This window comes from Monodon monoceros, unplaced genomic scaffold, assembly GCF_005190385.1.
Source record: "Monodon monoceros isolate NGI ecotype Baffin Bay Population unplaced genomic scaffold, NGI_Narwhal_1 Super_Scaffold_1, whole genome shotgun sequence".
NCBI lineage: Eukaryota > Metazoa > Chordata > Mammalia > Artiodactyla > Monodontidae > Monodon > Monodon monoceros.
The window spans coordinates 59,455,240-59,699,032 of record NW_021703765.1 but is presented as its reverse complement, the minus strand read 5'-3'; the positions used below and the strand labels follow the sequence as shown (position 1 = coordinate 59,699,032).

At 42.6% G+C, this 243,793-nt stretch overlaps 3 protein-coding genes and 1 pseudogene across 9 annotated transcripts; 1 reads left to right on the top strand and 3 right to left on the bottom strand.

The window, feature by feature from the left end:
• Positions 1-3,211: 3,211 nt before the first annotated feature.
• CEP192 (centrosomal protein 192) lies at positions 3,212-96,344 on the bottom strand. Of its 3 annotated transcripts, none has more exons than XM_029224395.1 (44): positions 96,276-96,344; positions 95,836-96,004; positions 89,951-90,121; positions 89,141-89,266; positions 81,024-81,199; positions 78,427-78,476; positions 76,207-76,327; positions 74,568-74,716; positions 70,369-70,729; positions 69,791-69,934; positions 63,972-64,036; positions 63,196-63,405; positions 60,883-61,009; positions 60,155-60,273; positions 55,639-56,467; positions 55,423-55,549; positions 49,430-49,601; positions 47,519-48,395; positions 46,416-46,564; positions 45,055-45,285; positions 43,571-43,696; positions 43,237-43,380; positions 43,071-43,134; positions 42,510-42,649; positions 42,318-42,410; positions 41,647-41,765; positions 40,567-40,743; positions 39,162-39,252; positions 38,793-38,969; positions 35,467-35,727; positions 35,094-35,209; positions 33,474-33,583; positions 30,656-30,806; positions 26,372-26,547; positions 25,635-25,758; positions 24,095-24,200; positions 23,454-23,661; positions 21,069-21,148; positions 19,874-19,969; positions 12,849-12,968; positions 12,348-12,469; positions 10,777-10,906; positions 10,288-10,346; positions 3,212-3,659 (listed from the first exon to the last, which is right to left on the bottom strand). In XM_029224395.1, exons 3-44 carry the CDS (start codon positions 90,115-90,117, stop codon positions 3,521-3,523), a joined length of 7,329 nt encoding a protein of 2,442 aa, XP_029080228.1. In that variant the 5' UTR covers positions 90,118-90,121; positions 95,836-96,004; positions 96,276-96,344; the 3' UTR covers positions 3,212-3,520. The 3 variants fall into 3 exon arrangements, with proteins under 3 accessions (XP_029080228.1, XP_029080247.1, XP_029080238.1); XM_029224414.1 differs by having other exon boundaries at positions 10,777-10,903; XM_029224405.1 differs by lacking the exon at positions 96,276-96,344 and having other exon boundaries at positions 95,836-96,019.
• A 3,362-nt stretch (positions 96,345-99,706) lies between these two features.
• On the bottom strand, positions 99,707-122,039 carry SEH1L (SEH1 like nucleoporin). 2 transcript variants are annotated; one of them, XM_029224421.1, is made up of 9 exons: positions 121,828-122,039; positions 119,246-119,296; positions 116,002-116,148; positions 112,954-113,165; positions 107,304-107,402; positions 105,659-105,799; positions 104,621-104,778; positions 103,250-103,400; positions 99,707-101,991 (listed from the first exon to the last, which is right to left on the bottom strand). In XM_029224421.1, exons 1-9 carry the CDS (start codon positions 121,936-121,938, stop codon positions 101,979-101,981), a joined length of 1,083 nt encoding a protein of 360 aa, XP_029080254.1. In that variant the 5' UTR covers positions 121,939-122,039; the 3' UTR covers positions 99,707-101,978. The 2 variants fall into 2 exon arrangements, with proteins under 2 accessions (XP_029080254.1, XP_029080263.1); XM_029224430.1 differs by having other exon boundaries at positions 99,707-100,390.
• Positions 122,040-161,623: 39,584 nt separating this feature from the next.
• Positions 161,624-239,460, top strand: PTPN2 (protein tyrosine phosphatase non-receptor type 2). 4 transcript variants are annotated; one of them, XM_029221743.1, is made up of 11 exons: positions 161,624-161,875; positions 188,240-188,330; positions 203,899-203,999; positions 210,542-210,640; positions 215,317-215,454; positions 222,398-222,607; positions 223,793-223,945; positions 228,926-229,107; positions 232,525-232,626; positions 233,422-233,506; positions 236,657-239,458. In XM_029221743.1, exons 1-11 carry the CDS (start codon positions 161,714-161,716, stop codon positions 236,756-236,758), a joined length of 1,425 nt encoding a protein of 474 aa, XP_029077576.1. In that variant the 5' UTR covers positions 161,624-161,713; the 3' UTR covers positions 236,759-239,458. The 4 variants fall into 4 exon arrangements, with proteins under 4 accessions (XP_029077576.1, XP_029077562.1, XP_029077570.1 ...); XM_029221729.1 differs by lacking the exon at positions 233,422-233,506 and having other exon boundaries at positions 239,093-239,460; XM_029221737.1 differs by lacking the exon at positions 233,422-233,506.
• On the bottom strand, positions 231,173-231,954 carry LOC114894744 (annotated as a pseudogene).
• Positions 239,461-243,793: the final 4,333 nt, after the last annotated feature.

Genomic DNA, 243,793 nt, shown 5'->3' with positions numbered 1-243,793 from the left:
TCCCGCCTCAGGGCAGGGTTGTGAGGACAGAGCCCAGGGGGCCCGGGCGTCACCCTCTGCCTGCCACTCCCAGAGCCATCTGCCGTCCACATTTGGTGTCCACAGGAAGGTGGGTCCCCTCCACAGGGGTCTCCTCAGGGCTCAGCTGCAGGGGACCCCAAGAAAGCGGCCTTGAGTAGGTCCACCCTCTTTGCTGGAGGCTCCCAAAAGAAGCAGAGAAAGGGTGGCTCCTGGCAGCCACCCGTTGCACCTGCCTAGGTGGGCTCTGCCCACAGAGTCAGAGCCAGCGCACATCAGACCAGACGCAATTACTCACTTACTAGAGTAGGAAAAGTTAGTTTGCTAACGTTGTTTTGGCAAGGATGTAGAAAAACAGGTAGGAGACAAGTCAGCAATGTCCACTCAAATCATACTGCCCCTGCCCTGCCTTCCACCCGCTGTGCATGCTGCAGTGCTTTACCCGACAGGTATCCTTGGAAATACATGAAGTGACAGCTGCAGATGGAGAGTCTGTGTCACTGTTTGCAGCAGAAAGACTGAAATGGCCAATGTGTCCATTAAGACTCCCAGTTTGTCATTTATCTTTTGATTTTGGTTATGCTTTTTCCACCCAGAAAATTTTAATTTGTAAGTCGTTGAGTTGATCTCTTTCTTATGTGACTGTCAGTTTTTATTCCAAAATTAGAAATTAATAACTGATATTGTTTTCCATATTTTCTCCTGGGACTTTTATACTTTCATTGTTAACCTATGATTCACCCGGAAGCTAATCTGGGATAACCCATCTTTTCCCCACTGAGGTGCCACTTTTACCGTGCACTGAATTTCTGTTATGTATTTGGGGCTTTCGGATCCATCCTGCACATGCTAGTCTCACCCGGCTACTTGCAGTCCTGTCGTTAGTAAGATCTCAAGGGGTATTCATGCTACAGAGGAGCACCCGGCAGCAATGTGGACACGTTACCCCCTGCCCAAACCTGCTGTAATCTCCAGTGAGATTTTAAAGTTTCCTTCACGTAAATTTTACATTTCTTTATACGTTTATTCATAGGGGTTTTATTTTTTCCATTACTATTTTCTTATATAGAAAAACTGTTGATTTTTGTGTGTCAGTTACGTAATCCAGTCACATTACCGAATTCTTTTTATGGTCTTTAAAGGAAACCCTCTTGGAATCCCAGGTCGACAATTACATCACTGTCCTGTGCGTTTAACCTCCTCCCTGTCTACCTCACTGGCCGCTGGGCAGCCCCCAGGGCCATGCCTCATACAGCAGTGGGCTGAGCAGTCCCAGCCTGCTCCTGACCAGCCCTTCCAGTGTTTCTCCATTCGCACAACCTGCTTTTGACTTGAGATATAAAAACATTATTGTGTGAAGCAACCTGTCATCCATTTGTAAGATAGTATATTATCCATATGCTCTTGATATTTCCAAGGAAATACTTAGACACAGAAGCTCAGTGGATGCATCCACTTGTTCAAAGCATGAACCCTCTCCCTCACACCCCCATACTTTACCCACTGAGGCTTCAGAGGTGAACCGCCTTCGGCATAGGTGCCCATCAGTCGGCTGGGCACCTTCCCCGAGCACCTGGAAGGCAGGTAGGGAAGGTGCCCCATGGAGGGGCAGTGCTGGGAGGTGCCCCTCCCCCTACCAAGAAGGACAGGCCTGTGGAAGCACAAGGGAGGGAGGACCAGGCCAAGGAGGAGGATCCGAGCTGGCCCGGCTCTGGTGGCACACGGGCCTCCCCTGAGTTTAGGAAGATGGCTCCAGAGAAGCTGACGCAGAGTCGCCCTTGTGCCCGAAAGCACAAGGGCAATGGTGGCAGCTGTGGGTGGCGCCCTGGCATCTGGCGTGGCGGGGTCTGCGTTGCGCCTGCTGGCCTCACAGCTCTCAGGGAGCAAGTCTCACATGCAGCCAAGTCCACAAGGTGGCATTTCCTCAGGCCGACCCCACAGAACAGCCATTTTGTGGGTCATCCCAAACGCAGGGAGGACCTCCTCAAGCGAGCAGCGTGGGGCTTCCCACCGACCTGAGGGCAGGTCAGCACAACAGTGGCCCTGGGCCTGGGTCAGCCTTGCTCATGGAGCAAACACACAATCACCTCCACATGCGTCCGTGCATCTTCTGGGGTCAGCACCGGGCGCAGGAGAAGTAATGGTTATAACACCCCTGGGAGGATTGCGTTTCCAGCCACACTCTCACCACCGGCCTCTCCTCACCTCGTGTCACAGCCCATGCTGCTCCGAGGTCGTGCCTGCCCCTGCGGGGTGTCCCCGCCGCACCCCTCCTGTCTGCACGAGCGTCGACGGGCGTCGGAGACGGGAACACAGCCCAGTGCTCAGTGGGCTCAGGGCGCAGTTAAAGACTTACAGGATCCCCTGTCCCAGATCTTTCCCTGGGCATGAAATGAAAAATCTAAAGAGGAAACAAAACAGGGAAGTGTCCACTTTAGGAGTGTGGACACTGAAGAGAGCTGACACTGAAGGAGAGCAGTTTTAATCACAGAGGGATCAACAGTTGTGGGACTGCCTCTACCCTTCACCTGTGATTACTGACCCATTTGGCAGACGTGTAAGACTGTCTTAAATCTGTGCTCAGGAAGGAGAGTGTTTCTCTGTCGCGGTTGTAAATGCCGGGGGTTAGAGCCCTCCTGGCAGCTCTGCACACCCTCTGAGGTCCTTCTGCTCCATTGATAATACCCGGCTGCGACCCCCACGCTGCTGCACAGCCACTCACCAGCAATGGCCACAGAGCAATTAATACTCACGTCTCTCCTGGTAGAACCAGGGAACGTCACAGCAGGAGAGCACTCTGTCCCCTCGGGCGGCTCACTGCCCTCACTCCCTGTGCCCCAGGTCCCTCTGGTACCTGATGGCAGTGCCCTTCTACACCGGATTCTGGAGTTGTCCCATCCAGCTTTAATTTCAATAAACGCTCTCTTAAAATATACCATCAACCTCTCCAATGTGTCTGCACAGAACGTGGAGCCTGCCCCACTCCAGAGAAAGACAATTTCTTTGAAAGGAAGCTTTCCTTTCTACTCTGGGCAATTAGCTAAAAGACAAAGGAACCGAGAAGGAATTTCTTAAGGGAAACAGAACTGTACTGGAGGAGAAAAATCACAGAACAGACCAAGGCGCTTGGAAATAATTAGCAGAATAAAGTGATATTCTAATGTCTACATGACAGCATATAAAAAAAAACAAATTCAATGGAAATTAAGTTTATTTCTGGATATACCAACTAAAATATACGCCATATTTATTCAGAATATCATAATCAATGCAAAAATAGAACTCTCTTCTCCCCTGTAAAAGTTAAATACGATACTGTAGGATAGTTACATGATTATTTTAGTCAGGTCTTCAGTATTAGCTTCTCAAAAGAACAAATCTATAGTTAGAGACATCCAATTTATCATACAAAATATATACAAAGGCGTAACTGTAGTATAGAAAAAAATGAAGTTACCAAAATATAACTTATGTCATTTACTTTACACAAAATGGATTCTAGTTAACTTTTCCCAAGAGCTTCACCAATGAGTCGAACGGCGACACTCTTGCCTTCGTCAGTTTGAACAACGAGCAAAGCTTCAAACTTGCCCACGGACATGGGCTTGAACTGCACAGGCATGTTGATGTAGTGCTGGGCTCTGCAGAGAGAAAGGGGTGTCAACACCAAGGCCACGGCACACGGAGCCCCTCCAGCCTCACGATGCCTGGCAGAGAGCAAACACGGTCAAGGACGCAGGAGCCAAGAGGCCCAGGGCCTGGTGCTGCATCTGTAGAAGCAGGAGGCCACCGGCCCCAGAAAGGTCGGGGAGCACGTGCCACCAACCGCCCCCGGGGCAGCGGGACCAACATTTACAGGGCTGGTGGGTTTTGCTCCAAATTTCATATGAAACCTTCCAAAAGTCTTCTTGAAAATTTATTTTCAGATTCTATTGAGGCAGGTAATGAATGCCCTGTGCTTAAAAGTAGTACATGGGGGGGGGGGTGTTTTTGCTCATAAAATGAGGTCCCAAAAGCTTCAAAAATACACCTTTATTCCCAGGGAATGAGACAAAGGCACTTTCCCACACCTGTGTGATGTCACCAACTTTCTGTCTTAATCATTTTTGAGTGAAACTTTACAGCTTTCAGACTCTCCTCAGAGGGCAGGGGCCCCGCCCTTGATCTCAACCACACGTGTTCAGGATCAGCCACTGGATCTGACCTGTGCTTTTGTTTCCAGCATGTTTCCTGATGAACCCAGCACAGTGGGCTAGAAATTCAGAAAACAGTCTAAGTATTTCAAAGCCCTTTTCCTGCATGTAACTGATAACGCAGAATATACATATTTAAAGTCTGGGTCATTTTCCTCCAATGCATTTACCTCATTTCCCCACATCAAAGTTAAGGTGCCTTTAAAAAAACTGGTACCTTTCGACGGCACTGACAAAGGACAATTTTCTCTTTCATGTTAGCATCTCAATCCTCAGAATGACGTAGTACAATCTGCCAACCTAAGAGGCTTTTTAACTTATGAATTACTAAAAGCATTAAAATACCCCAAGTAAATCTCTAGAGGATCCCATTATTAACATGGAATAAAGAAACCCATATTTAACTGAGGAAGGGTTTTGAAAAACATATTATGACAAACATGTATCCCCTGCTTTAGATTTACAGACACTGAATAAATGGGGGGTGCAACTTAAAAAGAACCACGGATTCACACAACTCCAGCACCAGCAGTGCGGCGAAGCAGTGACTGTGCTGTTACCAAGAGGGCTTTACACTCTCTCCACACACATACACACTCACATACACACACACGCACACTCCCACCCCCCACAGCACACACTCACACCCCACACACATGCACACTCACACACACATATACACACGCACACTCACATACACACGCCACACACACTGATATACACACACCACACACATATAAACACACCGCACACACACACACACACACACACACGGGAACACGTAATAGGAAAGCACATAGACACAACACAGAGATCTAGTTCAAAACCTCCTACCATCCAATGACGAATTTTGCAGCAGAGGCTCCAGAGCAAGCAGCAGGAGGTATAGAGGCAGGGCCGGCGGGGTGCCCAGAACCCCCTCACCCCTCATGCCCGTGAACCTACAAATTACAGCAACCGTAATTTTTCTTTTTCTTTAACTTAAAACGAGCACTTTGCTGCTCCCTGGCTTCCCTCTGAAGGACACAGCAGGGCCTGGCCGCTCAGCCGCATGGGCTGGCTCACCAGGACCTGCATGCGCTGCTGTGAGCCCAGCAGACGGGGCCTTAGCTGCAATGTCCCAGCAGAGATTAGATGTGAACAAAGTTAACAGAGGATGCTTTCGGGGGTAAGTGGAAACACAACAAATTCTTCTTAAAAAGACATGAGAAAGAGATGATCACCTAGAGCCCAAGACAGAACCTTTACCAAAAAACTGCTCATTAATGCTCCTTTTCCATTAGCTCCTTCACAATCTACCACTTTCCGTGGATGACATAAACCTGCCCAACACACGCCCTCCCCCAGCACCTCCGCCTAAGGCAAAACCCCCAGGACGTGCGGGGCTCCCGCCTACTGATCTGCAGTCAGCTGACAGTCCCCACCGCACGAGGACAGCCCGGGAGAGGGGCCTCCTGGGAGGGCGGACCCGTGGTGACGGAAGCCGCGCTACTACTTGGGGAGTGGGGTTCACGGGTCCCAGGGCAAGCGGCCCCTGAGGAAGAGAACGTGACCACAGGGGACAGGGAGGGGCTCCCCAGGAGCCTCGGCACAGACTGTCTACCCGCCACAGACTGTCTACCCGCCGAGGCCAGCGCCGCCATACCAGCCCCCTACAGCTCATGAGCCCGTCCAGGGTCCAACAGTCTCGTTCTCGGGACAGGTACAAAGCCCTCCGCGCCTGCACTGACAGCAGCCCCTGCCTCAGTTTGCAGAAGAATTCTCAGGTGAGCTCCACTTTAGGAGAGTGGACACTGAAGAGAGCTGACAAACCGCTACTTCTCCGAAATAGAAAGAAGTCATTCTTACATATGAAAAAACCAGCTTTCCCACCCTCCTTTACGTAAGACTTAAGACTTAAGCCTACGGACATGTCATGAGAGAAGACTTTTCTACGACTTAGAGTTTACTTCACCTTGTTGAACAGATCAAAGTTACTGCTTTGCATGCATGGTTTTCTCATTCATATTTCATCAAGTTTATACTGAGTTGCTAATTATTAAAGTTGATGCTGGAATCTGTAACATATATATTTATCCTAAGTTCCATAATGAAATGCATCAGAATAACTTTACCTTATTTAAATTTCTTTTCAAAGTATAAAAAGTTAAAAACATTTTAAAATAATAACATGTTTGAAGAGTATAAGCAAACAAAATGTATCTTGTGATGCTATTTTAAATGCTAGCTTATGTAAACTGCCCGAATTTTGCTTAATTACAAAATAGTTTCTCATGTTTCTAAGTTCTCTTAGATGTTGTGACATGACCTAGGCTGCAGAGAAAAGCAGTGAGTGTCTAATTCAGGACAGCTTAAAATGTTCTAGCACTGGAATGGCAAGTCACCAAGTTCAACTCTATAAAAATGTCTACTTTTAGATTACTAGAATGAACACATTTTATATTTTAAAATTGGTTTTTAGACAAGTTGAAACTAAGCAAAACGCCATCTCATTTATAAAGGTTCCTTGTTAGGAATGCTTTAAGCATCACACCTGTCATGTCAACAGCACTGCAGGGAGCTGTGCGTGAGGAGGAGGAGGAAGTGCTGCTGGGACACGAGATGGGCACCCAGGCACACGAGGAAGAAGGACACTACCCGCTGGTCACAGGGGTAGGAGGAGGAAACTGAAGGTGGCAATTATGAAAATACTCTTGACATGTTAACTGCCAAAATTACATTTCAATTTAGGTCGTGTGGTCTCCTGTGAAGGTCTAAAAGCTCACTGGCGACCACAAACTGCCTGTGGGCCTCACTCAGCTGGCTGGTCCCTACAGCCCTGCTAGGCCAGAGGCTGCCGCATGTAATGCTATTGGGATCGAACACAAACAGGTTCTTTTTCTACAAAGGATCAAGAAGGAGCTGATTTACAAATTTCAGCTAAAATATAATTCAATTTTTAAAAATCTGTGAAAGCAAATTAAGCAAAGAACATAACATCAGAAGAGAATTTGAAACTACAGTGTATTTAATGATGAAAGCTGGAAAAGGAATGTTTATCTCCAGGTAAGTTGACTGCATCATCCTTCAGCCATAAAATGGGCAAGTGGCATAAAGCCAAGTAATTTAACAAGTTATTGTAAGTAATGAGTCCTTACCAAAACTGTAGATGAGCTGAATGCAAACAGTGTTTTTTAAAAAGCTGTTAGGCTCTTCAAGGGAATTTTTTTTAAATCTGAAGGTTTCTTGAACTTTTTTAAAAAGATTTTTTTAAAGATAAAAGCTCCTTGAAACAAAAATCTGAAGCCCCTCCAGTAAGCTGTGACAGGTATACACTGGTTTACACATAAGTATTCCACCCCCTCTGCTTCACGTTTAAAGACACATACCTGCAAAACACTGACCAAGCTCAGGGATGTGAACCAGACACAGAGTAAACGGGAAGCAGAGTTAATAAGACCATTATGATAAAGTTCAAATTCAGATAATAACGGTGTTCAGGACAGATCACTTACTCAGTATCAATTTGTACTCTGTTACTAAAAAGTGTCACAATTGGGAATTTAAACAACCTATTTTTAAATAGGTGAATTGTTTCTGCAGCTCTGCCTCAGTTCAGCAGAGCCAACCTACTCTACTGACTGTGGAATGTCACCAGTCTCAGGCCGTCATGGGAGGGACCCACAGACAAGAGCTCAGGGCAGAAAAGCGTGAAAGCTCAGACTTAGGAGTGCTGTGAACCCAGGCCCCTCTCATCCATGTTCTCACTGAAGGGACTGGCTGGGAAAGCACCGACAGAAACCGTGATGCTCTATCGACATTGTGGGTCCTGCTGGGGCTCCCCAGGACCACCTCTCACATACTCCTGTAACGAGTCCAGGCTGCCAGTGGCTTTTCATCTCCATTTCACAAATTAGGAAACTGAGGCTCAGAGAAGTTAAGTCCATGGTAGCTTTCTAGGTATATTCATTGCTGACTCTGCACAACTCGTGCCTTTAGGTTGGGCTCCTGAGAGGCAGGTTTCATAGCACATGGGATGGGGGAGGGGGGACGAGAAGGGGAAGAAAGGATGAGAGGTGGAGAGAACGGTCCCCACGACTCATCTTCCAGTATCTGGAGGTAAGTGTAAGCTTCTGAGTCAGTGCTGCTGGTCTAGTAACTCAGAGACAGCCCTTGAACGCCTGCAAGTGGGCCAAGTTTTCACAAAATATAACATGTTTCTGGGACAGCCTCTTGATACTAAAATGAAAGATCTTATAATAACTAAATTGTTTAATTAAAGATTCAAAGATGAAGATAAAATTATTTTTCAGTATTAAGTGCAACAGAACTCTACTGTTAAAATTCTAAATAACAGTGACAACCCAGTTTGAGATTTCAGCCTTTATGTACATCATATGGAAAAAGAAAATTAGCAAGACCCTAAAACAATTAACAAAATGGCAGTAAGTACATACCTATCAATAATTACTTTACATGTAAATGGATTCAATGCTCCAGTCAAAAGAGCAGCTGAATGGATACAAAAACAAGGCCCGTATATATGCTGCTACAAAAGTCACTTAAGATCTAAAGACACTCATAGACTGACAGAGAGAGGATGGAAAAAGGTATTATATGGAAGCAACCCAAGTGCCCATCAACAGATGAACGGATAAAGATGCGGTGTAGATACACAGTGGAATACTACTCAGCCATAAAGAAGAGTGAAATCTTGCCATTTGCAATAACATGAATGGACCTGGAGGATATTATGCTAAGTGAAATAAGTCAGAGAGAGACAAATACTGTATGATTTCACTTCCATGTGGAATCTAAAAAACAAATGAACAAACATAACAAAACAGAAATAGAGTCATAGCTACAAAGACAAAACAGGTGGTTGCCAGAGGGGATGGGGGTAGGAGGAAGAAAGAAATAGGTGAGGGAGATTAAGAGATACAAACGTCCACAGTTCCAAAATAAATGAATCACAGGTATAAAATGTACAGCGTGGGGAATATAGTCAATAACTATGTAATATCTTTGTGTGGTGATGTATCATCCTAGATTTAGTGTGGTGATCAGTTTCAAATGTACAGAAATAAAAACATATAGAAATACAGGAATTAACAGTGTTGTAGGTCAATTATACTTCAAAAACAAATGCATAGAAAAGATCAGATTTGTGGTTACCAGAGGCAGGGGGTTGGGGGAGGGAGAACTGGATGAGACAGTCAAAAAGTACAAACTTCCAGTTGTAAGGTTAAGTACGTACCAGGGATGTGATGTACAACACGATAAATATACTGAACATGTTGTACATTATATATGAAAGTTGTTAAGAGAATAAATCCTAACAGTTCACATCGCAGGAAAAAAAATTTTTTTCTATGTCTTTAATTTTGTATCTATATGAGATGATGGTGTTCACAAAACTTATTGTGATAATCATTTCATCATGTATGTAAGTCAAATCATTATGCTGTACACCTCAAACTTACACAGTGCTGTATGTCAATTATGTCAATAAAACTGAAAGAATATATATACATACATACACCTTAAAAATAAATTAAAAACAAACACATTTTTAAAAAAAGAAAATAAGCAGGGATGACAAGAAAATGTAGCCCTGATTTAAGAACAATACAGGGTTATTTGAAGAATGACAACTGGAAAATAGGATAATAAAATTTTCCCAATTAATCTGGGAAGGTTTTTGTCCTAATTAGTTAAAATTTAAATCCCTGATTCTCAGTGTAGTGAAAATAACATGTGACGCAGAAATCACTCTAAAGTTAATCACAAGATAATTAAGGTTCTATGTAAGTATATGGCTGTCAAAATACTGGGAAACAGGAGTCACGCACTAAGTCCAAACACTGCGCAAGTTTGAGTTGCTACTCACCACACGAACCCACAGGTCATGGAATGTTTCCCTAGCAGGTTCCTTGTCTCCTTCACCACGTGCTTGGTGCTCTGTGGTGTTGGTGAGGAGGATGAGGGGTTGCAACAGAGAGAGACCTCACAATCCTAACCCCCAAGAGCAATCTCAGGCTCCTGAACACAAAGACCTGCACTCGGATGAGAACATTTTGATTTATGATAAACTCACCTCAAAGAATATTTTGAATGTTTGACGTAGAAAGGCTCTCTGGGACTTAAAAACTTGAGCTGGAATTTAATATGAAACATTTTATGAAGTTATACAAGTTAGATATTTGTGCATACTTAAATCAACATACCGTATAGCCACAAAATGAGGTAAAACGATAAATGCTCATGAAAACACTTAGGGGAAGTTTAATGAGTTTATTCTAGTTCTAACTGGAGTAAATGTTGTCCAGAAATATGTTGGTGTGATAGTACAGAAGAAAACAAGAGGAAAAATTAAAAAATGAAAATATGAAAATACTAAATAATTTTCAATTTTCAGGTAAAGGATCATGAACTTCCCTTGAGTTTCTTTTCAAATAACGGTATTAAGGCATTTTAAAACTTAACTATTATAACTTAAAACAAGCTTCTAATTATCAGGAAAATGTTTATCAAATAGTAGAATACACTTACTTTTCCAAAACCCACAGCTAGATTTCCAACTTACCAAGTGTGTAATAAAAGAATTATTTCGCAAATTGACTTTCAACGTCCTTGACTCCCCAACTCTCGTTGGCAGAAACCGATACACATCTTCTGGGGCATAAACTCCTCGGTGGGTGAGGTCAAGCTGCCTGCTATGGAGATAGGTCTGAAGGTTAACTATTTAAAATCCATAGTAACTTAAACTATTTGTATATATTACATTATGAAGTGTGGCTTTGTTTTCTCCCGCAACTCAGTTAAAGTAGCTCTGTAAAGGCGACCGACTAATGTGTGTTAAGACAAACTGCTTGCGGCAGGAAGTGTCCAGGGGTGTGGGGAAGCAGCTGAGACAGCAGTAGCGCTTCCACCTCCCTGAGAGGAACTTAACATATTTTCCTTACAAGCACCTTCCTCCACAACTAAGTTAGACCTAAATGTTAGTTAACTAAAGATTATAAGAAACATTTTCATGTAAGTCAGAAAGAAAAAGACAAATACCATATGATATCACTTATATGTGGAATCTAAAATACGACACACATGATCATATCTAAGAAACAGAAACAGACTCATGGACATAGAGAACAGACTGGAGGTTGCCAAGAGGGAGGGGGGTGGGGGAGGATGGAGTGGGAGGTTGGGGTTAGCAGATGTAAGCTTTTATAGAGAGAATGGATAAACAACAAGGTCCTACTGTATAGCACAGGGAACTATATTCAATATCCTGTAATAAACCATAATGGAGAAGAATATTAAAAAAAGAATGTATATATATGTATAACTGAAATTGCTTTGCTGTGCAGCAGGAATTAATACAACACTGTAAATCAACTATACTTCAATTTAAAAAAAGTTAAAAAAAAAAACACATCCCTGAAAAAAAAATTTTTTTTTCATTAGGTAAAACATTTACATACTATCATTAAAGCTTTGTAAGCTGCTGGTATAACATACATTTTTCGAAGTTTTTAAGAATCTACTTTCATACACTGTGTTTTGGAATGTAAACTGGAACAGCTACTTTGGGAACATTCTTTGGCAGTTTAAGGTTAAATAAATTTCTACCGTATGACCCAGCAATTCTACTCTTAGATATTTTTACCCAAAAGAAGTGAAAAAATATGTCCACAGAAATACACATATAATAATATTCACTGCACCTTCATTCACAAGGGCTCCAAGTCAGAAGCCACCAAATGTTAAAAGGAAAATGAAACAATCGTGATGTGCTCTTATGATGGGGCACGAGAACTCAACAACAAAAGGAACAAACCATAGGTACACTCACCAACACGGATGATCCCAAAATCACTACGTTAAGTGAAAGCCAGACACAACTTGAGTGCACATGTGCATGAAATTCCACAAAACTATGGCAACACACAGGAACAGAACAAATCCTGGGTGAGGGTGGGGGTGGCTGCAGAGAGGCATGCATGTGAGGACGCTCCAGGAGAGAGAAACGGTCTCTACCTGGCTGCAGTGGGGGTGACGTACATCAATCACAGGTAAGCCACTGGGCATTTTACCGAATGTAATTATATCTCAATAAAGCCCTGGGAAAAATTCATGAGAATGACAGAAACAACATACCCAGGTATGAGAGCAGACGCCTCTGATACAGGTTGTCTTCGGGGCTTAAGTAAATTATCTATTTTAATGAGGCTATTTGTGGAAATGCGTGAATTTTCAAGCTCACGTTGTGCTTTGACACTCTGTATAAAAAAATCACAGGGTGGAGGAGGAGAGATAAACATGTGGACACTTACCTATTTGAATTCTACTACTTCCTTCCTAATTTTTAAAAAGGAGATTTAAGATTTCTAAATTCCTTTAATCACAAAATGCTTTATCTTGTACTGTTTCTTTCTCTCTCTTTCTCTCACACACACACAATCTTACCTAATTAAGGCAAACAAATTTCATAGAGCCAATCAATAAAGACACGTAAGAAAACTAAGATGATAAGAATCTATAACAGAATTAATGGGATAACAATAATATCAAAAACAACAGGCCAGTTTTTCATGCCAGTTTCCCTTGGTGTCTTTAAAACACACCCAATAATTTACTTAAATTCAGTGTAACACTCACGTGTCCAGAGAGCTGGAATCTCAAGGTGTGCTTCAGGTGAGGCTCTTTAAGAGGGTGACACTCAACATCCCAAAACTGGGCATAGTCCCCTCTATCTCTGGGCAAAAACGTGATGGAGACCTACAAACAACACATCCAGGAGAGAAATTCAGACACGGAACCTTACACACATGCAGTTAGATTACCAATTCAAAGTGTGGTATGAAAAAATTGAAGGGAAAAATGTCTTTGCTTTGGCTAATTCTGCCACTAATCAGATCCAAGTATACTTTTCTTTAAGGCTTTAAGTAACATATTCCTCAAAATGTAAATTTTTTAATTAAAAAAAAGTTATTAATTACTGTAGCTCTGTAGTACAGTCTAAAGTCAGGAAGCCTGACTGCTCCAGCTCCATCTTTCTTTCTCAAGACTGCTTTGGCTATCTGGGGTCTTTTGTGTTTCCAATCAAATTTAAAAATTTTTTGTAGTAGTTCTGTGAAAAATGCCATTGTTATTTTGATAGGGATTGCACTGAATCTACAGATTGCCTTGGGTAGTATGGTCATTTTAATAATATTAATTCTTCCAATCCAAGAACACAGTACATCTGTTGTGTCATCTTTAATTTCTTTCATCAGTGTCTTACAGTTTTCTGAGTACAGGTCTTTTGCCTCCTTAGGTAGGTTTATTCCTAAGTATTTTATTCTTCTTGATGTGATGGTAAATGGGATTGTTTCCTTTTCCCTTTCTGATAGTTTGTTGTTACTGTACAGAAATGCAACAGATTTCTGTACGTTAATTTTGTATCCTGCAACTTTAGCAAATTCATTAATAAGTTCTAGTTTTCTGGTATAGAAAATCTTCAGGATTTTCTAAGCATAGTATCATATCATATGGAAACAGTGAGTTTTACTTCTTTTCCAATTTGGATCCATTTTATCTCTCTTTCTTCTCTGATTACCGTGGCTAGGACTTCCAAAACTATGTTGAATAATAGTAGCGAGAGTGGACATCCTTGTCTTGTTTCTGACCTAAGAGGGAATGCTTTCAACTTTTCACCGTTGAGTATGATGTTACCTGTAGGTTTGTCATATACGGCATTTATAATGTTGAGGTATGTTCCCACTTTCTGAAGAGTATTAAATCATAAACGGATGTTGAATTTTATCAAAAGCTTTTTCTACATCTATTGAGATGATCATATATATTTTTTGTTTTTAATTAATTGATTGATTGATCAATTATTTTGGCTGCTTTGGGTCTTCGTTGCTGTGCGCAGGCTTTCTCTAGTTGCGGCGAGCAGGGGCTACTCTTTGTTGTGGTGCACGGGCTTCTCATTGCGGTTGCTTCTCTTGTTGCGGAGCACAGGCTCTAGGCACGTGGGCTTCAGTAGTTGTGGCGCACAGGCTTAGTTAGTTGCTCCACGGCATGTGGGATCTTCCCAGACCCGGGATCAAACCCGTGTCCCCTGCAATGGCAGGCGGATTCTTAACCACTGCGCCGCCAGGGAAGTCCCTGATCATATGGTTTTTATTCTTCAATTTGTTGAGGTGGTGTATCATCACACTGACTGATTTGCAGATATTGAAAAATCCTTGCATCCCTGGGATAAATCCCACTTGATCATGGTGTATGATCCTTTTAATGTATTGTTGGATTCAGTTTGCTAGTACTTTTTTGAGGATTTTTGCATCCATGTTCACCAATGATATTAGTCTGTAATTTTCTTCTTTGTGTGATATCTTTGCCTGGTTTTGATAACAGGGTGATGATGGCCTCATAGAATGAATTACAAAGTGTTCTTTCCTCTGCAATTTTTTGGAATAGTTTGAGAAGGAGAGGTGTTAACTCTTCTCTAAATGTTTGGTAGAATTCACTATACCACAAAGCTACAGTAATCAAAAACAGCATGATACTGGCTCCAAAACAGACACATAGATCTATGGAACAGGACAAAAAGCTCAGAAATAAAACCACCCATCTATGGTCAATTATCTACAACAAAGGAGGTAAGAGTATAAAATGGAGAAAGGACAGTCTCCTCAGTAAGTGGTTCTGGGAAAACTGGACAGCTACATGTAAGAGAATGAAATTGGAACACTCTTTAACACCATATACAAAAATAAACTCAAATAAACTCTGGATTAAAGACCAGAAACCATAAAACTGCTACAGGAAAACAAAGGCAGAACACTCTTTGACATTAATCATAGCAGTACTTTTTTTGGATCTGTCTCCTAAGGTAAAGGAAATAAAAGCGAAAATAAACAAATAGGACCTAATTAAACTTAAAAGCTTTTGCACAGCAAAGGAAACCATCAACAAAATGAAAAGACAACCTACTAAAGGGAGAAAATATTTGCAAATGATATGATCAGTAAGGAGTTAATATCCAACATATATAAAAACCTCACACAACTCAACATCAAAAAAATCAACCAACTGATTAAAAAATAGGCAGAAGAACTGAATAGATATTTATTCAAAGAGGAAATGCAGATGGCCAACAGGCACATGAAAAGATGCTCAACATCACTAACCACCAGGGAAATGCAAATCAAAACCACAATGAGATATCACCTCACACCTGTTAGAATGGCTATCATCAAAAAAAGAACACAAATAACAAATATTGGCGAGAATGTAGAGAAAAGGAAACCCTAGTACACTGTTGGTGGAAATGTAAACTGGTGCAGCCACTATGGAGAAAAGTATGGAGGTTTCTCAAAAAACTAAAAATAGAACTGCCATATGACGCAGTGATTCCACTCCTGAGTATTTACCCAAAAAATTAAAAACTAAAAACACTAATTTGAAAAGATACATGCACCCCAATGTTCACAGAAGCACTACTTACAATTGCCAAGACATGGAAGGAACCTAAGTGTCCATCAATAGACGAACGGATAGAGAAGATGTAGTAATATATATGTGCGTGTGTGTGTGTGTGTGTGTGTGTGTGTATATATATATGTATATATATACACACACATACATATACACACAATGGAATATTACTCGTCCATGAAAAAGAATAAAATCATGCCATTTGCAGCAACATGGATTTGGAAAGCATTGTACTAAGTGAAAAAAGTCAGAGAAAGAAAGACAAATACTGTATGATATCATTTATATATGGAATCTAAAAAATGCAACAAATAAAAAATAAGCAGACTCACAGATGTAGGCAACAAACTAGTGGTTACCAGTGGGGAAAAGGAAGCGGGGAGGGGCAACATAGGGGTAGTGGATTAAGAGGTACTAACTCTTTAGGTATAAATAAGCTACAAGGATATATTGTACAACATGGGGAATATAGCCAATATTGCACAATAACAAATGGAGTATAACCTTTAAAAATTGTGAATCATTATATTGTACACCTGTAACATATGCTATTGTACAATATTTCAAAAAATAGAAATAAAATGTTAAAATAATGCAAACTCTTAAAAAAAAAAGTTATTAAAAAATTCTAGAGTACAAGACCTAAATGAGGAAGGTCTGACACCCCCCAAAATACAATGCAGACTTCCATGGAAATGCTTATGGGACCCACTGCTGGCCAAGTGGTGAAGGACTAAGGCCTCACACCTCACTGACTGCAGGGGACGAGAGGGTCCACAGGAAGGAAGGGGTGGGTGTGGGAGCAGAGGCAGAGGAGCCAGGATGCTGTGCCCACCAGAGCAGCTCTTACCCTAACTCACTTCAGAACGTCACCCCGACCACACAGCTCCAAGTCAAATACACGAAATCTTTGTGTGCAGCATGTCAAAGGTCAACAGGAAGTTGAAGTATTTTAAAACAGTATTTTATAAATTTTACCAGCGTTAAGAGCTTTTTAATTAAATGTTTAGTGTTAAAAATACTGATTCCTAGTTAGGGTAACAATAAATCAGTATCTTTGAGTCTGGACTTAACATTAAAATGCTTCATTGACCTAATTTCTGTGGACACGGAATCTAAGAAACAACTGGGCCTGCAGGCTGGGAGCACAGAGGCAGGAGCTACTGGGGTGGGGGACATGGATGACAGGGCAATGGGAGGATTCAGAAAGGATGGATACAACCATGCCCTGAATGGTGCAAGCACACAACCATCTGGAGCCACTGGAACCACAGCACCACACTGCCTACAAACCCCACTTACACTTCCTGTGACACCAATGAATAAAAAACAGAGGAGGGAAAGCCCACTACTACTGCATGTTCTACATCAAGCCCTAACATGCCTTAGGCTCATTTAGTCTCATCTCACACTGACCAACGTTTCACACAATTATGGTGTCTCAGTCATAACGAACTAATTGTTTTTTCCTTCTGGATCAGTACTCTATACAACCACAGTTGTGCTCTTTGGTAATACTTCCCTAAAGGGTCCCAGAGTGATGTGCTGTGCACATAAATTAAGTATCCAGACCTAGAGCGCATTTGAGAGATGTGATCTGACAATGTGGTGAGCAGCGACTTCAGTCCAGGATACACAGTGACACACAAAACAAAAGCCAGAGACGTCATAGAGGTTACATTTCCATGTCAACTATTATAAGAGGAGAAATTCCTGGGAGACAATCTAGTCCTCATTTTTCTTTTTTTTTTACAGCTTTATTCACATACCACATAATTCACCCATTTTAGGTGTAGTCAGTGGTTTTTAGTGTATCTCCAGAACTGTGCAACCATGCCCACAATCTAATTTAAAATACTCACAACAATCCCAAAAGAAATCCCATGCCATGAGCAGTTGCCCACCATTCTCCACCCTCACTCCCAGCCCCAGCAACCACTAATCTACTTTCTGCCTCTACAGATTTACCATTTTAGATATTTCCCATAAATTGAACCTTACAATATCTGGCCTTTTGTGGTTTCACTTGGCATGTTCATTCACGTGATAGCATGTTATTAGTACTTCATTCCTTTTATTGCCAAATAAAATTTCATTGTATGGACACACCACATTTTGCTTATCAGTCGATAGACACTTGGGTTATTTCCACCTTTTTGAGCTATTGTAAACAAGGCTGCTATGAACATTTGTGTACAAGTTTGAACACTGGTTTTGAATTTTTTTGAGTATTTATCCAGAAGTGTGATTGTTGGACCATATGGTAACTCTACCTTTAACTTACTGAGGAACTGTCAAACTGGTTTCACTGTGGCTGCACCCTTTTCCATTCCCACCAGCAGTGTATGAGGGTTCCAATTTCCCCACATCCTTGTCAACACTTGTTATTACTATTATTATTATTTTAAAATCACAGTCATCCTAGTGAGTATGAAGTGATCTCACTGTGGTTTTGATTTGCATTTCCCCAATGACTAGTGATTCTAAGCATCTTTTCATGTCTTTACTGGCCACTGGTATATCTTCTTTGGAAAAATGTCTATTCAGAGTTTCTGCCCATTTTTTAAACTGGGTATTTGTCTTTATATTATTGAGTTGTAAGAGTTCTTGATGCACTCTGGATACAAGTACTTTGTCAAATACATGATTTGTAAATGTTTTCTCCCATACTCTGGGTTTTCTTTTCACACTCTTAATCATGTCCTTTGATGCACAAAGTTTCACACTTTGATAATTCATCTATTTTTCCTTTTGTTACTTGAGCTTTATTGGTGTTACATCTAACAAACCGATGCTTAACCCAAAGTCGTGAAGATCAACAGTTACCTTCTAGCAGTTTTACAGCTTTAGCTCTTACACGTAGGTCTATGGTCCACTTCAAGTTAATTTTTATATATAGTGTGAGATAAGGGTTGAATTTAATTATTTTGCACATGGATATCCAGCTGTCCCTGCACCACTGTTGAAAAACATTCTTTCCCTGTTGAATTGTCCCTTATTGAAAAATCAACTGAACATAAATATGAGGATTTATTTTGGGACTTTCACATCTACATCACATATTTTATAGGTCTATCTTTATGTCAATACCACACTGTTTTGATTACTGTAGCTTTGTAGGTTTTGAAAATGGAAAGTGTGAAACCTCCAACTTTATCCTTTTCCAAGATTGTTTTGGTTATTCTGGGTCCCTTGCACACTCACATGAATTTTAGGACCAGCCTGTCAATCTCTTAAAAACAAGCTGGGATTTTCATTGGGACCTGTAGATGAGTTTAGGGAGCACTGCTGTTTTAATACCATCAGGTCTTCGGATCCACGCACAGCTCACGACTTTCCTGCTGGGGCTTCTCTGTACCTTCCTTTCAGATGCAGAACTTCTGCTGAGCAACGTGCGCTCCCTGCTCAGCTGCTTGTGGTCTGGGAAGTGAAATAAACTACGCTGGTAGAACTCTGTGTCTTTACAAGAAAGTCAGAAACCCTCTAGAAGCCTGTTACACAGACCCAGTGAAGCACACAGAGTTTGTGACTCTGTCATTGCTCAAAGATTCTCTCATGGTCAGTTGCGAGCTCACAACTATGTTCTAATAAACCTTATTACAAGTTTGAATCTCTGAGGAACTGGACCCATATCAAGTAAATGCTATAGTTTAAATGAGTTTTGGCTATTAGAATGAAAAAGGAAAAGTGTATTACTGAGGCCACGTGAACAACTAGCATCCCTGCGAGATACATGAAGGGGCCAGGTCAGGGCTACAAACAAACCAGAACTTACCAGGGCAGTGGTACTAAAGGGACCTGTCACACTTGCCCCTGAAGACACACTGTTGACCCCACATGAACACTGAGTGGTCTGCAACACTGGTAGAGTTTTCTGACTACAGCTGGTGAACAAAACCACTGTCTAGATCAGCGCTACCAGAAGCGTGTTCTAAGCACTGGCAACCTGAGGCCACTTGAAGTGCTTACACCAGAATGTAAACCAACCGCACCACCAAGCACGGTGTTTTGTTTCACACAAGATGTCCTGCTGAAGAAGCAGAGCGCTGACCTGTGCTGCAGCTGCTCCTGCAGCAGCCTGGCTGTGAGCAGCACTGGTCCAGGTGGAGTGAACTCTTCTGGGTGGAAACAACGAGGCACTCCTGGCCAGCCAACACTATGTTCTTACCAGACGGCTGTGAAAAGGTGTCAGAACTCACCTTCTGGACTCCATGGCTTTCCAGTACACCAGAAATAGGAGAACATCTGAACGCTGCATAGGTAGCTCTAAAAACATCTCCACTTTCGTCAACTCCCTACAAAGACACCATTTAAACAATCAAATAAAAAAACAAAAAAGTAAGCGGATCTATTCCAGTGACACCATTGCCTTCACGGTCATTGAGGTCAAACCAGCCTGTTTCATGGTGGGCCAGGAGCACCGTGGGCTAGGCTCACACCAGGCCTCACCTGACGCAGACCCTCATCCCACCCCTGGCGGCAGTGCTCTGTAGGAGAGGAGGCTGCTCCCGCATCGGAGGACTGCCATTTCCTCAAAGACCCTGAAGACCCTGCTGAGCATGTGTTTCAACACTCCATACGATACCTGTGCTTCATTTTTTGTCAGTGGGCCCAGCACTATCTTTTTTTTTTTTTTTTTTTTCGGTACGTGGGCCTCTCACTGTTGTGGCCTCTCCCGTTGCGGAGCACAGGCTCCGGATGCGCAGGCCCAGCGGCCATGGCTCACGGGTCCAGCCGCTCCGCAGCATGTGGGATCCTCCCAGACCGGGGTACGAACCCACGTCCCCTGCATCGGCAGGCAGACTCTCAACCACTGCACCACCAGGGAAGCCCCCAGCACTATCTTTTACACACGTCTTGTTAACATTATGGCTCATAACCATGATGGTCAAACCAAGAAAAGGGGAGAGAGGCCACATCACACGTGACCACACACTTGGCTCGGGTGGTGCCCAGTGGCGGACACCACTTGCAGGGCACACAGGCTAAGACTCACTGGCAAGGACGGTTCAATCCCGTCTCTGCACTCGCCCCCACTAGGTGAAAACACACAGCAGCACTTGGAACTCAGGACAGAAAAGCACACACACAATGCCCTGGTATAAAACTTTTATATATTTTTCAAAATAGTTATTTCAGATAAAAAGCAGGGTTGCAGGAGAGAGCATGAAACAGAGCAAGCACGTATTTTCACATACATTCTCTAACTTGACTCTCAAAACCACCTTGTGAACACGACTGGGCAGGTTAGCCCCACTTACAAAGATAATTAAGTAAATGAAGCAGAGGAACAAAAAACCAGTAATCTCAACATATGCTCGTAATTCAGATTTTGAAACATCCTGCATAAAGTTAAACATTAAAATGAGTATATCTGAGGCAATTATTACTGACCTTGACGTAAGGTGGGGCTAAGGATGACAGGTGCCACCTCACTTCTGTGTCACCGTGATTCTCAAGTTCCAGGTAACTTCCTAAAAGGAACACATTTAACAACTCAAACTCTTTGAGGGGTAAATAAACAAGCAGATTCGTGGGATAATTTGTGGAAAATACTGTGTTGACCTCATCACAGGGAAAAAATACACTTAGATCCCTTGGAGTCCAACAGGAATAACATTATTTTCTAACGAAGTCCTGTCAGACAGATGCCTTATCTTGTATTTAACGGAAGTGCAATGCAAAAAGCTACTGAAGAACTACAGCAGGGTCTTCACCATGCATGAACCCCCGGTGCTGCGCAGGTTAAGAGGCTGCACGGGGTCAGAGTGCGGGCAGAGCCTGGCCCATGTCACTGCGGCCATCGGCCGAGATGCCGCACAGGGTGACCTGCATGCATCAGGCCTGGTGGTGGCCAAGGGAGGAAAGTCAGCGGGCAGATGTGGGGTTTATTCTGAAGACAGACTGCAAAGGACGTGCTGATGGACGGGACAGGTGAACAGAAGGGAAGAGACATCAACTGTAGGGATTTGGCTCAACCAAGTGCACAAGCAGTGGTGCCACTGCTGACATGGGAAAGGCTGGAGAAGCAGGTTTTCATGGATGTGTGGGGTGCACACATCTGGGGCTCAGGGCGAGCAGAGAGAAGGAACGGGATGCAGGCGTTAGGAGCCGGAAGAGGAGGAGGGAGCAGCACAGGCTCAGGAGGGGCCCTGAGGCAAGGTGAGCCCCGAGAGCTGCTCCAAGGGGGAAGGAGTGGCTGCCAGTGCTAAGGTCAAACTGACACAGACACACAAAAGATGCCCTGGATTTGGCAAAATCAAGCTTTCTAGTGACCTTGATGGGAGCAAGTTCAGGGCCTGGTTGGTGGCAGCAGCTAAGCTGCTGAGGAAGCGAGGGTGGGAGCACAACCCTGGCAGGAAGGGGCCAGGGAGGAGGGCAGCCGCAGCAAGGCGAGGGGCCGAGGGCACCCTGTCCATGAGTGACGGCAGGCATGCTGTGTCCTGACGGAGACGCTTTGGCAAAGAGGAAGAAATGCTGACAAGGGGGTAGGAGGGCCCGAGGAAGCCCTGCCTGAGACGGCAGGAGCAGGTGGGCCCAGGTTCCCAGCGCAAGAGTCACCTGGGATGATCTCTAGATTTTCAACCATGTGTGAGGCAAAGGCAAAAGCCGGAAAGAGCAGGAGCAGGGAGGAGGGGGCAGCGGGGGCTGCGAGAGATAAGCCTCAGCTGCTGGGGGCGGGGGCAAGCGGGGAGGAGGGCTGCAAGGGCCGCTGGGGAAGCCTGTGCTCAGGGCGTCTAGGGGCCCAAGTTGCGCAGCACTCAGGGGCAGAGACAGGGCCGGGGAGACAGTCAGGTTTAACCGGGGCTGGGATTCTGCCAGACGGGAATGCAGAGGGCGAGGGGCACAAGGCAGTCACGAGTGTTTGTGAGGGGTTACAGGGACAGAGCACAGAAGTCGAGGAGGGATAGGGGAGAAGTGCATTGTGGGTGGGGCGATGGGCAGGGGAAAGGCCTGGAGGTCTGAATGTGGTCAGGCAACTGCTGACCCCTGGAGTAAGTGAGCTGGGAAGAGCCAGAGGGGGTGATGGGCAGAAGTGACAGGCTTGAAACTGAGTAAAAACACGGTACAGATCCTGGTGCCGACGAGATCCAGGAGGGACCCTGAGGGCAGGAGACTGAGCTGCAGTGGAAGACAGACCGCGAGAGTTGAGGAGCTGGGGGGCCAGGCAACAGGTGGCCCCAGACCCTATCTAAGTTGTCCATGTGCAATCCTAGACCCGGAGGCCGCGGGGAGAGCGCCCACAGGGCAGAAAGCACTACTCCGGCCCAAGGAAGCTCAGAGGTGCTTCACACACCGCGTCACCATCCCCAGGCCCTGGGTGGTGGGTGTTAATCACAGCTGGGGAGGCTGGGCAAGTTTGGAGCCTGTAGTCGCAGAGTAACTGACAGAGCCAGGCTCCACCCACCTTCCTCTCCTCTTCAGCCACTAACTTAGTACCAACTCTGGTCAAAGACCTAGTGAGAGTCGGGGAGGGATGGTTCTGATAAGAAAATCTAAGCCTCCTGGCACAGAGAGTTATTAAAGGCCTAAATTCAACATGGTACAATTTTTAAGCATCTGCAAATCCAGCTCATAACTGAAACGATTTCCAGTGACTACTTGATTTTCTCTTGAAGTAGCGGGAAATCTGCACCTATCACAAACTACAGTCAACTAAGAGCGTTAGATCCAACGTATTAGCAGAAGTCTGAATTACGTAACCACTACAGTTAACTAAGAGCGTTAGATCCAACGTACTAGCAGAAGTCTGAATTACGTAACCTTGTGATACAATACCTGAAGTCTCGCCAGGTTCTGTTGTAGGAAAAGTAACAGTCTTATTTCTTATCTCAACTCTTGTGGAAGGTGGTTTAGTCACTGGTTTTACCAGATGATTAACTGAAGGCTCTGTTTCTGGGGAAAGGATTCTAAATGGGCTGGAGGTCAAACAAGTGAAAAGTTCTTCTTGGGTCAAGTCTTCTCGAATTTGAACCTTCACAATTTTCTGAAATGAGCCAAACAAAGGGATAAGATGCAAGTGAAGCTGTTGTTTTTTTAAAAAAAAATTCCTATTTTTAAATTATGGTAGAGAAAAGTAATGCCAAACAAATGAAACACTGGTGAATTTAAAGTCCATTCAGATCCCAAAGTAGCTCTTCGACTTTATCCTTTCTCCCAACTCCCCTCTTTTTTCCAAAGCAACATCTTCAAGTTAATGATGGCTTCCAGGACCCACTCTCCACTGCTGCCCACCCAGGACACTTGTTCAGCTCACTAGTGGAAAAACTCTGCACTGAATACTCTATTTAATTAAGTCTATTTGGGCTGAAAGGACACCTCAATTCAATTTCTGAAATGTAAGCGCTATCAGTGAGGATTACAAAACTTAAACTGCAAAAAAAGAGAAATGTTGATCAAAAAAAAGTTTAAAAAATTACCTTCTGTCCATTGTCACAGTGTATATAGATCAAGCCACTCCATGGGAACACTGAATGTTTTGTGGATAAGGAGGAATTAGGACTCACAAGAATTTGTAGGTTGCTCCTTAAAAGAAGAATTGAACACTGAGAACCAAGAATACCCTGTACTGGAACAGCAGTAACCACAAGAGTTACAAACACTGTCCTGTCAGTCACCAACTATTTCCTCACTGCTCAGAAAGAGCAGAGAACAGAGGTAAGCTACCAGGCGCATCTGATTTGGCCTCAACCCCAACCCAGTGGCTGACAAAAAGCTGAGTGGTGTGAACCCAAGAACCTAAGGGCAAAGCTCATGTGAAAATGGACCACATCACTGAAATGCCATCTAAACAGCAATTCAAATTAAACATTTCTGGAGCAAAAGACCAGTAACACAAAGGCTCTGAGCCGCCAATGAAAAAGAACGAGCCGTCATGGTCACACAGTGTAACTGGAAGGGAAGAGAGGGTGGGAAAGGGGGTCGGTCAGGTTTTCTGTGCTAACTGTTCTCTTCAAGAGCTATGGGATGTCAAAGACTTAAATGTGGACGATGTAACTGGATTTGTGACTTAAGAGAAACCGCCAGTTATAAAGAGAGGCCAGTACCCACGTCCAAAATGGCCAAGATGACCTCCCACTGCTAAAAGCTCAACATGCAGGGTGATGGACAAGTCTCTGTGAATAACCTGTACAGTCATCTCCCAGCTTTTCACCCATTAACAGACAAACATTTAATTGACTGCTTTGGTCCTAGGAACCTTTCTCTGGAGTGTCCCCAACCATACCTTAACCCGGTCTTGGTCAAATAAACTCTCCTGAAATGCATACGCCATCATTTTGCAAAAGCAAATAAACTTCATGTTGCTCTTGTGCAAAGTTGCTATTCCCAAATGTGAAGCAACTTTCAGATGTGCGTATTCTGTGCCAACCCAGACACAGTCCCTGAGAAGCTGCAGAGCTGAGGCTATATCCCAATAATTAAGCTGCACAGAGAGGGCAGTTGCTCATCACCATCTGGCCCCCAAAGACTTCTTTTTACCTTAAAATGTCCTTTGTAGAAAACGGCAAACTAGATTATGGCTCAGACATATCAGAAGCCAGGAATCTGTGTCTGTAAAATGTCCTTAGAGAAAACCAGCAGAATAAGCTGCTAGACCCAAGGTGACAAAGGCAAGACCACCGGGGCTTTGGAGACCACTACCCTCATCACGTGCACAGCCGCATCCCTGTGCTGTAATTCTGTAGGCAGAGCTACATCAGCAACTCTCCCCCGCCTCACACGTCTCTCCACCCTGTTAGGCTGATACCATAACTGGCTGTGGACATGGTCTCCACCCGCTAAGAAGCATGAGTCTTGAACTCACTGTGGTCCCACAGAACCATGCATGGTGCTCTTTACAGAGTCAGCACACTGCAAAATTCTACTGAATAAATTAAAATGGCCTATTATTTGATCCTTAAAAAGTCACCATGCTAAAGCATCTAAATAACACCCAGGGGAAAGGGAGGTCATACTTACTCTGGTGCGATAAACCCATGTTGTGGTGTCACTGTAAGACAGTGTGCTGGCCAGTACAGCTCAAATTTCAGTAACCTAACAGAACTGTTTAAAATCTGGAAACGTCCAGTTTTTGCCATATCACCTATGACAGCAGATAAATAAAATGTTACTTACATTTAACATTTGTGAAAAAGACAAAGGGTAATAAATAGTAAAAATAAATCCTAAATAAAAACACTACCATACTAACTCATTTTGTTTTCCCAACTGCCCAATTACAGAAATTTCAAATTCCTGGTAAAGCAAGACCTTCATTTACTCTTGGAAACTACAAAGACACTGAATAAAGTTTAGTAGTGAACAAAGAAGAAAAAGGAAATCTGGTAATTGTTACTCCCTGTCTTGGGCACAGACATAGGTACTAGATTTGTTCCTACTCTGGACCAAGGGTATCAACGTTAAGGGTAAAAGAGGCCAAGTGCCAACTGCATTCTCAGTGGGGGATGGGGGCGTGGGGGGCAGGAATCAAGACCCCCGGATGGGCAGCTCTGCCACACGGGAGCTTGGCCTGGGGTCCGAGTCCTCGTGTCAGGATGACACTCTGGCTGGGTCTGTAGCAGGCAGGGGAGGCCTGGGCAAGCCACCAGCCACATCTGCATGGAGCCCAGGTCTGTCCTACGAGAGCCCTGAGGACAGAGCAAGTACAGCCCGGGCCCCAGAGGGACTTTCTGTCCTGTCGTTGGGGGCATACTCACAAGAAGGGGCGACTAAAATCAAGTGTTCAGGCTGGACAGTCCACACTTCTTCCGAGGCCGATTTATCTTGAGGTGGGCGAACAGCTTGTGAAAGAAGTGGAGACCCCTGAGGACCTTTCACTGGTAAAACATCCAAAGAAATGTTACCACCATGTGTCCCACAACTGCCAGATTCACTAGAGAGAGAGAGAGAAAAGAAATTTAAAATGATAAAGCAGACTGTGTCACATTTTTATATTAATTATTCATAAATCTGAAAACATAAAAATAAAAGTGCATTATATATTTTTCAGTGAATAAGAATCCTTCACATTGGGGTTTTCTTAAAGAAGTGTATAAAAAGTAAAGTACAGTATAGGTTATATGTTACTAATCTTTAATTAGAATCTGCAATGATTTGTTTCCTGCCTTGACTTCTGCATGCCATCTGAGGTCTCTTAAAAGATTTACTAGAGGGACTTTCCTGGTGGTCCAGTGGCTAAGACTCCATGCTCCCAGTGCAGGGGGCCCGGGTTCGATCCCTGGTCAGGGAACTAGATCCCTCATGCCACAACTAAAGATCCTGTGTGCCGTAACTAAGACGCAGCACAGCCAAATAAATAAATGTTTTTTAAAAAAGATTTACTAGAAAACTACCCAGGGCTTCCCTGGTGGCACAGTCGTTAAGGATCCACTTGCTAATGCAGGGGACACAGGTTCGAGTCCTGGTCTGGGAAGATCCCACATGCCTCGGAGCAACTAAGCCCATGCGCCACAAGTAGTGAGCCTGGGCTTTAGAGCCCGTGAGCCACAACTACTGAGCCCACGTGCCACAACTACTGAAGCCCACGCACCTAGAGCCTGTGCTCTGCAACAAGAGAAGCCACTGCAAATGAGAAGCCCGCGCACCGCAACAAAGAGTAGCCCCTGCTCGCCGCAACTAGAGAAAAGCCCGCGCGCAGCAACGAAGACCCAACACAGCCAAAAAATAAATAAAAAGAATTTCCTTCCTTAAAAAAAAACAAAAATAACCTACCCAATATTAAGAATTTAAGAAAAACAACAAAACTCTTCAAGTATCTATAACTGAATAATGATAACTGGCTTTACAACGCTAACACCAAAAAACTTTAAAACAAAATCTTCTTGGCAAAAAACTACAGTTAAGAAATGCTAATAAAGTTTAGGAAGTTTTTTTACTAAGTGTTGAAATTGGGTTTTCTAATAAGCCTTAGATTACTAAAAAATTGTAATTCAACTAAATTTCGTAATCACGTGAACACATGACAACTGAAGTTCACTGGTGCGGTGACCAAGTTCACCTACCACACAGCAGGGCTACACCTGGACTCCAGTCAACACTTGGCGGACAGAGAGAAATCCCTCTCTTCACCCCTAATTCACTGCCCTCTGACCACCGCCCCCCTTTCCAATCAGACCTATACCGCCCCAGAGAAACAAAGGGGGCACCAGCCAAACATCAGAAAACAATTTAAAAAACAAAGTTGATTACTGTTTGTTTAGCTTCCTAAGAACAAGTTCCTCACAACTGAAGTAACTGTCAAGGTAATTTTTTTTTTTTTTTTTTTTTGCGGTATGCGGGCCTCTCACTGTTGTGGCCTCTCCCGTTGCAGAGCACAGGCTCCGGATGCGCAGGCTCAGCGGCCATGGCTCACGGGCCCAGCCGCTCCGCGGCATGTGGGATCCTCCCGGACCGGGGCACGAACCTGTGTCCCCTGCATCGACAGGAGGACTCTCAACCACTGCGCCACCAGGGAAGCCCTCAAGGTAATTTTTAATACATGTTAATACTATCTTTGACTATCTTAGAAAAAAAATTAACACGAACAGCATAAGGATTAAAGAAACCAAGTTGGCGTGAGTCAGAGGCACTAGGGTGATGGGGATGGGGGGAGTCAGCCCTCAACTGGTGCCACTAAGGCTTGCTGGTGTGAGTTGGCAACACTGGGCCCAGGGAGACAGACCATGTGAAGACAAGATTGGCTGAAAACAGGGGGACTGAGTAAAACGTGAACATATTGAAAATAATGGGGCCAGGCTTCTCAGTACTGGAGAAAAAGGTACAATTATGGGAAGGAGGAAAGGAATCCATGTGTTATGTTAGATTAGAATTGGAGGTATCAGTGTAAACTCAAGATTTTAACACATTTATAAACAGAAGTAGATATGAATTGCACGTGGATTTGTATATAAACTCATATATTTCCTAGCTCTGTCCACTGAGCGGGCCTAGAAGCAAGGACACCTCAATAGCAATGAGCACGCTGCTGCCCGTGTCCTCGTTTCCAGGCTGGACAGGCAAGTGAAGGACGAGCCTCGACCATCCTGCTGTACCTGTGAATAAGGAGGTACCCAGAGGTGTTGTGGGCACAGGCAAAAGCAGGTCAGGGGGCTAAATAATGACAACAAGGATTAATCTTGAATCCACGAGTCGGTCCTAATATATGTGAATAAGAAGAAAAAGGAAATTCCTTCCTCAAAGTAGAAAGATAACTAATAAATGCAGAAAGATGGGATCAGAAAATCACCATTTAGTAACCAAGACAGACATAATATGATTCAGGAAGCAATCCTCACTGGGTGCTCAAAGTCTCACAAGAAACAAGATCATTCATTGTCTCCAAGTTGTGTATTATAATATCCCTTCAAGATATTTATTAACTTTACAGTAGAGAAACCTGGCAAACACCACTTAAACAAAGTGATAAAAATACTGCTAGTAACAGGACAAATCAGCACTGTTCACCACCGAGGAAGCTTCACTGAGAAACCAACAGCATCATTCTGCATGTCCTGAAGCTGTGAACTGAAATCAAGAATATTTTACAAAGTAACTGGCCTGTCTTGTATAAAAACATCAAGGTACCTGGTAAGAAAGAGTTAGCAGCTGGCCTGCAGCCTACTTTTCCCTTTTTACCAGAAACGACCAGAGAAAAAAAAGAAAGATGGCTTGGTTAAATCACCTTGTAATCTTGCAAATGCCGGATACCACAGCAAATGCACTGGGGTCCTTAAAACAGGCAGCACCTGGTCTGTCTCACACTGCTTGTGGTAAAGAAATCTGAAACTTACGAATTTATGTGGCACAGCTGTTTGAAAAGCATCACGTAAGTTACATAGTTATCAAAGCATAAAATACCTTTCATGATCAAAATAGTCTCTTGTGTGACACAACACACCCACAACTTATGGACCTTGTGTTAAATCTAAGCCAGAGGGGAGTGCTGATGTTACTAAGTAGATCTAGAAAGTACCATGGGCAACCCCAGGTTTCTCTGTGTTTCACCCCAAATTAGTACTGAAGCTTCATTCTGGAAAATACCTTTGATTCTGTGGATCGTACTTGATAAGCAAACCCTGTGTGTTTTCTCTGTTGTGAAAGACTGAGGAACTCTCTTTATTGAAAGAGAGTAAATGGACAAGCCAACCAAACGCACGTGTGATCTCAGATTAGATTCTGGACCAAAGAGGAAGTGGAAAGAGGCAGTTTCTTGTTTGCTGTTTGCCTTAACTACACAGGACACCACTGGGAGACTCCGTGGACCAGATGGTGGTCCTGTATCGCCGCATCAGTGTCCTAACCTTGACGGGCTTGCCATGCCTATGAGGGGGAGCATCTACAGCCAATTCAGGGCTACTGGTCATCATGTCTGCAAGTCACTCCTAAATGGTTCAGAAAAACCTGTATATGAAAGACCATAAGGTAGGTGTGGTAAAACGTTATCAACTGCGAAATCTCGGTGCAGATAGCGTATGGGAGTTCTCTATAAAAGTAACTTAATTAATTTGTTTCTGGCTGCGTCGGGTCTTCATTGCTGCACATGGGCTTTTCTCTAGTTGCAGCGAGTGGGGGCTACTCTTCATTGCCGTGCACGGGCTTCTCATTGCAGTGGCTTCTCTTGCTGTGGAGCATGGGCTCTAGGCACGCAAGCTTCAGCAGTTGTGGCACATGGGCTCAGTAGTTGTGGCACGCAGGCTCTAGAGTGCAGGCTCAGTAGTTGTGGCACAGGCTTAGTTGTTCTGCAACACGTGGGAACTTCCCAGACCAGGGATCGAACCCTTGTCCCCTGCATTGGCAGGCGGATTCTTAACCACTGCGCCACCAGGGAAGTCCCTCTGTATTGTTTTTAAACTTTTCTGTGAATTTGGAATACTTTCAACTTAAAAATAAAGATGAAATAAACAGTTTGAGACAAAAACCCAACAAAGTACAAGGTAAAAGATCAGTTCCACTGTGAATCAAATAATCTTCAACTCAGATGAAAGATGTTTTGTTAGTTTTACCTTTTAGATTCCAAGCTAGGTCTGGAAGAAGGTGGAAGAAACTCTCTGCTAGAAACAGAATCTCTAAATTCTCCAATTACTGAAAGTATAATTTTACGCATGTTTCCATAAAAGAGCTGGACGTCATTGGGCCGCTGGGGAAGGTCACATACTGAAATAGAAAATAATGTTTGAAATACATGAATCTTCACGTAATCACACCATCAAGTAACAGAGGCACTCATATATTTACATATTTTCTTGTAGCTTCTTAGTTGGGGGTAGGTGACATTTGGATTTTTAACACTACGGATTAGCATCAATGACTGGCAGCTCAGGCTCTGGCCCTGGATTTGGATTACAGCCACGCCAACGCTCAGCCTGGGACCTCTGGCAGCTTCCTTCACCAGTCCGAGCCTCAGTCTCCTCACGGGAAGTACGAGTAACAACCTCTCTCAGGGCTGTGGGCACTGTTCTGACCCCCAGCATAAACCAACCTGGTCAGTTTCCACAGCTCTCTGAGGTATCATCACCTCCACCCCAAATGAGGGGCCAAAACACAGAGGCTGAGAGCACACACTTCATAAGCGGCAGTCTCATAAAAACTTAAGTAAATCCAGAAACAGGCAGTATTAGTATAACTACATGTATTTAGATTGATCAGACAGTGCTCGAGGTTTATCCAAAGATAAACCTACCTGAATTTATATATACAAGAAATTTTAGAGAACATGCTTGTATTCTACATATAAATTAGATATTAAGAATTAAGTATTTTTAAGATGGAAACTCAGAAAGAACACAGGAAGTGTAAATTAAAATTTATATTAAATACATCTGACTATAAAAGTTTAATTGTGAAATTATTTGCCACAGTAATTACACATTTTACAAAAGTAAGATCGCTATGAATGCTTAATAGTAATACGCTCAAATGTTTTTCAAAATAATCATGTAAAAAGTTCAACCGCAACATTCTTATAGGGATCCATTACACCAACCAGCACAAGACCAAGTGGGGCTGCTTCCTCCCCTCACCTGGACAGCATGCACACCACCTCCAGGAACCCAATACTCCCTGATGTGCAACCTGGCCCCAAGGACCCACCTGAAGCCCCCACTCAACCCCATCACAGGGGGGTCTCAGCAGGTCACCTGTCAGGTTTGTCAACACAACCCTTAACACACCCACTTCCTGAATGTTTGCACATGCAGCTCCCTCTGCCTGAATACCCTCCCCCACCCTGGTCCACACCTTCTCCTCCTTGTCAACCCCCTCCCCGCTTTCTCAGCAGAGTGCCACTTCTCCGCGGCCCCCAGGTCCCTAAGGACAGTTCTGTCACAGCACTTTCATGCTATACTTCGATCACCTGTCTCCCCCTTGGCCTGTGAGCCCCTAGAGGCAAGGGCGGCACCTTCTTCCCCTGTGACTCGTGCCCTGCACTCCCCACCAAGTCCACTCAGCCATAGAGTCGTGAAGCTGCAAGGGCTGCACACTCACGCTGCCTAGTTCTCATTAGACTTCACTGCTGCTGCTACGTGTCTGGGTCCATCTCCACGGCACAGTTCAGGTTAACTCTTTCACGTGGATCCTTCCTCTGAGGAAGGGATATGGAAGGTGAAGCTTGGAGGAGCTGAGGTAGCAGAGATGGGCTATGAACTGAGGTTCAGCTCCAAATCCAACGTTCTTTCCAACCATTTCAAATCTTTTCATTATCTTTAACTAACCCACCCTTGAAGCAGATGATCTAGACTCCCAATTTGCTGAAAAGATCATAAACTATTCTATATCACCTCTACATAGGCATAAATATCCTTTTCCTTTATCATTTCCCACTTCAGAAGGAGTGTGTAGTTCATCATTAAAAAACTAGAAAATAAAAATGGGGGGAAAAGACACTACCACCTGAAATCCTACCACCAGAATATAACCACTGTTAATATTTTGGTGTGTATACTCCTGCAATTTTACCTAGGTAACTATAAATAAGACATTAAATTATTTTTACCAAATGAGCTGGTGGGGAGTGCAGGGCATGAGTCACAGGGGTAGAAGGTGCAGCACTTGCCTCTAGGGGCTCACAGACCAAGGGGGAGACAGGTGATCTTATATGCAAAATTTTAAAATAATTCTTTTCTTAATAAATTGAGGAGCTTTCCATGTCACTTAATATAGAATCATATTGTCTGAATGCCTTCAAGATATTCTATTGCATAATTAAACGATCCCCTACTCTTGGGCGTTTAGGTTACTTCTAATTTCTTCCTATTATAAACAATACTGTGGTGAAAATCTGTACACATACTTTTACACAATTTGCATGTTTCCATTCTTATATTTTGTATGAGTCATAGATACCATTAAATACCTGAATTGCTCAGCTCAGCTCAAATAGGGCTAAACATCTAGATTAGAGTCACACTACCACTATCACATCCTCCATAAATTGCACAGCAGTCACAAGAGCAGAGAAATCTCAAAATGAGTGTAAGTTTGCAATCATGAAGTCTTAAACAGTAATAACTTGAGTTTAATCATAACCGTTCTCCTCCTCTATTCACAAGTCCACCCAAAGACTAGGTGCAATAACATATTAATAACATCTAACATTTACAAGGCAAAGCCCTCTCATCTGATCTTCACAAGAACTCTGTGTAGAGAACAGAGACATTATTCCTCTCATTTTACAGCTAAGGAAACTGAATTTCAGTGATGTAATCTGTCCAAAGTCATACAGTAAAGCTGTGACTCAAATTCAGCCTGATACCACATCTAAGCTAACACTCTTCCTCCTCACACACTGGACCCAGAAGATTTAAAATACGTTGAAATTCCTACCTTCAGTTACGAGCAGCTCGTCCTGAAATGCTTCCGCGAAGTCGATGTTCTGCAGCATGCTCTGGGTGGGAAGGACCTGCTTCCTCACCCCTGGTGTGTGCAGCATGGCTCTGCCAGTAGAGATTTTATTCAGAAGTCGTTTATACATACGAAATAACCTTAATTAGATTTTATTCATGCATCTGGAAAATCCCACTAACATCATGATATATTACTTCATAGATATTATGTCCTAAATCCCAATATAATTGAAAAAAAAAAAACCCTTGTTTTGGAAATTCCCTTAAAAGTTATACATGGTAGTACAATCATCAGTTTCAGTTAAACACATCAAATCAACCACTTCCTAACAAAAGAGTAGAGAAAAGATAAAATTAGATTCTTTTCGGGTCATACATTTTCATTATTTGTGAAAATTTGGTCAGTTAGAAATTTGTCTCAGAAAAAATATGCCAAGAAAATGATACAAATAAAACATCAGAAGGGAATATTTAAATTACCATGTAATTCTGTTACTTTGACCTCTTCTAGAGAATTTTGAGGTGAGAGAACTAAAAAGTAAATTTCTCTAGAAAACACAGATGTTCACAAACGAAAGAAATCTCATTACTATAAATTAATGGCAAAGAGGAGTTATAAAGGAGTACGCTGATTTCTATATCCCAGTAGAGAGAAAGGAAAAAAACCAAAAAACTTGTGATCTAATTTCTCTAAATGCCAGTTTCTATTTCTAAAATACTCAACTGAGAGAAAAAACCGCATTCAAAGTTGAGCTCTTCACTTCAGGTCTGTGCTATCATCATGTAGCAACTCATCACTAAACTCTTCTTAAACATTCTAACAGTCTTTCACAGATTAAAAATAAAACAGTTTCCTGAACTGTGTATCAGAATAAAACACAGCAGAGCACAAAGGACTGGAAGAAGGAAAGACTGGCCCACGCACACGCCCGCCCTCCCGGGAGGCAATGACTTCCTGAGAACAATGAACTGGCAGGAGCTTCACTTACCTCATACTCAGCTTTAGGCTAGGAAACAAGATTTTGTGACACAAGAACTCTGAATTCAACACACAGAATGTCTAAATCACACCTAGACCTAAATATAAAGTTGACAACATTCCAGCATATTAAACTACATTTAGATCAGATGTACCAAATTTTTTACAAGTACAAGCTTAAGTAGCTAGAGTTAGACACCCTACACATGTCTAAAATAAGGCTTGATCCTCTGAAATGATTCTCAACACTCCCAGAAATGTTCCAAGTCAGGTGCGTTTACACAATATACTCTTTCAGTAGTTCTTAAATCTTTTCTGAAACTGATCTGCTATCATTACAAAGACCGTCCTACGATGAAGTCCAAGGTCCTGTCTGAGCAAAGGAGCAGAGGCCCCTATGTACGTCCAGAAAAGGATACTGCAAGGAAACCTGCAGACGAGTTTCCTACAGGTATTTCTCCTACAGGTAGCTTATCGGTCACACAAATTTTACCAAGATTTTTCATCTGCCAGTTCACTAAAAGTAGTGAAACATCTATAAATTCCAAATCCCAAACCACTGTCACAGCCTCTTTATTTCCACTGAATGGTCCCCACCATCATGTAAGGTAAGTGACCCACCTTCGGTACTGCTGCCTTGAAATTTCATCTCCACCAAAAAAGTATATAGTTGACAGTTCTGTGGTGTTTTTACAATTGTTTTCTCTGTCTGATGGATTATATATTATAGTAACATCCTGATGCCAAGAAAAAAATCAGGAGTGAATATTAAATATTTCTGAGTAAGTCATTTCACTCTGAATAAACTGTCACAGGAGCACAAACAGTCACTATAGACAAAGATGCACATGAAGAGTATTTCCAAGATCAGATAAGTCCTTCCACTCCTAAGTTCCTTTCAAATATGATTTTAGCTCTCCACCATAAAATACATAATTATTACTTTAACCTAAAAATAAGCTCATATTTTTAGTGCAGAGACTTTCATACTTACTTCTTGTGTTCTTTCCTTGAGCACAAATTTGTCTGGAAAAATCCTTAATACTCGAGGATTCAGCAAAACTTTTTTCTGAGAATCCTTAAAACCTACAGCTTTAACAAAAGCTGCTCGAGAGCCAGTGTTACGAACAGAAAAAACAATTCTACTTTCTTTGCCAGGCACTAAGTCATTCACTGTTACCATGTAACTGTCAGATAACTTTTTAACATCTTCCAAAATCAGGTTACTTGTGCCTCCATATCCAGACAAAGGTATCTAAAAATACAGAACACATACATCCAAAATTATTTTTATGTAAGCAGAAAATAGAAGATTAAATTACGGTCAGAGAAGACAATAAAAACAGATTTACTACAATTAAAATTATTAAGCTTTGTGTACTTTGGCTAGTAGCTTCCCCACAGTCAATCTCTAGCCTTATAGTAAGGACTATGTTTTAAGGGAAAAACAAATCAATGAGCTACAAAATTATTTACCTTCCAATATGCCAAGCTTAGATGATAAAAGAACAATAAAAAGATTAATATTGATATGTTTGCTTAAGCAGTGTTCAGCATGAAAGACACTGGTATTTATAATTTACTCTGAAATGCATAAAATAAGATAAATTGATAGATGGTTAAATATGTGATAAAAGAAATATAGCACAATGTTAACTGTAGAATCTAAGTGGTAGGGCATGCAAGTGTTCACCATGTAATTCTTTCAAATACCCAATAATTGTGAATTTTCAATATGAAAAGTTTTGGGGGCAGAAAAATCTATGAGCATATAATCCTGTTAACTTCCGGTCTAGCAGAGTCAGAGGACTGTGCCAAAGGGACCAAAGAGAAGCCCAGAACTCAAACAAGCCTCAGAGCACAGCCAACCCGGTAGCGAGGGGCAGAGTGGAGGCTCCAGTGCTGACCAGGACCACCCTTGAGCTACAAGGCTCCCAGGGGGCTCAGCACTACCAGGAAACAAGGATTCACAGAACAAACTCTATGAATAGGAATGTAAGAAATAGGTACCCTGCTAGGAAACAAACGTTTCATACCCTTTGACATGCATTCCCTAAAAATGAGCTTTCATTCCTAATTATTGAAATAAGTTCCAAAGAATCCTTTGCAAACTTAAAAACATCAGTAGCTTATTTCAAGTTGTTATGTACTAAGTAACATTTTGAAAAATTAAATTCAGGCTGATCAAAAATCAGTATTGCTTGCCCCTTAGTACAAATTAACAGCATTTTTAAAGGGCTTCAGATGTGAAGCTCCTGCAAATCCCACCTCATTCAGGGTGAGCTCTGCTAGTTCCCAAGAGCCAAAAGTGTTTCTAATTTTTCCTTTCCCACAGAGATTTGCAAGTAAATCTTAGGCAAGAAAATAGAAAGTAACAGGGAAAGCCAGCTTTTGAAAACACTCAAAATCAGTATTCTTCCTATATTTTCAAAGTCTAAGGAGAGGGCTTCCCTGTTGGCGCAGTTGTTAAGAATCTGCCTGCCAATGCAGGGGACATGGGTTTGATCCCTGGGCCGGGAAGATCCCACATGCCGCGAAGCAACTAAGCCCGTGCGCCACAAGTACCGAGCCTGTGCTAAAGAGCCCGCAAGCCACAACTACTGAGCCCATGTGCCACAACTACCGAAACCTGTGCACCTAGAGCCTGTGCTCCACAACAAGAGCAGCCCCCCCTGGCCACAACTAGAGAAAGCCCCACACACAGCAACGACAACCCAACACAGCCAAAAATAAAAACAAACAAATAAATAAAAAAAAAAGTCTAAGGGAGTCACAAATAATTACTGACTAAAAGGTTAAGAAAAAGAATGATTAGGGCTTCCCTGGTGGCGCAGTGGTTGAGAGTCCGCCTGCCAATGCAGGGGACAAGGGTTCGTGCCCCGGTCCGGGAAGATCCCACATGCCGCGGAGCGGCTGGGCCCGTGAGCCATGGCCGCTGAGCCTGCGCGTCTGGAGCCTGTGCTCCGCAATGGGAGAGGCCGCAGCAGTGAGAGGCCCGTGTGCCGCAAAAAAAAAAAAAAAAAGAATGATTAAATAAAATGAAATTTGACTAATGCCCACTGACCCGAAGTTTCAACCAGAGAAACTGCTGCTCTAGAGCAGGCTTCTCAGGGACTTCCCTGGTGGTCCAGCGGTTAGGACTCTGCACTTACACTGCCGGGGGCCCGGGTTCAATCCCTGGTCTGGGAACTAAGATCCCACAAGCCTCGTAACATAACATAAATAAAATAAAATAATAAAAATAAATAAAATAAAATAAAATCCATCTAGAGCAGGGTTCTCAGCCTCGGCACAATGGCCCTTGGGCTGCGCCATTTGACATGGGGAGCCCTGTGCACTGTGGGTGTCTGGCCGCACCCCTGGCCTCTACTCACCAGGTGCCACTTGTACCTTTTCCCACTTCCAGTGTGACAACCACAAATGTCTCCAGAAATTACCAAGTATCCCCTGGATGGTGAAACAGTCTCTGGTTGAGAACCACTGCTCTGCAGGCCTCATTCTGAAAATGGCCATTTATACCTTTTAACACCTCTCCCCACCAAAGCTCATGGGGCCATGTGAAGAGCTCCACAGAGAGTGTGTCCAGCTCCAGCATCAAATAAAGGTAAATTTGCCATAAATATCCATCCTTTTTTAAAAAACTTCTAGGTGTTGTTAATCTTGTAATTTATAACACATCCACTCTAACACTAGGAAACGACCAACATCGTAGTCCCAGTCCCACTGCCAACTAATTGCTTGGATTTTAGCTACTTTCAGGGAGCTCAGGCTTCATCCGATTACCCTGTCCTTCTTTCCTCTCCTCCAGGACTCATCATTTTTCTCTCTTAGTACCCTGAATCTAGCTAAAGAAATGACTTGAAATCTTTTGAAATTATGCTGGGAAGAAACAAAATAGAAAAGCTCTTGTCTTTGTATCCCTGGTGTACGGAACAGAGTCTAACAAATGATGTCAATAGATACTTTGCTGAACTGAAAGAATAAAATTTACTTGGAAAGTCAACATCTTAAACATTTCCATCTGGATTTACCAAAAAATGGATTTCTGAAAAGTTGAGTACATTTCAAAAGTTTCAAACCGAAATGAAACTTACAAGCATTAGACAAGCCATTACTTACAGGAATACTCTGGTGGCTGCTTTTAAAATAGGGTAATCCTACAAGGTATATAATTACTCCTTAACTTGTTTGTAAATCTAGGTAATCACATATTTTGACTTATAAAAAGCAGAGTATATGTAATTTACCAATATTTAACCAATAGTTACAACATGTCATAAACTCCATGGGAGGGAAAAAAAAGCTATAAAATTATCTTACCGTGAACTTAAAGCCTGGCTGTGATCGAATTCCAAGTTGTTTAATTTCTAGTTTGGCCAACATACAAGATAATCGAGTAGGTGCAAACAACACAGAGATGTAAATGTCTTCTTTTGGACGAATCCTGATCTCACAGTTACTAGTCAATCGCTCTTCTGAACCAAAAGTGTGCTGAAACTACAATTAAAAAAAAAATCTCTGCATAAAACAGAGCAGCAGCACAAATAAAACATACAATTAACATGAACTCCTCGAAGATTAAGAACACAAGATGGCCTACGTTAAGTGTCATGTATCTAGATGTTAAGTGTTAAGTGTCCTGGATCTAGACAGAACGTGAAACAGAACAGAGCCATGCACTCCACAAACCTGAAAGCAGTCCTGGTCTTGTCCTCTAATGAGCAGTCGTAAATGTTGGGCTGAAGATGTGGAATTATTTCTTAAAGCTAGTTTCTGAAGCCTAGAAACAATGACACAACTTAAATGTGGTTTTCCCCCATGGATATTGCTACAATCATAAAAACAAAGCCAATTAAAACTGACTGCAGTGTTTGGAGATGGACTGACTGCACAGGCCTCTTGAGCAGCCTGGAAGTGCCTCCACAGTCCCAGAACTCTACATTTGTGAGAACGTATGCTCAAGACTCACCTTATCAGAGAAGATTTTGGGTTTAGTCTCTCTCCTGTTATAGCTCCTTAGCTGCCCTTATTATTCATTCTCTATGTATAGGAATTATCTGTCTTATAAAATAGTAATCAATGAAAATTCAGATTACCAAATTCATTAAGTCATTAAAGTCAATACCATCCTCAGCTCCTAAACCTATCTTTCGTGGAAACAAGGGTCCTAAGCACATCGCTCAGATTTTTTACTTTAAGAGACTCATTTGCACAAAGTAGTCTTTTAAACAGCATACTGAACTAACCTTACTTTAAAAAAACTTACAGTGCAAGTAGAATGGATGTATGAATAGCAACTGGCTCACAGGATGAAAATCCTTCAGTCTTTGAAAATATATGAATCCTCTCTTCATTAGAGAATACAGAATACATGAATAAATCTCCATTTTACTCAAATTTTGAAGACTGGCAGTTAAATTATTTAAGCTGTGGTCTATGCCTTGTGCACCTTGTGCTAAAAGGGAAAGGTTGCTGAGTTTAACCTCAGAATAAAATCAAAGACCTTTGGTTATCAGCACACCTGAGAAAAACCTTCCATAAGTACAATGGTTGGGAAAGACGTTCTGAAAAATATTTTTTTCATAAAAACAAAGCCAATTAAAACCAAGTACAATGTTTAGAGATGGACTGACTGCATGGGCATAGGAGCTACTGAGGAGGGCACAGTTCCTCAAACTCACGGCCATGCAGGACATTTCAGGAGCCTAGCTGAGAGGGGTCTTCACTGAGAGCTGCGTAAAGAACACGTGTCCCTTCATCAACTAGACTCTAACTCCTTAAATAGATGCAACGTCTCTGATGATTTCTTCTTCCCACCAGTCCCCAGGGCTTTCCAGAGAAGGAACGAAGACACACTTAATTGCCTAAGTTTGGTCATCAGCACAGAATTCACCAAAGAGCTTAAGAAAACTGAAACCTAATTTTTTTGGCTTGTATTTTAAAAATAGGTTAAAATTTTACTAAAAAATTTGTATTCATGATAGGATGAATAATGAATATGATAGTTTTATTTCAATTCTAAAAACATTAACATGGTCATCATCAACACAGGGAAGACTAGCATTATGTGATAACAGCTACAGTGTATACTCACTGTGTCCTGCCCAGGGGGACACCTCCCCACGCCAGAAACTGCTTGTTGGATAAAATCGAAGGAATATCTGAGCAGCAAGATGCAGGCGTCAGAAGCTTGTTTCCTGAAGAAACTACTTCACCTTTTAACATCACTTCATACTGAGGGCCAAACGACTGCACAAATATTTTCAAGATCCTAACAAAGAAAACCATCTAAGTTCAATATTCAGAATTCAATTCTTTCGACTACTATTGTCCTATGCGCTTCCTTCGTCCAAGAGACTGAGCTGGTCGGTGCTGAGGCTACACTGCATTCTCACCCTCACAGCTTACATTCCAGAGGAGAAAACAGACAGAGAAGGAGACGGGTACATGCCACAGGCCCATGCCACGAGCACAGCGGGAGAGAAGTGCATGGGTCACGGGAGACAGGGAGGGATCTGGGAAGGGATGAGGAAAGCCTCCTGGGTGGGGGTGCTACCCCGGTGGGCAGGTGCGGACAAGTCCTCCCGGCACAAGTGTTCACGTCCAAGCAGCCAGCACCTCTGCACCCAGGGACAAGCAGGTGGAGGACAGTGAGGGACTCGGGGGCTCAGGAACCAGGCAGGGGGCTCGGCAATCAGGCAGGGGATGGGCCACGTGCGTCTGAGGACAGCAGGCTAAGCTACATTTTATCAAGCAAGTTCAAAAGCTGGTGACAAGGGTGCTCCAACCACTGTAAAGGGATATTCACTTATGATTTGGGTGCCAAAAAGTCACTGGCCTGGAAAAGATACAACTGTCAGTTGTATCTTTAACAACTGGCAAGGTCAACTGATGATTTCCTTGGTGAGAGAGAAGAAGTTAGTGAGAAACATCAAGATTGACGTGTTATTATTTACTTTTGTCAGAATATACTTGAAAATAGTGATTTCTTACTTTCTAGTCAGCTAGCTGGTTTAAAAGGAGATTTTCAGTAAGCAGAAAGATCTGAGGCTAAAGGAAAGAGGTAAAGCGGTGCTGTATAGGCGAGGTGAAGCGTGTACTCTGTCCCTCAGGCTGTGGACTGGAGCACACCTAAATAAGCACAAATTCGCCGTGATCAACAGTCCTACGTTACCTTTCCTCACAGGCTTTGGAATCCTTTGGAGAAAATGAAACTATAACTTCGTGCTCTTCTCCAGGTTTAAGGAATAGTTTCTCTGGATCCACTGAAAAGTGACTTCCTTGATCTGGGATCTAAGTATTTACATAATTATAAGTCAACGCTGACCTGCAGACATGGCTTTCACACACTCACGTGCCTTGTCTCTCTCACTGACCACAACTGGGTATTCTACTCCCTCCCTGCCCAGCAATGCCCCACCATCTTACTTTCTTGGAAAGGATACATCTTTCTTCTCTTCCATAACAAACTATCCCCTGCCCCATCCCTAATTCCTGGCCACCAACACCCCCTCACTCAGCCACACAACTCAGAAATGATGTCTACACATGTGGCTCCCTCTCCTCCACCCAGCCACAGGATGACTCGGTCTTCAGGAACTAATCTAGAGCTTGGTTCTTGTACCTATTACATTAGACATCCCAGCTGAACTTCCTAACCATCTGTTTTATGCTCGTGTAACACCAGCTCTGAAAGCCCGGGCTCAGATTCTTCTGTCTGACCACCCCTGCCAATGCCCCCAGCCCTTGAACAAGGTCAACAGCAGAGCAACCTTCAGAACCCAAGGAGACACTCACAGTCTCAGCCCGAGGAAATAAGTTACAGCCTCAGACACAAATTCTTACCTTGATGTCCAAGTGGACATCAATATTCCCAGCATTTTTCAAAGGTAAGTACTGCCTTGTTGAGGAAGCCACACTGGTAAACAAGTGCATAGTCTAGAGGATGAGGTAAAACAGGCATGTTTTAAAAATGTCACACTTGGAATGAAATCAACCTGAACATAAAGTAACAGCAAAGTGAGGAGTTTAGGGTACCTGTAGGTCTTTCGGAGCATGTATCCTGGCTATTCCTGTTCTTGCTCGAAGATTGATACTTTTAATGACTGGTGTAGGGTTTGGACTATCAACTTCTATATCAACTCTTGCCAAGAATTCTTCTGCTGAGTCTAGAATCTCTGTAAAAGGTCATTCTTTTAGTTCAGACACCAGAGTTATTTAATTCTAAATGCCACAAATGGCCCAACACTATGCCATCAAGGGGCACAAAAAAATCTTAAAATGACTGTTTAAAGAACTCAGAGAGGAACAGAAATGAGTGGAGGAGAAAAAGGAAGAAAACATCTAATTGGTAGAGGAGATAACATCAATTAACAGAAAAGACCCCAAAATGTTTTCAGTGGTACTTGCTTGGATTATCCATAATTGGATGGGTTTGACCCAAAATAGCATGCTCTCTGCCCAGCTTTAAAACAACATAAAATATCTGACAAATTACAATAAATATTTGACAATTTACTGACAGGAGAAATAAGCCTCAACTTTGTAGTTTATTTAGCTACGGAGTAAAGAAAATCCCATAAAACGTAAACATGATACCTGAAGAAGTCATCTGTTTCTTTGGACTATGGAAAAGAACCCAAATTATCAGAAATTCTGGATCCTGTAAAATAAAAAAAATTTTTCATACACAGTGAAAGAAAAGTAGTTTGGAAACTTAACTTCCTCCTTAATTCTAAATCAGTCCTTCAATCCCCCAGCTCACCTGTCCGTCATCGCTGGCAGGCATCATATGGTTGATCACCGAGGGGGCGGCCAGCCGAGCAATCGCATGGGGATAAGGAACAGCTTTCAGAGCTGTGTGGATGGGTTCCTTGGAAAAGGTGAAGCAGCGCCAGGCTATGGCGTTCTGTCAGAAACAGGAGAAGCCGCTTCAGTAGAGCCAATGGTGTCACGTTGGTGTGATGCTAAATTTGTTCAAAGATCCTTAACAAAAATATCTACTTTCCTAAGAGAAGTTAACCAAGGATGCTACTAGCTGCATCTACAACTCTAAGTCAGTGTGCTCTGTAAAGGTTTCCTCCGAGCACAGTACTTACAGCATTAATAATGAGTCTAATTGGGATGTTGGCGTGCGTCTTGTTTACCAGCTTTAAAGGCAGAGCTTTCCAGCTTCCATAAGTCAAGTCACCAAAATCAAGAACACCTTTCTTTTCTGTTTCTACCTAAATTATGGGAAAAAAGGGATTTATAAAAACAATATATTAATAAATATCACAGCTTATGTTCACATCACTGCCCTTTCCAGCCTCAAATAGTCAACATTAAAGGTAAACTTACCTAAGACTCCTGGGGCTATTTTACAATTCCTATTTTCTACACAAGTAAATTATTTTTCTGAGGTAGTCCACGTACCCAAATACACTACAGAACAAAGCAACAGCTTAGCTGCGTTACTGTGAGAAGACAAACTGACAACTTTACAAAACACACAGCCTCCCTTCCACTAGCTCTACTGTTATACTACCGACTTCTCAATTCCCTCCAAAACATATGTGGGCATTTTTGGATTTAGTCCATACTCTGACAACACTGAAAATGTTTACAATAATATCTAGGGACTTCGCTGGTGGCGCAGCGGTTAAGAATCCGCCTGCCAATGCAGGGGACACGGGTTCGAGTCCTGGTCTGGGAAGATCCCACATGCCTCGGAGCAACTAAGCCCATGTGCCACAACTACTGAGCCTGTGCTCTAGAGCCCGAGAGCCACAACTACTGAGCCTGTTGTGCCACAACTTCTGAATCCTGCATGCCTAGAGCCCGTGCTCCGCAACAAGAGAACCCATCACAATGAGAAGCCCACACACCACAACGAAGAGTAGCCCCCGCTCACCGCAACTAGAGAAAGCCTGCGCATAGCAACAAAGACCCAATGCAGCCAAAAAATAAATTAATTAAATTTTTTTAAAAAAACAAACCCCAGTTATTCCGATGTGCAGCCAGGGCTGACAGCCAGTGTCCTAAAGAGGCCTGCAATCCCACAAGCATTTTGTTGCCCCAACCTGGCTAGACCCAATTTCTTTCACTTCCAGAAAATGAGCAACTGTACAAGAGGAAATTTTTCAGTGAGCAGTCTTCACGTACAGAAAAGAGGATAATCTGAATGTGGTGTTTTCCTCCACGCACATCAAACTATACGACGGAAACCAGCTGGAAAATAGGGTTTAACGTTATATTTTGCTTACAAACATCTTAGCGAGCATATCTGTGCTTCTATAAAACAAAAGAAATAATCTTAATTTTTTTGGCCTCGCTGTGCGGCTTGCCGGATCTTAGTTCCCTGACCAGGGACTGAACCCGCACCCTCAGCAGTGTAAGCGCAGAGTCCTAACCACTGGACCGCCAGGGAATTCCAGAAATAATTTTAAATTTTGGAATAAGAAAATATTGAGAGTAATGTTTAGCTCAATTATAACTTTTGGCACATTCATCCACAAATTCATTTTACCCTAATTTTACTTCTAAGGTTGAACAGCCTCATTAAAACGCCAGGTATGACAAAGACCTGCTTACAAACAATCACCTCGATCACGGGGGTCTCGGCAATGGCGGTGAGGACAACCCTGCTTGCCAGTGCTTCTGCCTGTGCCACTGTCTCTGCATCAGCTGAAAACGGCCAAGAAGCAATGCTGAATATACATCGGAAAATCCCAGGATCAGACGGTATGAAGAGCACTTTTATCTCTTCTGTGGCATGAGGTCTTATGATGACTTTATTCTTGAAAACTAAACAAGGATAAGCTGAAAGATCCACCTTAAAAGAAGAGCCACATGGTCCGTTAAGAAATAACTTCACAATGAAAATCAGGAAGAAGAACCAACTAGTTTAAGATCCCTTTTCATAGTCACTCAAACTACCAAATCTAGATATGTTAGCTCTTGAAAAATACCCAGGCCTCATAACTCATTACCTGGAAAATACAGTTAGTCAAAATTATAAGGGCTTTTTTTTGGCCATGCCACACAGCTTGCGGGATCTTTGTTCCCAACCAGGGACTGAACCTGGACCACGGCAGTGAAAGTACCAAGTCCTAACCACTGGACCACGAGGGAACTCCCATAAGGACTTTTGAAGATATGTTATTTTTACCTTCACTTTTTTTGAAAAGGGTGCTGAAAATGGCAGCACCTCCAGCCTTGGACATCACCCTGGGACCTGTCTCCCACCCTGGGCATCACCTGGGACCTGGTCTCTGCAGCTGTGTAACGTAGGGGGTTAGACTGATCTCCAAGGTTCACTGTCAGGCCTGTTTGTCTGCAAGAAGCTGCTGACCTTGTTTCCCACTCTCCCTACTCACCGAGGCCCATAGGGTCTAGAGTCTAGAACCTCAGCAGCTGTAACTGATCATGCGAGAGACCCCTGCTCTAATGTTAAAACTGTGTTTCCAGGTATTTCAAAAGATCATGTAAGAACATGATCAGATAAATTAACTTACTAAATGAAGGCACAGGTTGCAAGAGTAACTTGTTTCTTTTTTTTTTTTCCTTTGGAATAAACGACAATAACTTATACTCAATCACATTTAACAAAAACAACAAATAGAGACCAGAAACTTGGAGCTCCAGTCAGTGGTTTAAGCCGACAGCACAAAAAGCACATTTACATGATTTTTTAAACAAGTAACAATGAAACATAATGGTTAATAAATAAATAGTAACACCTGATGAAATCTGAGAAACACATTCAGATTTCACTTTCACTGGAAGTACTGCAACAAAAGGGGAACCAAGAAAAAGGTACGATTCCAACGATTCTGTGCAAAGTATATGGTGGTGGACATGCTCCCTGGTATAAAAGGAAGTACTAATACTAGGCAAAGGAGAGCTCCAGCATTAATTGTACTGCAATCGCTAAGTCAGAGGAGAAAGACACAGAAAGCTCACCTTTTCACCGTTGACACTAACACTGAGGACCCCGATGCTGACCTGCAGCCAGCAGTCGGCGGGATTCAGGACACTAAGGTAGGTTTGTGACGCGATGCCAATACAGCAAGCATGAGGAAACTTCAATTCCTCAGGCACTCTTACTTTCCCTGGGTAGAGTTAAAGCAGAGTCAAAATGCATACCCAACACCCCATCAAAAACACAACTGGTTAAATGGAAATTTTTACAGAAGACTACCTGTTGACACCGAGAGCTATGGTTTTATAAAGTGCCCCAGATCTAAATAGGAGTCCCCAACACTGCATATGGCTCAGCAGAGACTGGTCACTAATTTTCTCCTGAGGCAACCAGACCATGAGGAAAAACAATCAAAATTGATCAAACTAAAAAATTTACAGCTAATCAACTCTTAGATGTTATTGCTATCAGTAATCTCTTCCCTTTTTCTCCTATAAATATAAGCCACTGCCTAATCTAATGAGAAATGATGGAGGCTCTAACTGATTTTTAACATGATGACCAAGCTTTTCACCATTCTTATGGGGTCACTGTGGAATTTCCTTCAGAAGAAAAAGAAGGCAAAACTGATCGTGCTGCAGTGGCCATGAGCACCGTGTCAGGAAAGCACAGCACCAAGCTCTGCTCCCAAGAGTGACCATCAGCACGAGCACAGGCAGCTCAGCCACTACGGGCGGGAGCGGAAGGGTGCTGCCTCTCACTCCCACACGAGTCACCCCTGAAGACTTAAAAACTGGCAGGAGACTCCCTCCTTCAGGGGGGTGATTCTATACTAGACGTTTCCTAGTTGAACCAACAACAGAATTCCAAGTTTGGAGCACGAGAGAGAAACAGAAAGACAAAGGCAGTGGGAGTTTTACCTGCGTTAAGTTTTTAAGTTTTTCTAAGGCCACTCAGGGACCCTTGCACAGAAATACGTTATGGTCTGTGTTCCAAATTCAGGATAAAGAGAAAAGTTTACAAGAAATTCAGGCTAATCAGTATCTCCTTGAAACAAACTAGTTTTATGGTCCCAATTGAGAAAATTCAGTTTTTAAATAGCAGCAACCAACAACAAGCAGTAGCAGAGAAAAAAGCATCTTACCAAATCCTGACATCACTCCTGAATCCCACGGATCAATTCCACAGTTTGGACCAAGAGACTGCACAGTAAAAGGTTTGGCTGTACTTAGAAGACGCTGATTGAAGGCGTTAGAATACGGGTTACAAAGGGAAGAGGCAGCCAACAACTCCGAGCTGATGTTCTGTCCAAGACAAAAGCCCATGGCCACAGAGTTCTGGACGTGCTCTCCTGTGACGACAGCAGGATGACAGTTTCCCGGGAGCCCACAGGCTGTGGTGCCGCCGGCCTGGCACCGAGGCAGTGCTCCCGAGCTCAGCTGGGCACAGGGAGCCATGGGGAGGGGACGGCGTGCGGAGAGCGTGGGGCCCAAGGTGGGCACGTGCTGCCTTGAGGGAGCAGGGCCGCAGCCCTCGGTGCTGGGGAAGGAGGTCTGGGGAGGGCCCTGGCCAACGAACGCACTGTCAGCAGCAGACGTGTCTATAGGAGTCACACGTCCACTGTCGGGCACAGGCCCCTGGCGGGACATGGGGAGGCGCAGCGTGGCTGGCAGGGCCCACTGGCCGAGGCCCAACTCCCTTGGCAGAGCCAGGCTGACCTGGTCCAGTTCACTGGGATTTGAGGTCACACCTGCCACAGTGGTTTCTGACAGATCTTCACTTTTGGAGGAAAGCTCTCTTTTCGATCTAAAGTTCGGTTTTACATCTTCAAGTTCGCTACTCAGAGAAGCAGTTTCAGTTTCTTTTTCTGTGTCCAAGTTCTTCTGGATAATATATGGTAACGCTCCTTTTCCTCTACTTTGAAATGGACTTTTTTCTCTCAACTTATCCAGAGCCTGCTCCTGAGATGGAACTGGACTGGCCTGAATAATTGTGGTGCTCAACGTACTGGTGACATCACTCTGTGTGACCAAAAATGTTTAGAAATTATCCACAGATAAAGTGAGTATTACAAATGCAAACCATGCTGATATACTCTCAAAGAATAGAGATCTACATGATGTTACCTCTCTGAAAAAAGGATGGCTTATACAAAGTACTTCAGTGGCTGTGAAATGCAGGATTAAAAGTTAGAAAATCTGCATTCATTGTTCTTCCTAATTTACAGGACAAGAAACAAGTGGTTTTGTTTAGTAACTTAGTGGATAGGTTTAGGCACAGCTTAGCGGAGGAGGCCTGCACTGCACACCGCAAGTCATACGCAGCTCATTACAAACTGAACACTGTCACGTTCACAAAACACACCTAGGTAGTAAAATTCTAGCTTCTCCCACACAAATCTCTCAGACCTCTCTGCTTCCCTCCCACCCCCATGGCCATGACCCTGGCCTGAGCCTGTGCTGCCCCTCGCCTGACAACTCCAGCCGCCTGGTGTCAAATCCTCCTGGTTCTAACCTCACCCCTCAGTGCCTCCTCCACTGCAAGGAGCTTTCAAAACAACACAGAGCAGGTCTGTGTCCTACTTAAGAGCCTTCAAACTCCCAAATGTTACATCCACGATGTCGTGGTCTGGCCTCCCCTCCTCTTCTCCATGTACACGATTCACCGAAGCCATTCCAAACTTCTTGGGGGCTCTCAAATGCAGCGTGTTTTGCAATTCCCTGCCTCCCCCATGCCTGATTCCAGACAGTCCTCCCACCAAGCTTCACTGGACTCGCCACCTGGTCAGATTATCAGTCGCCTCCTGAATCTATCACAGTGCATTTCTCTACACGGCATGTCTTGCACGGCCTCCACCAGACTGAGAGCTTTTTGATGGCAGATGCTAAAATATTTGTACTTGTAGTGCCTACCCAGCACGAGCAAAACACACATACACACTTATTTTAAAGTTAAAAGAGCAACAGAAATTAGGCCTGAACTCGAGTCTGAGTCCTACATCAGTAAGACTTCAGCTCCAGAAGCCCGAGTAAAGAAATAACAAAAGTGCTCCCACCTGGTGGTCCTTAAGGCCACGATCTGAGGCCGTGGCGGGACAGGTGCTCTCTCGTTCAGACATGTAAGTCAGCCTGCTGATGCTGGCCTGTGGACACGTCAGCTGGGATGACTCCCTCTCACAGGGGTGCTTTTGCAGGTGAGCTGCTGAACTGAAAGACTCCAGGGCACACCTGGAAGAGAGAACACCTGTGCATGGACTTGTTCATCCCTTCACTTAACATCGTCTACACTGGCAGAAAGCCCTTCCTGCTTGCCTACAACCCTGTCAACCTGCACTACCGTCTGTCCCAGCTGCCATATACAACTCAACCCTAGACTCAATTCTTTTCACCCTTAATTATCTAAAACTGTAAATCATAGTCCTACTGAATGAAGTATCTGGTAAGCTACTGAAAAAGAAAAATGTTGTGGCAGTTTCATTAATAAATTTCATATACAGTCACATAACAATGTTAGCTGTTCATTCAACAAAAGTTTACTGAATACCTGATATAGAGCAAGGAGCAGAGCACTCGCCAATTCCTGCCCTCAAAGAGCAAAGATGGGGCTTCCCTGGTGGCGCAGTGGCTGAGAGTCCGCCTGCCGATGCAGGGGACACGGGTTCGTGCCCCGGTCCGGGAAGATCCCACATGCCACGGAGCGGCTAGGCCCATGAGCCATGGCCGCTGAGCCTGTGCATCTGGAGCCTGTGCTCCGCAACAGGAGAGGCCACAACAGTGAGAGGCCCACGTACCACAAAAATAAATAAAGATCTTTGATACAGATTGTTAAAAAAAAAAAAAAGAGCAAAGATGGAAACAATCAAAGAGATGGGAAGAGCCACACCACGGGCAGGAATAGGAGCAGTGCAACTCTCGGCTGAGCTATCAAGCATGCATAGCAAAAGCCCCTTGACGCAGGTGTTATACATCTAGAGATTAATCCTAAGAAAAAAATTAGTGCTAATTATAAAGATTCGCTAAAAGGAAACATCATATATCCCTATCAATAAAACGTAGGCAATCTTAAACGTCATGTAGGAGAAAGGAGGCTATTGAAATTATGGCACAGACACACAATAAAACACTATGCAGCTGTTTTAAATCATGCTGTTGACTACTAACCATTGACTCAGAAAGATGTTCAGAATATATTAAGTAAAAAAAAAGTTATAAAGCAATAAATAATAAGCTCCTGCATCTATTTAATACATGTGCCATATTCTGTCAGTTAGTCCCCAGCACAGGGCCAGGCCAGCCCAACAGAGGAGAGGGCCAAGCTGCCCCTCAAGGCAGAGTGCAAAATCACACTGTGTGGGAAACACCGTCACAGCCGCCTCTGGAAACAGCTGCCGCACCCCCTGAATACTCTGCCATTTAGTTTCAAGTCAGCCCTTAATCTGACTGAATTTTACCCATCATTTTTGTGCACAAAGTTCAGAATACTCAGGTGGCCAACGGACACAGAGAGAAAATCCTATTTTGAATTCTGGATTTTTAAAAGGACCAAATCAAGATAGCCCTGACACAATACTAGTTAGTGAATCTCTAACCAATGGAGACAAAATATTAACCAAATTGCTTCAGGCCCTCTTTAGTCACTGAATAACATGCACCTGCGTGGGTTCTGTATGCACATGCGCACACACACATGCACACACATACTCACACAGACACCATGGGGCAGCAGGAAAAGAGTTCTGGGTACTGGGGTACGTGCTGAGTCTAGCTCCTTTGGTCGAAATGAACAAATGCATTTAGGTTGTATTACTTCAAGCAATGAGAAGTGAACTGTAAGAACACACAAACAAAAGAAGAGAAATTTCAGTCCGGATGTCAGACTCCAAAGGAAGCCAAAAACTGCCAAGGTGCCAGCCACACAGAACCTCAAGGCAATTCTGGAATTAGAAGCTCTAAATCAGCACTACGGACCTGCTGGAAGCTGGCTGGATGCTGGAAGACCAGCCAGCAGGAAAACTGGTGAGCAGCAAACTCAGTAGATAAAGGGCTCTTACCAGAAAGATGTGGCCACTCAACAGATCAACATTCTGACCAACATTTCACTGTGAATATAAAGAAACTTAATGAGTATGGGACTTCCCTGGTGGCACAGTCGTTAAGACTCCACACTCCCAATGCAGGGGGCCCAGGTTCGATCCCTGGTCAGGGAACTACATCCCACATGCTGCAACTAAGAGCTCACATGTCACAACTAAGGAGCCCACCTGCCGCAACTAAGACCCGGCAGAATCAAATAAATATTTTAAAAAATTAAATAAAAAACTTAATGAACTGGAAAAACCTGAAAAAAAAAAAAACCATGAAACTCATTTTACCATAATACAAAAGTACAAGAAGAATTTCAATAAAAAGAAATGAATACAAAATGAATGTCCACACTGGAAGCCATGAAAGCATAGCTGATGCTACAGAAAATCAGTGACATCAAGGTTAAACACTTGAACAGCTCGGCTACCCCGCAACACAGGGAGAACACATAAAGAAACGAAGATGAGGGACTTCCCTGGTGGTCCAGTGGTAAAGAATCCGCCTTCCAATGCAGGGGATGTGGGTTCGATCCCTGGTCGGGGAACCAAGATTTCACATGCCTCAGGGCAACTAAGCCTGTGCGCCACAACTATTGAGCCTGTGTGCCTCAACCAGACAGCCCATGTGCCTCAAACTACAGAGCCCATGCGAGCCCGCGCGAGACAACTAGAGTGAGAAAACCTGCCCACCACAACTAGAGAGAAGCCCGTACACCGCAACAAAGAGCCTGCACGGTACAACAGAAGATCCTGCGTGCCGCAACGAAGACCCAACTCAGCCAGAAAATAAAATAATAAAAAAATTTAAACAAACAGACAAAAAAAAAAAAAGCACAAAGATGAGGAAAAAGAAAACAGGCATGGATGCCCAGAGAGGCAGTACCAGCTGCTGGGTGCAGGAGGAGGAGGGAGTCACAGGCAACAGGAAACAAAGTCTCCTCAGTGGAAGAGAGAACTGTGCACAGGAAAATCAGCCACAAGACACCAGCATGTTCATTTAAGCTGATGAGAAAAAAAGGAGATGAGCAGGAAGATAAAATGGAGCTGGATGCTTGGCCTCGGCAGGAACGCCTATCGTGCAGCAGGAGAAGGGACAGGAGAACGAACCTCAGAATCTGCTGGTGTCCAGCTTCTTTCCCCCTAAGGCTGCAGTCTGGCTGTGGCTGAGAGGTGGGGGTGTGGGTGCAGGTGGCTGACCCATAGGGAGAAGGAAGCCCACCAACAGTCACTTTAGAAAGGTCAACGTGACACTCTCATTCAAAATATCTGACCAAGTTCATGAGAAAGTTCAGTATCCCCCTAAGATATGTTTCTTACACTTAATGAATAAGTGTATTTTCTTAGGGGCAAAAGAAAAAACAGGTGGGTCCAAAACTGAGACCATCCAGCCCAGCATTCTGTCTCTGATCATGCAGTAAAGGGCAGGTGAAGGAAAAAAAATCGTAACAATATGTCTTTATAGAGCACTTACAGTTGTTATTAAATGCCTTCATAAACAATTTTTTAAAATGTCAAGATCATAGAAAACAAGATGAAACTGGAAAGTACACGGGGGTTAAGAAACAAAAAAGAAAATACTACAAGGAATCTAGAAATCAGAAATGTGAAATGCAAATGAAATGAAAAAGTAAGAAAGAGGCAGGTCACTGTGGTGATGGCAAAGTCTCTGATTGTGGAGGTGATTATACACATTCACACCTGTGATAAAATGACACAATTCTACCCACTTGCCCTGCCCAGGACAAGTGATTGCACAAGTGGTGATTCTGTGCAGCATCTGGGGGAGCTGGGGAGGGACATGGGGTCTCTCTATACTATCTTTGCAACTTCCCGTGGATCTACAATTATTCTAAAATAAGTTCTTAAAGAAAGGATTACAAACAAAATAAATGCAGATCCCACATATGCAAGACTAGAGTTCCTGGGGTCAGGACCAATATCTTAATAAGTAATTAAAAAAAAAAACCTTTCCTAAATAGAAGAATGCTTGACTCCACATACTGAAAGGGTGCTGTGTGACAGGGCAAGGTGGCCATGAGGTCAACATAGAGACATAGCCTAACAAGGTTACTAGACTTGAAAGATCTTATTAGACTTGAAAGCATCTTTGGCATAAAGCTTACAAAAAGATCAAGTCAATTCTGAGGCAAAAACTGTTGCCATACAGAAAGTTTATTTTATTAAATCTATGGATTTTTTCTTTTATGGCTTAATAAAAGATCTTTTATATGTTCCTCTATGGAAAGATTTTAATAAGCAGAAAATTTTACCTAAGCAGTGAAATTATCATAAATGTTCAATATTTTGAAACAAATTGAAATTATATTTGATATCCAAGTTACCTATTATGTGTTTCCCAAGCTGCTCCTGGATTTTGCATATTCATCAGAAATGGTGTGGGTAAGCTAGAGCTAAGTATCCGGGAGCGCAAAAAATACAAGAAAGGAAAAAACCTTCTAAAGACTAGGAACTGTATAACTCATGTCACAAACAAAGGGCTACCCACTCTCCCTAATACGTCAAGGGCTCTGAGAAATGGAGACAAAAAAGACTAACAGTCCATGAGAAAAATGGGCAACAAACATGAATAGATATATGATACAAAAGGAAATATAAAGGAAAGATGCTCATCATCACTCATGATTTAAAGTTATACTGAAATAGTTTTTTTTCACCTATCAGACTGTCAACAAAAAGTTTGATAAACATTCTGTTGGTGAGGTTGTGGGAAACAAGCTCTTTCCTAAACTGTTGGTGGAAAATTAAACTAACACAACCTCTACAGAGGGGTTGTACTAATTTAAATAGGAACGTGAATGTATATACTCTTCGACCCAACAATCTCATTTCCAAGAATTTATCCTGTAATACATCTGCATGCGTGCAAAATAATACAGATAAGGCTGGGATAAGTAACCTTGTGTAGCAAAACATAACAAGTGTGTAAAGGACCCTCTATCGACTATAAAGAGGGATGAAAATAAGAATATACACTCATATCTGTGTATGTACACAAACAAAGACCAGAAGGAAACCTAAGAAACCAGCAACAGCAGCTCCTGGTGAGAGGACTGGAGAACGAGGCAGACAATGAGCTTAATGGAGGGAAACACACACACGTGCACATTTATACACAAATACACAGACACATCTGATGAAGCATTACATTCACACTGTTCAAAGTTCTATGGACACACACACATACCTGTATATGTGTAAACTTTTGAACAATGTTGACTTAAGGCATTTTTGAAAAATTAAAAAGGTCTTATAACTTGAAGCTTAAGTTACCCTACAGGTTGTGCTAAAACATGTAACATATTAGGATTCTTATCCTAACCTTTGAAAAAGCACTTATCAATCTCATTAGTATTAAGAACACAAATAATACTGTAAGATAAAAAAAATCCAAAATTAAAAGTTATTTAAAACGCTGATAAGAAAACAGTAGAATGCACACCTTCAACAAACACAGATGGTAAGAGTGCAAGTCTTTAAGACTCTTTTAGAAAATAGTTTGCTAATCCAGAGAGCCTGAAAATATTCTTATCCCTGACTTGGTAATTTCACTTCTGAGGAAATCAGTTAAAACACAGGAAAAATTTTATAAACAAAGTTGTTCATCTCAGTATCATTAAAATGGCAAACAAACAAACAAAAAAGGTAAAATATAGTATCACCAGTATCGACCAGAAGCACCAAATAAACTGTGACAGATTCATTATGCAGTCTATAACATTAATTTTCTTTTAAATGTAGGAATTATTTTAATAAGTGAAAAAAGCAGGGTATGAAACTTTGCAAAGAAAAATATCTTGAAAGAAGTTCACAAAATATTTATAACGGTTACTTCTGAGAGATGAAGCTATAGATGACTAATTTTCTTTACACTTTGTTCCAATTTTCCTACACTGAGCATGTATTTTATTACTTAAAAAAAAAAAAAAAAAAGGTTAAGCACCTACCCTGATAAACTATTTCCAGAAATCTCACTAGGAGAAGAATGACTCAGTGGAGAAGTGGAAGGTCGGAAGCTATCCTGGTCATCCTCCGAGCCATGTCCACCACACTCAGGAGAGGGATTTTTCAAATCTACCAGAAAGGTGTATTTTCCAATGAGAACAGAAAAAAAAAACACTCTGTGTAATTTTTTGAATGTGACCAATTACTTTGACACTTACCGACACTTTTAGGTGAGATTATGGAATGGTTTTCAAAAGTCACATGCTTTTCACTGTTACTTGTCTCACTAACATACTCATTTTGCCTCTGATATTTTCTACTATTCTGTGTGTCTTCATGCTCTTCTGACAGCCAGAGGGATGCTACCCTGGGGTTCCTGACTAATGAGCTATCAAGGGCTGGAATGGATACGGAGGCAGCTTTTTCACCATCACCAGAATCTGGTGATTTATGGTCAATGGAATGTGTCTTCACATCAACCCCTGCACCCTCTCTCTCTCCCATATTTGTAAGAACTGAATTTGAAGAGTTTATCGTTCTCAGTGATGCCTGGTCCACGCTCTCTCCACTTTCACCATAAAAACCAGCTGCTGTGTCTTCTTCTGGCTCCCTTACATTTATGCTAGTAGCACCCAGGTCCACTGCATGGATGTCATGTGTAGTCCGTTCTTTGGACAAAGATAAATCCCAAGCATCAGACACACCAGCTCTTGAAAAGTTGTCCATTCCACTTTCATATCTACTAATTTCTGTTTTTTTAAGGTATTTCTCCATATCAAATGCGTTGGATCCATTACTTTTTTCCAGCTCATTAGGTAAGAAATGAGACACAGCCGAACAGTGCTTTTGTTTACCATCGTCCTGAGAAGTCTTCTCTCGGGTTTTATTTGAAAGTGCCTTGATCATGGCGGCGAGCTGGGAGGGGTCAGCGTTCACTGATGCATCTGCGATGGCAGAAGCAATGGTGCTTATCCTCAGCACAGAATCACCACCGCTAGGCAGTTCGCCTGTGCGTCTCTGGGGTTTGCTGTTGATGAGGAAAGTGTCCTAGAAATGAGAAAGTTCACATCAGTTCCATGGACAAGCACATATTAGTTTAAGCTTTATTTGTAAGTGCTACATAAGATCTGACAGCAGCAAGAAATTAATGGTATACCAGTTAAACCTCCTAATGAAAAAAGACAGCTGCTATCAACTTGGTTTGTAGAGTACTCGGTCACTTACAAAGTTGGTTCATCAGTTGTTCAAAAAAAACCCTTCAGGAGTTAAAGAAATGCTAAAACTGAATCAGAAAATAATTTAAAACCAAAAAATTGAAATACTGAAATTGAGAAGCCATTGAGCCACAGTGACTGCAATTATGATTCTTGGTAATTTCATTCAATTGTTAGATTTATAAGCAAGACATAAATAGAAACCAGGGGTAAAATAATGAAATGGAACCAACAGCAAAGCAATATTAAAAAAATGCAAATTAAGACTTCTGCCTCTAGTAATAGCAGACTAAGTGATGCAAACCAACTCTTGCTGACAGCAATTAGACAGCATATCCGAAAACATCTCTTAGAAGGCGCTGGAGAGCCAAAAAAGGAATAAAAAACTATGGGGCCAAAATCCAAGAGAAGAGAGCATCCCATAGAGGTGAGCCCAGTCCCAGGGATGCTCCGCCCCAGGGTAGCTGCTTTAGGAAGAGGCTACTGCTAAGACATCAGGAAGCTTAAGAAGCTAAGAAAATCTTTTTTGAAATTATAATTTTTAAAAAAGAAGCTAAGAAAAGCTGCTCTATGGGAGTAAGGGTACAAAAATCAGGTTCAGAGTTTGCCAGTGATGAGGGGAAGGCGGTGACCATGGTAAACATCCATGCTTTAGGACAAGACCACAGAGGGCTACTCCCTAGGAGTAAAGGTGGCCCTCTGGAGGACTGGAGGACAAGCTCCAATCAGCTCAATCCCAATAACTGAATTAAAGCAACCTGAGACTGCTACTGTTCCTCGCTCAGAAGCAGCCAAAAATCCTGTCTGGAAGATCTCCCATGGCCTCAAATATTTCAGCAACTTTTCCTGTAAAAGTCCACTCCTCTATCAATGAATGACACACAATGTTCCAAGGTAATGTGGCCCACATCACAGAAAAACACAACTGTGGGGCTTGCAGACAATGGATTATCAGAGTCTAAAACACATCTAAATCTAAAATCTAACACATACTTAAGGAATTAAAAACAACATTAAGAACTCAACAGAAGACTAGAAATTATCAAGAAAGAACTAAATGTAAATTCTATAATTAAAAAATACAATGAAAAATTAAGAATCCAATGGACAGGGGGTTCCCTGGTGGCGCAGTGGTTAAGAATCCATCTGCCAATGCAGGGGACACGGGTTAGAGCCCTGGTCTGGGAAGATCCCACATGCTGCGGAGCAACTAAGCCCATGCGCCATAAGTACTGAGCCTGCACTCTAGAGCCCACGCTCTAGAGCCCCCGAGCCACAACTACTGCGCCCACGTGTCACAACTACTGAAGCCCGCGTGCTTAGAGCCCATGCTCTGCAACAAGAGAAGCCACCACAAGGAGAAGCCCGCACACCACAACAAAGATTAGTCCCTGCTCAACGCAACCAGAGAAAGCCAGCGTGCAGCAACGAAGAACCAACACAGCCAAAAATAATTAATTAATTAAACAAAAATTAGTATGTCTTACAAAAACCTTCCAGAAAATAAGAAAAATGAGACCAGCAAAACCTTGGTACCAAACCCAAACAAGGACATGGTAAGAAAGAGCATCAACCCACTTGTGAACACATATGCAAAATTCTAAATAAATTATTATCAAACCGAATCCAACCATCTATAAAAATGATAATGCATCATGACCCAAGTGGAGAAGAGCAGCTTTAATATTCAAAACCATGTCATGTAACTCACCACATCACCAAAAGAAAAGAAAACTCATGTTCACCTAGACAGATGCAAAACAGCACTGGACAAAATTCAACCTCCTTACCAATTAAAATAAAACTAGCAAACAAATATTAGAAGGGAATTTTAAAAACCTGATGATAAATAAAAATCTAGAGCATCCATCAAATTTAAAGACAAAATACTATTGAAAAGTTTTCCCTCTGAGTCAGGGAAACCCAACATCACCACTTCTATTCACTGTTCTAAGATGCAGTCAAGTAAGGCCAGACAAAGAAATGAAGGTATAAAAATTAGAAAGAAACGAAACTGTTGGTATTCTCAGATAATGTAAGTGCATATACAGAAAAATCCAAAGAATCCATAAATAAAAATGAATTTAGCACGCTTGCTGGATATAAGGTAAGTATATTAAAAAACATGTATTTGTTTAGCCACAACAAAGGGAAAATTAAGTTCAGAAAGATAATATTAAAATACCACTTCAAACAATTCAGAAAGAAATCTAACAAATGATGTGTTAAAATCTCTGCACAAAAAAGCCCCATAAAATACTGAGAGGAGGGCTTCCCTGGTGGCGCAGTGGCTGAGAGTCCGCCTGCCGATGCAGGGGACATGGGTTCGTGCCCCGGTCCGGGAAGATCTCACATGCCGTGGAGCAGCTAGGCCAGTGAGCCATGGCTGCTGAGCCTGCGTGTCCGGAGCCTGTGCTCCGCAACAGTTTCACCGTTCTACAGATTAACACAATCCCAACTTAAAGCTCAGCAGGGTTGCTAGTTGGTTGTGAAAGGTGACAATCTGACTTCAAAATATATATGGGAATGTAAAGAACAAGAACAGCCAAGATACTTTTAAAGAAAAATAAGAGGGGAAAACTTATTCTGCTAGATATCAAGACCTACTATAAAACTACACTATTTTAACAGTGTCATACTGACATAAGACAGATCCCAAATATCCATCAACAGTAGGGTGAATATATCAATGACAGAATATTCGTAATAGAATACAATACAGCAATGAAAATTAACTATTATACTTATCACAGTTGCATCTTGCAAACCTAAGTGGAAAAAAACGAAGAAAAATATATGCTACTGGGACTTCCTTAGTGGCACAGTGATTAAGAATCTGCCTGCCAATGCAGGGGACACAGGCTCGATCCCTGGTCTGGGAAGATCCCACATGCCACGGAGCAACTAAGCCTGTGCGCCACAACTACTGAGCCTGTGCTCTAGAGCCCACGAGCCACAACTACTGAAGCCCATGTGCCTAGAACCTGTGCTCCACAACAAGAGAAGCCACCACAATGCAATGAGGAGCCCACGCACTGCAACAAAGAGTAGCCCCCGCTCGCTGCAACTACAGAAAAGCCCGCACGCAGCAACAAAGACCCAACGCAGCCAAAAATAAACAAATAAATAAATTTATATTAAAAAATATATATATATATGCTACTACATGATTTCTTGTATATAAAGTTCACAAACGGGTGAAACTGATACAGTGTCATAGGTCAGACAGAAGGAAGTAGTGTTCAGGAGGAACAAAAAAATGGCTCCTGAGCTGTGGGCAACGCTCTCTTTCCTGACCTGGGGTGTACATGGGTGCATAAGCTGTGATAACTCACTGACTGTAAGTTTGTTTTATAAACTCTTCATACATTTATTGTACACTGATAATATTTAAAGGATACTTGTAATAAAATTGAGTAAGAAAAATGTTATGCATTTTTTACATGTGACTTTATCTTGATCTTGTATGAGAATTATGACAGCGAGGTTTTAGCTTTCCTTCATGAAAGGCTTAAAATACCTCTGTTTTCCCTTTATTGGCAGTTAATGTCACATCATTTTCATCCACTTGTGAAATACTCTCCAGTTCTTCAGCCTGAAGTGTAACTGATCCTTCACTTAGCTGTGCCTTTAAATCTCCTGTAGAAAATATGTAATATTCAACTTACATCTATACACTATCTCACAGAAACAATCCGTGGGATAAGGACCACTAAATATCCCAACCCCCCCACCCCCCACTGGAATATAGGCTCTTTAAGGACTAAAGCACATTTTATACAATTTCATGATACAATGCACGAGGCATTATACGAGCAAAAAGTAGCTGCTTGATAATTGTTATGTTAACCAAGAAAGTCTGATTTTAAATATTCATCACAGATATTTATCATATTTATACTATCACAGTCCAAATCTGAAAACTTTTCTTTAAAAGTCCACCTAAATAATAAATATAATAGCTAAAATTCATTAACTCAGCAGTTTAATAGGCCAAAGTTAACCCAACCACTTGAACAGATTATATTTCATTTACTTTTGTTTTTACAAAAGGATTTTAGGTGAATTTTGGCTGACTTGTTTCTACTTTAGATTGAAAAGGCAATGTGAAGTTATATAAAAATCAAATCTGTAACTAAATACTCAAAAAATTCAAAGTGGTATATACATTACTTTCTTCCACATAAATAACATGATCACACAACCACTAACTTACAGGTTAAAAAAAAACTTCATTTAATCCATTACCTGAAAATAGACCATGGTTAAGGTGAGCCATTTCTTTCTCCAAATTACTTCTTGATACATCTGATTTTCTTATTAGAGCAATAGGTTCTCTCTTCTCTGGTGATCTAATAAAATAACCAAATGATGGCTACAAAATAAACATGCCAATTATTTCCTTAGTTTTCAACTGCTTTGAGAAATTCTAGACTATTTTATCCTAATAGTGGTAACCTAGCTAAAATTGATTTCAACGAAATGATTCTGATTTTTCCATTTAAACGTAAGTTGGGACTTCTCTGGTGGTCCAGTGGTTAAGAATCCACCTTCCAATGCAGGGGACACGGGTTCGATCCCTGGTCAGGGAACTAAGATCTCACATGCCACGGGGCAACTAAGACCCCCGCACCACAACTACTGAGCCCACATGCCGCAACTAGAGAGAAGCCCGCGCGCTGCAATCAAGACCCGACGCAGCCAAAAACAAACAAACAAAAAAACCCAAAATAACATAAATTACTAGAAATGAACTTTACAAGTCCAGACAGGACCTTTTATTTCCTTACTGCTAGCTATCTTTAATCATCAGAATGAATATTGTCAAATAATTTGCCCTTACTAAGAAATCCAAATTAAAACAACCCAGAAATGATACTTTGTTCCTCCAGTAATTGTTACTGAGCACCTGCTATGTGTCAGGCACTGGTAATAATCATCAGTGACATGTCAGTGAGAAAAAAAATGTAAAACTTCCTGCCTTCCTGGAACTTACAAGGGTATTTTATTTTACACAATAAATATGTCCTTGAAAATCTGTATTAAGATGAGATACATTCCTACTGCCCTAGATGAGCGTTCAGAAGGTCACATTCATGGACCTTGCTCAAGGGCAGGGAATTCCCACCTGCCTTCCTTCCAGAGCTCTCACGATAGACCTGAAAAGCAAATTCACTAATGCACTCAATTTTTGATCAATCTTCACTCGAGGATTTCCTCCCTTGATCCAGCAACTTGAACCAAGTAACATTTCATAACTAATACAAAATGACAGATCCATCTTTCCACTGTGTGGTGTTTTGTCCAGCTATTCAGAAAGGAATTCAGTTATGCTTCAACTTCTCTTATAATGTCAAAACCAATCCATCCAGGCGGAAAAATCTGCCTAAGTATTTACTCTCATTCTTTAATTCACTGCATAGACAGGACCCACAGTTCAGTTTCAAATTTTCCTGTAAGTCAACTTCTAACACCCTAGCTGTTTAAAATTATACTCTTAGTGAAATCCTACTTTAATACACACTCCCTCCGACAGCACTAGGTCCCTCCATGAAATTCACCAACAGGTCCTTCGACTCTACCTCCAGAGGAAATCCTGAACCCTAGAACTTTTCTGTTTCCGTACTGCCATCCTAGGCCTCGGCCTTCATGGCATCTCCTCCACGTGCTAAGCCTCTGCCTGTTTCTCCTCCTCTGAGGCTCAGAAACCTCCTCCGCCCGGCTCCTGTCACACCTGGAGATGGGCCGGGCACCCTGCCTCCAAGCACATGTCCCCAGTTCCCTTGAGATGAACCCGAGCCCTGCAAGGGCCCCTCATGACCTGGCCCTTGTCTACTTCTGCCATCAGACCACCGACCCAAAGCCCACTCACACGAGCTGTGGGCCTACTCTCTGCTTCTCCGATATGCCCTCCAGCTCCCACCTCCAAGACTTTTCTGGGAACACGCTGCCTCCTCCCCACCATTCGGGCACCACCCCAGTGCCCCTCCTCAGACACCACTCTGACCCTCACAGGCGACACAGCTTCTCCTCACTCCTTCATACAATCTACCACTATCACTTGCATTTAAAACTTTTTACATGTACATTTTAAAAAACCAAAACACTCCTATATTTCAAAACATGTTTTTAGACCAGAGGTTTAAAAAATGAATCTTTGAATTCTTCCCACAACCAATGATATAACATCAGCAACCAATGAAACAGCAACTAACAGGGATGGAGTACTTAATGCACTTGAGGCCGTGCTAAACGCTGTACGCGCACTATCACAGTATCCCCCCCAAAACTCTATAAGACAGTATTCCATTCTAGAAATTGGAAAATCAAGGCACAGAGGAGTTAAATACATTGTTCCATGCCACAGAACTAGTTAAAAGACAGAGCTAGGACTGCAGTCAGGGTACAGCCACTAAAAAACTGAAGCTCTTTACCAATATTCCACCATGGAGTCCCTATCTTGTCTCTGCTTTAAAGATACTCTGATCTAGCTACACCATGATAACCTTCAAAACATAAGGGCAAGTGAATTTAACCACTTCTAGAACACATGGTACTTACTCTTTTCACATTGTAACCACCACCAAGGCAACCGAGAGCTTCAGACCTTTGAGCAAAGAACTCTCCTAAAGACAGACGTAAATAAGTGGCATCGTCTTTGTCCAAATCTGATGTGCTAAGTGATCTCCTCAACAGACCATAATTGACTGAAGTTACCCACGATGTATCCCCTAGGGCAACTGAAATGTTCTGGGCATCTATATTTTCTTCCTAGGAAGAAAGTCATCATTTCATTTCATTTCTCCAGCAAGCCTTCTGTTCTTCTAATATATAAAAATAAAAATTTCACTAAGGAAATTTAAATATTTAAAATTTTTAAAAATGTGTACAAATTCAAGCTTAAGCAGCTAATAAAGGTAATAAAGTCCAGAAAAAGAGAAATTTTTTAATACCTGAGTTATGATATGCATTGTTTTAACATATTGCTTAAGTCAAAGACTGACTGTCATTAATACAAATCTTTAGAAAGGAGTACATCTTCAAATAAAAACGAATAGCACTAAATTCCCTCATTTTAAAACATGGTAAAAAACTATATCTTTGAAGCCTATTAAGGCAATTTTAAGTGAACTAATAAGCACTATTTCAGTATGCCAGCTTTTTCTCAATTAATAATTTAGAGTCTGAAGGAAAAGGCAGAAATTGTCTAAACATGAGAAAAATCAAGATATAATTCTATACTCACTATATATCTTTTCAGAAAGAAATGAACATTTTGCCTACATTTAAATATAAGAAAAACTCTAAACTTTGGTTAATGTCAATAAAATACAAACCTGCATAAACTGATGCTCTTTATTAAATTCTTCTTCATCTTGTGCAATCAAATCCAATGCATCAGCTTAAAAAAAGAATAAGTTTTATAATTATATTGCACTGATGCCTAATTAAATACTAGCATATAAATATAACATAGCTAGTTAGGAAAATGAAATATTAAAGAAATAAAACTGAAAGAAGTATGTGAAAGCTTCCATCACAGAACTGATGCATCTGTATTAAGCACAATAAGAGCATGTGGTTCTGAAACTTTTGGTAATAAACACCCTACTGTGATTGATTTCATCAGGTACTAACTTGTTCTAACTTACTAATGGGGCTTTATAATGTAAGCTTTTTATAAAAGATTAACTTCAGCCTTGCAGTTTGGCACACATGAGTTAAGGTACCTGCCCATGAATACCCATGGAATTTCATCTGGAACATCAGATGGACAAGCCACTCTGTAAATTTGTCATGAAGATGTCTGCTGGGATGCCAACTACCTGTTTGTCCCAACACCCAGGACTGTCCTAGTTTTTGTTTTTGTTTTTTGCGGTATGCGGGCCTCTCACTGTTGTGGCCTCTCCCATTGCGGAGCACAGGCTCCAGACGCGCAGGCTCAGCGGCCATGGCTCACGGGCCCAGCCGCTCCGTGGCATGTGGGATCTTCCCGGACCGGGGCACGAACCCGTGTCCCCTGCATCGGCAGGCGGACTCTCAACCACTGTGCCACCAGGGAAGCCCCTGTCCTAGTTTTTGAAAGGAAAAATCCCACATCCCAGCAAACCCCACAGCCTAGGCAAACAGGAACAAGTGTTCATCCAGTGTCCGCCCTCAAAGTTCCGAATGAGCAACTCAGTTCACCTTAGGGAAACCAATGGGCACGCAGCCCTCCATCTCTAGGCCAAGGCCACAAGGCTGGGGTAAGTGAGCAGGGGGCCAGGTGTAACACAATGGGGAGAGAGGACAGAGGCAGGCTGAACAGCAAATATCCTGCTCAAGGCATTAGAATTTAAAAGGATTTTAAACATGTTGGCTGAATCAGAAAAGTCTGCAGGTTAGACTCTGGACTTCCCATCTGCTGCCCATTCTGCCTCTGCCTGGTGCTTCCAGACAGTGGCTGGAAGGGGAGGAGTGAACAGCAACCCAGAACGGACAGTCCACTCGTGGCCCAAACAAGAGAGATGTCCCTACTCTCATCAGTCCATCAGGGGCTAACCCAATCCAAACTACCCTTCTGGAAGCCCTGAGGGCCCAACACTAACACCTTGAGAGACAAAATGAGAACAGACACAGGAGGCTGTTTCCAGCAGGGACAGGAGAGCACCCACCAGAAGTAGCTCAGGATTCTGACTTGTCAGGGCAGTGCTGGTTCCTTACTTTGCGATCCCACCACCTCCCACATAAACACGTTCTGAGCCTACAAGTCTATGAACGAGCATCGGGAGAGCCAGGAAGCTCCAGAAGTCACATGCAGAACAGTTATCTTCCACAGGAAATATTTTTCTGTGAAGATTCTCTGTGGGGTCCATGACTCAAAGTGTTAAAAACCACTGCTCTAAAGTGTGAAAAGTATCAACCAACCAAATCTAAAAGCCAGGAGAGGGTAAATAGGAAATCAGATCGTAAGAAGGTAACCCAGAAAAACTTAATTTACTTCAATGAGTTAAAATATTGTATTTTTAAAATCATTAAGTAAACAGCTCCAAATGCTATTTTATTATACTCCTGAGTACTTTTTCTCTGGACTTTAAGACTCTTCAATTAAAGAAAAGTCTACAGTGACATTGTTACCACGTATGCTCATCAGAAATCACTCACAGATTATGAAAAAGCAAAACTTCATTTCTTACAAGAATCTGCAACCACATTCCTCTCCAGTGCCACCTGAACGCTTTTGTTGTTAAATTCTGAAGCAGCAATACCGTTCTCCATCCCCTGCCCGATGTTTAAATCCTAGGCCACAAGCAGAAGCGGCAGCTCACATGGCTGAGCTGTCAGAGAGGTGGAGGCAGAAATGGGGAAGTGGGAATGGGGAAGTTTTAAGTTTTCATTTAAAACTACTTTGAGGACTTCCCTGGAGGTCCAGTGGTTAGGACTCCGTGCTTCCACCACAGGGGGCATGGGTTCGATCCCTGGTCAGGGAACTAAGAACCCACAAGCTGCACGGCACAGCCAAAAAAAATTAAAATTATTCATTTATAAATAAATAAAACTGCCTTGTTATTATAAAATTATGCCCTTGGTCCAAGCTTCCTCTTCTGAGTATCTCCTCTTACATTTTCAACATTTCTTTTCCCTTCGTATAAAGTCTCCCATTCCATTCACGCTCCCCCAGCCCAATTCCCCTTGACTACTTCATCCTTTCTTTCCTCCCATCAAACTTTTCCATAGTTTTCAATAATCATTTTCTCCATTTCCTCACCACCAGTGCTACATCCTTTCCTACTCAGCTTCTCTTCATTCCCTAACCACACAGATGGTTTCATGAAATTCCTCCACTATCTATTTTATCATATTTCTCCTTTAATAGTAACATGCCCACATAGTTCTAAATGCAGATGGTATAGGTACATTCTGCTTCAATAAAGAGTTCTTGGGGCTTCCCTGGTGGCAAAGCGGTTGAGAGTCTGCCTACCGATGCAGGGGACGCGGGTTTGTGCCCCGGTCCGGGAAGATCCCACATGCCACGGAGTGGCTGGGCCTGTGAGCCATGGCCGCTGAGCCTGCGCATCCAGAGCCTCTGCTCCGCAACGGGAGAGGCCACAACAGTGAGAGGCCCGCGTAGCGCAAAAAAAAAAGAGTTATTAGAAATTAACCAAAAGACGTAACGGAATACAATACTGCAAGTCTCCCTCATCACTGGCCCCACTTCCCACACCTCCGGAAGCAACCAACATATGTAGCACCCCATGAAACCCTTAACTAGTTGAGAACCTACTGACCTTTGAGTTCTACAAGTAGCTAGAGAGCCCTTTTTTTTTAATCTTTCCACTGTATGTATTTAAAAATATGTATGCCTTTCCTTCTTCCATCTCTTTATGCAAATATTGGAATAAGATTTTAAATAATTTATTTTGGTGATCTTTCCCTTACCAGTACCTAAAGAGCTCTGTTTCCTTTTATTACGGCCACAGGGTATCCCCTCGTATGGACGTACCTTATCTAATCAGTCCCTGTTTTGTACATCCACGTTGCTTCCAACCTTCTGTGATGATGAACAATGTGCACACACATCCTATACATCTGTGCAGGTGTAGCTGAAGAATAGTTCCCAGGGGAACTGACTTTTAATTTCCTTTTCTATAAGCTGTTTACATCCTTTGCCCAGTTCTACACTGAGTATTGGTCTTTTTCTTATTGTTTATTAGCACAATTTACATATTTGGGAAATGGGCCCTCACTCTGTAATATGAATTGCAAATTCTTTTCTCAGCTTCATCACTAACTTTTAAAAACTTTTTACCAAAGTATAATATACATTAAAAAGTGTATGTAAGTGTGCAACTCAATGAATTCTCACAATCTGAACACATCTGTGTCGCCAGATCAACACCCCGGATCAAGAAAGAAAACATGCCAGCACCCAAAAGGCCCCCTGAGCTTGCCTCCTGTCACGGCATGCCAACCCGAGGGTAGCCACTATCCTTGCTTCTTACTCCACAGAGCTGGCTACATACACGGCATGTATTGCTAGTCAGCCTTATCTCATTCAACATGTTTGTGAAATTCATCACGCTGCCGCAAGTAGCTACACATCCTTCATTCCCATTGCTACACAGCATTCCAAAGTAGGTATAAACACAATCCATTCCAAGGTCAATGGGAATTTGGGAGTTTCTAGTTTGGGACTAATACACATAGTGCTACTACAAACATTTTAGTGTATGTCTTTTGGTGAATACATACACCCTGAACACTGGGTATATACTTGGGTGTAGAATTATTGGGTCATAAACTATGAAGTTCGTAAAGTTCACCTTCATAAGATACTGCCAAACAAGTTCCAAATGGTTTTATCAATTCACACTCTCACCAGCAACACATGAAAATTCCACAACTGATGACTTTTCAAGTGACAGGGTCCCTAACCAGTGTCCAGCCTGTGCCTACTGTCCTTTGTAAATCAAGATATCACTGACAACTATAACTTAACCTCCAATTTCTGACTCATATTTCCAACTACTGAATATCCCCACCTCAAACCACAATCATCCAAAATTCTACCATGTCTTCTGATTTTTCCCATCTCAGTTAATGGTACTGCCATTTTCTCAAAATAACTTAAGACCCCAAACCCCCATCTTTACTTACCTCTCTACTATCCGCTGAAATCCAGTCACCAAATCCTAGCGATTTTACCTCCACGTCCCTCATGAGCTATTTTCTTCTCATTCTCACTGTGACACCTCGATTTCTACAACACCCTAAGGAACCTACCATTTAACTGACCATCGAGGCCAGAGGGAGACTCACAAAGCAAGCTGGACAAGTATCTTCAGAGGCTCCCAAGTGCCCACCAGGCACGGCTCAGCACGGAGTCCAGCCCCACCCGATCCCTGGCCCAGTCTTACCACTCTGGCTTCATCTCACCATGTCGCGTTACTCTCCCCTTCCCATGTCTTGCCGTAAATGCCAGCCACGCTGGGTTATTTACCATTCTCAAGACACGCCCATGCTTCCTCATCTCATCCTCTTTCTTTGGGTTTTCTATCCACTTGGGACTTCACATGCCCAAAATATTTACCTGTTGAAACTCTACCTCAAAAGCCACTTCATATATAAAATCCTCTGCTACCCACTCATGCAAAAGTTATTCCTCCCCTCAACTCCAAACGATGCTGTTGTTCTGTATTCTCATCTTATCCCTCTTAGCTGATGGACAGTTTCCTAAGGGCTGGAAACATGCCTTATCGACTGATCTCTGTACTTCCACATCAATGGACATTAGGAACAGCTTAGTACAAGCAGCTGTTAGAGTAATTTCTTCCTCTGGCACCTTCTGAGCCTATTAAAAATACGACTGAGGGGGGCTTCCCTGGTGGTGCAGTGGTTGAGAGTCCGCCTGCCGATGCAAGGGACACGGGTTCGTGCTCCGGTCCGGGAAGATCCCACATGCCATGGAGCGGCTGGGCCCGTGAGCCACAGCCGCTGAGCCTGCGCGTCCGGAGCCTGTGCTCCGCAACGGGAGAGGCCACAACAGTGAGGCCCACGTACCGCAAAAAAAAAAAAAAAAAAAAGTACGACTGGGCTTGACAGGCTCCTCGTTGTCTTTCCTCATTCCAGGTTTAGAGGCGCTCAGGCCCTAGAGGCCTCAGTGGCACAGCAAATGTCCACAGGCCAAGGCTCACAATGCTGTGCCTTCTGCAGCGTTTTCCTTTCACGGTCAGAGATTCTGCTAATTAACAAATCTAACTGAGGTTCCTAATGCTCTCATCCTCTGAGATTTCATTTATCTTTCTCGACACTTTTCTCCCATTTTTTCATTACTGAGCTTTTACTCTAAAATGGATTGGCTTTTGTAACTGCTCATTTATCAGAATAGTTCTTTTGTTCAAGACAATTTATAAAGTGAGAAAGTAAAGCCTAAGGTGCTACTAACTGCAACACACATGCTCTAAAGTGACTCACTGTCCTTACTTAGGGAAAGGCTCGGCTCAGTCCACAGTGATTAGCAATGACTGACTCAAGCCTCTGTTCCTAGAGAAACAAGGGAAGTGCTAAGTACATATCAAGAAGGGATTTGATGTGGCCGGCCAAGATGTACATGGTAATCTCAGAACACCGTCAGAAAATGAAAATGGTTCAGAGCAGAGGCTATCAATACACTTACAGCCAGATCTGAAGTCTTCATTCATCTCATCACATAGCGACACATTTACATCTTGTTCTTTATCAAAAGCTGTGTAATAGGCAAGATCAGTGACCCATCTGCCCTCCTCATTCTGATAGACCACACTCTGTGATAGATCTGTTTCTAGAAAATAAAATTCCAGAGACATCCAATGACACATGCAACAAATAAAATGATACAATATTCTTAAATAATTTTATTTAGTTGACTTATCTTAGTTATCAACAGTACTGAAATCTGCCCAAAACTAGTTAAAGGAAAATCCATTTCCCCAAAAGAAAAATATCTCTCTGATGGTGAAAAATCCAGCCTTAATCACAGCAAAAGTCCATCATGGAGGAGAGGGAGGAAGGAAAAGATGACTAATAGTTAGAAAGGCACATTTCCACCAGATCTGTGAATAAAGACACCATTTTTTAATCCACAGAACACTTAAATATTTTAATATGAAAGATTAGGGAAGTTTCACTTGGAAATATATCCTATTCAAAATGTGTATAAGCATTTTTACATATTTCTTACTTTTATTTTGGGAAAAAAAAAAAAGGCCCACTTACGGTCCTTGCTCTTTCCAACGGATTCATAACATTCACACGTTTGCCTTTCACTAGTGGGTGACCACAGAGCACCAGCGGAATTAAATGCATTGTCACTAACAGACTTCAAAGATGCTACATCCACATTTTTTTGAATGGACACTTGAGGCATCTCAGTGTCTAAAAATCTATCCACAGGCAAAACTGTTTCTGAGTCTGACGCCAAATGCTTATTTTGATGAGGAGATCCTGCATCCAGCTTTAAAGGGTCTATCAAGCCAAAATCACCTTTACTGGCATTTGTGTCGTGAAAGTAAACAGGGTTAAGTTTCGCATTAGCAGCCCTGAGAGTCTTTGCCAGAACTTCTTCTCTTCCGCTTTCCTTTAAAAATTAAATAACAGACCAGAAATAAGTTTTGTTTTTCATAACTCCTTCCAAAACCACCAAAAAAGTTATACAGTTGACATAATATATTTATTCTAGAAAGGAACAGACTACACAATATTCTTCCAGACTATATGTGGACCAATCGTAAGGAACTTACCAAAACCAAAATTCAAAATGTGGTCATGGCAAACACACACCAACAGATTCAGATACCAAAAGTGGGGCCAATATGCTCACTACGGCACAGGATGTTAGAAATGTCAGTTTAACTTTTGTAATTATCACTGAAAGTCTCTAAAAGGATGGGAAGCCCATCAGTGTGACCGGACTCATAAAATTAATATTATTAACAGGCTCTGAAAACACAAATATTAATAACTTTAAGTTATTTTTATTTTATTTATTCATTCATTCATTTTTGGCTGCGCAGGCTCTTCGTTGTGGCGCATAGGTTTCTCTAGTTGCAGCACGCGGGCTTAGCTGTGGTATGTGGGATCTTAGTTCCCTGACCGGGGATCGCACCCGGGCCCCCTGCATTGGGACCATGAAGTCGTAACCACTGGACCACCAGGTAAGTCCCTTAATTAACTTTTAATAGGAGTAAAACAGCAACTACTACAAACGACCCTGAGGAGTTCAAGAAAAACTGCCTCAAACATGGCAGATTAAGCCAGTGCCTCAAAACCACGCTCTCCAACATACCTTCCCAAAGGGCACTGCTCACTCTTTCCTAAAATAACAACTGCTGAAAGGGACTTGCATGCCCACAACCCTCTTCTCAGACACTCAGCCACCACTATCTCAAGTGCCAGTGAAGCCTTAAAACAGCAGTCTTTTCTGCTATAAGATGTACAACAACAAAAACAGCCTCATAGGCAAGGTTTTTCAAAGTTAGGATACTAAAAGGAGCTAGTTCTATATAAAAGACAAGACACAGACTTTGAAATAAGATCATACATTTAAATTCCAGTGCCACCATTTATTAACCGGGTGATTCTGCAACAACGTTATACAAAAAAATAAACAATCTCTACCTTATCTCAAAATAAACTCCAGATGACTTAAAGATTTACATGTAAAAGTACTAGGAGGAAATACAGATGGATAGTTTTATATTCTTCAGTGAATAATATCTTCGTAGTATTAAACTTCTGTGGGTTAAATTGAATCTCCCAAAAAAGATGTGTCCAAGTCTTACCCCCAGGTGATACCTGCAAATTGTGACCTTATTCAGAAACAGGGTCTTTGCAGATGCAATTAAGTTAAAGATCTTGAGATCATCTTGGATTTGGGGCAGGCCTTAAACCCCATGAGGAAGACCTCAGAGGGACACAGAGAGAGAGGGACAGGCCACATGAAAATGGAGGCAGATACTGGAGTGACACTGCCCTGAACTAAGGAACACCAGAGCCCCAGAGGCTGCAAGAGGCAGGAAGGAGCCTCTGGTGGGAGCTTAGCCCTTTCAACACCTTGTTTTCAGACTCTGGCCTCAAGAACTGTGAGAAAATAAATTTCTGTTGTTTTAAGCTAGCAAAATTCTGGTAATTTGTTCTGGCAGGCCTAGGAAACTAACAAAAACACTAAAGCCTGAAATACATGAGGACCAGGAAAGGGAGACCCTGTGAGGACGCAGGGAGAAGCTGCCGTCTCCAGGCCAAGGAGAGAAGCCTCAGGAGGAACCAGCCCTGCCCACACCTAGATCCGGACTCCCAGCCTCCAGAACTGTGAGGAGATATATGTCTCCTGTCCGAGCCAAAAAACAAAATAAAAAAATGAAGTGCATAAAGAGCAAAATATCTCCTTAACACAGAAAGCTTATAAAAACAAGAGTTAAAATATGAATATCTCAATAGAAAATACGACAAAGGAGACAAAGAACTGACATTTAAATTAGACAACTATTTTCACATAGGATACTAACAAAGACCAAAAAGAACCAGAACATAGGAAACCAGCTCTCTCCTCTGCAAAGCGCCTGAAAACACTGAATAAAGAATGCAGTCAGACAATCCATGTGCTCTGCAGGCCAATAGGGCGAAGCTACCACCTGTGGGACTGTGACTGACCATGGCCATGCGACAACCCTCCCAGGTGGAGGCAGAGGAAACCTGAAGTGCAGCCACTGGCTGGTGACCAATTCCAGGTAAGGGTTTCCTACGGAGCAGAGCAGCTCCCTCGCTGCTACTGAAAGTCACAAGGGTTTGTCCAAAACAAAGCGGAGGGGGGTGAGTCGGGGGAATACAGCTGCTCTGATAGTTTTGAAACCTCAACACAAAATAGGTCTCTGTTGGGACTTCCCTGGTGGTCCAGTGGCTAGAACTCCGTGCTCCCGATGCAGGGGGCCCAGGTTCGATCCCTGGTCAGAGAACTACATTCCACATGCTGCAACTAAGAGTTCGCATGCTGCAACTAAAGATCCCAAGTGCCACAACTAGAGATCCCACATGCTGCAAGGAAGATCCCGCACGCAGCAACAACAAAGACCCGGCACACCCAAATAAATAAATTAAATAAAAATAGGTCTCTGTCTACACTTGGACAGTGTAACTCAGCAAAACTTGAGAGTTAGGAAATGTGAGGAGAAGGGGAAAAATAAAAGCAATCCAAAGGTCTCTTGGGGTTTCAGGAGGCAATGAAAGTACCTGAAATCCCACAGACTACTTCCTGATAACAAAGGGGGTCAAGGAGGCATCTGGCCAACACCATATTCATCAAGATGGTCAAACAGCATCACCAACAGGAGACAAGTGGGCTGACAGGCCTCCCAATGGGACACAGAGTATACAACAATGCTTATGTTTAGAGTCAATCTGTTCAAGGGGAAAATGTTCAATCTAATCAGGAGGAGGAAAGCAGTCAGCTATATCTACCATATGGGTCATTTTACAAAACAACAGGCCTAGATTTTACAAAAAGTTTAATGACATGAAAGAACTCCAAGTCATGGCAACCAAATACAAGTGTAATCCCTGATTAAAGCCTGGATCAAAAACAACAAAAGTAAAGGACATTTGGAGACAAGTGGATAAATTTGAATATGAATTGTATATTAATTTAAGTCACAATATCAAAGTTAGATAAGAGAATTGTGATTATGTAGGAAAAAGTCCTTATTCACAGGAGGTAAATGCTAATGTATTAGGGTGAAATGTCATAATATCTGCAACTTACTTTTTTTAAAAAATAAATTTATTTTATTTATTTAGTTTTGGCTGTGTTGGGTCCTTGTTGCTGTGCGTGGGCTTTCCCCAGCCGTGGCAAGCGGGGGCCACTTCCCGCCGCGGCGCACAGGCTTCTCACCGCGGTGCCCTCTCCCGTTGTGGAGCACGCGCTCCAGGCGCGCGGGCTTCAGCCATTGTGGCACACAGGCTCTAGGGCGCAGGCTCAGCAGCTGTGGCACACGGGCCCAGTTGCTCCGCGGCATGAGGGATCTTCCTGGACCAGGGCTCGAACCCATGTCCCCTGCATTGGCAGGAGGACTCCCAACCACTGTGCCACTAGGGAAGCCCTGCAACTTACTTTTAAATGACTCAGTAAAAAAGTACTTATGGAGGGACAAAGAAAACACAAAGATGGCAAAAAAATGTTCACAACTGGCTGATCTGGACAAGGGTATACAGATGTTCAGTGCACCATTCTTTTAATTTTTCTATAGGTGAGGGAAAGGTAAGCAGTAGCAGGAAAGGACAGGAAAGGTATTTCTCATCAGTTTGTATCTGGGGAAAACAGAATCCAAAGAAAACCAAAAGCTTAAGTTTTATTAATATCCACTGAGTCCAGTAATGATTTTCTAATGTCAAATTTCTGAAAAACCATAAAGTTTGGAATATACCTGACTAGGATCACTTGCAGGTAACTTAAAATAATTTTCTGGAGATTCCTGTCCTTCTAGGCCTTCATACATCATTCCTGGAATTGCCAGTTGCTCAAAATAAGCCTCCAAATGATCATCATAAAACTCTTCATCATCGATATCATCATCTAATTGGTAAAATGGAGGAGAAAATAGGACAGGCTTTAAAGTAGTGACTGAACTGTAAATAATATATAATCAAAAAGGTTGATAAAACACATGGGTCAATAGTCTACATGATTTTGCCTTAACATTTGACATGAAAAAAACCAATGTAATTTCAGTCTATAAGTCATCATGAGCATTCTAATATAAACTAATATTTAACCTTCATTGAGAAGACAGCACAGAAGCAAGTCCTGGCATACATCAAAAGTTAGAATATAGTAAGTGTGGCAATGGAAAAGGGCAGATTATTCAGAAAGTACTGTGACAAGTGAGTAACTGTCAAAAAAGAAAAGATAAGCCTGCCATAGAAGTAAAACCAAATTCCAGGTGAATTAATGATTAATTGTAAAATGAAACCTCAAACAGTATCTGATCTTGAAAATGAAGAAACAAAAAAAAGATATAACAAAGCTGAATACTCACAGATATGATCAAAATTTTTTCCACCTCCACTAAAACCAAAAAGTTGCAAATAGACAAATAAAACAATAATGGCAGTGCTTTTCATTGTTCTAACACCCAGCCGGGCAAGGGAGGACAAAACTAGAACACTCAATCACTTATAACGGTATTGTAAGGCTTTTCAAGAGGATAATTTTCCAATCATCTCTGAGAATCTAGCCTACTAAAACAAGGATCTGCATAAATTCAGGTCAACAATTCCTCATCAACAATTCCATAATCTAAAAATACCTAAAAACTAGCAGCAAAACCTGCCCTGATTTTATAGCTTCTATCTATCCCACTTGGCTCACCAGCCTGGCCTTCAAAGCCATGGATAATTTGGTCTCTGCCTTTTTTCTGGGTTTATTCCTCAATTCATAGTCCTACAGGTGCTATAAACCTGCCACACAAAAGCACTGGGTATTCTCCAAACATGGTCTATATGCCCCCACCTTAGTGTCTTTGCTGAAGCTGTTCCTGCTTTTTGAATGTACTTCTCTTCTGGTATCTACATTAGGGCCTATCACGGGCCTCCTTCTCAAGGAGGAAGAATTGCATCCTCCTTCAATAAAGCCTCACAGATACCTTCCTCAGTCAGAATTAACTTGTCACCCTCCTATGACTCCCACACAACTTGTACCGTTGAGATACACTTCTCACAATCGGAGGTCAACTATGCATCTCTCTTGCCACGTGCAGTCCTTTCAGAGAGCAGGGGCTAAATAGTTCATTGTCCCCTAATTTCTTAACACAGTGCTTTATACTTTATACCTTAATGATACTCAACTGAGGGATAAGCATAATCCTATCAGGATTGCTATAGAGAAATAAGTCTAAAATCCCATCACTTAACACAAGGGGCCACTTGAGTGCTCGTAAGTAAGAGGTAAAGGAGAAGGCAGAGAAACAAAAAGGTGCAATAATAACTACGGCAACAAAGCAGCAGAGATACGTGGAGTGGCAAGGTCAGGACAAGGAAAACACCAGTTGAGCTTTGTGATGCTACCAGAAGAATCTTCCAAGCTGGCAAGTGACATCAGTTTCTCATTTTCTAGGAAACTAGTATGGCTTAAGTCATTGTTTGGATTCCTCTCTTCAAAATGTTTTCCAGCATCAGGAACAACAACCTATAAGAAATAAAACTGCAATGAGAGCAGCACACTCACTACTGTGAAGACCACAGCACAGGCTGCAGAAAGGCCCATCAATGTGCTCAAGGTCTGTGGTTCACAGTTCAGGCAATGAAGGGCTAGCTGTTTTACACGTATTAATAACTTTCTTTCTGCCCCCATGCCACCCCCCTCCCCTGACCCACCCAATGAGACATCTTTAAAGTTCAAGGTTTCACACTGTTTGCACACGCTCAAAGGACCTGGTAATATAATTCGTGTACTAACACACAAATGAACTGGGGCAGCTCAAGACCTGGACAGGAGGTGCAGGTGACAGCAAAGCTGGACTCTGCAGCCCACCCTGGACAGTGGACGTCCCTGCTCCAACTAGGGGCCACAAGGCACATGGCAGTTTGCTAGGACACTTCAAGGCCCAGAATAAAATGTGAAGTTCCTCAAGTGTCAATCTTATTTCACCATCATATTAAATATATATCAAATAATACCATCTCAACAATTAGACTGCAAAATGCGCGCTAACATTTTGGGAAAAAACACGGGCTCTCAACCCATTTACACACTTGCAGAGCACAGTGCTGAGTTATGCACTCAGTATGGACAATCGCTGCCATGGCTGCCAGGACAGCTCACGCTAAACCCAAGGCCAATGCAGTGGTAGTCCCACTGGTCTAGGTTATCTAGTGTATTTATTTTCCCCCTGCTCTTACTTCTTCACCTTTTGTATCAAGTATCTCATGTGTCTATACTTGTCTTCCTGCTTTCTAGTTTTATGGTCCTTCTCTTTGTTATCAATGATTTCTAATACTTTTAGGAAGTTAATTCTTCAACCATCCTAGGGAAATAAAATTACCTATCACAGGAAAAGTTATGATCTCTCTCTTAGAAACCATTTTTCTCAGTGTTCAAGAAATCAAGCCTTCTGACTGAATTTCAAGTTGACTACACCTGAAGTTCCTCTAAAAAGCATCACTCACATATGTAAGTTACTAGTGGTTACATAGAGGGAGCAAGTGTACAGAGCAGGGGTCAACAAACGTTCTCTGCAAAGGGCCAGACAGTAAACATTTCAGGGTCTGCTAGCCATGCAGTCTCTGTCACAACTTCTCAACTCAGCTGTTGCGGCACAAAAGCAGCCATAAACAATAAAGAAACAAATGGACACGGCTACTTTCCGATAAAACTTCACAAAAACAGGCAGCAGGTTGGATGTGGGCAATGAGCTAGAGTGTGCCAACCCCTGGCACACGGAAACAACTCTTACTTTAGACCTCTTTTAATCATTTTACAAAATAATGTTAAAAATTCTTACGAAAGTAAAATAAAATAAAAATTGCATTTCTTTTTTTTAAGTTTTAAAAGTATCAATACTTGGTTCATACTTCATAAACAACTCTCATAAATATGAGACGGTTTATGTTGAACACAAACTGCTTATCTGCTCAGTGCCTGTCCTCTGAGGAGCCCTTCTCTTTTCACTTCATGTGGTCCGGGGGGTGGGGTGTGGGTGGTTTCAGTCACATCCCTCTATCTATGCACATATATGCACTGATGCACACGCACACGCATGCACACACACACAGAAGTGGACGTAGGGTCCAGCCTCATAAATCAGAGTTTTATCCCAACCCATCCGTTGGCACAGTGATTTACAGAGGGGAGGATGGACCCAAGTGAGCTCATTAGAATTGTGCTTTTATTTTTCATGTTCTTGTTTTTTTGATCACAACACTTGGGTTGCCTACAAATGAATTCAGCTTCCCTATCATTCAACAGATTATCAAGTGCCAGCTATGTGCTGGACACTCAGGATGCAACACACGAAACAAAGAGAAATCCTCACTCCACGGAACCAACATTCCAGAGGAGTCGGTGTGGAGTGAAGCAGAGCAGAGGTGCAGACAGCCCTGGAGACACAGGAAGCCCCAGACCAGCCCTACTGTCAGCTTCCCGGTTACTCATAGCAGTAAGGTGGATTTCTGCTATTTACAAGTAGAAGACTTCTAGGTAATATTAATACTAGTTAGCATTCATATTTGTGAAGTAGGTACTTTCACTCTCCTAATACTAGAAATTGATAACATATAAAAGATTACCTTGTTCTCCTTATTCATCCAGGATCGTGAACAAAAATCAATAGGCGAGTCTGTTAAAGTAAACAAAAACAAAAACTAAGACCAAATTATTAATATTTTATCAACTAAATACCCAATAACACTCAAAAATAGCAAATTAATGAACTATACATTTTTTCCCTTTAAATAGAATAGAGCACTTTTAAATGATGGTATAGGAGCCCATCAGTGGTCAGTTAAATTAAAAACCTCTTAGGGTGGGGAAGCTTAAAAAATTATACATATGCCAAAAACACCTGAATAGGAATCTGACAAGGCTTTAAAGCTAACTTCTGCTTTACAGAGGATGTGAGGAAGAGAGAAGAAAAATGACACCATGAGTGATCAAACAGACAATGCCAAACAGCAGGACAGCTCCAGAATGACAGACCTAAGAGACACCATGACAGATGGAGCAAAATACAATGGAACGTTCCTTGGACCCCAATCCAAGCAAACCAACCAAGATAATTAGTAAACTGAATATGGGCCAGAGTACTATATAATAACAGAATTGTTGGTTAACAGTATTAACATCACTATGGTTATGTAGGAAAATGCCCGTATTTTTAGAGATGCAAGCTAAAATATGTAGGAATAAAATGATGTCTGGAATTTTTTAATATCAGGAAAAAAGGTAATAGAAAAACAGAAGAGATTAAGCAAGTGTGACAAATCTTATACTAACTGAAACTGTGAGAGAGGTATATGGGGAAGTTTTTTTTTTTAACTGATATAAAACTTACATACCATAAAATCACCCCTTTTAAAGTATACAATTCAGTGGTTTTTAGTATATTTACAAAGCTGTTCAACCATTATCACTAATTCCACAATATTTTCATCATACCAGAAAGAAATCCTGTACCCATAAACAGTTACTCCCCATTCTCCCTGCCCCCCAGGCCCTAGCACAACTAATCTACTTTGTCTCAGTGGACTTGCCTGTTCTGTACCTACAGATTCACCTTCGGATAAATGGATAAATGGATTCACCTTCAGATAAATGTGGCCTTCTGAGTCTGTCTTCTCTCACTCAGCATGCTTTCAAGGGTCATCCTATTACAACAGGTATCAGTACTTCACTCCTTTTTATGGCTGAACAACACTCCACTGTATGGACATACTGCATTTTATTTATCCATACATCAGCTGATGGCGATCTGAGTTGTCTCCACTTTCTGGCTACTCTGACTAATGCTGCTATGAACATTCATGCACACAAGTTTTAGTGTTGACACATGTTTTCATTTCTCTTAGGTGTATGCCTAGGACTGGACTTGCTGAGTCATAGGGTAATGCTACGTTTAATGTTTTCAGGAACCGTCAAACTATCTTCCACAGCAGCAGCACCATTTTACATCCCGACGAGCAATGGGTGAGCATCACAGTTTCCAACCAATACTTGCTATTTCCCATCTCCTTGATTCTAGTAATTCCAGTGGGTGTGAATTGATCTCTCCTGGTTTTGAATTTCCCTGATGATTACAGCTGTTGAGCATCTTCTCATGTGTCTATTGGCCATCTGTACAACTTCTTTATAGAAATGTCTACTGAACAGCCTCTGCCATTTACAGTACTGGGTTATTTGTCTTTTTATTGAGCTATAACACTTCTGTACATATTCTGGTTGCTGGTCCCTGATCATATACATATGATACATATGATTTGCAAACGTATTCTCCCATCTTTTGGTTGTCTTTTCACTGTCTCAAAAGTGTCTTTTGAAGCACAGAAGTTTTCAATTTTGAATAAGCCCAATTTGTCTTACTTTCTTTCATTTCTTGTGTGAGGAGTTAATCTAGTCTACTTTCATACATATACATTTTTCATCAAGAGAAATATAAACATCCCGTAAAAATTTTAACTTAGGAACAAAAATGACTGCTGACAAGAATACAAAGTAATTGGTAGGGGAAATATGACAGGTGTATTAGAAACAGCCTCCTTGTCTTGAACATGAAGTGTGCTGTGACCATCAGAAGCATGGTTTCCACAGGAAAGGAGATTTCAGCTTAATCAGTATGGATAATTAAGAGATTGATTAAGAGATCCTTTCCTATAAAAGTATTATAAACATGGTATTAATAGGTAAGTGCCAAACCAAAGCATTTTCAGTTTATAGTATCATAGTTTAAGATAAACACTGGTCCAAAGACAAAAAAATAAGAAAGGAGATTAAAACTGTATGATATCACTTATATGTGGAATCTAAAAAATACAACAAACTAATGAATATAACAAAAAAGAAGCAGACTCACAGACAAAGAGAAAAAAACTAGTGGTTACCGCTGGGGAGAGAGGAAGGGGAGGGGCATTACAGGAGTAGGGGATTAAGAGGAACAAACTATTAGGTATAAAATAAGCTACAAAAATATATTGTACAACATGGGGAATATAGCCAATATTTATAATATTTTATAATAAATGGAGTATAGCCTTTAAAAATTGTGAATCACCATACTACACACCTGTAACTTCTGTAATTTTGTACATCAACTATACTTCAATTATAAAAAGATTTTTAGAAAGGAAATTAAAATATATACAATAAGGAATGATTTCTAATAGTTCAGTACCTCGTTCCTGCTCCAGTGGTGAAATCCCATCAGAAGGATCTTGGCTCTGAAAGGGTTTTGCAGCTCTAACATGCTCCTCTTCCGTTCTTCCTCTATCACTTTGAAAAGCTGACTCTTTGAGGACAGCACCTGACAAATGTCGACCTTCTGTCTGATTCTTTTTCTTAGAGATAGAACTTTTAAATTAGGAAACAGAATAATAATGAAATATTAGTTATCTTAGGTGTATCTATAAAATATCCTTTAATCAGTTATTTCTTAAAAAGAAAAAATGGATACAGTGAAAAGAAACATTTCTGGGACCAGCCAGGCGTCCTGCGAACAATACCATCATTTTGGGTCCAGTAATGTACATCTACCGAAGTCAAATATATTGCTACTCTGCCTCTCAAGTGATAAGAGGCAGAGTTTTCTTCTTTCCCAAGTAAGTAGCTGTGAATCTACCACATCTAGAGAAAACCTCAGCTTTTCAAAAAACAAGACAGACTTAAAGGATACTACTGTATATTTGCCAAATAGCTACTGCTCGGAACTACAAACGCTTTGAAGCTGTACTTTAGCCCCTGCCACTGTTCTATCATCATCTTCCATTTGCCTCTGTTGTTTCTATGGATGGAAAGGTTCTTCCTTAAAGGCAACTTTCCACCCAACCTACTGCAAAAGCTCTTGGGTCTGTCCCCGCTCACCACAGCCATTTCACCAGCAGATCGAACTTCAGGAAAAAGCTGCTGAATGCAACAAATTCATCATGTGACAAACCCAGGGCCAGACTTCAATCTGGCCAGGATGAATTAAATGAAAATGGCTCTTACACAGACTCCAAGTCCTAACCCTCTGCCCCTGAGGCAAACTCTAACTTTCCTCCCAGTTTCTCCACCTCTTTATTGCGGCTGTAATACACAGAGAGCCAATCACTTAATCCAAAGGTGCATATGCAGGCAGGTATAGGAAAGCTTCACCCCAATCAAACAGAAGTAAGTAAAACAGAGGGCAGAGGGGACTTCCCTGGTGGCGCAGTGGTTAAGAATCCGCCTGCCAATGCAGGGGACACTGGTTCAAGCCCAGGCCCGGGAAGATGCCACATGCCGCACAATAACTAAGCCCGTGTGCCACAACTACTGAGCCTGTGCTCTAGAGTGCATGAGCCACAACTACTGAATCCGTGTGCCACAACTACTGAGCCTGTGCTATAGCACCTGCGAGCCAAAACTACTGAGCCCGCGCGCCTACAGCCCATGCTCAGCAATAAGAAAAGCCACTGCAATGAGAAGCCTGCACACCGCAATGAAGAGCAGTCCCTGCTCGCCGCAACTAGAGAAAGCCCATGCAAAGCAACTGAAGACCCAACGCATCCAAAAATAAAATAAATTTATTTTTTAAAAAAAACAAAAGACAAAAGCCAGGGGCGGGTGGAAAGGCTATAAATGGATACAAAGTCACGTGGTAGAGGAAACAGAAAAAGAGGTGTGGTGGGGTGGTACACAGCAAAGGAAACCACAGGATGAAAAGGCAGCCTACTGAATGGGAGAAGATATCTGTCAGTCATACACCTAATAAGGGACTAACTCCAAAATATACAAAGAACTCATACAACTCAACAGCAAAAACACAAACAACCTGATTAAAAATGGGCTAAAGACCTGAACAGACATTTTTCCAAAGACATAGAGCTGGCCAACAGGTACATGAAAAGATGCTCAACACTGCTAATCACCAGGGAAATGCAAATCAAAACCACAATGAGGGACTTCCCTGGTGGCACAATGGTTAAGAATCTGCCTGCCAATGCAGGGGACACGAGTTTGAGCCCTGGTCTGGGAAGATCCCACATGCTGCGGAGCAACTAAGCCTGTGAGCCACAACTACTGAGCCTGCACTCTAGAGCCCGTGCTCTGCAACAAGAGAAGTCACCAAAATAAGAAGCCCGCGCGCCACAACGAAGAGTAGCCCCCGCTCGCCGCAACTAGAGAAAAAGCCCGTGCACAGCAAAGAAGACCCAACACAGCCAATAAATAAATCATTATAAATAAATAAATAAATAAAACCACAATGAGTATCACCTCACACCTGTCAGAATGGCTATCATCAAAAAGACAACAAACAGCAAGTGTTGATGAGGATGTAGAGAAAAGGGAACCCTCCTACACTGTTGTGGGAATGTAAATTGGTGCAGCCGCTATAGAAAACAGCAAGAAGGTTCCTCAAAAAATTAAAAATAGAACTACTATATGATACAGCAATTCCATTCCTGGGTATTTACCCAAAAATGAAAACACTAACTGGAAAAGATACATGCACCTCTATGTTCACTGGAGCACTATTTACAATTGCCAAGATATGGAAGCAACCTAAGTGCCCATCAACAGATGAACAAAGAAAATGTAGTGTGTGTGTGTGTGTACACACACACACAATGGAATAGCACTTGGCCATAAAAAAAATGAAATCTTGTCATTCACAACAGATGAATCTAGAGGGTATTAAGCTTAGTGAAGTAAGTCAGACAGAGAAAGATAGATACTGTACGATCTTGTTTATAAATGGAATCTAAAAACACACAAACAAAAAAACCAAGCTCATAGATACAGAGAGCAAACTGGTGGTTCCCAGAGGCAGGGGTGGGGGGAGAAATGGGTAAAGAGGGAAAAAAGGTATAAACTTCCAGTTATAAAATAAGCCCTGAAGGATGTAATGTACAGCATGGTGACTGTAGTTAATACTGTATTGTACATTTGAAAGTTGCTAAGAGAGTAGATCTTAAAAGCTCTCCTCACAAGAAAAAAAATTTTTTTGTAACTCCGTAAGGTGACATGTTAACGAGACATATGGTGGTGACATTCCCCAAATGTATACCAACATTAAATTAAGCTGTACACCTAAAACTAATATAATGTTACATGTCAATTATATCGCAAATAAATAAATAAAATGAGAATATGAGGAAACAAAAAGACAATAAAGGTCTCTATGTAACATATTTTTAAGAAAAGGGGTGGTGGTGGGGGAAGCAAGATGGTAAAATGAAATAAAGAAGTCAGGACATTTAGTTAATTTTCATATCTTAAACCTCCCCCTGCCACTCCCCACCCCCCGAAAGACATGTAGTGTGACCATTAAAACTTTAGGACAACAGAGACAGTTGAGGGCACTCTAAATTAACCACCACCATCACTCCCCGTCAAAACTCGACTTCCTCAAACCTACAGCTATCATTGTTTTTACTGGCCCATCAACATTTTTCAAATTAAATCTTAAGCAAAAGTCTTTCACGCAACCATCCCAGACAGCCCTCCACTTCTGCTCCCCAACCCACCCACGTACATCAGCAGTGCCAACACGACCCTGTGCACCCAGGAAGAAGGCTCTTCTCCAGATTAAGGCCTAAGAAACGCCTGTGCGGAGTGGAGTGGCCAAGAACACCACACTGAACACCTGGCACTTACCAAAGACCCCAGCCTGCTCACCAGGCTGTGTGCTCCCCACCTCCGATCTCTGTTCCTCCACTCCTCTCCTCTCCTCTCCCCTCCTCTCCTCCACCTACCGGCCCCTTGAGAACCCGCCTTCCCGAGTGGTCATCATGCTTACAGTCTTGCTTCCCAGCAGTCTATTCTTCACTGGTAGCCAGAGGGGGCTAATCATATCAGAGTTGAGATGGAACCCTTGGTGGGTTTCCCACCTCACCCGGAGTCAGAAGCTTTGCCCACCCCATGCTCCTTCCCGCTCATGGACACACCAGGGATGCTCTCACTCAGTGCCCTCCCGCTGCTGTGCCCTCCCCCTGAAAGGCTCCTCCTCCTGAGGCCAACTGGGCTGACTCTCTCCTTCAAGTCTCTGCTCTGAACTCACACCTCCTCAAGGAGACTCACAATGACAACACCTTTCATCCCTCCTAACTTCCCTCCTTATCATGTTCTGTTTTTTCCTATCACTTTTTCTCTTCTAATATACTGTAAAACTGGTGTATTTTGGTGTCTTTTTGTGTAATGTCTGTTTTGTCCACTGCTATTTCCCAAGCCCTTGGAGAGGTAGCTGGCACACAGCAGGCACTCAGTCAAAAACACATGTTGACTGAAATTGAAACTGTGATTAAAAATCTTCTAACAAACAAAAGCCCAGGACCAGATGGCTTCACAGGCGAATTCTATCAAACTTTTAGAGAAAAGCTAACACCTATGCTTCCCAAACTCTTCCAAATTACAGCAAAGGGAGGAACACTCCCAAACTCATTATACGAGGCCACCATCACCCTGATACCAAAACCAGATGAAGATCTCACAAAAAAGAAAACTACAGGCCAATATCGCTGATGAACATAGATGCAAAAGTCCTGAACAAAATACTAGCAAACAGAATCCAACAACACATTAAAAGGATCATACACCATGATCAAGTGGGGTTTATCCCAGGAATGCAAGGATTCTTCAATATATGCAAATCAATCAATGTGATACACCATATTAACAAACTGAAGAATAAAAACCATATGATGGTCTCAACAGATGAGGAAAGAGCTTTTGACAAAATTCAATACCCATTTATGATAAAAACTTTCCAGAAATTAGGCATAGAGGGAACCTACCTCAACATAATAAGGGTCATATATGACAAACCCACAGCCAACATCATTCTCAATGGTGAAAAACTGAAACCATTTCCTCTAAGATCAGGAACAAGACAAGGTTGCCACTCTCACCACTGTTATTCAACATAGTTTTGGAAGTTTTAGCCACGGCAATCAGAGAAGAAAAAGAAAAACAAGGAATACAAATTGGAAAAGAAGAAGTAAAACTGTCACTGCAGATGACGAAATACTATACATAAAGAACCCTACAGATGCTACCAGAAAACTACTAATCAATTAATTTGGTAGAGTAGCAGGACGCAAAATTAATGCACAGAAATCTCCTGCAGTCTTATACACTAATGATGAAAAATCTGAAAGTAAAATTAAGGAAACACTCCCATTTACCATTGCAACAAAAAGAATAAAACACCTAGGAATAAACCTACCTAAGGAGACAAAACACCTGTATGCAGAAAACTAAAAGACACTGATGAAAGAAATTAAAGATGATACAAACAGATAGAGAGTTATACTATGCCCTTGGATTGGAAGAATCAACATTGTGAAAATGACTATACTACCCAAAACAATCTACAGATTCAATGCAATCCCTATCAAACCACCAATGGCATTTTTCACAGAACTAGAACAAAAAATTTCACAATTTGCATGGAAACACAAAGACCCCGAATAGCCAAAACAATCTTGAGAAAGAAAAACAGAACTGGAGGAATCAGGCTCCCGGACTTCAGACTATACTACAAAGCTACAGTAATCAAGACAGTATGGTACTGGCACAAAAACAGAAATAAAGATCAATGGAACAGGACAGAAAGCCCAGAGATAAACCCACGCACCTATGGTCACCTTATCTTTGATAAAGGAGGCAAGAATAGACAATGGAGAAAAGACAGCCTCCCCAATAAGTGATGCTGGGAAAACTGGACAGCTACATGTAAAAGAATGAAATTAGAACACTCCCTAACACCATACACAAAAATAAACTCCAAATGGACTAAAGACCTAAAGCAAAGGAGACCATAAGCAAGGCAAAAAGACAACCCTCAGAATGGGAGAAAATATTGGCAAACGAAGCAACTGACAAAAGGTTAATCTCCAAAATATACAAGCAGCTCATGCAGCTCAATATCAAAAAAAACTAACAACCCAATCCAAAAATGGACAGAAGACCTAAATAGACATTTCTCCAATGAAGATATACAGACTGCCAACAAACACATGAAAGGATGCTCAACATCACTAATCATTAGACAAATGCAAGTCAAAACTACAATGAGGTATTACCTCACACCAGTCAGAATGGCCATCATCAAAAAATCTACAAACAATAAATGCTGGAGAGGGTGTGAACCCTCTTGCACTGTTGGTGGGAATGTAAATTGATACAGCCATTATAGAGAACAGTATGGAGGTTCCTTAAAAAACTAAAAATAAAACTACCATATGACCCAGAAATCCCATTACTGGGCATATACCCTGAGAAAACCATAATTCAAAAAGAGTCATGTACCACAACGTTCACTGCAGCTCTATTTACAATAGCCAGGACATGGAAGCAACCTAAGTGTCCATCGACAGACGAATGGATAAAGAAGATGTGGCACATATACACAATGGAATATTACTCAGCCATAAAAAGAAACGAAACTGAGTTATTTGTAGTGAGGTGGATGGACCTAGAGTCTGTCATAGAGAGTGAAGTAAGTCAGAAAGAGAAAAACAAATACCGTATGCTAACACATATATACGGAATCTAAAAAAAAAAAATGGTTCTAATGAACCTAGGGGCAGGACAGGAATAAAGACACAGATGTAGAGACTGGACTTGAGGACATGGGGAGAGGGAAGGGTAAGCTGGGACGAAGTGAGAGAGTAGCACTGACATATATACACTACCAAATGTAAAATAGATAGCTAGTAGGAAGCAGCTGCATGGCTCAGGGAGATCAGCTTGGTACTTCGCGACCACCTAGAGGGGTGGGATAAGAGGGTGGGAGGGAGATGCAAGAGGGAGGGGATATGGGGATATACATATGCATACAGCTGATTCATTTTGTTATACAGCAGAAACTAACACAACACTGTAAAGCAATTATACTCCAATAAAGATGTTAAAAATAAATAAAACGAAAACAAAAAACACACGTTGAGAAAATGAATACACAGAGTTAACAACTTTAACATATAGAAAGTGCTTATATCTAAACGTCATCAAGAGGTAATTCACAACAAAAATATAAGTAATGAATAAACATTAAATTATGTTCGATTCCATAAATCCTCGATTATGAATTCAAACAGAATACTTTAAGACTGCCTGTAATACCGCCATCGAGACATAAGCACCATTTACATTTTGGTGTAAAGCCTTCCACACTTTCTTCTATTCACTTAGGCATGTGTATAAATTCTTTTACTTCTAAAATTGAGGATCAGGGGCTTCCCTGGTGGCATAGTGGTTAAGAATCTGCCTGTTAATGCAAGAGACATGGGTTTGAGCCCTGGTTGGGGAAGATCCCACATGCCGCAGAGCAACTAAGTCCGTGTGCCACAACTACTGAGGCTGTGCTTTAGAGCCCACGAGCCACAACTACTGAAGTCTGCGCACCTAGAGCCCATGCTCCGCAACAAGAGAAGCCACCACAATGAGAAGCCCACGCACCACAAAGAAGAGTAGCCCCCACTTGCTGAAACTAAAGAAAGCCCAGCAACAAGGACCCAATGAAGGAAGGAGGGAGAGAGGGAGGGAGGGAGGGAAGGAGGAAGAAAGGAAGAAAGAAAGAAAAGGAAGAAATTAATTAATTAATTAAAAATTGAGGATCCAAAATAACACCACCAAATGTCAGAGAGGGCTCAGAGAAGCAGGCATTCTTATGCACATCTTCTAACGGGAATGCAAACTGGTACAAACCTTCCAAAGAGCAATGTGGTAATCCGCAGTGGTGTTTAAAATTAAACATTCTTAACTCAGCTATTTTGATCCTAGGATTTTATCTGAATAAAATAACCTACTAGATGCAAAATGTATGTATAAATAAGGAAGTTCACTAAATTTATAATAGTAAAATTCCAATCATCTAAGTGCCTAACATGGTGCAGCCATCAACATTATGATACATGACTACATTAATTGTAATGGAAAGATGACACAATCATTAATTTTTAAAAGTTATAAACAGTACGTACAGTTTAATCCTATTATTGTTAAAAAATTAATACATATGTACATGTACATGTGCATAGAAAATAGTCTAGCAGACTAAATAAAAAGATAATTAATGTCTTACTGGGATGACAGGCCTTTGTTGTCTGCCTTATAATTGCCTGTATTTTATAATTTTTTCAATGAGCATGTATTACTCTTGGAATCAGAAAAAGATTCTGAAAGACTAAAACTGTTTGCGATTAATATCATACAAAGAAAACTGTTATTTTTATAAACGATCAGAGACACGATCACGTGTTCATTTTCCACAAGACTACGTGAGACTCGCTCTTAACACAGTGAAAGCAAGACGAAGTAAGAACTCACTCATCATCCGGGAAGACAAGCTGTAACCTCTCTCTTGGTTCAGCTTCACTCTGGCTACTGGGAGACGACTCTGATGGAATTGAAAACTTCCCTTCCACTAAATAAGATGCCTGGACATCAGAATTCCTACACACAAAAATTTTGTTTTAATTGTTAATAACTAAATTATACACATTTAAAATTCACCATGACATAGGACTGTATGACTGTAAAACCAACCACCAGGGGGTAAAAACAAATAGGGTCCCCAATGTTCAAAACCATCACCTTATGTGCAAAGCACTGAAAACCTGTGCAGCAGCAGAATGTGTGTATTAAACAAGAGAGTTGTGGAAATCTTAAAGCCAAAAGTTTTTAAAGAGTTAATCCAACCCCTTCATTCCAAAGGTAAAGATGGTGCTCCATACAGAATGTTTAGGTTAGGAGGATGGGAAAGTGGTTAGATATTCAGGCATAGGTAAACTTTACAAGTTACACAAGATGAGTGAACTATACACATCACATTTGGGGGTGCAGCTCAAATCACCAGCCACCAGGAGTCTGAACTAATAAAAGCCAATATACCACGGACAGAAAGACCATTGGTAGGCCAAAAGGTCACTGGCGTTCAATCCCAAACCTACCCACCCACCACTGATAAGGGACAGAACCGGAAAGAGATGGTTTTATCTTTTGTGTTGATTTTATATAAATGGTCATCTGCCTCAGAAAAAGCTAAAGCTCAAGCTTGGCTGAAAAATTTCACAGAAGTATCAGTACATAGTAGGCTTTAAGAATCTAAAAAAAATCATCTGTTCAAACAATTCTTACCTGTTATCAGTGCTGGATCTATTTCTAGCAAGCGTTGAAACAGCAACAGGCAAGCCAAGATTTGAAGAAAGAGTGACATTTTCCAAAATCTCACTGTTACCACCAAGTAATGAATTGGTTAAAAAGCTTGGAAATGACTCATCAGCTATACCTCGAAAATCTTCCATCTCACTGCAACAATAAAAGTATTCTTATAAATCATATATTACCATAAAACTTTTTCAAACGATTAAGAGTACAAGTCCCATAAATCTTAGAAAACTGATAAAATCCTTTTTTTGGAACAGCTCTAAGAGGGGATACTATAGCTGAGAATATAAACATCAAACTATCTTCTTATAATTAACATAATAATGAAACACAACAGCTTAATTTACTCTTGGATTTTGAATTTATCGAATAAAGAATCGAAGAAGGCACAACACTAATGGCATATACAGACAATTTCTGGACGTCATACAAGCTGGGCACACATTCTAACAGGGAATAGAATAAATAGAACTAGCAAAATCTAGTCCCTGATTTCAAAGATTAAGGATGAGTAAATGGTTTAAAAAGTGAATCTAGGGACTCTCCTGATGGCGCAGTGGTTAAGAATCCGGCTGTCAATGCAGGGGACGTGAGTTCAATCTCTGGCCAGGGAAGATCCCACATGCCTTGAAGCAACTAAGCCCACATGCCACAACTACTGAGCCCGAGTGCTGCAACTACTGAAGCCGCGTGCCTAGAGCCCGTGCTACACAATAAGAGAAGCCACTGCAATGAGAAGCCCTGCACCACAACGAAGAGTAGCCCCTGCTCGCCGAAACTAGAGAAAGCCTGCACGCAGCAACGAAAACCTGACGCAGCCAAAAAATTCAACAAACAAACAAACAAATAAATAAATAAATAAAGTGAGTCTACAGCATTCCCTGGTGGTCCAGTGGTTAGGACTTGGTGCTTTCACTGCCGAGGGCCCGGGTTCAATCCCTGGCCAGGGAACTAAGATCTCACAAGCTGCGTGGTGCAGCCAACAACACCAAAAAAAAAAAGTGAGTCTGTTCAAAGAAAAAATTTAAGTTACATAAAGTATATTTGGGAACTTCACTGGTGGCACAGTAGTTAAGAATCCGCCTGCCAACACAGGGGACAAGGGTTCAATCCTGGTCTGGGAAGATCCCACATGCCGTGGAGCAACTAAGCCCATGTACCACAACTACTGAGCCTGCATGCCACAACTACTAAACCCCACGCACCTAGAGCCAGTGCTCCACAAGGAGACAAGCCACCACGATGAAGAGTAACCCCCGCTTGCGCAACTAGAGAAAGCCCACACGTAGCAAAGAAGACCCAACGCAGCCAAAAATAAATAAATAAAGATTAAAAAAAGTATATTTGGCACATGGACAAGGCAAAAATGGTAAAAGTGGTGCACAAAGGCTAAGTCTGGAAAACACTGGCACAGTCTGTACTACTGATAGAGAACCTACAGTGCATGCTGGCCACTCATTCAGTGGACCCTGATCTCAGAACTCAGGACACATTACTCAATTTTAAAAATATTTCAGAGTGCTTATCATGTAAGGGCTGTGTGGAATTCAGTGAAGAAAATAATTAAATCAGGAAAGACTCAAGAAATGTGAGGATATTGGCCCTATACCTTGAAGAATGAGCAGGACATTTCAGGCAAAGTATGAGATAAGAGGGCTTTTAAAGGTGACAAATAAACATAAGCAATGGTGGAAAATTAAAATTTATTGCATACCTACTACCTTAACTCACTTATCCTCATTTTACAAAAGAAGAAACAAACTCAGAGACTAAACTAGCTAAACTGACCCAAGTTTGTGCAATTAGTAAGATTCGCGCCCAGGTATGACTCCAAACTCTGCTCTAAGTGCTGAGGGTGTGGTGGCCATAGCAGGTGCTCCACCATATTCGGGCAACGGGTGAGTAAAACCACAGAGCCAGATCCTACAAGCCTTAAATGGTGTATTAGGAAGTCTGGCCTGATCACATCAGCTGAAAGCAGAGGAAGGGAGAGGGCTTAGCGCCTGGACAGATATTCTAAGAGCTGCCACTACTGATGAGACGGACGACAATGCAGGACTGTGCTGGGGTCGGTGGCAAATCACTGACGTGTGAGTTTAGATATTATGGGCTAATTTACTCTACAAAGTAGGAAAAGCCTTAAGACCACTAGAAACCTAGTAAACTTACCTGATCACAGATGAAGGATCCACACTTCTGGCAGAAGCCAAGATCTCCCATTCCAACACCCGCCTCGCCTCCTCGACACTGCTGCATCTCTCTGGGCAGTCCTCCCCATGAGCACAAGAAGCCTTCCTCGACCTCAGCCCTGCTATCCCCCCACAGCTACCACCACCTATATCCGCACTACCTCTACCACCCAGACCTCCAATACGAGTCACTACCGGCCACCCAGCTCCACCCCTCATCCAAGCCCACTCCCAGCTGGCTTCCGTCCCACCGCCCCACCAAGGGCTTGTCAACATCACCACTGATCTCCTTGTTGCCAAACCCATAACCCCACAGTCAATCTTCAGTCCTCCTTGTCTTGGACCTAACAGAATCGAATTCATACTCCTTCTTCACAGAAGTACTTTCTTCACCTGGTTTCCAAAGCACCGCTGTCGGCTCTTCCTCCTCCTTCTCTCCCGGACCTCCACACAGCGAGGGCTCCAGGGCTGGCTCCTGGGTCTCCTCCATCTACCCAGCCTCTCTGGATGAGTGCCCTCAGTTGAAAGTTTTAAATCCCATATGAAACTTGTATCTCCAGCCTGGGTCTCTCCCCTGAACCTCAGATGTTCAACTACCTACCTGACATTTTCACTTAGGTATCTAACAAGCACCTAAAACATCAATCTTGATTCCATCTCACTGCAACCCCCTCAAGAAAAGCCTGCTCTTCAATCTTCCCCACAGAGAAAACGACAAGTTCATTCTCTAGTTGCTCAGATCAAACCATCAGTGTGCAATCCCTCAGCAAATCCCAATGGCTACACCACAACCATATAGCCAGAACCTGCCATTTCTCACGACTCCTGGTTGCTACCGCCATGGTCAAGACACACCCTCTCCGACCGGGACCCTCCCTGCAAGAGCCTCTATCTTCCTCCCCAGACTACCCTCCACACACTCAGGTTACCCAGTCAAACAAGCCAAACACTCACTGCCTAGCTCAGAACACTCCACTGGCTTCCCATAGCACTGAGAAAGTCAGTCTTGCTGGCAACGGGGGACTGAGTAACTGACCTGGGACCTCCTGCTCCTCTCCTTTGCGCCCTCCACCCCAGCCACCCTGACCTTGCTGCCGTCCCTGGAACCATGGAGGCTCCTATGCCTTCAATTCTTTCAGGTCTTTGTGTAAATGTCCACTTTCCCACCAGCGCGTACAGTCAGGCTCGGCATGCCAATCTCCTTGCCCTGCTTCCTTTTTTCTGTAGTGTTATATAGTTCACCAGTTTAACTATATTCCCCACCCCACGTTAGAATTTAAGTGCCATGAGGGCAGGGACTTGACCTGTTTTACCAGTGAATCTAGAGCAGTGCCTTGCACAGAGTAGACCCTCAATAAATTTGCTGAATGAATGAAGATTTTCAAACTGGGTCAAACCCAGCAAACTTATCACCAGCTATCACATAAGCACCCTCCTCTCAGACCACAGCCTAGTGTTTTCCTCTCTTTGACATGTCTCACTATCTACATTTCCTCTTCTCGATTTCTACAAACACTTTCAAACTCTCCCACACCAGGACGCAGGAGGTGGAAAACCTATCCCCACCCTTCCTTTGCACCCCTGCACCACCTTCTCACCTTCTTTTCACAGCCAAGCATCTCACCTGACAGCCTCCCCTTCCATGTTAGAGACACCCAGGATCCTGACCTCAGCTCCGTCACGCAGTGCACATCTTACACAGACAAATCTCAAACTCACATGCCTTCAGGAACACGCACCGTCAGACAACAGGAAAATACAGACTCCACCTGAACCCATTTAAACACAGTAAAAACACTGTTGCCAATCAAAACACATCTAGTGGAGCCTATTCCTAAGGGCAAAACAGGCCTTGTCTAAAACAATCCCTGAGTCATTCTACATCTTTCTGACTCTACTACCATCCTACCCTACTGAAAAACCTCCTAACCAGTCTTCACAGTCCAATTCTTGCCACTCTACAATTAATTCTCCACATGGCAATCAAAGGGATCGTAAACCATAAGCCAGGTACCATACTCTTCCTGTAAACTTCAGTGAGCCACCTCATCTGCACACCCCAGCCTCACTCACCACATAACGGCTTTTCTGTTCCTATAATACTGAAGCCCATCCCCACCTCGGGGCCTAGAATACTATTCTAGATGTCTGTACAGCTAGCTCCTTCCTGACATTCACCTCAATTCAAAGCTCGCCTTCTAAGAGAGTTGATCCCTTATTATGAAGTCAAAATGTACCCTCGAGTCCATGGTCATTTTAATTTCTGCCAGCACTGATCACTGTCTGTTTTTGTATTTGTCTGTCTTCTTCCACTAAAAAGATTTCTCCCTAAGAGCAGAAACTTTGCCTATCTGTCCATCAATCTTTAAACTCCTGCACAGGGTACTTCCCTGGTGGTCCAGGGGCTAAGACTCTGCACTCCAAATGCAGGAGGCCTGGGTTTGATCCCTGGTCAGGGAACTAGATCCCGCATGCTGCAACTAAGACCCGGTGAAGCTAAATATATAAATAAATAAATATTTTTAAAAAATGAAATAGGGCTTCCCTGGTGGCGCAGTGGTTAAGAATCTGCCTGCCAATGCAGGGGACACAGGTTCGAGCCCTGGTCTGGGAAGATCCCACATGCCGCGGAACAACTAGGCCCGTGAGCCACAACTACTAAGCCGGCGCATCTGGAGCTTGTGCTCCGCAACAAGAGAGGCTGCGATAGTGAGAGGCCCGTGCACCGCGATGAAGAGTGGCCCCCGCTTGCCACAACTAGAGAAAGTCCACGCACAGAAATGAAGACCCAACACAGCAAAAATAATAAATTAATAAAAAATAAAATAAAATAAATTCCTACGCAAGTCTTCCAAGTAGCCTCCTCACATCTAGTCTTGTAGTTACTAAGCTACTCATTCACTTACAAATATATAATACCACATCAAAATGTATACCATCTCTTTAAGGGTTATCTCCACTTAGAAAGAATCAAATCTAAGAAAATCCAGATATCAAGGAAAGATCATTCATGCAACAATCATTATCAGAAACAAACGGTGAAAGACACTCTGCCTGGCTGTGTGAAGCAACAATAAATAAGGTGGCTCCCCTCAGAAAGCTGACAATCCCTACCCACTATGATACAGTACTAAGTGCAGGAATAGAGCTTTGCTGTCGGTGCAATAGTAACACAAGCCAGGGGAAGATTCCTCCAGATGTAATCTACCGCCCAGTCTCTCTTTTCCAGAAAGGACTACACTTGTTCTAAGCCATCTATGGACATGCCACATTCCTAAAGTTTTCCTAGAAGGGAAGATGCCCTAACTTCCGTCCCTATTGCATTACCCAGCCCTCCTCCTCATCTAAAACGAGGACAATACAATATTATCTTTCCTTTTACTGCACTTGAACTAAGCAGCCAGCTTTGGGATTCCTCTTGGTATGTCCTTAAAGCAGTAACTTCAAAACATCCTGCTCGAGTTTACTGATATTTAATTGCTTTAATTTCATGCCTGGATACATAAAATATCATCTGCTGTAGTTGTCGACTGGAAGCCTACGTGCACAACTGAACACACTTAAAAGTATGAGCTGTGGGAAAAAGCCAAAGTCAAACTTCCCCAACGTTCTAAGATACGCTTTACCATTAGGTAGGCATCTAGCATAACAGTTTTCAAAACTTACCGTAAACTGCCCTAAAAACTGGAATCCGGAGAAAAAGTTGACCTTGGAGCAGTAAAAACTCCAGTCGAATGACCTCAAAATGATAACAGCGAGTGAAAACACTGTCATGAAAACAGCTGTCCTCCAGGCGACGGCCTCGAAAGGGACCTCATGCTTCAGCGAACAAAGTCTGCCGTCGGGAAAAAACAAAAGCAAAGCGACCTCAAACACTGTCACCTTTCCCGTTTTTCCGTGAAACGACCCGCAAGAGGCCGGGAGCCACGGTGACGCGGCCGCATCCGCTGGTCAGCAGCGCGTCACCCCCGCCCGGCCCGGCCCGCGAGCGGGGAGCGCCGCGTTGGGGAGACAGGGACCAGGACCCGGACAAAAGACCCGAGTCCCGGAGGCCCCGCTCTCACGGCAGCCCGACTCGCCCGCCCCGCCCCCCGGCGACCCCTCACCGAGCCCGCGACGCCGGCCGCGAGCGCCCGGCCGGCAGAAAGTCCGCGAAAGAGAGGTCCGGCGTCCAGCGCCTCTGCCAGTGCGCGTGCGCGCGTCCCCACACGGCGGCCGACCGTACCGTGCGCCCCTGGGGTTTACGTCGGTTCGCTACACGGACCGAGGGGCGGGGACTCCAAGCCAGCTTTGGATTGGACGGCGCGAAGGGACGAGCCCGCTGATTGGACGAGGGCGGGCATCCCGGATTTGAAGCGGGAAGCCGCGCCCGGCCCGGAGGCGCCGCGCTTGGCGCCTCGCCCACTGGAGGACGCCACGCCTTTCTTACCTGGTGCTGCAGAGCAGCGGCACTCGCCTAGAGCACAGAGAACTACTTCGGGTGGACCAGGCATCTGACACACCCCGAGTTCGGAAGTGTTGGCACTGTCCCTACGAGAGCGGATGCTGACGTGTGGTCACCTGCCGCACGTTTACACTGACAGTGCTGCGGTTAGGAAGTCATCCCCGGGGTCCGCGCTACACCAAGTCGCCCATGGGGCGCAGTAAGGTTGGTTCCGGGTGAAGAGGGGCGAGGAGATGAGACGGTACGTCCCTAATTATCTTCCTCTATTTCCCGTTCTCCTTAGGCCACGAGTCCCATCACCAACGCCTGCTCACCACGAGGTCCTAACTACTGCTTTACTGAAACCACACCTTTCACTTTTCTTTATCTCAGAATTTCTTCCCTACAGTTCCTCTTTAACAAAGTTAACTCTTTAACTGCATCCATTGAATAGCTGTTGAATGTTGACGATGCACACTTGGGACTTCAACCGTCCCTACTCCTCATTTTAGCCTGGTAGGAAAAGACATCTGCTTATCACAACTTTCTACCTCCTCCAAAATATTGCTCAACAGTCATTCCTGGATGCCCTCTTCACTCTCTTCCTTTCTGCCTTTGGAAACTCTGCATCTCTCTACAAAAAATAAAACACCCTGGCTTCCCTGGTGGCTCAGTGGTTAAGAATCTGCCTGCCAATGCAGCAGACACGGGTTCGAGCCCTGGTCCAGGAAGATCCCACATGCCGCGGAGCAACTATGCCCATGTGCCACAACTATTGAGCCTGCGCTCTAGAGCCCACGAGCCACAACTACTGAAGCCCGCGCGCCTAGAGCCCGTGCTCTGCAACGAGAAGCCACCGCAATGAGAAGCCTGCACACCGCAACAAAGAGTAGCCTATGCTCTCTGCAACTAGAGAAAAGCCCACGCGTAGCAACAAAGACCCAATGCAGCCAAAAATAAATAAATAAATTTTTTAAAACATGAATAAGACACGCACCCTTCCTTGATTCCATTTTATCACACAAAGACCACTCTGTCTCTCCTACCCTTAACTGCCTCCTTTCACACCTCATTGTCACTCATTCTGTTTCTGGCTTGGCCCTGAGTACTACTTCCACACTTGTTTTAGTTTATCAGGACTGGCCTCCTGTCAAACTCAGTGATGTCTCCGCAGTTCCCTCGACATCTCTTCTTGAAACCTTCCAGCCTTGGCATTTAACCACGCCTGTTCTACCTATGTCCACTCAATGAACACAGATTAAATGGCGAAAATCTCAATATTTTCTGAATCTTGAAAAACAAATCCTTAGCTCTAGAGCTGAAAGGATGCTATTTGAGTGTAATGAGCAACGCTCTGCCTACACCATGGCCACACGCTGGCAGTGAACTGCTGGAATGTGTCCACTGTTCCAGACTGTCACTCACCCTGAATTCCTTGAACCCAACTCACTGTCCTTCCTTGAACCCAACTCACTGTCCTTCCTTCATAAAGATCAAGTGACTGGAGGTCTCCCCATGGCACCCAGCAACCTGACAGTGACAGGGATCTACACTCCAAAGTATTTGCAGGAAAAGAGCCTTCACTGTGATGCCAGACTGCCCAAATCTCAATGCTCTCACTTCCTAACTGTGCAGCCTCGTACAAAGAGCTTAAACCTGCAGGTGTCCTTATCTGTAAAATGGGGATAATCAGAGCACTTGCCTCAGAGTTTGCTGTGAGGATGAAGTCAGTTAACTTGCATCTAGAAGAGCACTGGCACGTGGAGGCACTCAGCAACATTAGCTATTATCTGACCAACTGAAAAGGAAGAAATAGTGAATTCCAAATCTCCAATTCCAGGAAGAGCTTGAAGTGGCCCCATGGCCAAGGGTAACTTCCAGGGAATTAGAAGAGACACCCGTCCAGTTAGGAAAGGCGGACGTCTCACATGGCTTCCCTTTACCAACTGCTCTGAGTGGTAACACCTCAACCTCCAATATCCAGCACCTTCTACAGTGTGACCACAAGGTATGCGTCCAGGTTAATCTCCCACTAGCTCCCCAAATGAACCTTGTTCTTTCATTGGACTAAAACTTAATCCTCTGCCTGCACACGCCCTGTCCTCTTCTACATTTGGGCCATCACCCTGGACTCCGCCCTCTTCCACTTTAAGTACTCCAACATGTCACAATCCCACATCCCTTCCAAATCCTGCTGGCATATAAATCACTTTCTTTAATGCCTCCTGTACCGTTCAACCTTTTTTATGAAGCTGAATCCTCACTACCCTTTGTAAATTCTGTAAATGCCTTCTCCCACTAGAATGAATGTGTGCCGGCTACCTTTCTGGTTTTTTTTACATATCCCAAAGTGTTTAGCACAGTATCTTGCATATAGAAGATGCCCAATGTTCACTAAATGGGAGGGCCTGTCTCAATTCATTACCCCATCCTACCCCACGTACCTCGATAATGATTGAAATCTAAAAGACTTGAATTCTTAATTCTCAGCTAGATCCAGACTTAAAGTGAGACCTCTTGCTTTGAAACTCGACAAGTCTACCGGTCTAAAACAAGTCCTTTAACAGAAGGAAGACCTTGCCTTAAATTAAAATACAATATACTTTATAAGCTCTTTATCCTTTGCATGTTAAGAAGCTCTAGGGGTTTGACAGGAAAGTGTCTATTGATAGGAGAGTGTCTTTGAAAATTAGATTGTAAATTATAATATATATTTATAACAACTATACCATCTGTGTGATCAGCTGATAGACACACGAAATGCTGTTCAAATAGCAGTTCAAATGTCAAGTAGACATTTGTTGATTCTAGATGTTAGTCTCCATACTAACTTTCTACCTTCTAAATAAATGCCATGATCATCCCCTAATTTCTGATTGTTTGGATCTTTTTTTTAGCAATATGATATTTTAAGGAGATATAAATAAGCTTTACCAACCATCAAATAAACTACATTCTATTTTTATATGGCAACAGATTCATATCTTTAAAAATATATTTTATTAAATAATCTACTTGGAGAATAATTACAAAAGCTTTAAACAATAATTCCAAGTAGTGAAAGGCAGTTTCCTTTAAAAGAAAAAAAAAAAAAAAAGACCAAACAGTCCATAATATGTTTTGCTGCTTTATACACAGGAATGATTTATTTTACAAACTAGTCAGTTGCAACATTAGCCTGTAAAAATCAAAAACATTTTTTATCATGTCTCAAAGGCAAAGTTAACTCTATAACGATATGCTTTCACATTAACCAGTATGACAAACCATAAGAAACTTAACGCCATAACAGTTCAAAATAAAATGTACAGAACAGGCACTTTGAAGTCAGCTATTGTGTGTAACTCTCACAGTTAATGTTATGTGTACACATCTCATATTTCATCAAAGGTTATCAACCAATGAAGCAAATATTCCTTTGATGCAGAAGCACAAACACATTTAGGTTCCAAACACCATGTTCTGGTTATAATACATGCAAGACAGACCCTAAATTAGAAAAATCTTCTGAAAGAAAATGAAGAAAAACAAAAAGCCAGGAATGAAAGCATTTACAAGCACTTGAATAAGGCCTTTAAGTGTTAAATCAGTGTTTTTTAAACCCCTTCATTCTCAGGTAAGGGATTAAGAGGCCGAGAGAGAGATCGTCTGCGAGGGTGAGGATACTGGAGGCTGGCAGTGTCAGCATCGCAAGAGTGCTCTATCAGAGGAGGAGGAGGAGGAGGAGGAGGAAGGAGCTGGGCATAACTGGACCATCTCGATCCAGCCCGTGGGGAATCCAGAGGGGGAAAGAAATACCTGAAACAATGAAGACAGGAACAAAACACCAAAACAAAACAAAAACAACAGAAAAAAAAAAAAAAAAGAAAAAACAGAAGAAAAAGAGAAAAGTAGTAAATACAAAGAGAACCAAAGAGGAAAAAACACATGCTAGAAAAAAAAGCTTTACTATATTCATGCCAAAACTAACGGAACATAATAGCAAAATCAAGACCCTTACTCAAATCAGGCTCACTTAAGCAAGTATAGAAACTTGAAAAAAGAAATACAATCTGTTAAACTTAAAATGTTAAAAAAAATTATCAGTATGAATGTTACAAAAAAGACATTAATTTTATAATTTAAAACATTTTCTAGTCTCTCAGAAACATATTGATGCTCTCCTGTAATTTACAAATCAAATAAGCTTTTTCTTTAAGCAACACTTCACTTGTAGCAGCAGCACATTTTTTAGTGCATACATGATACTGAGGACCAATTCAGATAGACTTTCACATAGTATGGCCAGCTATTGCAACATACTTTTGAAGAAACACAATCTTTGAATGTACTTAGATGTTTTTCTGCAAAAAGACTAGTACAAAATTTTGATAAGTAAAAGGGCTCAAAAATATGTCCTATTGTTATTCTTCTGCCATTTTAAAACTTACCCGTAATACTTTAGCATTTTCTCAAAAAAAGATTTATAGCTTTGTTATCAGAGGATATGAACTAAATGAAGCAGCCAACAAAATTAAGAAAATCCTGGGACATGGAATGTGGAGGTTAACATGCATGCACAATTTTAGCAGAGTTTTATCTGCTTCTTATACTATGTTTCCAAATTTTGACTTGAAGGAAACCTTAAGCCATGAAATCACACCATAAAAATATACAAGCACATATTAGAAACATTTATCTCTTTAGTGAATATGAACTGAAAACTTACAAAGATGTTTTCATTTTACTTCTAAATTATAAATGAAGCAATACCAAATGCTTGGCTACAAACTGTACAGTCAAGTTACTTTCACTACTACTTCTCTCACTCCTTCACTAATACTTTTTAAACATTACAAAGAAATAACAGAGTTGTACTGAATAATATCATGTATAAACCAATTCTACAAAAGGTAAACAAATTAGCACTCAAAACAATCTTTATGAAAAATATTCAATCTTCAAATTAAAATTATAAAAATTCATTTTAGCTTACTGTTTTAGAAAATAAAAGACATAAGTCTATATATAGTCTCCAGATGGAATAAAGTGATACCTTCCCTCCTCCCAACTAGCAATGAGGATGGTAACAATCCTTTAATTTTAAAACCCATGTTCATTTCAGAAACATTTCAAAAAATTGTTTTGGTGACAATGTCTCAACAAAAAGCCTCTCCATTTATATTTCAAAAGTTTCAAATAATGTCAATAAACTGGCTAGCACAAAAAAAATGATATACACTGTATTTTTAAAGGCCTTTTGGACTGCGTTTAGTAGTAAGCAGGCTGTTGGTGTATCTTGGGAGAGGTCAAACGGCGCTGGGGAAGGGGAAAAGGAGCTTGCTTCCCATTCCTGTGTGCATGCAACAAGCAGCAAAACAGCAAAGTTACTCCAGTTAGCTGGTACTCAGCTGTGCTTTCTGTTAAAGGACATAATACAAATGGAGAAGGGAAAATGCATCACAGATCTAACACACATGGTTATTGGCACAATAAGAACACATCAAAACTTCAAAGCTCTTTACAAAAGAAAATGTGCAGTACAGGCAGCAACCAAAAACCAGATTTATTTAAAAAAGAATTAACACTAGTATCTTTGCTTCATGAAATAATCTTTATAATCTGATATCTTCTATGGTGACCTGAAGTTGTTTTCATGCAAATACTTAAAAATCAAAAAGCAGGACTCCTTTATAAAAATATAACAATACAAAAATAGTTGAGGAGGGCTTCCCTGGTGGTGCAGTGGTTGAGAGTCTGCCTGCCGATGCAGGGGACACAGGTTCGTGCCCTGGTCCGGGAAGATCCCACATGCTGCGGAGCAGCTGGGCCCGTGAGCCATGGCCGCTGAGCCTGTGCGTCCGGAGCCTGTGCTCCGCAACGGGAAAGGCCACAACAGTGAGAGGCCCGCATATCGCAAAAAAAAAAAAAAAGTTGAGGATATTTAAAATACAATTCTCTTCTTTCATTTAAATTGACAACAGGACAACCACGTGACAGTTTGTTAAGGCTGTGCTTTGAAGTTTCCTAAATAGTATTCCAAATTATTCACAAAGGCATATTAAAATAATTTTACCTTACAAATTCACAATTGAAATTTGAATATGAAAACAAAAGGACAACTCTTTAGATAACATTAAACATTCTTTGAGAATCTAAAATATACTAAAAATTCTAAAAATCAAGAACTCAGAATTTACCATATCCTCTTACAATCTCCATGAAAATTTTAAACACACACACAAAAAACATTTAATTTACTCACTTTTACAAAGCCTTAGTTCGTGTGTTTTATTTAAAATTTCAGTTTAACCTGACTCAAAGGCCACCCTACCAGCACTAGCAACACTAATGCTCATCTGGGACTACGATCCTCAGTACTGTCCCAAACTTCCTCTTCATCTCATTACTTCAAAGTTATATATGTTTCTGGAAGACCACTAAATTTCAGCATATAATTGAGTTTGTTTAACGGCCTCAGAACCTACCTGTAAATATTATGACCAAGTAATAAGCCAAATACAGAGCTACCAAAGTGCCTCCTTCTCTTCTAGTGCCACAATTACGTGTGAATTTCTTGATTCAATCTTAAAACCCATGAAATAACACACCTTCAGTATGGCTACCAGAATGATTTAAAAAGAAGATAATTTCTAGTTTTCTTACAAAACAGCCTACCTGCCAGCAGAAGATCCATTTAATGAATTCTGAAGATTTGGTATATTTGAACCTAGAGAAGGATTTGAGTTTCCCTGCTGAGAGCTCCCATTGACAGGGCTCCCATTACCTTTCAGAATACCAGTACACTTCCAGTTGTCCATATAATTAGCTGAAAGGAAAATGGTCAAACTCATTAACATGACTAATACCTATGTTCCAGGGCACAAATCTACAATTAAAGAAATAAAAGAGACCTACAGGCTACATATCTCTCAGGATAAATGGTAAAGACATTTTTTTAAATGAAACACATATATCTCAATTTTAACAATTATTTTTTGAAGTTTTTAAAGAAATACTAATTTAAAAACAAAGCTCTCACCACCCATTTCCTTTCCTTACTAGATAAATATTAACAGAGACAATTCTCTAAGCTACCACATTATTACATTAAGTTAATATCAAAATAAAATTCTGTCTTCATTATAATGAATTTCAGTTCTGATGTGTGGGTAACGGAGTCACCTTCTCGGTTAAGCGAGTACAAGTCAAGTCCTCATGGATGTAGGTAACAGAACCTCTGGGGTTTGAGTGGCTTATCCAACTTGGCCTAATTGTTTGGATGCAAAACTGGTCACTGCAGACACTGAGCTCAGGAAGTCCAAGTTAGGCAGGACAGGGCAGCAAAGACCCTGAGGAAAGGGACACCTGGGCTGGTTCTACCACAGCCTAAAGCTGACCATAGGAGACTCAGCCAAACTGCAGTTTGGGAACAGTAACTCCTCAGCGGAAATAAACGAAGCTGTAACTTCGAATCCTAAAGATGGGACGCCACCGACTGGAGTGGTACACAGAGCCAGTGGATAAACATCCATGGAGAAGTGCAGACCACGCCACAGCACCCACAGTCTGTGTCGACCATCCAGACCACCTTCTCTGCTTGGCATTTGTAAGAAACTTTTAGAATCAGTGGCCTCAAGATTCTCTAACTTTTGGGAGCTGTAGAGAAGAAGTGGGGAAGATACTGGATTTTTCTTCTCTTAAGGGCTTGTTGGCTAAAGCAACTGTTTAATCAAATAAGAGATGACTATATCCTGAGTTTGTAGAGAAGTCCCACAAGTTACACACATAGCAAATGGTATCTTTGGAGGTAGTGTATATTCTGTTACAGTTAGTTTTACTTTGTTCCACATGGAAACGTAAACAATTCAATTAGTCAACTACTGCTATGAACTAGGTAAAATGACAAAGATTCAACACAATATGAGACATTAATTTAAAAGTAACTGTAGAAAGATAATTTTTTTCAAAATACTTCAGAGTTTACATTTCTAAGTGAAAATTCTAAAGTAGCATCATAAAACAATAATTCCTCCAATGAAATCTTACCTTTCCACAACCTGACACAGCCATCATCTCCTGAAGATGCCAGCACTGTCCCTGTTATATTCCAACTCACTCGCCAGACCTGAGAATTATGATTATCAAACTGAGCCACTATATGGATTTCAAATTTTGTTGGCCCACCAGAGGAAGTAAGTTCTTTCCTGTTAATAAAAAAATTTTCCTGAGGAGTTCTGAGTGTACACACACACACACACACACACTCACTCACTGTTCTAAATTAAAAAATACAAACGGTCTCACATACACGCCATATCAATGTCATATCCATACCTGCCCCCCAACCTCCATAGCTTACTGAGAGATGGGCCATGTCACTTTCACTTGATTCCCCAGTACCTGGCATGATCCTACCACATAAAAGATATTAAGTGACTAAAGAGGATTTTATTCCCCCCAAAAGGTTGAGGAATAAAAGAGATGACAATGATTAATTTCAAAAGAAAAAGTAGTAGGAAGGGAAGAATAGGAGGAGAGAAGAAGGAAAAAAGAAAAAGAACAGAAACTCACAATTCCAAAGTTAAAGCTAAATAGATTATTCACAAGAATGTCTCAGTTCTAATTTAATTTTCCCTAAGTAGACTGCCACCTCTCATTCCTTCAAACATTTATAGAGTGCAATTATATTCAGAGGATCCAATTCATTTTAGTATCTGCCTAAATAAAACACAACTAAGAAAACATAAATCTCCTCTCTTGGGCTTCCCTGGTGGCGCAGTGGTTGAGAGTCCACCTGCCAATGCAGGGAACATGGGTTCGTGCCCCGGTCCGGGAAGATCCCACATGCCGCGGAGCGGCTGGGCCCATGAGCCATGGCCGCTGAGCCTGCGCGTCCAGAGCCTGTGCTCCGCAACGGGAGAGGCCACAGCAGTGAGAGGCCCGCGAACCGCCAAAAAAAAAAAAAAAAAAAAAAAAAAAAGAATCCATTCTTCAGATCACTGTTGCCTCTACACTCTCCTCCACAAATGAAAATAAGCAAGAGGTAAGAGAACTTTCAAATTAGTAATTGTTTCAAAAACTCACCTCACAGGCTTTAATGTAAAAATTCTCACGTCTTTGGTTGCTATGGCAAGAATGTGGAAAGACCGTCCCAAGTTTGGAGCAAAGGCAATATCGTGGACAGGATCTGTGACTGTCAGGAGGGTTTCAGCTTTTGCATATTTCCTAAATGATAAAACAATTTACGTTAGAATTATCAGAAATGATAATTTTAAAAATCCACATGTCTAGGTATCTCCATTTTCTCCATCTTGCTCACAATGAAGTAGTGTTTATCTCTGCAATATATAATATGTCCAGCCCCAATCCCCAGAAACTGTGAATGTGACCTATCGGAAAGGGCCTTTGCAGATACAATTAAGGATCTCAGGATGAGAGAGAAACAGACATTAGAGAAGAAGCCACGTGAAGACACAGGCAGAGATTGGAGTGATGCAGCTCAGCCACGGAACTCCTGGAGCCTCCAGAAGCTGGAAGAGACAAGGAAAGAGTCTGAAAGCAGCACAGCCCTGACAACACGTTGATTTCAGATTTCTGGCCTCCAGAACTCTGAAAAGAAACATCTCTTTTAAGCCACCAGTTTGTAGTAATTTGCTTTGACAGCCCTAGGAATGTAATATAACCTCCCAGGTTTCTTCCTTTAATTTTTTTTTAAGTTTAGCTTAAAACAGAGTAACTAAAACTTAATTAGAATGAGATCTTGATTTGTTAGCCATTAACATCTTTTTTAAGAAAAAGGGTACCTGAATTCCCTAAAATTTGAGTGTAAAGAAAAAAGTTAAGCTGACAACAGCAAGAACTGAATTTTTTAAGTGATGATAAAGGAAGCTACAACAAAGTCTATTTCCACACCTCGGGAGTGTTAAACTACCATCTGATCCTGTTATTCTCCAACGGAGAAGTCTTTCAATGGCTTCACATTACCCTTAAGATAAAAATTAAACGTTGAACAGTAGGTCTTGCAGGTATAAGCCTTCCAGATTTCTCATCACACTCCCTTTTACCTATTATGTTCCAAACACAGTGAAAATATATTGGCTCTCTCTCAACACATGCAGTTTTCTCCATCTGGAATGTTTTGCCCTCTTTGTCTGGCTAACTTCTACTCATTCTATGGGTCTCCGTTTTTTTTTGTTTTTTTTTTGCGATACGCGGGCCTCTCACTGTTGTGGCCTCTCCTGTTGCAGAGCACAGGCTCCAGACGCACAGGCTCAGCGGCCATGGCTCATGGGCTCAGCCACTCCGCGGCATGTGGGATCCTCCCGGACCGGGGCACAAACCCATGTCCCCTGCATCGGCAGGCGGACTCTCAACCACTGTGCCACCAGGGAAGCCCTATGGGTCTCCTTTTGAATGAATCTTCCTGGCCCCCTCCCCCTAGGCATAATCTCTGAACATCCTGATTCTCCCAGTTTATAAAATTTATCACCATTTTTCACCTTTTTTTTTGTTTGTTTGTTTTCCCTTCATGATGGTACATACTGGGAGATCAATTACCTTTTCCTCTACACCACTCAATTTTATATTACCAGAGCAGAGAACTTAGCGTATCATAGGAAATCAGTAAATATGTGACAAATAATGCGTAACTGTGTTAATGAATAAAGAAATAACATTTTAAAAAATTAAATGCAATTCAGAACAATAACTTAACCAAAGCAGTACTGACCTGGTGTTTTCATTATATTCGAAAATCTGAACCTTGGCCATTGCGTTTGGGCTGCTGTCATCACTTCCTACAGCGATCATGGGGGAATGAGCACGAGAGCTAGAAAGGAAAAGTAAAAGATATTTTACATAATTATAAAGTTAATGCACATTTAGTTCAGAGAATTAAAAATGCATTCAGCAGCCATGCAACCCACCAGTCAGCGTGTCACTGCGGACCAGACCCCTGCCACGCCTGGCACCACACACCCAGGAGGGGTACCCCTGAGTTCTCAGCCTGGGGACTGAGGACACTGGGCTTTCACCTTGTTTTTAACCACATTTTCTTATGGCTTAGAAAGTAGTCCTTTTCCCAAAACAAAAGGCTTCAAGCAGTCAATAGATTTTTTTTTTTTTTTTTTAAAGACACTTAAGAGGCGTTAGAATTTTTCTTTCTAAAAGTTCTGGTCATTAACTATAGAATGAAAAGTAATTTTACGGTGACCAAATTCATGGCAAAAAGATTTTTATGTGCTTCGTACAAAAAGAACCCCACCCCGATGGAGAAGGAAAAGTAGAAAAAGACCACCCTCAGGAAGGCATGCCTGTCATTCTCTAGTATCCAGACTCATTCGTGGTCAACTGCGTTTTGACAAAGGCAAAAGATAAGCTATTAAGAGAGTGAACTCTACTGAGGTTGACTCTAGGTTGAATCTTTTTTTTTCATTTCTATGTCTAATGTCCTAGATATTGATTTCCTTTGCCTCCCCCATCCAGATTAAGTAATACCTCTATGAACATGACATAGAGGTATTGTTTAACCTTTGATCTTGATATTGTGATCTGCCAATTTCATAAAGCTGAAAACAAAATGCGATAATTTTAAAAAAAAGGTTTAGGTGTTTATTACTAAAGCATCTGATAACGACATCACCTAATATAAGGAAAAAACCAGGTAGGGACATCCCTGGCAGTCCAGTGGTTAAGAATCTACCTTCCAATGCAGGGGACACAGGTTCGATCCCTGGTCGGGGAACTAAGATCCCACATGCCTTGGGGCAACTAGCCCACGTGCTCTGGAGCCTGCACGCCACAATTAGAGAGAAGCCCAAGTGCTGCAACTAAGACCTGAAGCGGCCACAAATAAACAAACATTTTTTTTAATTAAAAAAAAAAAAAAGAAAAATACCAGGTAAACTACAAAGTGCTATAGTAATAAAATAAAATTACAAGTTACTTACTATAATTCTTAGCTATTCAAAGGGATGTAAATTATAGTAATTTCTATATCTCACAAAATTTCTTTTTTCAATGTTCCACAAATGTATTTATTTGATCAAGGACAAGTACATTTACAGTAATATATTCTAAAATTACTGAAAATATAAATTTTTAAAATATTCTAAAAAATAAATTGTGAAACATCCAGACAACAACCTGAATTGAGGATTACCTCATTTATATATCCATAAATAAGATGATCACATTTAAACCATTTTCCAAATATGACTCATAATTAAACAGTGAGCAAAACCATCCAACTCTCTGACTGAATACAGGAGACTGATCACCTGCATCTCCTTCCTACGCCTCCATGGAAATGATGAAAAAATAACACTGTAACAGTGCAGAAATCAGAATGTGCCATCAGAAATCATGAAATCTGGAGGATTCCAGGAAGCAAAAGGAGATCAGACAGTTAAAATGCTAAGGGAAAAAGAGCTCAACAACTATCATTAAGGAGGAAATTCTAGCAGCTCCAACCTCTAATCAATAAGTAAATAACAAATCAATCAATCAACCAATAGTAATGAGTAATGGGGCAATCATGAATTGATTCATTTAATAATCTGCAATCAGAAGACGCCCATGGCTGGCAGCTAGGCTAAATAAAATCTGAGAAGGATCCTAGTGAGATGATTAGAACTTATGAGGAGAGATATGAACTTGAAATAAAGTAGCACTGCAAAGCCGGCAGGGAGAGGGACAAGAACGAAGAAAATACATTAAAGTGCTCTATCCCCCAAGTCAAAACCTGACTTTGGCAATTTGGGGGTAATGCCCACCTGCCAGCTCCCTCTTGGTCGCCCTACAAGGAAACCCTGCCAAACCACTCCACCTACTTAGTCAAAACTCAGCCAACCCCCTAAGTAAGAGAATGAGCTGTTAAGAAAACAGAGCATTTAACAGGAGAAAAATACCAACACCAGTTCTCTCTAGCAGCCATCACAGTCTCCTGTTCACAAATACATGAGCAAAGACTAACATGCACTTGAGAAAAAGAAGGAGTGTGACAGTTAAAGACCAAGGCATACAAACAGTTCTTTGAGGAAATAGATCTTTGAGAAAATATAAAACAGCCTACAGTCCACATCATATGCAGATTCTACATTTGTAAACTGACCTACTTGCTAAAATTTATTTGCAAAACCAAAAATCCACTACTTGGGGCATTCATGGGCCTTCCTGTTTCAGCTTTATGCTGAAAACCAGTGTCTGCTTTGCACTCTATTTACCATCATGTTTTCTGCATTTTTGTTCTTTGTGTTGATGATTTCACTGTTTAAAATGGCCCCCAAGCTTCCCTGCTGGCGCAGTGGTTGGGAGTCCGCCTGCCGATGCAGGGGACACAGGTTCATGCCCCGGTCTGGGGGGATCCCACGTGCCACGGAACGGCTGGCCCACGGGCCGTGGCCGCTGGGCCTGCGCGTCTGGAGCCTGTGCTCCGCAAATGGAGAGGCCACAGCGGTGAGAGGCCCGTGTACCGCAAAAAAAAAAAATGGCCCCCAAGCGCAGTGCTGACGTGCTGCCTTGTGTTCCTAAGTTTAGCAAGAAGGTCATGATGTTCCTTATGGAGAAAATACCTGTGTTAGATAAAAGCTGCATTCAGGTATGAGTTAGTGTTGTTGGCTGAGTTCAACGTTAATGAATATATGCTAAATAAGGTGGCTTTAGACAGAAAGACACATAAAACAAGGTTAAGTACTGATCAGTTAACAAAAATGTGATCAGAGGCTGGTAGCACCTAATCCTGTATTTCCCCTGGGAGGGGTGGCTCAGTATTAGCTAATTCAGTGTTGCAGCAACTTGATAGAACATAACTACTGCAAAAAAGGAGACTTGACTGTAAATCAAAAAACATAAAATTTTTTAAAATTTTAATTAGGATCCTCAGAGAAATGCTGTATCCATGTAACAAAAACTGACAGGCATAAAAAAGGAGTTATCAGAGAAAAAGAAAGACTTCTTAGCAATTAAAAATGACTGCCACTCCCCCCAACCCCCAACATCAGTGGATGGTATAAAATGTACACCTGAAGAACAAGTTGGAGATCTGGAAGACAGAGTAGTAAATCTCCAAACAATTTTAAAGGAATAGAGAGTAAATCCAAGAATAATCAAAGATGAATTCCAGAAGCACAGAATTGAGAAAACAGAAGGATAAATTATCAAAGAATCCTAAAATATCCCCAATCTGAGACAAGGACCTTCACCTTAAAAGGGACCACTAAGCATCAAGCAGGATGAATCCAAAAAGACCAACATCTAATAGTGTATGTCTGGATTTACTTAAAAATAATCCAGTTTTTTTTGTTCTGTTTTGTTTGTGAAGGTGGGGAGGCATATACAGATTAAACAAGAGTAGCTTTGAATTACTGTAGCTGGGTGATGGATATTTGAGGCTCTGCCTATTATATACTTTTAGTATATTTGAAATCTTCCCTAACAGAAAAATGTTTTAAAAGAAAAAACACCTGGAAACATCCTGGTATATAAATTTTAGAATTCTACTACCTTAAACCATACAAAGCAATTCCAGGAGTTTTAATGACTCAAGTGTGAAAGGCAAAACCAAAAACCTTTCAGAATACACTTGACAACATCAAGGTGGGGAATTTTTCAAATAAAAAAACAAAAAGCACTATAACAAATATAGAAAGACTGTTAAGTGTGGCTATATTAAAATTCAGAACTTTCTGCAGACTATCAAAAGTCATGATAGTGTCAAAATGACAAACCACAAACTCGGAGAATATACTTGCAACTCAAAGTAGTAAGGCAAAATCCTAAAATCTTCCAGAAAGACTAGTCTTCCTACAAAAGATCCAGTATCAGACTGACCTCAGACATCTCACCACCTAAAGTTTAAAAGATTCAAGAATAGTAATTTGAAATTCTTACATTTGGAACTTTGGCCGAAGTTCTAAAACTAGTCAAACTATAATTAAGCATGGAGAAAAATTAAGACATTTCTGGGTATGCCAGAATTCAGAAAGTTTGCCATCCATCCCATATAGGAAAAAAAGTTACTTTAAGAGGTATGCGACCAAAATGAAAACAAAAAATCCAAAGGCAACTCGTGATATGAAAATTGTGACAGCCAAGTATAACCCAAAAGTAAAGGAATCAGTAAAGAGAAAGGAGCACCCATCAGGAGTTAATGCCATATTATTCTGTGTGAACGAAAGTTTTCATGAAACAGATTACATTTATGTCTGTAATGAATATTTACATAATCTAGTCATAAATTTGGTTGCTACTTAATATTTAGAATCAACTTGTAGTCAAAAGATAAAGTACTTATATGTGTACTTAACACATATAACTTAATATTATTAAATGTTTACAAAACATAAATACAAACATTGTAAATCTTGTCACTGTATAAGCAATATAACAAAATATTAGGAAATGGGAGGGTGAATGTGTGGTAGAAGCAAAAAAAAGCTGATTTCCCCTTTTTTAAAAGAGAGGAGGTGAGTCAATATATAGTCTAAAAATTGATAAATCACTAGAGAAATAAATATTTGAAATTAAGATAATTACCAATACAACTAAACAACTATTAACACTTCCACAAATAAAATACCTTGTCATACCTTCACAAGTGGAAAGCTTTGTAAATGTGCTGAAGTCATCTTTCACAGAATGAGTATAAATACTGTCTAAAGATAACACAGCAAGAACCAAAGGTATAAATAAATCATTTAAAAATAAAATAGTGACTACCAGAATTAAAATCTAAAAACAAAACTACTAACAGCATTTGTTTTTAGGGAGTAAGGGAACTTTTACCTCTCATTTTGTACTCTTCTAGATTATTTGAATTTTTTTATCAGGTGACTCATTACTCTTTTAATTTTAAAAAGTTTAATAAAAATCAACTATGATACAGTCTTAGAATCACACTCTATACAGCAGTTAAAGGAGTAAGGAAGAACTAGTTATACTAACACATGGGAAAATGCCCATGATGTATCTGTAAGTGAAAAAGGCAAATTGCATGAAAGGAAAATGTTATGTCTAAACATGTCTGTGTGTTTTGTGTCCACTTGTACATGATAGCATATACCTGTATTTGCATATATTTGTGTGTTTATAAACACACAAATTAAATATTTGTTATTAAATATTTATTTTATATACATGGAAAAAGTCCAGAAGGCGCACCAGAATATTTACAGTGGTTGGCTTCTTCTGTGGGGTAGAAATAGGGGTATAAGACACATGACAGGGTGGAGAAAGGAGAATTTTTATTCTACATAATATACATTTTTAAAAATAATGAACAAGACTACTTAAGAAAAGCATTTTCAAAAAAATACACCATCTGATGCTAAGTGTAATAATTACTAGGCTTATATCACCAGAGGATTGCTGTGTAAGCATACCTTGAAGGGTTCCAAGAAATACAACTACAGCTTAGCTTGCATGAGATCTCATGTTGCAGAGACCACTGGCTGAGATTCATGACGTCTGGTGCCTCGTAGATTCTGACTATACCATCTGCTGAGCAGGTTGCTAACATAAGACCCATATGCTTAGGAGCAAATTTCACGTCGGTAACGGATGTTCTGCTGTCCACTAGCGTTGTCCTCTTGACCTGAAAAAAAATTAACAATTTAAATTAAATACAGGGACTTCCCTGGTGGCGCAGTGGATAAGAACACACCTGCCAATGCAGGGGATACAGGTTCGATCCCTAGTCTGGGAAGATCCCACATGCCGCGGAGCAACTAAGCCTGCACACCACAAGGAAGAGTAGCCCTGCTCGCCACAACTAGAGAAAGCCCTCGCGCAGCAACAAAGACCCAACACAGCCAAAAATTTTAAAAAATTAAATTACATATTAAAATAAATAAATTAATTAAATACAAAAAAAAAAAGGATGGCAGAGTGGAAAGAACACAGGCTCTGAAATCACACAGAACTCCTCTGCCACTTACTAGGTATATAACCTTGAATAAGATATTCAAAACCTGTGTGGGCCTCAATTTCCTCCAAAGCACTTAACAAAATACCACATACACAGCTAGCAATCAGTAACAAACCAGTGACCTATAATCAACTACTCCCTCTATGGCAGAAGAAAGAAGGCCTTACGAAGTCTAACTTTATTAAATTAGGTTAAGTACTCTCTTCTTAAGCAGATAGGTCAATAAACCAGAAAATGTTAGAATTTTCACATGAGCAGTTTTGTCATACAAAGCAGGCCGCAAAGTAAAAGAATTAAGATTCTTTAACAGCAGAATGGAGGGTGTGAAACTTCTTCCATCAAATATAAGTGTTAGTCCTACTCAGACCGCTACCATCCACTTTTAAAAGAAGGCATGTAGTAGAGACCAAGCGAATGGTACGAAGCTGGCATTCTGGTAATTAGAGAATCCCAGCATAGCATGTACCAGTTACTGTCTGGCACCTAGATGAGATGATTTTTGACTGAAAATGTCAATAAAATTTAGAAATCAAGAGTTTACTGTCTATGGTTACTAAAATATATCTTAAGGTGTCTGAATATCAAAAGAATATCAAACTTCAAAGATAGCAGAGCATCTTTGCAAACTTTTGTCTAAAAACACCACTGAATAATTAATAACACAAATGCTGAAATATTAAATGTATTAATGACAGTGGATTTAACTAAAGACAAATAATTAAGTTCGAAGAAAAATCCTTTCTATGCCACCACTCCTAAACCCAACCTATAGGATGCTAACTGATCCATCTCAGACTGACTGCTAGAAAAATCCTTTCTATTCAAGAAATGTCTCTGCTCCCCTGCCCTTAAGCAACTGTTTGCCTGAGGAAGGCCCCGGTGCAAAGGCAATGAGGCCAACCCCTCCCATCATTTAAAAAAAAAAAATGTCAAACAATATGAATAGTATGCAAGCTACAAACCTACAGTAATTAAAACAATTTGTTATGGCCTAAGAATAGACAGACACCAATGGAATAGAGTCCAGAAATAAACTCTCCATATATGGTCACTTGATTTTCAACAAGGATGTCAAAATCATTCAATGGGGAAAAGGCAATCTTTTCAATAAAAGGTGTTAGAAAACTGGATATTGACATGTAAAAGAATGAAGTTAGATACTTACCTTATACCGTGTACAAACATTAACTCAATATGAATCAAAGACCTAAACATGAGAACTAAAACCACAACACTCTTAAAAGAAAACTTTGGGGAAAAGTCTCCATTACAATGAATTTGTCTATGATTTATGATACCAAAAACACAAGGAAACAAAAGAAAAAAATAAACTGGACTTCATGAAAATTTTGTGCACCTACGGACACTAGCAAGAGAGTGAAAAGGCAAATCACAGAATGGGAGGAAATATTTGGAAATCATATATCTCTTAAGGAATTAATATCCAGAATACTTAAAGAACCACTACCTACAACTCAACAACAAAAAAATGGGCAAAGGACTTGAAGAGACATTTCCCTAAAGAAGTAAAAGTTTCTGGTAACAATTCCAATTCCGGTGGGGGTGGGGAGGTAGAGGCTGTTCCCCACATAATTCTGACACCAGCAGGGTGTCCAAGGAGAATTCAACTCAATTTTGACACTAACTACCCGGAGATAGCGTCAGATTCCACGAGCTCAGAGTTCAGTCCCACAAGACCACCCTTCTTCAGATGCCAGTCGAAAACCCAGGTTGTTATCTGTGCTTCTGACTGACTGGTGTAACTCAGGGACAGTCACATGGAAGAGACGCACAGGCTGGGGACAGGTACGCACAGGCTGGGGACAGGTACCCAAGGCTGGGGACAGGTGTGGAGCTTCCACGCCCCCTCCAGGCACCACTCTCCCCAAATCTCCAGGTGTTCACCAGCCCAGAAGCCTCCGAACCCTGTCCTCTAGAGAAGGGGTCCCCAACCCCTGGGCCATGGACCAGTCCCGGTCTGTGGCCTGTTAGGAACCGGGGCACACAGCAGGAGGTGAGCAGCAGGCAAGCAAGTGAAGTTTCGTCTGTATTTACAACCACTCTCCGTTGCTCACATTACCACCTGAGCTCCGCCTCCTGTCAGCATTATGCTGAGTTGTATAATTATTTCATTATTTTATTATTACAATGTAATAGTAATAGAAATAAAGTGCACAACAAATGTAACGTGCTTGAATCATCCCGAAACCATCCCCCTTTGCCCTCCCCGTGGAAAAACCGTCTTCCACGAAACGGGTCCCTGGTGCCAAAAAGGTTGAGGACAGCTGCTATAGGGGTTTTATGGAGACATCATTACACAGGCGTGAATGACTACCTCATTGGCTATTGGTGACTACATCAATCCCCAGGGCCTCTCTCCTCCCTGGAGGTCAGGGCGGGTGGGACTGAAAATCTTACCACCCCGAAATGTTCTTGGAAAGACCACTGCTCCTCGGGTGCTCATGTTCCCCACCCACCAACCCACCACTTACAAATGTCTCACCCAATGGCTCTGTCCACGCAGTTTATCATTTGATTCTCCTACTATTTCTTCCCAGACAGCAGCTGTTCGGTCAAAAGAACAGGAAGCCAAAACCTGTCCAAATTCAGGATGGGCCCATGTCACACGCCACACAGATCCACTATGTGTCTGAGGAATTAAAAAAGCAAAAAATGAAAAAAGCTGAGTTTAGTCACTTGAAGAAACAGAATACAGGTATTTTTACTTCAACAAAAGGAGAAAGCTATTCAATTTAACATTTAAAAAGTTAAATTCTAGGGAAGTCCCTGGTGGTCCAGTGGTTAGGACTCCACTCTTCCACTTCAGGGGGCATGGGTTTGATCCCTGGCCGGGGAACTAAGAGCCCACATGCTGTGCAGCGCAGCCAAAAAAAAGTTCAATTCTAGCACTTTTAACGTTTAGAAGATACTCTGTACTTAAGATTGCAGCCCCTCTAGAGTCAAATTCTTCTAACATTTTACTAATAAAGAAAAATCCAGCTGGATAAAGTTGACCTCTTTCCGTGCTAATGATAGTTGGAGACTTGGTTCAGAGTTTAGCCTAACAAAGCTTTTAAACAGAGATTCTATCAGTCCACTGTTTTGTTTTTTTTTACTTGCAAATTTCTTCTATAGGAAACATCCACCTGATAAATAAGAGTAATCAAAATTATATGCTTCAGGGCTTCCCTGGTGGTGCAGTGGTTGAAAGTCCGCCTGCCGATGCAGGGGACACGGGTTTGTGCCCCGGTCCAGGAAGATCCCACGTGCTGCGGAGTGGCTGGGCCCGTAAGCCATAGCCGCTGAGCCTGTGCGTCCAGAGCCTGTGCTCCGCAACAGGAGAGGCCACAACAGTGAGAGGCCCACATACCGCAAAAAAAATAAATAAATAAAATTTAAAAATTATATGCTTCAAAAGCCTGACAGTATAAGAAACCATAGCAACAAAATGCTTAAATGATTCTGATGTCTGGCTAGACAATGGACTATTCTAGGAAAAGAGGCAATGAGAACAAATATAGAGAAGTCCAAATTCTTGTATTCTGAGGAAATAATTTAAAGTTCAATAGCATTATCTTTATAGATGAAAAATGTCAAATTAGTTCAAATTAATATTATCCAACTTTTTGTTGACAAAAAAAAAAGGCAGAAAAGTCTTAAAGCATTTCACATCAACAGAATTCATTTGTGCTTTCCAGTAAAAATAATGTATGACAACAAGCACCAGTCCACCAATGATGTTTACAAAATCTCTTTCAATCTAACACTTTTATACTCAATAATCTCAGAACACTTTCATAATCCAATAATTTCTACATGGTAACAGTGTCATCATCCAATGGTAAACTTTGCACCGCCCCCCTTTTTTTTTTTGGCCGTGCCATGCGGCATGCAGGATCTTTGTTCCCGGACCAGGGATTAAACCATGCCCCCTGCAGTGGAAGCACGCAGTCTTAACCACTGGACCACCAGGGAAGTCCCTGCACCCTTTTTTTTTTTTTTTTGCGGTACGCAGGCCTCTCACCATTGTGGCCTCTCCCGCTGCGGAGCACAGGCTCCAGATGCACAGGCCCAGCGGCCACAGCTCATGGGCCCAGCCGCTCTGCGGCATGTGGGACCCTCCCGGACCGGGTCACGAACCCGCATCCCTTGCATCGGCAGGCGGACTCCCAACCACCAGGGAAGCCCCTGCACGCTTATTTTTTATCCTTTGTTCTGTCCAGTCTTTTTCATTTCACCTTTCTTATTTTTACAGGCTATTAAGTAAAAGATGCACTACGGCACTGAGATTCTGCTAAATGTTAGATTCCCAGTAAAGCACAATCTAACTAAAGAATAAGGATTGCACAAAGGTGTTCATCACAATAAAAAGGAAACAACTTAAATATCCATCAGCTAAACAAAATAGGGTATATTTGTTGTTATATTTGTTTTGTTGCTATAGTTATGTTTAAAAACAAACTAAAGTACTTATGAAACATGCTGTTAAACTAAAAAGCAAGAAATACGAGTCTCCTTTTGGAGTGATAAAAATAAGTTTTGGAACTAGACAGAGGTAGTAATTGTACAACATTGTGAACGTAATAAATGCATTCACATTTATTTGTTTACTTGAAATGGCTAATTTTACGTTGTGTGACTCTCACCTCAATTTAAAAAAAGGGGAGAGGACAAAAGATTTGAATAGACACTTCACCAAAGAAGATAAATGAATGGCAAATACGCACATGAAAACACTATCAACATAATTAATCATTAAGGGCATACAAATTGAAACCCAGTGAGACACCACTTCACACCCACTAAGATATAATCAAAAAGACAGACTGGAACCTTCATACATTGCTGGTGGAATACAAAATGGTGCAGGCACTCTGGAAAAGAGTCTGGCAGTTTTCAAGAAAGTTAAAACATACACAGCCCAGCAATTCTATTCCTACATATCTAAGAGAATCGAAAATGTTTGTCCACACAAAGACTTGTATGGCATGTTCATAACAGCATTATTCATAAGTGCCAAAAACTAAAAACAATCAAATTGTCCATCAAATAGTGAATGAATAAATAAAATGTGGCTTCATCTATACAAGGGAATACTACTCAGCATTACAAAGGATCGAACCACTGACACATGCCACAACATCAATGAACCTCAAAAACATGCTAAGGAAAGTAGGCAGAAACAAAGAACTACATACTGTAGAATTCCATTTATATGAAATGTCTAGAAAAAGTAAAACTATACAAATAGTTCAGTGGTTACTTGGGGCTTAAGAGGGAACGAGGATTGACCCCAAAAGGCACAAGGGAAACTTCAGGGTTGATGGAAGTGTTCTAAAACTAGATTATGGTTATGGTTGCATAACCGTGTAAATTTACTAACACTCGTTGAACTGTACATTTAAAATTGATGATTCTCAAGATACATAAAAATGTACCTGGGTAAAGCTATTATTTCTAAACTACAAGAAATAAAACTGTACAAAACATCACAACTATTAAAAAATATATAAAGGAAAAAGGTAAGAAATACTGAGATGCAAAAAATAATTAGGTTAGAATGATACAGAATTTCAAATTTCTTATTCTTAAATATTCTGAAGTGTATTTGTTACTTTAATAGTGAAAAAAATGTAAGTAAAAGATATAAATTTTACAATTCTCTCAAAGCTGAACAGCAAGTCAATAATGCTACTAAATAGTAAATGTTTCAATTCTTTCAAATCACTGTAAAAATAAATACTAACCTTCCAGCTAGCAGTGCAATGCCAATCCCCACTTTCACTTTTATCCCAGACCTGTAAGAAAAAAGATATTTTATACCAAGAATTCCTACAAATTAATATGAAAAACATAAACATTAGTCACTATGAGGGCAAAGGAGGGGAACATAAATTCACAAAAGAATACAATCAGTAAGTAAACATTCACTCATTCAACAAAATATTTATTGAGAAACTTGGATACGTCAGGCACTGTGCTGAGCACTGGAGTCAAGGAACATTTGCTCTACTAGTTAATGGAGACAATATCAGTTACAGTCAAGTCTGGTTACTTATAGCCATTATGTCCTAGTTATGTCCTAGAATGTCACTGTAAGCAGTAAATTGGCGAATACCAAACCACTCCTCCTGAGGAAAATACTGATAGGTGAGATTCACAGGAGCATCTGGTCACAATATATTTGTCAACCAATCGATACATAACCTTGTTTTATGTGTGTATGTTTAAAAACACCGTATTTGGTATATATTATTGATTCAATAACACTGAACTCACTGCCAACAGCATAACTCACATCTGAATGAAGCTTCCCTAACACACACTTTCTCCATAGGGCACATCACAGCCTTCTTGCTTGTGGGAACTCTATGCAGCACTACACTTGGGGACCACTTCAGACAATGGAAATCACCAAAAAAAGAACAAAAATGTGAAAAATGTGACACTAAATAGACAATGAGAAGGATGCTTGTTTACATTATGAAAGCCTGAATCATAAGGCAGAGTGTCACCTGTCCAACCTCAGCTGGGAATGCACATCCGACAACTCTATAATTTTTTTGCCACCCAGCTCATGTCAACAAACAACCATAAGCATTGATTTTGGGGTTACAAATAAATTTTAAAGAATAAGCAAATTCACAAATACAAAATTTGCAAATAATGAGGATCAACTGTATATATAACAAACAAAAACAAAACATTCAACATTACTACCAACAAAAAATACAGATTACAATAAGACATTTTAACCTGTGTTAAAAAAGTGTAATGATAAACAGTATGGTGGCTCCTCAAAAAACTTCGAATAAAAATAGAATTGCCATGTGATCCACCAATTCCACTTCTGGGTCTGCACCCCAAAGAGTTGAAAGCAGGGCCTCAAGGAGATATTTGTTCACCCACATTTATACCAGCATTATTCACAACTAAAATGTAGAAGAAACCCAACTTCACTGACAGATGAGTGATAAGTAAAATGCGGTATATGCAATATATATTTTTAGCCTTTTAAAAAAGTTTTTAAGTTTAAACATTCCCTTTTTCACAAAGGAAATTATGACATATGCTACATGTATGAACTTCAAAACATTATCCTAAGTGAAATCAGCCAGTCACAAAAAAGACAAATCCTGTAAGATCCCACTTAAATGAGGCCGCTAGAATAGCCACATTCAGAGACAGAAAGTACAAGGGTGGCTGCCAGGGGCGGGGGCCGGAGGGACCGGCTAGTTATGTTTAACGGGGACAGTGCGAAATGAGAAGGTTCTGGAGATGGAGGCAAAGATATGAACATACTTAATACCACTGAGCTGTACGCTTAAAAATGGTTAAGGTAGTAAATTCTGTTACGTGTACCTTACCACAATAAAAAATAATTAAAGAAAAAAAACTGCAATGATAATGCCCAACACGGACAACTATCACACTGATACTCTTCACCAGCAGTATTGTAACATAGTACAAACCTGCAAAAAGCTAATTTGCCAATTACTCTCAAAAACTTTTAAAATATTCACTAATTTCTCTACTGTAATAAGCCTAAGGAAATCATCCAGAAAACATAAAAAGCTGGGTTAACGAAGATTTTCACTGCAACACCACGACAGACAAAAGCTCCGTACTGGACGACCCACTAGGTCCTAGTTACTTGGAGGCTGAGTTCTACTCGGATAAGGAAACCCACTCGGTTAACGGACGCTAATTATTGCGACACTCCCACGGCGGGGCGGGCGGAGGGGCGAGTGAGAAAACCTGGGCCTCGCAACACTTGCAGCCCGGGAAGTGGATTCCGACCCGCCCGCGAGAACGTCGCGTACGGAGCAGACCGGCCGCGCGGCTCCCCCCGCCCCGGCACTTCTGTGAGGAGCGGGCGGACGGCGGGGAGGGGTCCCGGGGCCCCGCTCCGGATGGAGGGGCCGAGGTGCGCGGGGGCCGGCTCACCCCACCCACTGTGCCGGCGCCCCCGCGACCCGGGTCCCAGCCTGACCAACGAGGAGCAGTGCCATGGCGCCTGGGGCCCAGCCGGGAACAGAGTCGACCGGCCCCGCGCGTCCCGCCTCCCGCGCGGCAGGAGCGCGCACGCCGCCATGACGCACGCACGCCCCCGTGACGCACGGACGCCCCCGCAGCCGCGCGGAGGCGGCCCAGGCGGCGTTGACTCCACAATAGCTAGAAGGAGGGCGCCCGCTAGTCGGCCTGGGCTTCGGACCTCGTGTCCGCAGCGCGCCTCAAGTCGGTAAGAGTCCACTCTCCACGCGCCCCTCCGCTCGGACAGCGGGCCGCGCACGCTCCCGCCTCCTTCCGGGCTCGGCCCCGCGCGCACCTTGACGCTCTGGTCACTGGAGCAGGTGGCCATCCGCCGTCCGTGGAAGTCGAAAGACACATCGTGGATGAGATCTTTGTGGTCCGCCGCGATGCTGCGCGCCACGAACATGGCTGCGCCAGCCCCTCCCTCCTCCAACAGGACGGCGCGCGGACCTCAGCCCACCCGGACCTGGCTCCGGGGCACGCACGGCTGTACTTCCCGCGGGCCGCTCGCGCGCCCCGGCTGCGCCGCGCCCCGCCCCCCGGCCCATCATACCCTGCGAGACCCCGCCCCCGCCCCGTCATACCCCGCGCGGCCGTGGCTACTGGATTTCTTGGGGCGCCGGTCAGTCTTTTGGATGCGGCGCTGCCTGTACCCTGAGGAGAGTTAGAGGACTCTGTGACCAAGTGTGGAAATTGGGGAGAATGCGAAGGTTAAGACTGTCGTCTGTGGGCCTCGGCCCTGAGTCAGTCTCGTACGTGTTTGGGCGTGTGTCCCCGGGAGACGGGCCGGGCCGGGCCGGGCGGGAGTGGGCGCGGAGAGTGGGCAGTGCGGACGGGGCGTGTGTCCGGGGCTGTGCCGGGCGGCCGGAGCGCAGGCTCCCAGACGTAGCGGGTGGGCCCGGCCGTTTCCCGCTCCCCACACCAATCCCGGGAGGTGCGGAAATGGCTTAGCCTTGCTTGCTGTTCCTTCACTTGCCTTCCCCCCCACGCCCCCCACTAAAAATAGTAAGATTTTATTGGTACTTTCAGAGGCAAACTCCCAAACCCGTGAGCTGCAGGTATGATAACTAAGAACTACTGTAAGTGCTTTGAGGTCAAAGACACTCATTTCCAGAGAAAGTACTCACTATCTGTGAAGGTTTGATAGATTTATTAAAGCTCCAAACCTTAAAAAACTTTGTATAAGTGAAGTTTAGAGACAGTAAACACAGCGGTTGTTGCCAGAGATTATCCGGGTGAGAGGTTGAATAGGAGGGATTTTTTTAAGAGACTTCATTTTTTTAGAGAAATTTTAAGTTCATTGCAAAAGCTGATCAGAAAATACAGAGGCCTCATATAGGCAACTACTCTCCCGACTCTCAGTATTAGCAGCGCAGTCGTACATTTGTTACATAGCATATTACTATCACCCAAAGTCCATAGTTTACCTTGGGGTTTGCTCTCAGTGTTGTACATTCCGTGCGTTTTGACAAATGCATAGGGACATGTATTCACCGTGGTAGGGTTGTACAGAATGGGTTCACTGCTGTAAAAATCCTCTGTGCTCCACCGAGTCATCCTCCCCTGCCCCCATCCCTCAGTCTTGGGCAAACACTGATCTTTTCACTGTCTCCATAGTTTTGCCTTTTCCAGAATGTCCTATATAGTTGGAATCATACAGTATGTAACCTTTTCAGGTTGGTGACTTTCACTGAGTAATATGCGTTTAAAGTTCTTCCATGTCTTTTCATGGCTTGATAGCTCATTTCTTTTTCACCCTGATTAATGTTCCATTGACTGGATGTATCAAAGTTTATCCATTCAACCTCTGAAGGACCCATTGGTTGCTTCCAAGTTTTGGCAATTAAGAATAAAGCTGATACAAACATCCATTTGCAGGTTTTTGTGTGGAGATAAATTTTCAACTCCTTTGGGTAGATACCAAGGACCATGATAGCCTCCTCATATGGCAAGTATATGTTTAGTTTTGTAAAAAACCTCTAGACTGTCTTCCGTAGTGGCTGAATCATTTTACATTCCCACCAGCAATGAATGAGAGTTCCTCACCAGCATTTGGTGTTACCAATGTTCCAGATTTTGGCCATTCTAAGAGACATGTAGTGGTATCTCATAGTTGTTTGTTTTAATTTTCATCTCCCTCATGTCATGATATAGAACATCTTTTTATATGCTTATTTGCCATCTGTATATCTTCTTTGGTATCTGTTAAGGTCTTTGGCACATTTTTAAATCAGGTGGTTTTATTTTCTTACTGTTGCGTTTTAAGAGTTCTTTGTATATTTTGGATAACAGTCCTTTATCAGAAGTTTTTTGTTGTTTTTCGCAAATATTTTCTCCCAGTCTGTGATGTGTCTTCTCCTCTTGACCATTTCTTAAAATTACATAATTATTACATAATTATTAGGCTGTTTACTGTAAGAAATGTCTTACAGTACAGGAACATACAAAGGAAAAAGTTAAAGTCCCCATTCACCCCACAATCTAATCTCCCTGCCTAAAGAATATGATTGTTGCTGTGTATGCCTCCACACATTTTCTGTGGGATTATAGAATACAAAGCATACATGTGTACCTAGTATCAGAAAGTTTGTTTGGATTTTTAAAAGTAAATTTACTATACTAGCATTTGCTTTTTAAAAAGTGTCTCGTATGTCTTAGACACCTTTCCACATGGGTCTAGTTCATTCTTTCACTTTTTAAAAAAATTATTCATTTATTTATTTTTGGCTGCATTGGGTCTTTGCTGCTGCACGCGGGCTTTCTCTAGTTGCAGTGAGCGGGGGCTACTCTTTGTTGCGGGGCTCAGGCTTCTCATTGTGGTGGCTTCTCGTTGCAGAGCACAGGCTCTAGGCGCGTGGGCTTCAGTAGTTGTGGCGCATGGGCTTCAGTAGTTGTGGCTCGCGGGCTCTAGAGCGCAGGCTCAGTAGTTGTGGTGCACGGGCTTAGTTGCTCCGTGACATGTGGGATCTTCCCGGACCAGGGCTCGAACCCATGTCCCCTGCATTGGCAGGCGGATTCTTAACCACTGTGCCACCAGGGAAGCCCTCTTTCACTCTTTTTAACGTATACATTCCCGAATACGGACAAATTGTGGTTTATTAACCATTCTCCTGCTAATGTACTAACCTGTAAAGATCACCATAGGCATGCTTTATTTCTTTATTCATATAGGTTTTATTATATGTGCTTTTTTATAGTTCTAAAGGTTTTCTTCATACAATTTTACATGTATTAGGTTTATTAAAACTTTTAATAGTTTTTAATACTATTGTGAAGGGCTGTTTTTCTATATTGTTTGTAAGAAAGCTATGTTTGTATATTTATTTTGTGTCTGTTCCCTTAATGGACTCAATTCACTTAGCTTCTACGTTGACTCTCTTGGGTTAAAAATCATACCAGCTGCTAATAATGAGTTACAGATATTTTCTATCAGTCAGCATTCGATCACAAAAACAGTATCCACTACAAGTGTTTGAAACAGGGAATTTAACACAGGAAATTATAATTATTATTATAAATATGTTGGAAGCAAAAATTAAGAGCAAAAAGGGAACATGTGAGGTTACCCAGAGATTAATAACTGCAGGAAACAGTCCCCCTACCAGGGCAGGAAGAGTGAAAGGGAAAATAGGGCCTGCCATTACTGACCCTCGGGCTGCTGGTGCTGGAATGTTCACCACCAACTGGCAGGAAGCTGGGAGCCAGCACCCCGGATGACCCTGCCAGTGTACAGCAGTAGCCACAGCCAAAGGAGCAAGGGATACAAGCTCTGCACAACCGAGCTTCCTGGAGCCCCTGCTGCAACAGCGGCATCCCAGCTTATGGCATCCTACAAGTGGTTGCATTACAGCACAGATTGAAACCCAGCCTCACAGGCAACCTCTGCTATTAAAGGGCATGGATTGGGAAAAGAAACAGTTGGAATGGGGACATAGGGGCAGGTCCTGATGAAGTTGGGGACGCTGAGGCCTAAATTCTGTGAGTGCCAGTAGAAGCAACCCTTCCACTCCATCTGAGGACAGTGATCCTGCTTTGCTTGAGGAGCCTGTAATAACCTCTTCTGTGGCAGTTGCCTTGAAAGATACTGCTGATCATCCTCAAGACTGGCCACGGGCACCCCTCTTTACTTCCAGACCCATAGCAAAACATGTCCCAGTAAGCCCAAAGGGTGAGGCACAAAGTTTGACCCATGAGGAGGTGTACTATGCTCCAAAAGAAGTGTTACTTTTCTAACTTATGCAGACATAATTCTGGGGAATATCTGTGGGAATGGATATTAAGAGTGTGGGATAGGGGACTTCCCTGGTGGTCCAGTAGTTAAGACTCCACGCTCTGAATGCAGGGGGCCAGGGTTCAATCCCTGGTCAGGGAAATAGATCCCACATGCTGCAACTAAGACTCGCCACAGCCAAATAAGTAAAGAGTGTGGGATAATGGTGAAAAGTAAAGTAGGATCAGGCTGAATTTACTGATATGAACCCACTAAGCAGAGATTCTGGATATAGTGTTGTAACTCACGGGGTTAGAAAGGGCTCGTTTGGGGAGGTGAGACACTGACCAAAAGGTAACCCACACTAAATGAAGACATGCCAGACCTGCCTTGGTCTATCGTGAGGATAGACCCAAAAGGCCTAGGAAGGTTGGAGTGTGAGAGTGGATTTATCATGTAGGACCTGCTCACCCACTCCAGGACGGCCCGGAGGACACACCTTGCACCATGACTGTGAGAAATACATTTGTGAGGGAGCCCGAGCATCCTTGAAGAACTCCTGTGGTCACTCCTTCCTGTAGGCACAAAATTACAGTGGGAACTGCCACCAAACTGGGATTCTTAAATGGGAATAATTGGATCCAAGGAGAGCATAATTGCCAAAAACAAGGTGGGGCCAGGTACCGTAATGGACAGCAGATTCAAAGCAGTAACTAGCATAGTCTTATTGGCAGAGACCTATGGCACTGACTAGTTGATCATGGTGTCCCTAGAAGAAAAGAGATGGGCAGTCTACTAAATTCTTACTTGTTCTGTGTCACAGGAAGAGTTCTAGGTCAAGTGCACAAACTTGTGTCATACGGCCTTACAGTCAACGTCAGACTTGACCCAGTTTACAGACCCAAAAACACTTGAATAAAGGGGAGGCCAGATCCCCTTGAGGAAAGACCCTGCTGTGCTGGCAAAAACAGACACTGAATATTCCTCCCAGCCTTCCCTCGGGGTCTGGGGCCTTTTACCACAGTGATTATGCTCTGAGGAAAAGGAAATAATTAGACTTTTCAAGAATTACTGAACACTAGCTCCGAACTGACCCTAATTCAAGGTGACCCAGAGCATCATTGTGGTCCACCAGTCAGAGTAGGCCTTGTGGAGGTCAGCTGACCAGAGGAGTTTTAGCTCATGTGTCTCGGGTCCCCAAGCCAATGCTGTGGTTATTTCCCCAGTTCTGGGATGTGGTTGAGGTAGGCAGCTGGCAGAATCCTCACGTTGGTTCCCTGACCTGTGGAGGGAGGGCTATTTTTTGGGAAAGGCCAAGTGGAAGCCACTAGAACTGCCTCTACTGAGGAAAGTAAACCAAAAGCAATGCTGCAGAGATTAGTGCCACCAACAAACGCTTGAAGGATGCAGGAATGGTGATTCCCATCACATCCCAATTCAGCTCACCTACTTGGCCTGTGCAGAAAACAGGTGTATCCTGGAGAATTGACAGTGGGTTATCGTATATTTATCCAGACAGTCACTGCAATTGCAGTTGCTGTTACAGATGCAGTTTCATTGCTCAAGCAAATGAACACATCCCGTGGGAGCTGGTTTGCAGCTGTTGGTCTGACACTTGCTTTTTCCTCAATACTTGCTAATTACCATTTCCACCAGAAACAGTTTGCTTTCAGCGGGCTTGGCCAGCCATGCACTTTCACAGTTGTCTTGGTCAGCTTGGGCTGCCACAATAAAATACCGCAGACTGAGTGGCTTAAACAACAGAAATGTATTCTCTCACAGTCCTGGAGGTTGGAAGTCCTGGATCGAGGTGTCGGCAGATTTCATTTCAGGTGGGAGCACTCTTCCTGGCTGGCAGACATCCACCTTCTCACTGTGTCCCCACACAGCCTCTCCTCTGTGTGTAGGAGAGAGATCTCTGACATCTCTTCCTCTTTTTACAAGGACACCAGTCTTACCAGATTAGGTCCCACCCTTAGACCTTATTTAACCTCCCTCACTCCCTACAGGCCCTATCTCCAAATGCAGTCATGCTGGGTCCCCAAATTCATCTGTTGAAGCCCTAACGCCCACTGTGGTGGTGTCTCCAATTGCGGCTGCTGTACCAGATGTGGCTTCATTGCTTGAGCAACTTACACATCCCCTGGCACCTAGTATGCAGCTATTGACCTGACAAATGCCTTTCTCGCCATACCTGTCAGTGAAGACCACTAGAAGCAGTTTGCTTTCATCTGGCAAGGCCAGCACTGTACCTTCACTGACCTACCTCAGGGGTGTATCAGCTCTCCAGCCCTGTGTCATAATTTAGTTCACAGGGGTCCTGATTGCCTTACTCTTCCACAAGATACCACACTTGCCCATTATTCCATAATCAGCCCATTATGCTGATTGGATCTAGTCAGCAAGAAGTAGCAACTATGCCAAACTTACTGGCAAGACATTTGTGTGTCAGAGGGTGGGAAATAAATCTGACAAAAATTCAGGGGCCGTCTGCCTCAGTGGAATTTCTAGGGCTCCAGTGGTGTGGGGCATGTCAAGATAGCCCTTCCAAGGCCCCTCCTGCAACCAAAAAAGAGGCACAATGCCTGGTGGCCTCTTTGGACTTTGAAGGCAACATATTCCTCACTTGAGTGCTACTCTAGCCCATTTACCAAGTGACCCAGAAAACTGCTAGTTTTGAGTGGAGTCCTTGCCTCCCAACCACACTATCTTCTCTGTTTCAGTCCCTGCCTGTGGCCTCATGGGGCATTGCCCTCAATCAGTTGACTGAGGAAGAGAAAACTCAGGCCAGATAGACAGACGGTTCTGCCTGGCCTGCAGGCACCAGCTGCATGCAGCACTGCCGCCCGTCTCTGGGACACCCTCAAAGGACAGCGGCGAGCAGAAGCCCTCCTGGTGGGCAGAACTTCCAGCAGTGCACCTGGTTGTTCCTCGAAAGAGAAATGGTCAGAAGTACAACTGTACACCGAGCCCTGGGCTGTGACTTGATGGTCAGGAACTTGGAAGGAACATGACTGGAAAGTTGGTGACAAGGAAATTTGGGGAGAGATATGTGTATAGACCTCCCTGAATGGGCAAAAAACATGAAGATACGTGTGTCCCATGTGAATGCTCACCAAAGAGTGACCTCAGCAGAGGAGGATTTTAATATTCAAGTGGATAGGATGACCCGTTGTATGGACACCACCCAGCCACCCCTGTCATCACCCAGTGGGCTCATGAACGTGGCTACAGGGGCAGGGGTGGGGGTTACACATGGATTTCCACTCACCCAAGGCTCACCTGGCTATGGCCACCACTGAGTGCCCAGTCTGAAGCAGCAGACACCAGCACTGAGTCCCCAGTGTGGCATCATTCCCCAGGGTGACCAGCCAGCTACCTGGTGGCAGGTTGATTACGTTGGACCACTTCCATCATGGAAGGGGCAGTATTCTGTCCTTCCTGGAAGACACATTTACTCTGGGTATGGACTTACCTTCCCTCATGCAGTGCTTCTTCCAAAACTCCCATCCATGGACTTACAGATTGCCATCATGGAGTCCACACAGCATTGCTTCTGATCAAGGAACTCTCTTCACAGCAAATGAAGTATGGCAGTGGGCCCCTGCCCATGGAATTCACTGGTCTTACTCTGTTCCCCACAGTCCTGAAGCAACAGTCGTGATAGAATGGTGGAATGGCCTTTTGAAAGACTCTGTTATAGTGACAGCTAGGTGGCAGTCCCTTGCAGGGCTGGGGCAGGGCTCTCCAATATATGGTGCTGTTTTTCTCAAAGTCAGGAATCAAGGGGTAGAAATGGGAGGGCCACCACTCACCATTACCCCTAGTGACCCACAGCGACATTTTTGCTTCCTGTTCCTGCTCTGCCTCTGCTCTGCTGGCCTGAAGGTCTTAATTCCATCAGGAGACACAACAATGAGTCCATTGAATTGGAAGTTAAGACTGCTTCTCATCCACTTCAGGTTCCTCATTCCTGTGAATCAGCAGGCAAAGAAGGAGTTACTGTGCTGTCTGGGGTGACTGGGCCTGATTCCCAAGGGAAGATTGGGCTGCTCCTCCTCAGTGGAGCTAAGGAAGAGTATGTCTGGAATACAGGAGAGTCCTTAAGCTGTCTCCTAGAATTGCCATGCCCTGTGATTAAAACCAGGGGAGGACCACAACCCAATCCAGGCAGGACTACTAATGGCAGGAATGAAGGTTTATGTCACACCACCAAGGAAAGAACCATGACCAGCTAAGGTGCTTACTAAGGGCAAAGGGAATACAGGATGGGTAGTGGGGGAAGGTGTGTTACAACCACCAGTGATCAGTTGCAGAAATGAGGATGTGGTGGTTACATGTAGTGGTTACATGAATATTTCTTCCTTATTTGGTTACAAATAAAGATATATAGATAGATAGATCTATCTGGTAAATAGCTTTGTCTTCTTCCCCTCTTATTCCCTTATTATATGACATAAGAGTACAGCATTAATTTACATCATAGAATTATGAGACATCAAGAGGAGTAAACATCACTCCAGGACTTTGCATCCTCTCCTGGGGAAAGAGTCAGTGCGTTTTTAGGTTGTTCCCAGGATGTTTGTTGTATCCCTGTTCCCAGGTTGTTCGTTGTATCATGCGAGGCAGATGCTAGAGAACGCAGATGGGCCCCATCCATACCGTTGTAAGCCTTAAGAGCAAAGATGGAGGTTTCCCAAGGAAGAAGGAATTCTGCCTCAAGACTGTAGCACAGAAATCCTGCCTGAGTCTCCAGCCTGACAGCCAGTCCTATAGACCTCAGACTTGCCAGCTCCCACAGTCACGTGAGCTGATTCCTTTAAATAAATCCCTTTAAATATAAATTATATAAAATATATATATTGGTGTTCTCCATGCCTACGTATAGGGACTTATTTTATATAAATTATTATATATTATTATTTTATATAAAAGGGATTTAAATAATATATATTCTATTGGTTCTATTTCTCTGTAAAACTCTAATACAATTAGTTCCACCTGGTTTTGTAGTTTTGTGAATTGTACAATATGTACTTTTTTCATCTAGCTTCTTTCTCTCTGCATTGCATTGGTGAGCTTCACCGCTGCTCTGCATGGTCCCCCACTGCATCGGGTGGGCTGTGGGGTACACCACCTGTCCGTCTGCAGCACCTCCTGAGACAGTGACCTGTAGGTGGCACTAAAACACCTCGTGCAGAACTTTGAAATGCATGGCAACTGTGCAGATTCCTAGCTGTTGGCAACGTCTGAAATGTTCCATGGTTTATAATAGAGCAGACAGCGTATAACCAAATTGGAAATGAAATCTTCCTGTTTCTAAATTCAGTGCTCGTTGACTCAATACACTTGAAGAGCTCAGGACTCAGAGGCCGGGGCACAGCTGCCCTGAGGCCAGCCCCAGGGAGGGGGCCACGACTGGGAAGGGTCCTGCAGGCTCTTGGGTTCAGTGGCCCTGGGTCTCCCGCCTGGAGGAACCTGTTATCACCCACAACAATAACAGCAGCGAGAGCACCTGCATCCTCCTGCACCACCTCCCGGAGCCCCGACACCACCCGGCCAGGGGTCATAGGAGCACCGGGAGTCCCGATTCAGAAGAATCTCTGAGCCCGGGGACCCTGGATATCTGATGACGAGCAGGGAGTCTGCTTATTCTCTACCTTCCAAGGGTGTGGGCACACTGCCTTTTCTCTGAAGAAAGGCTGCTCGCTGTACAAATGTTCTCAAAAAAATAAAGCAAAACAAAGGGAAGCCAGTGCCTTGCTTGCAAGACACACAGAAAAGTAAGACCCATGGAAAATCAGCTCTGACAGGAGGGGCGTGGGGGCGAGAGATGGCGTCACCCGTGGGAGGCTGGGTGAAGGAGAAAGAGGGGCACCTCTGGACTCACAGGTGGCTTCCAAGCACGACATCCTCAGTCCTCGGGGCCAAAGGCTGCCATCTGGGGAGAGAGGCTGGCTGGGTGTGGCCTTCTATGTGTCCCCTCCTGAGCATCTGAGAGGTGGCCTCCTCCCTCCATCTCTCTGCAGCATCTTAGGGAGAAAGCGGTCCTGCAGGCGGGTGTCCTCTGCTTCTCTAGCCCCTGACCCTGGGAAAGGGGAGCCCAGCTAATCCAGGGGCAGAGAGCCCAGGGCGAGCTTTCCTTTCGGTTGGGGCAGAAGGAGAGCAGAGCAACAGCCGTGCTGAGCAGGGCAGAGGGAGATAAGCCTGGAGGGCCCAGCTAAGGTACGGTGAGAACAGAGCCTGTTTCCAGAACGCCGGCCAGGTTTCAGAGGGAAACCCTTGCCATTTGAGCCTCCCTCTTGGTGTAGAAGCAACAGCATTTGGGGCTGGGATGAAGGACTCAGCCTCCTTCCTGCACAGGGTTCAGAGGGCAGCTTTGGACTGAACTGCCAAGAAGGCTCTGTGCTTCAGGACCAGGGTGGCTGCATTGCTGGGTGTAAGGAAAGCACACCCCCAGGAGCTGTTCTTCCCACTCTAATTTGTATTACATATTAAAAGGACATAGTAGGAGTAAAATTACAGGATAATGGACTTCTACTGGTGGAAAGGACCTCAGAGAGGGCCCAGACCAGTAGTTTCCTAACTGGTGTCCATGGCTGGGCTCCAGGGGCCCAGCCCTCTGCCAGCAGACACATCTGACACTTAGGATATTTGTCATTTGACAGGGATCAAGCAGAACAGACGGGTCTGGGGACTTTGGGCGAAAGGAGGTTGGTGTGGCTGGGCGTGGCTGGGTGGGAGGTGGAGGGGTGACAAGAGGACGGAGCCAGTGTGGACGGGACCCGGCGGCCTCGGAGTCCTCAACTGGGATGTGAAGGAAGGATACTCTGTGATGTTCCTTGTCAGGAATTTAGGCAACAAAATGAGAGAGGGAGAGGGTGAGAGTGAGGAGAAAAGAGAATGGGAGGGGGCACCTCACAACGGGTCCCGGCACACGCTACTCTAAGAAGCAGCTGGTCTCCACTCAGTCCTCAGGCCGAGGGAGAGGCGGGGCTGAGCTTCTTGGGTGTCCCCCGTCTCTCTCTAACTCTCTCCCTCTCTCGAGTAACGTTGTAACTTCTCTCCGCTTGGAACGCAGGGCAGGTCCTGTCTTCAAGTTCTCATGTCATCATGGGGCTTGTCCTGGGACCTGAGAAAGAAAATGGAGTTTTCTGTTCATGCTATCACTGCCCAGCTGGTTATTTGGGACCCTGATGTGCAGTGCTGAGGAGCCTAGGGAGATGGGGAAGTCTTTTGCAGGTCACTTTTCAGAATCGTTGGAGATGGCTGTGGAAAATTCCCAAGCCCTTTGCATTCCAAGATTCCAGGCGAGGGGTCAGGTCTCCCTCCAACATCTGAAAAACTGCATTTTGAGTAGCCGGTTAAAGGTCCCTCAGGTCTGTGTCCTAATCCCCAGGGCCTGTGAAGAGGTTGCCTTACATGGTAAAGGAACTGGGCAGATGTGATTAAGTTAAGGGTCTTGAGATGGGGAGATTACCCTGGATTATCCAGGAGGGCCTGATGAAATCAATATAGTCCTCCTAAAGGGGATGCAGGAGGGTCAACATCAAAGGAAAAGATTATGTGATGAGAGGCAGAGTCTAGTGTGAAGTGACTGAGAGCCAGGGAATGTGGGCGCCTCTGGAAGCAGATACTCTCCTGGACCCTCCAGAAGGAACAAGCCCTTGGTTTTAGCCCCTTAAGACTCATTTTGAACTACTGGCCTCCCGAACTGTAAGAGGATAAGTTTGGGTTGTTTTAAGCTACAAAATTTATGGTAATTTGCTACAGCAGCCGTAGGAAACACACACAGCACAAGCACTGGGTTCTATCGAAGGGAATTACACAAGCCTTTCCCTCCCCTCAAGGACAGACTCGGGCCTGGTGCAGATGCCCCCATCTTTGCTTTATGCTGGAATCACATGGGGAACTTTTGAAGCCCCAGATTAACTGAGCCACAATCTCTGGCAGTACCAGCACCCAGGCAGCAGCAGCATCACTTTTTTCTTTAAATAGAGAAATAGTCCGCATGACAACAAAATGTCCATATCTTAAGTGTTCAGCTCAAAGCATTTTCACAATTGTACACACCCATGTATCCACCACCCAAGACAAGATACAGAAAATTCCCATCACAACAGAAAGTGAGATCACCCCTCTGTAGTGAATTCTGACCACCCCCCACACCGAGGCAGCCACTTTCTGACTTTTATCACCATAGTGAGTTTTGCCTGTTCTTGGACTTCATATAAGTGGAATCACACAGTGTGTATTTTTTGGTGGTGTGGCTTCTTTTTTTTAAAACAATGTTTTTGAGATTCATCTATGTGGTTGTACATTCCTTTTTATTGCTAGATAGTATTTGATTATATGAATATTTGCAATTTATCCATTTTGATGTTGATGGATTTTTGGATTGTTTACGGTTTGGGCTTATTATGAACAATTACATAGTGATTTTAAAGGATGGTCACAAAGTGGTCCTCACATCCCCTCCTGCTGGAGCTACTTCGACTAATAAAGACAGTGGAAGTGAGATTGTTCTAGACTGAGTTGTGTTCCCAAATTCATATGTTGAAGCCCTAACCTCCCCCCCTCCATGTGACTGTATTTGGAGGCAGGGCCTATAGGGAGTAATTAAGGTTAAATGAGGTTGTGAGGAGGGACCCTGATCTGATAGGTCTGGTGTTCTTATAAAAAGAGGAAGAGAGACCAGAGTTCTCTCTCTCTGTGTACAGAAGAAAGGCCTCATGAGGACACGGTGAGAAGATGGTCATCTGCAAGCCAGGAAGAGAGCCCTCACTGAACACCAGTCTTTGATCTTGGACTTTCCAGCCTTCAGAACTGTGAGAAAATAAATGTCTGTTGTTTAAGCCATCCAGCCTGCAGTATTTTGTTCTGGCGGTCTGAGCAGACTATCACAGACATTACGTTACTTCTATAAATGAGAGGCCACACAGCTTTGCAAAGCTGGGACATTTCTCGGGGAACACTTGCCTCTGAGCCCAGGCTGCCATGGAAGCAGTCTGGCTATGCTGGGCCCACCCTGCCTGAAAGGCTACCGTGGGCAATGGCTGAGCCCAGATTTCAGCCAGCCCTGCCCCAGGGCCAGGAGAGAGCGAGGAGCCATGTGGGTGGCTCTGCCAGGCCTGGCCGTGGGTGGGGGGTGGTGGGGGAGCTGTATCCCTCTCAACTCCTGACCATGGATCCATGAGCATGAGCAATGGTGGTTATACGCTGCTGGCTTTGGGGGTGGTTTTTCAGTCACACTGGATTACTGGAACAAGGCTTGGAAAAGTCTCTTTTGGGAACCTAGTCATTCATTTCTCTCCATTAAGTATGTCGGGGTGGAATTGCTACATTGAAGATTAGATGGGTTTGTGACTTTATATGAATCTGCTAACATTGTCCAATGTTACTGGGCTACTTACACACCCAACAGTGATGTACCAGGTTGCTCCACATCCTTGCTCAACGTTTGGTGCTGTCACTCTGCTGTTAGCCCCCACCCCCACCCCCACCCCGCCCCAGTGGGTGTGAAAGGACACTCATTGTCCTTTGGTTTTCAGTCCTTTTGTTGCTGTTGGTGTTGAGCCCCTTTTCATGTGCTTATTGGCTATTCAAGAGTCTACTTTTGTGAAGCATCTGTCCAAGTCTTTTGTCTATTTTTAAACACTGGATTATTTGTCTTTTTGTTCTTCATTTGTGAGAAGTCCTTATATATTCTGGATGCAAGGCTTTTTTCAGACAAATGACCTGGGGACCCTCCCCCCCAGGTCTATGTGACAGTATTACTTTTTAATCTCCCTACGATGCCCAGGTGATGCCAAGGTTGGGACCACTCACTTGGTGCTTGTTTCCTTTGTTTTCTGGAGGACGAGATCAGCGTCCATGGGGCAGGGCTTGGAGTCAGAAGGCCTGGTGTTGACGTGGCTTCGACCCCAGCCTGCCTCGTGAACTTCGGCGAATCCTGTTAAATGATAAAATGAGGCACATTAAACATTTCAAGAGTTTATTTGAGTGCATGAGTTGGAATGTGGTTAGGAGCCCTCCACAGCCGGAGCGAGGTCAGGTTTTTATAGAGAAGACGCAGAAACAAAGCGAGGGAATTATTTGCTTGGCTGCAGCTTACGCCGGGGCTCTATTTGGGAGAGTCGAACTGTCTGTGGTTGTTCTGACGCTTCGTCCTCTGGGATTCGATGCCCTGACTCTGGCTTTGGTGTGGGTTTGCTCATGTGGGCTGCCAAGGCATTGCAGCCATCCAGTCTGTCGGCCTCCGTGTTTAATTACTTTACCAGTCAATTAATAGCTCTGTACCTCCTCTTCTCACCCCACAATGGAGTTAATAATAGCACTAGGAAGAGTGTGGCAATAATTAAAGGCAATCGAATGCAGAACCCTTGGTGCTAACTGGCTCTCGGGACAGTGTCAGGGCTTCAGATCAGAATTTCTCATATTTACGCAGAATCTTAGGCAAAATTTCCAGGTCACCAATATTCACCCTGCGTGAAAGCCTGGTGTGGGAGGAGGGGACGGTTATAACGCTTTAGATACATAAGGAAATCCTTGAAAATAATGTCTCCACTGCGTATTTGGTTTCCAAACACCTGTGCATCAGATTCTCCAATTGACAGTGGACAGGAAGGGAGGCGGCAGCGGCTGACAGTCACACAGAGTCTGGCTTTGCAGGTTTTTTCTAAATGCAAAATTCCAAGACTGAAGGTGGCACTGTGCATGTCAACGATTCAGAGCTGAACCAGGTCAATCTCACTACCAAGGCTCGTGTCTACCCCGCGCTGCGTGAGCCTTGACACACAGACGAAGCAGCTTTAGTCAGTGTGCACACTTTAGAGAATGCTCTTTTGTTTTTATGTTAGGTTAACTGACTGCGATACTCTTGTGGAAAGGATGGAAAGGAATGGCATGCTGTCTGCAGCTGCACACAAGGAGCTGGACTCGGAGGTCACGCAGCTGGTAAAACTCAGACCTGGCACCAGAGCTCGGGTTTTCCAGTTCCAAGCCCAGGGCCTTGCCCCCTTCACCAGGGTTTCCCAAACTCTAAGGTGCATCGCCTAGAGGTCTGAGAACTGCAGATTCTGGCTCAGGGGGCCTGGGTGGGACCAGGTTCTTTATTTCTGATAAACTCGCAGGTGATGGTGACACTGACCCCCGGACCATATTTGATTGGCAGGCATGACACCACCCTTCGTTCAAGGAGTCAGCATGTCCAGAAGCCATGGTCCCATGCTGCTGCCCTCTAAGCAGACTCATGGAGGTTGGCTTCCAGCCAGGACCACCATCCAAGGGGGAGCCTCACTAATCACCAAACCACTGTAGTTTTCCCTTAGCTGTGCTGCTCCTTTTCTGGGATGAACTAGGGGAATACAGCAAGAGGACATATCCAGGTGATGAAAAGCTCCTTGTGCCACAAACGTGTCACCCTAAACTTTGCCAAGAGCTCTGCCTGGAGAGGGGGCAGGAGAGGGCCTCACTCCTCACAGGAGCTCTGTCTGGGAGGAAGTGGGAAATGGTAGAGAAGATGTGACGTGTGGCCAGAAGTGCATGCAGGTTACCATTCTCGTTCTGGAATCTTCCTGCGAATGTGTGAGGATGTATGTTGGTGTCAAAACAGGCAGGAATTAATAAAAAGATGCAAACAAAATAAAAAGGCATAGTTTTCTCTAAAAGCAAAGGACACAGAGACTTTTCCACACCAAGAAGGTGACACAGAGGAGGAAATAACATGGCCTCCGCCCCCTGTACCCCTGGCTGGACATGCGGGTCCCAGGACTCCTGAATCCTCCCGGGACATGCAGCTGCCACTAAAACTTGCTCATGGAAGAGGGCATGTCAGGCACAGGGAGACCGTTTGGACGTCCTGAGGGGCCTATGCCCTCTGAATGCTCCTGATGGTCCCTGGAAGCCCAGCGCCCTTCCTGCCCGGCCACTGTCCCACTACCTGGCAGGACCCAGGCGGGATCCAAGGAGTCCCTGATGGTTGTCCCACCAGCAGGTGCCTGTGTGTGTCCCTGTCCCTTTTTTATTCCCCTTTCTTGGCATTTCACCTTTTTCCTGCTGTTTTCCGTGAGGCTCCTCCTGAAACCCAGTCTCCCTAAAACTGAGTTCCTCTGCTGAATTTATGATTCTAACACCTGTTCCCCTCAAGACTGAGGAGTTTCAAAAGGGGGGTTGAAACCGAGAGGACCCTGTGGGGCCTCCCCGGTACAAAAGCCTTTCCAAGTCCTCTGTTTCTCACTTGTGGGAAAAAAGCTTCAGCCTCCAAACCTTCCCTGAGTTCCAAGGGGCAGATTCAGTTACTAATTAGGGAAGTGAGGGGAGGCAGAAACAAAGGAGGAGCACTCACAGACATAGAGCAGGATGGGGCAGGGTCCTGGTTCCCCCTCAAGGGATGCATGTAACCATCTGATATAGATCTCTGAGACTTTCTATAGCAACTAAGGCCCACACCCAGGTGGAGGATGGTCACTTCAAGCCAAGCACAAGCATGTGGACCCTAGACTGTTGGAACCAGAAGGCTGATGATTGAGATTCCTGGAACATCACTCAATACCTCCCCATCAACCAATCAGAGGAAGGCCACACACCCTGCAGACCTCCCCCCGGATTTTGCCTATAAAAACTCTTCCCCAGGGGCTTCCCTCTTGGCACAGTGGTTAAGAATCACCACGGGTTCAAGCCCTGGTCCGGGAAGATCCCACAAGCCGCAGAGCAACTAAGCCTGTGCACCACAACTACTGAGCCTGTGCTCTAGAGCCTGCGAGCCACAACTACTGAAGCCCGTGAGCCACAACTACTGAAGCCCACATGCCACAACTACTGAGCCCGTGTGCCTAGAACCTGTGCTCCGCAAGAAGGGAAGCCACTACAATGAGAAGCCCACACACCGCAATGAAGGGTAGCCCCCTCTACAATGAAAAGTAGCCCCCGCTTACCGCAACTAGAGAAAGCCCACGAGTAGCAGCGAAGACCCAAAGCAGCCAAAAATAAATAAATAAATTTATTTTTAAAAAAAACCAAAAATACTCTTCCCCAGAAACCATCAGGGAGTTCAGGTCTTTTGCACACAAGCTGTCCATTCTCCCTGCTTGGCCCTGCAATAAACCTTTCTCTGTTCCAAGCTCCAATGTTCAGTGCATCAGGCATATGGACTCAGGTTCGATAACATTCCTACCCTGGTTTGGTCCAGATCAGAACACAGCTCCCACATCTCCTTCCCAAGGCCACATCTCCTGGAATGTTCTGCCTACTCTTTTGTACCTGGAAACATCAAGGGGCCAGAGGAGGGCAGGAGTTCGAGCAGGGCAGACGGTTCACTGGGAAGCCCCCATTCAGCCTGCGGATGGGTGTCCATCCTGGCTCTTCCACATTTCTCATGCCTCCTCTGGGCCTGGGGATGCAGAAGTACAAGCAGCTCTCAAGGGGGACCAGGGGGGGTCAAGCTCAGCACAGGCTTTGCAGGCAGAGCCATACCTGTACCTGGGCTCCTGCTGCCATCAGCCTCTCATTTCTGTGTCTGTGCCACACATGTGCTCAGAGAGCCAGGACCTGAGCTCACTTAACCCCTCAGTTTGGAGAGAGTAAGGAGTCTGGGCCTCTTTCCCTTTGACCCATCTTTAGAGCAGCAAGGACGTTGCTTATTCTGTCCCCTGAGGCTCTCCTGCATCAAGAACCTCCTGAATGTGACAAGAATAGCACTGGGCCATCAGAAAATAACTTGCCAGGCAATTATTGTCTTCGGAAAGTGATGTTGCTTTGCAAAATGTTTTAAAATAAACTGCCTGTGCACTTCCACTTAGAGGGTAAAAGCTTATCATTTGGTTTTATTTAATAATGATTTACATGATGGTAAGAAAAGCAAGCAAATTCAAATGAAATTATTGATTTTTTATGATTATAGATGAGAACTTCAACAAGAGTAAACAACAGTTTTCTATCTGAGTAAATGCTAATTCTTAGAAAGCTGCATGAAAAACACGTATTAGCCACTGTATGTGATGAATGGATATGCTGACATTGCTATTTATAAAGTCCTTGTTGAGCGCAGACCTTCTCAGTGAATTAGCAGATGGACATTTCCTCTGCAGATGCTGGAGGACGACGTCATGGTTCTTCTGCATCTATTCCCGTTGGTCAGGGCTGCACCACCTGGTGACGGATGCTTTCCAGGCAACCAATAGAACTTGCTAGTAATAACTCAGTATCCGTTGAATAATCTGCAGTAACAATGAAATCCAATTCAAAAACAAACCTCAGTCTACATAAATGTTTGTGATTCATCCATCATTATATTGATTCCGTTTCTCACATCACATCCACAGTGTTTTTTAATGGGGGAGCCTTATTTATACTACGGCTGGAAGACAGGAGTGAGATGGGAAATTTTATATCCATAGAAGTTTACTTCCAGGTGAGAGATTTGGAATAAGGAACTCTCACCTAGAAACAATTTTCCCATCTCTGGGAAACAAGGAGCACTGACTGCCAAGGTGTTTCATTACTCACTATACCTAGATCATAGTTTGTCCACCTGGAATGAATGATTAATACATTGGCAGGCGCAAATGTATTTGTTCAAATCGTAAACAAATGAAAATCAGCTCCATATATTCTTTCATGCTAAAATTTTAAATCATACTCATATCCATGAACAATGTACGCTGTTTCTGCCTATACGACTAACAGAAAGTCCTACGTCATACTAAAAATATTCCTGGGATTCTCATAAACTAAATAAGCCCCTAGGGTCTCGGACTGTCTGCAACTTGGGATGTAACTTAAGTCCCACCCTCACTTACCTCTGCTCACTCACTCACTGTAACAGAAGGCCTGGAACAAATTCCAAGTCGAGACCAACAGCCGCCAGACACCTCTGGTCTTCTCCAAGTGCTTGTCTCTGCTTCCCACTGACCTCAGGCAGGTGCCATCTCACGGCACTTGGCTTCCGTCTGTCCCTCTGGCCTCCTGCCCAGGCTCTCAGTTGACAAGGAGGCATGGGATGAGTGGACTCACCCTCAGTGCCCATGTGCTATGTGGGCGTTAACTCCCCGTGAGGTGGTCTTCTGCCCAGGATGCTGGAGCTGGCGGCTGTTCTGAGGTCCAGTTATTCAGCTGCTTGCAGGACTGTCCCAGGGATGGTCGCCTGCACTCAGCAGTGCTGACTCCAAGCTGCTGTCTCCAAACCGCTGTCTCCAGCCAGCTCTTCTTCCTTCCGGTTTGGTTCCTCGGCCTTGACCTCTGCTCCCTGCAGCTGCACCCCTGAAAAATGGAGCACTTGACCCTTTGCCCCAGGCTCTGCCTTCTGGGCCTTCCAGGCAAAAATGGATTCCTTTGATTGAGGCTTGGTTTCCCCATTTTCAAAATGGGGTAATACCCCCCCTCAGAGGGCTCTTTGAAGATTCAATACAGGTTATTTAGACAACAGCATTTTGTAACGCATCATGTTCCTGCTGTACTTGTTCTCCCCTCAGTACAGTCGGGGCTCTCCCTCCTCCCCATGACGTCCTGAGCCCTGCAGTAGAGAGCTCCTGTCCATTCGCCTTGACCCCTGTGTTTCTGCAGTTTCTTTGTGTCCTGCTCGGCTGACCTACTTGCTGCGCCCAGACTTGTGCGCCTCAGCTGTCGCCACCATCGTGCATCTTTGTTCATGTGGGAAATTCATGATCTCCCAGAAGCCGTCCAAATTCCTGTGCTGCGTTGCATGTCAAGTGATAGGATCTCATTTTATTAAACCACCTATGGGCTGAATTGGGATTTGGTATATCAGAAAATGAGCAAACTGATTCAAAAGCTGTACTTTTATAATTATGCTGGAACTGAAATATTGTACTGTTTACTGTAAATGGCATTTGGTATAAAGTTAATTTGGTTTTTTACCGCATTTAGTGTATATCCATTGGGTTTCTTGCCACCTTAAACATAAGCAGCATTTATGGAGAGATATTGGTGTTCACAGAACCGACAGGAGGCTAGACGATCCAACCTGGAAAATAAGCGGGACCTGGAGTTTTGGAGGCAGCAGAAACTGTAGCAAAGCTGAGGCCATAGGAACGGTTTGGTGCACACAAGGCAGCTGCGTGTTACCAAGAAGATGGCATGTGTCAATTGATCAGGATACGTTTCTTGCTTCCTCAATGGTCCTCAGGCCAGTGCTCCCTGGGACAGCTCCTGTCCACGTAGGGACTCAGGGCGTCAGTCCACTCACCTCCTGCAGCTCCCAGGCTGTCTCAGGGAGGCTCAGGGAGAGCTCGAGGGCTGGAAGGACACCTCATTGCCTCAATCTGCAACTGACACGCATCACTTTCTTTCATGACCCATTGGACGTGATAAAGTAAAATACATATTTTATGGCAAGACAAGAAAAATTTAAACATAAAAATTTTCTCTGCCTGTTTGTGCCTCCTTCCTCACCTTTAGTGTGTGTTGTGCACCTGCATTAACCAGACCTCCTTAGGAGATAACATTCCTTCCTAATGCTTTAAGGGATCACAATGACTCACTACTCACTTTGTACATGCAGAACTGGACTAGGTAAATTGTCAATACATCATTTGATGTATAACCCTTTGCCTCAAAAACATGTATAACTGTGCTTTGACTTCTAACGGGCAGAACAGTCCTCGGAGCTTTCTGAAAGACTGTCTCCCAGGTTATAATCCTCAGGTTGGCTGAATAAATTTCTCCATTTCTTTCTTAGATTGACTATTGATGACTTTTTCCTCGACAGACAGAACTGGTCACTGGCTAACTACAAGGCTGCCAGGAGGATAGTTTGTCCTATTCCTGAAGTGCTCCTCTGCCACCCCTCCTCCTAGCAAACTTTCCTATTCACTTCATAGTGCAGCACAAGCATCCTGTCCTTTGTGAAGTTTCCCAGCTACATGGACACAGATGACAGCCGCTCTCTCCTCTGTGCTCCCAGAAGCCGTGGTTCACAGCCTGTGGTCTTTAACTTGCAACCTAAGTCTCAGTGGGTCAGCCTTTCTTTCAAAGGTAAATGAAATATGGCTCAAACCAAGATCCCTATAGGACGGCTGACACAGCTACCCTGGGCCCCCCCTCAAAAGTCCTACGCTGTTCATTGGGGCTTGACGTTCCTCCCAGTCACCTTGTTTCCAAATTCGGATGCCATGAATCCTCAACCTCCGTCGCACCCGGGTTCCTTTGCTGTGTTGATTAAGTTCCCTAAAATAAATTCACACAAAATATCTAAGTCACTGGCAAAGTTCAGTGAAGGGTTGGGGTTATGGAGGACATATACATCACATAAATATCATTTAAAATTGAATACCAGACATGTTTGTCCTTTGATTTTGTTTAACCTTTGTATAAACAATTTACTCTAAATAGCAACACAGACAAAAAGCTATATAAACACAAAGGAAGTCATGTGGAAATGAGATTGTTTACTCTTTTTATTATATAAAAGTATTAAACGGTCATGATTTTAAAATTCAAAAAACAAAGGGAAAGATAAATACCCCTTTAGCACTTTCTCCCTTCTTCCATTTCTGCTTTCCAGAAATAACCAGAATTATGTTTTTTAAAATGTATTCTTCCAGAAATTTATTACGCACATACATTTTTTCAAAAATTGGATCCTATTATAAATAAGATTACTTTGTGATTTGCTTTTTTCACTCAACATTGTATCTTGGCCCTCTTTTAGGTATAGGTGTATGTGCATATATATATATATATATTTATTTATTTAAACTGCTCTAAATATTTCATTTTATGCATGTACATATGCATTCATTCATTCAATAAACATTTAGTGAGCGTTTATATGTGCCAGGCATTGTGACCAGTCTCCCACTGGTGGACACTTGGGTCCAGTTTGTTGCTTTACACACAGCGCATAATGAGCATCCTGGTGAAGCCGCTGGGTCACAGAGCAGGTGCACTGTGAGCTCTGACTGGATGGACCCTTTGCAATGTCGCCTCAGTCATAGCCTCACCAGCAGCATCCCCACACCCTCTGGAAGTCCTGGGGTATCGTTGTGCTTTTCCATTTTTCCTTGCGTGATAGATAACAGTGGCCTTACTGCTTAACTCTGCATTTCTCGCCTTCTAAGTGAGGAAGTACATCTCTCCACATTTGCTGGAGACCTCTTTGTTCTTGTAAGTCTGGAACTCTGTCACCAGAAACGTTCTCCTGGCCCCCTTACTCCCCAGTCCCATTGGATTGTTGGCCCCTCTGGCTCCTCTGAACCTTCTCTTTTTTCTCTAATCGCTCTACCGTGCCTCAAAATTCCTTTTAAGGGATTCAGGTCAACAACTGTGAAACTGCTACACATATATTGAACAATTTAGTAAATGGAAGATATTTGGTGGGAACCAGGTTCCTCAATGTTGAAATAGGAGGTCACAGATAAGAAAAGGCATGGAGTGGTACTTTCCTGGTGGTCCAGTGGCTAAGACTCTGCACACGCAATGTAGGGGGCACGGGTTCAATCCCTGGTCAGGGAAATAGATCCCTTATGCTGCAACTGAGTTTGCATGCCACAACTAAAGATCCTGTATGCCACAACGAAGATCCCGCGTGCCACAACTAAGACCCAGCACAGCCAAATAAATAAATTTAAAAAAAAAAGACAGAAAAGGGGGAAGGCTAGAATGATTTTTATGGTAATGAAGTAGAGTTGGAAACGTCAGTATGAACTCCACTATTGCTTAATACAGATACAGATTTTTACTTTTTGAAATATTTCTAGATATTAGTAAGCACACATTTCCTTGCTCTGTCAGCTGAGCAGGACCTGAGGCAGATCTTGGTTTCTAGTATCATCCTCAAAGGACACAGGAGCCAATTGGAAGAGCTCCCAGGGCCAAAGCTGGAACAATTTGGTAGAATGCTAGCAATTCAGCGATCTTTCAATGACAATACTGCGCTCACATGTAAATAAGACAGTATTGACCCGTTGGTGCACAGCTGGAATTACCTGTGTTACTTCCCTGCCCTGAACAGTGGGTTTGCACAGAACAGCCTGACTTTCTTGAGTAGTTTTTCAATGCACACTTCTTTACTAAGCTTATTATTATTATTAATATTATTATCATTTGGCTGTGTCAGGTCTTAGTTGCGGCACACAGGATCTTTATTGTGGCACACAGGCTTCTCTAGTTGTGGTGCATGGGCTCAGTAGTTGCCGCACGCAGGCTCTCTAGTTGCTGCACAAGGGCTCTCTAGTCGTGGCATGCAGGCTCTAGAGCATGGGGGCTCAGTAGTTGCAGCATACCGGCTTTGTTGCCCCGCAGCATGCGGGATCTAGTTCCCTGACCAGGGATCTAACTCACATCCCCTGCATTGGAAGGCAGATTCTTAACCACTGGACCACCAGGAAAGTCTCCCTCTTTACTAAGCTTATTGACATCATGTTTTTCATGAGTAGAATTTATTTAAGTATAGATTTAAAAAATCTGATCCTGAACTGTTTAATGCTAAACTTCATTCCCCTGAATGATGAAAAACAGCCATTAAAACAAAATATTTATGGTTCACAAAAGTGTCCCTTAGGTAAGAATCTTTTTCTTAAGTAGCTAAAATGTGACATTTCACATGCTTACAAGAGCTTTTTGGTAAATACCAGGCTATTTGCTGTTAAAATGTTTAAAAGACTTTTCTAAAAGAGGCAGCTTGATGGTTCAAATGGAGTCTTTTCCTCCTTTCCTAATCAGTGCTATCCAGTTGGAAAATAATAAACCTTTATGTATCAAGTGCCCCATAAACGTGATTTGGCGAAGTTGCTTGAGCAGTCAGTTACTTGGATGATCTTCGTTGACGATGCAGAGGCCACTGCAGCTGCAGGGAGACTCTGGGTGCCATGAGAGATGTCAGGGGGATGGCATCCCCTGAGATTGAGACCCAAGACCCCCCATCCCTTGACATTCCCCGTCTATGATGACTTTTCTATGACATGTGGTTTATTCTGGCCTCACAAAGCCCTACACTTGTTTGTTTTTGTTTAACTTTTTATTTCTTTGCTGTTTTGTGTTTTTTGAGCATAGTTTGTGGTTTGGCAGCAAGACTTTTTATGGCTCTCTTTAAAATTTACTTTGGCACAAAGCTCACAAATGGGCATGAGGGACACATCACCTCTTTCATTATGGAGTCAGGGTGATCTCAGGAGCTTTTACTAAAAGCCATTACATTTATAGAAGAATGGTTCTTTACGGTAACATTTTATATTATCATAGATCATTGCCCCTTTCTCTACATTAGTAGTGTGTGTGTATGAATTTCCAAAACCAAAGAGTTAAATTTCTTTATCTAAATTTAACAAACTTTACAAGCATATACTAAACTGAAGGCTATTAAGTTATTCTCAACAGAGGTGGATTGGAAATACCATTGGCTACATTCAGGCTTTCTATCTATACAGAATGACCTGCCTTAATTCAGTAAGATCAACCTTTCCTATGTATCTATATAAAGTAAAATAACTTAAATGACTGGTAGATTCTAAATCTTTAAAAATTTTTTAATTCTAATTTTTGTATTGTATTAAAATGCACATAACAAAGTTTACCACCTTAACCATTTCTAAGTGTGCAGTTCAGTGGTATTCATATTGCGCAGCCATCACTACCACCCATTCCCATAACTCTTTTTATCTTATAAATCTGAAACTCTATACCTATTAAGCATTAATTCCCCATTCTCTCCTCCCCTCAGCCCCTGGCAACCACTGTAATACCTTCTGTCTTTGATTTTGACTACTTGAGTATTTCATAAAAGTGGAATCATATAGTGTTTGTCTTTTTTGTGACTGGCTTATTTCACTTAAGTCCTCAAGATTTGTCCATGTTGTAACATATTGCAGAACTTCCTTCCTTTTTAAGATGGAATAATATTCAGTTGTATGAATATTCCACATGTTGTTTATCCGTTCATCAGTCAATGGACACTTGGGTTGCATCCATGTTTTAGTATTGTGAAAATGCTGCCATGAACATGGGTGTACAAATGTCTATTCAAGACCCAGCTTTTAATTCTTTTGGTTATGTACCCAGAAGTGGAATTCTATTTTTAAATTTTTGAGGAACCTCCATAGTGTTTTCCACAGTGGCTACACCATTTTACATTCCGCCAACAGTGAAAAAGGGTTCGAATTTCTCCACATCCTCACCAACCATTGTTATTTTCTGTTTTGGATAGTAACCTAATTTCTGCCTGGGTACTGACAGAGTTAATTCAAGTTGAGCACGGAAAATTTTTTTTTTTTTTAATGAGAAAGGTAAGGTTTATGAGACAGCTTGAAATAAAGCCTTCGTACAGCTTAACATAGACTTTAAAAGGAGAGGGAGGGGCTTCTCTGGTGGTGCAGTGGTTGAGAGTCCGCCTGCCGATGCAGGGGATACGGGTTCGTGCCACGGTCCGGGAGGGTCCCACGTGCCGCGGAGTGGCTGGGCCCGTGAGCCATGGCCGCTGGGCCTGCGCGTCTAGAGCCTGTGCTCCGCAACGGGAGAGGTCACAACGGTGAGAGGCTTGCGTACCGCAAAAAAAAAAAAAAAAAAAGGTAAAGGGAAATACTTCCGGGGCAGGGCAGTAGTCCATATAATGTTCTTTTGAGATATTCTTCTCACTACACTGAAAAATTAATTAACGTTTTTCGAGAATCAAATAAAACATTCATGAACTCATGGATTCAGAAGCCACCTTCAGACAACATCACACCTCCCTGTCTCAAACTGTAGTAAAATGACACATAATGATGAAGATGCTGACTCCAAGATAAAAGTTTTAAGAGTGCAGCACCACAGAAATTCATGCCATATTTGACACTTCTCACTTCTTTTTATCTTAGACCATCACAGTCTAATTATAATTTTATATAATTAATAATTTTTTTAAAATGAGAACAGTAATTATATGTGTATAAGTTATATTTAAAACAACAGAATAGGGCTTCCCTGGTGGCACAGTGGTTGAGAGTCCGCCTGCCGATGCCAGGGACACGGGTTTGTGCCCCGGTCCGGGAAGATCCTACATGCCGTGAAGCGGCTGGGCCTGTGAGCCATGGCCGCGGAGCCTGCGCGTCCGGAGCCTGTGCTCCGCAACGGGAGAGGCCACAACAGTGAGAGGCCCGCATACTGCAAAAAAAAAAGCACAAACAAAATTTTAAAATCAAACAATAAACCACAAAAAATTTAAGCCATGGTGACAGATAATGGGTTAACTTGAAAATCTCTTACAGATCAATAAGAAAATGTTGACCACAGCAACGGAAAATAAGCAAAGGTCATGAACTCAAGGTGCGTGCATACACACGTACACATGCACACACACAAATATTAGTGCCCATCAATATCTGAGAAAAAGTTCAATCAATAAAATGAAAATTTTAAATGAAGGACTTATTTTCAACCTAACATATTGGCATGGACAAAAAAAATAAGAATGACAAAAAATAGTAAGTTTTGGGGGGATGGATTTAAACAGGGGCTGCCATACACTGCTCGTCCAAATACAAGTTAGTTGAAGGCAATACGCAATACACATTAAAATATCCACACAGTCCAGCAATTACACTTGGAATTCAGCTCTAGAAAAAAAATGTGGATGTATTTAGAGATTCAACTACAAGGATGCTTCTAATGCAAAATATTGGAAACAATGGGGAATTTATAAATAAGCTATGCTTGGTTTAGCTCATAAAATGAAACATGTTGCAGCCTTCACAAACTAGCTGAATGTTTAGTGGTGTCTCAGGAAACTTTTGGTCTCTTTAAGTGGGTGTAACCAGACGGTGTAAGTGCCCTAAGTCCCTGATGACTAAGGACTGGAAAGAATGCATCTGGGCCACACTGGGGATTCAAAGCCATCCGAGAGGCTGCCTCTCTCTGTGTTTCTGGGGCCACGAGGTCTTCACTTTCCACGGCTCTGTATGGACCCTCCTCTCTCCAGACCAGATTCCTCCGTGATGCGCTGGGCTTCTGCCTTCAACTGGTTGCAGCTCCCCAGGGTCTTAGATGCAGGGGACACGGGTTCGAGCCCTGGTCTGGGAAGATCCCACATGCCGCGGAGCAACTAAGCCCATGCGCCCCAACTACTGAGCCTGTGCTCTGGAGCCTGGGAGCCACAGCTACTGAGCTTACGAGCCACAACTACTGAAGCCTGTGTGCCTAGAGCCCCTGCCCTGGAATAAGAGAAGCCACCGCAATGAGAAGCCCTCACAGTGCAACGAAGAGTAGCCCCCTGCTCGCCACAACTAGAGAAAGCCCATGCACAGCAACGAAGACCCAATGCAGCCCAAAATAAAAAAATAAATGAATAAATTTATTTTTTGAAATAATTGCTATTTGCAATTAATATTAGTGAATAGCAGCTTTCCTGGGGTGGTGAGAAGGCGTTTTAAGTGTACACGACTTTGGCAGCCCTCCTGGCGGGAGGCTGGTGACATCAGAGCAGTGTTTAACTGGGGAATTGAGCAGCTCAGCAGTGCGGGAATTACTTCTGTGATATCATCTATGTTATGCTGCCAGTAAGTGTTCTGAAAATACTCTGCTCCGGAAAAGCTATATCTGAATGAGAGAAGTCAGTTTTCCAAAACGATTCTAATCAACCCCTGCCCCCAAACAACCTAGTCATGTAGACCAGAGATAAATACAACAGGCTGGCTTTGCAAGGGGGCACTACTGAGAATTCAGGGGGAAGGGACTGTCTGCTGGTAATGACCTTCAAACATAGACACAAATGGATGTCATTAGATGGATGGCCCATTAACTGTGAACCCAGAAGTTTCTATCTTCTCTCTCTCTCTTTCTCCCTCCCTCCCTTTCTTCCTCCCTCCCTTCCTTCCTCCCTTCCTTCCTTCCTTTTCTCTCTCTCTCTCTTCCTCTCTTTCCCCCCACTTCTTTCCTCTCCTTCCTGTCTCCCTCCCTCCCTTTCTTCTTTTCTTTCTTCCCTGGAAGAGAATCAAAAAGGCAGAACTACTTATGTAAATTTTTCATTTGAAAGCTAATGCGACATCCTAGAGAATGCAGGATGGTTAAAGACTAAAAGTTTCACCAAGTTTAAAATCTAAGCAATGAAGAAAAAATTATTCACTCTCACAATACAAGGAAAGTTCTTACCAGCCCATAAAAGATTAAAAATTAGTTTAAAAAAATTCCCCAAAATCCCACAGTCTTTTAAGCCACATATTTTTGTTAATTAAACCCTTACTTTTGCTTTAAAATAATCCCCGGAATATTAAAAGGAGAGTTGATACAGGATTTTTCACAAATCCAGACTCTGAATCTTTGTTTTAAAAAGGTTATTACTTGTTTCCTGGAACTGTTTTTTTTTTTTTTAAAGTCATTCCTATCTATTTTGGCAGGCTCTGTGAAAACATTAGCCTTCCTTGCAATGACACTTTAACAAAAGTTAGTCTGGAAGCCTAGCTAAAGAGAGTAAGGGATCCAATAGCCTATGAAGCAGACTTGTAGCTGGAAGAGGAATACTAAAAAATCAGCATGAGAAGTTATCTTTAGTTGATAAGAACTATGTGTCCCCATACTTGCTTCCCTTCCTTTATAAGCTATTCCTGTACATTTTCCAACAATCTGGCTAAACAGAGCACGGGGGTGCCCCTGACTGGAGGGCATAAGACTTTCCACATTTGCTTGGCTGGTATTAGACTCACCACTGACAGTGGCAATAAAAATAATCCTCCCTCTCAGTGAATATACTGCAAAAGCCATCATTCAGTTACTGCTGTGGGTGATAGTCTGGGCTCTGCCTTAAATGGGGGATCTGGAGCCAGAAGCTCCCTGCGTCCTGCATTTCTCAACATCTTCTGCCTCCCCCTGAGGCGGGGCCACCTGGGTGGGCACACTAGTCCCAGGCCGGGTCGCTCAGAATCTCACAGCCCAGCCCTGTCCTTCAGGGCACACATGGACTCTCTGCTCTAGTCCCAACGAGCTGGCAGGGGTAGAGGGGAGGAGGGAGGGACCCAGGACTCTGTCGGTGGGGTAATTCGGGGGGGGGGCGGCGGCAAGGGGACCACAACCCCTTGCTGGTACAATGCTTCTTTCCCAGAGAGGCTCGAGAGTTGGGGTCCACAGCGGTGCTAACACACAGGTTTGGGCGACTCTCCATCACTTTGGTCCATGTGTGCGGCTCCACGTGGCCTATCTGGGTTGGAATGCTGCTTTGGCCACAGCCCCTGAGGGCAGAGGGCTGACACCCAAAGTGGTCACAACACACCTACCTCTGGGGGTCTGCGTGACCTCTGCTCTCCAATCCAGGCAGGACCTCCACTGATGGCCTCTTGCCTCCGATCACTGTGATGATGTCTTGCTTTACCTGGTCAGTCTCAAGTCCTTCAGGATGAACCTCTCCTTATCGACACCAAGCCCCCCCAGCTGGTGGTAGGTGGGGAAGCCAGGGTGGAGTCGATCCTGGAGGGGATCACATTCTAAGAGTGTGGTGATTATAGCTTAAAGAGGACAAGAAAAGACATGGTTGGGAGGTTGTTCTACTTTGTGCCGTAAGATTCCAAACAGTACCTTCACCCCCAGAAAACGAACTTTCGCCTGCATGCTCCTGCTCACTCTGGGTAACCGTGGCGGGGGGCACAGCGGTGGAGCGCAGGGGCCCCATGGAAGCCAGGGCACAGACCCCCGCGTGCGGACCCCATGCTGCAGCCCCTGAGGCGATGGTGCGCAGCGGCAGGACGGTCCCCACTGGGCAGCACTGACAGGTGCCAGGGCCACGCACTGCAAGCGGCCACCACGTGGCTGCTTTCTCTCAAATGGAAGCCAGGACACCACAGAGAACCTTCACAGGCCCTGATGGACAGCAAACAGGTGTGGACGTGTCTCTTCTCTGGCCGCTATTTTAAATCTTTATCAATAAATCCATTTACATCACACAGACCTATGAATTTTGTAATACATTCATTTTTTGGAAAAGATTTATTTATCATTTATTTATTTATTTATGGCTGTATTGGTCTTAGTTGCTGCAGGCGGGATCTTTCGTTATGCACCGGCTGGCTTCTCTCCAGCTGTGGCGCATGGTCTCTGTAGTTTGCAGCATGTGGGCTCTAGTTGAGGCGAAGAGCTCAGTAGTTGTGGCCCGCGGGCTAAGTTGCCCCGCAGCATGTGGGATCTTAGTTCGTTGACCAGGGATGGAACCTGCATCCCCTGCATTGGAAGGCAGACTCTTTACCACTGGACCACCAGGGAAGACCCCTGTAATATATTCTTAAAACGAGCTGTGCATACATTTGTTTTAAGACAAGTTGTATCCATTTGTCTAGGGCACCTCACATCCTGGATTTTCACGGCCAATTCGTATTTCCAGGCTCCTGGGCTTTGGTCACACAGTGGAAGGGAATTAGGATGGCGTCTCTAGAGGGAACTGTGGCAACACGCATTATTTTACTGTTATTTATAATAGTGAAAAGTTGGAAACAACCTAAATGCCCAAAAGTAGAGGATTGATTCAACAAATTGTAGTGAGACATTTCAATGGAACTATGAAAATTAAACTGAAGCCTGAAGGTCAGCTGTTGTATTTCTAAATTTAAATTAAGGGAATTTACTTTCTTTTCATGAGACTCAGCATAAGGCAACGTGATTTCCAGTAGGCAGTCGTGTGAAAGTTTCCTTCTGGCGTCCGCAGGCGTCCACCCTGCCATCTGCCCGCAGAGATGCCAGCTCAGGGCCGCGTCCCTGCGATTGCGTGGGAACAAGGGAAGGAGGAGCATTCTCAGAGCTGGGCCGGTGCTGGTGGCAGCAGGAGGATGGAGTCCTGCAGCCGCGTCCCCGAGGAGCTGCCACCTGAGAGGTGAGACCAGCAGGAAATTGTAACAGGTGCCAGGCAGCATCGCTGGGGCCGCTCACATCATAGGAGGGACATACCGCTCACTCTGAAAGCACAGGACCGACTTCCCAGAGAAACGAGGAGACCTGAAAGGGAGGGAGCAGCAGGTGATGGGACGACGGAGCTCACGGGGCTCTGGTCTCAGCGTGACTCAGATGGCGAAGGCCTCTGGGTACCACACTGCGGCCTATGCGCCCCACCCCACTCCCTGCTGAGCCGACGGTTGACATCCTCCAAGAAAAACTCTGCTCGGTTTCCGTTCTTAAAAATTATTTAAAGGGGGGCTTCCCTGGTGGCACAGTGGTTGAGAGTCCGCCTGCCGATGCCAGGGACACGGGTTCGTGCCCCGGTCCGGGAAGATCCCACGTGCCGCAGAGCGGCTGGGTCCGTGAGCCATGGCCGCTGAGCCTGCGCATCTGGAGCCTGTGCTCCGCAATGGGAGAGGCCACAACATTGAGAGGCCCGCGTACTGAAAAAACAAAACAAAACAAAAAAATTATTTAAGGGGACTTCCCTGGTGGTCCAGTGGGTAAGACTCCCCGCTCCCAATGCAGGGGACCAGTTTGATCCCTGGTCGGGGAGCTAGATCCCGCATGCCGCATGTCGAAACAAAGATCCCCTGTGCCGCAACTAAGACTCGGCAGCCTAAATAAATAAATAAATATTTTAAAAAATTATTTAACAACAAGGTCCTACTGTATAGCACAGGGAACTATATTCAATATCCTGTGATAAACCATAACAGAAAAGAAATGAAAAAGAAAGTATAACTGAATCACTTTGCTGTACAGCAGTAATTGACACAGCATTGCAATCCAACTATGTCAATAAAAAAACATAAAAATAAATTAAAAATTATTTATTAACCTTTATAATTTGTTTATTTATAAAAATAATTTAAGGTATGGGGATTTCGTCCAGGGTGATGAAAAAGTCTAGAAATGGTGGTGGTGACAGACATGGTGAATGTACTTTACATCACTGAATTATACACATTAAAAAGGTAAATTTTGTGTTGTATTTTACCACATTAAAAAAGATACCAAAAACAAAACAAAACAACACAATAATAAGACAAATATCCATGTAGCTACCACCTGGAATGAACAAATATGAACATCATGTCATATTTTACTTAATATAAGTTTTAAAAATAAAATATTACCAATTTAAAAAGTGATACAGAAGTCTTAATTTCAAGTGGGGCCTCAAGAAAATACATATGTGTATTTTCCGAAGTCAGCCATCTATGCCAATGAGGAGGATCCACAAAGAAGATCAAAAGTAGATTCACCTGGGATGAGCAGCTCAAATAGTGAACCAGTGTAGATGCCGAGAAGATCGCGATCCCAGAGGACCACACTATGAAAGGAAGTCAAAGTCCTGGGAAAGATAGTGAGAGCTCGCTTCTGACCCCCTTTATTTTTTATTTATTTTTTTGCGGTACACGGGCCTCTCACTGTTGTGGCCTCTCCCGTTGCAGAGCACAGGCTCCGGACGCGCAGGCTCAGCGGCCATGGCTCATGGGCCCAGCCACTCTGTGGCATGTGGGATCTTCCCGGACCAGGGCACGAACCCATGTCCCCGGCATCGGCAGGCGGACTCTCAACCACTGCGCCACCAGGGAAGTCCTGACCCCCTTTATTGATGGATGTTGAGGAGAACAGCCATGTAATAAGTGCTGGAAACCACTGATTGCTCAGTTAGCACTGCGTTGGGCCAGGCACCTATGATTGGGTTACTACTTAGTTCAGTTTATACGCATCCACCCTTACCTTCCACGATCCTTCTGGCTTTTGATGAAGACCACCATCCTCCATCCTGACGTCCCTTCTGGTTATTACTCTCAGCAATTCCTCCTAGGATTGCTCCTAACTTTTATCTTGATGGGTTGGGGGCAGTTTCAGTGACTTCTCCCCATGGCTCTTATTCTACATGTCAGGAAATCCTTGTAAGGATTCTGCAAACTACTATGTATCATCCCAACTATACATGTGGAACTGGGAAATAACCCCAGGCAGGTCCCCAGTGGACCCAGTGGCCCCGCTGCAGGGTGTTCTTGGATCGGAACTCCAATCCTCACCTGCCTTCATAAGCCCAACTCTAACTGTAGGAACATAACAGTATTTCAGTTCAACCCAGATTCTCTACCCATTTGCTTGGGCACCATTATCCTGACATGTGGCTGTAGGTTCCTCTGGGGAAGGGGTGGGTCATGTTTATCATTTTTACCATTGTAGTGGTGTTGCAGCGTCCTTCATCAAGGGGGAGCCTTGGCAGCCTTCCCTTCAATCATTGTGCTTTCAGGTCTGTGATTTGATTTGGCTTTGGACAGTGAATGAGAGATTGTGATTTTCCATTGCTGTGGCTAATTTCAAACTTCAGCTTTCCAACACTTGGACCCTAGTTGGCCAGCTGCTGTCTCTCACCCCCAGAGCAGAGCCCCTGGATCTATTGGTCACCAGGGCACAACTTCACAGGTCCAGGAACTTTTACTCTGGCCATTTCATCTGGTGCATCTCTCCCTCCACCGCTATTCCAGGACCCCGTCAGCCCCGTCGGCAGCACGTTCCACTGGTCAGCTCTGGCCCACAAAGGACATGTCCCGCCAGCCTCTCAGAGATGACCGTGCCTCCCTCACCAGTGCACTCCTTGTGCTTTAGGAAGGGAACTCCTCTCAAGTCTCCCAAGGAACACAGCCAGGCGGTGGGGTCTCTGCTCCCACAGAGTGGAGCCATTCTAACATCCAAGCTTCCTGAACTTTTCTAGTACTCTGCCAAGGAAGTTCAAACTTCACCTCATTCACTGTGGATCATCATCCTGTCTGCGCTTTGAGAAGCTATTCTAGCAGTGATTTAGGAGTGGATGCAGGTGTCATCACAAGGACTACCAAATCACCAAAGTGTTCCTGTATCAATAAATTGTCTTCTACCCATCCTCATACTTCCCTCCTTCTCCATTCAACACCTTAAAATTTGCAATTGCCCATTTTCTTCTCCTTTCTATTGGTGCATATGAGCCAGGCCTTTCAATTCTTTTGATTGTATAAGCTTTCTTCCTGAAGTATGAACTGTTTTTCCCAACTCAAGCTGCACTGAGAGTGGACCCTGATTATCAGTTAAGAGGCAACACATGGTGCAGGGTAAATCTGGAGAAGTAGAAGCACCATTTTGGGACACCTCTTCAGGCAAATCTAGCCAGAATGAGGGGTGTGCCTGGAGGGTCCAAAAGATCTGGAGTTGCAAGATTCTCAGGGTCATGCACCCAAATATTTCTTGTGTCTCTGATTTTGATGATGAGAACTTTTATGGCCATGCATTTATTCCCCTTTGAATCTCTGTTTTCATTACAACAGGCTTGGTGCCTGATTTTCATCCAGCACACTCTTGGGACTAAGGAGCTGTCTCTTTGAACATGGTCATAGGGGCTCCGCTGCCTCCACGACTTGACTCGAGTTGATAGATGGCAATCAAAACCTGTCTTTTACCTTGTTCAAGTCTTCCAAAGCACTTGACAAGTCCAGCCACCTCCAGTATCTTTATCCATTTAGGTGCTAGAGCCACCATGCAGCCCCATGTTTCATCCTCCCAGCTGCACCTCATCCCAAGCACCACAGGTGAGATGCTTAGCAATTGTGATGTTACCGCCAGCCACTCACCTCCAGCAATGTGTTCCGGATTGCTGTGTGCCACGGCTCCAAAATCCCATCCGGAAAGTCTGTTTCTAGGACCACTTCTGAGACTAAATATCTTAGCTGGAATCCCTGAAAGCAGAGTCTGAGACAAAGGCTCATGTGCAGGAATCTGGGAAAGTGCTTCTAGGGGGCAATGGAATAGGATGGGGGTGTGGAACAGGTAAGGAGACAACGCTGACAGGAGGATGCCTTATCATATTGGCCACCACTAGGGACAAATGGTGCTCATCGCCACTGGGGCCCCACAAGAAACAAGAAATGTATCTCAGGACCGTGTGCCTGGGGGTGAAAGAAGAAATCATCATTGGTCAAGGGTGACTCCACCTGTGCTAACTTCCCTGAGCTTCTGAGTTAGGCGTGTTTGGGGGAATAGTGGGTTCTTTAGGGTGTGTCATGTGTCAGCATCAGAGAAACCCCAGGGCAAGAAGGGAGAGGTGCTCAAAGACAGAATTCATACTGCTATGACGCTGAGTGCACCTGATTAAGATCTAGGGATTTGAATGTGTTTTCCATAGCAAAAACATACTTCATAAACAATTTTTAATAAAAAATATTAATTAAAACTGTGTAGACCCTCTGTTCCACCTGGCAGAAAAAGCTTTTTGCAACAACAATTCCTTTGTGTTTTGATATTAACTTAGTTGTAATTCAAGTGTAAATTGCAGCCCAATTTACACACAAGCATAAAATAATAGGAAGTGGGGAGCAGCTGTAGATAAAAAAGAAAAAGAAAAAAATGCAGTGCATTCAAATATGCTAAGTTTCTTAAGAATAATGATAATTGCTAATGTTACTAGGGATGTGGGTAAACTCATATAGTTTTAGATGTCTACCTGTAGTATACATTGGTTTTCTTCCTTCATAAAGCAATTTAGTATTGCATTTCAAAAGCTACAAAAATATCTTTAGTAGATTCTCTAAGTGCCCTGCCCATATCCCCTCAACAGCCACCTGTACTCTTAGAGGTTATTTTCTGCTTAAAGATGTTCTGGCCATGGGAACTGTCCATTTGGGCTGCTATAATCAAAATCCCATAGATGTGCTGGCTCAAGCATTTATTTCTTACAGTTCTGGAGGCTGGGAAGTCCAAGATCAAATGCCAGCAGATGTACTGTCTAATGAGAGCCAGCTTCCTGGCTCATAGATAGCCATCTTTTGTCTTCTCGCCTTTTCCCCCTGTGCAGCAGTAAAGGAGCAACAGAACTCGCTGAGGTTTCTTTTAATGAGGCTCCACCGTTGTGACGAAATTGCTTCCCAAAGGTCCCACCTCCATTTCAACATGTGAATCAGGGGGAGAAGTAGACACGCATCCATAGCAGGAACACGCTCAGCTTACACCAGGGCAAGCTGGAGTGCCAGAGCGCCAAGAGCCTCTAGAAGCTTTCTTCAAATCATGACAAGTGAGGAGTTGGTGGTAACACCCCAGCTTCCTTGCCTTTCGGTTTGGATAGCTCAGCAGTAGTTCTGGACTTCCTCTTGGAGCTCTCCAGGGGAACCAGGTCCAGTTGCCTACAGCAGTAACGGGTTGTTAACAAACCATTTACGGCTTCCTTCCTCCCTGTCCCTGCCTCCCTTCCACACTCTTTCACCCGGGTTTCCTGGCATCACCTCCCACATAACATACTTGCACTCAAATCTCCTTCTCAGGGCTTGCTTCTGGGAAAATCTAAATGGAGATAACAGTGATACCTTTTTGCCCAATAATTCCACTTCTGGGTATTTATCCAAAGCAAATAATCCTTAAAAAGGAGGGAGGAGTTAGATCCAAAAAGGATATTGCAGCATTTTTTAAAATAATTAATTAATTTATTTATGGCTGTGTTGGGTCTTCGTTTCTGTACGAGGGCTTTCTCTCGTTGTGGCAAGCGGGGGCCACTCTTCATCGCCGTGTGCAGGCCTCTCACGACCGCCGCCTCTCTTGCTGCGGAGCACAGGCTCCAGACACACACGTAGGCTCAGTAATTGTGGCTCACAGGCCCAGTTGCTCCACGGCATGTGGGATCTTCCCAGACCAGGGCTCGAACCCATGTCCCCTGCATTGGCAGGCAGATTCTCAACCACTGCGCCACCAGGGCAGCCCTGCAGCATTTTTATATGGCAGGAAAATTGGAAACAATCTAAATGTCCAACAGAGATCCATTCAGTCACATTTGTTTTTCATCTACTATATTCCAGGCACTATGCTGGACTTGGGATTCCCAAATGGAACATCATACAGTTAGATGGGACAGGAGACAAGGCAGGAAGATGACGAAACCTCAACTAAGGGAGCAGCAGGGGGGACAGAGTGGAGCAGAGAGAGTCCTTAGAAGGAAGAATCAACAGAACCAAGTGACCTGTTAGACACAGAAGAGAAAGGATGGGGAGACGGTGAGGATATCGTCCAGGTTTGTGGCTTGGGTAAATGGGTGATGGGAGAGAGAGTGCAGAAAAAGAAGCAGGTCTCAACAATAAGGTCTTGAGTCCAGATTTGAATAAGTTGAGTTTGAGCCTTACTAGATTGCTTCAACATTATTTAACGTCTGTGGACCCTCATGCCACTTGACTCTACAAGCCAGGCTCCTGGACTCCTGTCTGCATGAACTTTCACTCAAAAGAAACAAAAATCCAACTACACAAGCTTTGAAGAATACTTTAGATCTTTCTTATCAGTTTTCTTCAAGTCTTGTTCCAGGAGTTTTCACAGGATATACCCCAGAAACATCCCAGAAATCCTCTGTAGACATTGCTCCTTCTTCTCAAATTTCCTGTGGTCATAAAAATACCTCCTCATTGTCTCCGAAGCAGTAATTCTCCCACCACCGTGCTTCTCTCTCCATTCATTTTCTCCTCTGCTCTCTGCCCCTCCCATGTGTCTCACAACTGAAAGATACCATCAGGAGTACCAACCGCTGGAAGCCATGCTGAGCCTCTCTAGGGAGACTGGAGGGTCCAGGGCAACCCATCTCCCCCATGGAATGAGGTAGACGGTGCCACGTGGGGAATGTAGTTCATCTCTGTTCATTTCATGGCTCGCAGTCAATGCAGATGCTGCTGGGGTGAGAACCACTGCCTTAGAATCCTAGCTGCTCGCAGCAAACTAGAACAAACCGTTAGAGGGCCAGCGCTGCTCCCCCAACTGGGGGTTGACAAGTGAGTTCCTGAAGGATGGTGTGCATCTGGTGACAAGAACTGTTGCTTTGAGATCAAGATTTGATGAGGTGATTGATGCTAAGAATCATGGGGTATCCCAGGAGATACCATGCCTTTAATCTAAATAATCAGTTTCAAGGACAGAACTTCAGAAACCAGGACAATTAGATTGTGGGGCACTTCTGGAGGGAGATCTTATATATTCCTCAATTATACTCTGTAAGTAGAAAGGCTGATTGGCTGCTTAATTTTCTTTATTACAGTTTCTTCTTGCTCCCACAGCTTACTGGTTTTTTCTGATCAGTGTTTTCATTATTTTATGTAAGGACACTTTTTATTCCCCAAGTATTTTAAACCCCTCATGTAGCTCTGTTCCACAGAACTTCGATGATTTGTATGCTCTGCAATACTTTAGCCACTAGCTCATGTGGCTATTGAGCATTTGAAATGTGGCTAATTCAACTGTGGAACTGAATTCTCAATTTCTGTTAAAGAAAAAAATTATTCCTGACACTTATAGAAGATGATGAGGTAAGGAAGACTTTATTCAGGTGTGTGTGGGGCGACTACTGTGACAGGTATAGGGACAATGGCAATGGGTCTTGTAGTGGGGGAGAGATTGGGCTCAACTCCAAATTCAGAATGGGAAGTGGGAATTTATAGCCAAGCTGGGGGAAGGGCGGGGGGGGGGGTCAGTGGATGGAAAATTACTAAGAGGTGTTAAAAAACGAAATTCAACTGAGTAAAATTTAAAGATCTTATTGGCTTTATTAAACGATTCATGTATTGGGCGGATGGACAGGAGCTCCAAGAAGCTACACAAAACTAAAGACTTACAGGCAGTAGGGAGTTGGAACAAGGGAGTTATCCCAGGCAGAGAAGTGAACTGGTTACTGCAGGGTCAAGGGCAGGGGTCTATCAGGCAGATCACCTAACCAGTGGTGATTAGTGATTCTTGATTTACTCCTTTAAGTTCCATTTCTGTGAGAGCTGAAACTACCATCAAGTTTAGGTTTGGTGACACAGGGCTTCCCAAGCGACTTCATTTTGGGCCTGTAGTCTTTTTTTTTGTTTTTGTTTTATTGGCGGTACGCGGGCCTCTCACTGCTGTGGCCTCTCCCACCGCGGAGCACAGGCTCCGGACGCGCAGGCCCAGTGGCCACGGCTCATGGGCCCAGCCGCTCTGCGGCACGTGGGATCCTCCCAGACCAGGGCACGAACTCGCGTGCCCTGCATCGGCAGGCGGACTCTCAACCACTGCGCCACCAGGGAAGCCCTATAGTCTTGTTTTTAACAGAGGAAGCACGGGGGGGGGAGGTTCTGGGTAAGCCTAATAGGATTCTAGCTGAAGGCAGGCCACGGATATCAGATGTCACCCCGGGGGACGGTAGAAGATGCAGAACCTGGTTAAATATCAAGAGTGATCAGGGACTTCCCTGGTGGTCCAGGGGTTAAGACTCCATGCTTTCACTACAGGGCGTGCAGGTTCGATTCCTGGTCCAGGGAAGTTCTGCATGCCGTGAGGTGTGGCCAAAAAAAGAAAAAAAAAAAAAAATAAGAGTAACCAGATACTGAGAATGGGGGATTCTGGTTAACTGACTTACCAGGATTCTTTCTAAAATTCGACAATGCAGAGAGAAACAGGGCAGCCCAAAAGTTGAGACTTAGCTGAAAAAGAGCTCAGAGGATCCTGAGTAGAGTTTGGTCAAGGAGAGAATCTTTGTCATTTCATTTAATTTTAAGTAAAATTTAAATTTCAGTGTTGGACAGCACACTAACGTTTTTCTAACCCTTCACATTTCTTACTGAAGATTATAAGGTGTCCTAAGCGCATGAGTTTCCCTATGTGAAGAGAGATGATTTCCATAATCAGCACGTTTGTTTGGTAACAGACGATTTGCTCTTTTTACAGGTAACACTAACTTTTAAGTTGTTTAACGTTTACTTAACAAGCTGTGGACTCCAACCTCCAGGAGAGGTTCTTCTCCTTTTGCTGTAGCGGTTTATTTGGCACAAAACCCGCGGGCGCCCAGGAGCGGGCATCAGTCCTGGTTTACATTTTCCGAGAGGAGAAAGTGGGGCACAGGCCGTTAAGCTGACCTAGAGAAGGTTCAAAATAAAAATCAAACCCCCAAGCACTCAACCGGCTGCTCTCCCCGGAGCCCTGCCTCTGGCGCCGTCAAGCCCCGCCCCCTCCACCTGGGCACCGCCTGGACCACGACTCCCCCGCCGCCCCGCCCCGCGCGGCGCAGCCGGCGCGCTGACGTCACGAACCAGGTACTTTCCCTGAGGCCGGGGAGGCGTGGGGGCGTGGCGGGCCTGGAGCACGCATGCGCGGCAGCAGCTGCGCGCTGCCCGGATCGTGCGGGGCCCGAGCCTCTCCGCCGGCGCAGGCTCCCTCGCGCCAGCTCGCGGCCGCCGCCATGTCGGCCGCCATCGAGCGGGAATTTGATGAGCTGGACGCTCAGAATCGCTGGCAGCAGCTGTACCTGGTGAGTGGCGGGCTCGCGCAGCCGCCGCCGCCCCCTCCGAGGACCTGGCTTGCGCACGCCGGCGCCCACCGGCACTCGTCGCCTCCGCCGCTTCCCGCTGGGGCGGAAGTGGCGGCGCGCGGGCCGCCTCAGGGCGCGCGTGCGCCGCCCGGGCCTCGGCGCTCGGGCGCTCGGGGTTGGGGCGGCCGCATGCGCGCAGGCGCAGTGGGCTCCGGGGGGCGGTGCCGGGGGGCGGGCGTGGGCGTGGACGCGACGGTACAGGGGGCGGCTGGCGGGTCAGGGGGTCGGGGGTCCGGGGAGGGTCGTCGAACCGCGGTGGGGCGGCCGGACAGTCGCGGCCCGAGCGTCCCCGGTACGCCGTCGCCCCCTCAGAGCTTTCTGGAAGGAGCTCGGTGAGTCAGGGTAGGCGCCGAGGGGTCGTCCGCGCCCCGGGGCCCGGCCTGAGGGGCTCGGGTCTCCGGGCGTCGTGAGGCAGCTCCCCGAACGCGGGCGCCCGGCGTGATTTCTGGTCGCCTCGTGGAGACGCGCCCTGGAACGGTCTCCTGGGTCAACCACGGAGCCTTTCGATCGAGCAGAACTTAATTTTATCTCTTTTAAAGTGACCTAGTTGTCTGCTTCCTACTGCTGATTATTGCATGTTATTTCCAGGATTGCAGTGAGTGGTTGTGAGCTAAATGCTGCTCCCGCTGTCAGGTCGCTCTGTGTACAGTAAAACGACAAAAAAAGGGCTTTCCTGTAAATCTAGATGCTCCCGGGCTTTTCCCCTTCCCGTTTAATTAGATGACAGTTCCTCTTGTCATTATGTTCGTAATGTAACGTTTTCTTCTTGAGCACATTAGCAGGACGTGTAATAAATACCCTGATTCACGTGGGTCAGAGTGTGTTAGAATAGGGTACTAACTTCAGAGAATGCTGGTAAGGACTTTCCCAGTTATAGAAAGTTTTAAATGCAAATTCTCGTAGGAAGCTCTATGTGAGAGCCTGCCAGCTGTGTCTTCTCCAGTTGCATTTGTTTTAGGAGAGGCTGCTGTCCCCAGGTTGCAAGTGGTTTATCAAAGTACAGGTTTGAGACGAGACGATGCATGCTACAGCTTAATTCAGCTTGACATTTTGATTAAGTAGTTTGGCTTTTTTTGTTATCATTAATATCCATGAATATTCAGTGAAAAGTGTAATCCATCTCACCAGAAAAATGCATTTATATCCACTGAAAATTGCATTCAGTTTCATAGAGTTCAGGAAATCCTTCCATGGGCTTCTGCCTAGGAATCCTTTAGTGGATTGGTCAAAGCTCTTATTATTATTATTTTTCCTAGTGGAAGAACAAGAGCATTTGTTTGGTCAGTACAAATCATGCAATATACACTGGTGTTTTGTTTTAAGTTGGTCACAAACCAGGAAAAATGGAAAGCAAGTCCAGAAAGAGTTTTGACTCTTGAGTGTTTTCCTTTGACTCTAAACGTCCACTCAGCCATTCTACAGATTGTGCTGTGCACCCTGCCCTGAGCCTTGGGGATTCAGCAGAGAGCCGCTGACCAGGTTCCTGCTCCTGAGGTGCTCACTTTCTGGGACTTGGTCTCTTGAAGGCCTCATCACAATTCCATATTTTCATTTACTCACTTGTAACACCTTATCATGTGCCAATGTTAGACGGAGTCCCTGCTCTCCAGGATCCAGCCAAGTGGGGAGTGGTAACTAGGGAAGCAGATGAAAACATGAGAGTAAGAACGCAGAAGCTCGTGTTAAGCACAGTGTGCTGTGCATCCCCCACAGGATGCATCTGGGAGTCCTGGCACAGCTTCCTGGAGGAGGTAGGGCCTTGCCTGAGTCTTGAAGAACAAGTCGGCCAGGGGAGGAGAATGAGGGAGGGAGAGAATTAGTGTTCAGAGGAGGAAGAAATGTGTGCAGAGACACAGAGCATAGAAGACCAAGAGAATTGCCAACGGCTGAGCCTGGTGCAGAGTGCGGTGTGACGTTGAGGTGCCAGGGGGACAAGGCCAGACAGTAAGATGGAGCCCGTGGGCCCTTGTAGATCAGTCTGAGGACTGTGAGCTAGTTGATAGCACCTACTGTGGAATTTGATGCTTGGAAGTACCACAATCATATTCTCTTTACTTTTTAGCAAGACCATTATAGCTGTGGGTTGGGTGTGGCTAACTGGGCAGCTGGTACAGGGAGGGGGGCTCTTTGGGAGTCAACCTGAGGAGAGATGTTGAGCTCTTGAACTCAGGCAGTGGCAGGAAGAATGAAGGGGATATACAGATTTGAAATGCTAAGGGGATAGATTTGTTTGGTTTTGAAACTGTTCAATTTGCTTCCTGTAAGACATCGAATTGGGAATAGTTTAATATGTAAATTTGGAGTTCAGGAGAGGTCTGAGCTGTAAATGATTTTGGACATCATGAGCATGCAGATGGTATTTGAGGTCCTAGATGCAGGTGAGATCACTTAGGGAAAACAGAGAGGGTTTGGAAATGCCGAAAGCCAAGGACAGAGTCTTGACAGATAACAATGTTTAAGGGCATAGGTAGAGAAAGAGGAGCTTGCAAAAAGAAAGGCTAGAGAGGAATAGCCATAGAAGTGGGGGGAAAATTGGTGGTGGGTGTGGAGGGAGCTGATGTTCAGCAGGCACGTGCTGCAGGGGCACCAAGGTCAAAACCGAAAGTGCCCGTTAAATTAATGGCTAGAAGATCAACAGATTCCTTGCAAAGAGCAAGTTGAGTGGAATACGGAAGTCAGATGTGGGATGGAGTGGGGAATGGTGGCTGAAATGAAGCATGAGTATGTGACTTCCCTACTTTAAACCTTCAGTGGTTTCCCATTGCTCACCATGTAGACTTCAAACCCCTGCCACGGCTCACAAGACCACAGGTCCTGCCTCCCCATATGACTTTCTTCCCTCTTTGTCATTGGGTTCTTCTGTTCCTTGAAATGTGCTGTCTGTCCTTCCCTTAAGGCCTTTGTAGATATAGTTCTCTTTGCCTGAGCACAACTTTTCTTTCCCTTTTTCTTTCCCCCTTTGCTTAACTACCTCCTCATTCCTGGTGTCTCACTTCCTCAGGGTGAGGTGGTGGGAGGAGCTTCCTGGCCCTCCCTTACAGGGTTGAATCCCCTGGTATGTACCCCTAGTGTCCCATGGCCTCCCCTTTCAAGGCAGGGCATTGGATGTGATACAGCAGCACAGGACTTTGAGACCACAGTTTCTGTTAAGCAAACCACTATCATTTGAGTAGGAAAAAGTGTTACAGCGGGCTTTCTTCTTTGTAGGTCACAGCAGTGGGTATATTGATGATAACATTTGAGAAGAGTTATGCTTTTTTTGGCGATACAGATTTGACTAGGAAAAGAAAGGTTTTGCTCCTGAGCAAAAAAGCTAAATATAACTAAGAGCTAGACTTGCTTAGTGGTGTGAGGACTTTTGCTTTATACCTTATTATTCAAAGTCTTGTAGGAAAAGGGAATGTATTATTTTGAGACTGATACTCTGGCCCCTTACCCTTTTAAAAAAAAATTTCTTATTTGTTTTTATTTTTGGCCACATTGGGTCTTTGTTGCTGTGCGCAGGCTTTCTGTAGTTGCGGTGAGTGGGGGCTACTCTTCATTGCGGTGTGCAGGCTTCTCATTGTCGTGGTTTCTCTTGTTGCGGAGCATGGGCTCTAGGCACGTGGGCTTCAGTAGTTGTGGCACACGGGCTCAGTAGTTGTGGCTTGAGGGCTCTAGAGCACAGGCTCAGCAGTTGTGGCACACGGGCTTAGTTGCTCCGTGGCATGTGGGATCTTCCCAGACCAGGGCTCAAACCCCTGTCCCTTGCATTGCTAGGCAGATTCTTAACCACTGTGTCACCAGGGAAGCCCTGGCCCCTTACTCTTTTTACCCCCTTTGAACAGTTGCTCTTATAACATAACTTTTGAAATGGGAAGTTTCTGGGAATGAATGACTGGGTTGGAGCTGACTCTTTATTTATCTTTTCTTGGCCTCATTAGCCTTCCTGCAGGCTGTGCCAACGCCTTGTGCAGATTCAGGCACCTAGTGGGCACTTGATATGTGTTTGCTGAACATGACTTCCTACCACAAATGGGTGACTTGATGTGTTCACATAATTGGGGAGGGGGGAAGTCTAAAGAGATTGGAGATTGAAGAAAGAGAAGGGAAGATTATTGGAGCCAGAAACCTCAGGAAGCAGGAGCTGATGGGATCAGGAGCACACGGCAGAAGACTTGCCTTGAACGGGCATGGTTGGCAGAAGTGAGATTGCTGGAAAAGTCTAATTTGTCTGAGCGACAGACTAATAACATTAATGTAGTCTGAGGTTAATTCTGGCTTTTTGAGAAATGTTCATGATTGCTTTTTGCTTTTCCTTTGTCGCTGATGATTGCTGTCTGAATCAGGCTGGGGCATTAGAAGGGCAGAGGAAAGGAATGGAGTACTGTGAGCCGTTCGGGGAAGAGAGTAAAACTGTAGGGAAATGGCAAAAGCTAAGTCATGGAATAATGTTTCTAGTAAGTGGTAGCTCAGAAGGAATTTGGTTGATTAATCAGACTTCGTGGAACTCTTAACTGACTGGTCATTTTTCTTTATTAGAAATTCGTAGTTCAAATATTGTCAGAGTAAGAGCAGTTTTTACCATTTGTGATTCAACTAATTTTTAGAAGTTAAATATCAAATGAACTCTATTCTAGTACTTACAGTGGGCAGTCAGTGTGGAGGATAAATCAAAGCTATCTTATTGTAAAACACTTCCCTTGCAGTGTCTGTTGCACGTTCTCCTGCCAGCCTTTAATTTAAGTTCTCAGTGCTTGCCATATTAAACTCCTTGAATTTCCTTGAGAATCACCTGTTTTCTCACACCTTGGAGTCTTTGTACATGTTGGACATACTCTGTGTCTACCTTATTTTCTGGGAAGTGTCTCCAAGACTAGACTTTAGTTATATGCTCCTTCTCTGATTGCTGAACCCTCTATATTCTTTTATTAGAGTATGAGTCACATTGTTTTATTTTTTAAATAAATTATTTATTTTTGGCTATGTTGGGTCTTCGTTGCTGCATGTGGGTTTTCTCTAGTTGTGGTGAGCAGGGGCTACTCTTCATTGAGGTGTGTGGGCTTCTCATTGCGGTGGCTTCTCTTGTTGTGGAGCACAGTCTCTAGGCACGGGCTTCAGTAACTGTGGCAGGCGGGCTTAGTTGCTCCGAGGCATGTGGGATCTTTCCGGACCAGGGCTCAAACCCATGTTCCCTGTATTGGCAGGCAGATTCTTAACCACTGTGCCACCAGGGAAGTCTAGTCACATTGCTTCATAACTGTCTACTTGTCTGTCTGGCTCCTTGAGGGCTGCCTCATTTTCCTTTGTTTCCCCACCATCTGCCTGTAGGCCTGCAGTGTGTTAGATGCTCAGTTAGTATTCTCTAAACAAGAGTACTGCTCCCTTTGTAAGATGTCAGCACCTTGGTTTATTCCAACCCCTCACTCACAGCTGAGGAGACACCGTCCAGCACGAGGTTGTGACTTCTGTAAGGTTACCATATCCATTAGTGATACAGCAGGGACCTAAATCCCGTCCTTGTGATTCTCACTGCAGCACTGTCCTGCTTGACCAGCATGACAGCCTATGTTGCTTTCTTCTTATGATCTACTTTAGATTAATGGTACTGAGAGAATCATTTACATTTTTGACGGCAAGAAGAGAGTAGAATATGTTATAATAGGTCGGGTCATTTTGGGACTGGAGGCCTTTAAAACAGCATCTGGGATCCATGGATCAGACTGGAAAGGGATTTTCAAGTCCCCTGAAACTGTGCTAACTTGTATGAATGCCCTAGGGGATGTAGTTTCTGGGGGATTCCATAGCTTTGGTCAGATTCTTTCTTTTTTAAAAAAATTATTTTATTTATTTATTTTTGGCTGCATTGGGTCTTCATTGCTGCACACAGGCTTTCTCTAGTTGTGGCGAGCAGGGGCTGCTCTTCATTGCGGTGCGTGGGCTTCTCATTGCCGTGGCTTCTCTTGATGCAGAGCACGGGCTCTAGGTGCATGGGCTTCAGTAGTTGTGGCATGCTGGCTTAGTAGTTGTGGCTCTCAGGCTCTAGAGTGGAGGTTTGGTAGTTGGGGCACACGGGCTTAAGTTGCTCCGCAGCATGTGGGATCTTCCTGGACCAGGGCTCGAACCCGTGTCCCCTGCATTGGCAGGCGGATTCTTAACCACTGCGCCAGCAGGGAAGTACAGCTTTGGTCAGATTCTTAAATGGAGCTCTGTGATTCCTCAGAAGGTAAGAACCACTGCTTTAAGGAAAAGCAGCTGGGGGAATGATTCTCCAGTGAAGAATATAGAACTATAAATAATACTGTTTTGCCTTTGACAGGTTCTGTAGGTTACTGATACCTATAATCATGGAAATCCAGATAGCTGTGTTGTCCCCTACTCTTTCTAGCTTGCCTCTTGTTCAGTTTTTTTATTTTAACCAGAATCTCCAATAGCCCATTTTGGCTTCTCCCAGATCATTAGTATCCACAAGAATTCCCTGTTCCCAGTTGGAGAACTATCACAGCTCTTGCAGTCTCCTGCGGTTCGGACACCCTGTCTGGTTGCTTTGTTTTCTTACTCTGTTCACTCTTCCAAAGGGTAAACCAGAGATATGGACAGATAAGATCTAGGAGAGCAGAATTAAAATTAACATAAGTGTGCTCTTCACTTTCTCAGATAAGCATTCATATGATTTGTTTCCCCTGAAAATTCTTATCTAGATTCTCCGTGCTCTGTTCCCTGTTGGTGCTGCCATTAAAATGATTTCTTATTGGTAAACTGTTAGGGGCAGAGAATATTTAAACCAACTAGTAATTTAGAACTTTGGATAATACCCTTTGTTACTTTGGATAATAGTGACTAACCGTATACTAAGTCAATTTAGCATATAAACTTAAAACATAGCAGCTGATAACTAAGGAACAGATACAGTTCAGCAGGCTAAGTGTTAAAGCATGTAAGTTCTGATTCTGCTGTTCTGAGTGGAATAGTAAACTTTTCTGTTACATTCTTAGTTGGAATGCTGTTGTACCTTGCTGGGCTGTTGTCTGAAGTGAGTGTAGTGCTATTTTAAATATATTTAATGTAGTGCTAATTTAATGTTCTATTTATGGTACAGTAGTAGTAATGTTTCAGGAAGCTGTTTTGACTTAACAGTGAAATCCTTGCTTTTAAAGATTGTGGACACCTTTAGACACCTTTAAGATGAAACCTGTGAACAAGAGACATGCCCACATACATACAATTCCCCCACATTTGGCATGTGATTTCAAGGGTATCATAGATCCTTAAGGACTGTTGAGGTTGATGACCTCCAGGAAACTTGTATCTGTGGATTTCTGGTATCTTTTTCAGTTTGGGAGGTTTGTTTTTTTTTATGTGCTCCTATTCCTTTCACAACCCAGGACTCTGATTTAATGTGCTCTTTGTTCTATCACCTAGTTCATTTGGGTCATGTCACTGATCACTGATAACTTTGTGTTAAACTGCCTTCCTTCCTCTAAAGAAAATCTCATACTAAATTATTTTGTTTCTTCTTTCATTGTATTCAAACAACCTTATACTCTGAAAGCTATCATTTCCTCTGACAGGTTACTTAGTAGTGCTTCCAGGAATTCTTGAGGCAGTCTGGGGTAAGGTTCCCAGGGGTGGCCCACTCCTAGTCAAGGCTGGGACCTTAGACCATCCAGGTGGTCCTCCACGACAGCGGGAACTGATTTATGCCTCAACCAGTGAAAACATAGGTTCACATTTCAAATCTTAAGTTTTTATTTTTTTAAATCTCTATTACTGTAACATTGTCAGGGTGAGATAGTTATAACACTTTAGTATGATATAATATTAAATAATACTTTAGTGTTTGGTACATAGCTTTGTTCTATATAGTACACAGAAAACGTTATATCCTTGTTGTACTTTAGAATATTCTACCTCGAGCTGTTGTGATGGAACAGCAAATAAGAATTTAGGAAATTGGAAAAGAGATATTAATTTTATAAGAAAAAAGTAGGACTTTAAGGTAATCCCAAATTGATAGTTTCTACTTATGGGAGAAATACTGAAATTTCTTTTTTTATACTTAAGGTCCCTAAGTGAATCCTCAATTATATGATGGTTAAGTGTTCACTTTGTTTTATTAGTCAAATCTTTGTGTATATACTCTGTATAAAGATCCTGTGGATGGACACAGTGAAGTAGGAAGCTAAATACGTTGCATGTGTCAGGGTGTTCAGTTGGTCATGGTTCTTCGTATTATACCCGTCGCTGGTTGGGGAGATAAGATTCCTGGTGGAATAAGTTCTGCTATGTATCACACTTCTTTCTGAGAGGCCCTCCTCTGTGAGGAGAAGACTTTGATAAGAATAAAATAGGGACTTCCCTGGTGGTGCAGTGGTTGGGAATCCGCCTGCCAATGCAGGGGACATGGGTTCAAGCCCTGGTCCGGGAAGATCCCACATGCCGCAGAGCGACTAAGCCCGTGTGCCACAACTACTGAGCCTGCACTCTAGAGCCTGCGAGCCACAACCACTGAGCCCGCGTGCCACAACTACTGAAGCCCACACATTCTAGGGCCCGTGCTCCGCAACAAAGAGAGGCCACCGCAATGAGAAGCCCACGCACCGCAACGAAGAGTAGCCCTGCTCGCTGCAACTAGAAAAAGCCTGCACACAGCAAGGAAGACCCAATGCAGAAATAAATAAACAAACAAACACAAGCTCTAAAATTCAGTCCTGGATTCCTATCTGGATCTACTGCTTAACTGCAGTATAAATTTGGAAAAGTTGAATCTCTGTTTTCTCATTTGTAGCCACCTACAAATGAGTTACATAGCATTTGCCTGATACAAAGTAGGAGTTTAGTCAAGATATGCTATTCTTTTTTTAAAAAATAAATTTATTTATTTATTTTTGGCCGCGTTGGGTCTTTGTTGCTGCATGCGGGCCCCCTCCAGTTGTGGCAAGCGAGGGCCACTCTTCGTTCCGGTGGCTCAGTAGTTGTGACTCACGGCCTCTAGAGCGCAGGCTTAATAGTTGTGGTGCATGGGCTTAGTTGCTCCGTGGCATGTAGGATCTTCCCGGGCCAGGGCTCGAACCCATGTCCCCAGCATTGGCAGGCGGATTCTTAACCACTGCGCCACCAGAGAACTCCCAGAGCTTGTGGTTTAATACACAAATAAGTAATTTGGTTAGGATTACATGAACATGGCAAAAATGAGAACAGTACAGAAGGGTGTGTAGTGGAAAAGTAAGTCACTGCCCCCATGCTCCCTCATTCCTTCCCTGTAGGTGATCACTCTCCCCTCTCCCTTCTCACTCCCTCTCTCTCTATCCAAACCCTGTGAAACAAACAGCATACTGTATTGCACCTTGCTTTTTTCACTTATATTTTGAAAATCCTTCCTCTTAGATCTCATGTGTTCATTTTAACAGTTGAATGGTATTCATTATTTAAGCACTCATCTATAATGGACATGTGGGTTATTTCTAGTCTTTAGCTATGGTAAGCAATGCTGCAGTGAATAACCTTCCAAAGAAGTTGTACATGTCCATCAATAAATAGTATAAGAAAGTGCCTGTTTCCCTACACCTTTACCTAGTTTTTTAATCTTTGTCTGATAGGTGGAAAATGGTCTTACTCTTGTTATATTTTGCAATTCTCTTATTGTGAACGAAGTTTAACAGTTTTTATTTTTAAAAGTCATTTGTATTTCCTTTCTCTTTCTGATATGTAAGAGCTCTTTACATATTAAGGAAGTTAAGCGTTTGTCATATATTTAAATACTTTTTCAATTTATGGATTATCTTTTGACCTCGTTTATGGTAGTTTTTCATGTAGAAATTTTAAATATTTATGAAGTCAGATTTATCAACCTTTTCTAACTTTTTGTGCCATGGCTCAGAGAGAGCTTCTCTATGATTACAAAAAATTTTCTCCAGTGTTTTTCAACAGTTTTATGGTTTTATTTCTGTTTAAATCGTTGCTCAACCAGGGCTTGATTTTGGTATAAGGAATGAGGTAGACACCCAATTAAATTGTTTTTGTGGTAAAAGATGAGTAACAATTTGCCATTTCAACCATTTTAAATTATACAATGTAATGACATTTTTAAAATTTTTATTTATTTATTTTATACAGCAGGTTATTAGTTATTTATCTTATACATATTAGTGTATATGTGTCAATCCCAATCTCCCAGTTCATCCCACAACCACCACCACCACCATCCCTACCCTGCTTTCCCCCCATGGTGTCCATAGGTTTGTTCTCTACATCTGTGTCTCTGTTTCTCCCTTTCAAACTGGTTCATCTGTACCATTTTTCTAGATTCCAGCGTTAATATACGATATTTGTTTTTGTCTTTCTGATCTACTTCACTCTATATGACAGTCTCTGGGTCCATCCATGTCTCTACAAATGACCCAGTTTCATTCCTTTTTATGGCTGAGTAATATTCTGCTGTACCACATCTTCTTTATCCATTCATCTGTCAGTGGGCATTTAGGTTTCTTCCATGACCTGGCTATTGTAAATAGTGCCGCAATGAACATTGGGGTGCATGTATCTTTTTGAATTATGGTTTTCTCTGGGTATATGCCCAGTAGTGGGATTGCTGGGTCATATGGTAATTCTATTTTTAGTTTTTTAAGGAACGTCCATACTGTTCTCCACAGTAGCTGTATCAATTTACATTCCCACCAATAGTGCAAGAGGGTTCCCTTTTCTCCACACTCTCTCCAGCATTTGTTGTTTGTAGATTTTCTGATGATGTCCATTCTAACTGGTGTGAGGTGATACCTCATTGTAGTTTTGATTTGCATTTCTCTAATAATTAGAGATGTTGAGCAGCTTTTCATGTGCCTCTTGGCCATCTATATGTCTTTGGAGAGATGTCTGTTTAGGTCTTCTGTCCATTTTTTGATTGGGTTGTTTGTTTTTTTCCATATTGAACTGCATGAGCTGTTTATATATTTTGGAGATTAATCCTTTGTCCATTGATTCATTTGCACATATTTTCTCCCATTCTGAGGGTTGTCTTTTTGTCTTGTTGATAGTTTCCTTTGCTGTGCAAAAGCTTTTAAATTTCTTAAGGTTTTATTTGTTCATTTTTGTTTTTATTTTCATTACTCTAGAGGAGGGTCAAAAAACATCTTGCTGTGATTTATGTCAAAGAGTGTTCTTCCTATGTTTTCCTCTGAGAGTTTTATAGTGTCCAGTCTTATACTTAGGTCTTTAATCCCTTTTGCATTTGTTTTTCTGTATAGAGTTAGGTAGTGTTCTAATTTCATTCTTTTACATGTAGCTGTCCAGTTTTCCCAGTACCACTTATTGAAGCCACTATCTTTTCTCCATTGTATATCCTTGCATCCTTTGTCATAGATTGGTTGACCATAGGTGCGTGGGTTTCTCTCTGGGCTTTCTATCCTGTTCCATTGTTCTATATTTCTGTTTTTGTCCCAGTACCATATTGTCTTGATTACTGTAGCTTTGTAGTATTGTCTGAAGTCAGGGAGTCTGATTCCTCCAGCTCCTTTTTTTCCCCTGAAGACTGCTTTGGCTATTCGGGGTCTTTTGTGTCCCCATACAAATTTTAAGACTTTTTGTTCTCGTTCTGTAGAAGATGACATTGGTAATTTGATAGGGATTGTGTTGAACCTGTAGACTGCTCTGGATAGTATAGTCATTTTCACAATATTGATTCTTCCAATCCAAGAACATGGTATATCTCTCCCATCTGTTTGTGTCATCTTTGATTTCTTTCATCAGTGTCTTATAGCTTTCTGAGTACAGGCCTTTTACCTCCTTAGGTAGGTTTATTCCTAGGTATTTTATTCTTTTTGTTGCAATGGTGAATGGGATTGTTTCCTTAATTTCTCTCTCTGGTCTTTCGTTTTTAGTGTATAGGAATGCAAGAGATTTCTGTGAATTAATTTTGTATCTTGCAACTTTACCAGATTCATTGATTAGGTCTAGTAGTTTTCTATTGGCATCTTTAGGGTTATCTATGTATAGTATGTCATCTGCAACCAGTGACTGTTACTTTTTTTCCAATTTGTATCCCTTTTATTTCTTTTTCTGCTCTGATTGCAGTGGCTAGGACTTCCAAAACTATGTTGAATAATAATGGTGAGAGTGGACATCCTTGTCTTGTTCCTGATCTTAGAGGAAATGCTTTCAGTTTTTCACCATTGAGAATGATGTTTGCTGTGGGTTTGTCGTATATGGCCTTTATTATGTTGAGGTTGGTTCCCTCTATGCCCATTTTCTGGAGAGTTTTTATCACAAACGGGTGTTGAATTTTGTCAAAAGCTTTTTCTGCATCTATTGAGATGATCATATGGTTCTTATTCTTCAATTTGTTAATATGGTGTATCACATTGCTTGATTTGCATATTGAAGAATCCTTGCATCCCTGGGATGAATCCCACTTGATCATGGTGTATGATCCTTTTAATGTGTTGTTGGATTTTGATGGCTAGTATTTTGTTGAGGAGTTTTGCATCTATGTTCATCAGTGATATTAGTCTGTAATTTTCTTTTTTTTGTAGTATCTTTGTCTGGTTTTGGTATCAGGGTGATGGTGGCCTCATAGAATGAGTTTGGGAGTGTTCCTTCCTCTGCAATTTTTTGGAAGAATTGAGAAGAATGGGTGTTAGCTCTTCTCTAAATGTTTGATAGAATTCACCTGTGAAACCACCTGGTTGGAAGATTTTTAATCGCAGTTTCAATTTCATTATTTGTGATTGGTCAGTTCATATTTTCTATTTCTTCCTGGTTCAGTCTTTGAAGGTTATACCTTTCTAAGAATTTGTCCATTTCTTCCAGGTTGTCCATTTTGTTGGCGTAGAGTTGCTTGTAGCAGTCTCTTATGCTTTGTATTTCTGCAGTGTCCGTTGTAACTTCTTTTTCATTTCTAATTTTATTGATTTGAGTCTTCTCCCTCTTTTTCTTGATGAGTCTGGCTAAAGGTTTATCAATTTTATCTTCTCGAAGAACCAGCTTTTAGTTTTATTGATCTTTGCTATTGTTTTCTTTGCTTCTATTTCATTTGTTTCTACTCTGATCTTTATGATTTCTTTCCTTTACTAACTTCGGGTTTTGCTTGTTCTTCTTTCTCTAGTTTCTTTAGGTGTAAGTTTACATTGTTTATTTGAGATTTTTCTTGTTTCTTGAGGTAGGCTTGTATTGCTATAAACTTCCTTCTTAGAACTGCTTTTGCTGCATCCCATAGGTTTTGGATTGTCGTGTTTTCGTTGTCATTTTTCTCTAGGTATTCTTTGATTTCCTCTTTGACTTCTTCAGTGATCTCTTGGTTACTTAGTAATGTATTGTTTAGCTTCCATGTGTTTGTGTTTTTTACATTTTTTTACCTGTAATTGATTTGTAATCTCATAGCGCTGTGTTCGGAAAAGATGCTCTATATGATTTCAATTTTCTTAAATTTACCGAGGCTTGATTTGTGACCCAAGTTGTGATCTATCCTGGAGAATAGATCCAGGAGAATAGATTCCGTGTGCACTTGAGAAGAAAGTGTAATCTGCTGTTTTCGGATGGAACGTCCTATAAATATCAATTAAATCTCTCTGGTATACGGTGTCATTTAAAGGTTTTGTTTCCTTATTGATTTTCTGTCTGAATGATCTGTCCATTGGTGTAAGTGAGGTGTTGAAGTCCCCCTCTATTATTATGTTACTGTCAATTTCTTCTTTTATAGCTGTTAGCATTTGCTTTATGTATTGAGGTGCTTCTGTGTTGGGTGCATATATATTTATAATTGTTATCTCTTCTTCTTGGATTGATCCCTTGATCATTACGTAGTGTCCTTTCTTGTTTCTTGTAACATTCTGTAAAGTCTGTTTTATCTGATATGAGTATTGGTACTCCAGCTTTCTTTTGATTTCCATTTGCATGGAATATCTTTTTCCATCCCCTCACTTTCAGTATGTATGTGTCCCTAGGTCTGAAGTGGGTCTCTTGTAGACAGCATGTATATGGGTCTTGTTTTTGTTTCCATTCAGAGAGCCTGTGTCTTTTGGTTGGAGCATTTAATCCATTCACATTGAAGGTAATTATCGATATGTATGTTCCTGTGACCATTTTCTTAATTGTTTTGGGTTTGTTTTTGTAGGTCCTTTTCTTGTCTGTGTTTCCCACTTATAGAAGTTCCTTTAGCATTTGTTGTAGAGCTGGTTTGGTGGTGCTGAATTCTCTTAGCTTCTGCTTGTCTGTAAAGCTTTTGATTTCTCAATCGATTCTGAATGAGGTACTTGCCGGGTAGAGTAATCTTGGTTGTAGGTTCTTCCGTTTCATCACTTTCAGTATATCATGCAACTTCCTTCTGGCATGTAGAGTTTCTGCTGAGAAATCAGCTGTTAACCTTATGGGAGTTCCCTTGTATGTTATTTGTCATTTATCCCTTGTTGCTTTAAAAATTTTTTCTTTGTCTTTAATTGTTGTCAATTTGATTACTGTGTGTCTCGGTGTGTTTCTCACTAGGTTTATCCTGCCTGGGACTCTCTGTACTTCCTGGACTTGGGTGTCTATTTCCTTTCCCGTGTTAAGGAAGTTTTTGACTATAATCTCTTCAACTATTTCCTTGGGTTCTTTCTGTCTCTCTTCTCCTTCTGGGACGCCCTATAATGCAAATGTTGGTGTGTTTAATGTTGTCCTAGGCTGTCTTCATTTCTTTTCATTCTTTTTTCTTTGTTCCACAGCAGTGAATTCCACCATTCTGTCTTTCAGGTCACTTATCTGTTCTTCTGCCTCAATTATTCTGCTATTGATTCCTTCTAGTGTATTTTTCATTTCAGTTATTGTATTGTTCATCTCTTTTTGTTTGTTATTTAAGTCTTCTAGGTGTTTGTTCTTTAATTCTTCTAGGTCTTTGTTAAACATTTCTTGCATTTTCTTGATCTTTGTCTGTATTGTTTTTCTGAGGTCCTGTATCATCTTCACTATCATTATTCTGAATTCTTTTCCTGGAAGGTTGCCCATCTCCACTTCATTTAGTTGTTTTTCTGGGGTTTTATCTTGTTCCTTCATCTGGTACATAGTTTTCTACCTTTTCCTTTTGTCTTTCTGTGAATGTGGTTTTCATTCCACAGGCTGCAGAATTGTAGTTCTTCCTGCTTCTGCTGTCTGCCCTCTCTGCAGTGTCATTTATTCCATTTACAGTGTTGTGCAACCATCACCACCATTTCCCAAACCCCTTCAGCACCCCAAATAGAAACTCTGTACCCATTAAGCAATAACTCCCTATTCCCTCCTCCCCCAGCCCCTGGTAACCTGTGCTTTACTTTCTAGCTCTATGAATTTGCCTCTTCTAGGTACCTCATACAAGTGGAAACATACAATATTTGTTCCTTTGTGTCTGGATAATTTCACCTAACATAATGTTTTTAACGTTGAACCGTGTTGTCGTCTGTAACAACCTTATTCCTTTTTTATGGCTGACTAATATTTTTTTTGTATGGGTATGCCACATTTTGTTTCTCTGGTAATGAACGTTTGGATTGTTTCCACCTTTTGGTTATTGTGAATAATACTGCTATGAACATTGCTGTGCAAGTGTTCATTGGAGTCCCTGGTTTTAATTCTTTTGGTTTGGACCTAGAAGTGGAATTGCTGGATAATATGGTAGTTCTGTGTTTAGCATTGGAGGAACTGCTAAACTGTTTTCCACAGTGGCTGCAACATTTTACATTACCGCCAGCAGTGTTTGAGGTTTCTGCTTTTCTCACATTCTAACACTTGTTATTTACCATTTTTAAAATTATGGTCGGGCTTCCCTGGTGGCGCAGTGGTTGAGAGTCTGCCTGCCGATGCAGGGAACACGGGTTCGTGCCCTGGTCCAGGAAGATCCCACATGCCGCAGAGCGGCTGGGCCCGTGAGCCATGGCTGCTGAGCTTGCGCGTGCGGAGCCTGTGCTCCGCAATGGGAGAGGCCACAACAGTGAGAGGCCCACGTACTGCAAAAAAAAAAAAAAAAAAAAAATTATGGTCCTGCGTAGTAGGTATGTCACTGGTTTAGATTTGCATTTCCCTAATGACTAAGAATGTTGAGCATCTTTTTCATGTGCTATTGACCATTTCTGAATCTTTGGAGAAATGACTATTCAAGTCCTTTGCCTTTTTTTGGTTTGTGTTTAATTAAGACTTTACTTTTCTAGAGTGGTTTCACATTCACAGCAGAACTGAGAGGCAGATTTCTTATATACCCCCTGACCCCACACCAGAGTGACACATTTGTTTCAACCCATGAACCTACACTGACAGATAATAATCACCAAAATCCGTAGTTTACATTAAGTTTCACTCTTGGTGTTGTATATTCAGTGGGTTTGGACTGATGTATTATATGATATGTATCCATCACTATGGCATAATACAGAGTATTTTTACAAATCCTCTATGCTCCACCTTGTCATCCCTCCAACCCCTGACAACCACTGATCTTTTACTGTTTCAGTAGTTTTTTTTTTCCAGAATGTTATATAGTTGGAGTCATACAGTATGTAGCCTTTTCAGATTGGCTTCTTTAACTTAGTAATATGCATTTAAAGTTCTTCCATGTCTTTTCATGGCTTGATAGCTCATTTCTTTTTCACACTGATTAATATTCCATTGTCTGGATGTGTCACAATTTATGTATCCATTCAACCCTTGAAGGACACATTTGTTGCTTCCAAGTTTTGGCAATTGTGAATAAAGCTGATATAAACATCCATGTGTAGATTTTTATGTGGACATAAGTTTTCAGCTCCTTTGGGTAAACACCAAGGAGCATGATTGCTGGATTGTATGTGCAGTTTTGTAAGAAAGCACCAAACTGTCTTCCAGAATGGCTGAACCATTTTGTATTCCCACCAGCAGAGAATGAGAGTTACTGTTGCTCTACATCCTTGTTATCATTTGATGTCGTCAGTGTTTTAGATTTTGGCCATTCTAATAAGTGTCTTTGCCTGTCTTTTTTAAAAAAATATTTATTTCTTTGGCTGTGCCGGGTCTTAGTTGCAGCATGCGGGCTCTTAGTTGTGGCATGCGGATTCTGACCAGGGATTGAATCCAGGCCCCCTGCACTGGGAGCATGGAATCTTAACCACTGGACCACCAGGGAAGTCCCAAGTGTCTTTGCCTATTTTTTAATTGTCCTTTTGTTGTTGGATTGTAGCAGTTCTTTAGATATCCTGGTTATTAATATCTTGTCAGATACACGGTATATAAATATTTTCTCCCAATCTGTGAGTTTTCTTTTCACTCTTTAGATAGTGTCATTTTATGCATGTAAGTCTTTAATTTGGATGAAGTCCAATTTATCTATTTTTCTTTTGTTGCCTGTGCTTTTGGTATCATAATTTAAGAAACCATTGCCAAATTCAAGATCATGAAGATTTTCAATCCGTATGTTTTCTTCTAAGAGTTTCTTACAGTTTTAGCTCTTACATTTAGGTCTTTGATCCATCTTTAGTTAATTTTTGTGTAAGGCGTATTGTAATAGTGCAACTTCATTATTTTGCATGTGGATGTCTCGTTTTCCCAACACCATTTGTTGAAAAGACTGTCCTTTCCACATTGGATGGTCTTGGCCCCCTTGTTGAAAATCAGTTGACCCTAGATCTGAGGGTTTCTTTCTTTATTTTTTAAAAAAATATTTATTTATTTATTTGGTTGCACCTGGTCTTAGTTGTGGCAGGCGGGTTCCTTAGTTGTAGCTCATAGGCTCTTTAATTGTGGCGCACCGGTTCCTTTGTTGTGGCATGCGAACTCTTGGTTGCAGCATGCATGTGGGATCTGGTTTCCTGACCAGGGAACGAACCTGGGCCCCCTGTATTGGTAGCATGGAGTCTCAACCACTGCACCACCAGGGAAGTCCCTCTGAGGGTTTATTTCTGAACTCTGTTGTATTCCATCGATCTGTGTCTATCTTTATGCCATACCATATGCGTTTGATTACTCTAGCTCTGTAAGTTTTGTAATCGGGAAGTGTGATTCCTCCAACTTTGTTATTCTTTTTCAATATTGTTTGGATTTTCAGGGTCCCTTGACTTTTCATATGAATTTTGGGATGAGTTTTTCCATTACTGTAACATTGTCATTGGAATTTTGATAGGGATTACATTGAATCAGTATAACACTTTGGGTAGCTCTGTCATCTTAATATTAAGTCTTCCAATCCACAAACATGAGATACCTTTCTATTTATTTAGGTTGTCTTTAATTTCTTTCAGCCACGTTTTATAGTTTTTAGAGTACAAGTCTTTCACCTTTTTGGTTAAGTTTATTTTTAAGTATTCTTGATTCTATTGTAAATGGGATTGCTTTCTTAATCTCATTTTTTTTTGAATTGCTCATTGCTAGTGTATAGAAACACAACTGATTTTTGTGTGTTGATTTTGTGTTTTGCAACTTTGCTGAATTTATTAGCTGTAACAGTCGTTTTGTGGATTCTTTAGGGTTTTCTACACATGAGATCACTTCATTTGTAAATAGAAATAGTTTAACAACTTTCTTTCCAACTTGGATGCCTACTGGGTTTTTTTGGCCTGATTGCTCAGGTAGAACTTCCAGTACTATGTTGAATAGAAATGGTGAAAGTGGGAATCCTTGTCTTGTTCCTGATCAGTTAGTTTTTTTTCCTAAATAACTGCTTGCTTTTATCATACTGTTTGTAGAATAATCCATCTTTCCTTCCCCCTGCCCCTCCATTTGCAACACCATCTTCATAATTTGCAGAATCCCTGTATGTGTGTTGGGTGAGTGAAGCATGAACAAATGCCTGCATAATCTGATCTCTCTCCACCTGTTCATCCTCATGTCTTGCATTTCCGTCTCTCATGTACCACAAGTCTTGTGTTGCTTATATACTTCTTGCAAGACATCAGTTAATCATTCTTTCATTCATTTGTTACATACATTCACATCTTTCTGACTTTGCACAGCTCTTTTTCTGCTTGGACCCATCTTTCCCAGCTTGTTGACCTGACATCTGCTTGCTCATCCTTCAGGCCTGTTCATGCACTGTTATGCCCTCAGGCAAAAATAAATTCTCTTCCTGTGTTTACTTTAAATGTGAGCATGCTTTTCTTATGCCGCTTATTAGACTGGCTCCTTGATAGTTCCAAGGAAAAGTCTGAGGTCTGATTTTAAAGAGAAAATTGTCAGAGAAAATTGTGCGAATAGTAGTAAAAATTGGCAGCAAGAAAAGTAATAGAAAATGATATAATTTTCTAGGTCTTTAATTCCATGCAGTAGAAGCTTTTTTGTTGTTCTTATTGATCACTGAAATGCCCAAAACACAGTAATAAGAAAAAATCCACATTATTATTTGACACTAGAGAAGGGTCCCACCCACATATTTGAGACTCAGAGGATTTTGATAGTAAACAGTATGAGCGTCCACAAAACCTTGGGTAAGGGCTGATCCTTTCTGTAAAGATGAACAAACAAATGCTAGACATATGAAAAACTCAGCACTTGAAGAAAATGAGACTGTATCATTTAGAGTATGCCAAATAGTATAAAAAAAGAGAGAAAAGTGGAATTCAGATTCCCAATATGACAAGTGCAGATTGTAAAAATAAAATAAGCTGAGAACAGGAAAGAGTTCTTGAAGTTATAGAATGTGACTGTTAAAAAATTCAGGACTCACTAGCAGAATAGATAGTGCACAATATCAAGTTAGCTTGGGAAAAAACCTTGCAGAATTTAGGAAAAAGGTATTTTAAATGAATAGTAAGAGAGCATTTAAAACACAAGAAGGGGGCTTCCCTGGTGGCACAGTGGTTGAGAGTCCATCTGCCGATGCAGGGGACATGGGTTCGTGCCCCGGTCTGGGAAGATCCCACATGCCGCAGAGCAGCTAGGCCCGTGAGCCATGGCCGCTGAGCCTGTGCATCCGGAGCCTGTGCTCTGCAACGGGAGAGGCCACAACAGTGAGAGGCCCGCGTACCGCAAAAAAAAAAAAAACAAAAAAACACAGGAAGGTCTCAAATCTGTGATCAGAGTTCCTGGAAGAGAGAGCACAGAGGAGGCAGATGAAGCAATAACTGAAGTAGTAGTGGAAGAACATCTCTGAGCTGAGGAACACCTTGAGTCTCAAGGTCAGAGTCTCCACCAGGAATATATTTGAAAAGCATAAAAACCAGGATGTGTTCTGATGAGTTTTCTAAGTATTCAGGGTAAAGAAAAAGCAAGAGAAGTTATCTTTAGGGAAGAACAAGTCAGATTTGCCTGAGTTCCTTTCCAGATCCTTAGGAAAAGGAGGTGTTGGGCAATCATAATATAGTCAGCTCACACATGTATGTAAATTTCAAATACAGCTGAGGAGCTGAATGAATTATTCTCCCAAATAGCAGCTCAGTTCCATTTATTGGTTTGTTAATGCCTTTGTTTATGTCATATATTACCATTCCAGGAGACTGTATGAGTTTATGTGACCACTGGCATGAGTGCCTTTCTTTTAAATGACTGTACAGTATTCATTTGGATGCACCATGATTTGTACAACCAGTCTTTTCTCTGACATTGAACATTTAGGTTATTTCTAGCCTTTCAGTGTCATAAATAACTCCATGAAAGACACTTGTGCATGAGTTAGCTACATTTTGGATCATTGCCACTAAGAAAGAAATAACTAGTGAGTCAATTATTCCTAGCTTTTTTGAGCAAAAATCATATAAAAATCAATAGGATTAAAATTTTTATTTTGGTTAAATTATTTTTTAAAACAAAGATCTTCCCCATTTAAATTTAGCTTTAATTAAAGGTGGGAGTGGGCACTAGATTAGAACAGTGGTTCTCAGCTGGGTGTTGGTGGGGTGTGTTGGTGGTAGATTTTGCTGTCCGAGGACATGTCAGAAGAGAATTTTGGTGGTCACATCTGGGAGAGGGGGTGCTACTGCCAATCTAACAAGTAGAGACCAGGCGCTGCTGTTAAACGTCCTGCCAGGCACAAGAGGGCCCGCAACAGGGTTAGTTATCTAGCCCAAATGTCAGCATTGCTGAGGTTGACAGGTTTTACTGCTAACAGAGACATCCTTTGTGTATTTAGGGCCAGTGTTTATGGGTTCTCTCTGCTATAGGAGGGGAACATTTCAGCATCAGAACATCAGTAGAGCCTTATTTTGCCGAATATGATAGGCCGAATATGATAGACCTAGGGAATAGTTCAACGCTTGCCTTTCCCATCCCCATTTTGAGAAACACCTTGTATTTTATTGCTCACATAAAGTGCTTATAAAATTGTTTATTTTTGTGTCTTGGGTGGTCCTGAAAATGCCTCATCAGTGTCAGATCTAGTTATTGTTGAGATTTGGCTCTACTGTGTGTATTAGAGACCTGCATTTCGCTGCTTGGAAAGAAAATCAGGCAACAACAAACAGGGACTTCCATTTCTCGTGTGATGAGAATTCTGGAGATAGGAGTCCAGAGCTGTTACTGTGGCTCCATCAAGTCATAGATGACCCAGTCTACTCTATTTCTGCTTGGCCTTCCTCAGGATGTGCTTTTACCTTGGGGTCACCAGACAGCTCCTACCCTTTCTCACCCCTCGCCCCCCACATCAGAGCCTGTATTCAACTGAGCCAGCCCTTTTCATCAAAGCTCTCCTGCATCCCAACCTAGTGATTTCTGCTTATTCCCATTGATTGGCCAGAACTGTGTCCCATGACTATTCTTAGTTGTACAAGAGGCTGGGAAATACAGGCTCTTAGTTGGGCTCTTTGTAAGTCAGAAAATACATTCAGAAACCTTTAGTAAGAAAGAATCGATGTTGGAATAGGCAACTAGTACGTAGCTCTGGAGCTACTTTCTAAAGTACTGGGGTTCTTCCTAAATGCACTGAAATTAAAGAAAGGTAAAGGAGAACAAATAATAATGATAACATTAGAAATTTAAGAAAATGAACTCTGTAAGAATTCTCTCTTTTAAAAAAAAGTAACTGAGAAAATGTATCTGTTTTATGGTGTTGTAAATTAAGATCTTTTCCCTACCCCCAGTACTTGGGGCCCTGCCCTATTCTTTTTTTGCAATATCAGTAATGATTAGTTATATTGTACATTAAAAAAAAATGTTTTTTAGGCTAAAAACTGGAAACAGCAACCAACAGATGGACTTAACTGTGGAAAATGGGTGTATAAGCATAACAGGAGTACTGAAGAAGGGCTTGTTTAATGCCCTTTTAAAAATTGTTTTATATTTTAGTTGTAGGAGTTTTTTTAAAAAGTACATTCTGGATATTAATCCCTTATCAAATATATGATTTGCAACTGTTTTTTCACAATCTGTGTGTTGCAACAACTTTTTGATGTGATTTTAAAACTACTTATTAGGGCTTCCCTGGTGGCACAGTGGTTGAGAGTCCACCTGCCGATGCAGGGGACGCCGGTTCGTGCCCCGGTCCGGGAAGATCCCACATGCCGCGGAGCGGCTGTGCCCGTGAGCCATGACCGCTGAGCCTGCGCGTCTGGAGCCTGTACTCCACTGCAGGAGAGGCCACAGCAGTGAGAGGCCTGCGTACCTCAAAAAAAAAACAAAAACACCTACTTATTAGCATTAAGACTGATATTACACCTAGTATTTATTACTATTTTAGCTAGTTTATTTTTAAGTAGTATATAAACTAAAGAATATGTGAATGTATGGTTTAAAATTTAAATGGCACAAAAGGTTTCCAATAAAAAGCAGTTAGAATGACAGAAGGTTACTTTGGAAAGGAGAGAGGAGCAGGGTAGAGAAAAGCTGTGTCTGATGTACTTTATACCTTTTCTAAGAGAAGAAATTTGAAACAAATATGGCAAAAGTGGTAACATGTTTAATCTCACTGGTGGGAACATGGGGTGTCCTATTATCTATATTTTTTTGTTTGAAATATTTTATAATTAAAGCAAATTTTTAGTTATATAAATTTCTACCCTCCCCTAGATGTTCGGTCCCCCAGTCTTCTGCCCCACAAGTTACTAGTATTTTGACTCCTTCTAGAATTATTCATTGTGTTCTCAGGCATAGTTATGTTTGAGTGGATGGAGTTGGGAGCTACTCAACGTCTTTCATACCTTTTTCACAGTGTGTCCTTGAGACCAACCCACACAAGTGTTTGCAGCACTTGTGTCCCTTTCCTGGTTCCCTCCTGTCCCCCCCAGTTCCCCTCACCTCTTCTTTACTCCTGCAGGGCACTGAGGTTGCTGCTAGTTTTCCACTGTTACATACAGTGAACATCCTGGTACACACAGGTATATGGCTGTATGCGATATAAATTCCTGGAGGCAAAATTGGTGGCTCAAACTTATAACCTTATCAAATTGTTCTCACAGAAACATTACAGCAGTATGCGCTCTGCAGCAAAGTGTTGGAGCACTTCTTCACTCTCCTCACCTGCCTGATCTTAGAATTTCTTATTCTTGTCAATTATTTTCTCTGCATTTGATGCAGAAGATCTCTCAACATGCATGTTTTAGTATTGTTTTAAATTAATGTTTTTCTTTTATATCAATTATTAACTTGGAATATAAAATTACTTGAACTCTGTAGTGTTTTGACTCTGAAGTGTTTGAGATTATACAGATAAAAGCCAAGACCTGAATGTGTTTAACTTTACCTATAAAACTTATTATTTGACACTTAAAAACTTCTATAATTAACCAGTGGAAATGAAGCTTTATTTCTTTTTTCATCCAGTCACGGTAATTTGTTATGATATGCTTTCATGGAAACGTATTTGAAGCTAAAAGGTAATATTTCTGTCCAACTTATTGTATGAGGCTAGTAGAGCTTTGATACTAAAACTGAATAAATTGTATGGGACAAGAAAATTAGAGGTCAGTTCAACTTAAAAATGTAGATGCATACATCTTAAAATAATGGTGGTACACCCAAACAATAGAATATCATTCAGCACTAAAAAGAAATGAGCTATCAAGCCATGAAAAGACATGGAGGAACCTTAAATGCATATCTAAATGAAAATCTATTATTGTAATTCAATACATTACCAGATTAAAGGAGAAAAGTTAAATATCCATGAATGCAGGGTAAACATTGAGTAAAATTCAACACCCATTCATGGTGAAAGAAACATTTAGTAAACTAGAAGTTACTGAGGGGAACCTTCTTAACCTGAAAAGGGTATCCACCAGAAACCTAAAGCAAATATTACACTTAGTGGTTAAACCTTAGAAGCAGTTCTTTCAAAATCAGGGAAAAAATATTTCTATTTGACATTGAATAAGAGGTCCTAGCCAATGCAATTAGATAAGAAAAAGAAATAAGATGTATGAATGAGAAACACGAAGTATAAGGGAGACAGAATTATCACTGTTGGCTGGTATCGAGAGATTCAGAACCAGCTACCAAATGTTAGAGAGCTTAGCAAGATTGCTGGGTGTGAGAGTAGCATTAAAAAGTCAGTAGCAACAATTGTAACATGTGTATGTGTGTGTTTCTGTTCCTGTGTGTGTGGCAGATTGCATTTTCCAAAAGGACTGCACCAACATATGTTGAACCCCCATGCTCTTTGCACAAAGAGGCTGTGATTTCTTGTGCCGAGAGGTGGTCTCTGTTCCCTACTCTTGGGTATTAGAAGGCCCATTGGGTAAAAATATGAGCTAGAAAGTTACCTATCCTAGGGCTGTTGGGTGGTGGCAGGCAGGACGGTAGGAAAATTACCTGAATAACTTATTTATGCTTAATTTATAAAATTACCTGGTGCCTAACTTTTTTTTTAATGGGTTTATTTATTTTTTTATTTTATTTTATTTTTGGCTGAGTTGGCTCTTTGTTGCTGTGCGCGGGCTTTCTCTAGTTGCAGCGAGCAGGGGCTACTCTTCACTGCGGTGCGCGGGCTTCTCATTGCGGTGGCTTCTCTCGTTAAGGAGCACGGGCTCTAGGCACGCAGGCTTCAGTAGTTGTAGCACGTGGGCTCAGTAGTTGTGGCTCGTGGGCTCTAGAGCGCAGGCTCAGTAGTTGTGGCACACAGGTTTCATTGCTCTGTGGCATGTGGGATCTTCCTGGACCAGGGCTTGAACCTGTGTCCCCTGCATTGGCAGATGGATTCTTAACCACTGCACCACCAGGGAAGTCTTGGTGCCTAACTTTTTTTTTTTTTTTTGTGGTGCCCGGGCCTCTCACTGTTGTGGCCTCTCCCGTTGCGGAGCGCAGGCTCTGGACGCGCAGGCTCAGCGGCCTATGGCTCACGGGCCCAGCCGCTCCGCGGCATGTGGGATCTTCCCGGACTGGGGCACGAACCTGTGTCCCCTGCATCGGCAGGCGGACTCTCAACAACTGAGCCACCAGAGAAGCCCTTGGTGCCTAACTTTTAAAATACTGTTTCTCCAGACATGGTAGTGTGAGCAAAAGCCCAAATTAATTTTTGCTGTTAATGCATACTCTTTGGGGTTTTTTTTGGTATGTTTCTGTTTTTATCTGAATTCTTAGAATAATGTTCCATTTGGGAGAAAAAGCTGGTCATGATGGATACAGCAAGTAGCTGAGTGCCTAGTGCAGGCATACTGGCACAGAAGTTCTTCTGTAGTGGAATACCAAGAACCATAAGGGTCCTAAAATGAGCATTTGTAGCTCTAGAAATAAAATTTGAGAATACCTGGGCTCAGAATAAAGTAACAGTTATATGGCATGAAGATAAAGAAATAGATTAAAATTTTAAGATAGAAGCTCTGAAATATAGGTAGATAATATTCAGAGAGTTTAGTTGGAAATTTGAGTATGATGTGGTAACCTTAGCTTCCTCCTTTGCATCAGCTGTCACATGAACTGTTAACGTTGCTGTAGGTGTTGAACATGGCAGGGCAGTGAACGTGTATGAGAGCAGAGCCTTCTGCTTGAAGGACCTTGGTTCAGTCCTGGGGTCTCACACTCACTAGATGTGGGACCTTTGGTAGATCATTTAACTCCTGAAAGCCTGTCACCCCTGACATACAAAATGGGGAAGATAATCTTTCCTACTGGTGTTATGAGAATTGAATGAGGTCACGTCGATGATGTGCTTTGCATAGTACTTGACCTATACTAAGTGCTCAGTGAAAGTTATTTATTTATTTGTTTATTTATTTATTTTGCGGTACCGGGCCTCTCACTGCTGTGGCCTCTCCGCTGCGGAGCACAGGCTCCGGATGCGCAGGCTCGGTGGCCATGGCTCACAGGCCCAGCCACTCCGCGGCATGCGGGATCCTCCTGGACCAGGGCACGAACCTGTGTCCCCTGCATCGGCAGGTGGACTCTCAACCACTGCGCCACCAGGGAAGCCCGAAAGTTATTTTATACTGGCTGGGAAAGTATCTGTTTTGCTATATAAAATTTAAGAGAAATATTAAAATATATTTTTGTTATTTTAAGGAAATTCGCAGTGAGTCCCATGACTATCCTCATAGAGTGGCCAAGTTTCCAGAAAACAGAAATCGAAACAGATACAGAGATGTAAGCCCATGTAAGTACTTGTGGGGGGTGTGGGTGTGTGTGTCGTAGGAGGCGGGACATGGTGGAAAAGGTTGGGGTCGGGGTTGGTAAGTATGGTGATTTTTTTTTTTCATACTAATGTAATATATGTTCTTTAAAGAAAAATTTCAAGGCATAGAATAGTAGAAGGAAGGAAAATTGCCCATAATTATTTCCTCCTCCAACACATTAATTGATGTATTTCTTACCAGCCTTTTTTCTTACATATGATTTCTCTCTTTTCGAAATAATTGTAATCATATATGTGTAGTCATATATATCTACTTCTTTTCATATTATTCCATAGCTTTTATAAGTATTACTTAAAATATTTATTGGTGTAATTTTTTTCCCCCGAATTACAAAAGTAGTGTGTATTCACTACTACTTGAAATGTGTAAAGGAAAAACTCTCATCATTTAAAAACAAGCAAATACTATTGGGTTTATATTCTTTTGGTATTTGTCTGCGTAAATGTGTATGTACATTCTTTTAAATTCAGCTGGAATCCTGCACGCACTGACCTGCAGCTTTTCTCCCGTGTGGTCGCATGTTGTAGACGTTTCCTGTCCTGAACACAGTCTTTTAGTGGCTTCCACAGTGGCTTTGGGCAGGTCAATCTTTATGTAACAGTTCCCTGTGGTTGGACTTAGATTCTGCCGTGCATGTGCATGTATGTGCACGCGCAGGCGCACACACACACACACACACACAGGGTTTTGTGAACAGTTGTAACACCAGGGCTTTAAAAATGTGTTCATCAAGTGATTTTATTTTTGTTCTGATCGATCCCACCTTCAGATATTGAATTAGGCTGCCTTACTGCTCAGAGGATTCGCATGTTTGGTTTCAGTGGGTGAGTGTAGGCATCCTCTTTAGGGCTGCTGGTGTGCTGCATTTGTGTTCGATGCCAGGTGCCTCCTCATGGGCCTCACGCTCCACCATCACCTCTCTTCTTCATAGCTTCAACCTCTTTCTAATAACTCTCTTCCCTTATTATTCAGATGTGCTCCAATCTCTTCCGACCTCAACCCCCGTATCGTACTCCAGCTATCGCTTTGTCACCTACACAGACACAGGCATGTGCACGCACACACGCACACACACACACACACACACACACACACACACACACACACACACACAGAATCTTAGAAGCATGCACCACCCTGTCTCTCTCCACTCTCATCACCCACGCGTTCTTCAGCCGTGGTTCTACCCCAGCCTCCCCACTGAAACTTTTATTCTAAAGTACTGTGAGCTTTCTAGTTTTCTAATGCAATGAGGGACTTTCCATCGGTGTTTTTTCTTAGCCCTCTGTGACTTCCGACATTGTCAACCGTGCCTTCCTTCCCTAAGTCCACATTTTTCTTGATTTTGCTGTTACTTCTCTGGCTGATCACGCCTTTTCAGAACTTCTCTTCCTCAGTTGTCTTTGTCTTCAGGGCTCTGTCTCTGCCTCTGTCTCCCCCTCTTCTACTTGTGTGAATGGCCTCATTTTCTGTGAGTTCAGTTGCCATCTCTCTGCTTCTGACCCCAGATCTCATCTGCAGCCTACGTCTCTATTCTCGGCTACAGACCCACTTACGCACTTCTCTGTCTTGATGTGCTGTAGCCACCTCAGGCTCAAATTCCTTCCCCACAGTCCCTCAGTCCCAGCCCTAATCTGTTCTTTCTGCTTTATCCCCATGTTCATAAGGGCTACCACTAGCCGCACACTTGCTGCAGCTAGAAACTCAGACCTCTCTTCCCTCATTCAGCTCCCACATCTGGTTGGTGACTAAGTAATTATAATTCCATTTCCACAGTATATTTCAAATCTGTTCTCTGTTCATACTGGCTTGGTTCAGGCCTGGGTTATTACAGCAGCCTCTTAACTGGTCTCTATTCTGTTCCCACCTCCGTCCGACCCCCACACAGTATCCAGAGCAATCTTTGTGTGATGCAAGTCTGTCCTCCACTCCTGTCTTCAGTCGTGCTTCTCAGTTTTATGAAAAGTTAAAGTGCTTTAACGTTACCACACAAGGCCTTTTGTAGCCATTTTCCTACAAATTGTTTGTTTTGGTGACTCACTTGGCACCAACGTGCCCTGTTTTTAACAGTTTTCGAATGTCATTCCCGTTTGGAATAGGCTTCCTCTCTCTTTGACCGACTTCACTCAAAGTCCTCCTCCCCCAAATACCATCTAAACAACCACTTCCCAGGGGTGTTATCCTCACACAGGAGAGGAGGTCATGGAGCTGGTGACTCCCACTAAATCCAGGTGGACCTGGGAATAGGTATTTTTTCAAAGTTCCTGAGGTGATGCTGATATACCTTTCTTGATTGAGAGTCCTTAGATCATTTCTATACAGAGTCCTGTACAGTTGTTGGCTTGGTTCAGAAAACGTGTATTGAAAACCAGCTGCATGTCCGCCATTGTGCTGTGCCTGAGAGGACCGTGAGTCCACACGCCCTGCCTGCCAACAACATACGTGCAGTGTGGGGTGGGGTGTATGTGTGTGTACGTGCCTGCTGTGCTTTGTGTGTCAGGAGATGGCACAGTGCTGGTGGAGCCGAGAAGAGGCACTCAGCTCTGCTTAAGGAGTTAGGGGCGGCTTTTAAGATAATTTTTTTTTTTTTACTTTATTAAAATAGTCTATTTTAAACCAGCAGTTATTTTTCATATAAAGAATTTCTAAACATCCATACAGGAAATAAACATAGATAATACTGAGTGCAAAGCAGACAATGACATGTTTGCAAGCAATCAAAAGGAATTGTTTTTCGTTTGTTTGTTTTTAATTCAGAGTCACAGATCTTTCTAGATTTTGATTCATCAAGTCTGGAAATGTATTTTTAAACAAACTCCTTACGTGATTCTTATATGCCCAGCTTGAAACTACATTTGAAGGTATGAATATGAGGTACATATTCAAAGAGGGGTATTTTGTGGGGTGTTTTTTTTCCTCTAATATTTATTTATTTATTTATTTTGGCTGTGCCGGGTCTTAGTTGCCGCTCACGGGATCTTCGTTATGGTGTGTGGGCTTCTTAGCTGTGGCATGCATGCAGGATCTAGTTCCCTGACCAGGGATTGAACCCGGGCCCCCTGCATTGGGAGCTCAAGAGTCTTACCCTCTGGATAGCCAGGCAGGTCCCAAAGAGGGGTATTTTGAAATAGAAAGAATTTTAAGAAGTCTACAGTCTTTGTATAATTGCCAGGCAGGTCCCAAAGAGGGGTATTTTGAAATAGAAAGAATTTTAAGAAGTCTACAGTCTTTGTATAATTGCCATGACTGAAAAGATGCCTTATTTGTCTCACTTAACCATGAGGTAATTGTAGAAGAGATTGGCCAGAAGGTGGTTGGTTGAGAAAAGAAAGGTTGTAGTCATCACTTTGAGAATTGTATTTGTACTGTTAGAGACAGCTGCCAGAGTTTGAAATATTCCTTACTATATTTGCTTTGCATGTAGAAATCCCAGTTTACTATTTGATCTAAAAGGAGGTGAAAGAGTAGTTTTTTGTTTTGTTTTGTTTTTGTGGTAAAAACACATACCATAAATTACCCTTTTAACAGTTTTTAGGTGTCCATCACGGTGTTGTTGGCTGTATGCACAATTGTTGTATGACAGCTCTTGTCATCTTGTGTGACTGAAACCCTACCCCCTCCCCTAGCCCCTGGCAGTCACCATTCTCCTTCCTCTTTCTCAGAGTCTGATCACTTCGGGTGCCTCATAGAAATGGAATCATATAGTGTTTCTTTTGTGATTGGCTTATTTCACATAGCATAATGCCCTCAAGGTTCATCCATCAGTGTTTAAAGTAACACATGGACTTCTGATTCCAGTAATGTGGCAGGTTAGATAGTCCATAGTTTCTTACTGCCACAAAACAAGAAGATTCTCAATAAACACACTTTTTAAATAAATTGCTAGGTGGGGAGGAAGTAAGGAAGACATGCAGGCTTTCTGTGCTCCCTACCTCCTAAAAAAAGATCTCAGCAAATGGCAGAGCTACTCTGAATACACATGGCAGTATCAGCTGTGACATTTGTATTCACCTAATAAAATAGTCTCAAGGTGTATAAGGCAAAAATAAATAGAATTACAGAAATAAATTGACAATTCTATATTCACAGACTTTTTTTCATTTATTTAGTTAATTTATTTTTATTTTTGGCTGTGTTGTGTCTTCGTTGCTGTGCGTGGGCTTTCTCTAGATGCAGCGAGCGGGGGCTGCTCTTCGTTGCAGTGTGCAGGCTTCTTAATGCGGTGGCTTCTCTTGTTGCGGAGCAGAGGCTCTAGGCGCGCGGGCTTCAGTAGTTGTGGTGCGTGGGCTCAGTAGTTGTGACTCGTGGACTCTAGAGCGCAGGTTCAGTAGTTGGGGTGCACAGGCTTAGTTTCTCCGCGGCATGTGGGATCTTCCTGGACCAGGGCTCGAACCTGAGTCCCCTACATTGGCAGGCGGTTTCTTAACCACTGGGCCACCAGGGAAGCCCGTTCACAGACTTCTTAAGGCAAAATATTAGTAAAGAAGTAGAAGATTTGGACCACACAGTTAAGATTTATTTAATAAGAAAAATATATAAGATGTTATATATAGAACCTATTCTCCAACAATTAGAGAATTCACATTCTTCTAGGACTTACATGGAATATTTGTAATTGACTAGGCTGTGGAAGTAACTCTTAAAACAGTTTAAGAATTACTGTCTTACAGGCCATGTTCTTTGACCGTAATGCAATTAAATTATAGATTATTAATAAAAATATAAAAATTCCTATAAATTTGGAGGTTTAAAGATTTCTAAATGATTCATGGGTCAAGAAGAAATCATAATGGAAACTTAAAAGTGAACAATAGGTAAAATTCTACTTATCAGAACTTGCATAAAGCAGCAAAAAGAGTACTGCAAAAAAATACGCTGTCTTAAATGTTTGTATTAAAACAAAAGGCTGAAAATTAAAGTGCTAAGTGTCTAACCCAATTTAGAGTAAAAGTAACAGAATAAAACCGCCCCCCCCCAAAAAAGCAGAAAGGAAATAATACAAAAATAAAAGAAGAATAGAAATCAAAGGACCAGACAAAACCAAATTATTAGTTCCTTGATAAGACTAATAAACTGGCATGATTGAGCAAGAAAAATAAAACAAACATAGAAACCAGAGAGACAGGGACTTCCCTGGTGGTCCAGTGGCTAAGACTCCATGCTCCCAATGCAGGGGGCCCGGGTTCAATCCCTGGTCAGAGAACTAGATCCCGCATGCCTCAACTAAAAAGATTCCACATGCCTCAACTAAAAAATCCCACATTCCGCAACAAAGATCCTGCATGCCACAACTAAGACCCAGCGCAGCTAAATAAATAAACAAACACATACATACATACATACAGTAAATATTTAAAAACAAAACAGAAACCCCAGAAATACAGAGACAGGTGCATATAAACAGCATTAGGAGAAAAAAGGGAAACATCAATACAGATGTAAAAGGAATTAAAAAGCTAGAGTACTGCAAACAATTATGGCAATAAATGTGATCAGTTAGAAGAAATGGAACAGACTCTTGGAAAAATAGAATTTACCAACACAGATTAAAGGAGAAGTAGAGTCTAAGTAGACCTGTGACAGCTAAATAAATTAATTAAAAAAATGTTTCCACTAAGAAAACACTGGGACTAGATGCTTTAACAGGTGTGTCTTTTTAAAATAAATTTATTTATTTATTTTATTTATTTTTGACTGCGTTGGGTCTTTGTTGCTGCGCGGCGCTTTCTGTAAGTTGCGTTGCGGCAAGCGGGGGCTGCTGTCCATTGCGGTGCATGGGCTTCTCATTGCAGTGGCTTCTCTTGTTGCAGAGCACAGGCTCTTAGGCGCTCAGGCTTCAGTAGTTGTGGTCCACGGGCTTAGTTGCTCTGCAGCGTGTGGGATCTTCCTGGACCAGGGCTCGAACCCGTGTCCCCTGCACTGGCAGGCGGATTCTTAACCACTGCACCATCAGGGAAGTCCCAACAGGTGTGTCTTAATAATAATAAAAACTCTCCCCGAGAACAGAAAAAGAGAATACTCCTCAATTCCTTTTGTGAGGCTATTAGATAATTTGGACATCCAAACCAGAAAAGTTTAGTGAGAGGAATAAAAGTTACAGGCGTATCTACGTCATGAATGTAGATGTAAAAATCCTAAAGAAAGGTTAGAAAACTGAATACAGTAGTGTCTGTATTAAGTTTATTTTAGCAATGTAAGGGTGGCTTAGAATTAGACAGTCTTATAAATGTAATTAACCTTAGTAACAAGGCAAAGGAGAAAAAGCCATATGAATATCTCGATAGATGCAAAAAGATTATTTAAAGTCAGTTCTTGCTCCTGATTAAAAACAAATAACGTATTAAACTAGAAACAGAAGGAAACTTCTGTAACTAACATGAGAGGACACCTACAGTCACATCACTCTTAATGATAATGTGTTACAAACATTCTTAAAACTCGAGGAGAAGGCAAGGGTGCCCACAAGTACCACTTCCCTTGACATTGTACTTTGGGTCCCAGACACTACAGTAAGAGAAGAATAAGAAACGAAGGCATAAGGATTGGAAACTGCTGCTGTCTAACTAACCCCCTCAGACCCTAACAGTCACTCGCCATGTCTGGAATTGGGAGGCTGACTGGACGCACGCGGGTCTTGCTCACCATCTCCCAGGCAGCATGGCTCAGGTGGTGGCCGGGCTGGGTCGCCTGGACACTCACCCAGTGGTAAACCGTCAGTTGCAACACCTGCACATGGCATCTCCACGTGACCTGGAATTCCTCACTGGTAGCCCCTGAGTTGCAGGAGTGAGCATCCTTGGAGTCTAGCCGGGAGGGGAGCTGCACTGCCTGTGTCACCTCTCCTTTGAAGTCACACATCACCTGCACCACATTCTGTTCATTAGGGCGAGGTACCATGTCATCCGGGTTCAAGAGGGGAGAGTTGTCACAAAGAACTGTGGGCATGTTTCAAAACCACTACAGTTATGAATTATGTGGTTTTTTTCTTCATAGATAATCCAGAAAATTCACAGACAAGTAATTAATAAACATTTTGATAGTCTCAGAATTACAAGACAATAGACTTTCAATTTATGAAAACAGATTTTTATACATGACAAGAATGTGTTTGTCATCTTTCTTGCTAAGCACACTTAGATAAAAACTATTGTATAATAGTAATCAGAATAAGTATAGATATAACTTAAATGTTATGGTAACTGTTCTGTAAATATTTGCTAACACTCTTCCTCATCACATCTAAAGTTTAAAAATAAAGAGTGGGACTTCCTAGTGCCTGCCAGTGCAGGGGACATGGGTTCGAGCCCTGGTTCAGGAAGATCCCACATGCCACAGAGCAGCTAAGTTCATGTGCCACAACTACTGAGCCCGTGTGCCACAACTACTGGAGCCTGAGTGCCACAACTCCTGGACCCCATGTGCCTAGAGCCCGTGCTCCGCAACAAGAGAAGCCACTGCAATGAGAAGCCCATGCACTGCAAGGAAGAATAGCCTCCGCTCACCGCAACTAGAGAAGGTCCTCGCATAGCAATGAAGACCCAACGCAGCCGTAAATAAATAAATAAACTGATTAATTAATTAATTAAAATTTTTAAAATCATTAAAAAAATAAAAATAAAGACTAAATGCACTTATTCTTAAAATCCATTGTGTAGACAGCTCTTTTACTTAAAAGTTTTCTCATTAACTGTTAGGATTTTGACCTTTGGTTCTATCTCCGTTTTTAGTTTTTGGTGAAGAGTTCTTAACATGATATCAAAAGCACAATCCATAAAAGAAAAAATATCAACAAATTGGACTAAACCAAAATTTAAAACTTTTGCTTTGTGAAAGACCCCGTTAGTAGGATGGAGAGACGAGGACAGAGTGGGAGAAAATATTTATAAACCACAAAGAACTCATATCTAGAATATATACAGAACTTTGAATATACAGCAGTAAAAATCCCAAACAGTCCAGTTCAGAAATGGGCAGAAGATGATGAACGTAGATGGCACATAAGCACACGAAAAACATCACTAACCATTAGGGAAAAGCAAATTAAAACCATGGTGGTGAGTGATTGTGACACACATACTAGAGGAGTTGAAATGACAGGGCTGCAGACTCCAAGGACGTGGAGAAGCTGGATCTCCTATGCAGCGGGGAGGACGGAGGACGGTGGATGGTGCGGCCGATCTGGAACGTGGTGTGGCAGCTTCTTGATTACCTTATATGACGCAGCCGCTGCACTACTGGACATTTATCTCCGAGAATTGCAATCTTATGTCCACACAGAAATGTGAACATGGGTGTTCAGAGCAGCTTTGTTTGTAAGAGCTCCAAATTGGAAACGACCCAAGTGTCCATCAGTGGGTAAGTGGTCAACACACCGTGATTCTTTTGTTCCTGCCGTGGGAAGCTCCCCGTGCCCTGCAGCAGCTTGGGTGGGCCCCAGAGGACTCCCACTGAGCAGAGTCCAGTCTCAAGGTTACCTCCTGCGTGATTCCATTTATACAGCGTTCTGGGAATGGTGCCGCCGTTACGGGAGAGGGCAGATGACTGGGTCAGGACGGGGTCGGGGAAGAGAGACTCTGAAGGGGGCACAGAGGAGCTTGTGGTGGCGGGTGCATGAGTTTGCACACGCGATAAAGCCGCTCCACACGAGTGATGCCTGCAAAAGAGGAGACGGGGATCAGGTCTGAGGGTTATTCCAGTGTCTTTCCAGGTTTCTGGATTTCACGGCCTTCCTGAATCGGGACCTGGGTAGGGCACTGTGCGAGGCGGGGGTGGGATGCGGTGAACTTGTCAGGGTCCCTGGCCATGCCGATGGCTGAGGCCTGGGCGCTGAGCGGGCTGGAGCCTCGTCACGGCAGGCCCCACCTGTAGCCACTGCGTCACGTGGACAGCTCTGGTGTTGGAGCTGCGCCGGGGCTGCAGGGAGAGCCCTTAAGTCAGTGAGGAAGCCGGGCACATCCTCCAGGACCATCCATTGTACTCAGAACGGGCATTGGGGGAAGGAGTGGTTGATATATTAAAATACAGATACATAGCAAAGTAGAATTTTTAAGTTTCTGTAAATTTTTAAGATAAAATAGGACTTTTTGAGGAGTTCTGTACTTGACACGTTTAGGGTATAAATGAGGGTCAGTCAGTAGAAATAGTGGAGAAGGACGAGTGTAGTCTGGCTGTTTCCTCTTAACGGATGAGAAAGAAGCCCAGGAGACCAGTGCTGGGTTTCGGGTCCTGGGCCCGCACCTCCGGGGGCCGCCCTGCTCCGTGCAGGTCATAGCGGCTTCTTCGGCCATGGGGGCCAATGGAGCCAGAGCAGACCCCGGGGCCACACCCACGCCCCTTCACCTCCCTCACTGTTCTCTCTCATCTGGCCACATGATTCCAGTTGCCTCTACTAAAAAGTCCTGAAGCTTTCTGAGCTCTTGTTTTTTGCTGAATTACTTTACTCCTCAAGTCAGTTGTAGTTTCATCTCCTGTTGACGTTTAGAGTGTTTTAATAGTGACATGTCATTCTAAAAAAATTCTACCACAGCTTAACAGTTTGAATATGAACATTTTCTGGAATTCATTGTATAAACAATGCTTGGCCACTTGCTAGCCTAAATTGTTATGACACCGTGCTGGTAGGTGCTACGAGAAAACGGAAGTAGAAGCCTCTATTCTCTGATAGTTGGATTTAGGAGTTGAGACTAATGAATCAGTACAGGATCTCTCAACTCTGAACCTAAGTTTCAGGCGCTTCTCTTCCCTTTGTTCACGGGGCTTGTGCCGCAGTCGCCATCCCCAGACGTGAGGCACGTACCCATCACAAAGCCTTCACTCTTCTCTGTGCGTGGCACACTCTTGACGCAAATATTCATGTGGCTGACCTCCTTTAAGTCTTTGCTTCAGTGTCACTGTCACAGTGAGGCCCAACCTGACCACCTGTTTAGAATTGCAACCTGCCCCCCTTCCCAGCACAGCTGCCCTTTACTCTGCTCTTTTTTCCCATAGGGTTTATTACTGTATAACATGTAATAAAAATACTTAATTATTTTGCTTATTGCTGTCTCCCTTTGCGAGAAGGTAAGCTCCCCAGGAGTGTGGATGGGTTCCAGGGGCCTGGGTTTGTGGATGAAAGGGAAATACCACCATTCGTCCCCCAACCCCCTCTCCCTTCCTTTCTCCTAGAAGGAGAGATCTGAGCTTCAAGGAAAGTGGTGAGCTGCTCACTGATTGTGTGAGACCAAAGCGTTTTGTGTCTTGTTTTTTAATTAATTAATTAATTTATTTATTTTTGGCTGCATTGGGTCTTCATTGCTGCAAGTGGGCTTTCTCTAGTTGGCGGCGAGCAGGGGCTACTCTTTGTTGTGGTGCATGGGCTTCTCATTGTGGTGGCTTCTCTTATTGCAGAGTACAGGCTCTAGGTGCACGGCCTTCAGTAGTTGTGGCTCGTGGGCTCTAGAGCACGGGCTCAGTAGCTGTGGCTCGCGGGCTCAGTAGTTGTGGCTCGCGGGCTCTAGTGCACAGGCTCAGTAGTTGTGGTGCACCGGCTTAGTTGCTCCACGGCATGTGGGATCTTTCCGGACCAGGGCTCAAACCTGTGTCCCCTGCATTGGCTGGCAGATTCTTAACCACTGCGCCACCAGGGAAGTCCCATGTCTTGTTTTATAGATGTTGTCGAAGAGGAAAGGTGTCCGTGTTCAAGCGACAGTGGTGACTTTTACCCGTTTTGTAAGGACACCTCCCAGTCTTTCCATCTCAGAGACTCTGGGGTGGGTTCAAGGTGCCCTTTTCAGTTTGGGGATGTGCGGAGGCAGAATTTAACCAGTTAACACTGTCCTGTCAAGTTTAGGAACTTGGAATCATGATGGATTCAGAGAGGTGGATATGTGCAGGCAGCTGGCCCCTCGTTTGGAGGAGGCTGAGCCCGCTTGTGTGCTCCACACAGCATTGTTGGTGGCCGGTCCATGCGGCTGTGCCACGGGCCCCGATGGATGGGACCGCCCGAGTGTCAGCCCGTCCTCGTTCCAGCCTGTCCTCTGTCCGCTGTTTGTTCTTTCCTCGAAGCTCAGGTGCTCGTGCGGAGTTGCCAGAACCTCTCCTCCTCCTGGTCCTTCTAGGCAGCCCCTGTGCTCCTCTTCCTGCTGCTCCTCTTGCTGGAAGCCCCCTCCCCTCCTCTTACCCTGGCCTGCTCCCACCATACTCAGCGTAGCATGGTACGGCACTAGGACTTATTTCCTGATAGGATTTTTTTTCTTTTAAAAAGCTTGAAACAAATAATGTCTTATCTCTCTGTCCTGGTTGCCTGGCTCCTGGCATGTATGTGTTGACCAGGTGTGGAAGGTGGTCAGTTTAAAGAGCACATCGTCTGGTGGGCGGGATGTGCAGGAGGGGGGCTTCCATCAGAGAAGGGAAGTCCTGGGCCAGGCCTTCAAGAGGTGAGGTGTGTGTGCAGAGATGGAGGCGGAAGTCATCCCTGAGGCAAAGAGCAGGGTGGGCGGCGATGCCGGGGAGGATCTGGGGCGTCTCTGGGCCTCTGCTGCTGCTTCTCTAGGGTGCAATCGAGGCTGATGACTTGACTGGCCCGAGTGTCAGCAAAACGTGCACAACACGACTCAGGGTATGAGGGGTGAGGGTGGAGAGCAGCGAGCACCTGACACGTCCCAGGAGTGAAAAGTCCTGCACAGCCGTTGTGGTTGGTTATGTCGTCAGAAAAGGAACCGTTCAGCTCATATGGTTTTACTTTGCTGAGGAGACAGCTGAGATGCTGACCCTCTGCACGATGGCTTGTTTCTTCTCCACTAACATGGCCATGTCAATGCTGACGGGGTTTTAGCCCTAGCTTTGCTTTTGGCTCATTGCTTGATTTATGAGAGAAAATTCGTGTTATTTGTGTCTCCAGTATCTACTTGTAGAATTAAAGAGAGTTGACACATCTGTCAGATGCTTACATTCTTGGCTGGGAAGCGCCACATGGTGTGGAAATCAGTGCCGAACGCTTACTGTCCCCCATTGAGAATGGAGCCTGAAGCAGGAAGTCTGTTAAAGCTGTGCTGATAGTCAGTCTTCTGCCCAGTTTCTGTTCATTGTTCTTGATCTCTGTCTCGGCATAAATGTGAGCCCTTCCTGTTTGACCTGGAAGACTTTCCATAAGGAGATGTCTTTACAATAATGAAAAAACGTGAAACTGGGGGGGTGGGGGGTGGGGGGGGAAAAAGCTCATTGTGACAGTATTGAAAGAGGAAGCTAATCTGTGTTGTCAGCTCAGGCCACAGCTAGAGTCAGTCATTTCTTGACAGATGAAGCCATTTCTCAGAAAACAGGCTGTTTGCGGGTGGGAGGTGCGGGGACTCATGGTTGGAAGTTTGCCTAATCCAGCTCATTGCCACAGTCCATGGGGTGTGCATTTCTTCCCTCACCCCGATGATGCCACTGTGGAGAAAAGTATGCATTCTTGATCGTCCTGCTGGTGGTGTTATTAGATGTTGAGAAATCAGATTTCCTGTGAGGTGTGGTTTGGTTGCTTTTGTGGCCTCTCCTGCAATACAGTTTGAATCATCTTCATTTTCTCCCTTTGCTGCATCCTTTAAAAGATAAGGAAGAGGGGGATAACCATACACTTAGAATGATGATAAAGTGCTGATGGCCCCGATGTTGTGGGACTCTGATCTGGTAGTCTCATTTCAGAGATTCTTAGGCAGGATCAACTGCTTTGGGGAGAGGAGAAAGCTTGTAACTTCCTGGGTTTTTTTCTAACTCAGAAGTCGAAGTTTGGTTTGGAGTGAACTGTTCACAGGTTTGGGGCTGACCAGTCGTGACGGGCAGGGAGAGGAGACACTTGACCTCAAGTGTTAAGGGGACCCATGTCACCCTCACAGATATTTCAGACCAGACAGTAAGTGGTTCTTCATCGGAAAAGAGGCTTTGTCTCTCTTTGTTATCATTGCCAGAGAATGTAAATCATTAAGTCACAATTACTCATAAAAAGGCTTTGATAGTTTCACTTCCTGAAATGTTTATACTTAACTTGGTAGATAGTGTTAAAGTGATATGTTTTATTTAACACAAGAAACTCTTACGTTTTTTACTCTACACAGATTCTCTTCTGAATCAAAAAGTTACATGCTTTGCATTTTTTATTAATCTTCTTAATGGAACAGAAGAATTAAAATGATGTTAGATGTAGCTGCAAGTTGAAAAATATCAGCCCTGAGGAGAAAACATAGGTTCAGCCAACACTTGTAGCCAGTTCTAAATAGCTAGACTTTTCCCAAGGGTTACCTTCCTATTGGGGGGTGCCTTTCAGGTAACGCCCTGCTCCCCTACTGGTCAGCACTCGGGCTCCAGGGAACGGATCTGGGGGTGTGTGATTCATGTTTTTAATGAGCTGGAGTGACACCAGGTATAGATGTTAACACTGGAGAGAAAATAACAGTGAACCCAGTTCAAAGTCCTGAAGGCAGGGTATCAGATACCCTTAAAACACCCCTGAGGTCTTTCTCCAGGCTTATGGAAGGGTCTGGATGACTTGCCGGATAACTGAATTCCCAGCGCCCTGTAGGGGAACCTTCCCAGTGCCTATGGATTCTTGCTTCTTTTGCCAAATTGCTTTTTTCACTTGTGCAATAGATATGATTAGTCTCCGGGGTTTCTGTTCTTTCTGTGATTACAGCATGAGGAAATACGTTCCTTTGGTATTATATGTTGGCGGAACTTGAATTTTAGGGATTGTGTAGCGTTCTAAAAGCATGCATTATTCTTCTGATAAGTGTTATCTAGGAGGTGTATGGTCTTTATTTTGTTAATTATGTAGCTGACTTCTTTACTCTCTCACATAACAGTTAAAGAGTGATCAAACTGTTAAAAAAAAAATGACTGTTAAAAAAAAAAGTGACTGTTGACATCATCTTTCCGAGAACACTAGTATAAGTGATTTACTATAACAAGACCTTCGCTTTTCCTGTTTGTACATGACGTGTAATATTTACAGAGGTCTTGGGCTCAATCCAGCAGAAACATCTCACATAAATTGATGTGTGGAACTAAAGCCATTTAACATTTTCTTTCACATGGAGGTAATGTGAACAGTTTTTTTATTTTAAAAGTGGGAGAGAGAATGGTTGTTTGGTATTGCCTTGAGGGGAGCAGTTTACAATAGAACGTTTTCTCTAGTTAGACATCAAACATGCATGTAGGTTATAATTCGGTCATATGTCTCTGCCTGTCATATATTTAGAATTCTGAGTTAACACTAGTTCTGTTATTATACGTGTGCTTCCTCTCGCAGTGTCTTGTTTCTCTTCTCTTCCCTCCAAAATGATATAGGTAAAGTTTTGTGCTCCACGTATTTAAATTAGCATCAATTCTAAATCTGTGAGATTTTCACTTTAAAAAACTAGTATATCTAAAATGTTATAACACAGTCTAAGTAATGAAGTATCTTTAGTTGTCTTTTAAAGAATTGGAATATTCCAAGTGTGTTAAATATAGTTTAGCACTTGATCTAATTATATAATTAAGTGCTAAAAATTATTTATATATAGTTGAATGCACATCTGTTGAATGAAGAAAATGAAATGTAGTTATTGTGGGGATCTGGTCTTATTTATTTGAGGCCATTGTTGTTTTTTGTTGTTTTTTTTTTTTGCGGTACGCTGGCCTCTCACTGTTGGGGCCTCTCCCGTTGCGGAGCACAGGCTCTGGACGCGCAGGCTCAGCGGCCATGGCTCACGGGCCTAGCCGCTCTGCGGCATGTGGGATCTTCCTGGACTGGGGCACGAACCCACGTCCTGTGCATCGTCAGGCGGACTCTCAACCACTGTGCCGCCAGGGAAGCCCAAGGCCATTGTTTTTTGTAGGTAGACTTATTAGTTCTTAGGCATCAAGAAGCTTAACCATCCTTTTACTTTTAGGAAGATAGATGCTTTATTTCTTTTACTATGTTTTACTCTTTGGTCAATTTTTCTAGTTAAACAACAGCTAAGCTGCCACTAACAGAAGCACTTCCTTCTAACACACAGTAACAAACAAAAGGATTTCATCTTTGTACTTTCTTTTAAAAAAAGTGAGTAATTTGGGGGACTTCCCTGGGGGTCCAGTGGTAAAGATCCGCTTTACAATGCAGGGCACGCAGGTTCGATCCCTGGTCAAGCAACTAAGATCCTACATGCTGCGAGGCAACTAAGCCCATGCACCACAACTACTGAGCTCGCGTGCGTCAACTAGAGAGCCTGTGTGCCGCAAACTACAGAGCCCATGTACCCTGGAGCCTGCGTGCCACAACTAGAGAGAAGCCCGTGCACTGCAATGAAAGATCCTGCATGCCTCAACAAAGATCCTGCGTGCCGCAACTAAGACCTGATGCAGCCAAAAATAATAATCTTTTTAAAAAATAGTAAAAAGGGGAGTAATTTGGGATTTGACTCTACTGGGGTGCCAATTTATTTTTCTTTGTCTCTTCTATCATTTTATAAATATCCAGAAAATTAATATTAAAATAAAAAAGAAATGCAAGTGTGAAATGACGGTATGATTTGTCATGCTCTGTTTCAGATGATCACAGTCGTGTTAAACTGCAAAATGCTGAAAATGATTATATTAATGCCAGCTTAGTTGACATAGAAGAGGCGCAGAGGAGTTACATCTTAACACAGGCAAGTGGTGTGATGTGCAGCCGATGCCTGACCGCCATTCTTGTGATTGGTCTTCTTTAAAACACCAGCAAGAAGTGTGTCCTGACTTCTTTTGGAGATGAAATGCTATTTCAGTTTTTTCTGTTGTTATGTAATGAATGGTGTTATAATGTTTTGCAGCTGTGTATATTTCAGATAAAAGTAATCTTCAGTGTTACACGTTCTCTGAAAGAAAGTTGTTCATGAAATTTGGCTAGGCCGGTTCTCTTCTGGCCAGTTGTCCTCCTTGCTTTATATTGAATATTTGGTACAAAGCCTTGGTTTGTTGATGCTTTGTTACCTTCTGCTTCTCTTTACATCACTTGAATCAGAACGAGAGGCCCTTTGAAAGCTCTTCTCTGCCCCGCCCTGGCGTGTATTTTCAGAGTGTGGACAGGCCTTGGATGTCAGGGCAGGTGAGGGTGTGAGCCAGGTGCCCAGACAACCAACAGGGCGGCCCAAGAGCCTGCTGCCCCTTTGGGCCCCTGCCCGATTGCATCTCAGCACACCGGCCACACCCATGTTCCAGCAGCACTTTTCTTCCACTCTGAGATAGCAGAAATGATTTTGGTTTATCCACACCAGCTACCCTTTGTTTATCAAATAATAGATTTAATTAACAGTGCTCTCATTTCCCTCAGTTAATGAATTTTAAATATTCAAAAGATAAGCTGTATTATTCAGTATCTTGCAGTCACCTGTAATGGAGCATAATCTGAAAAAATATATGTATGTAACTGAATCACTTTGCTGTACACGTGTAACTAACACAGTATTGTAAATCAGCTATACTTAAATTTTTAAAAAGATAAGCTGTATATTTATAATGTTTGAGATTTTTAAAGAACCCATTTCAGATCAGAATAACCTGTTACTGAAAGTGAAAACCGTTGAAAATGGTAAGAAGATATTCAAATTAATGTAACTATGAACTGTTAGACTATCTCTAATTCACAGGAAACAAGAATTAATTACTCTTTTTTTTTGGGGGGGTGGTACGTGGGCCTCTCACTGTTGTGGCCTCTCCCATTGCGGAGCACAGGCTCCAGACGCGCAGGCTCAGCGGCCATGGCTCACGGGCCCAGCCGCTCCGCGGCATGTGGGATCCTCCCAGACCAGTGCACGAACCCGTGTCCCCTGCATCGGCAGGCAGACTCTCAACCACTGCGCCACCAGGGAAGCCCTAATCACTCTTTTTTACTTGAAGTAAAGCAGCTCCTGTAAATCAAAAAGAAAAAGAGAAACAGTTCATGAAAAAAACTGGCAAAGAACATAAATTCACAGTTCAAAGAAAAGAAATAAAGATAGACAATATACATATGAAGAGATGCTCAACTTTTCTAGTAATTAGGGAATATAAATTTAAACCAGCAATCGGTTACCACTTTTCTCCTGTCAGATCAGCAGAGATTTAAAAGTTTATAATACTCAGGGGTCTAATACGTAAAGACATAAAGATACATGTGAGGATGTTTGTTACAACTTCATTTTAATAGCATAGGGCCAGAAATAGTAGAATTGAAGCAGTCTGCAAGGGGCTGGCTAAATAAATTATACACGTGCTCTTCTTACTGATTATTTCTGGAAATTAGGAAAAAAGAGAGACTTTAATTTCCCATTTTCTGTAATATTTGAAGTATTATGTGCATTCGTGTTTTTAATAAACTCATTTTTAGAGTTAAAAACATTTACTTTCTATTTGAAAAAACCATAATGATAAAAAACAGAAAAGAATAATTACCCTAGATTCCTTATCACACCCTTTCTTTCTCTCTTTTTTTCAAGTCTTTTTTTATCCATTCCTCTTTCTCATCTTTAGTCTCTAAAAATGCAGTTGTTTCTCAAGATTCTGACTTAGGTTTTTTCCTCTGTCCAGTCTACACTCATCACTTCAACTCCCTGGGACCACATTTTGAACCTTTGTATCTTAAGAAAGAGGGTAAACTCTGGATTCATAGTATCTGTATTTGAATCCCAGTCTGGCTGCTTCGTTGGATGTTCATTCATCCAGCAAAGCTTTGAGTACCTACTTTGTGGCAGCATCGTTTGAATAAAACAGCCATTCATAAAACTGCCATTATGGGGGCTTCCCTGGTGGCGCAGTGGTTGAGAGTCCGCCTGCCGATGCAGGGGATGTGGGTTCGTGTCCCGGTCCAGGAAGATCCCACATGCTGCGGGGCAGCTGGGCCCGTGAGCCATGGCCGCTGAGCCTGCGCGTCCGGAGCCTGCGCTCCACAATGGGAGAAGCCAGAAGAGTGAGAGGCCCGCGTACTGCAAAAAAGAAAAAAAAAAAAAAAAAGTGCCATTATGAACTTCACATCCTAGTGGGAAGTAAAATTAACAGCTAGCAGCTAGCAATCTTTTTAAATTAATTAATTAATATATATATTTATTTTTGGCTGTGTTGGGTCTTTGTTGCTGCACGTGGGCTTTCTCTAGTTGCAGGGAGAGGGGGCTACTCTTCGTTGCAGTGTGCAGGCTTCTCATTGTGGTGGCTTCTCTTGTTGCTGAGCATGGGCTCTAGGCACGCGGGCTTCAGTAGTTTTGGCACATGGGCTCAGTAGTTGTGGCTCACGGGCTCTAGAGCGCAGGCTCAGTAGTTGTGACGCACGAGCTTAGTTGCTTCATGGCATGTGGGATCTTCCCGGACCAGGGCTCGAGCCCGTGTTCCCTGCATTGGCAGGCGGATTCTTAATTACTGTGCCACCAGGGAAGTCCCCGAGCTAGCAATCTTTTATTTATTATTTTATTGAACTATAGTTGATTTACCGTACTGTGTTAGTTTCAGGCGTACAAAAAGTGATTCAGTTATATACACACACATACATCTATATCTCTTCTTTTTCAGATTCTTTGCTGTTGTAGGTTATTACAAGTTACTGAATATAGTTCCCTGAGCTACACAGTAAATCCTGTTATTTTATAGATGGTAGTGTGTATTTGTGAATCCCAAACTCCTAATTTATCCCTTCTCCCCTTTCCCCTTTGGTAACCGTAAGTATGTTTTCTGTCTGTGAGTCTGTTTCTGTTTTAATAATTTCTTTTGTATCATATTTTAGATTCCACATGTAAGTGATATCATATAGTATTTGTCTTTGTCTGAATTACTTAGAATGATAATCTCTAGGTCCATCCATGTTGCTGCAAATGGAATTATTTCATCATTTTTTATGGCTGAGCAGTATTCCATTGTATATGTGTACCACATCTGCTTTATCCGTTCATCTGTAGATGGACACTTAGATGTCTTCCATGCCTTGGCTGTTGTAAATAGTAACAGCTAGCAGTTTTTAACACTGTTCTATATTTTATGTTTTGTATAATTTAAGCCTCAGGATAACCCTCTGTGGTAAATACTATTGTTATCCTTATGTTAACAAGAGGAATCACCTAAAAAGACAAAGGAACTTCAAATAACTTTACCAAGGCCATGCAACAAGTGGAATGAGGCCAGGATGTGAAGCTACACGGTCTCCATAGACTGCATGGTTCTGCTCTTAATTATTCAGATCTGCTGTCTTGAAACTACTGTGTGACCTTGGACACATTACTTATTCCCCAAGCCTGTACTGTCGTCCCTTGGTATCTGGGGGGGGTTTGCCTCCAGGATCCTCTGCAGATGCCAGAACCCATGGGTGCTCAAGTGCATAGTTGTCCTTCTTTGTCCTTGGGATTCCACATATACAGATTCCACCAATCATGGATCATGTATTAAGTTTGCCATCTGAGGTTGGTTGATTCTGCAGATGCGGAACCCATGGATAAGAGGGCCAACTGTATATTTATTGAAAAAAATCTGCCTATATGTGGACCCCTGCAGTTCAAACCCGTGTTGTTCAAGAGTCAAGTGTGTACCTATATTATTGATATATATCTCTATTATCTATAGAACAATGCTGATAAAAACTCATATAGTGCCTGGTACTGTGGTGAGTAGTCCCTGGAGTATTTATTGTGGCATTTGTTACTGCTTTTTATTGGTAGTAGTAATGATAGTAATAACCCTTTTATAAAACATTATAAATCTCATCACGTAAAAGAAAATGCCTGACTCATACCCTAGTGATCTCATTTAAACCTCCTGTCCATGTTGGAGAGCTTTTTTGTGTCCTGACAGAGTTCCACCCCTGCCTCCACCCCCTGCCTTATATTTTTCAACATCCATATGGGTGTTTTTACCCACGTGACCAATTGATGTCACAAATTCTGCATTTTCTATGTCGAACTCTTTCTTTTTTTTCTTTTTTTTTAAACCATGCCAGCCCCCTTCCTATTTTTCTCATATGGGTTAAAGCTGTCCTCCTCATGTGTCCTTTGTTCTGCTTTCCTTTGTTCTGCTGCCCTGCCCTTCTTCAGAGCTCTCTTGAATTTTATCTGCACCAAAGTGGTAGCTTCTTAACTTATTTCCTTGTCACCAGTCCGTCCTCCCTAATCCATCTTTAACAATTCCACTAGAATTATTTTTTGTGACATACGAATCTGGTCGTATCCCTTTACTCCTTAAAGAAGAGTTTGGTGACTATTTCTTGGATTCGAGACCCTCCTGTTCTGCAGGTGCAGTTTCCTACCACGTACCTCCATGTTGCCCTCAGCAATCTAACTGTCTTTTCCCAGATGTCTCCTAAACTTGCACATGCCTTGCCTTATGCTGGGAATGGATCCTGATTCCCTACCCTTCCTTCCCCCATGTCAGTGCCCTCCTCATTTTTAAGGCTCTGCACCACTATCCTTCCTACTCCTGCAGACCTGATGGTTTACCCCTTACTGTTGTGGTGCTTGATGTGTTTCCGTTCCTTGCCTCTGTCGTAAGCTCTTTGACATCTGAGACTGCTTTTGCCTTTGTATCTAGTACGTTAGAACAGAGAACACGCACAGAAAATATTTCAAAAGACAGAGAAAACCAAAGATGCTAAGTGTTTATTAAAACTGCAGTTGTTCTCATTGTCCTTTGTTGCTTATTATTTTTGTCATCTTTTCCCTCTGAGTTTTATGAAAACTAAAAACGTATGTATCAGTCCCTTGGTATAGATCTCCATTTTGCACAAGAAAAATAGGTAGTATTGCTGGTAAGTGGAAGGGCTGAGAAACCCTCTCCCATTTCAGAACCACAAACAGAATGTGCGTGTGTATGTGTGTGTGTGTGTGTGTGTGTCTGTCTGTCTGTCTGTGTGCACGCATGCGCACATGTGCGTGAACACACTAAGGAGCAACTTCGTTGGTGAACTGATCTGTCCATTTTTTTAGACAAAAGAAACAGCATTCATTTTACTGGGGTTCTTCTCATTGCTGTTTTTACCTTCACACTGTTTGGTTTTGGAAGCAACTCAAGCATTGGATAACATGCACCGAAGGAGGGGAACAGTCCCTCAAACCTGAGGGTGCAGCTCCTCAGGATTCCCAATCCCTTTCTAGCATTTGTATAACTTAGAGCTTAGAGTTTATTAGTTCAAATAATATTTACCCAACACCCACTACACACCAGGGATACAACTGCCCTAAAGCTGCTTTCAGTGTAACACCACTTGAATTGCCTTGTTTTCAATGTGGAGCTGAAGCTCTAGTCAGACCTGGCCTCTCAGTGTCCTGTGAGGTGAATGCTTGTTGAGTTACTGGAGGTACAGTCAAACCTCGTTCATGTTAATCTTTACTCACTTAAAATAGTTAAAGTTTGGGCATGGCCTTCTCATCTCTTGTTTGCCCTTTATTCTACCCTGTGCTACCGATTAATCAAAATATGAAGGTAATTGGAAATTCATAATATGATTTGATATTTTTTCCCCATGGCAGTATTGTGATATGCACCGTTACCCCTTTTAACTCTGCTCTTGAGGTTACACATTCTCTGGTTTTGTAGATTAACAGTTTCATAGTGGTTCAGGTGCTTTGAAATTTCCGCTTTTTCTGGAATTCTCTTTGTAGCTAACTTGGGTTGGTTGCAGGCCAGTGCTGGCGCAGACTTCCTCCTTTGCAGGGCTGCCCTCATCATGGAAGGCAGGGCCTCTCTTTCTGCGGCAGAGACTGGAGGGGACAGAAATCGCCTTTGCCTGCCTCCTTTACAGCTAGAATACAACCCGTAGAACTTGGCGCCTGTGATTTTGACCCTGGTTTGCTTACAGGTTGTGCATGAGTACTACAGCCACCTTAGGATGGCAGTACCAGCAAAGCAGGTGATGTTAGTGACAGGTTGGGAGTACTGTCCCAAGCACACTCCTCTTTGGACAAAATCTTGTCTTGACGTTTGTTCCTACCCAAGCCTGGTTCTCCAGCCCTCAACTCTGAAAGTCACCTGAGAGCCTGAAAAATTTTCTTTTCTGCCTAAGTAAATAAAAGTCAGTTTTGATCATTGATAATCAGTAATCCTAACTAGCACAGACCTGTTTTTAGTTCAAGTGGATTTAAAGTCTTGATTTACTCTTTATGATCCGATACACTGTTCTCAGACGAGAAGCTTCCCTGAAGGAGTTTCCTCGGACCCTTACTCTGTCCCCTTTCTCTTACCCACTTTTCCTTCTCTGTTCTTACAGGGTCCACTTCCTAATACAGGTTGTCATTTCTGGCTCATGGTTTGGCAGCAAAAGACCAAAGCAGTTGTCATGCTAAACCGAATTGTGGAGAAAGAATCGGTGAGTAATACTTGATATTTACAACTTAGTGTACTGCCTGTGATTGTTAACTTATAAATATTTTCTTATTTCTTTTGGGATATTCATTCATTAGTTTTGGCCTTTAATTGCTAAAGGCTAGTGGTCAGGGTGATTCTGACCAGAAGAGCTAATGTATCCTTTTCCTTTTTTACCTTAAATATTTAAATAACAATTGCGGACCACTACCCTCCAAGATATAAGTATAATGGAGCCAGTATTGGCTAGTAGTGGTATTTAGATCTTTGGAATCTGTAGGCTTTATCACAATCTTTACAATTTATTATTATCAAAATCTTGGAAATTTTATAAAAGATTAAAGTGACAGGTTTCTAAAACCTTTATAAATTACCGTTGGCTCTTAGGTCACAAGGCAGTAAGTATGGAAATGTATAAATTTATTGACATTTGAAGTGCAGTGTAAACCCAGTGCTAATTAGTGGTGTGACGTTGGGTAAGTCTTTCAGCTTCTGTGGCTTTAGGGTCCTCTTCTGTCAAACATGCAAATTGGAAAGTATTGTCTGTCAGGTCTCTTTCAGCCCTGAGGTCTTAGACTACTCTGCTTTTCAGGTTCCTGATTCTTCCTTTTTAAAAAAAAAAAAAAAAGATTTAATTTTATTTATTTTTGGCTGCATTGAGTCTTCGTTGCTGCGCACGAGCTTTCTCTAGTCGAGTGGGGGCTTCTCTTGTTGTGGAGCATGGGCTCTAGCCATGCGAGCTCAGTAGTTGTGGCACATGGGCTCAGTAGTTGTGGCACATGGGCTCTAGAACGCAGGCTCAGTAGTTGTGGCACATGGGCCTAGTTACTCCGCAGCATGCGGGATCTTCCCAGACCAGGGATCGAACCCGTGTCCCCTGCACTGGCAGGCGGATTCCTATCCACTGCACCACCAGGGAAATCCCTCTTCCTTTTTTCTAAATTAATAGTTGCCAGTTTTCAATGGTCGTGAAGGTTTTTCTAGTCTGTTTCAGATCTGAAGTGGCGTTAACGTACCGGAGTATCCAGCAATGTCAGCGTAGTCGTTTACAGTGGTTTTCGTGCTTCAAGTGATGGGGGCTCTATCAGTTGGGACATTTTGAGCAGTGTTGCCAACTAGAGGATTATAAGTTTCATTCCTCATTCTGCAGTATAATTAGTATAATAAAAAGATAAGACAGGGCTTCCCTGGTGGCGCAGTGGTTGAGAGTCCGCCTGCCAATGCAGGGGACACGGGTTCGTGCCACGGTCCGGGAAGATCCCACATGCCTTGGAGCGGCTAGGCCCATGAGCCATGGCCGCTGAGCCTGCGCGTCCGGAGCCTGTGCTCTGCAGCGGGAGAGGCCGCAACAGTGAGAGGCCCGCATACTGCAAAAAAAAAAAAAAAAAAAAAAAAAAAAACTGCCACCAGAAATCAGAAATCATATTTACGGTGGTTGGATCTAGAGTCAGGTTTAATTGTCTGGGGGAAGGTCACCTTGTGGGTGGGGGCATAATGTTTGTCAGCGTAATGATGGTGGCAGCTGTTGCTGGTCGGTGTTTAGCTCCTTAATTAGGGGATATAAAATAGTGATATTCCAGGAGCTCTTGTTGGAATACTTCTATTAAAAAAAAAAACACACAACCTCCCACTCTTGTTACTTGGCCACTTTTATTTATTATTTTTTTAATTAATTAATTTATTTATTTATTTATGGATGCGTTGGGTCTTCATTGCTGTTCACAGGCTTTAGTTGCAGCGAGTGGGGGCTATGCTTCTTTGCGGTGTGCAGGCTTCTCACTGCAGTGGCTTCTCCCGTTGCAGAGCACGGGCTCCAGGCACGCGGGCTTCAGCAGTTGTGGCACGCAGGCTCAGTAGTTGTAGCTCGCAGTCTCCAGAGCGCAGGCTCAGCAGCTGTGGCGCACAGGCCTAGTTGCTCCACGGCATGTGGGATCCTCCCAAACCAGGGCTCGAACCCGCATCCCCTGTGTTGGCAGGCAGACTCCCAGCCACTGTGCCACCGGGGAAGCCCCTTGGCCACTTTTTTTTTTTTTTTTTTGCGGTACGTGGGCCTCTCACTGTTGCGGCCTCTCCCGTTGCGGAGCACAGGCTCCGGACGCGCAGGCTCAGCGGCCATGGCTCACGGGCCCAGCCGCTCCGCGGCATGTGGGATCTTCCCGGACCGGGGCACGAACCCGTGTCCCCTGCATTGGCAGGCGGACTCTCAACCACTGCGCCACCAGGGAAGCCCCCCTTGGCCACTTTTAAATAGGAAAAGCAGTTTTCAAAAGAAGTTGATTCCCTAGTGTCCTCAACATGTGACCACTTAGGTTTTCTTGGTGTGGGGGCAGGGCGGGAGGGCATCAGGTACTGTGAAGTCACGGATTCAAACATCCTTGATTCATTTCACTCCATGGCAGTTATTTTCCTTATTTGTAGTCAGATTGCCCCTTCACTGGCCAGCAGGAAGCTCTTCAAGTTGGGCCCTGAGTTCTTTTACACAGACCCAAGAGTCTTCATAGCTACTTGTTGTCTGGAATGACTCCATATTGCAGGCTCATCTTAAACTCTTGTGTAAGAATCAGCCATTTCTTTAAGGGGCCTTAATTTCTTTCAGTGGGCAGTGGTATTTCAGGGTCACAACAAAAATAGGGATGTTTGTTGCCACTGGGTTGGTCTTTTCAGTGAACAGAGCTAAGGAAAAATATTTTTTTGTGTTAAGATAACACAGCGCTAGTGTTCATACTGATATTTCTGATTCAAATTTAGGCCTATAGGGGTTGGCCCAACCCTTTCTATCCTTTATATCTGTTACAGTGTTTTCCATACCATGAATTCTGGTTCTCAAAGGCACTAGTGATATCAAATATCTTATAGAGACTCTTTTACTTTGTCTGATATTGCACACAGAAAATAGTCATAATAACAAAATCAACTCCATCACCAAAATAACTACTGAAAAAAAGTTTAAAATGTTTTGTTTTTCCCATTCTCTGTTTTTTTTAAAGTTGTACTTTATGTACATTGTCAGAGTTTATAGCACATTATACTCTGTCCCTTATGCCCCTTTTGTGTAAGTCTATATGTTGAGGTGTCTCTCCAGTCATTTTGTCTGTAGCTTATACTCCAGAGGATCCTGAGGAAGGACTCATGGGCACCATAGTCCCTGATGTCTTATGTGCCAATGACAGTTCATCTGCTGGCTCAGTGCTTAACAGTCAGTTTGGCAGAATATAAAATCTTTGGCTCATATTTGCTTTTCTTTGAACAACTTAAATGTATTACTCCATTTTCTTCTGGCATTACAAATTACTGTAAAAGTCAAATGGACATCTTTATTTCCTTTATTAGTCACTTATTCTTTTTACCTAGGTTACCCAAAGGATTTTTTTCCTTCAAATCCCAATAATTTTACCAAAATATTTCTGTGTTGGTCATTCTGGGTCAGTTTGTCCAGGGGCATAGAGTACTTTTTCAGTATGTGATTTCAGACATTTTTTCTTTCTTTAAGAAAAATTTATTGAATTATACTTGTTGACATTTATTCTGTTCCCTTGCTTGCTTTGGTGTTCTTTTCTTGGGTCCTCCTATTATACATGTGTTAGATTTTCTTGCGTATTTTTTATGGTTGTCACATTTTCTCTAATCCTATTTGTCTCTCTCTTCATTTCTTTTTTTATTTTAAAAATGTCCTCCTTTTTCTCTTAAGGCATCATCTGTTGTGTTTAGTCACATCTCTTTTCCTTAGTTTAATTAATTAGTCTTTGTTTATGAAATGTGTTCTGTTATTTCTGAATCTTTTTTCTTTTCTGTCACCTCATTTCTAAGTTGTTCAAATTCTAATTTATGCTCTTTCACTTCTTGTGCCATTTTTTAAATGTCTTTAAGCTGACCTTTTGAAGTGTCAGCTCATAGTATTCATTGGTTTTGGAAGCATTTTTATTGTTTGTTATTTGTAGCTATTTGTGATTTCGAAAAGGAGAAATGGCCATATTTTACAAGGATGTTTTTCTGGTGTTTTTTCCTAATGAAATGACTCTAGCTCACCTGACCTCAGCCTGCTGGCCTCATAATTTGGCTTTTGGGAAGATGTTTTTATTGTCACAAATACAAATTCCATGTCAATAGTTCTGCCAAAAGGTAACAACTCTAGGTAAAGGGAGCTTATCTTCTAATTCTTTCCCCAACTTAATTTTAGTAAATAGGTATACAATGTTATTTCTAGATACGTAGTAGTATTTAGTAGCAGATTAATGGGTATTTATGGAAAATACTTGTAAAATAAAGCCTTTTCAATACTGTTTGAAGATAAGATTCTTGTAAGAGTTTGATATTTATAGAAAAATAGTGTGAATGCCAGTATGATGTTAAAATATACATTACCCTGCTTTAGAAATGACAAAGTGATTTTCATTTTATGAACATGATATCTGTTTATGGGGGTTTTTTTAGTGTATAAGTTAGAGGAACATTTTACAAACCTGTTTTTGTAAGATGTCAATCTTTTTTTTTTTTTTTTTTTAAGATGCAATCTTATTAAAATACATTAAACATCAAACGTAGTGCGACTGTTCGTAGATTTGGGTACTTGAAAAATATATAGCGTGTGTGTGGTTTGTTTTCCTTTCCAGCTTTTTATGGTTTCATTATGTCTATAAACTAAAAAAAGTCATATGCATTAACCTAAATTCTTAAATTTAGGTTAAATGTGCACAGTACTGGCCGACAAAGGATGACCGAGAGATGCTGTTTAAGGAAACAGGCTTCAGTGTGAAGTTCCTGTCGGAAGACGTGAAGTCCTATTATACAGTCCATCTGCTGCAGTTAGGAAACACCAATGTAAGACTTTTCATGCCCAAACTATGGGGCTTTATATGATGATTTTAAGGATTATTCTTTGTTCTTAGATATGAAGTTTGGGGCAGCCCATTCATTTCAATAATAACCTATAATAGTGTACAGCCATAACCTTTTCCTTATAGATTTTGTTCCTATATGTGGTAGCTCTCTGAGGACTCTCAAGAAACCCTAGAAACTAAGAATTTTAAAATTCAGGGAAATATTTGAGGATTCAGAATAACTTACTAAAATTAGTCGGGGATTAAGAGAGAGGACTTTAGAATCAGGCCAACCTGGATTCACATCCAGCTCTGCTACTTAGTGTACCTACTCCCAGACCTCCTGAAGTCTGTCCTCATCTGTCGGAGATGGTGGTGCCTCCCTCTCAGGGCCGTTGTGGGGTCGGGTGAGGGTGTGTGTGCAGAGGCACTAACACAGACCAGGTACCCTGTAAACACCAGCTCTGATACTTACTACTGTTGAGAGTGTTGTTAATTCAAGGGATTAGTCACACGGAAATTTGTCTTTATTGAACTGGTGAAAATGATGAAGTAAATTTACCATATGGTCTCAAGAACATTTACTTGGATTTTTTTCCAGAAATATAAGACTCGTTCCTGGTACTTGGTTGAGATACAGGTACAGGGTGGGTTGTGAGCCTGCTGTTGTCAGGCTGAAGATTGAGATACTTCTCCCCTCTTCCCACTTACCTCTTTGCCTTCTTTGGTTCGTAATTAGAATAACTAGAAAATATGAAGTAAGAGTGATTCTGAGATGCTCTCAGAAACTAGAAAAACTACAAAATAGGAAAATGTTTGCCCAAAAATGGCTTCGGGAATGTATCTAGTCTAAAGTGAGATACTGTTTTAGTTAACTATTAAGTGAATTGAGTGATTAACGTGTGATCATTAACCAAAAAAAAAAAAAAGCTTTATAGCGAAGGGAGATATATACACTTTTTAGATATGCAGAAGTACCTTTTATGGTTGATCTCCTGAAACACCTCTCTGTTTTTTATTACGTACTATAAGTACAGATGTGTGCCGAGTGCTTCGGGCCAGGTCCAGCTTCCATGACTTTCATAGCTAAGCTTATTATGGGATCTCTTAGGTCATCCAGGGAGGAGGCTTCTTTATGAATCTCCTCACTGTATTTATTTTGCACCAGTGATTCCAAACATACATACAAACATACATACATTTGCATGTATCTTAAGCTGCATTGAAATACATCAGCTACTACTTGGTCCTGGGTTGTCCAGTGCTCATTCCCAGAAACAGAGCTGCGTTTCCATAAAGTTCTCATGGGTCTTGGAATCATCTTCTCATGGTGTTTACTGATCCCAGGTACCTCCTCTGCTTGTGGCATTAAAATTGATTTAGAAGGAGGTGGGCATAGGTGTTTTTCTCTGTCCTGAGCATTGATTACACCTCAAATAATAATAAGATTGAATAACTTTTGTATTTTCTTTATCACTTTGCAAAGTATTTTCACATATGTATCATTTGTCCTACAGTCTTCCTAAAATGTGGACAGAGTAAATATTCTTAATATCCCTGGTTTTCATACTTAAAAAAAAATAACCTGAAAATCCATGAGGTTAATGGATTTTTTTCCATAAATAGATTACTCAGTTAATAAGTGATAAACCAGAACTCAAATCCAGATCTCCTAACTTCTAATGAGATGGGACCAAGTCTTTTGAAAAAGATGCTGATTGTTGTAAAGGAAGATCCTTGGTTCTAAAGTTTCTGAAGTTGAGGCCGCCCTGGGAGCAGGCCAACCCCTACGTTTTAATTGCTGGCAATTGTGTGATTTCTTACTGCCCTGGGTTCAGAGTACACCATAATTAAATAGCAACAGTTTATGTTCTATTTTACAATCTTTAGTAAGAGCTAGGAGTGTTAGAAGAATAAAGTAGCATTTCAGTAGGAAAGACAGAATTGCATTTGGTTGTGTTAGAAGAATAAAGTAGCGTTTCAGTAGGAGAGACAGAATTGCATTTGGTTAAGTATTTAGACTCAGGAACCATGTGGCCTGAGTTTAAATCCGAGCTCTACCACTCCTGGCTGTGTGACTGGTCCCATTATTTAACCTCTGTGCCTCCGTTTTCTCATCTGCAAAACGAGGATGATGACGCACCTGCCTTGTAGGGTTGTTACGATGATCAAGTGAATTAATGCTCTGACAGTGCCTCAGACTCAGTGTGGGGTCTCCTGTTGTCAGCGGCTCCCTTGGAGTTGGGAAGGGCTGCAGGAGCCAGGGCAGCGGAGGACGCGCTGCAGGAGAGAAGGTGATGATGAAGTAGGGGAGGAACAGCCGGCCTCACCTGCAGGTCTGGGTGGAGGTTCCTGAGTTTCAGAGGACCAGGTTGCTTCTAAAGGAGTCTGGCTGTGCCTTTTAACAGATCTGGGGCCAGAGCTGCCTCCTGTCAGGCCCTGCTCCATAGAGGCTTCATGTCTGGTGGGCAGTAAAGCACCCGCAGCCCTTTCCAGCGTCGTGATGAGAGCTCAGAGTTTGAACTTCTGGCCCCACGTGAAGAGATTCCATGTCTGCTTTTAAAAGGGGCCTTGTGGCTTAAGCTATGAAGATAGTTTTGAGGGGCTTTTAAAATCCCAGGTCATCTGGAGAACTTGTCTTTTGGGCTTTTCTGTTTAGTTGGCCTTCACCATTTTCAGTAGTGTCCTCGACCAGCTTTATGTGTATCAAGTTCCAGGAAGGCTGTTTTCATGCTGAGTTCTGTTTCTCTGCCTCTGTAGATTTGCCCAGAGCAGGGTTAGATGCCACCCGGCTGTCCTCCTCTCCTGTCTGTTTATGTCCTGTGCACTCTTCTGTCCAGCTTGTGCCCATTTCTCACTTCGGTCACTTAATGTACCTGTGATGCGTTCACTCCTAACAGCTAGGATCTTCTTACGCTTCTCTTCATAATTTAAATTTTACCATTTCCCAGCTTGTGCAGCACTTGTGCATGTGTACATTTTGACACCATAACAAGGTTTTCAGCTCCCCATGGGCAGGGTCCTTACCTGTTGCCCTTGTACCCCCTCTGCGTTTGCACCGAGTACCCTGTTCACCACCCCACACCTGAGTGCTTGTCCTGAAACACAGCTTGGTCCTTCCACCGGGGTCTGGGAAGCCCTTCCGTGGCCAGTACAGGAGTCCCTGGCCGGCCCCCGCCTTGCCTCTCCTGACCATGCCTTGGGCGTTGCCCTGCCCCCTGCTTAGAACCCAGCCCCTTGCCCCCTGCCCTGGTGCTCTCCTCCCCCCCCACCTGGGAGTTCCGGTCATCTTCCAGAGTGAGTTATGGTGACCACGTATTTAACACGGCCAGTGCGGGACCCTGCAGGAGCTGGTGAGGGACTGAACTAGGGCAGTGACCTCAAGGGAGGGGCGGGGTCGACAAGCTTGCTTCTCTCCAGGTGGAGCGGAAACACAGGTGAGGAGGTTGGAAATGTGGAGAGGTTACAGTTGATGGGAGCGGATCAGGGGCCGCGGTAAAGGCAGCAGCGAGTGTGTCATTGTGTCAGAGATCACCGCATCTCTTCACATGCCACCACGTGCAGGTGTTGCCTTGTTTACCCTTCACAGCAGCCTTGTGAGATCAGTACTTTCTTAAACCCCATTTACAGGTGATGGAACTGGGGCTTGTGAAATTCTTGGAAACAGTCTTGCTACCTTCTTTCTGTGCCTAAAGTGTGAAAATTGGGCCTGGGGCTGTAGAGCTGTATAGATTTTTAAGTAATATTAGAACATTTATAGTCTTACTCATATTGATAACAATTATAGTTAACTTGCATTTGAATGGCTCTAGACAGCGCACACTTAAATTACCCCCAGGCTCTCAGCTCTTGTACCTACTCAGCTCATAGCTGCCTGGCCTCCATGGACCATGAACTTGTCATCTGATTCAAAGACGTTACATTTAAAATTCTTCAAATAAATGTAAATGAGATTTTGCCCTAAGAAGAACGGTGAACTGCTGACATCTTTGTGCAGAGGGTGGTGTCCATGGAGAAAACTGGGCAGGTGTGTGCAGACCGGCTGGAGTGGGGTGTGAGGGGTGGCGGTGAGAAGGGACGGAGCTGACTGGGTGTCACAGCAGGACTGAGGGGCTTGGTGACCGAGCAGGAGGGAAGGGTGAGTCTGCTGTTTGAAACTAGGATTTTGTCAGAAACTGTAGAGTCTAAATGTAGAGACTGTTCGGAATAAAGATGAATTTTGTTTTAGCTCTGTATGCTTTGGAACCCTTTCCCCCCATTCTCGTTTTTTTTCCAGCATGAAAAAGAGGGAAAAGGTATCCAATCGTTCATATAAACTTTTTTTTTCTTGCGGTACGCGGGCCACTCCCGCTGCGGAGCACAGGCTCCGGACGCGCAAGCTCAGCGGCCATGGCTCATGGGCCTAGCCGCTCTGCGGCATGTGGGATCTTCCCGGACCGGGGCACGAACCTGTGTCCCCTGCATTGGCAGGCGGACTCTCAACCACTGCGCCACCAGGGAAGCCCCATATAAACTTTTTTTTGTACCAGAGTAGTAAACATATGGATCTTATTACTTCTGTGGCCCTTTGGGAATTATGTGATTTTTGTGAGCTAAGGTTTTTGAATCTTGTTTCAGTAGGGGTGAATTAATACAAAATTAACCTCTAAGAAGTTCTTTAGTCTGGTCCTACACGGAAGAAAAAGATGGATTTTCAAAAATCTGTTCGTGAGAAAGACTGTATTATACAGTGGTGAGCATTTCTGGAAACTGGCTTTGAGCATCCCAGACAGTGTGACCTGAATTTGAAAGAAATAAAGAGGCCACTAGTCTTGAGCCAAAATCATATAAGCAAAGAAAAAGCAAGTAGTTGCCCAGGATTGTGGGGTAACTGTAGGTTTTGGGCCAGGAGGTGATGCATAGTTGAACCTACACTGTATAGGCCACACTCTAGGGAACACTTCCCTGGGAGCAGGGCCCTGGCACCACCCCTCCTAGGCCTGGGACCTCCAGCAGGTCCACCTGGACCTGGCTGAGGCCCATGTGGACCAGGGCTGGGCCTTTGTGCATGGTCAGCACAGCGTGGTGGCTGAGGACTGCAGCAGGGCTGCTGTCGGGGGAGAGGGTTAAAGACACCCACTGGAATCTGAGGCCCCATTTAAAGGAAGATGCGGTTGAGTTAACCGTGTGCCTGGGCTGATGGAGGAAAGGACTTAGGACCCCAGTCCTGTGTGGGTATCAGATGGCTGCCATTTACGGTTTTCTAGAAGGAAGCTACAGTTTAGCCTCCTTAATTTGGAATGTTTTAAACACTGATTTTACATACAGTAAGATACAATCTTTTTGATGTATAGGTCTGAGTTTTGACAGTGCATTCGTGTCACCACCTGCCCAGTCAAGATAAAGAACAGTTCTGTCACCATCCCCTAGATACACACACGCATGCACGCACATGCGCACGTTCCTCATGCTGCCTGTGTACAGTCAGCCCGGCCCCACTCTCAGCTCCTGGCTACCACTGGGCTGGTTTCAATTCCTATAATTTTGTCTTTTCCATGCTGTCATGTAAATGGAATCGTACAGTATACAGCCTTTAGAGTCTGTTGCTTTCACTTAGCATAATTAATTTGGAATTTAAAAGGAAATGTTTTGAATTTTAATAATCACAATGAGCATTTTAATTAGTAATAGGAAATCTTCTAGTGCCTTCAGTGTACTGAGAACCTATGGATCACAGTGTACTTGGAATTATGAAAGCTGGATGTCAAGAAAAATTAGTCACTAAATGCGTATAATTAAATTTTTTTAACTCCTGCACTGTATTTTATCAGTGCTGTACCTCATATAACTGAGTCTGGGACTTAGGAGTCTTAATCTGTACTGAAAAAAGGGAAATATTGTTTTTTAAAAAAAGAAAGCTAAGTTTAATTTTGTATTGAAAGGTAGATGCTGTAAAAGTAACCGTTCAAAAAATCAGGGTTTTTTATGCTGCTTCTGTGGCTCCTTCTTCCAAAATAGTCCTGTAATTAAAGCTGAAACATTGTGCAAAGGTGTGTTAGTGGTTGCCGCTCCCTCCGTGAATGAAGAGCAGAAGGCAGAGAAGTGCTCCTGGGGGCAGAGGGCCTTTGGCAAAAGCCAAGGAACGTTTTCATAATGAGTTAGTCAGAAATAAAGGTCGTTGAGAATGTCCAGGAAGTGGTGGTGAGTGCCAGGCAGGCTTTACGAGACAGGAAACACTTAGCATGTTGGTAAATCATGTTAGCACATCAGCAAAGCCATGTCAGCAGTTCTAGGATTGGAAATTGTTACCATGGGGAAAAGCAGCAATTAGGAGAGCAATTTCAGTTAAAAATGTAAAGATTGTTTCTTTAAATTAATTCTTGAGTTGTTCCTCTGTGCCCGTATAGCAGAATCTAAAAGATAACTCATATAATGGGGAACATTATATTTTTTAAAACTTTGAAATTCTTAAAAAAGAAACCATTAAAGAATGTAAAATTAAACTGGTAGAGATTTAAAAAAGTAGAATAGAATCCACTCATCATGATGTATGAATTAAAGAAAATCCTGGCAGCATGTATGGTGCAGGTCAGTGGTTGGGAACCCAAGTGCTGCTCTAATCCTGCCTCTGCCATTTTCTGATGTGTGACCTTGGGTGCATTACTTAACCCTTCGCCTCAGTTTTCTCATCTGGAAAATAGGTTTTAATAGGATTGTTGTATGGGTTGAGTTAATACATAAAAAGCCTAGAACATGCTTACAAAATAATAAGTGTTACAGAAGTGTTAGTTATTATTAATATATTCCAAATTCTCCTAAAGAAAATCTTCCCATACTTGTGTATGTGATTATCAAAAACCAAATGAAAAATCATGGTACATTACACAAAACACATCTTTCTGCAGTAGACTGTTAAAAGAAAAAACTCAGAACTAACATTTCCCCCCTTGATTTTCACTTTTTAGAGTGGTGAAACCAGAACAATATCTCACTTTCATTATACTACCTGGCCAGATTTCGGAGTCCCTGAATCACCAGCTTCATTTCTCAATTTCTTATTTAAAGTGCGAGAGTCTGGCTCTTTGAATCCTGAACACGGGCCTGCGGTGATCCACTGTAGTGCCGGCATCGGGCGGTCAGGCACCTTTTCTCTGGTGGACACTTGTCTTGTTCTGGTAAGTGACCTCGTTTCAGTCTTCTGTACCTTTTTATTGTTTCCACTGGCAGAAGTAAGCTCGACTGTCAGGATCCCAGAACTGTGTTTTTCAAACTTGAACTTCTGCCTTCTTTTAGAAAAACCAAAAACTCTCATTCACATCTTTTCAGCTGCCTCTTGCTGTGACTGGTGGGGCTGCATCCAAGATAATTCTAGAGCTCTCGAAGGAGACTTTTCCTGGTAGCTTTTGTTACTTAAATGATGGGTCCTCTCCCCCGCCCTTCTTATTTTTCAAACATCAGTTGGTAGATAATATTGAATTCTTTCTTGCCTTAGTTTCCTTATTTACAAACTGCAGAGAGTGAGAGTATTCTCCTCCCAGGACTGTCATAAGAATTAAGTGGATGAGTGCATTTAGAACACTTTCTAAGCCCTCGGTGAGTGTGGGTTTTAATATCATTCCCTGAAGTTCCTGTTGTGCCCGAGGGCTATGTTCTTTCTCCACCAGGCTTCCCAGCCCCAGCCTGGGTACCGGCCTGTGCCTTTCCTCCTTTTAGGTTGATGGGAGGGTATCTTAGCACGTCTACTGTGTTACCACTCTGCCTAATATCCTATACTTCAGTCAAAAGCGGCTTGTTATGTTCACTTTGACGTGTTTAAGAGCTCTAAGCATCTGTTCTGTTAATGGTAAATACTAAAACTAGATCGTGTGTTTGCCTGTTCCCTGCCAAATTTAACTTCAACAGCTGTTCTCTTTTCTGGTTGGGGTGGGGGTGTGTGGATCCAGCCCCAGCTGGTGCAGCGGCCCCACGGTGTCCTTGTGGGTCTGGCTGTTTCCACCTTTCTGCTCCAGCACCCTCAGGTGGCTGCCGCACACAGACGTGAAGGCGCCGAACGAAAAGATTTACTCCTGCCAGGACGTTCTTAAAAAAGAAAGGCACTAATCTCGATGTATTTATCCTTACATTAAGCCAGAATGGGCCATAAATCCTCCCTTCGACCAACCACTAGCCAGAGTGAATGAGATTCCTGTTGGTTGGAGCCAGCTGTGAGTTAGCTGAAGGGCCAGGAGTCCTCCCTCTGCTGCCTGGATGGGGCAGACGGGCAACCTGTGCTGACTTGCTCTTAGCGGTTTTCCTGTACTGCTTCTCTTTCCTGGACTCCTAACAACAAAAGGCTTGAATAATGTTTACCTTTCTTGCAGATGGAAAAAGGAGACAATATTAATATTAAACAACTGTTACTGAATATGAGAAAATACCGAATGGGGCTGATTCAGACACCAGATCAACTCAGATTTTCATACATGACTATAATAGAAGGAGCAAAGTTTATAAAGGGAGATTCAAGTATACAGGTAAACTGTGTATCAAATACGATTTGCATCACATAGCTGCACTCCGTTTATGCATGTGTCTTCTCCCTTCCTTCCAAAAAAGCATGTTTACATTAATGTGGTGAATCCAGCTGGCCCCTAAGATTGTAAAATGTATGCCCCCCTCCTCCTGTGTACCTCAGCCTCATGTTAAATCCTGCCTGTTACTCAGAAGCCCGAATGGGGACACAATTTCATTAAAGAAAGTAAGGTTCCTTGTAAAGGAAGGTTTAAGCATTTCATCATTAAAATAACCAGAAAATTTAGCTACTTTTGCCCCATTAAAAACCTGATCTGGAGTTATACAAGAACACTTAGTTTATATCATAGGTATTTCATCTTTTATAACAATGAGCAAGCAACTTGAGTACTTGCAGCAAACGTAATGAAATTTCAGGACAATGTTATTTTTCTCTGGTTGGTGGCTGTATTCTCATGAAGGTATTTTTATTCCACATTTGTAAAAGCTAAGTTCAAAGACTGATTATCCGAAATCTGTGTTTATGTACTAACGTAACATGTGAAATAGAAAAAGAAGTAACAACAGACACCCGTTTCTTGTCTGAACTGATCATATGGAATTGGACATAAGCAGGTGGAATTCTTTATTTTTCTCTTACATGAACCATTTGCTTCCTCTTCAGCTTCTGTGATTACCAGCCAAAGCAGGAATATTCTGAATAAGCCCTCCTTTATAACTGAGATCACACCATCTGTCAAGATGGAATGAGATATAAGTAGTTAAGTGTTGTATGGATTACACAGACATTTAAATATTCTTAAGAAATTTTATTTATCAGCTGACTTTTTTGTTCTGATCATTGGTGTTATTTTAACTATTCAAGACAATCTGTTGTATTTATCAATAAAAATTTTAAGTTTTATTTAAAAGGTTCCCCCCCCCAAATCTTTAGCATTATAGAATAATTTTTTAAAATTAATTAGTTTATTTATTTATTTATTTTTGGCTGCGTTGGGTCTTCGTTGCTGCGCCTGGGCTTTCTCTCATTGCGGCAGGCCGGGGCTACTCTTCTTTGGGCTTTTCATTGCGGTGGCTTCTCTGTTGCAGAGCACGGGCTCTAGGCGCACAGGCTTCAGTAGTTGTGGCACACAGGTTCAGTAGTTGTGGCTCACGGGCTTAGTTGCTCCGTGGCATGTGGGATCTTCCCGGACCAGGGCTTGAACCCGTGTCCCCTGCATTGGCAGGTGGATTTTTAACCACTGCGCCACCAAGGAAGCCCTCTAAAGAATAATTTTTAACGAAGAGAAATGTCAGTCTGTGAAGTGCCTGGTATGTGAAGATTAAGCCCATGAAGCACGAGACCCTCTTCCGACGTTACCTCAGATGTTCAGGATTAGGAACAGGTCTCTCTTTAATCTTGGCTTGTGTCTGCCAGTTTACATGCAGAGGTTTTCCCCACACACTTCTGTTGCTTCCTTGCTAATTTCCTGGCTGTTCTTACAGACTAACTCTATGGAACGTATGCTGTCCTTTGGATACTATCCCTTGCCCCACCTTAATGTTTTTTCAAGTTTCGTTCCTTTAGTTTTAGAATATACATGTGCTTCCTGTGCAGATCGTTTTCCCCACAGAGATGAGTTTTATGGACGGGCTTTTGTGTGGTCCCTATTGTTGTGACAGTGCAGTTTGTGGCTCGGAAGAACTTTTTCTCCCCCAGTTTATCTGGTGCGGTGTGGCCATCAGATCTCTGACTCAGCACCTTTATCCCTCATTCAGACAGACCCAGGCGTCCTCTGCCTCCGTCCAGATGGGATGTTGGAAATGTCTGTATTTTTCAAGTGCTCAGGATCAGAAAGCCTGTTACCCTTTCGGAGGGCTCAGTTTCCACAGAAATGATCTTAGCAAGGCTCTAATAATTTATATGGTGCTGTGAAATTTTTAAAATTTTAGATAATTGATTAGTACATATTGAGTATAAAAGAATTCAGAGAATGTGAAAGTATATCATTTACAAAGTAGAAGTCCTCGCTAACTCACCCCCCAAATATGTAACCATTGAGGCCTGTGTGTATTCTTCCAGGACTGCGTATTTATGCATATGGGCTTGTTTATTTTATGTAGATATTTTCTCCTTCTGGAACCCCGCTGTCTAGTGCTGGAGCCACGTGTTCTGTTGAGTGTTGAGATGTAGCCAGTCTGAATCAAGTCTGCTTAAAGTATAAGATGTACAAATATAGGGAGAAAAAGTGTAAAATATCTCAGTAATTTAAAAAATGTTGATTATATGTTCAAATAACAATATTTTTAAATGTTGAATTAAATAAAACATCTTGTCAAAATTCATCTTTTTTTAAAACGTGGCTGTTAGACATTTTTAAAGTTATATATGTGGCTCGCATTACATTTCATTGGACAGTGCTATACTAGAACCTTAGCTTAGACCAGAAGTCTCAGAGAAATAAATTTCCCTGAAATCTTAAATCATAAAACTTTATTGTTACAAAGATCTAGAGTTACTTTGTTAATGTGGATACCCCAAGCTGCATGACTCTGTCTTATGTCCCAAAAAGTGTCTCATAGGACATACAAGGATGTGATAGGCAGTTTATGGACTTGTCTTTCTCTCCATACATCTGCCTCCTCCCCTTTGCCTCTGATTTTTGGGGAAAATTAATATTTGTAAGAAGAAAGCAGGAAGCTTTTCGAGTGTGAGTTGATGGCAGTGGGGTGAGGGATGCCATCTTTCCAGAAGCACCCATGCTGTGTAAGCTTCATCTCTGGTTCTTTTTCCTAAAGGGGGCCTCTGTCTTCACCTTCAGTCTTAATCTAGATTTACGGGATACAAGTGGTGTTTTCATTATTGGCTACAGTTTCATGTTAGTTTTCCTGTGAAGATTTCTGGCATATGTGGATATAAAATGATTTAGAACCTGCCAGGACAAAGAAGAGCTGTTAATATTCACATCTAAAGTGACTGTTGGGCTTCCCTGGTGGCGCAGTGGTTGAGAGTCCGCCTGCCGATGATGCAGGGGACACGGGTTCGTGCCCCGGTCCAGGAAGATCCCACATGCCGCGGAGCGGCTGGGCCCATGAGCCATGGCCGCTGAGCCTGCACGTCCGGAGCCTGTGCTCCACAACGGGAGAGGCCACAACAGTGAGAGGCCCGCGTACCACAAAAAAAAAAAATAAAAAATAAAGTGACTGTTATCTGAAACCAGTAACTGTGTTTGTGATGATAATCACATATAATACACAACTAGTAAAGTTATAATTAATATATACTTTTAACAAATTACAGTGGGTTTAGAGTTTAAATACATCACTTTATAGCTCCTTCGAGGGGCTTTCTTCGAGAAAGAAATGGGGGTGAGAAATGGGGGTGGGGTTGCGGATGGTGTGGGGGCATTGCTCCGTGAGTGCGGTTCAGCTGAATGTGCAGTCGGGGGAGGTGAGCAGCCCCGTCTGCTCCAAATGGGAGCCGAGGGCAGTGCTGGGTCCCTGGCCTCACAGTCGGCAGCACCGGCAGCACCGCCGAGGCAGGTGAGCCTGGAGCCTGCTTGCCGGGTGTGTCACAGGGGGGGCAAAGTTGAGTGAGTTTGCTGCCCAGAGACCTGGCAAAATGACATTGCCCTTTGTTTTTTCTTTTTAAAATTCACTAGCATTAAACCTCCCTTTCTCCCCCACCCTCCTGCTGACTCTTCTTGTTGACAGATTCTGGATTTGTTGCATATTCTGGGAAGTGGTCCAGTAAGACTTGGTTTTTGGCATCATCTTGTTTATTGACATTGTTGAGTTTTGTCCAAGTATAAGGCCAAGTTGCTGTAACTAGATCTCAGTGAAGAATTGACCAGCATGCATTCTGGAGACAGTTAACATTTTTGTTGGATACTTAAAACTATCTGGTGTCTGACACTGATGATTATTTCCGAGATGCAGAGCCTTGTGAGGGGTTCAAATTCCGACTCTGCTACTCGTTAGCTGTCATCTCATTAGTCACAACAAGTCCCAAGGCAGGTCACAGTCCTGTTTCATTGGAGGAAGATAGGCTGTCTCTTCATCTTGGTCTGAATCCTGCCTGATCTGAAGTCCAGGCGTGCTGAGGAGTCTTCCCAACTGTCCAGCCAGCTGCCTGGGCTGCTGGTGTACCTGGTGGGGACAGTCAACTTGAAGGCCTCTGGCACTGCAGGAACCTGCTGGGAGGTCTCACCATTGGTTCTCCGCTAAACTGGACAGTGGCAATGAGCAGGGCACACTGGGTCACATTCAAGGGCCATCTTGGTCACTTTTCCAGAGGCACATGCCTCTGGATTAGGAGACGGCACAATCTGACTTTGGCGAAGATCTTCTTACTAAGACCAATATTTTGGTGAGGTTAAAGTCACTACATTTTATTAAGATTATTGTATTCAACTACATACTGATGTGCATCAATATTAAATGCTTTATTATTGGGACTTCCCTGGTGGCGCAGTGGTTCAGAATCCTCCTGCTAATGCAGGGGACACGGGTTCAAGCCCTGGTCCGGGAGGATCCCACATGCCGCAGAGCAGCTAAGCCCGTGCGCCACAACTACTGAGCCTGTGCTCTAGAGCCCACGAGTCGCAACTACTGAGCCCACGTGCCACAACTACTGAAACCCGTGTGCCTAGAGCCTGTGCTCCACAACAAGAGAAACTACCGCGTTGAGAAGCCCATGCACCACAACGAAGAGTAGCCCCCACTCGCCGCAACTAGAGAAAGCCCACGCGCAGCAATGAAGACCCAACGCAACTAAGATAGATAGATAGATAGATTTATTAAAAATGCTTTATTATTATTAAATATTCAACTTAAAATAGACGTAGCTAGAAGTGGTATGACAAAACACGTTTTTCTTTTTCATTCATATGTTAGCATCACAGGGTTTTCTTAAGTTAAATATAGAATTTCAGTTTCATAAATTTTATTTAAGGAAAGTCAAAACTTTAGTGTTTGCATTTGTTTCTCATTTCCCTACTTAGAAACGGTGGAAAGAACTTTCTAAGGAAGATGTATGTCCTGTTTTCGATCATTCACCAACCAAAACAATGACTGAAAAATACAACGGAAACAGGATAGGCCTAGAAGAAGAAAAACTGACAAGTGACAGGTATACAGGACTGTCCTCTAAAATGCAAGATACTCTGGAGGAAAACAGCGAGAGGTAAGGTTACTGCAATAACAATGCTTGAAAAGATGAGACTTTTATTTTAATAAGTTCTGTGGATGGGAACTAATATAGACCCTTAGTGTATTGAATTAATGTAACCATTTATTTATTACTTAAGGGCATTTAAGTAGTATGTAATGACATCATTGATCTCAAAGAAGCTAATACTTAAAGACGGAAACCTGTTGGAAAATGGTTTAACACAATACTTATTGAGTGTAAGAGTTAATATAATTAGATGCTAAAATGTGTAGTATGATGCAGAAAACAGTATGAATACCTGCCGTTTGTACAGTTATATAGTGTTCACGCTACTGTTACAATGTAATTGATAATATGCCTTTAATACCATTATGAAATAATTAAATGAATATTTCAACTTCTGTTATTGGAAGAAAAAAATATTTTTCAAAAAAAATCACATAAAATGCCCTATACTTTTTGAGTTTTGAGTCCATATGAATGTGTAAACTCTTCAAGTTTTTAAATTTGAAAGATTACGTTTCTCAGGCTCCAGATATCTCACACATTACGAAGCTGGTGTCCTGAGGTGTGAGTCTCTCAGAAAAGTGAATGAGCTCTTTTACTCCCTCTCTTCAATATCTCTGAAAGACTTTTTTTCTTTTCTTTTTGTCAGATATGCTTTTTCTTGTGGAAAATTTTATGCTGTAGTCATATTTGTTACAGTGGGATCTTGGGATGTGCTGTGAAAATCGTTAAGGTCTCCTATACATTATAGCTTCAGTTTTGTATTTCCCCAATATAAAAATTGCCTGAAATTTTATAAAAGGTAGCGTATTACAGTACATAGTAAGTTGCTATATATCATATTGAAGAGTTTATTATGACCTAGCAGTGCTACTCCTTGTGTGTGGCTTCAGTGGTTTAGACTACAAGTTAAAGCATAAAGTTGTTTCTTCTTCTACGTTAGATTTACTAGTTTTAAGTCAGGAAATAATACTGGGAGCTCTGTATCCTTTTATATATTTTATATATATTTTGCCTGATCTTGACTACAGTGTAATTTGTTTTATTGGCAGGTACACACATACTTGTTATAGTGAATTTTCAGTCTAGAGAGTGAATTCTGAGTAATAATTTTTGCAAGTCATTGTAGGAAATATTCAGGTAGAGTTCACACAGCCGGAGATACCTGTGTGTGTGATAAGTTAAAGTGAAAAAGACATTAGGAAGACTGCTAAGCGTATGGAGATGAGCAAAATATAGTCCCCAGGTTGCTAATACACTTAAGGGACAAAACAAGAACCCAGACTAGCAACATAAATTATTTACTATAAATGAAATGCCCTAGGCTGAGAATAGAAGGGCTCTAGAGGGTGAGAGAACCAGAGAGAAGAGGTTTCTTAGTTTAGAAGGAAACAAACTTGGAGAACAGCAAAAAAGAAAAACATTTGGGCAAGAACGAGGTTGTACATGGCAGGAGAACACGTGCTCTTGTCTCTTGGGTGTGTAACTAGGAGTGGGATTGCTGGGCCACATGTGGCCACTCCGTGTTGAGCATTTTTTGGCCAGTTTTCCAAGCGGCTGCATCACTTCGCCTTCCCACTAGCAATGTCTGAAGGTGCCAATATTCCCACGTAATTTAACGTTGATAAAATAATCTGATATGTAGTCCATATTCAGAGTTCTCTAATTATAAAAAAAAATCCACCTTAAAGCTTTACAGAAAATAACTGTACTGAGATATAATTTACATACCATAGAGTTCACAAAATTTAGAGCGTACAGTTTACTGGATTGAGTATATGTACAGTTTTGTGGCCATCGCCATAATGTAATTTTGGAACATTTTTATGATCCCAGTCTCTATAGCTATTTAAAAAAATAATTCAAGATCTGATCCAGGATCATGCATTGTATTTGGTTGATGTGGTTCTTTAGTCTCCTTTAACCTGGGACTGTCCACCACCTTTAGTTTTCCCCCATTGCTGGACATTGCAGCTTATAGATGAGTTGCCTTTTAGGATGCCTCACAATCTGGATTCCTCTGATTGTTTTTCACTATTAGATATAGGTTAAACATTTGGGCCAGGAAAAAAGCTGCCTCTTAATGTAGTAGATGCTGAAAAGGCATTCAAGATTTTTAATCAAGCCATACCATCAGAGCTGTGCTTCAGAATAATTACTGGGGTATAGTATTTACTCTGAAGGCATGGAAACTGGTTAGGCTTTTGCTGTAATATAAGCAGTAAGTGAAAAGAGGAGATGGATTTTGTGAGATTTTTTTTTTATTAACTGATTTTAATGACATAAAACCCCTACACTTTATATAATTGTTATGCAAAATACATAGATGAATACTGTCTTCTTTTAAAAACATAAATAAGCAAGATGTGAAAATAGGCAAGTTTCCATGAAATAAGTGAAAAAAATTTTAAAGTTTTGCTTTCCATATCATTTGGTGTTATAAAATGTTAAGCTTTCATCAGCTTCAGGGTTTGTGTTGCTCCCCAATTTTTCATATAACTGAACTCTCAAATCTGCTAGCACCCACTGAATTGATTCCACTCTGGATGGTAAGGCATCAGTTTCTTCTTGCAAGTTTTTCTTTGCTTCTTCTAGCATTTCTCATGTTTCTTCTTGAGAATGGCTAATGAAAACATCACCAGTCTGATGAGGTGTCATTAAGCAGTCCTCGTCTGCAAGCATGATGTCCTAACAAGCATCTTCTAAGTTTGGGAGTTGTTTCTTTTTTACTTCTGTTTCTTCCTTCAGCTCTGTGATTCTGCTTGTATTCCATGCAAATCTGTATGTCTTTTGTTGATTTTCAAAAGTAACATTGACATCTTCTGCTGCTGTCTTCTTCATGGTGGCCGCCATCTTAGTTAGGCTTGTGAGATGTTTTTCAAGGGAAAAAAATAGTAGTTTTCATGTTGCCTTCAGCCATTCTTTGTGTTGTTCCGGGACCATGATCCCAGAGTCAAAGAGCTTCCTTTGGAACAAAAATTCTGTATTGAATAGGAAAATGGGAGCTAGAAAAGGGATGGGCAGACAGCAGTAGGCACTCACACAGCAGAATATTCAAGGAAATGTTAACTATAGGGGCCTTTGTGAAAAATCAAATATGAACTCCAAAGGGGATCAGATGCCTGGGGACCCTCTGTCTTCCCTCTCCTGCTGGCTGGCTAGCAAAGAAAGAAAAAATACTGATACCATGCTTCTTTTCAGGTCCTATTAAAAATATTCATTTACATAAAACTGTACCAGCAATTGTCATTGAATTACCTGAGTGCATCTCTGGACCATTTAGAGTATTGAAGCTTTTCCCCTTTTTGTTCCAGCGTCTGAATGAGTTGAGAAGTGGGGTGGAGTGGGCGGGGGGGCGGGGGGGCTGTGCTCTGCCTGCGTGGTTGAGCCCAGCCGTGCTGATGTGCTCTTGTTTGTTGACAGTGCTCTGCGCAAGCGCCTTCGGGAGGACAGGAAAGCCAGCACAGCTCAGAAGGTGCAGCAGATGAAGCAGAGGCTGAACGAGAGCGAACGAAAAAGGAAAAGGTGGTTATATTGGCAACCTATTCTCACTAAGATGGGGTTTGTGTCCGTCATTTTGGTTGGCGCTTTTGTTGGCTGGACACTGTTTTTTCAACAAAATGCCCTATAAATAATTAATTTTGCCCCGCAAGCTTCAGCACTGGTAGCTGACAGTGTTGCGTGAATCACAGGGGTTCACCTGTTAGCAGACTCCTCAGACACCAGGCGGTGCAGTTGACTAGACACCCACAGAGAATTGGGGTGTGCAGTCCCCTCAGCACCCCAAGGCGCTGCCCACACTGTACCCGCTCCCTAAAATAAAGACTTGAATGCTTCTTAAGAACTGGTACATTTTCAACTGTATTCATACATGTTAAGTGTAATATTTCACCTGACCAGACTGAGAAGTCCTTTATCACGAGGATTCGTTTTTGGAGGCTGTCTGGATTTTAACCTGCACTTGATATAAGCAATAAATATTGTGGTTTTATGGACATTATTACTGGAAAGAAAATGACCTTTAAGTAATGCGTGTAATGTATAAATGTACTTGTTCACATGGGCATCAACATTTTATATTCTTAACCATTGCAGGGTAAATATATTTTATAAGTACCTATTTAATCTTACTTTTGTAGTTAAATGTACTTTTTAAAAGCTCAATTTGAAAAAAAATCTGTTACCACAAAAAAAATAATAAAGTGTATGTTGATTCAATTGTACTGGATACATCTTCCTAAAGAAAAGTTTGATATGAGCAGGTAGAACTCTGAATAAGCAATTTTTACTATATATTTGCATTTCTTTTATGTTTTACAGTTTTCCCAATTTTAAAAAGAAAAAGAAACAAAAATTTTCTCTAAAAATATCTTTGAAGGAAAATTCTCCTTACTGGCGTAGTCAGGTAACAGTTGGTCAAGACTTTGTAAAGAAACTGGTTTCTGTAAAGCCCATTATTAATACTGTTTATTTTTCAGGAAAATTTCAATGTAATTACCCTAATTTATAATTGGGGTAAACCATAATTTAGGAAATAAAAATAACGAGCAGCATTTTATCATCCATGATTTCAGTTTATTAGACTGAAGTTTTGCAGTAAAAACTTTTTTAAGTTCTTTCTACTTCAATAAATAGTATAATGATGTTCAAACCTACACTGTCCCTTTAACTTCTTAATGGGTATTTTTAGAGCATATTGTTTAATGGATCTAACTGCTCATTTGAGTGCTAGCTTTCTTCAGATTGTAACATTCCTTTCAGTGTTTAACTTGTTTTACTTAAACTTTAAATAGTTGTTATAAATTTATCTGCTGAAATAATGAAATCACATTATTTCAGCGGTTTTCAAACTTTGCTTGTTGGATTTCTAAGGGGTCACCAGGAGGTGGTAGGAAGGACCCCAAGCTGCCAACCTTTACTTCCAGCAGATAAAGTAGGCTGTCTCTGCTTTATCCACTTTACATACTAGGTACTATTGCTGCACGAGGTTTAATTATTTTCAGCGGGCAGTGATCATTTAAACAACAGTTTGAAAACCTTCGGTATAGATAGACTTTTGAATTGGTTCGAATAGCCTTCTCGAGTGGGTTGAGTTATGCTGAGAGTATGAGAGCAGGACGCAGGTGGTGCTGTGTGTAGAGGACAGTTTGTGTCACATGTGCCCACGCCCTGCTCAGCACCACTGTGTCCTGTAACCTTTACATGGAAGGAGGTAAGAAGGATGTTGCTGTGTCTGCCTGCATCACCCCTGTGTTCAGGCACCATGACCCTTACATTTTAGGTCGTTATTGGTTTAAAATCTTTCTTTCCAATTTGCTGTGGCTTATATTTGCTAAAATACAGTATATTACTCTGCAAGTCAAATACAGGTAGACCTATTCAGTTCCAACCGTGGGTCGCCTTGCTTTCAATAAAAGGCAAAGACTTTATGGGAAACACAAGCTGATAATGATACCCTTGTCCCCGGGCAGGGTGGACGTGCTTCGTGGGGCTCAGTGCTTCAGCTTTGCTCTTTGCTTCCCGTCCTTCTGGAGATGTTTGCCATAATGTATTTTATTATTATTATTTTTTTTTTGCCATAATGTATTTTTAAAATCACATCCGGTGATTTTTAAGTGTCCGGTGTAGCGGACACTTGTTGATAAACTTCTGCTGCTGCAAACGTTAGTCATCTTTCCTCTTCCAAGCACATCCCTGAGGAGAGCATGTTAATTTTTACCAGGGATTGTGTTTTTGGTGGGTGCCCTATACTAATTACTGAAAATGCGTGGCCACGTGCCTGACCTTCATTAAAGAAGGCGTCTAGTCAGAGGGGCAGGCCAGGCGGGGTCCTGCCCTCAGGGAACAGCAGAGGAGTCGGCAACCACGGTGGGTGTGCATCTTCCCAGAACTTGTGTCTGTAGGTCTTCGTGATGTTTTCTAATTAGAACAGATGCTGAAAATCAGTTGTACGGTTTGACTTCGATGAGGTGCTGGTATTTTCTTAATAAAAAAGCCAGAAGCTTTATTATTTTTAAGAAAGACTATCTGAATTAATACCTAGTTCATTTGTGTTTGTATCTGCTCCTGCCGATAAACGGACAGCACCCCTGATTCAGCACCGTCTTTTCTGGCTGTACCAATGGGCTCCGTACTCATTTCCACGTGCAGCCAAGCATTTTATGCCATCCTACTACTGATTTTTATCTATGCTTGCATGTGTAGAATATCTACAAATATAGTTCTCCATATTTAGTTTATCCATATGTAGCATAAAAATGATGTAAAAGTGCATAGAGAACTTTGGTAATGTACAGACCACTTCCATGTTTAGATGTTTTATATATTTGCTCAGTCCTTATCCTCTTCTATATTTTTGGTCCATTTCATTATGTATTAGTATTTCTACCAAGGAATGAACAAAAAAAGAGAAAGGAAGTTAAAAAGTTGATTTTTTTTTTAAATAACAGGTGCATCAGAGGAAGGAATTGTGACCTTAAGTTAATTTTATGTACACTTGTGCGTGTCCCCTTTGTTTCAAATAAACTAGAATTGATGGTTTGAATTAAAAAAATACATATTGGTTTAAAAAGTAGTTTCTGGCATGGAGCAGTCCTCCAGCTTCTGTATCAGTTCCATCTTTGCTTTCAGCGTCCTTGACAGTGATGGTTGTTCCCACTTAGAGGTCATTTCCGTGGTGCCGGGCATTGTGCTGGGGCTTCCCACGTGTTCTCCTGGTAACCTCACAACAAGCCCATGCAGCAGGTGGTGGTGTTGCTGAGCCAGAGTCAGCCTGAGACTTGACCTTTCTACCTTCTCTTCTGTTGCCGTCATTGAAGACTCTCATGTAGAGTGTATTTTAGAATTAAATTCTCAAAGAAAGATTTAACTTCTGAAAGTTGTTCCCCTCTTAGAAAAATATCTCTGACTAGATTCTGTGTGAACAGACACAGGCTAGAACCTGATTATGTTAGAAATGTTTTATTGACCGTTGTATACTCTCTTTTAGTGAGTACATTTCCAGAGTGACTGCCTGGTTATTGTACAGATTTTAAAATCTAGTCTGCCTTGATTTTTACTTTCAGACACGAGTCTTACAGAGACTTTTAAAATGCAGTATATTGTAAACCTAATGCCATTATGTCTATCATCCGTTTCTCCATATGTCCAGGCAAGAGTCTAAGAATCACACCTTCCGTCAGCACTGACTTATTTCTGGTTCCAGCAGGTCCCTGTGGGTTTGTTAGTGGGGTAGAAAGCATGGACAAGGGCGGGATGGCTGAGGTTAGGACTCCCATGTCCATCCCCTGCTGGAGCTGAGTGCCTGGCAGGGATGGCGTGTTCTGGGCTCCCATTTCTACATCACAGCTATTCAAGTCTCTCTTACTTCAGGAAACCCTTATTTGGCGTTGACTTATCTAGATGGTAGTCATCTTATAAATAAAGTTTTGGAAAACAGAAATTCAGTATTTTTTCACATAATAAAATTAAGTTCTTTTGACTTAAAATACAGGTCTTGGTCGTCCCCTGGCTGATTTATTCTGGAGTTGACCTGTGTCTTTCATCTTTTCCCTAGTTCATTGGTTTGGATTTGATTCCATCTTTCCTTGTATCTGTCTTCAAAGCACTGTTTCTGGGACAGCAGCACCCACAGCCCCTACAACAGCAGATAAGTTAGAAATGCCAGGTGTCCTCTTGTTCTGCTGAATGTGGATGAGTGATGTCATGTTGCAGAGTACTGCCCCAGCTAAGCAGTGACTCAGCCCGAGGGGCTTTTAGTTGGGTCGAGCGATTGTCTTTATCAGTAACAACCTGACAACGAGAATTCTCAAATGCTATGACCGTCTCTGTGCAGTCCAGTGGCAGAATGAAAAATCCAATCATTGGTACTCTTTCTGTTTGGGTTTTATAATTTAGAGTGGAATATGGGAATTTTAGGATTTAGGGAGGATATTACTTGCAGAGTCTACTTTAATACTATTGTCTGGTTTTCCATCAAATGATATATTGGGGGAGCTATAAGGAGAATGGAATGGGAATTTTTTTCTTTATGGAGACCATTTTTTAAAGAAAAGCATCAATTCTTTATTGTTGCTCTAATTTGGCATAGATTTTTTAGACATATGATGATGTTGATATTTCAAATTACTACTATAAAAAACCTGAAGTTATTTTGAGTTTGGTGAATTCGGGATTTTCCCACTGGGTAAGTTGATGTTGTGCCTTGCTCACCTTAGAGAAGTGTGTGGGACTCTTTTCAGTAAAGCAAGGATGAGTATCTGGTGGCAGGAACTACTTCGGTGTGGAGCCAGCCCCTGTCAAGACCTTTTAGTTGTTCTAAGGGGTAGTTCATCCTTGCTGAGTGTGTCTTTAACACACTGCTGGGGAGGCAACACCTGCCGGTTCTGCCAGTCAGTAGATACACCTCTCCGAGGTGCATCCTGTTACCCGATTTTCAGACGAGAAAACTGAGTCAAAGAATAAGTAACTTGCCCAAGGTTGTACATCTAGATCATGACAGAGCTGAGATTTGAACTCCAGTCTGTAGAATCCCAGTAACTCCAGGCCTCACGCTTTCCCATTATGTCACACGCAACCTGTTTTTATGGAATATTTAAATGGAAAAGCATTAGACAGCTACTGTTACCCATTAAAATCCAAAATAACCCTCTTTTTATTTTTTAAGTGAAACAAATAAAAGTTTTCCTCTCCAAAAAATTTTGTGGAACAGTTTGAACTACCACTGAGCCAGAGTAATACTGGAACATCAGAGCACTCTCTAAACCAAACCATTATTTCATTCACTCTGACTGGATCAGTTCCTTGGTTTTAACAAGGGGACTTCTGAAGGTGTGGGAAACACATGCATATTTGGCAGCACTCAGGGTCAGTCAGAAGCTCCTTTCCTCACATCAGCCACTTTGGTTCAGGCTTCTCAGGTCCCTGCAAGAAGCACCTGTGGTAGTTTCTGTGACCACAGGCACCTAACAAGAATGCTTCCTTGGTGTCTGGACATTTCTCTGTCAGTGCTGGAAATGAGACACCAAGGAGCCAGCAGTCAGGAAGAAGCCAACTCGTAGTATTGGGGATTTTGACTAAATGTTTTGGATAAATGTGTGGGTGTGGTTTATATCTCCCATTTATACACGTGGAGGCACAATAATGACAAGTATTTAGATCTGGGTTGTTTTTTTTTTGTCAGAGCAAGGGAAGTTGAGGGGAAATACCAGTTACCACCTCAGAAGTTCAGCTATTTGCAAATATTGTGAAATAACATTAAAAACTCACCTGCCCTTAAATTAGTTGTTATTTCATCTCTCTATCACTTGTTTAAACTCTCATTTATCTTTACTTTTTGGCATTAAAGTACAATAAATCTATCAATTATTTTATGTCTGTGTTTTCTTTTAATACTTAAATCATGTCACTTCAGTTCTGTATTTCTGTGATCATTAGTATTACCCTTCAGGACAAAAAGCATGCTGCTAACAGTCCATGAGTTAAAGATATAAGCCAACTTTATGTTCATACATTACATTCATAATATTTTTAGCAGTATGATACAGTGGAGGTCCAAATTGGATTAGACTTTTGCATTGAATTCCAAAGTATTGGTAAGTCTAGCACATACCATAAAATCTTGCTAAATTGTTGTGGGTACATTTTTTTTTTTTAACTGTCTGTGAGTATAGCTCACATGGAGGTCATTTCTTGAGTAATACAGGATGACCTAAAAAAGTTCATAGTTATTAATTTTTGTAAAAGAGTGAGAGTTATGGTGCTTTAACATGAGTCTACCTCACACCACCAATTCTGTTTGAAAATCAAGCACATAAGCAGTTTTACCAAGGTAACAGCAAAGCACTCAGTGTGATTGAGTGTGATGTGTTGGAATGTTTTTTGGTTGCCTTTTTAGTTCATTGTTAGTCCTTTTATGTTTGTGTGTATCTGTGTATGTCTGTGTGTTTGGTAAATATGAATTGAATAGATGACTTCTTATTTTATATTTTAGGCCAAGATTGACAGACACCTAAATATTCATGACTTGAGAATATTCTGCAGCTATAAATTTTGAACCATTGATGTGCAAAGCAAGACCTGGAGCCCACTCCGGACACTAAGTGAGGCTTGATAAGCCTGTAGATTGCCTCACATTTGTCTGTTTACAAAGTAAACCTTACATCCAGGGAACGAAGAGCACCACCAGCAGAAGACTTTGCAGAGCCCTTTCATTTGATGCATTGTTAAGTTTTTTAATGCGTGTGTGAAATGTAGAGAGATGTAAAAGAAATAAATTAGGAAAGACTACTTTGTATTGTACTGCCATTCCTACTGTATTTTTATACTTTTTGGCAGCATTAAATATTTTTCTTAAATAGACTGTGTTGGTTTGTGTGCATTATCTTAGGACAGCTCTGCTTCAAATAATGAATGTTTTCCTAAGGGTTTGCTCTCAAGTTTTTATAACTAGCAACTGACATTTAAATTGAAATTGATTCACAACATTGGCCCCTTGGTTTTTTAAGATGTTTATTACCCTATCAATATAGGTTAGGTGAATGCAACAAAAGAAAAGTTATAATATCCCTTTTGTTACCTGGAAAAATATTAATATGGATAATGGTATTAAATCAATTTTAGATAAGGACAGCAATTCAGTGCAGTTTTTAAATCACAGTGTTACTCTGTCCTTGGAGGTTGTGCTTTCCCCAAACACCTCCTGTTGTAAAGAGACCAAAGGTTCCTTCCTGAAGGGGCATTTGGCCTCTTGACCGTCTAATTTCCCCACCATGTGCTGGGTTTGGGCTCTGAGTCCACTCAGTCCTCAGTCCTGGTGATACTCATCCAGAGACACTCACGTCTACGTCATGTGAGCATCACTGTAATGTGTGACAACTCACTGTTGTTTTTGTTTTGACAACTGTGAAAGTTCTGCAACACCATTCATTGAATAATCTATATCATCTTTAACAAATTTAATGACTCCCCTTTTCCTTTTTGCCTTGTTGTCCATGGGGTTTTAGTCTATTTTAGGAGTAAGCAAACATTATTAATCCCTATTAAATCTTTCCTAAAGAATGCATGGAAAGTTTGTTGTACCACAAAATACAGCAAGATAATCTTCCAGTGTGTCGATAAAGCTTCTCGAAAGCGTTCTCTGTACTCAGCTACCTCTATTTCCTGACTTCCCGATACTGTCCCCGAAGATTGTGACTTTCTCTTGCGTCACTCCAAAAATGGCCCGTAAAGGTTGTCTTAGCTCATGCCGTACCAAATGCAGTTGACACTCTTCAATTCTTCCCTCGAATGACTTCTCGACAGCAGAATGAACTCCTTTGAAGCTTCTCCGTAGACTCAAGTAAGACTTCTCTCTGGGTTTTCTCAGTCCTTCTGCCTGACTCCTCCTCTTCCTCTTTTCTTTTTTTTTAATTTTAATTTTATTTTTTATTGTGGCAAGAATACCACACGAGACCTACCCTCTTAACTTTTTAAGTATACGACACGTTTATGGTACTGTTGACTGTAGCTACAGTGCTGTCCAGCAGACATTAGACTGTTCTTATCTTGCTTAACTGAAACTTTATGCCTGTTGACTAGTATCTACCCACTCCCCCTCCCACCAGCCCCTGGCAACCACCATTCCAGTCTTTGACTCTACGAATTAGACTCTTTTAGATACTTTTATGTAAGAGGAATATCCAGTGTTTGGCTTTCTGTGACTGACTAGCTTGTTTCACTTAGCGTAATGTTCTCAAGGCTCATGCGTGTTTTTTAAGGCTGAGCAGTATTCCATTGTCTGTATATACTACACTTTTTAATCCATTCCTCTGTCAATGGACCTTTAGGTTGTTTCCACATGTTGACTGTTGTGAATAGTGCTGTAGTGAACTTGGGAGTGCTAATATGTCTTTAAGATCCTGACTTCAGTTCTTTTGGATAGATGCCCAGAAGTTGGATTGCTGGATCCTGTGGTGGTTGTATTTTTAATTTCTTGAGGAACTTCCATACTGTTTTCCACAGCAGCTGTACCATTTTGCACTGCCACCAACAGTACATGAGGGCTCCAATTTCACCTTATCCTCCCCATCACTTGTTGTCTTTTATTTTTTTTGATAATAGCATCCTTACAGTTATAAGGTGGTATCTCATTGTGGTATTCATTTGCATTTCCCTGATGATTAGTGATGTTGAACATTTTTTCATATACCTGTTGGCCATCTGTATGTACTCTTTGGAGAAGTATCTAAGTAAGTCCTTTACTCTTTAACTGGGTTAGTTTTTTTGCTGTTGAGTTGTAGGAGTTCCTTATATATTTGGAGACTAACCCTTTATCAGATACATGGCTTACACATATTTTCTCCCATTCAGTAGGTTGCCTTTTCACTCTGTTTCTCTCCTGCCTGACTCGTGTATTGGAATTCCCAAGGTCTCGTCTTTGGGCCTTTGATTTCAGCATTGGAGGATCTCATCTTTGCCCAAGTCTTTATCTAAAACCTCTGTGCTGACTACATGCAACTTCTTCGACTCCTGGCCAGACATCACCGCTGAGTTGTACCCATACGTCTAGATCCATGAATGGTCATTGCATTAATTCCTTAAGCTCCAAACCTGAGTGTGGTCTCTCTCATCCCCATCTCATCTTCCTCCCATGTTTACCTGGTTATTCGGTAGCATATGCCAGAAACCTGAAGTTCATCCTCAGTTCCTCCACTTAGGCTCCACATCCAGTCAGCTCACCAAATCTCTCCCACTGCCTCGCTTTAGCTTATACCTTCATTGCATGTGGGGGTGATGGCAGCAGGCTTTCCTGCCATTCCACTCTGCCTCACAAGTGATTTAAAGTAAAGATCTGGTTTTACCCTCCTTAAAATTCTCTGATGCCACCTTAGAAAAATTTGCCTCCATTTTAAACCCCAAAGCCCCCAGCATGCTGTTTGCACCATTTCATCTTTTTGGCTGCTGTGTGTCCATTTATATATTTCTTTTTCCCCAGTTTTATTGAGAAATAATTGACATACATCACTGTGTAAGTTGTACAACACGATGGTTTGATTTGCTTATACGGTTGACCCTTGAACTGTGCAGGTGCACTTAGGCACAGAATTTTTTCAGTAGTAAATACTACAGTCCTACATGACACGGTTGGTTGAATCCATGGATGTGGAACCGTGGATACAGAGGGCCAACTAAGTTATACAAGGATTTTCTGCTACTTGGAGGGTGGGCACCAATAAGCCCTGTGTTGTTCAAGGGTCAACCGTATTGTGAAATGATTAGCACAGTGAGTATGGTTAACATCCATCATCTTACACAGATTCAATAAAAAAAGGAAATTTGTCCTTGTGATGAGAACTCTTGGGATCTGCTGTCTTAACTTTCCTGCGTATCATACGGCAGTGTTTGCTGCAGTCACCATGCTGTACATCACATCACATCCCTAGGACTTACTGGAACTGGATGTCTGCACCTTTTGACAACCTTCCTCCAGTCCCTCCCCTACCCCACTGCACCCACCCACCCACCCACCCCGGTATATACAAATCTAATCTCTTTTTCTCTGAGTTTGGAGTTTTGATATTTTAGATTCCACATATTTGCGAAATCACACAGTATATGTTCTTTTTCTTTGATTTATTTCACTCAGCATCATGCTCTCACTATCCATCCATATTGTTGCAAATGGCAAGATTTTGTTCATTTTGGGGGGTGAATAGTATTCCATTGTATGCATAGCATATTTTCATTATCCATTTATCAATTGATAACACTTAGGTTATTTTTGTATCTTGGCTATTGTAAACATGGGGATGCAGATATCTTTTTGAATTAAGAGTTTTCATTTTCTTCAAATAAATAGCCAGAAGTGGAATTGCTAGGTCATATGGTAGTTCTACTTTTAATTTTTTGAGGAACATCTGTGCTGTTTTCCATAGTAGCTACACCAACTTACATTCCCACCAACAGTGCACAAGTGTCCCCTTTTCTCCACCTCCTTGTCAACATGTTATTTCTTGTCCTTTGGATAATAGCCATTCTGACAGGTGTGAGGTGATATCTCCTGGTTTTGATTTGCATTTCCCTAATGACTAGCAATATTGAGCATCTTTTCATGTACCTCTTGGCCATCTGTATGTCTTCTTTGGAAAAATGTCTGTACAGGTTCTTTGCCCATCTTTTTAACTGGGTTATTTGGTATTTTGCTGTTGTATGAATTCTCTATATATTTTTGGATATTAACCCCTTATCAGACATATGGTTTGCAAATATTTCCTCCCATTCAGTAGGTTGTCTTTTTACTTTGTTGATGGCTTTTTTTGCTGTGCAGAAGTTTTTTAGTTTGATGTCCCACTTGTTTATTTTTTATTTTGTTGCTTGTGCTTTAGGTGTGACGCCCTGTCTTCCTTAATGGGCACACAAGTTGCAGCTGTGCCAAAACATTTGGAATTAGTGGAATATTCCTTGTTCATTCATTTGTTGGATGAATGTTTATTAAACACGTGCTAGGCGCTGTACTAGGCATTGCATATTCAGTGACGACGGGAACGTGGTTGTGGTCTGCTGCAGTCTTGTGGGAAAGTCAAACAGCACACATGTAAATAAGCAAATACACATGCCGTTAAAACTAGTGGTAAGCACTATGGTGGAGTGAAAAGGTACCGGGTTAGATGTGAAGAAACGGGCTTTGGGAAAGCAGAAGCAGAGACATCGTTCA

What these genes read in the sequence shown, in the direction of transcription:
- SEH1L (XM_029224430.1), bottom strand. Translation starts at nt 121,938, where the DNA reads ATGTTCGTGGCGCGCAGCATCGCGGCGGACCACAAAGATCTCATCCAC. An exon ending in GAATATAATGAAAACACCAG is followed by an intron (nt 105,800 to 107,303) that starts GTCAGTACTGCT and finishes TTTATCATTTAG; the next exon opens with GAAATATGCAAAAGCTGAAA. An exon ending in TTTACATTAAAGCCTGTGAG is followed by an intron (nt 104,779 to 105,658) that starts GTGAGTTTTTGA and finishes TTTTATTAACAG; the next exon opens with GAAAGAACTTACTTCCTCTG.
- PTPN2 (XM_029221743.1), top strand. Translation starts at nt 161,714, where the DNA reads ATGCGCGGCAGCAGCTGCGCGCTGCCCGGATCGTGCGGGGCCCGAGCC. An exon ending in TGCAGTTAGGAAACACCAAT is followed by an intron (nt 215,455 to 222,397) that starts GTAAGACTTTTC and finishes TTCACTTTTTAG; the next exon opens with AGTGGTGAAACCAGAACAAT. An exon ending in AGCGAACGAAAAAGGAAAAG is followed by an intron (nt 232,627 to 233,421) that starts GTGGTTATATTG and finishes TATGTTTTACAG; the next exon opens with TTTTCCCAATTTTAAAAAGA.
- CEP192 (XM_029224395.1), bottom strand. Translation starts at nt 90,117, where the DNA reads ATGGAAGATTTTCGAGGTATAGCTGATGAGTCATTTCCAAGCTTTTTA. An exon ending in AAGAGCATCAGTTTATGCAG is followed by an intron (nt 63,406 to 63,971) that starts GTTTGTATTTTA and finishes CTTTCTTCCTAG; the next exon opens with GAAGAAAATATAGATGCCCA. An exon ending in AATCTCACCTAAAAGTGTCG is followed by an intron (nt 55,550 to 55,638) that starts GTAAGTGTCAAA and finishes CCTTTCTGGTAG; the next exon opens with ATTTGAAAAATCCCTCTCCT.